This window comes from Oryctolagus cuniculus, chromosome 6, assembly GCF_051225735.1.
Source record: "Oryctolagus cuniculus isolate XC-2025 breed Fujian yellow rabbit chromosome 6, ASM5122573v1, whole genome shotgun sequence".
Lineage (NCBI taxonomy): Eukaryota > Metazoa > Chordata > Mammalia > Lagomorpha > Leporidae > Oryctolagus > Oryctolagus cuniculus.
The window spans coordinates 48,132,709-48,376,501 of NC_142872.1; the positions used below are offsets into that span (position 1 = coordinate 48,132,709).

Sequence of the window (243,793 nt, forward strand, 5' to 3'; positions counted from 1 at the left end):
ATCTCTCAAGGTTCTTGAAAACCTTACCTGCCTCTCTTCAAGGTCAAGTACCACTAGAAACCCTCACAAGGTTGTCCAGTCTAGTTGTTGGAAAACATTTGAGCTAAAATATTGCTTTCAGACCTCCAAAGCCTTCATCTGTAAAATCAAGTCTAGCTCACATGATGTTCAAAGTCTCTTCTTGCTGGAACTCTATCATTCAAATCTAAGGCATCATCTAAGGAGTTTGGCCACCTCTGTTTTGTCCACTTATAAAAGGTCCAGTAGCAGGTGGAAAATAAAGGATCTGAACAGAAATGCCCCCGCCAGAGACTATTATGCCAGAAAGCCCAGGGACAGGTGCAGCACAAGTCTAATGCCATAAAACTAATGGCACTCCCCACCACTGCCCACTGACCTGCTTTATGTCCCTCCCACTCTGCTCACCCTTCCTAGCCAAGTAGTCAGATCACAGATAGAGAGGCCCTGGGCAGAGATGGCCTATGGGATCTCAGCTGACCCTACTGATGCTGCAGCTTAAGGAAATCAGTTAAACGGATATCACTGTCCTGCCAAATGTGTGTGGTTGTTTCAGGAATGCCAGTGAGAACCACTAGAGGATACTACTCCTGCCTCCTGTCACCACTGCAGCCCTCAAGTTCACTGATCTCCTATGAACATAAAGAGCAGGGAGAGAGAGGGAGACAAGGCATGAAGACAGAGACAACATCTCCCCTAGGGTTTAAAAGCTACTGGGGACAAATGTTTGGCCTGGTGGTTAAGATACCAGCTGGGATATCCACATCCTACATTACAGTGACTGGGTTCAAGTCCTGGCTTGGCTTCTGGTTCCAGCTTCTTGCTAATATGCGCCTTGGGAGACAGCTGGTGATAGCTTAAAAACTTGTATTCCTGCCACTCATCTGGAAGATCTAAATTGAGTCTGGAGACTAAATCAGCAAATCAGAGGTTTCTCTCTCTCAATGATATATTTATTTGAAAGAGTGACAGAGAGAGATGCAGAGAAAGGGTGAGGAGGGGTGGGGGAAGGAGGAGATCTTCTACTCACTGGTTCACTTCCAGATAGCTGCACCAGCCAGAAATGGGCCAGGCCAAAGCCATCTTGGGCAATTTTCCACTGCTTTCCTAGGCCATTAACAGGAAGCTGATTCAGAAGTGGAGCAGCCGGGAATGACACTGGTTCCCATAGGGGATGCCAGCATTATAGTTGGCATCTTTACCCACTACGCCACAGCCCTGGCCCCTATAAATAAATCTTTAAAAAAAAAAAAAAGAGCTTAAACACTATGACCAGAGTAGTTTCTCTGTTTGCTGAAAGGCTGTGTTCTCAGTCTTGACAGTAATTTGGGGGACTACAAAGGGAAACCAGCAGCACAGTGGCTTAACCCATTGGGCCACAACATCTGCCTCTCTCCCTGCCTCTTAAATAAATAGATAGAAATTTGTTAATTAAAAAAAAGCTACAGGGCCATGGATACCTATTCCTAGAAGGGATGTGTATGTGTGTGTTTGATAACTGAAATCTGATAGATATCTAATTCTCAATAGTACTAAGCAATGTGTTTCTCTGATTTGTTTGTAACTTAGGGGTCATAGTAAAAGTAGAGACATTTGGCTCTGTTAGCTATCAAACATATGTTTGTAGATTACCACAAGGTGGTTTTTAAATACTTTGTTATTTTTAAATATTAATTATTGGCCATTTTCAAGATGCCAGTCACTATCTAAGGACCTTACTTGTATTATCTCATTTCATCCTTAACACATTGTCTGAGGTTACCATGGCAGGATGGACAGTTGGCTTTGTTCAGAAGTTTTGTTTCTATCTGATGTTGGTATCAATGAATAGGAAGTCAGGTAGAGCATTAAGACAGAATCATTCTTAGGATAGGCTGGAGCTGCTCACTTAGAACAGGAAGCAAATAGATTTCAGCTTACGTGCTATGAACTTGTGGGAACATAGAAGTTGGGTTGAGAAAGATTCTGACATTATTAAGTCTGGGCTCAGAGGGAAAGAGTGACATGATTGACAGGCAATGCCTGTCATGGAGACTGAAGAAAGAATTGTCATTGTCAGTAGCAAGTATTTACCATCCTTACTTAAGAACAAATTCCAATCCATCTTCCTGAGCAGGACTCCTCAGTATGCCCACACGTGGTGTACTCTACAAAATTCCAGAGAGAGCCATTCCTATAGATGCTAATATAAATGGAACCCCTGAAATCCTGCTGTGTATTATCTACATGAAGGTACGTGGCACCCTGCTATTATGCCTCATGGAAATGACTACTGAATGGAAGGTAATGAACTGGACTATAGAGATATGTCCTTAAAGGGTCAGTGCTTTAATACAAAGAGCTCCAAATGGAAAGTGAAGAGCACTTGTCCCTGCTAGTAATTTGTTGTGTGTCCTAGCACAAGCTCTTTCCCTTTATGAACCTCAATTTTACAGCCTGTGAAATGAGCTGTTTAGACCACAGTGTCCTTAAAATCTCAGTCAAATGTGTATATAGTGAACTTTGTTGTTGGTTTTGCCACCCACGTCTCTTTCCTGTCTTGGGTCATCCTATCTAACTTTGAGGAGCTGCCCTCCCTAATCTCAGTTTTTAAGCTTTCTTCCAGTGGTGAGCATGTGACTAAGCCAACCCAAACAGTGCAGCTCATCCACATCCTATATTCAGGCAGTGACTGCTTCATGGTTGAACCCACAACCCAACCAGAGCCAGTGAGACTCAAGTCCAGGGACTGCTTTAAAGTCAGCCTAGATATGAGTTCCATCCCTCCCTTTGGATTTGAAACCAGAAGGACATATCCCCAAGAAGTGTTGACAGTGATTTGGGGAACTACCAGGGAATGCCTAGTTTGAAAACAGAGCCCTTAAGCAAATGGAGAAACGGTTCTATAGTCATCATGCTCAAGTTCTATATCAAGCCTCACCCAAAGCCAGATATTCTCAAACATGAACCAATAGATTCCTTTTGCTTAAGCAGATTGGGGTGGGTTTTATTTTTTTGTAACTTTCATTTATTTTTGTAAAATTTATTTTAAAGGCATAGAGACAGACAGAGATCTTCTGTCCACTGGTTCATTCCCAACAGCAGGAACTGGGCCAGGCCAAAACTAGGAGTCCAAACTCAACCTGAGTCTCTCCCATGGGTGTCAAGGACATAAGTATTTGAATTATCACCTGCTGCCTCCCAAGATAAGCATTAATAGAAGCTGAAATTGGGAGCCTAGCTGGGGCTCAAACCCAGAAAGTCTGATATGGGATGCAAGAAATTCGAAGTACCCTCTTAAATCCTGCACCAAATGCTGATCTTTGGGGTGGGTTTTCTACTCAGACAATCCTAAATGAAAACGTTTGAATTCATGGAGCTTAAGAATAAATTGTGCACTCTGGCCAAAACTGGTCTTGGTATTACTGACAAGAGCCAAACAGAAATAGAAAGTCTGCAAGATGTTCAATATGCATCCAGATTCCATCTAAAAGCCTCACCCAGAGCTATCCCACACTTGTAAAGTCTCCGGGAAAATGAAACAAGTTCTTGCCATGCTTACCAAGACTTTCCTTGCCAAATGTCATCAAAGTCGTCACATGAGGAGAGAGCTTGTGAATTTCTTTCTTTACATCAGAAATATTCCCACGACTCTTTTTTTATTCCTTAAGACCTTCAGATTCTGTTTGCAAAATCCCCAATGAGCTCGCTCTAGATAAAATTATAACCAAATTTTACTGACCATCTATTAAACCTAAGAGGCTATCACAGACACTGGAAATGAGGGGCAAGATCTCAAATATTTACAATTTAAAAAGAGAAATTAAGGCAAGTGTCTTATCCATCCAAACACTACACACTTCTGCTGGCTCATAAAGAATAACCTTCAAAAGTTAAGTGGTTTTCTAGGAGAGCGAGCCGGCTCTTCTGTCCATTCTATTTGAGATCCTTGTGTGTTCTGCAATGAATACATCCAAGACTCCTCATTTCTTTTTTTAATTTTTTTATTTTTATATTTTATTTTATTTTATGAACATAAATTTCCAAAGTACAGCTTATGGATTACAATGGCTTCCCCACCATAACTTCCCTCCGACCCACAACACTCCCCTCTCCCACTCCCTCTCCCCTTCCATTCACATCAAGATTAATTTTCAATTATCTTTATATACAGAAGATCAATTTAGCATATATTAAGTAAAGATTTCAAAGTTTGCACCCACACAGAAACACAAAGTGTAAAATACTATTTGAGTACTAGTTATAGCATTAATTAAACACCTAAGAGTAATTGTGTATTAATTACAGAGTTCAACCAATAGTTTTAAGTAGAACATAAAAAATACTAAAAGGGTAAAGTATTAAGTTCTTTTTTTTCTTTTTCTTTTTTTTGTTTGTTATATAGTTATTTTTTATTTAATAAATGTGAATTTACAAAGTGCAACTTTTGTATTGTTGTGGCTTCCCCTCCCCCAACCTCCCTCCCTCCCGTGGCCCTCCCCTCTCCCACTCCCTCTCCCATCCCGCCCTTCATTGAGTTTCATTTTCAATTACCTTCATATACTGAAGATCAACTTAGTATATACTAAGCAAGGATTTCAACAGGCTGCACTCACACAACCGCACAAGGTATAGGGTATTGTTCGACTAGTAGTGTTGTTTAACACATTAAGGACAGAGATCCTACGTGGGGAGCATGTACCCAGTGACTCCCGTTGTTGATTTAACAATTGGCGGCCGGCGCCGCGGCTCACTAGGCTAATCCTCCACCTTACAGCGCTGGCACACGGGGTTCTAGTCCCGGTCGGGGCGCCGGATTCTGTCCCGGTTGCCCCTCTTCCAGGCCAGCTCTTTGCTGTGGCCCGGGAGTGCAGTGGAGGATGGCCCAGGTGCTTGGGCCCTGCACCCCATGGGAGACCAGGAAAAGCACCTGGCTCCTGGCTCCTGCCATCGGATCAGCGCGGTGCGCTGGCTGCAGCGCGCCGGCCGCGGCGGCCATTGGAGGGTGAACCAACGGCAAAAGGAAGACCTTTCTCTCTGTCTCTCTCTCTCACTGTCCACTCTGCCTGTCCAAAAAAAAAAAAAAAAACAATTGGCACTCTTATTTATGACGTCAGCAATCACCTGAGACTCTTGCTATGAGCTGACTAGGCTATGGAAGCCCCTTGAGTTCACCAACTCTGAACTTGTTTAGTCAAGGCCGTATCACAGTGGAAGTTCCTTCCTCCCTTCAGAGAAAGGCGCCTCTCTCCTTGATGGCCTGTTCCTTCTGCTGGGGTCTTGTTCACCAGGATCTTTCTTTTAGATTGTTTTTTGCCACTGTGTCATGGCTTTCCATGCCTGTGAGACTCTCATGGACCTTTTAGCCAGATCTGAATGTCCCAAGGGTTGATTCTGAGGCAGGAGTGCTGCCATTCTATGAAGGACTCCTCATATCTAAGAATTGCTCCTCTCCTCAATTTCATGGTCACCATGGAAGTCATCCTATAAGAATGTGACCAACTCACCTGAGCTTGTTCCAGGGCTAGGCACCCAAGATAAGCCTCATAGAACCCGTTGCCTGGCCACTGCTAATTGGTCCTCTGTAAGCAAATTTACTTGAGCTCTTCCGAGCTGTATACAGATATGCTGTATCTGGAAGTTGGGAAACAGAATTGATATAAAGGAACCACACATTTTGTGGCCATCTGCATTGCAAGAGGTAAAAACTGGGACTTTCTGCGGTCTTGTTTCTCATCATATAAATCAGAGAAAGAGAATTTTTCATCCTATAGAATAAAAAGAAGAAATAAAGAAAGATGACACAGCGTATATGAGATGTTGTCCAGTGGGCCTTGAATGTTTCATTGTAGTTGCTACGGAAACAAGATGCAAGCCAGGATTTGAATTGCTTGTTATATTCAACCAACTGATAACAAATTCCTACTTTTGCTTAAGCAAGTTGGAGATGGTTTTCTATCACCTAGAACCAAGAGTCTTTAGTGCTGCACAGTCCTGATAGGCCATATGTCTCTAATTCCAATTTAAATCCACCCATCCAGATTTGGCCCTGTCTCTCATTTCAGCCTTTGGAGCTTCATGGTTTTTACCTTTGGGCTGTCCTCCCTTCTTTCAGGTCAGGTTTCCTCATCCTCTTGTCAACCTGGAAAACTCCAACCTCAATTCCCTGTGAAATGAGAGGAACCAACTGCAGAGCTCCTAAGAAACCATGACACATAGCTGAAGGTGTGGAGCTGTGGTCAGCTGTATCCACAGTGCCATGGGGTTGCTGAGGAAGGAGCAACCAAATCCACTACAAGGTGGAAAGGGGCCCATAGGCACTTGGCCACTCTTTGAAACTTGAGTACCACTTTAGTAAGTGGAGCAGAAGGAAAGTAGACTGGAAGCGGTATTTCTAGTTGAAGGGACAAAATGGGCAGAAAAGTTTGCAGAAAAATGAATAACTACAACTTTAGTGGACTTCTAGATTAAAAACAAAATAGGGGACGATGTTGTGTCATAATAGATAAAGCCACTGGATATAACAATGGCATCTCATATGGGCTGCTCCACTTCTGATCCAGCTCCCAACTAATGCACCTAGGAAAGCAGCAGCAAATGGTTCAAGTGCTTGTCCCCCTGTTACCCCACATGGGAGACCCAGAAGAAACTCTTGGCTCCTGGCTTCTACCAGTCCCAGCCCTAGCCGTTGCGGCCATTTGGAAAGTGAACCAGTGGATGGAAGACCCCTCTCTCTCTCTCTCTCACTTCCTCCCTCTCTGTAAATTCTGCCTTTCAAATAAGTTAATCTTCAAAAAAATTTCCATCTTGATTCCTACATCATTTACTAGACAACTTCAATTGACTTTGTCCTTTTAAAAGATGAATTTTGAGGAGAAAGGTATCATTTGTTATACAGCTGGTATTTTAAAAAGAAAAGAAAAATGTTTAGAAAAACATAAGGGTGGGCATTTGGTACAGCAATGAAGACATCACTTTGGATGCTGCATCTCATATAGGAGTTCCTGGTTCAAATCTTGATTCTACTTCCAATTCCAGATTGCTACTTTTGCATACTCTGGGACACAGCACATGATGACTCAAGTAGTTGGGTCCCTGCTACCCATGTGGTATACGTGGATTGAGTTTCAAGCTCCTGATTTTAATCTGCTACAGCCCTAGCTGTTGTGGGCATTTGGGGAATGAACTAGCCAATGAAAGGTGTCTCTGTGTGCCTCTGTCTACCTTTTGAAAAAAAATAAAATAAATGAAAATTGAAATCATCTCTAATCTCTCTACCTACCCAGATCTCATCTAATATATTTATATGTGTTTATTATCAATTTTTAAAGCATCTAAACATTTATATGTTATAAAAGTAGATGTTAATTGAATAGTTCAGCATCCTGGGTTCTTTTTTTTTTTTTTTCTAAGATTTGTTTATTTGTTTGAAAGGCAGAATTACGGAGAGGAGCTTCACCAGGTTTCCCACATGTATGCTGGGGCCCAAGCACTTGGGTCCTAAGCACATCAGCAGGGAGCTGGATCTGAAGCTGAGCAGCTGGGACTAAAACTAGTGCTCATATGGGATGCCAGTATCACAGGCGGCAGCCTTAGCCCCTACACCACAGCACTGGCCATGCACATTTGCTTTTATATCAAAACTGTGAAAAAGAGATATTTCTGTATCCATTTCTTTATTTTCTTAAGGTGAATTGCAAGAAGTGGAATTGCTATGTGAAAGGATATATAGGCCGGCGCCGCGGCTCACTAGCCTAATCCTCCGCCTTGCGGCGCCGGCACACCGGGTTCTAGACCCAGTCAGGGCACCGGATTCTGTCCCAGTTGCCCCTCTTCCAAGCCAGCTCGCTGCTGTGGCCCGGGAGTGCAGTGGAGGGTGGCCCAAGTATCTGGGCCCTGCACCCCATGGGAGACCAGGAGAAGCACCTGGCTCCTGCCATCGGATCACCAGCCGTGTCGGCCATTGGAGGGTGAACCAATGGCAAAGTAAGACCTTTCTCTCTGTCTCTCTCTCTCTCACTGTCCACTCTGCCTGTCAAAAAAAAAAAAAAAAAAAGGATATATACATTTTCAAGTCATTCCTACCAACACTGAGATGAACAATTTTCCCTCAACTTTTTCAAAATTAGTTTAATTCCTTTCTGCGTAGTCATCTGAAAACCAGATAATTTTGTTGAGTAGTTTGTATTTACTTTATTACTAAAAAAGTTCTATGATATTTGGACATGTTTATATTTTAAGAATTATCAATTTGTGTGCTTTTCACATTTTTACTAGGATCTTATTGTAATTTATTTATAAGGCTTTTTTAATGTCTATAATATTAATTACTCATTAATTATATACATTGACAATATAGCTTGACTATATCCTTTATGTTTTTACTTCATAATGTGTGGAGTTTGCCAGATATATTATACATTTTATTTATATTCATACTCATTTTTTTCATGGTTTCTGATGGTTGATGTTATGGTCAAAAAGAATTTCCCCAAGCCTAAGAAGCTACAAATAGGTGCCAACATTGTGGTGCAATGGGTTAAGCTGCCACTTGTGATGCCCGCTTCCTGACTTCCTATATAAGCACTGGTTCGAGTCCCCACTGCTACACTTCCAAACCAGCTCCCTGCTAACGCCCTGTGAAAGCAGAGGAAGTTGGCCCAAGTTTTTGGGTCCCTGCTGCCCACATGCGAGACCCAGATGGAGTCCCAGACTCCTGGCTTCCAGCCCCCCATTGCTAGCCATTTGGGGAGTGAACCAGCACATAGAACATTTCTCTCTCTCTCTTTCTCTCTCTCTCTCTCTTTCTCTCTCTTTTCTCTCTCCCTTTATCTCTCTCTTTCTCTCTCCCTCCCTTTCCCTCTGTGACTCTGCCTTTCAAATTAAAGTAAATCTTAAAAAAAAAAGCCAAAGATATTCACCTATACTTTCCTACTATCATGATTTAGATGTTTATATTTAAATCTCTAATTTATCTAGAATTTATGTTTTAAGTAAGTTGGAAAATAGGATTCTAAATTTATTTTTTACAAAATATGGGAGTACTGGAGGCATATTCTGTGTCCTGTTTCATCCTGACCCAGTGCTGGCTACTGGGACTATCTACAGAGTGAACCAGTAGATGAAAGAGCTCTCTCTGTAATTCTGCTTTTCAAAATAAATAAATATTTTTCTAAAAAAATAGAAATGCAAACTTTATCAACATACTATCTCTCATACATACATGTGGTTTAGAAGGTCTCTTTTGTTCCAATAATTTATCAGCCTAACCCCTGGCCAGTAGCATTCTGTGTTACCTACATTGCATTACCAAGCATTATAATCTGGGAGAGCAATTCTCTAAACCTGATCTCTCTTTTTCTACAATTTTTTTACTATTCTTAAGCATTTATTCTTCTAGAAGAGTTTTGGAATAATTTCATTAAGTTCCTTCCAAATCCCATTGATATTTTCTAGGCAGTTGCATTAAATTAATAAATTGTGGGGCACTGACATCATTACAATACTCCTAGAAGCACAATATGTCTTTCCATTTATTTGAGTCCTCTTTTATGCCTGTCACTTAAGTTTTATCATTTTCTTTATACAGATCCTGTACATTTCTTGTTGAAGTTATTCCCGGGTATTACATATTTGGTTGCTAATGCGAGTAGAATCTCTTTTCTATTATATTTCATAGCAAGTTCATGCTGGTATATAGTAAGTCATTGATTTTATATATATTTATACTACTGGAACTGTCTATGAATCAGGAGCCATAGAAGTGATGAAACTTGACCAGAAATAGCCCCCAAGGGGAGGAAGGGGAGTGAGGTCTGTACTGTTCTGCCCTCCCCCTCCTGCCGTGCCTCTCTGATCAAACTCAGCTGGAAGCCAGTGGTCAGAGAAGCCTGCAGGTGGTGGTCAGACCCCAGTCACACAGGCAGCCCAGTGGAGGCCAAGGGATGGATGTGTGACAGACCAAAGACCAGCTCTTGGTGTCTTCATAGGCAGTTTGGATTACTTCTAAAAAATTATGACTGCTTTCAGAGAATGAGTGTTTGACCTCACCATTAGGGTCACAAGGATGTGCACAGGTTTGAAAACACTATCATAAAAGGAGGGGAAAATGAGTTTTAACTGGATTATTGAAACAAGCTTATCACCTCCCAGGGTGACTATTCGGAGGAGGATAAGTTGCCTGTGTGTGTATTTGTATTAGTTTAAGGAGGTACATTAGATTAGAATTATTCATTCTATAAAAGGGATGTCACTCCAACAAGTTCTAAAGGAATGCAGGCCATAGATAGTTCACTCTCTTAAAGAACCCAATGAAATCTTAACTTCATTTTTTATTTTAGGGTGATGTGTTCACCATTCTCAAGGGATAAATGGTGAGGGAGAAGCGAGGGGACTTCTCAGCAGGTGCACCCATTCACTCACCCAGTGCCAATCAGACAAGCTAAATAGAATCCCAAGAGTATCAATATTAAAAAAATAAGAACTTCCTGAATACTGGCATGAGCTGATGAACTTGTTATAAGATGTAATTTCAATTCAGTATAGCTCAAATTTCTTATAACTAATCAGATATGTTACCTTGAGAAAAAAATATCAAAAGTCTTTCTTAAAGCTTCTTGGGGTATTTCTTGTTCATCTCAGCCCTCATGAGTAACTAGGAATAGATGCATAAAGAATTTTTGTGATGACAACCCAGTTAAAAAGTGGGTGAAAGAATAGACTTTTTTTCAAAGATATACAAATGGCCAACAAGCATATGAAAAGATGCTCAACATTACTAATAATCAGGGTAATAAAAATCAAAACAAAGAAATATCACCTGACATGCATTAGAGTGATCACTATCTTTTTTTAAGACATTTATTTATTTGAAAGATAAAGTTACAGAGAGTGAGAGAGGGGGGAGACAGAGAGAAATCTTCCATCTGCTGATTCATTCCCCAAATGGCCACAGTGGCCAGGGCTGGGCCAGGCCAAAACTAGGAGCCAGGAACTTCATGGGTGGCAGGGGCCCAAAGACTTGGGCCATCTTCTGCTGCTTTCCCAGGCATATTAGCAGGGAGGTGGATCAGAAGTGAAGCAGCCAGAATCCAAATCGGTACCCATAGGGGATGCTGGCACTGCAGGCCATGGCTTAACCTGCTGTGCCACAACACTGACCCCAATCACTATCCCAAAAAAAAGCAGAAAATAACAAGTATCAGTGAAAATGTGGAGAAGTTGGAATCCTGGCACATGGCTGGTAAAATTATAAAATGATGCAGTAAAACAGTATAGAGATCCTTCAACAAATTAAAAATAGAACTACCATATGATTTATCAACTTCACTTCTGCTTGTACATCCAAAAGAATTAAAAACAAGACCTCAAAAAGATATTTATATACCCATGTTATTGCAACCTTTTTCACAAGAGCCAAGTGGTATAAGCAACCATCAAAGATGGTTAGATAAAGAAAATGTCCATCAAGAGATAAGTAGATAAAGAAAATGTGGTAGATATAGGAAATAAAATATTAATAAGATTTTTAAAAGAAGGAAATATTGTCATATGCTAGATATGGATGAACCTTGCATATGAAGTATCAAAAGTAGTCAAATTTACAGAAACAGAAAGTAGAATGGTAGTTGCAAAAGCTAGGAGAAAAGGCAAATGGGAAATTGTTTAATGCATACAGAGTTTCAGTTTTATAAGATGAAAAAGTTCTAGAGATCATTATACAATGAGGCACATAATTAACAAACCACAATATAAGCTTTAAAATTACTAAAAGAGTAGATTTATTGTATGTGTTTTTAACCACAATTAAAAAAATGTTTGAAGTGAATTTGAATCTCTTTAAATACTGACAACTGACATGTTAACTCTCAAGATCCCCCCAAATTCAAAGTCCTCCAATGAATGACAGTTTCCCACTGCCATGTCTTATTCCCTTCCCTTAGCCAATTACACAATTAATGGTAGAGTCTTTGTTATTCCAATATTTGTGTCTCCCAAACAGTCAAACATGGTGTCTGGCACAAAACTGTTGCTCAACCCTTGTTTGTGGAAGAAATGAAGGAATAGATGGAATGAGGCCTCAGTTTACCCATCTATAAAAATGGGAGCCTTCACCACCTTCCATTTTAACAGTATTATGATGGAGAAATTCATCACAGTCCCTTGCTTGTAGGAGAAGAGTACATGGGGGATTTCCTTCCTCCTCGGCTGCCGGTGTCTGTCTGTTCCCCTTATGATGAGTCATCCGGGAGCAGACACCATCGCTCTTGGACAGAACATGTCAGGTACTTGCTTGGGAACAGCAGGCCTATAAATCTATGCTGAGTCCCTTGCGGTTACCTAGGGAACACTGGGGCACAGGCAGGAAGGAGGGCACTGCAGACAGAAGGCGTTGACCGGTGTGCCAGCCATCTCCTGCAACAGCCTCACAGGAATTTCCTATTCTCTAGTTTGGAACCAGTGTCTTACCCTTGCAGAGGGCAAAGGCGGTCCCCAGACAAGCAGCCCTGAAAAGCACCAAGGCCCCTATACCAAATGCTCAAACTAGTGAAAACAATCTATAGCAAAATGACTGCACTGGGAATCAGGGCAATGGCAATCAAAAGCAGGTCCCCCTTCCTCCACTCTCTCTGAGCATGGAAACTTAATGAATCAAAATGTTAAACTGCTTGGCATAAGTCCTAACGTACAGCAAACAACTAATAGAGCAGCTCTAAATTTAATTACCACTTTTGTTGTTAGTAGCAGTAGCATTAGTAGTAGTAATATATCATCCTCACTATAGTCTCCCAGGGATTATCCCATTTTACAGGTGAGAAAACTGGGCTCAGAGAGGTCAAATGATGCTCAAATCCAGCAACCAAGATTGAAGCCACAGGTATAGCCACTTTAAAGGCTACCCCTTTGTTCAGGTGACTCCTGTAGAAGTGTGTGCAAAGGACAGCAGATATCCCTCAGCTCCGTTCAGCTCTACACAGCCGTTCTGAATGACCAGAACACCTCCAGATGTTGCACCAAACTTGTTCAAAACAGTCTCTGGGAACTCATTGGCCCTCATTGAGTCAAGTATCCATTCCTAGAGCTGGAGGGGTCATCCTGCATCTAAGAGATGGAGACACAGGAGACGGCAGCAGTTACACAGGAAGTTCCAAACAGGATGCATCTGTGTGTGTGTGTGTGTGTGTGTCTGATATGAAAAATCTAGACAACAGAACAGCAAAATGTTTAGTGACATTCTCTCTTAATGTAGTAAAAGGTGATTTCCCTTTTGTTTTTCATACCTTTCCATAGTTTTGCTATAAACACAATTTACGTTGATAATTTTTAAATCTATTTTCATTAATTTAGTATTTAAATATAAAGATAATATAGTTATTTTAAAAGTATTTATTTTTAAGACTATATCAGTCAGATTTTCATTATTACAACTAAAATACCTGAGAAAGATTGCTTAAGAAGATTTATTTCAGGTAGTAGTTTTGGAGGTTCACAGTCCCAGATTGGGTGGCCTCACTGGTTCAGGCATCTGATTACACCAGAGTAGGTGAGCCAGAAAGCAGAGAGATACAGAGAACATGCTCGTCATCTACCTTATCTTTTTTTCCCAATATTTCTTTATTTATTTGAAAGGCAGAGTTACAGAGAGAGAGGGAGAGACAGAGAGAGGTCTTCCGTCCACTGGTTCACTCCCAAAATGGTTGCAATGGCCAGGGCTGGGCCAATCTGAGGCCAGGAGTCAGGAGCTTCCTCCAGGTCTTGCACCTGGGTTCAGGGGCCCAAGTACTTGGGCCAGCTGGTACATGAAGCTGTACCCCTATTAGATGCTGGTGTCTCAGGCAGTGGCTTTACCCATTACCCCACAATGCCAGCCCCTTATGTACCTTTTATATTGCCTCTCCTTTTAACCATTGTGATTTGATTTGGGAGACTGACCTAGCAACCTAATCCAATCCAATCACTTCCCAGAATCCCACCCCAGACATCAAAATTGGATGAAGCCTACACTCTAATCCATCAACCACTAACATTGATCTATTAATTGTTAATATAAGATTTTGGGGTTCAAATGTCTGCATGAGTTTGGGGAGAAGAATCTTATTTGAATCATATCAAAAACAATCAAGTTAGACTTGAGTGCCCCAGATCTGGTTCTGGCTGGGTGACACTGGTCAAATTGCTTGCCTAGCCAGTTTTCCCACCTGTGAAATGAGGGAAGAACTACACAAAACTGCTATCTAATAGTCCCTACCAGCCCGAAATCTGATTGCCTCTGTCCTATGTACACACAAGTCAAAAGGTGTTAGCTGAATAGAAGTTTTGGGGCTCTTATGTGTCAACTAGAAAGTTCATATTGACTTTGTCTTGTACAAGAACCTGGTTTTCTCAAAAAAGATTTCAATAAAATACCTCAGAACAAAGCAAACAAACAAAAGGTGTGGATATGCTGGGTCCTAGGAGATCTGCTGTAATGGAAAGAGAATAATTGTTTCTAAGTAGAAATCAATCCTGAATGCAAATAGGTACACTGACAGGATAAAAAGTTTCTTCACAAGGCAAGAATGCTTCCAAGAACTTCAAAAAAAGCATCCCTCCTCAGTGGCAACCAGCTAACCTGCTTTCATCCAGGAACATGCCTTCCTCCCTTAGGGGAAATAATTAACATTAATGAGGGAACCTACTATGTGTCAGGCTCAGTACAAGGAACACTGATCTTATTTAAATTCATAGCTCTTACTGTTACCACCATTTGTTTGGCAAGTAACTAGATCCTAAGTCTCTGCCACACCGTTACTTAACGTGAGCTGATGATTCACCTCTCCATAAAGATCTTTGAGAGGAAGAAATACTTTTAGTTCATTCTTGCATGTCCTTCAAACCCTAATGCAGTGGTTAATAAATATTTGTAATTATTGGAATTCTCCCATCATCAGTGTGTCCTGAGCTCCTCAGAGTGAAGCGTCTGACCAGTTCATGGAGCACACACCTTTGGTTAAGAAAGTGATTATATTAGACCAAATGAAAAAGAGAGGAGAAGGAGCAGCAGGCCAGGCCACTGTTGGGAAGAATCCATCCTTTTGAAGAGTTGCTAATGCTCAGAGGAGCCTGAGGAAATAGGGCATTGGACTAGCAGACTTTGATCAGGAAGAGAAGGTTAGAAAAGGTCACAGTTTGGGGGTTCCTGGAAACAACCTAACAACATTGGGATCTTGGGGAAGGGTGAAAGTTGAAAGGAAGTGAAGGGTGCACAAAAGAGAATGGATTCCCACCAAAAAACTCACTACAGAAATAAAAGGATTACAGAGTGTATATAGAGACAACCAAACCAAGCAAATCTCCTCCTACACAATGTTGCCTATAGAAAGTTCTGGTTTCAGGGATGGGATGTGCAGCTGTAGTCAAAAATCCTGGGTCAGAAACAAGAGAAACTTTATTTTTTTAAGGTTTTTTAATAATGTTTATTTATTTAGTTAGTTACAGAGAGAGAGAAATTGAGACAGAGAGAGAATGAGATCTCCCATCTGCTAGTTCAACCTCCAAATGGTCTCAATGGCTAGGGCTGAGCCAGGCCAAATCAAGAGTCAGGAACTACTTCTGGATTTCCCATGTAGGTGCCAGGGGCCCAAGCACTTGGGCCCTCTTTCGCTGCTATTCCCAGGCCATTAGCAGGGAGCTGGATTGGAAGTGGAGCAGCCAGAACATGAACCAGCACCTATGTGGGATGACAGGATCGCAAGCAGCAGCTTAGTTTACTATACTACAATGCTAGCCTGCAAGGGCAACTTTAAAACATCCAAGAGAAGGATAAGCATTTGGTCTAGTAGTTAAGACACAGGTTTCCCACCTAGGGGTACCTAACTTGCATACCCATCTCCAGTTCCTGACTCCAGCTTTCTGCCAATGTGCACCCTGAGAGGTGGTGGTAATGACTCGAATAATGAAATTCCTGCCACCCACATGAAAGATCTGGATTGAGTTCTTGGTTCTGGTCTTCAGCCCTAGTCTAGCTGCAGCCACTGAAGTCATTTGGAATGTGAACTAGCAGCTAGGAGCACTCTCCCTGTCTTTCAAATGAATAAGTAAATATTTTTCTTATATTTATTTATTTATTTACTTGAGAGGTAGAGTTACAGACAGAGAGAAGGAGAGACAGAAAGAGAGTTCTTCCATCCGCTGGTCCACTCCCCACATAGCCACAACAGCTGGAGCTTTGTTGATCTGAAGCCAGGAGCTTCCTCTGGGTCTCCCATGTGAGAGCAGGGGCCCAAGCACTTGGGCCATCCTCCACTGCCTTCCCGGGCCACAGCAGAGAGCGGGATCAGAAGAGGAGCAGCCGGGACTAGAACCGGCACTATATAGGATTCTGGTGCCATGGCAGAGGATTAACCTACTGTGCCACACCGCCGGCCCCAGTAAATATATTTTTTTAATTCTTAGAAGAGAATTCCACTGATAGAAAAAAGTTTCACAAATTGTGGATTGCTTTAAATTAAGGCTGAGATCAATCGCTCTTTTCATTTATTCATTTACTTGGTCATTTACTAAATACTTATTGAACACCTCCTGTCCATCAGGTGCTATGCTACACCCTTGGACAAGCAAGAAGAAATGCCGCCCCAACTGTTATTGTGCTAAAGGCTAGGGAGAGAGGCAGATAGTAACCAAACACTCACATGAAGGAGAGTAACCACAAACCTAAGTAAATGCAATAAAGGAGATGGAGTGGTTTTCTGAGAGCAGAGAACAAAGGGTAAGAAAGACCAGGATAGTCTTCCCTGAGGAAGTGGCCTGTGAGCTGAAGAGTGAGAAAGAATTAGGCACTGACTGGGTAAGGAATAAGCTGGAGCAAGTGGAGGCCAAAGCCATTGGGCATGAGTTTATGAAGACAAGGGTGGTATAATTGATAATAGGAAAACCTGGGTTCAGACCTAGATCTTACAAGAGCCTTCTCTGAGGCGTTCAGCCAAACTATTTGCACTTTCCAGGCCTCCATTTGATCCTCTAGAAAATAAGAGTGCTGGACCAGGCCGGCGCCGCGGTTCAACAGGCTAATCCTCCGCCTAGCAGCGCCGGCACCTCGGGTTCTAGTCCCAGTTGGAGCGCTGGATTCTGTCCCGGTTGCCCCTCTTCCAGGCCAGCTCTCTGCTATGGCCCGGGAGTGCAGTGGAGGATGGCCCAAGTACTTGGGCCCTGCACCCCATGGGAGACCAGGAGAAGCACCTGGCTCCTGCCTTCGGATAGGCGTGGTGCGCCGGCCGCAGTGCACTGGCCACAGCGGCCATTGGAGGGTGAACCAACGGCAAAGGAAGACCTTTCTCTCTCTGTCTCTCTCTCACTGTCCACTCTGCCTGTTAGTCTTTTTCAACAGAATCACGTGAGTTCATGTGAAAAACTCAATTCCAGGACCTCGTAGCAAAACTACTAAAGCAGAATATCAAGGGCTGGGGCCCAGAAATCTGCATTTCAAGGCTCACTCTTCATGAGTATTATGCCCTGTGAAGTTTAAGCATTACTGCCTATGCAGCAAACCAGTGCCTGATCAATGATTTCTTCCTTTGTAAACCCTTGGGTTTCCATTGAAGCAGCATCGGGAAGGGGTGAACTGTGCAGTCTCCAAGACTGAGCAAAGGAACATTCTACAGTTTTCAGGCAACAACAAGCAGCCAGACTTTCATACCTGGAGATGATCCAGCTCTTGTAGGGACCAGCTTCCCAGCTTGACTTGAGCACGCTAGACTGAATACTCTCTTTCTTTTCCACTTGGCCCCCAGAACTTAATTGAAAATACACTTTCTTTGACATTTATGCCCTTTCCTTTGCCTCCTTCTCTTGGTCCCCTTCTTGTGGATCTGGTCCTCTCTGTTATATCTGAGGCAGGTAGGGGGTTCACATGACTCCCCCTTCATTCCCTATCCTTCTATGATATGAAGTGTCTATACATTGTGTGAAGGTTTATAGCCCATGAGACTTTTAGTCTGGTATACAAGGAAAATTCTTGTTGCTACTAATTGCATCAGTAGCCAAGAATTACAGGCCTGCCACCCTGCCTGTTGAACAGAGCTGAGTTTCTCCTTCTCTCTACATAACAAGTTCACTGGGCTAACTGCCCACCACATCCTACTCCCCAGGCTTCACCTCCAGTCTCACTGAGAGTTCTTTCTGAGTGCAGAAATATTTCCAGCCAGCCCAGTTGCATCGCAAAGGTCAGATATATTATTTTTGTCTGCTGAATGGGAGTCATGTGTTAAAATGGGATAGTGCATGTATGGTATATAATGCATACCTAGTGCACAGTATGTTCTCAACAAATGTTAACTATTATTATTATTGGTATTTTCTCAGTTACTGTATGAACAGGGCAGTTTATATCTGAAAAGCATGTGTTAGTTATACCAATTGGCAGGTAAAAGGTTGGAAGGATGGCTTAGAGATCAACTAGGAAAATCTGTACTCCAGATACTAAGAAATAAGTTAGGGGTGGTATTTTATTCTTTTTCATTTATTTGAGAGAGACAGAGACAGAGAGAAGCATTTCCATTCACTTGTTCATTTCCCAAATGCCCACAACAGCCATGACTGGACCAAACCAAAGCCAGGACCCAGGAACTCCATCCTGGTCTCCCATGTGAGTGGCAGAGAGCCAAGCACTTGAGCGATTATCTGCTGCTGTACATTAACAGGAAACTGAATCAGAAGTGGATGTGATCCCAGGCACTCCAGTATGGAATGTGGGTATCCCAATCCGTGGCTTAACCTGCTTTGCCAAGACACCAACCTCTGTTCTGTATTTTTAAGATTATACACAATATCAACAATAACTGAGAGTGGCACTGCTCCATTTAACCCTTATTAAATATGATAAATATGATTGAGAGTCTCATTTTACAGATAAATAGATGGAAGCTTAAGTAATGAAGTAAATTGCCCAAGATCATAAAGCTAAGAATTGACAGGAGCTAGAATTTGATCTATCAGGATAAAACCGATCTGTCATTTAATAAACTACTTCCCAGGGCTAACTGGCATCTCGGAAATCTGTATTTGCTCACTCACACATGCTCTCTCAACATTTAGCTGCCATGTGGACCAATAACCTTTGCAGTCCTTAAAGACAATAATGGCATCAGATTGCCCACCTTACTCTTGGAAGAGCTGAGGAAGGAACCTAATACAAGCTAACTTGAAGCTCCCAATGAGGGGTAGGGAAGAGAGATTCAATCTTCAGATCCACCTCCAGAGAAGGGCCCACTTCTTTATGCAGTAGCACACGGCCCAAATTGACGTCTGCCTCCCTGGTCTGCTAAGGCTCACCTGCAAGTTCCAGTGATTTTGCTTAGCAGCCAGTCCAGCCAGCAACCAAAGTTGGGGTATCTGATAGGTGACAAGCATAAGCCTTCAAGTCACACTGGCCTTTGTTCCCATCCTATCGCTAGATAATCTTGGGCATGTTAATGAATCTCTCTCATTCTTAGCTTCCTTACCTCGACATTGGCACCAACAACATACTACAAAAGTATTGTCAAGAGAGCTAAGTGACATGATTGCCTGCGCAGGAGCTTTGCACAATGCCTGGTGCACATCTGCACTCAGTAGGCCATAGTTCACTCAAACAGGTACAAAGGGAGGACGCAACACTTACATCTCAGGAGCAAGCACTCCAAGGGAACAGGAGATATTTAGGGGCCCTCCCAGAAACCATGTAGCTAACTGCCTTTATACCAGCCTGCTCCTATGTAGAAATTTTCAGAAAATCCCCTTTCCCCAAGCACTCACCAGGACATTCCCGCAAGAAGCAGAAAAACCAAGATGCCTCCTCTTCCTCCCCTCATCTTGTGGGGACTCCCAAGGCAATCCTCCATATATTTTGGTTCGGTGTCCAGTAAACAGCTGAGAAATACCAGCACTTCCTGTCCTCTATGATGATGAAGCTGGAAAAGGAAACTGCCTCTTTCTCACTGCCCTCCCCCCTTCACCATGCTCCAGTGACCTAAGTGATACCACACGCCGTTTCCCAAGCATGCCCACGTTCATCCCAAGGCCCCACACTGTCTGCACTGCCAGGGACTGGACATGAGAAGGCAGAAACTGCCCCATGACATCACTTCCTGGCCTTGCTCCCCTAGGGCCTGGTCTGTCCTCTCCAAAGCCAGCCTCCAAGACTTTGTCCAGAGATAATTTTTAGATGCCCCCAAGGAAAAGTTTCCCACTGTTTTTTTGAGAACTCTCTGAACTTGGTGGCCACCACAAGTGAAAATCCCCCAAAGGGCTTGCATGATTTGGTTCAGAGGACACAAAAGAAGAGGAAGAATGGAGAAATTTGAGACCTGTGTTGTGTACTTATTGCTTTCTGTATTTAACTCATATCCCTGTTCAATGTCAGACACAATTCGCTATGCATCCTCAGTTGCATGCTCCTTTTATTCATCTTGGACTGCAAACTCGGGGAGGACAAGGAAGGCCAATGTCAATTCACTTTGTTCAGTTCAAGTTCTGCTCCATGATAAATGGTGAAACACTGGATGTGTTCTGTTGCCCAAAAATGAAAGAGGTTACCCTGAGAGAGAGGCAACAGGAGGAGATTCAGCAAACAGAAATAAGAAGTAACAAGGATGGAGAGCAATTGATCCCGGGGGCCCTGCCAGAAACTTGGCACTGAGGAAGGCCCTGGGAAGGAGTCAGGCAAAGTATGGGGTAAAGCAGTGTATCCACAGTTTTCAGCAGATTCAGAAGAACTAGTAAGGGTTCTATCCCTTAAGAAATTTGTAGTCAGGGAATTAAGAGATATAGATATCTGTGATATGTAAAAAGTTTCATCAGTGTAATAACCGTAGTAGTGTTGTATTGAATGTCTCCATGAGCTGGGTCCCAGCCTAAGCATTGCAGGCTACGGCTCATTTAATTCTCACAACCCCTTAGGATGTGCCTTAACTCTTCTACAAAGCATTATCCCCAGGGCTCACACAAAAACCTGGAAACTGAGAGAGTTTACACAGCTTGCACAAGGTCACACATCTGGCTGACTAACACTAGAATTCCAACTTGGAGCTGTTCCTGTGCAGCAGAACCAGGCAACAGCAGCGGCCAAAGAGAGAAGTGGGTGTGCGCCACTGACCCTGCTTCTGTCAGAGCAGACACCTTCCCTTCCTGACATTCAGGGACCCCAGGGGAAAAGTAGGAGAGGTGGACGAGGTGAAGGCAACCAAACTTTTTCTCCAGAGGACCAGAGAGTGAACATGTCAGGCTTTGCAGGACAGTCCATCTCTGTGGCAACTACTCCAGTCTGCTGTTGTAACAAGAAAGCAGCCATGGACGAGACACAAACAAATGGGCTATGTTCCAGGAAAACTCCAGTGAACAATACAGGTGCAAGGCTGGATGTGATCCACAGGCTGTGCTGTGCTGTGCTGTGCAGACTCTAGGCTGGATGATCTCTGGAGCCTCCTGCCCCTGGTATTTCGGAAGTCCATCATCCTGACTTGTGGCCAAAGGGCCCAGGAGGTGCAGCACTTGAAAAGCCAGACGTAAGGAAGTCATTACCATAGCCTTTGCTGATTTCAGCCCATGCGGTTAGAAGTAAACCCTAGCAGTGGCAGGACCAAGGCAGCCATGGAGGGCTTCAGCCCCAGTGGAAGCCCCCTCAGCTCCTTGCCCTCAGCCTTTGATGTGAACGGTGATATATTTTGGAGTCAGGCACAGGGCAAACACAGCTGCACGGCCCCATTCAAATGAGACTGTACCCTAAAGACCCTTCCTAGAGAAATTCTGAAACCACCACAGATTACTGGACAAAGTGATGGCAACAAGCCCCTGGCTAGTGACATTTCAAGAAAACTGTGCACTCTGCTTCGCTCTCCACTCTGCGGCATCAGGGGCTGGTGTTGGCAGCCTGTTTACACCACTCTTGCAGAGGAGCTTGTGGGGCAAAAGAGAGAATGGACCTGTTCTGCAGCCCCAAAGGCAGCATACCCCTGTGTCCTGCCCCTTCTCATCCAAGCCTTCAACACAGGGCTCCACGGCTCTCCCTAGACGTGGGATACAAAGTCATGCATTGGGCTGCAAAGAGCTGCCCCTCACTCTGCCTGCCTTACCTGTGCAACCGCAAGGGCTGGGGTAGGGGATCCCCCACTCACCACAGTGACAAGTTGCACTTAGCACAAAGCAAAGCAATTTTGCTGCAATTGCTCACTCTTAGAAACTTCTGACCTTCTGCCTTAGGAGATAGAATATGGCAGCATAGTCCATGCCGCCAGGGCTCTCTGCTCAGAAGCAAAGACACTTCTCACCTCTCCCACCAGGGGTACAGAGCAGCAAAAATGCCCCCTCACACCCCCAGACCCCATGTACCCCACAGAGTGGACACATCACAGTGCTGATTCCTTTTTATTTTTAGTCTCCCTTATTGGGTGCTCTGTATTCCAACTGTAATACTTGCTAATCCTAAAACCTCAAGAAAGTCATTGAACCACTGTGAGCCTCCATTTCTTCATCTTTAAACATCAATAATAATAACAACAACTTCCTAATACTATTATTATTAGGCTACAATGAGATAATAGACATAAGGCTTGTTGGGCCCAATGCATAGCACCCCCTAAGCCCCTAATAACTCTTGGCCTGGAGTAAGGCTATGCTCTGTGCTCAGCACTTACACACATTATCACATCTAATCCTTACCATAACACCATGAGGGAAGTAGGGACTATGAGAAAACTGGGGCACAGAGTGATAAAGTGAATTGCCCAAAGACACACAGCTAATAAATGAGTGAATCTGGGACATCAAACCAGGTCTTTTGATGCCAGAATTCAGATTTGTAATCACTTCACTCCATTGCCCAAGGTCACTTTAGCTGTTATTAAATGATGAAAGTGGGACTAGACACCAGGTCAACTCTCAGTTCCTCAGCAGACCAAATGCCTGGGCCGAGTGACCAAAGGACCCCCTGGGCAAAAACTTCCATTTGTCCCTGACCTCCACCTTCCTCAGGACCCTGATCGCATTCTGTTTCTCCTGTAATTTCCTTCAAAGCCAACACTGAGCCTGCTGCTGCATTTTTTTTTAAATCTCAGTCCAGTGCAAGTAGAAGTATGCAAGCTTTGGAACCAGACAACAAGGCTTGGAATACCACTGCTGCTTGCTCACTGAATGGCCTTAGCCATGTCATGGAACCTCTCTGAACTTCAGCTTCTTCATTTGGAAAATAGGGATGGCTCCTCCCTTGCATTGTTGTGATTTGAGTCAATACACACAGAGTACCTAGCACTAAATCAGCAGTCTCTGAAAAGGACTTTGCTGTAATCAGCACCCTCTCCCAGAGCTTGCTTAGTCTATTAAGTCACCCTTCATTCATCCATAGCACCTGCAGTGGCACCTCACACCGAGAGGACAATCCTGTATGTGTCTAGCTGAATTGAAAATCAGAGAGACCTAGAGAGGGAGAGCTATGTAAAACTGCATAAGCACAGAGGGGAGAGTTCCTCCCACCACCACCCTAAGCAGATCCCCGAATCTCCCATTGCCTCAGTTTCCCACAGGTCAAATCCAGCTTCTCCTGAGGGCTCACAAAAATGGAAGCTTGCAAGATCAGAGGTTTCAGATGTAATAAGATGGATAATGAAAAAATCCTTCTTTCCCAAGCTTCAAGTGAGTCAGAGCTCTGTGCTTGGCTCTGCCCCAGGGAATACCGAGAAAATGAAATATCGTCTGTATCCTCATGACACCTGAACAAATGGTCAATTCCATGGGTCAAAAATCAGCCAGAGGGGTTAGGAACCACCTCCAGGGAAGGGAGGGGAAGAGCAGCAAGGCAATGACCATTAGCAAAGGTTGCTTCGTGGGATTCTATTAAGCAGCTGCAGTGCCTGTCTGTTTTTATGCCGGGATGTTTGTTTTGCCTTTGCAAAAGATACCAGTAAATGATAATATGGCTGAAATATGCAATAATTTTGAACTTCTCAATCCAGCTTGATAATTTCTGACACCTGAATCAAGATGAAAATTCTCATCTAGGAAAAAAACTACTCTGAATCTCAGCTGAGCTCACTGTTTTGCTCCTGGCCCTTTGCCACCAGAGGAAAATGTCTGATAGTCTTGAGTCTTTGCATTGCAGCTGAGTATTGTGGACATGTAGATATGGCCTCTGTGAATTCAATGGTGTGCTGATGCCTGTTTGGTAGCCGGTGAAACTAATGCCCAGGGAAGTGGGGAACAGGCAACAACAATCAAAATGTGGACTTAGAACTTGCTTTTCCTACTGTCCCCTCCCTGCATCCCCTCCCTGCATCCCCGTCTTTGTGTTAATCACCAGCTTTGTGCCAGTTTATTGGCATTCTCTCTCTCCTCCCACTTCTTTGGGGGAGTAAACCAGTTCAAGAGAAGCTCCATCAGCCTAGACTTCAATAAACAAGGTAATGGTAGGGATGGTGTGGTTGATGCCCCACTCCTACCCCCTGTACAAGAGGCAGGAGAGAAAGGGCACTGGTATTGCGTTCAGGATCACATTATCCAGCAAGAGAAGCTGATCACCTGGAACTAAGGCGTCTCAAAAGATCACTGGGCCAGCCTCTATCTCCAGCCAGATTAATACATGACCCAGGACTGGTAGCAATCTCTCCTCTTCACAACAACCCTGGCAGATGGCTGCCCAAGTCATCCCAGTCTCCCCCTTCACCATGTCAGTCAGGAGAGGCTGTCTCGGGTGGATGCCTCCACAGCAGCAGCAGGAGCTCCCTTCTGTGGGCCAGGGAAACCGTTTGGTAAGTGCCTCTGCCCCCTGAGCAGCTCTGGCAGCTTGCCAATGCACTTTGCCCCCTTTACCACCTCCCAAGTGGGAAATCAGACAAGCTGGAGTTCTGGGAGCTCTGGAAGCTCTAAATCACTCCAACCCTATGAATCTCTGATTTTGAATACTCACCTCCAACTTGGGCCAATTTAATTGAAATAGAAAAGCAATAGAGAAATCTGTTCTCAGGGTTGTCTCCACCACACATTTCTTAACCTCATGTAAAAATCCTTGAAATTGTAAAAATCATGCAGTCTGGGAGTCTGGGCATTTTGGCAGGAGAAGATTAAAACCACCTGCCCCCACCTCCAAAAAGTAAGAGCTAAAGAGCCTACATCTGGGAAGCCTGGCTGTAAATCACCCTGAGAGAACCCTGCTTCCACCCCTGAATACCAAGTTTGCAGTGATCATCAAGGGTAGGGGCTGAGAAGTCTGAAACGCAGGGCTTGTGGGCTGGAGTAAAAAGGGTGTCAGGCTTGACTTTTCAGTCTCCAGCTGCCTATGTCTATTGCTCTGCCGCAGGTCTACCAGTCACACGATCTCGGATGTCTGCTTCCTCTGAACCACTGTTTTTTCATCCGTCTACGGAGAACAGTTACACTTCTAAGAATCGCTGCGAAGACTAAAAGAAAATGAGTAAGTGCTTGACTACCAGCAGGTGCTCAGTAAGTGAGAACTCCCTCCCGGCACTAGTAGCTCAGGTCCCAACATTTAGCACTTGGAACACAGCTCCATCTGTAACAGTCATTCCGTCCTCTACCTTGTCCCTAGGGGGAAAGTGTGACACAGCAGTTAAGTGCTCAGCGTTGAAAGAGACCTCACAGCTGGGTTCAATTCCCAGTTCCTCTCCTCCATGGCCGTGTGGATTTAGGCTGAGTTAAACGTCCCTGTGACTACACCTGCCAAGTAGAAATGAGGATGACAACAGTCCTTTTCTCACAGGGTCTTGAGAAAATGTAAAAAGAAGGAGTGAACTGTCTAGGGCATAAGAAATGTGGGATAAATGCTACTTTATCTAGGCTCTTCCTAGGTTGGGGTTGCGGGGTGGGAATGGGGGGGTGGCAGCCCATACTTCTCCTAAGCACCATTCGCTCACTTCTGGGAGTGTGTCCATGTTGTCAAATACCCAACATAGTAAGGAAGAAAGAAAAAAGTTAGCCAAGGACCCAGATCCCAGAGACCCTCCTCTGAATCAGCCAACTGGCTGCTTCCCTTCACTCCTTCAGGTCTGCACTCAAAAGTAATGCAGACATCCCAAGCAGCTGTTTAAAAGTTCAGATCCCACCACCAGCACGCACACACACCCACTGCATCTCCCTCCCTGTGCTTTATTCTCATCCTAACACCTGTCTTCATGTGACTCACCCCTTAAAATTTGTTGATGTGTCTGCCTCCTCTCACCAGAATGCCTGCTCCTGGGAGGCGGGCATCTAAGTCGTTGGATTGCTAAACCCACAGCCCCTAGGAGGCAACAGGGTGGAGGGGCCGCGGGGGGGCAGCAGCGGGTACCAATTCACTGAATGAATGAGTTAGTGTCTGAGCGAATGAATGAAGCGGAGCCACAGTAGGGACAACGCAAGGGGGCTGATTATCTCGGATCATACTCTCACCTCTCCCACTCCCCTAACCCTGCGATGCTTCCTCTTTCAGGGGCCAGCCAAGTTGCACATCCCATTAAATCCGGGTCCTGATTCCAAGCAACCCCCTATTCAGAGGTAAGTCACCCCATCCCACTTTAGAAACCGAGGAGTGAATAGCAGGGAGAATAATCCCAGCGGGATTAGTCCTCCAGGTGGGTGACGGGGGATCCCCACGCCCGGCCCTGAGCCCTGAGCCCCGCCCCCGCCACGGGCCCGCCCCGGGCGCGGCTGGGGGCGCGGCCGGCCTCCCGCCACGGCGTCGGGGCTGCGCGGGCCTTGGCTGGACCCGCATTGCCCCCTAGTGCCGCGCGGAGTCAGGGCGCCGGGCTCCCCCGCCTGATGTCACCGCCGTGCAGTCAGCCCAGAGGCGGCTCATTGACAGCAGACCCTCCTCGGCGCTCGCTGGGCGGAGGAGGCGCCGCGGTGCAGAGCCGCCGCGGGCCGGGCGCTGCCGCGCGCCCCTGCCCTGCCGCCCGCTCCCGCCAGCGCTCGCCCGCCGGCCCGGCGCGCCTGACGTGGACCATTAAACTTGGAGCTGCCGCCTCGTCCCCTCTCTCCTCCTCTTCTCCTCCTCCTCCGGCAGGCGAGCGAGCGGCTCAGTGCAGTCAGGGGACGTGCCGCCGCCGGGCTGCACTGCCCGGGGACATGACTTCTCACCAGGAGGGCGCCTCTGGGAAGAAGACCACGGGCAGAGCAAAGTTTCAGGGCAGCTGAGGAGCCTTCGCCGCAGCCCTTCCGAGCCCAATCACCCCCCTGGCTATGGAGGGCGGACTCTAAAATGAATCCCGACCTGGACACCGGCCACAACACATCAGCACCTGCCCACTGGGGAGAGTTGAAAAATGCCAACTTCACTGGTCCCAACCAGACCTCTAGCAACTCCTCTCTGCCCCAGCTGGACGTCACCAGGGCCATCTCCGTGGGCCTGGTGCTGGGCGCCTTCATCCTCTTCGCCATCGTGGGCAACATCCTTGTCATTCTGTCTGTGGCCTGCAATCGGCACCTGCGCACGCCCACCAACTACTTCATCGTCAACCTGGCCATCGCGGACCTGCTGCTGAGCTTCACCGTCCTGCCCTTCTCCGCTGCCCTGGAGGTGCTTGGCTACTGGGTGCTGGGGCGCATCTTCTGCGACATCTGGGCGGCCGTGGACGTCCTGTGCTGCACCGCATCCATCCTGAGCCTGTGTGCCATCTCCATCGATCGCTACATCGGAGTGCGCTACTCTCTCCAGTACCCCGCGCTGGTCACCCGGAGGAAGGCCATCTTGGCGCTCCTCAGTGTCTGGGTGTTGTCCACGGTCATCTCCATTGGGCCTCTGCTTGGCTGGAAGGAGCCGGCACCCAATGATGACAAGGAATGTGGGGTCACCGAAGAACCATTCTATGCCTTCTTCTCCTCTCTGGGCTCCTTCTACATCCCGCTGGCCGTCATTCTGGTCATGTACTGCCGCGTCTACATCGTGGCCAAGAGGACCACCAAGAACCTGGAGGCGGGAGTCATGAAAGAGATGTCCAATTCGAAGGAGCTGACCCTGAGGATCCACTCCAAGAACTTTCATGAGGACACCCTCAGCAGTACCAAGGCCAAGGGCCACAACCCCAGGAGTTCCATAGCTGTCAAACTTTTTAAGTTCTCCAGGGAAAAGAAAGCAGCCAAGACCTTGGGCATCGTGGTCGGTATGTTCATCTTGTGCTGGCTTCCCTTCTTCATCACCCTCCCACTCGGTAAGTTGGAGACTGGCAGAGGGCAAGTGGGCATCCTTGGAGCTCAGGTTTCCTGATAAGCTTGCTCTGGAGTTGTTGCTGTTGTTGTTGTTGAGGGTTTTGTTTTTTTGTGCAGTCTGTGTGTGTTTGGAGATTGGATAGGGTTGTTTGTACAGCAAAGGCTTTGCAGATTAGGGAGCTGGCTCAAAACCAACTCAGGTGTTAGTGGAACACACTAAGGTCCCTAGCCACTTGAAATAGAAACACGGGAGGAAAATCTTGGATATGGAATGACTCACTCAACAGCCTTGGTTTAAAAATTTAAAAGGACAGTGGGCTTGAGCACCACACCAGCATTGTTATTTCGGTAGTAGGGATGTGTCGGCTAAGGCAGCATCACTAATGCAGCATACAGAATAGTTGTAGTTACTGCAGACGCGGCATTCGGGAGGCAGAGAGGCAGCTCATACACAGGCAGGCAGCGTTCATTCAGCAGTTCCAGGGCTCTTGCAGAGACCACACTCTTGAAAAGCTTTGCAGAGTCTGCACTGCAACCCCCATCCCGCCCTTCACCGCTGGCTACCACCTCCATGCACTGCCTTCGTTGTCACTTAACAACAGGGTTTCACAGCCACCGGGCTCCAGCCAGCCTATGACTTAGCCGAAGCTTCAGATTCTAGGGGAAAAATGACCAGAGGGTCACACACTCTCACGTTTCGCCCCAAAATGTTCCTAACGCTGGTGAGTTGTGGAATGCCTAGAATGAAATTATAGCTGTCGTTCAACCTTCAGCTGCCAGACACCAGGAACTCAGTACTTTCTTCCCTTTTTATAAAAACATGTCCATCCTTATTTTGTTGGGTGGTTCTACCAACTGCATAGCTCAGAGGCTACCTAGTTTCTTCTAAGGGAGAACCCAAGGTCTGGTTGGGAGGTAAAGGCAGGAACTGGGACCTGCTGTCCACATGGCCTGGGAGACCCTTGTCCCATCTGAGAGGTAGCACTGATGAGCTTTTGCTTCTTCTCATTTCCCTGGGGAACGCTGCACACAATGAATGAATGGAGGTAGGCAATCATGGCATGATCATGTGCCAGCATAATGGGAAAGGTAACAGCTGCTGCATACATGGACCACATACACCAGCAAGCCCACCAGGGCCTCAGCTGGAACTGAGTATAACCCAAACCCTCCAGCAACTCAAATTCTGAAGGTGCACTGCTTTCAAGAGAAAAAAAGTGAATGGGAAGAAAGCAAACTGATATCAAGAATTCTGTTAAAAATAAAAGATAAAGGGAAAAAAGCCTATTTAACCTGCTGTCCATGTCCTCTTTTCTAAGGCGTGCTTTGTAAGCTAATGCCTTTCAGAAATATTTTCAGTGTAAGTGTTAAGTGGAAAGGGTTTGAGGTTCAACCCCCAGGAGTGATCGCAGCCCACTGCAGACAATCTTGCTTTGCTTTCCCAGTGCCTCAAGGTCCTGTTGCAGTCTCATCAGGTTAACAGTGGATGACGGCTCACACTGCATTGGGCCATCATGGTTGTACGTGGAGGTGACTTGATCTCCCACTAGGCACATGACCTTGGGCAAGTGACTGCTCTTGTGTGAGCTTCGGTTTCTTCATCGACAATAGGGTGCTAACTGGTATTCGCTCCATAAGGTTCACACTACCGTGTGGAGAAGACTTACCAGATACTGGCATACTGCAAGTGCTCAATGAAAATTAGCTATCAGAACTACTAAAGCAGACTGCAGTCTCCCCCTCAGTTGTACCTGTGTGTCTACTCCCTCACTTGCCAATCCACACATGTTTTTAAAAGGTCAGAGGAGAACTGGGTCCTTCCCCTTTATTCTTTCTGCCCATGCCCTGCAGAGGCTGTGACCAGAGCATGCATGGCAAGGAGAAGGGCCCAGCATGATGCAGGAGTGGATCAAATGTTCAGGCTTTGGCAGGGGCCAGGACAACCCACTCCAAACAGGTGAGGAGACTTCCAGCATGTTGAAATGGAAAGAGCACTGCTCTGATGGGCAGCAGCTTTGCCACAGGTGGAGCTCTGTAACTTTAGGCTTGTTGCTTTACCTCTTTGGGCTTCAGATCTCGTGCCTGGAGTACAACAGAAGGTTGAACTAAAGTGATGTCAGTCTTTATTATCAGAATTACCTGATAAAAAAGCGTAGCCACCTGGGTCCAACCCTCAGAAAATCAAATCGGTAAGAAGCATCCCAAGAATCTGCCTGCTAAATCAGCCCACTGGGGGATTTCAAAGAGGTGGTCCACAGACCAGGCCTTGAGAATCACTTTCCAGAAGAACTCTCAGCTCCTTTCAGGCTCCAACACCCTAGAGACCAAAGTTTCAAACACTGCCAGGCTTGGAGCTTTCCTAGTCATGAGGTGGTTTGGGGATGATATGGCTTCTCTCTGGGTCCTGCCATTCAAGTCAAGCCCACCCTGAGTTTCTTCTCACACTCTCCCCACTGTCTCTCTCCTTCCCATCTGTGCCCTGCTGAGACCTTGTCCCTCTTGCGTCTCAGGTTCTTGGCCTCTCCGCAACAGGAAGTAGCGGTTCTTGCCTCTCTGATGCTCTCAGGGCTTGTTCCTCTCCTTGCAATGACTCTCTGGCTATCCCAGTCATGATGTCTTGGTGATCTCCCAGTGTGCCATCCTGGAACCGAGTCCATCACTATCCCACTTCCCTGGACCCCAAGAGGTGTGGTTGAGGACTCCCCACCATGAGTTGGGAACTATCCTGAGTTTGGGATAGATCCAAAGGTAATCAAAAGCTTCAAACAAAGAAAGTGCTCAATGAATGTTTTCTTAATCATTTAGGAAAAACAGTCCAGCAAAATGGAGGTGCGGGTTCCTACTCCCTCTGAGTTGAAATAACACCTAAATGAAAGTAGCATCATGTAGAACAATAACTCCTTTGGAATCTGAAGAAGGTTCCAAATTCTAAATTTTCCATGAGGAGCTTCTCACTCATAAAGAGAGAATCAGCTCTGGAGGGGAGATGGTGGTTGGCAAGCAGAAGTGCAGGTAGGAGTCACTTCCAAATGGCTATAGACTTTCAGGGGCCTGGATGGCAGCACATTTCCATAGCCATGTTTGTTTTCTCCATGGGAGAGAAGGGTTGGGATTCCTTCTGGGAAGGAGAAAAATAGCCATGCCCCCTATGGGATCCTGCCCAGGGGCCCCATTTGTTTTCGCTCTGCCCTGTTTTTTATTTTTGGGAGCAGGGCTGGGCTGCATGCAGAGCAGGGCCTCTCGTCTCCTGCTGTGCCCTTCCTACCTGTAACGCCCTCCCCACCGCCTCCTCTCCCTGTGGCCTCAAACCAAGTTGGATCTGGGACCAGTGCTCACTTAATCAGGAGCAGGGATGCACTCCACCAAACAATGACCTCTTTATTTGGCCCCTGGAATCAGGCCAAGGGAGGACAGGAAATAATTGGAATAGAATATAGCAGTACTTCTTGTCCATGGGCTGCACGCAAGATGTCCAAGAGAATCTTCAGCTGCCCAGCATTATAATGAAGATCAACAGCCACCCGCCTAGGGCCTGGTCAGGGAATGTCTGGGCTATTGAGGAGTGCATTGCAGTGGAGTGAGAGAGACCGAGGTGGGGGGTGTTGCAGGAAGTGCTGAGCAAGCCAACTAGTAGCTGGGCTTAGTGAGTTGTTTAGAAAATACTGGAACCTTGCCTCACTCCAAATCTTTCTTCCGTCTTTTACAATGCTGAAAGGCACCAGGAAGCCATTATTGAACTAACTGCTTTCCCCTCCAAATAAATGAAGGTCAATTTCAAAGAAACAGTTGTGCTCTCTATAGTCCTGGATCCAAACAGGAATCCTCTCCATGGATTTGATTCTCCAGACCTCTCATTCAAATGGGTGCTGATGATTTTCCATCCCCAATAAGCACAAGAGAGGATGGGGGTCTCCGAGATGACCCAGGACAGAGCCAGTCTTACAAATGCATAAGAAATCCTCCAGCTTGGAGGCGTCAAGGCATAGAGATCATAACTTCTCACAGGAACACTTTTGGTTTGAGTACTTGGTGAGGGGGAAAGTTTTACACATAGGGAATCCTTCCTGGAAGAGGAAAATCCTACTCAGCTGAAGTGCTTTTGATCATTTATTGAGTTAACAAAGACTCCCTGAAGTATCTGAACCAAAGCACGGCCCCTTTCTGCATGAGGTGCATGGCCTAGTAAGATTGCTTGGTTATTGGACACATACATACACATAGCAGACCTTTTGCTAGGGTTCCCAATGAAAGTGTCTCATCAATCCTCCCTCTTTGTAGATGAATACATTGTAGCTCAAGAATGGTGGATTTCTTGCCCAAAATCACACAGCAAGGAAGTGATAGGGCCAGGACTTGAATCCACATCTGTCACAGACCCCTACCTGTTCTATGGCACCGAGGAGATGCCTGGCCTTTTTGTTCCCTGGTAGCAACCTGTTCTTATAGAAGATGTTCCCCAGGAAACTGGGAGCCACCCCGTTAGAAGCTACTGATGATACTTCTCTTATAAAATTCTGCCCACTCCTGAGAAATGAACCCAGGAAATGTCAGGGCAAGCCATCCATGTTCCCCCTGAGAGCTAAATTTCTCTCCACCTCCTGCACCACACATAATTAGGGTCTCTCAAAGCTGGGCCCTTGATCAACCCAGCCAGAAGGAGAAAGTAGGGGGTCCGGGGTCCTTGTAATTCATTCCTTCACTGAATAGATATGTATTTATTGAGTGGCTACTCTGTCTAGGCATTATACTGGAGATAGTTGTGCTCCATAGTATTTAGTTCTGCAGGACACAGGCACACAAATAGACAAGAAAAACAGTGAGATGCTAACAGAATTGTATAACAGAATTGGTATACCATGAGGGCCATGAGTGATGTTTAAGCCAAATCCTGAACTGTTTGAAAGAGCTAATTCAGTAATGGGGGAAGTAGCAAAAGAGGGATGCAGGCAGAAGGAAATCACACATGAAAGCCCTGAGACAGGAATATTCCTGAGACAGGAACATTCCTGAGACAGGAATGATGGGGAAGTAACAGAGCCTGGGAAAAGGGAGAGGCAGGTGCAAGCTGAGCTTGAGGTATGGGCAGAAGCAGGCAATATGGGAATATTTAGGCCACGTGAAGGACTTTAGATTTTACTTTAAGACCATTGGCCAATATGGAAGAGTTTGAAGCAGGCAAAAGATTCTACCTGAATTATGTCTTTAAAAGCTCAGGGAGAGGGTGCTTAGCCTTGCAGTTAGAAACACACCCCACATCAGAGTACCTGGGTTTGATACCTGGCTCCAGCCCCTGATTGCAGCTTCCTGCTAATGTAGACCCTGGGAGGCAGTAGTGACGGCTTAAGCAATTGGGTTCCTCCCATCTACAAAGAGACCCAGATTGTGTTCCAACTCCTGGTTTTAGCCCAGGCTCAGTCTCAACCATTGTGGACATTTTGGGAGTGACCTAACAGATGGAAGCATTCTATCTGTATGTGTGTGTATGCATGTGTATGTGTGTCTGTTTGCCCCTCAAATAAATAAAATTTTAAAATATGACTCGGGCCACCCTGTGGTACACAAACTTAAAGACAAGTAGGAGTCCTTGCAGTCACAGTGAGAAGTGATGGTGATTTACACCAGGCTGGTGGCATTGGCAGTTGAGATAAGCGACAGATTCAAAGACTTGAAGATGGGTTGGTGATGGTGGAAGACAAGGGAGAGAAAAGCAAAATGTATCCAGAGGATCCCTGGCATGAGTCACCTAGGTAGCCAGGTAGCCTTTTGTTGAGATGGAGAAGATGGGGTCAGGAGGAGTGGCTAAACAGGGCCATGAAGATTCCTCCCAGGTCTTCATTGAACCACTCACCAGGGCACATAAGACCATGCTAGGAACAATCCACAGAACCTTAGGAGTTGAGCAGGCAGGATGTCCAACCCAAACACCAGAGGCCACGGGCAACAGCAAATCTACTGTTCATCAGAAACATTCCACAGAGGGGGATGTTTTCAAAAGCATGGATTCTTGGTCCTCACCATAGACCTATTGTACCAGATTCTCTCATATTGGGGCCAAGAATCTCTATTTTTAACAAATTTTGGGGGTTATTCGTATTCAGCCAGTACAGCATCAGTCCTCCTGTGCCTAGGAACCCCTGGAATGGATACCTGAGTAGAGTCCAGGAAACTCAGCTTAGCTTCTCCAAGAGCAGTCAGAGACATTCCAAGTTCTGCCCAATCCCTTGGTCTAGTCCATGTGGAAGAAGGCAGGGAGGCTGGCAGGAGGGCAGGCAGTTTCTCTGAACTGAATTCTCCCCAGAGAAGGGGAGACAAGAATGAACACATGAAAGCATCCTCACTGTGCTGGGTACCCTGCTCAACAATGCATCCCTGTGAATGGCAAGCATCATCATCATCCCTGCCTTTACAGCTGAGACTATTAGAGTTCAGAGAGATTCAGTAACTTGTCCAAAGTCACACAGGTAGTCTATCAAACCCCACATTTGGTACTCCATAAATATTCATTGTATTATTCCTATTGTTACTACCCTGCTTCCCCAACATTTGCCTGAGATCTGGTGCTCAAAGATTTTACTGGATCATGGCAAAATGGGAAATATTTTATTATTTTAAAATCTAAATGTATCCAATTTAAATGACTGTCCTTTTATTCTAAAGACTACACTATGCCCTTTCTATTTTGGAACACTGACTTAGCACTCTATGATAGAATGATGGCAATGTGAGTTAAGTAGAGATGATAGTGGTAAGTATGTATATTTTAATGTCTCACTTAGCAAAATAAAAAATTAATAACCCTATGTCAGTCCCATCCAAAAATATTTTTGAAATTTTACTGAATCTCCTAAAGTCTTGGAATCTTTGGAGACACAGTGATGCCTGGACACTGCAAATATGTCTGGAGAAAAGAAAGCTGGGAAGAAAGGAGAAAAGAGGGAGAGAGGGAAGAAGAGAGGGAGAGGCAAATGAGCCTCAGCTTTGCTGTGAGATTCAGTGGACAGGGGCCGGGAGAGAAAGCAGGATGTGTGAAGAGTTACCCCTGTCAGGTATGACGGGCAAGAAGGCCAGTCTTAGAGTCACCCTATCTGCTGGGCCGAAAGAGGCCACAGAAACGTCAGCGGGTGCATGTGGAGCTGCAGTGTCATCACAGCATCACAGAAGGGCCTCTTCAGATCTGTAATGCAGGAGATGCCTTCTCCTGAGTATGTATGTGGCTCATAAAAATAACTCATGGCCGCCAGGCTGTTCTGGAAAATTGCTTTCTCCCAGCTCTGCAGGACTCTTCTGCAGGCACTGTGCTCCCTGACCACGCCTGATAATAATAATACTAACAGCTACCATTTATTAGGTCATATCGTGTGCCAGGCTTACCCTGCTACTCTGGGATGGAGGTGCTTTCCATTCATCCTCACAGTTACTCTCCCTGCAGGCTTATGAAGTGTACAGTGCCATTGTCCCCATTTTACAGATAAGGAGACAGAAGCTCAGAGAGACTGAGAGATTTCTCGCAGGTCACCCAGCCAGTCAGTGACAGACCTGGATTTGAATCCAGGTAACCAGATGAGTTCATTATTGGAGATATTCGGCTGTGAGGCTTTGGACCCCACTTTAAGGAAGAGCAGGAAGGAACTGGGGAAATCAGAGTGTGAGAAGGAAGGAAGGAAGAGCAGGAGGGTGCCCATCATTTGGCAACCGAGAGGCAGTGTATCCTAGGGAGAAGGTAAAGAATACAAAAGTAAATTGGGCCTTTTCTCTGGCAAGAGAAGTCAGAAGTTTTCTTTTATTATTGATACTTTAGAAGGTTTCCTCCAGCATCACAGCTTAGTATTGGTAATGTCATCTGTATTTTTAAGATTTTTGTCAAATTTGGGAAAACAAAATTTAGAAGACTTTCCACACGTCCGTTTCTGGCTGCATATGTCTCAAGACCTGGCTTCTCCTACACCACCCACCCAGGTGCGATGCCAGAATCTCGGGCTATTCTTCTCTCATGAATCATCCCCTGGTGCTTTCTGTGGATGTCACAATGTCAAGTGTGAATGTTGTGAGCAAGAGATTAATTCTAGAAGCCCTCTTTTCCATTCTGTGGGAGCTCTGACTACTGATGACCTGGCTACACAGAAAGAAAGACTGCAAACCGCACAGTATGTTTGACAGAACACACATCGAATGTATCTTAACTCTTCCTCAAAATGCCCACAGTCCCTCTAGTGCCACCTACATATCTATATGAGCAGAGAGGAAGAGCAGACAGCTGCTGATCCCTCAGCAACAGAGAATTCAGAGCAAAGCCGATGGTGATCTAAATCAGTCACGGTTAATAGACCTTCCTTTTGAAAATGCCATGGCTGTGAGCGAACATTGCTAAGGCTGGGGGTGGGGCAGTCCGTGAAGATAAGAGCACTGAGGCTAGTCCTTCACCCACACCCAGACACTCCAGGGTGGCTCTGTCTGGTGACCCCAGGGGATCTACTTACCTTCTCTTGTAAGCAGTTACCAGATCTTTTATCTCTGTGTAACACAGGTCGTCACACGAACTGGATAAATGAATGAGTGAGCAGCACTGGCAATTTACTGGAAGAATTAAGTCCTTTATTTTCCATTACACAAGTAGACTTTCCCACCCTGTGCCTTTGCTCATGCTATTCCCTTTCCCACTAGTGTGTTTATGGCCCTTTTGAATATACAAATCCTGTCCACCTGTGAGCACCCAGCTCTGTAGAAACCTTTCTCATGAAGTTGCCCCAGCAGCAGTCACTTCCTTCATCTCCGGTTTACATGGCTCGCCACGTGTACCCAGGAGAATGGAGACTAGGCACAACTTTGGCAGGGCCACTAGGCTGCAAACCCCTGGAGGGGTCAGGAGCTGGGTCTGAATCATCTTGTGCTCAATGCCCAGAGACATCTACGTAGTATGTATGTCATAGCAAACAGCAGTGACAGTTGCAATTCAGGGTTTGTGCCACACTTCACCTACCATGTGAGCCTCTAATACGAGAGTACTTCAAAAGTTGTGGGAAAATAGAATTAAAAAGATATGTTTATGATGATGCAAAATAAAATTTTGAGGGACAGGCATTGTGGTGCAGTAAGCTAGCTGCTGTGATGACACCATGCCATATGAGTGCCAGTTCAAGTCCTAGCTGTTCCACTTCCAATCCAGTTCCCTGCTAAATTGTCTGAGAAGGCAGCAAAGATGGCAAGAGTATTTAGGCCCCCGACACCCATGTGGGAAACCTGGACAGGGTTCCAAGCTGCTGGCTTCTACCTGGTCCAGCCTAGGCCTTGTGACCATTGGGGAGTAGACCAGCAAATGGAAGATTCTCTCTCTCTATCTCTCTTTCTTTCTCTCTCTCTTTCATTTGCTTGCCTTTCAAATAAAATAAATCCAAAATTTTTTTTAATTTACACATAATTTTTTTACAGTGTACTTTTTGAAGACCTGTCATAAATATTGTCATTCATTTCTGAATGTCATTCATTTCTGAATGAGGGAATGGGCTTACAGGGGTTAAGTGGCTTGTCCCATTCCTGGAAATTACCAAAAACACATTAAAAGAGACCATCATATACTGATCCTATTTTGAAACCAGAATGCAAGTCTCGGCCTGGTCACGGAGCCTTTGAGAAAGACTGGGTAAATGAAGAAACTATACACAGGCATGGGCTTGGCCATTGGATGGTGTCTTCATACTTTCTTAAGGGCTGCAGTCATCCACCTCCAGGAGCCCCCATGGGCCTCCATGCCCCGTTACCTTACTGGCCCTCGTCATCTTCACCTCTGTGAGATATACCATCAGAGATGGTTCCCTAACAAGAAGGAAAGGAGGAAACCATTGTGGCAACTTTATAGCAAGGCCAGATGGAGGTCTGTCTTTAAAGGCCAAAGGTTGAAGAAAGTCCTCAGCTTAGGATGGTTGGACTTAGAATGTTTTGACTTTACAATGGTGCAAAAGCAATAAATGTTCCATAGAAATCATACTTGGAATTGCAAAATTTGGTCTTTTCCCAAGCTAGCAATAGGCTATGCAATGCTCTCTCACAACGCTGGGCAATGGCAGCAAGCCACAGCTCCCAGTGAGCTCTGGGACATGAGGGTAAACGATACTCCTACAGGTGCTGTGTTGCTAACCTGGGATGTTTGGTTAGTTAGGTGTGTGTTGAATGCATTTTCAGCTTTTGATATCTTCAGTCACAATGGGTTTAATCACAATGTAACCTCATCATGAGTCAAGGAGTAACCATAATGTAATTCTACATTAAAACACACATACACACAGAGAGAAGCCTGAGTTTAAGGAACGCCAACAACATTGGGTTTTTCCCATGAAGGCAACCTTGATTTCTTTAATATCAAAAAGTGAAGGTACCCACGCTCTGTTGGTGCTCTAAGGACACATTGGGCTTGTGTGCTGGGTAACAGGGTGACTACATCCTAGTTTGCCTCAGAAAGTCCTCATTTATGCCTGTTTATGAAGATATGATTATTATAATAACCCCTTCTTATTCTCAAAAATGTCTTGGTTTGAACAATAGTAGTGTCTCCCTATTTTTTAAGTTTTTTTTTTTTTATTTACTTGAGAGATAAAGTTACAGAGAGTGGGAGAAACAGAGAGAAAGGTCTTCCATCTGCTGATTCACTCCCCAGATGGCTGCAATGGCTAGAGCTGAGCTGATCCTAAGCCAGGAGCCAGGAGCTTCCTCTGGTTTCCCACGTGGGTACAGGGGCCCAAGCACTTGAGCCATCTTCAGCTGCTTTCCTAGACCATAGCAGAGAGCTGGATCAGAAGAGGAGCAGCCAGGACTTGACCCTGTGCCCTTATGGGATTCTGGCACCACAGGCAGAGGCTTACCTTATTGTGCTACATTACTGGCCCCCAATGCCTCCTTATTTTAAAACCCAGAGTAAAAGTGTTTACAATAGAGTTATCTAGTCATACCCCAGTTTGAGATCGAGCCTGAGATGGGGGAGGAGGGAGACACTCTCAGTGCAGAGAAAGATGCATCACAGGAGATGAAATGAAGAAAGACATAGCTTGTGCTGTGAACATTTTGTGGGAAGCAGGACTTACTGTAAATGTTGGTTTTGAAATTTTAAATGAAGTTTTCTTCATTTGGTGCACTTACCCTGGTTATACCTATGCCTGGCTGACTTGGGGTGGCCCTAAGGAGCTGGTGAATGAGTGAAGAAGTGAAGAAATGGAGCCAGTGTTATGCCATAGTGGGTTAAGCTGCTTTTTACATGGGTATCCTGTATTGGAGTCCTGGTTCCAATACCAGATACTCTGCTTCTAATCCAGCTTCCTGCTAAGATACCTGGGAAGGCAGCAAAATATGGCCCAAGTGCTTGGGTCCCTGCAACCCATGTGGGAAACCTGGATGGAATTCCTGGCTCCTGGCTTCTGCCTGGCCTCAACCAAATGTTGCAGCCATTTGGGGAGTGAACTAGCAGATGAAAGATTTCTTTCTGTCTCTTCCTTTTCTGTCACTTTGCCTTCCAAGTAAATAAATCATTTTTTAAATGAAGAAATGGATCAATTTCAGCACAAGATGGGTGATGTAATCTGAATGATGACAGAAAGACCAGTGGGTTGAAATAGGATCTGGGGGTGGAGAGAGGGAAAGTGAGCTGCCTTTGAAGGACTTAGAAGTCTGGCATCCTCACCCCATCCATGATCACACCTCCTACTATGACAGAGCATGAGTCAGCCCTAGATACAGTAGAATCTGTCCTCACTGGCAGCTTAGCATTCTTAGGGCTCTGTCAACACTCTTGGCCACACCCACCAGCAGCATGTTGGAGCCCCCTCCGAACATTCAAGTGCCCCTCTCCCTGTGCACACAACAACTGTGCTATAAAAGTTGCACCAGTGAGCAATTCAGGCCAGAATGTTCAGAAACAAAATGTTCTAGTACATCCAAGTGGACCATTCTTCACAGAGCCCTACCCCGACATTTAACTTTCTGAGCCGTGTCTTGCTCCCCTTAGCTTTCTCTCTGGCTAGGATGAGTTGGGGCTTGACCTTGCCCGCTTTTTGAAATTCTTCTTTAAGACAGAGTTTCCTGTCAGGCTAACAATCATGACTTAGAGGCTGAGCTTAGCGCCCCAGAAGGAGGGTAAAATGGGACCAAGGGCAGACAGGGCTCACTGTCATTCGCAGGCGCTGGCCGCAGGGCTCGCACCACGAGCACAGGGCCAGGCCGAGATCCAGGAAGGCAGCTGGTCAGGGAGGAGGAGGCTCCACTAACTGGAACAACAACAAAAATTACATGTCTGATTTATATATTCAGGCCATTAATTGTACCCGACATCAAGAAAAAGTGGTAGGGTCCCATCTCCCTGTCTCCAGGGACATCCCCCTACGGCACCCGTTTGTGTCCCCTGGTCCCCAACTTTTCAGAATTTACATTAACACAGGGTCTGTGGGATTTTGTTGTTGTTGTTCCATGGACCACTTTGGCAATCTGCTAAAGCCCCTCTCACAATGGACACATAAAATGAAAGACATAGGGTTTCAAAGAAATCCAATTATATTGAAATATTGTTATTATAATGGTAGAAAAACAAATTTATTATAGAGTTACAAATGTCTTTCTTAACATATTAAATAAACAAGATCTAGCAGCAAGTCAAATAAATAACTACTGTAATTTTGAAGTAGTGACAAGTGGAAATATTTTAAGATATCTTCAATGATTGTAATATGATATTATAAATCTGATTTCTGTGGGTGATAAATCCTGCTGCTTCTACTAGGACTGGTAGACTACATTCCTACAGTAGGAAAATGCAAACTTTCAGCCAAAGGTTTTTTTTTTTCTTTTTTTTTTTTTTAAGATAGTTTTTTTCCACGGACCCACTTACCATAGAGTAAGAGCCCTGCCTTAGGACATTACGAAAGATGTGAGGTATTCTATCATCTTTTCTTTATTAAAAAAAAATAGCCTTATAACCACAAAGCACTTGAACAGTGCCATCACACTTTGTAACTGGTATGAACGAATATGCACGGCCATGTTTTGAGTCAACTAATTTATCTGTTTAAGTGATGCATAGACTTTCATTTAAATCAGAAAGAGGAAAAAAAGAGAACGGTGAAACAAATTCTTCTGTCCTCACCTGGATTGTGTTCCTGACCCCCAGCTCCCAGCTTTAGATCCACATCCCCACAGTGTACACACCTTTTCTGCAGAGATAAACACTGTTACCAGATCAGTTGTGTACCCTTCCAGAAATATTCTATTTGTATGTTCAAGTATAGATATTAAATATTTGAATATATATAATATACAAGTGAATATGTGTACATGTGTGTTAGTGAGGATATGGATGTGGATTGTGTACATATGTTCATCCTGTATTGTGTTTATTTTACTAATGGTGTCATTTGAAAAAAAACCCTTCAGTGAAGGTTGTATTCTTTTACTCAACAATATATCTAGACATACTTCTGTGTCAGAGTATAGAGTTATTATTCTTTTCATGACCACATGAAAACCCATTTTATGTGTGCCAGCACCGTGGCTCACTTGGTTAATCCTCTGCCTGCAGTGCCAGCATCCCCATATGGGCACCAGTTCTAGTCCCGGTTGCTCCTCTTCCATTCCAGCTCTCTGCTGTGGCCCAGGAGGGCAGTAGAGGACGGCCCAAGTGTTTGGGTCCCCGCATCCATGTGGGAGACCAGGAAGAAGCACCTGGCTCCTGGCTTCAGATCGGCACAGCGCCGTCATTTGGGGAGTGAACCAACGGATGGAAGACCTTTCTCTCTGCCTCTCAATGTCTATAGCTCTGTCAAATAAATTTAAAAAAAAAAAAAAATTTATGGAGCATCCTATTTTACTTACCAGTTTCCCAACTGATTGATATTGAGGTTATTCTTGGTCTTTCACAACTACAACTACATAATGCAACACATTCATATAAATGCGGGGACTTCAAAAAGTTCATGGAAAATGAATTTAAAGATAAATTTATTTTTGTGCCCCAAATTTGTGAAAATATTTATAGTTTTTCCATAATACACATTTTCCTGAACTTTTTGAAGATCTTGTGTGTATATAAAATACATATGTCTGTGCACTTATATTCAGAATAAATTCCTAGAAATGGAATTGCAGAGGCATGGAATATTTGGTATTTTAGATTTAGCCTAATTGTGTCCTATCCTATTATACAAGGAATTTGAAATATATTAAAATATATAGTGATATTAAAAAATAAGTTAGATCTATATGCAGGTACTTCAAAAAGTTCATGGAAATGAAATTTTAAAATAAATTTATTTTGGTGCAAGTAATTTTGAAATCCATACACACTTCTATCTACTGATCTACCGTTTTGGAGGGATGTTCATGATAACTAAATAAAAAAGGCAAGTTATAGAGCAATGTGTAATCCCATTCTTGAAAGCCATTAAGGGATAGGGTAGAGTAAGAAAGAACATATTATTAAATTTTCATATCCTCTGTATTATTTCACTTGCTGCAATGAACAAATACACTGACTTATGATTAAAAACATCAAATTAAGAAAATGTGATGGAGGGAGTGGGCATTTAACTTATGCATCAAGATGCCCATATCCCATACCTGAATACCTGGGTTTGATTCCCACTTCTGGCTCTGAATTCCAGCTTCCTGCCAATGTAGACCCTGGCAGGCAACAGCGATGGCTTAAGTGATTGGGTTCTGCCACCCATGTGGGAAACCTAGATAGTGTTCCTCACTCCCAGTTCCCACTTTGGCCCAAGTCCAGCCCTAGCCTTTGCAGACATTTGAGGAGTGAACCAGTGGATAAGAGGTCTTTCTCAGTTCTCTCTCTCTCTCTCTCTCTTCCCCACATCTCTTTCTCTCTCCTTCTCAAATAAATGATTATAAAAATTTAATAGAGTTTATAAATTGGGTTTCAATAGCGTTATAGTGGGGACTATATACATTTCTGTTTTATGAGAAAATTTGTCAATGGCTGAAAAAGGACTGTGGTCTTTAGTCATTTTTGATTTAATTTTACCTATAGATATATAGATACATAGATAGCTAGTTTTTACTCTGTGATTACCAGCCCTAAAACACTTAGAAATGACCTTGGCTCCTTCCTCTCCTGGTTATAGCCCTGCCTACTCCCCCATTTCAAACATATATTTTGTTGGGTTCTTGATTTTTTTTGGTGTTGCATTTTTTTAAATGAGAATAATTTTCTCTCTTGGTAGCAAAAAATAATTCATAAATAACAGTAAGATATAAAAAAGAAAGAAGTCGCTCATAAGCAGACTGCCTGTCTTAGTGCATTTGGGTTTCTGTAGCAAAATACCTTAGACTGTATAATTTATAAACAATGGAAACTTATTGCTTAGAGTTCTAGAGGCTGAGAAGTACAAGATCAAGGCCCTGGCAGGTTCAGTGTCTGGTTAGGACCTCATAGATGGTGCCCTCCATGTGTCCTCACTTGACAAAATGGGCCAACAATCACCTGTGGGCCTTTTTCACATGAGGACAGTAGTGAGATTCATGAGGGCCTATCACCTAATCATCTCTCAGCACCACTGCACTGGGCATTAAGTCTAAGCACAGGAATTTGAGGGGATACAAACACTCAGACCATGGCACCATCTATATTTGCACATTTAATATTTTCCCATGAAACATCCCAGAATTTTCCATGAGTGGTATTAATACAAATTGGATCACCCAGTGCTTTCTTCACTACTCATCAAGCATGGTTTCTTGCCAATCAATAACTCATCATTTTTTCCATCATTTTAATATTACACTGAATTCCATAATATAAGCTACCCTAATGTACTCAAGCAATCCAGTTATGTAAGCAGCCCGCTTCTGTAAACAGATGACACACACAAGGAATCACATTCACAAGGTGCAAGTGTAGGGTAAAAAGCATGTCCCTCTCACATCCCTGAGTTTTCATTCCTGGAGGTAACTATGATTATTAGATTCTTGCATATCTTTCAGAGATAGCCTATGTAAGTGTATTTGCAAGTTCTTTTTGCAGTGTCAATACAGAGTACAAATACTTTTCTCCACTTTGCTTTTTTCTCCAAACAATGGATCATAAAGATCTTTTCACTTCAGTACAAATAGTGGCAGCCTCATTCTTTTTTGATACATGTGTGTTGTTCCTTTCTTGTTCTTTGCTTTTTTTTCCAATAAATTCATGTAGAAGGACAATTAGTTTGTTTTAACATTTAGTTACTGGCTGGTGCCATGGCTCACTTGGCTAATCCTCCACCTGCAGCACCGGCACCCTGGGTTCCAGTCCCGGTTGGGGTGCCGGATTCTGTCCCGGTTGCTCCTCTTCCAGTCCAGCTCTCTGCTGTGGCCCGGGAAGGCAGTGGAGGATGGCCCAAGTGCTTGGGCCCTGCACCCCATGGGAGACCAGGAGGAAGCACCTGGCTCCTGCCTTCGGATCAGCGCAGCGCGCCAGCCACAGTGGCCATTTGTGGGGTGAACCAACGGAAGGAAGACCTTTCTTCTCTGTCTCTCTCTCTCTAACTCTACCTGTCAAAAAAATTTAGTTACTAAAAATAATACTTTTATAATTCTTATGTAGGCAAATATATCTGTAAGAAAAAGTAAAATCCTGGCAATGAACTAGTCAGAATAAATTTTTGAGTGTTTTTGTCAATATTGCCAAACTGTCCTCCACATGGATTATACCAGTTTTTATACCAGTTTACATTTCTGTAACTGTTATTCACCAAGAGTGTGTTATCTACCATTTTGACCTTTTCCATCTTTTTAAAAAGATTTATTTATTTGAAAGGCAGAGTTACAGATGGAGAGAGGGAGAGAGATAAGTCTTCCATCCACTGGTTCACTCCCCAGAAGGCCACAACAGCTACGCTGGGCCAGGCTGAAGTCAGGAGCCAGAAGCTTCTTCCATTGTCCCTTGTGGGTGTAGGGGCCCAAAGCACTTGGGCCATCCTCTGCTGATTTCCCAGGCATATTAACAGGGAGCTGTATTGGAAATGGAGTAGCCAGGACTCAAACTGGCGCCTGTGCACTGCTAGCACTGCAGATAGTGGTTTTACCCACTACTAGCTCCAACCTTTTCCATCTTAATGAAATTTTTGTGAATAAGTTTAAGTGTCTCTAAATGTTTAAGACAGTCCATCTCCCCTTGATGTACATTTCTCTTTATGTTTTTAGCTGTGATAAATATTCTGATACATACATTTTCCTTTGATAGCTTTTGTGCACCTGTACTTTAGGATCTCCTTAGGATAAAGTCCACTTTGATGATTAGATCAAAAGGTAGGCACATAGGAGAGAGAAAACCTCGGACGTGTATTGTCCAATTGCACTCTGGGAAGAGCACTGCAATTTATACTCCTACTGTGTGTTTCAAAGTCACTGAAGAAACTCTTTTTTTAGTTCCTTGCTCCCAAGAAGTCCCAAGCATCTGCGTGACAAGTCAGCTCCCCTCCGAGGTGACAAGGTGACTTGCAAGGTTCAAATCCTTCCAACTTAATGTCAGCTTCCCAGAGTTCAGGGCTTGATAGCTAGCTGCTGATTTGGAATGCAACACCCATCATCCATTAGGGGAGCCCGTGCAGGCAGCAGCCTTGGAATGTGTGTATTTTACCCAGGATCCAAGAACAAAAAGCAGTCACCCACGGTGCATAAACGGATTTGATCTTTTGCACAGCTGCCAGGCCCACCACAGTCCCCATCAGTGGTTCAAGACTCCAGGGCTGACATCCCCATTTAAAACCGTAGCAAAATAAAATAAAATTTTGTTACCACCCCCAGGAAAACAACTGAGACTCGGGCACTCAGAGGAGGAGTTAATAAGGAAGAATTCTTCTGGGCCTCTGGGCTGGCTCCACCCCACCGTGGGGGCCTGCGAGGACCTAAGGAACGCAGTGGCCAGTCTATATTTAGACAAGGGCATGGCAAACGCACCACATTTTAGTTGCAAAATTCAAATTGGCCCTGGAGGATGCCAGCCTCACAGATTGAAAATTCACTTGAGCACCACTCAAGGAGCAAGGAGCCAGGCTGCTGAGCAGAATCTGCTAGGAAGGAGGCTTTTCGAGAAGAGTCCATGGGTCCTGGTCGACCAGGGGCATAATTTAACCCTGACCTTGAACTGCTGATCTGGAAGGAGAGGCCAGGTTATTTTCAGACTGTACTAAATCCAGAGGTGTTGGAACCAGCAGCTAGGACAGGGCAGGCAGAGGGTGAACTTGGACCCACTGCTGCAGGGTCAGAGGACCAAGGAGGGTGCTTGGAAGGCAGAGGCCTGGGCTCCAAGAATGGGCCCAGGAAAGCTCTTCCTGCCACCTGTGTCTGCCACTGCCTTCCCACACCCTGGACTGGCGTCAGCTCTTCATGGTTTCTGTTTGAGTGGCAACCTGGAGTACTAGAAAGAACAGCAGCTTTGAAATCAGACAAATGCAGTTCTCAAGTCCTGACTCTGCCACTCATCTCTCTAAGCCTCAGTTAATCCATCCATAAAATGCGACTGAAGTCATTGACCTCATAGAACTGTCACGAGGAATAAATGAGAAATGGATGAAAAGGACTCAGCCAGGTGCCAAACACTAGTAAACGTTCCATAAGCATCAGCTGTTAATATTCATGAAGCCTCTAATACAGCGTCCACTCCAGGAAAGAAATGTAATATTCTCATGATTATGACTCAGTCTGTGAATGGCTGGCTTTTATGCCACAAAAGGCCAGGGGAGACAGAATCCTTCTCCTTCAATGGTTGGGCAAATCCCTCTGTTATGAAAGGCAAAGAGAGGGGCGGCTGTGATGATGCCATTCGAGACAGTACATCCCATGTCTCAGTGCCTGGGATAGAGTTCTGGCTTCACTCTTGATTCCAGCTCCCTGGGAGGCAAGGGTTGATGGCCCAAGTACTTGGATTCCTGCCACCATGTGAGATAATGTGGATAGTTCCTGGTTCCTAGGTTCGGTCGGGCCCATCCATAGCTATTGCTTTTGGGAAGTGAACCAAAGGATAGAAGATATCTGTGTGTGTCTGTCTGACTTTCAAATAAGTAACTAATAAATAATTTTCTTTTAAAAAAAAAAGGATAATTCATTTTGAAATTTGAATACAATTTAAAAAGAAATCTTATGGCTAATCTTAAGGCTAATCCTCTGCCTTGCGGCGCCAGCACACCAGGTTCTAGTCCCGGTCGGGGCACCGGATTCTGTCCCGGTTGCCCCTCTTCCAGTCCAGCTCTCTGCTGTGGCCAGGGAGTGCAGTGAAGGATGGCCCAAGTACTTGGGCCCTGCACCCCATGGGAGACCAGGAGAAGCACCTGGCTCCTGCCATCAGATCAGCGCAGTGCACCGGCCGCAGCGCGCTGGCCATTGGAGGGTGAACCAACGGCAAAGGAAGGCCTTTCTCTCTGTCTCTCTCTCTCTTACTGTCCACTCTGCCTGTCAAAAAAAAAAAAATCTTATGTTACACATGTATCTAAAAGGGCCCCTACCCCGCCTCTACTGACTCACCTCTCTCCTTTCTACAGGCATCTACCATGAAGCCTGTGACTGAGGGGCCGTTTTCTCTCTACATTCTGAGTTGTGTGCTCTGAGAAGTAAGGGGAATAAATGGTGTCAAGGCTGGGCTCTGGGTCTTCAGTCCTGGGCTCCAGTGCTGCTGGTGTCCAGCACCACTTGTGCTCCTTTACTAGCTGTGGGTGTGGCTTTTGAGAAATTGCTCAACCTTTCCTTTCTCTCCAAAATGGGACAAGCCACACTCACTTCACTGGGCAAGGATGAAGTAAAATTGCTCATGTAAATCAGGGGTTCTCAACCAAAGACAATATTGCCTCCCAAGTAATGACTGCCAGTACTCGGGTACTTTTGTTTTCTTAGCTGGAGAGATTGATTTTATTAAAAATTATTGGTTTTGTTATTGTTTTCTTTTTGAAAAGCAGAGAGACAGAGACAGAAGGAGATCTTCTGCCCTCTGGTTCACTCCCCAAATGCCTGCAACAGCCAGGATGCGGCCAAGCAAAAGCCTGGAACTGGGAACTTAGTTTGGGTTTCCCATGTGCATGGCAGAGACCCAGTTTCCTCAGTCATCACCTGCTGTTTCCCAGGCTGTGCATTAGCAGGAAGTTGCAATCCTGAAGCAAACCCAGGACCTGAACCCATGCACTCTGAGATGGGATGACTTAACCACTTAGCCAAACACTTGCCCCAAGAAACACTTTTGATTGTCATATGGCAGGGTGCTCATGGCATCCAATGCAAGAGACCAGGGATGCTGTTAAATATCCTGCAATGCACAGGACAGCCCCTCTCCCACAGCAAAGAATTACCTGGCTCAAGACGTCAATATTGCTGAAGTGGAGAGACCCTGATGTGGGCACTGTATTAGAGCTTGATAAGCACTTATTCAATAAACATAATATAAAATTATTATCATTTTTTACATGTAAGACACCATGTTACTTTCACATATACTAGCTCAGTGGTACCTGGTGAGTTACCCCTTCTTGGCAAAAAGAATGATAGAAAGCAAATACTGTTTCTTTTCAGTGTCTGAGAATGTCTATCTAATTTGTTGGATCAAAATAAGAAACTTAGACAAAAGTAAAACTTCAGGCTAATAGAATAATTAGAAGTTGTCACTCGGAGCCTAACTCCTGCTTGCTTTCTGCAAAAAAAAAAAAAAATCATATCAGTGCTTTGAGCCACAAAATTCATTCATTTAAACCACAAATATCCCTTCAACTTCAGCAGGCCCATGGACTGGCATGGAAAGTTAATAGATAAATAAGGCATCATAATTAACATTTTTTGCTCTGCTTGCAAGGACTGGCTCTCAAGGGCTCAAGAAACCATGGAGGCAGCATAGGAAATAGGGAAGAGAAATCAGAGTTCCGCTTCTCTGATTTACTCCAGGCTCTGGTGGACTTGGATCCGGAATATTCAACCCATGACTGTCCCAGGACTTGGAGCTTCCTCCTGCATTTGTCTGAGATCATGCGCTGAGTGGCTTATCCAGGGGGTCTCCAAGTTGTTCCCCAGCCCAGCGACATCCACATCACCCAGGAACTTAGAGAAGATCAAAGCTCCTGAGCCATACCCCAGAATTACCAAGTCAGATACTGGGCACGCAACCCAGACAATCTGGGATCCTCCAAACACTCTGGGTAGTATTGCTGCATGCTCCAAGTTCAAGAACCTCTGACAGAATAAAACCAGGTCCTATTGGCCCTATGAGTCTGTTTCCCATTGCCCAGGGTGCTCCACACAGCTCCCCAGCACAGTTCAGAAGCAGAGGGGCTGTCCCTGTGCCAGATGTTCCCCATATGTCAACATTCACAGTAAGAATATGAGGGAGATAGTATTATCCCCTTTTCCTGATGAGAAAAACACGGCTTAGAGAGCATAAAAAACTTGCCCAAGGTCATACCTACAGACAAGAGTTTGAACCAGCCTTGACTATGGGCCATCCTAGTGCCAAATTCTGTCCTCTTAACAGTGACTTCAGGCTGTGACATACACTGGCCACACTGATGATAAAGCAACACAGAGAACACAGGTCATCATTGCTTGGGCCAAATTGTGAACCCTGACAAGTTTGTCTTTAAGGCATCTCAGTTACCTAGACTGAGGGCCACCTGGCCTCAGGTAATCTCCCAGGGTTAGGAACCCAGGTCTGATACTGCCCCCTGGGGGTCAACACTCCTTACGCTACAATGTTCTAGCCATTCCCTCTTAGGAGCTGTGTGACTTCTAACTTACTCAACTCCTGGTTCTCATCTGTAAATCAGTAATAATAATGTGTTTCTTTCAACACTGTGTGTGAGCATTAAATTAATAAAAGTGAACCTTATCCAGCGCAGTACCTAGTGCACGGCAGAAACCAATCAACTCCTGTATTTCTTCCATCCCCCTCTCCACAGCAACAACTTTTAAAACTCCTCCATCCAGGATGGTTTCTCTGGAAGTCCCACTTACTGGCCACTTACCTAATACGATGAGCTAATCTTCCCAGAAAAGGTTCATCCATAATGATGGCTTTCTGTGTCAGCCTACAGCATGCCGTTTGCGTTTCAGCCAGGGGCCCTTAGTCTCCAAGCTTTTGCAGCCATGGAATGATTAATAAGGGACATGTGGGGGGCAATGGGGAAAAATTTACCAGCATGGGGAGCCTGCCCCCACCCTTCATCACTCCAGTATCACATGGCTGGAGCCTGGTCCAGGAACCCCAAAGAAATGGGTAATGAAGCAAGCAAGCAAAACATACCTTCAAATCTGCACCTGGCTTCCAAGAGCAAAAATGAATGCCAGGCATCTGAATATCAGGATAGGTGTGAATGATGCAAAAAAAGTAGAATCAAAGACTAATGGTCATTTGCCAACATTTAATACAATTGCTTGGGATCTGCGTAGTTGAATGTAATAAGGCTCCATTAGAAAGTAGTTATAACGACTAATCAGACCCTAATTAAATTAGCTTTCACTGGGCAAACTGCTTGCGAGGTCCTAATTAGGTTATTTGCTGCCATTGGCCCAGACTGAAAACAAAAGAAGACTGTTGGGCCTTCAATGATGCCTAGAAAGCTGGGCCTTGGGCCTCCTGCAGGAAATGCTAAAAGGATGTGAATTTGGAGAGGGGGTGGCAGCCACTCCCAAAATTGTGGTATGCGCCAGAGTGAAACCTCTTCAGAGGGCCCGTGGCTGTCAGGAGCCAGACAATTTTAAAGGAGGAAGGAGTATTAAAAGATGGAAGCACTAAGAATGTCATCTTTCAAATGAGGAAGTGAGGTCGTCCAAGACAGTCTCTCCATCCCAGCCCTCTCTGCAAGGCACAGCGTCCTTCACTCCCCTCGTCTGCCTCTTCCACCATCTGGAAGGAACACGGAACTTGGGGCTGTTGGTCCCAAAGCTTATCTGGGAAAGGAGAGGAAACAAAATACACTGGATTCTCAGAGGCTCATTTGTGCGTGTGTGCGTGTGTGTGTCTGTGTGTGTGAGATATGTCCAGGGTAGTTTTGCCCCAGGTAAATTGCTGACCTGCTTACAAACTGTCTCTGCGTTGCTGCCACGATCTTAGAACACAGATCCTATGCTGCTGGTATCCTGCTGAACTACCCTCTAGGGGGCTTCTAAACTCCTGAGCATTGTAGAAAAGTCTCTTCACAGTTGCAATCTAACCTAATTCATGTCTCAGCCTGGTTTGTGCTCAGACAGGCCCAAATCCCAGCCCTGTCCCTCACCAGCTATGCAAGCTTGGGCAAATGACTTAATCTCTCTCAGCTTCTTCCATTTTCTACCTCTAAAGGGGATGATGTTTTGCTTACTTCTTTTGCTTCATAGAATTCAAGGACGGGGCCGGCACCATGGCTCACTTGGTTAATCCTCTGCCTGCGGTGCTGGCATCCCATATGGGCAGCAGGTTCTAGTCCCAGTTGCTCCCCTTCCAGTCCAGCTCTCTGCTGTGGCCCAGGAAGGCAGTGAAGGATAGCCCAAGATTAATTTCTTTATTTACTTGAAAGTCAGAGTTACACAGAGAAGGAAAGGGAGAGAGAGAGAGAGAGAAATCTTCCATCCACTGGTTCACTCCCCAGTTGGCCGCAATGGCCGGAGCTATGCCAATTCGAAGCCAGGAGCTTCTTTCAGGTTTCCCATGCAGATGCAGGGGCCCAAGGACTTGGGCCATCTTCTACTGCTTTCCCAGGCCATAGCAGAGAGCTGGAGAGGAAGTGGAGCAACCAGGACTTGAACTCATGGCCTTATGGAATGCCAGCACTGCAGGTAGCAGCTTTGCCTGCTACACCACAGTAACAACCCCTATCTGCACCATTAATTCTTTCAATTCAAATGTCCAGCTCCAGTGTCACTTCTTTATGGTCTTAGAATACTCCCCTGGCAGCACCTTCTAGTGCTTTCTCTCTCTCTCTCTCTCTCTCTCTCTCTCTAGCAGAGTCTTGTCACATGGAGTGGGAATTAACTTTTTGATGTTCATCATCCCCAGTAGGCAAAGTGTACCTGGCGTGGATCTAGCACATAGTGAGGATACAGTGAGTAAATAAAATCCAAGCACAGGAACTATGAGGAGGAACTGTGAGGAAGATGCAAGACTGGTTCCAATGCCATTTTAGCTTTAGCCAGGATCCTGAACCTTTTTCTAGACACATCTGTGCACATCCTTGAAAAATCCACTTTTTTTTTTTTGACAGGCAGAGTGGACAGTGAGAGAGAGACACACAGAGAGAAAGGTCTTCCTTTACCGTTGGTTCACCCTCCAATGGCCACTACGGCCAGCGTGCTGCGGCCGACGCACCACACTGATCCAAAGCCAGGAGCCAGGTGCTTCTCCTGGTCTCCCATGGGGTGCAGGGCCCAAGCACTTGGGCCATCCTCCACTGCACTCCTGGGCCACAGCAGAGAGCTGGCCTGGAAGAGGGGCAACCAGAACAGAATCCGGTGCCCCGACCGGGACTAGAACCCGGTGTGCCGGCGCTGCAGGCGGAGGATTAGCCTATTGAACCGTGGCGCCGGCCGAAAAATCCACTTTTAACAAGAATCTCCAAGCCTCCACATCTGGTTGTGTTCCTCATCCTCCACTGCCTTCCAGGTGATGTCTGACCACACTCACCTGCCTTCAGCAATAATTCTGTTAGGTACATTTAGCCAGAATCCCCATGCCCTCGTGCTTCCTCTTAGTCATGTGTCATCCACTTACTTCCACCTTGCTCCTTTAGCTATAAATCCCCATTTGCCGATGCTGTACTTGGAGTTGAGCCCAATCTCTCTCGTCTACTGCAAAATCCCATTACAGTTGCCCCACTACCCATCTCCCAATTAAAACCTTCCTTATCATGCTTTCACAAATATCACTGAATACTCTTTTCTTTAACAGTACACTCACAAACACAAACACAACTCCCTACACCCATCCCAAGATATTAGCAATAATTATCTGTAGTCATTTGTATGTTCTTCTCATGCTTCTCTAGTGATTGTGCATTGCTGTTATAGTAAGATACAAAACAACAAAGGCAGTACTTTAAAGTGGTGAGCTGAAAGGAGACATCTGAAACACCAACTTTCCAAACACATCCCTGCAAAAGTCAGGAGTTAGCTGAATTTCAATGTGGTACAGTTCTGATTTAAGGCATCACAGTCGCTGAATTTCTTCCCTGTGATATCTGTCAGAGACAAATTCTTTTGGGGCTTCTAAGTACAAACAAGAAGACAGATCACTTTCGCTATATCCTTACACCAACCTGTTTTAAATATCTGTACTAGGGCTAGTACAGATATGTTCTGTGCTACTCAAAACAATAGCCATCGGCAACATGAGACTACTCGAGTTTAAATGTTTCTCAGTCAAAATAGTCACATTTCAGGGGTTCAATAGCCATACAAAACTAGTGGCTTTTATACTGTGTCATGTAAACTTAGAACATTCTCATCATCACAGGAAGTTCTGAGCAAGTTTTCAACTTGCTTTAAGTATAGTTAATGTGACCAGTGCTGTGGCACAGTAGGTTAAGGCCCTGACCTGCAGCGCTGGCATCCCATATGGACGCAGGTTCCAGTCTCAGCTGCTCCACTTCCAATCCAGCTCTCTGCTAATGTGCCTTGGAAAGCAGCAGAGAATGGCCCAAGTCCTTGGGCACCTGCACCCATGTGGGTGACCCGGAAGAAGCTCCTGGCTCCTCGCTTTGGATAGGCTCAGCACCCCCCGTTGCAGCCATTTGGGGAATGAACCAGGGGATGGAAGACCTCTCTCTCTCTCTCTCTCTCTCTCTCTCTCTATGTCTCTACTTCTCCCTGTCACTCTTTCAAATAAATAAAATTTTAAAAAGTATAGTTAACTATGTATGGAAAGCAAGCACATCTATGCTCCATGAAATTTCCTTTCTTTTCTAAAAATATATATTCATAGAAATGTAAAATGGTGCGGCCACTTTGGAAATCAGTTTGTCAGTTCCTCAGAAAATTACTCATATAATCCAACCATTGAATAAATTTAAAATTCAGTTGCTCAGTCAAAATAGTCACGTTTCCTAGGATATACCACGAGAACTGAAAGCAGGTACTCACCCAACAGCTTCCACACAAAAGTACATAACAGCATTGTTGTAATTGGCAAACAATAGAAATAACCCATATATCTATCAGTTGAAGAAAAGATAGACAAAATGTGGTGTATCCATACAGAAACAAAGAGAAAAAGAATAGAGATCATTTATCCCCCAGTATCCATGAAGAATTTGTTCCAGGATTCCCTCCAATTACTGAAATCTGTGGGAGCTCAGATCCCTTATATAATAAGATGGCATGATATCTGCATGCAACCTACAAGACTCTTCTGTATCCTTAGGTTCTCTCTAGATCACCTATAATACTTAACACAATGTAAATGCTATGTAAATAGTTGTTGCACTGTATTGTTTAGGGAATAATTATGAGGGGAAAAAGTTTATATGTGTTCAATACAGACCAAATTTTTAAAATTTTTTCCTGAATGTTTTTGATCCATAGTTGGTTGGCCCCATGGATGGGAAAGCCACAGGTATGGAGGGGAGGGTCAGTTGTGCTGATACACACTGCAACACGATGAACCTTGACAATGATAGGCTAAGGCAAAGAAGTCAAACAGAGATAATCCACACTGCATGATTCTGCTAAAATGAAATGTCCAGAACAGACAGATCCACCAAGAATATGTCAGTGTCTGCAGAGGCAGGGGGCGGGGGGACTGGGAGGACTGCTCATGAGTTAGGGCTCCTTCTGGGTGAAGAAGATATCCTGGAATTAGATCATGGTGATGGTGTGCAAGTCTGTGAATGGGCTACAAACTACTAAATTGTACACTTTTTAGGGTAGCTTTTATAGTAGATGAGTTACACCTCAATAAAGCTGTTTTAGATTAACCACTGTTCTAATTAGGAAATGACCTAAATGTCCAGTCATAGGCAAGTGAAGAAATAAAACTCTGACACATCCATAGAATAGACAGGAATGCAGCAGTTAGGTGCAGATGTTTGGCCTAGCAGTTAAAACAGTTAGTACACCAGTGTCCCATACTGGAAGTACCTGGGTTTGATTACCAGCTACGGCTCTGGATCCAAGTAATTGGATTCCAAGACCCAGCAGTGATGGCTCAAGTAATTGGGTCTTTGCCACCCACTTGGGAGACCCAGATTGAATTCAGTTCTCCCAGCTTTGGCCATTATGGGCATTTGGGAAGTAAACCAGCAAATTAGAGAAATTCCCTCTCTCTCTTCACACACACATACAGAGAGAGAAAAAAATTAGTACATTAAAAAATGCATCACTCAGGATAAATTCAATCTGTATATTAATTGGGAAAATTTTTAAGATAAATTGTTAATAGGAGCACAAACTAGTTTCTAAGCACAGTATGAAATGTTACATTAAAAATGAAAATTCTAAATATTCTACTTTCTATGCATACATGTATGGACTTGCATAGAGAAAAAAAACTCAAAGGTTTTACCCAAAAAAATAATAGTTACCACTGAAAGAAGGACCTCGAATTAACGATGGTAGTTAAATGGCATGTTCTTAATTTTTAAAAAAAAATAGATTTTTATTTATTTGTAATTTTAAAGCTCTCCTTATTAAAATAGAAACACAAATCAACTCTGTGGTTTAGAAAGAGAAATATAGTAGAGAACAAGTTACAGAGAAATAAACTACCTAAGTATGTTCAGGTGTATTTTCTGTTTCTTAATTGACTACTTACATTCTCCCAGAGAAACAAACTTAACTCTTAAACTTTGCTGAGCCCTGAGCTCTGTAGGGTTGAAAACACACCCACAGGCTCATTGCTGTGGTTTACATCCTGCTGTAAAAGCCCCAGACCTGAAGGTCCCTAACTCCTCAGCTCTGACATAATCGAAGGTCATGAGTCAGATAACTTTCTCTCCATGTCACCTGTCATCACCTCTCCCCACCAGATCTATCTAACGACTCAGCATTCTTTTATGTTTCCTGTGGCCTGAGCCTCTGCCCGTATGGTTGAAGATACTGCATGTGACCTGCTTAGGGTTTGGGGGTTTTGTTTGTTTTTTAGGGATCGAGGTGAGAAAAAGATTGCTTTTCATTTGACGTTCTAAGTCTTTCCCCCAATCTTTTCTTTGCCATATAACACAGGGGGAAAAGATGAAAAAGAACACAATGGAACACTTTTACAGCTAAACTTCTATGACGATTTTCTTCCAATCAGTATATTGTTACCTGGGTGACTGACTACTGCAATGGGCCCTCGTTCTCATTCATTACCTGTCTGGCTCTCACGCCTGAGTTCTATTCTCTTGGGTTCTCTCTTCTTTTTAAATCAGTAGCCTTTCCTGTTCCTTGAGGTTTTTTTACCCAAGACGCTGTGTTTACATCAGCACTTGGCAGATGCCACCTTTCGCCTTTGCAGACTTGGGCTCTGAAGGCAGACAGGTCCCATTTCCTCTGAACCTTTCAAGCAGGTTCAAGCAGGTTTTTCTTAACAGAACACTTCTAAAGATACCAATGTACTGAGGATACCCCAGGAACAAATGGCCCCATTTGTTACAGGGAAGAGCCTTGGCCGTCGGCTTTCTCGCCATCCCCCGGCTCCCAGCCTGGGTCGCACTCCCGGGTTTTCATTATCACATGCATGAACATGGTACAGTATGCTGAGGGCTGCTCATCTTTCCAGATATGCATTCCATCCGCTATGTCTTTTGAAGAATGATGCAAAGTCGTGCAAGGTTTCTGTTAATCAGTTAATTATTGTACATCACACAGAGTGGCTAACACTTTGCCAAAGAAACATCAAAATAACACTGGGAAGCCTGGTCTCTTGACGGACTGTGCTACCATTTTGTCAGAGTGCCCCTAATAAAAGATGATGGCTTGCTCATGATAAATGAAGCAGCGAGGCCTCTGGTGGGCATAAGATTAACAAAGCCTTGCAATTAGCAAACAGGGAACAGAGCCGCCTTTGTACGGGGTGCCAGGCACAGTGCTAAGTGCCTCACATACTTTATCTCCTTTCATCTTTACAACAACCTAGAGAATGGTAATATTATCCTAAATTTACAGATGTGGAAGTTGAAGTTCAGAGAGTAGGAGGCTTGTGAAGATCACACAGCCAGGTATCTGTTCAGTACTTGCTACATGGGGCACTCTTCTATGTCCTGCAGATGCAAGAGTGAACATGACAGGCAAAGCTTCCATTTTCATGAAGCTTTTAGCCTTGGGGGTGGGTGTGGACAGACAGATATCAGGTCATCGTAAGTACTGTGGAAGAAATAAAACAGGCTGCTGTGCTGGAGAGATAGCAGAAGAGTAAAGATATAAAAAATAAAAAAAGCGGGGCTGGCGCCATGGCTCACTTGGTTGATCCTCCACCTGCAGCGCCAGCATCCCATATGGGCACTGGTTCTAGTCCCGGCTGCTCCTCTTCCACTCCATCTCTCTGCTGTGGCCCAGGAAGGCAGTGGAGGATGGCCCAAGTGCTTGGGCCCCTGCATCCACATGGGAGACCAGGAAGAAGCACCTGGCTCCTGGCTTCAGATTGGCATAGCTCTGGCTGTGGCGGCCATTTTGGGGGGTGGGAACCAACAGAGGGAAGACCTTTCTCTCTGTCTCTCTCTCTCTATCTATATTTCTACCTGTCAAATAAATTAAAAAAAAAAAAAAAGAAAGAGGGGCAGGCTTGTGGCACATCTATTACTTTGCTGCTTCAGGCATCCACATTCCATATCCCACAGTGCTTCAGTTCAAGTCCTAACTGTACTCCTAATTCTAGGTTCCTGTTAATAATATACCCTGGGAAGCAGCAGGTAATGGCTCAAGTTTATGGGATCCTGCCACCCTACATGGGAGACCCAGATGGAGTTCCTGTCTTCAGCCTGGCCCAGCTGGAGCTGTTGTGTTCATTTGAGGTACAAACCAGCAGATGTAAAATCTCTCTTCCCTCTTCCACATGCTCTCTCGCTCTCTCTCGCTCACTCTCTCTTGCTCGCTCTCCCTCTCTCTTTAACTCTCACTCTGTCTCTCTCCCTTTCAAACACATAGATAAATTTTAAAAGAAAAAGCATGAAAAGGCTTGGAGGGAAGAACTCTTTGATGCCACAGACAGAAACTTTAGTAACTAGGAGGAGGAGCCACACAGGGATCTGAGGGGAAGGCACTCCGGGGCAGCAGGAATGGGTTTGGCACAGCTGACATGGAAAACTGTGGCCAGAGACCTGGAGAGGAGAGAGGTAAGAGGAGAGAGGAGGCAGACGATGTCAGCTAGGAAAGTAGCATGGACATCTTGTAAGGCCTTGTAGGTCCCAATAATGATAGAGTTCTCTCTTAATAGAAAATCACTACAGAGCTTTGGACAGTAGCATAATTTAATATGACTTCCTTCTTTAAAGACCTCATCAGATGTGGGGAGAATAGACTGTAGAGGCTCAAGAGTGAAGGCAGGGAGGCCAACTGTGGGAATGTAGCAGTGATCCAGAAGAGAGTGATGATGTCTTGGGTTGGTGCTCTGTCCTTATGGATAAAAATCGAGCCCATCCAGGAAAAGGCAGGATCCAAGAGTCTCAGAGAATTCCTCATCTTATTCAGCAAACTGACATCTTCAGGACTTGTCCTGTCCCCTGCTGAATGTGCACCAAGTGTGTGCCACTTATTTTCTTTAAAGAATCTTTTAATTGGAATGGAGTATATGAGTACATACAGAAAAGCACACTGATCACAAGGTGTGTTGCCATCAGTTTTCACAAAGTGAATTCAGCCCCACAAGCAATGCCCAAAACAAGAAAGAGAAGATGACCAGTACCCCCTTCCAGTCTCTCTCTGGCATGCCAAGCATGTGTTCATCATATGTTTTGCAGGGTGGCTTTCTGTAAATCCATTTCCTCAGTCTTGGTTAACCCATACCCCTTTTTCTAAACTGAAATATGCAGGCCCACTGTAGGCAGGGGTTTTTTTATTTAATAAATATAAATTTCATAGGTATAGCTTTTGGATTATAGCAGTTCTCCCCCCCCCCATAACCACCCTCCCACCCTCACTTCCACCCCACCTCCTACTCCCTCTCCCGTCCCATTCTTCATTAAGATTCATTTTTAATTATATACAGAAGATCAACTCTATACTAAATAAATATTTCAACAGTTTGCACCCACACAGGCATACAAAGTATAAAATACTATTTGAAGACTAGTTTTACTGTTAATTCTCATAGTACAACACATTAAGGACAGGGATCCTACATGGGGAGTAAGTGCACAGTGACTCCCATTGTTGATTTAACAATTGACACTCTTATTCCTGACATCAGTAATCACCCCAGGCTCTTGTCATGAGCTCCCGAGGCTATGGAAGCCTCTTGAGTTCACAAACTCCGACGTTATTTAGACAGGGCCATAATCAAGGTACAAGTTCTCTCCTCCCTTCAGAGAAAGGTACCTCCTTCTGTGATGGCCCCTTCCTTCCACCAGGATCTCACTCACAGAGATCTTATTTTTAACAAGGAACAATTTTCAATTAGATTTAAACACCTAAGAATAATTCTGTGTTAAGTAAAGAGTTCAACCAATGGTATTAAGTAGAAAAAGAAAACAGTAAAAAGAATAAAATAGTAAGCTGTTCCTCAACAATCAGTACAAGGGCTGATCAATTCATTGCTTCTCATAGTGTCAGTTTCACGTCTATAGATTCCCTTTTAGGCGCTCAGTTAGTTGTCACAGATCAGGGAGAACATATGATATTTGTCTCTTTAGGACTGGCTTATTTCACTCAGGCAGGGATTTGAAGTTTGTGTTCTGTGCTGTGCATGAAGAAAACAACAGGGCTTTCCCTTTACAGACTATAGTATAATACTGAATATGCTTTTTTCAAACCTGACATCAATTCCAATTCCCCAGTTCTGTTAAACTCACTCTTGATAATCAGCTCGCACATAAACTTGGTCCAAATTCTGCAAAGTCTGCAGTTGCCTTGTCTAAAAGAACAGCCTGGAAATCCAGGGACACAGACTGCTGGACTAGGATACCTGAGTTTGTAATGCAGGATGAAGACACCACTGCCAGGCTTTGTTCAGAGGACAAGACTTGGGTGGAGAACCAATATTTACTGAACAGTTATTACATCCCCAGGACTGAGCGAGGTGTTTCAGTGTGTGATCTTATTCAACCTTTGCAACCCTTTGAGGATGGTATCAGTCTATCCCTTGTATAAGTAGGAAACCCAAGACTGGCAAATTTGAAATAATTGCCCCAAGTCTCAGGGCACATAAGTGACAGAGTTGAGCTTGCAACTAGCTTGGTGTGCCTCCTCTCCCTTGCCAAATCCCATGCTAATTTCACCAACCAAAGCAGCCTGTCTTGTGCTTGTCTTCCTATGATCTGAACTAAATAGACTGAAAATGTTGGTTCCAGCACTTGGTTGCTGCAATAAGCCCCATTTCCTCTAATGCTTTCCCTTTTTCATTGCTTTTTTAATGCACTGACTTTCAAATTAATGATAAAGCTATTCATAAATGAAATAGGGGACCTGGCTATGATTTTGCTTCTCTCCAGAAAGCAAGGGCTCTTTAAGCCTGATGGAGTTTAGTTATTGCTGCCAATCCAGGAAAGTAATGAATGAGTGCAATTTAAATCACCCCAGCCTGGAGTCTACCCACGGGAGGGACATGGGCGCTACGTCACCACACGATCTGTTACTGAGAAAGGAGTCAGCAATTAGTGAAGCAATCTAGATAAACCACGTTCACATTTCTGGAAGAGAGATTCATGTTCTCTGGCTTTCTGGACGCTCTTCCAAGCTCAAGCTGTCCCTAGGTTCTTTGGTTTTGCGTCATGAAGGGAATTGATTTGATCAATTACATTGCTGCTGTCTAATTAGTAGGCATGGCCACACTTGCCGGCCGGTTTCACAGAGATTAAACTTGGGATCCTGACTGCAGACCAATTTTCGCGGCTGAAAGTCGCTGTACCTTTCATCCTTGATCCATACCAAGCTTCCCAGAGTTAACCAGAACAGGTCTTCAACCCAGGGTCACCGGAGTGTTTTCAGCATCCAGATCACTGGGCCTCCTGGGTCCTCCTGCAGCACAACACAGATGATTTTGTGAAAGTATCCCAGGATAAGAAGCCCTGATTTTCCCCACAAGACCTACAACACCCTTCAGAAAGCACTTTCACTCTCATCCTTTCATTTGAGTTCCCCAGTATCTCAACAAGGAAAAGGGGGTACAACTATGATTTCCACCACCAAGAAAGGATCCTATACAGAGATAGACACTCAGAGCCACAATGTGTTTCTCTACTGAGATCAGTTATCATTTTTTTCAAAACATAGCATGTGTTAGGTTAGCTTGTCTTGGGGCAAGAAGGTATACACAGTCATGGCAGAAAATTTAGAAGATACAGAAAACAAGAAAAAGACAAAAAAAAGCCATCTCTCAAACATTACCACTGAAATGCTTGATACACTTGTCTATGAAATTATATCATGCATAATATTTTATAAATTCATTTACTTGGTTGAAAGGCAGAGACACACAGAGATAGAAGTGGTAGGGGAAGATCTTCTATCTGCTGCTTCACTCCCCAAATGGCTGCAAAAACCAGGTCCAGTCTGGGAACTCTATTTAGGTCTCCCAAATGGGTGGCAGGAGGCCAAGTACTTGGGCCATCATTTGTTGCCTTCCCAGGAGCATTAGCAGGGAGCTGGATCGGAAGCAGAGCAGCTTCGATTTGGGATGCAGGCATTGCAAGTAGCAACTTAACCCACTGCACCACATGCCACCCCTCTCCATGCATAGTATTTTGTAAACTTCTTTCCGTCTTTTGACATATTCTGAACAGTTTCGTAATTAAAGTCGCCAGATTAATCTTTACTGGTTAAGTTGTATCATTAAGGCAATCACTTCTGTTGGATATCTGGGGCTACTGTAAATTTTTAGTTAGGATAAATGTGGCCCTAAAATGCTTGTGTCTAAGTTATAAAAACTAGCATTTATGGAGTATTTATTATATCTCAGACTGCTTCATGTGTGTTATCTCACTTAACCCTCTGGAGAATCCTATGGATAGATAATATTATCTCCATTTTACAGATGTGGGAACTGAGGCCTAAAGAAGTTAAATAATTTGTCCTTGGTGACATAGAAAAGGAGAGATAATACTAAATTTTAACTCAAGTCAATCTGACTGCAGAACTTGCACCCTTAGCCATCAAGATAAATTCTTATAAAACTATAAAACTTTTGGTCATGTTACCCAATTACCCTCCAGAAAGCATGTACCAATTTATACTCTATCACGCTCCGAGTGCCCTTTTCATCTGTGTTGTGTGCATCCAACACAGTGTGCTATTCCATTCATTTTATTTATTACAGAAATGAAGCCCAGCCTTCTAATAGCTCATTCTCGTCCTTTGAGCATTCATGCAACCTAGTTCCTGATAGAAACAGTGATTTTCTTTACATCAGCGGTTCTTAGTCTTTTTTGGGTATGTAGGCCCTTTTGAAAATCTGATGGAAGCTATAAAGCAGCTACAGAGAATGTGCACAAATGCACTTCAAATAACTCCTTTTGCAGTGGTTCACAGACACCATTAAGAACTCCTGTGTGCTTGCTAAAGGACTGATGCATCAACAGCACTGAAACTCAAGCTAAAAGCAGCACTGAGAGTCTTCCAATGCAGGTCTTACCAGATTGTTCTTTCTAGCCATCGTGTACTATAAGGAAACAGATCAAGAGAGACTGGAATAAATGCTCATGTAGTCTTAGGATGTATTTGCCAAGTAAGATAAGGACCCCAGTCTAGACTGTGTCCTGTCATTGTTCTGTCTTCCCCAGAACCAGCAAGGCCTCAGAGCAGATCCACCAGCCAGCGTTGGCCTCTGCTGTGTTTCAGCAACTTCAGAAGTGTAAGTCTAGGATCCTCTTACCAAAAGCGCTTCTTCACTTGTTCCTCTGTTCCATCTTGCTCCTTAATGGTGCAGGAAGCCTTGTCCCAGATCGGTCAAACCTCCACCAACCCTACCCACCTGCCTCTTGTAACAAACAGTGGATCATGGCAAGTGAGGAGAGGACAGTGAGGCCAGGGCCTCACTCTCCTATCTGCTCTGAGTGCTGCTGTGCCAGGGAGATTTTTCTGTGAGCCTCTCTGGTCAGAACACATGCCTCTAGGAGTGATTGGGCCATTTTTTCATAATGATCCATTGAGGCTCAGTGACATTTTCAGAACGGGGTGGGACATCTGGTCCCAGACTGCAAGGAAGGAGGTGAACCAAGGATTCAGCAAGCCTGAGCTAACAGCCCTTTGGAGCAACTCATTGAAGAATTTAGTTCCATCTGGATGGGCAAAGCAGACCACCAGGAGACATACATGAAGAATGCAGGCAGCTCCTCAGACTAGAATCCAAGCTATCCTGGCCTGGTCACCCACCCATGACCACCTTTAGAGCCTCCTTGTGCACGAGATTCTAGTCAGAAATAAGGGGGGAAAGGAGATAATAAGGCCTGCTGTGCCTTTCATGGCCTGGTTTAGTTCTATCTTCAATTTTTTGTTTGTTTTTTTCCACCCTTTGCCCTATCCCCTGCTTTTGTTCTTGGCATCATCCATTGACTGATCATGGAAGGATATGTGAGTTAAACATCCCTTCTCCCTCCACCTTCCCAGGTGCCCAGGACTTAACTTCCACCAGGCTCGAAGATGTTGAAAGGGTGATTTCTAAGTTCTAAATAATTACACTTTCTACTTGATTGGGCTGGGAAGATGCATCATCAAAACTAGGATATTCACACCCAAACACAGATCTTTTTCCCCCTGCTCCATCTACTCCCATGTGGAATATGCTCCACTTTCTTGACTTTCTTTTTGGCACCTCATTTCTTGGTGGGCTGCCCCACAAAGTCAAAATAGTAGTAGATGGGAGAGTAGTAACTACTAGGTTGTAATGAGATAGTAATGAAATAGCCCTGAGAAATGACTTCTCTTCTTGGTCCCACCTTCAGCATCTGTAAAATTGGAACAATTACCTCCCCACATAGAATTGTTTTGGGTACAGAGTGGGAAAATGCATATTAAGGTATAGTTATAGTGCTTGCCACCTGTAAGCTGTTAATAGATGGGAACTGTTCTTATTAATATTGTCATTATTACTAAATTCAGATCACTGCCATCTTCTGTTTTTTCTTTAATAATGTCATAAAGACTGAGTCTATTTCTAACTGTGATGAGAGTCAGCACACATTCTCCTCCTTCTCTGTAATCAGTACACTGTGTAGGAAGTCACACCACCTCTCTCCAGGGCTATGTAACCTTCTTAAGTCTTTTTAGGCTCTTTGAAATACGCTTGCCCATTACCCTTACATTCCCACCTATAAAAGGGATGATATCCCAGTCCTTCCAGCTCCTGTCTCAAAAAAAAAAAAAAAAAAGTGTAAAGGTGCCGTTGTTTTTGTGGGAATGTTCTTTGAAGGTAGCAATAGTGCCTCCTTCCCAAGCTTTCCCACACAAACGTCTCTCAGTCCCTGCATGTAACCAGCACCTCCTGGCTTTCTTCTGTACATCTCCACACTGTATGCTTTGGGAGAGTTGCAAGTCTCCAGCAGCTGGAAATCAGCACTGGAGTGGTGGGAAGACTAGGAGTTCTGAGTTAGGCCTGTCTCCATGACTGTGTCATCTTGAACAAGTTCCTTAATTGCTTGGAGTTGTGATTTTTTTTTTAGCTATAAACTGAGCACAATTGCACCTGCCTCTTAGGCTTGTGGGAACTGAAAAAAATAATCAGTGAAATCTCCTTGCTTCCCAAATCAATGTTAATTTCCTTGATTAGATTCTCATCCCAGGTACAGGCATCTAAGAGATGTGTAATGGGCTTGCTGCAAAAATGTAGCGAAACCTGGGGACTTCACGCTGACACTGATAATCCAGAAACCTAAGTCAAACTGACAAAGGACCACTTATTTCCATTAAAAGCATTAAAAGGGCTAGATAAGTTGTATTTTCTGAAAACCTAGATTTCCTTTGAAAACAGGAAGTATCTTTGGGAAAATGTCTTATTTAGAAGTGGCAGTAAAATAGGAAACTCATAAATCATTGCCATTTTTCCCCAACTCTTTCCTCCCCAATACCCACCACAAGGCTGGTGACAAACCTACCAGAAGAGAGAGCAGAAAAGAAGAATGTGGATCTCCTGGAGCAACCTGGGAGGGAGGTGGAGGTGAACAGAGATGAAGACAGAAGGAAGTCAGGGAGCCTGACATCGTGTAGTTCTCCTAAATGTCTTAGACAGCTCAAGCTGCCATAACAAAGTACCATAGGCTGGTGGTATGTGAACAACAAATGTATTTCTCATGGTTTTAGAGGCTTGAAGTCCAAGGTCACAGTGTTAGTATGGTCAGGTCCTGGTGAGGTCCCTCTTCTGGGTTGCAGATTGCCAACTTCTCCTTGTATCCTCACATGGAGGAAGAAAGGTGAGAGAACTCTCCGCAGTGCCGTTCATGAGGGCGCTATCTTCATGAGCTAATGAGTTCCCAAAGCCCCTGCTTGCTAGTACCAACACACAGGGGTTAGGGGATCAGCAAATGAATTTGGGGGGACACATGCATGTAGGCCACTGCAATTGGTGTGGCTGATTTTTCTCTTGTGGAATCAGCGTCAACACAGTGCAGATAGAGGGGGCCCATTGAGGTAAATGAGCCTAATAGGCATGAGAGGCCAGGTGGAAGTCAGTCCCCTGCCCCACTTCAGCAATCTGGAGACTCCCAGGGAAAGCTCTGAGATTCCAGCTTTATGAGGAAAGGATATTGGAGATAGTCTCACCTAGCTTTCAAGGGGCAGGAAGGTCCACCCCTTTTAATGCTTTTCATGGAAATAAGTGTCCCATTGTCCATTTGACATAGGCTTCTGAATTATCAATGTCAATGTAAAGTCCTCAGGTTTTGCTCCACTTTGCAGCAAGTCTATTACACATCTCTATCTATGGATGACACATAGCAAAAGAGCATGTGCAGTAACAATGGGCATATTCTGAGCTTTTTTCACTGAAATTCTCAGAAAACATTTTTGTGTGGCCACAGCAGGCCCACAGCTCTATGTCCTACGGGACAGCTCTGAGTTGGACAGTAAATTATTTTCCAGACTTCTACCTAGAAGGCTTCCCAGCTGAGAGGAGCCTTCCACCTGTGAGAAAGGGCAAGTATTTCAAGGGCTCTTCATGGCTCAGACTGAGCAGACGAAAAAAGTCCTACTGTGTTAGAATCTGGAGAGCAGCCCAGCAAAGACCACTCATTTCATGCAGCAGCCAATTTGCGTGGCTCTCCAAGATACAGAAAGCAAGGGAGAGTCCTAGGGAGATGACAAGACACCCTGGAGTTGGTGGCCAGCATCATTCACCCTGCAATCAATAAACACAGAGAGCTGCAGGTGACAAGTATGACATGATCCCCAGGTATGGCCACCTCCGGGAGGGGTATGGGCCCCACTGGGCCAGACAAGTGGAACAGGGACATAAAGCCACCCAGGGGTCCCAGGTCCAACATAACCTGGCAGACCAGTTTGGATATAGGGAAAGTTTTGATTCCCACCAGCCAAAGGATGGAACAAAGGAGTGAGTCAGAAAGAAGTGGACCGGAATCGGGAACAGCTGCTGAGAGAAGGGATGAAAGGCAGCGCGTGGAGCCTCAGCGCCTAAGTGGCCCCAGCTCGGTGTTTTACCATCTGGTTCCCCAAGGCCAGTAATGGTCCCTGTTCTCTCCTGCAGCCTTTCATCGCAGACACCCCGGGCTGCTCAGCCAACCAGCGGGTTCATCTGCTGCCTCAGAAAGAAGGATCAAGCATGTGCGGTCCGTTTGTTCTAGGCTCAAAGAAACTCATTCAGGCGCTCAAGAGTGAACTCAGGCTTCAAGTCAGAGAAGGGGGGCCCAGGTGCTCACGTGGCCCCCTGCTTTTGTACTTGAGAAACTTGGGCTCAGAGAGGCCATGTCCTGGCCCAAAGGTCTTCCAGACCCTACCACTGTGCTGGCCTGCTTCTCCCTCTGCTTTCAAACTTCCTGGCTCCCTCAATATCTCCCTCTCTTTCCTCGCCTCGCCTCGCCTCGCCTCGCCTCGCCTCTTTTCTGCTCACCTCACCTTGTCTCTCCTTCTCTCTCTTTCTCTCTCTCTCTTGCTCTCATTCTCTAATTACAAAAGCAATTATTTGTTCACTGCCAAAAAAAATTTTAAATACAAAGTGAAAATCTTCACATAAGCCCATCTTCCAAAGATAACCACTATGAAAAGTTCCATATCTATTCACCCAGATTGTTCTGCTGTAAATATAGCAACACACACACACAGTTACACACACACACAACCTCCCCACATATATACACAGACACATGCACACACAACATATGCTCAGGTAGAGTTTTTTTTTTTTAATAAAATTCAGATTATACTAAGGGTGATCTCCTGAAATTTGTTTTTCTTCTTAATTCTTTCATGGACATCATTACGATGTAGACTTAGTTTACCATTTTAAGAGAGGTCTGGTTTTTCCATTGTGCCAGTGCTGCATGGTTTATTTCATGATCCCATATTGCTGTAAATTTAGGTTGTTTCCCATTTGGGAGAGACATTACTATTTCTTATACTTTCATCTCTGTGTCTTTTAAGAGTATACTTGCAGGGCTGGCACTGTGGCATAGTGGGTAAAGCTGCCACCTGCAGTGCTGGCACCCCATATGGGCACCGGTTCAAGTCCCAGCTGCTCCACTTCCAATCCAGCTCTCTCTTGTGGCCTGGGAAGGCAGTGGAGGATGGCCCAAGTCCTTGGGCCCCTGCAAGTATACTCTTTTTTTTAAGATTTATTTATTTGAAAGTCAGAGCTACACAGAGAGAAGGAAAGGCAGAGAGAAAGAGAGAGAGAAAGAGAGAGAGAGAGAGGTCTTCCATCTGCTGGTTCACTCCACAATTGGCCGTAACAGCCAGAGCTGCGCCAATGCGAAGCCAGGAGCCAGGAGCCTCTTCTGGGTCTCCCACGTGGGTTCAGGGGCCCAAGGACTTGGGCCATCTTCCACTGCTTTTCCCAGGCCATAGCAGAGAGCTGGATGGGAAGTGGAGCAGCCAGAACTTGAATCGCTGCCCATATGGGATGCCAGCACTGCAGGCAGCAGCTTTCCCCACTACACCACTTTTTAAAATGTCTTCCAAACTAATAGACCTAAAGTATTTCTACCGCATTTTAATTCATCATTTATTATAAAAAGGAATGTTATATTTATTTTTTCACTTATTCGTTTTTTGTCCATTGTACTTAGTCTTACTTGCTTATTATGATTTGCTTAATTTTCTATTGAATTGTTTTTCTCTGATTTCAAATAAAGCATTTATGTTAGCAATATCATTCTTTTTATCATTTGAATCACAAATATTTTCCTCAATTCTCCTTTTAACTTTGTTTTTGACGTTTTCAGCCTTATAGAAATGCCTAGACAGATTCGTCAGTACCTTTCTTTCCAGATCCTGAGCATCTGTCATGCTTTGAAAGGTCTTTCTTCTTTCAAAATTACAAAAATATTTACCAACACCCTCTCCTAATACTTCAATGATTTTTATATTTTAAAATCTTACATTCATCTATGTTTATTATAGTTTGAGAAATAAAGTAAGGATGTAGCCTTATCACTTTCAAAATAGCTATTCAGTTGCCCTAATTACAGAATAATTTACAGATTAACCTATTTTTTCCTACAGGCATTGAAATGGCATACAATATTCTTATAGATGTTTTGTTCTTTTTCTAAACTGTATAATTTTATTGATCTTTCTGCTTTTTCCTGTACTTCCTACCCAATTTTTAATTTTATGATAGGCTTGCATATCTTTAGAGGTGAGCTTACACATTTCCCCCACCTGCTTGATTTATTTCAATTGACCTGGGAATTTTTCTCATGGTTGTTGTCATATTCTTCCATATATTTGGATTTGTATCATTTAGCTTCTTCCCATCTTTTATCCCCCCAAAAATAAGGAGAGGTTTTAATGAGATTGTTTTAGATTTTCAGATTAATTTGGGGAGAAGTAAAGTTATCTTGTATAATGACTTCATGTGAAATTAAGCTATGCCTCTCCATTTAAGCATAAATATAAATTCTTTTTTTCCCCTTAAAAAGTTATAGCTGCGATGCCCAGTTTCTAAAAGTATTCTATGGGGAAATTGCTATTTCCAGGGAGGTCAAAGCATGGAACAAACTCAGTATGGCATCGACAACGGCCCCTTGAGTGATGCAGAAACCACTCCATCCCATCTGCTCCCAACTGGGCCTGAGCCAGGAGGTGGCTCCCCTACTGGAAGTTGGAATAGGTCCATAAACCAATCAGTGGGTAATGGATGGGCACTCACTGCATGCTCAGCCCTGCGCTAGAAGTGGAAGACACAGGCCCCATCTTCAAGGAGCTCTTACACTACCTAAAGACAAGAAGCACATCCTTTAATAATAGCATTCTGTATTAACCCCTGCACCAAGGACTCTGTGATGGGAAATAAAATAGAAGAGGATTTGAGCAGTCAGGGAAGGATTCGGGGAGGAGATGGGAACTGGGCAGGGTATTGGCCCATAGTTCCCATTTAGATAAGGGAAGAGAAGGCAGGAAAGTACAAGCAATCAGCCAACAACCATTCAATCAGCACCTGCTGTGAAGCCAGTACTGGACCAGGCACACAAAGGGGAGGTGATGTGCTCAGCAAATATTTTTACACATTAATGAGACATCAAGCTCTGTGTTGGGATTCGGAGAAACCAAGACAAGGAAGATAGACCCTGGCTTCAAAGAGCTTGTAAGCAAAGGGAGACAGATGCTAAAACAGGTAAGTTCAACGGCTGTTGTGTCAGAAACACAACTCCCCATCTGGTGGCTCTGTACCCCCTGAATATCCATGGATGGGATTCAGTGAGCCTGTGAAACCTTAAAACTCTATGGAATTCAATGATCTCCTTACCCAATGTAAGAGCCACTGGGGTAAAGAGACATGAAATTCTCAATTTAGACATTTGTGTTTTAACAACCAGATGAAATGTATATGACACTATTATAAAAACAAAGTTAAACAATTCTAGGCCTCCTCCACCCCTCAAGAAGTGTTCCAGGAGTTTAGAGAAAGTATTGCATATTGTGGACACTGGCCAGCTTTGGGGCCAAGCAGATAGGGTTTGAGCTCTAACTCTCCCACTTACTAGCTGTGTGACATTGGTTGCGTTCCATACACTTGAGCCTCCATTTCCACACTTGTAAGTGGAAAACTGCAGAACCCATGCTTCCTTCCTGCCTCTTGTGAGGATGAAATTAGGTGAGGTATGTGAGTCACCTGGATCTTAGCAGATCTTCTCACCCTGTTAGTTTCTTCCACTATTTTCATGCTTCAAGGGAAAGCAGCAGAGGAAGAAATTGAGCTAGGCATGGAAAGGACGGAGAGAAGGTGGGAAGAAGAGAGGCCATCTCAGACCAGTGGCCAGTGTGCTAAAAGGAAAGGGACCTGAAAAGTCTATGCACATTGCAAAGAATCAGTCAACTGTAGCCAAGCTGAATGGGTCTTAGATTCTGGCCCAACTAGTTTGAACTTTATCCTAAAAACTATAGGGCCACTGGAGGATTTGGAGCAAAAAAGTAAGTCTCATGATGAGGTGTCTCTCAGTCCAGCCTTTGCTCACTCATGAATCTCAAGATACACGAGAAAACAAGTTATGTATTTTTTTTTAATTTTTATTTATTTGACAGGTAGAGTTAAACAGTGAGAGAGAGAGAGAGAGAGAGAGAGTGAAAGGTCTTCCTTCCTTTGGTTCACTCCCCAAATGGCCGCTAAGGCCGGCGCTGTGCCAATCCGAAGCCAGGAGCCTGGTGCTTCCTCCTGGTCTCCCATGTGGGTGCAGGGCCCAGGCACCTGGGCCATCCTCCACTGCACTCCCGGGCCACAGCAGAGAGCTGGACTAGAAGAGGAGCAACCGGGACTAGAACCCTGCGTCCATATGGGATGCCGGCGTCTCAGGCGGAGGATTAACCTAGTGCGCCACAGAGCCAGCCCCAACAAGTTATGTATTTATTTACTTATTTAGTTATTTATTTGAAAGGGAGGGAGGGAGGGAGAGAGAGAGAGAGAGAGAGATTGATTTTGCAGCTGCTGCTTCACTTCTCCAAATGCCCACAACAGTGGGGACTGGGTCAGATTGCAAAGTCAAGAGCCAGGAGCTCTAGCTGGGTCTCCCACATGGGTGGCAAGGAGCCCAGCTACTAATATACCTCCCAGGCACATTAGCAAGAAGCTAGATCCAAAGCCTAAGTAGAACTCGATCCCAGGTAATCCATCTAATATGGGATTTGGACATCCCAAAAGGCAGCTTAACCTACTGCACCATAACGCCTGCCTGGAGAAATAATTTTTTAAATCACATCAAAATGTGGGCTAAAACAGTATCTGTCACCTCTGAATCATGTTTTAAAAAGATTCTAATGCCCTGAGTCAAAGAATATGCATATCTAACCAGCACACAGTTATTGCCTACCCATGAACTTCACTTTGAGCAGCCAGGGGCTAACACCTTTCAGTTTTATTATTTTCATCAGTATTGTCATTACTTCAGCACATGTTGGCAGAATTACCTGTCATATCTCAGACACCGTGCTAGGCCCAGGACAGAGAGAGGAGAATCACACATAAACTCTCTTTTCTAGAGGTTCCCAGTTTCATCAGAGGACATGAGACTAAGTAACTGTAATCTAAGGTGGAAAGTGATAAATGCTGCATTTCACAGCCTCAAACAGCACTTGGACAGTTCAACGAGACTGTTCCAGGGTAGGGAAGGAATTGCCTAGTACTTAAGGAAATGAAGAGAAGCTCCTTTTTCTTATTATGAAACATGAGTAAGAACCCAGGCTGCAGAGTTGGATTTGAGTTCCAGCCCATCACTTCCTAGGCATGTGACCGTGTTTAACCTCTTAAAGTTCAGTGGAGCTTCTGGGAGGATTGCATTAGAGAATGTTTATAAACTTAACACATAACAGCTGTTTAAGGAATCGGTTATTGTCAGTGGTCCTTCTGGCGATTATTATTGTTGTTTTCAGCATTTGATTTAAATATTTGTTAAGTATCTGTTGGCCCCTAAAATGCTGTATGTGTTGGACAAGTTCATGATAGCATTCCAGGGTCAAGTGGCAAATGAAAATGGAAAAGCCTCAAAGGGAATCTCCAAACCCAAGGAAACCCCTCTTTACAGAGCTGGCGCTGAAAGAATTCACAACTATTTTAAATTGTTCCAGTTTTTATTGAGCCAAACTGTTTCATCTGGAGATATTTGGCTTGGTGGAAGATGTAGCCAAACGCTACTCACATGAGCCATGCTGGGAAGGCATCCTCTCCCCTCAAAAGCTCACCATAATAGTTGCACTACTCCTGTTTCCCTGGAGATCATGGGCGTGTCTGACACAGACTGAATTTTTTTTATTCCTCTATTTCATGTATTTGGAAAGTAGAGAGACACAGCAACAAAGAGACAGAGAGATCTTCCATCTGTTAGTTCAGTCCCCAAATGCCCACAACAGCAAGGCCAGAGCAGGTAACTAAGAACTCAATCTGGGTCACCCACATGGGTGGGAGGATCCCAGCTTCTTAAACCATCACTGCTGCCTCCCAGGGTTCATATTAGCAGGAAACTGGAATCAGAAGCAGAGCTGGGACTCGAACCCAGGCACTCCAATATGGGATTGGGCATCCCAAGCAGCATCTTAACCCATGGCAGCAAACATTCACCACCACACTGAATGAAAAGAGTCAAATCAAGTTCATAACCCTGGAGTCTACAATGCCAGAGTCCTGGGTGGGGAGGGTGTGCTGGAACTAACCCAATACTGGCTTATTGTTGACCTGGTAGTTGATGCTTCAGGTCCCCCGGCCTCACTGCACTCTCCAAACCCACCCATTGGTTCATTCCTTCCACCAATATTAAGTGAAGGCCCAGAGATGTAGGAATACCTAAAGAATAAAACAATACCCCCACTTATTCCCCACAGCGAGGGGATAAGGGCATGGCAGCCACAGCCACATGGAGAAGCAAGAAGGCCACTGGACTTAACAAGATGGCAATTTCAAGCCTCTCTTTCTCATACCTGTGGAAGACCTAAGTCAAGTGCTACCATCCCCCTGAGTCTCCATTCTTCATCTGTCAAGTAGGACTGATGCTACCTTAATCATAGAGCTGTTGTAGGGATTCAACAAAACAGGACATAAGAAAGTTGGCAGGTACCTAGCAAGTATTCAGTAAACACAGCATCTTCTGGCTTGTTTGCTTTTTTAAGTAATATTCATTGGATTTTTTCCCAATCACAAGAGTAATTCATGTTTGTGAAGAAAACTTTTGGAAAACACCAAAAAGCACAGTGAGGGGAAATTCCCTCATAATTCCCCCACCCATGGATGAACACTGTTGTTATTCCAGTATGTATGCTTCCTGTTCCTTATCTACAGACACACTGTGAATATACTTCAAAAAGTTTGTGGAAAACAGAAGTAAATGATAAGTGTGCTTTCATGTAAAAAAATTGACATCCATGAATACTTTTCTCATTATACACATTTTTCGTCTTCGTTTTCTTTCCTTGAGCTGTGATTTAAAGCCTCGGTTAGACGCTGCCTGGATTCGAATTCTAACTCCAGGGGCAGACATTTGGGCTAGCTGTTAAAAAGCCTGAGTCCCATAGAGCAGAGCACCTAGCTTGAGTCCTGGTTTCAACTCCCAGTTCTAGCTTCCTGCTAATGCAGACGCTGGGAAGCAGGAGTGATGGTTCAAGTAGTTGGGTCCCTGCCATCCAAAGGGGAGATATAGATTGAGTTCCTGGCTTCTGGGTTTGGCCCTGACTCCAGCCCCACCACTGCAAGCATTTAAGAAGTAGATCAGTGAATGAGAGTGAGTTTCTCTCTCTCTCTCTTTCTCTCTCTCTCCCCTCCCCTTACTCCCCCTCCCCCTCTCCCTCCCCCTCTCCCTCTCCCTCTCTCCACTTCCCTCCCTGCAATAATTTTTTAAAGATTTATTTATTAATTTGAATGTCAGAGTTACAGAAGACAGAGGAAGAAAGAGAAAGAGATCTTCCATCCGCAGGTTCACTCCCCAGATGGCCACAATGACCGGAGCTGCGCCAATCCAAAGCCAGAAGCCAGCAGCTTCTTCTGGGTCAGCCACTCAGGTGCATTGGCCCAAGGACTTGGGCCATCTTCCACTGCTTTCCCAAGCCATTTCATGGAGCTGGATCAGAAGTGGAGCAGCCAGGACTCAGGCACCCTTACAGGATGCTGGCACTGTAGGCAGCAGCTTTATCTGCTATGCCACAGCACTGGCCCCAAAAATAATTTTTTTAATAAAATCTCTTACTCTGTCACCCACTAGCTCTTTGACCTTGATCAACTTACCTGTAGAATCTGAGTTTCTGTCCCCTTGATGGAATAATCATGGCCTCTAGGTGCATGTGTGCAGTTTGAACACACACTTACCAAAGAGTATTATTCACCACAGGGTAAATGCTGTGCCTTAGAGCTGTGCAGTGCACAGTCCTGTGGGGCTGCCCTTGGGAAAAGTGATCACTGAAGGAGTGATGGGCATCACGGTAGAAGCTTGTTCAATGCCAGCTGCTGTTCTACAGACACACCCAGTGTGACACACCCAGGATGACCTTCAGAGACCACCTCTGGCTAAGAAATGCTTCTCCGTGTGCTGATCCTGTTCAGTATTAGCTGTTGATCCTTGTACTTCAAAATCCCTCTAAGTCGCCCTTGGGTACTCAAAGCACAAGTGATGTAGGTGGGATGACAGCAACATCTGTTCCTTGATTTATCCATCCTCCCCAAGCCCCACATCCTGCTTCTCTTTCCTTGAATAAAAGAGGGAGAGAGTAAAATACAAATGCCTCTCCCAGGTAGTAAGCTTTCATCCCCTCTAAACCTTTTCAGCAATGTTGTCTCATTTGATCTGCTTAATAAGCCTAAGCAAGATGCTGCCAGAAGGATCAGAGTAGAGCCATGGGGCCACCAGCACTTGATTTTTTCAATGGCTGCACCTGTACTTCAGGTCAAATTCACTGTATAAGACAGCTTGAAAAGACAGCTAGAGATGGCATAAGAAACTCTGAGTCATATATTCAGTCAGCTATGAGTAAGTATTTCTTTAGTAGCTACTATGATCCACGGGCTAGGCTCCCCAATAAGAAAATGATTCCCTGTTCAAATCTCTTTCAATCCTTTAGGCTCTGCAAAGAGCAGTGCCCCCTTGGTTTAGGGCCAAAAATCTTCAATACCGCTCAGTCCTGCTAATCTCCCTTTTTCAGAGAAAGAAAATAGGCTTTAGGCCTTGCACAGTCTGGAGTCATCCAGAAAGTACAGATATTATTTTGTCCTCTTATTCTTCTCTACCATAACTTTTTACTTATACCAAATGATTCAGGTTTTTAAATGATGGTATAAAGTTTCCTTCCAAAGAATTGTTACTGAAAGTGAGTTGATTTAGAGAAAAGCATTTAGTAAATGGTAGGACCTGAGGCTCAGCAAGCCCAGACTTGGGATGAGTAAGTCTTAACTCTTTGAGAGTGACAGACCCCTTTAAGAGCATGATCCCCAGAAAAAGGCATGAATGTTGCATACAATTTGAGCAGGTTGGAGAACCACCACACGAAGCCCGTCCTTGGGCCTGCACTGGGATGCCTGCTCAGACCTCCTGTCCTTGATGCTTTGTCCTCTCTGTAGCAATGGCCCTGGCACTGACAGCAGTGTCATAGTAGGATAGTAGCAGGGTTTGGTGCAGTAATAAACAGCTTCACGTACTGGGACCTTTCAAACTGCCAGGCACTTCGACCACACCAAAAAGAGCTATCACCATCCCCATTTTCTAGGAATTTGAACCTCACAAGCCCAAGGATTCTCCAAGGTCACACGTCTAGAAAAGCCAGGGCCAGGTTCTGAACCCAAATCTACCTACCTGTGATATCAGGAGAGGTCCTTAACCAACAAATGACACTGCCTCCATAAATGTCCATTCAGTCAGATGCATGGCAGCATGAACAAGTCCCAGGGGCCCTTCTTCCATTCCCCAGCTGACCAACCTCGAGTGAGTCACTCACCCTCACTGAGCCCCTGTGAACACAAGAGGTTTCCCAGCCCTAGCAAGCCATGATTCTCAGACACTGGCAAGGAGCTTCATGGCCGGTTCACCAGCAAGAGAGGAAGGGACATGCACTGCAAATTAGTGACAGTGTCAAAGATCCCGGCACAGGCGTGCTTTGCAGCTCTGAGCTCTGGCCTTCCAGGAACCCATGTTTCCTGTTGCAGTTGTTCCCCTCACCCACAGGCTTTGTCAGCCTCCAGTCCCCAGTGAAAGGACTGTTTCAGTGCCCAGGGGAAGCAATCCCTGTCACCCGTCCTTTCATGCCAGAAAGGATCAACACCTTCCCTAATTAACTATGGCTTCTTGGCTCCCACTAGGGCAGCCTGGCACAGCAAACAGGGCTGCTAATCCCAGAAGTTAGTGTGCTGGGAGGTTGGGGGGTGGAAATATGCCTGGAATCCGTGGCCACTTCAAAGTCCAGTCCCTGACCCACACTGCCCCTCTGTGGTGGATCTGGGGAAGCAGGCAGTCCCAGCAGGGATGGACAGGGCTTCCTGGAGCCCAAGTCATCTCTGGCTTCAGGGAGACTCTGAGTGTTAAGGCTGGAAAACACCCAACTCAAACCACTCAGTTAAAGGGGGAAACAGGCCCAGAGTGGGAAAGCAACTTCCTGAAAATGACAGATGGAGTAAATAAATGTAAGTACCAAACGTGGGCTTCCTAAATTTGGATTTCCAGCCCCTTCAGTGGTAAAAGGAACAAATTATTTAGTTAAATTCTATTAATGCAGTCGACTGAGTGACAAGCACCGCCTCCATTGCCTTCATGAGAGCTTCCATGTTTCATCTTGCTCAATCCTCACAATAATCCAATGAGCTCAGTACTATTAGTAAGAACCCCATTTTACTGAAGAGAAGCAGGGGCGTAGGGACAAGTATGAAATCTTCCAAGGTCACATAGCTGCTGGTGAGAGAGCCAGGATTCTAACCCAAAGAGTCTCATCCCAGCAAGAAAGGAGACTCCTTGCTGGACATCCTTGAGGGCTTGTTCAAGGCTGGCATGCCATGTTGGAGTCTGCAGGAGGACAAAGTAAAATGGGATGCAAATGGGACAAAGGGGAAAGGTCACTGTTAACCTGTCAGATAAGCAAGGATTTAAAGGGCTGAAGGCACCCCACGCTATGGAGACACAGGGTAGGAAAAGGTCAGACCCATACACAGTTGATGAGAAGGCACAATGGTACGACAAGTTCAAAAGGCAGTTTAAATAGCTGTCAGTGTTCAGATGCAGAACTGACCCAGTGATTTTGCAGCTAGGAATTTATTCTACAGAAACATTCAAATGTGCAAAAAAAAAATGAATGCTTGAGGCTTTTCGTTATGCAGTTTGTAACTGCCAAAAATTGGAAATCAATCACCTACTTGACTACCATTAGAGCAAAGTGTTAAATAAACTACCGTGAATCCAGACATCAAATTGGAATGCTGCTCTTGGGAGAAGAGGCAGGGGTGAACCAGCACCCTGTACGTTGACCTGGGGTAACACATGTGTTCTCAGCAAGGAAGGCAATTTGGAGAAAGGAAAGTGTAGATAAAAAAAAAATCAAGGAGGATAAAAACAAACTGTTAACTTCAGTCCCCTGTGCTTGAATGGAGAAAGAATTTTCACTCCATACTTTATAGATTTTTTGTCATGTGTAACTTTTTTAGCTCAGCATGTCTCATTTTTGTAATAAAAACATACAAATCTGGAGGGGAAAACAAAAGAAATGAAAATACAGTTCCTGCCCAGAGGGAATTTACAATCTGGGTAGTAAGCAAGGACTCAGCCAGCCCTGGGATGGCTGAGCAACATTAACAAGCAAACCACAAAATAACAAAATGAGACCTGCTTGTCTGTATTCTATAGGGTGTCTGTTCTATGAAGAAATCGATCTGAATTGAATGGGGTTCATCAGAGCAGAGTTCCTGGAGGAGCGGGATGAATGGGCCAAAGAACAGTCATCATTTAAAAGTATTATTTTCACTGTGCCAGACCCTATATCAAGTATTTTACGTGGGTATTTTCCTATATTCACAATCATTCCATGAAACAAATATTGTCCCCATTTCACAGATGAAAAAACAAGGCTAAAAGGGCTTCTCTAAAGTCTAACAGCCACCTATAAAGAGAGGACTCAGGGGCCGGCGCCATGGCACACAAGGTTAATCATCCGCCTGTGGCGCCAGCGTCCCATATGGGCACCAGTTCTAGTCCCAGTTGCTCCTCTTCCAATCCAGTTCTCTGCTGTGGCCCAGGAAAGCAGTGGAGGATGGCCCAAGTGCTTGGGCCCCTGCACCCGCATGGGAGTCCAGGAGGAGGCACTTGGCTCCTGGCTTCGGATCGGCTTAGCTCCGGCTGTTGTGGCCATCTGGGGAGTGAACCAACAGAGAGAAGACCTTTCTCTCTGTCTCTCTCTCACACTGTCTGTAACTCTACCTCTCAAATAAATAAATAAAATCTTTTAAAAAATTAAAAAATGAAATAAAAATAAAGAGAGGACTCAATGCCAGGTCTGGCTCATCTCAAAGCCTGAGCTCTTTGGCCAATGGCAAAGAATGGCCTCCTCTTGGGGGAGAAAACAGCTGCAGGAACTGCAAGTAAGAGATGGCCATAAATGCCCATGAGAAAACATCCCCTGAGGCTGTACGCTTCTCAAGAGCGTGATCTTTTGAGAGTACTTTGTAATAAAATAGAGGCAAGGAGCCAGGCTGGCTGTCCTTGGCCAGGTGCTCCTTATGTGATCGAGTTAAGGAGCACCCAAGAAAAAAAAAAAGTCCCAAAATATGCCCCCAGGGTGACAGAGTGATATTTATGCCTGTGTCCTAACACCACATGTGTTCTCTTGCCATGCCTGTTAGCTGCCACACCTCAAACTCATCTCTTTCCCCATTGCTTGTCCTAGTGTTTGGCACTTAATAGGAACTCAGTATTGGTGGAGTAAGTGAATGGATAACAAATGAATGGATGTATAGAAACTTAAATAGCTACCACTGTTGTATGCTGATGAACTGATCCAAAAAAAAATGGAACTAGCGATTCTATCTTGCTCAATATTCCCTTCCAAGTGTTGTGAGTATCAATAAGCTAGTGGTGTAAAGAGTTTTGCACAGGACCTGCAGAGCATGCGCACAACATACATGGTGGGTATGATAAATACTTGCTGATAGCATTCCTGTTATTTGTGGCCTCTGAAAGATCTAGTCCCTTAGGGTGCATCCTCATTAATCCATTCATTGCCTATTTCACAGAACAAAATTACAAGTTTGTCCTCAGCAAGTATGCTCTGCTGCTCTGGATCCTCCCCACTTCTGACCACGACTGTCACTGCACCCCCAGTACCCCAGTACCCCCAGTGATCTCTCCTGGATTTTATGTGGCCTCAAACAAAGGGATGTGCTCCCTATACACACGTTCACCAGCATCCACTTTCCTGGGGGTAGTGCACAGTGCTCCCAAGGTTTAGCTTCTTTGTACTTTTTCCCTAAAAGTAATTCTCCCCTTTCCTCCGCCCTTCAGAATCAGTGACAAACAAACCATCACAAAGAGACAACTCATGCCCATCGTGAGACAGTAGGTGTCCGTACATCATAGTTATTTTACCTGGGACCTTTGGTGTCTTACTCCTAAGGGTGGGACACAGGCCCAGTGGTGTGAACCCTGTCATAGACTACGAGATGATGCCCTCATCTGCCTTACCTCGAGCAACCTACAATGTGGCCCATCCCACATTTCCCCCTCGGTTGAGAAGAGTCAGTATGTACAGTGAGTGCTCACATCAGCTGTGGATAACCCCTGACTGGCTGAGTCCTGCTCCAGGCACCCCGCCAGCTCTCCTCCGCTGGGTTGCTAAGCAGAAAAGTAGGAGTTGGAGCTCCCTGTAGCAGCAGACCAAACCATAAAAACACAAGAAAGTAAGCAGTACACGGGAGAAACACCATCCAAAGACAGAGATAGGAATTCTTGTGGCACCTGCGCCACCACCTGTGGGACTGGCAGTCACTTTCTGGGCCTCAGTGTCTCCATCTGAGAAATGATGCTTGTTAAGATTCTTTCTGTTCAGATACACCAGTGCTTTCCCTGCATTCCACAAATGGATTCAAAGGTGAGCCCAAAGACCAGGTCCTTGGGAAGCTCAAGTCTAACAGAGGCGAAAAGACAAGAAAGACAATGTCTATATTCCAGACCATGTAGCAGGGTTAGGGACATAATTTGAAGGTACAAAATGTCCTGTATAGTCCCATTTTTGAAAACATTTAAATAGGTGTATACAACAGGAAAAATAACACCTGGGGGCAGATGTTTTTGCAGCATTTAAGTTGCCACTTGGAATGCACACATCCAGTATTGAAGTGCCTGATTGGATTCCTGACTCTTCCACTTTCTAATCCAGCTTCGTGCTGATTCACACCCTGGGAGAGAGCAGGTGATGGTTTAAGTACTTGGGTCCCTACTACCCATGTGGGAGACCCAGACTGAGTTCCCAGATGGTGGATTCAGGCTGGCCCAGCCCTGGCTGTTGTGGGCATTTGGGAAGTGAGCCAGTGGACAGAAGATTCTGTCTCTCTCTCTCTCTCTCTCTGTGTATGTGTGTATGTGTGTGTATGTGTGTGTGTGTCTGCTTTCAAATAAAATGAAAATAAATATAAAATTTTCTTTTTCTAGAATCTGAAAATATATGTCCCAAAATGTGATTTTTTCCATATTATAGGATTATGCTTTTTTTCTTTTTTTTTTTTTTTGACAGGCAGAGTGGACAGTGAGAGAGAGAGACAGAGAGAAAGGTCTTCCTTTTCCGTTGGTTCACCCCCCAAATGGCTGCTGCGGCCGGCACACCGCGCTGATCCAAAGCCAGGAGCCAGGTGCTTCCTCCTGGTCTCCCATGAGGGAGCAGGGCCCAAGGACTTGGGCCATCCTTCACTGCACTTCCAGGCCACAGCAGAGAGCTGGACAGGAAGAGGAGTGACCAGGACAGAATCCGGCGCCCCAACCGGGACTAGAACCCGGGGTGCCGGCACCACAGGTGGAGGATTAGCCTATTGAGCCACAGCGCTGGCCAGGATTATGCTTTTTTTTTAATTTATTTATTTGAAAGGCAGAGTTACAAAGAGGCAGAGTCACAGAGAGAGAGAGAGAAAGAGAGAGAGAGGTCTTCCATCCACTGGTTCACTCCCCAAGTAGCCACAACAGCTGGAGCTGGGCCAGTCCAAAGCCAGGAGCTAGGAGCTTCTTCCAGGTTTCCTACGCAGGTGCAGGGGCCCAAGGACTTGGGCCATCTTTAACTGCTTTCCCAGACCATAGCAGAGAGCTGGATTGGAAGTGAAGCAACCGGGACTTGAACCAGCACCCATATCGGATGCCAGCACTGCAGGCAGAGGCTTTACCTGCTACACCACAGTGCCAGCCCCAGGATTATGCTTTTAAAACATCTTTAATTTTTGCATTTTTACATTTCCTAATTTTTCCAGAGTATTATTAATAGCATCTCTAAAAAACATTTTATATTCAAATAGAATTTAGTTTAAATCCCAGTTATATTACAAACATTGCTGAGTGACCCGGGGCAAGCCACTTAATTTATCCAAGTCTTAGTTGCATTATATTTAAAATGGAAATTGTTTTTAATTTAATATGGCCAGAAAGTGTTTTTGGATCTCAAATTCTGAGAAGGGGGAATTAATCATATTTCTCGTTTTATAACATGTCATGGTCATCAGTTTATGCCAGGCCTTGCTCTTATTGTATTAATTTATTTCTTTTTATTCCCATTTCCATTCCCATGTCTCTCTGCCTTCACCCCTAGCCAGACATTGTGTTCAGATGGTTTTTAAAAAGCTTTTGCAAAAGACACATGGTTGTTTGGTAAGTTACTTAAATAGTATTATGTCATAAATCTCATTCTATTTCTCTCTCTCTCTCTCTCTCTCTCTCTCTCTCAAGAACAATATGTCTAAGATCTTTCTGGCATTGTTCTGTGGCCATGTCGTCCTGGGCCTCTCAGTGCTGGGTAATCTCCCTGTATGCTTGTACTCCATTCTGCTTGCCCAGGGAGGGACACCAGGTTCTCCCCAACTCCCTATCACTACAAACAGCACTGCCATGAGCATCTTCATGCACACCCCCTTTCAGACCTGTTAAAAATTTGAGATCAGTGCCCTGGAGCAGAATGGGTGAGTTTCAAAGAGTATATTGACTGGACCAAGGGGTGCCAGAGTCCTCTCCGTCTGCACAGCCTGTGTCCCACCAGCCGTACAGAAAGTGCCCCGTGTCCCCACACGCCTGCCTATGCTTAGAACCCTCCAGCTCCCTAAGTTTTGCCAGCCTAACAGATACGTTATATCTCTTGTGGCTTTCATTTTATTCACCCCCCCAATTTTTTTTTTTTTTACTTTTTAAAATCTATATATGGGAACAAATTTCATGTATTTCATATATACAGTTTTAAGAGCCTGACGATACTCCCCATTCTCCCTCCTTATTTTTTTTTTTAATTTTTGCCATGACATACTTTCGATTTGCTTTATAATCACAAGACTGCCAGTGTTCTGAGCATCTTTTCATAGGCTTAGCTCTTGGATTTCTTGGCTTGTGAATTGCCTGTTCATTTTCTTTGCCCACATGTCTGAGTGGAGGGGCTGGGGAACGCTGTCTTTTTCTTATTGATTTGCAGGAGTTCTCTGTATATTCTAAATAATCACTTCCTAGAGGGTTTTGGACATTGTAGATATCTACTGCCATTCTTGCCTCTTCTACATTTTTAAGTGCTACGTCGTTTTTCTTCACTCCTTTAACCTTTTATTTTTTGCGTTGTGGTCTTTCACACGTCTCCTACTTGCACTGGAAACGAATCACGGCCTGTTGGAAAGGATAGAATAATGCAGGCAAAGCGCCTAGCACGGTGCGTGACCCAGAAGAGACGCACATTTCCGGGTGATTATCATCGCTGGGAAATCTGTACCTGCAGGAGCTTGGGGGCTGCCTAGCTAGATCCCGAAAGGCTTCACCGACACGAGGGAAGGCCCTTAGGTTCGCCCTACAAATGAGTGCAGGAGTCGTTCATTCCGAAGCGCGAAGGCGATTGTGGGAGGGGGCGGGGCCTGGCGCAGGTGCGCTAACCCCTGGGCCCGGGTTACTGAGGACACAACGACACGGGAGGGGAGGGCCCGAGTACTCATGGCTGGCGTCTGTCTCCGCCCTCTGCAGGCTCCCTGTTCTCCACCCTGAAGCCCCCCGACGCCGTGTTCAAGGTGGTCTTCTGGCTGGGCTATTTCAACAGCTGCCTCAACCCTATCATCTACCCGTGCTCCAGCAAGGAGTTCAAGCGCGCCTTCGTGCGCATCCTCGGGTGCCAGTGCCCCGGCCGCCGCCGCCGCCGTCGCCGTCGCCGCCTGGGCGGTTGCGCCTACACCTACCGGCCGTGGACGCGCGGCGGCTCGCTGGAGCGCTCGCAGTCGCGCAAGGACTCGCTGGACGACAGCGGCAGCTGCCTGAGCGGCAGCCAGCGGACCCTGCCCTCGGCCTCGCCGAGCCCGGGCTACCTGGGCCGCGGCGCGCAGCCGCCCGTCGAGCTGTACGCCTTCCCCGAGTGGAAGGCGCCCGGCGCCCTGCTGAGCCTGCCCGCGCCCGAGCCCGCCGGCCGCCGCGGCCGCCACGACTCGGGCCAGCTCTTCACCTTCAAGCTCCTGGCCGACCCCGAGAGCCCCGGGACAGACGGGGGCTCCAGCAACGGCGGCTGCGAGTCTGCGGCCGACGTGGCCAACGGGCAGCCGGGCTTCAAAAGCAACATGCCCCTGGCGCCCGGGCACTTCTAGGGGCCCCCAGCGTACAGCTCCCTTTCCCGGGGGAGGCGATCCTGTGTGGGGGGAGGGGAGACGGAGGGGGGAGGGCAGTGGCCGCGGGGGCGGGGGGCGGGGAGAGGGGCAGCCGCTTTTCTGGCCGGGGCATGGGTGCCAGGTACAGCGCAGAGAGCTGGGCCGAGCATGCTGAGAGCCCGGGGGACCGATGCCTGCCGGGAAGACGTCTCTCTCTCTCTCTGTATATAGAAACGAGTCCCTCGCTACATGTATTTAACCTTGGGTACACGTGTGTGTGTCTGTGCGGTGTGCGTGTGGCCTGCATGTGAGCGTGTGAGGGGGGCGCCCGCGCGAGTGCGGGCAGAGCGAGTGTGCGCCCAGGAGGTGGGCGGGCGCTGTTGTGTCTCGTGACTCCATACCTCTCCAGCCCCTCCTTTTTCTTCACTGAATTGATAGCACTTTGCGGGGGCTGGAAACAAAGACATTAAAGATCATTTCTCCTGTGCGGCTCTGAGTGGTCTCTGAGCGCGTGGACCCTGGAGGTCTGCCCCGGCCCTAGATCTTGGGCTCTCCGCTGGCCCTGTGGACAGCTGTTGGTGCTGGATCCCCTTGGTCCCTTTTCTGTCTTTGCCACGCCTGCCCTCCGGGGCTGAACAAATCTGCCCTATAGGGTGAAAGTGGCTCCCTGCAGCATCTCCTTATAGCAAAACTGAACCCTACGTGGTTCCCAATTGTAGGTAGGCCTGCCTGGTCAGTACCCTAGGGTGAGGGCTGTCCCCTGAGAGTGGACGAGACGGGGCAGAGAAAGAGGCTGATGCCTTTCTCTTCCCCTCCCATGTACATCCCCAGGCCAAACATTCTGTGTGTGCCCACTGACCCTGAAAACAAATCCAGACCACGAAGGTTACTGAGTAAGGTAGGAATCCTTGTGGCTCAACCAACACAGGGGGGCGCAAGAACCCTTCTGAGCTCTTCTAACTGCAGATGAGGCTGCACGAAAAAGAAGTGCTAAGGCAGACCGGGCTGAGAGGTGAAGTGGCCCTGGAGAAGGAACCGCTTTCTAGGCTCAGCCCTGATTGCATGACCAGAAGAAAATCCCACCCCCACCCCCCTAATCTGGATCTGGATTTCCTGTCTGTAGAGGTGAGGTTGATTGGAACATCTTTTCTGTGCCCGCTACCCCCACCACTCCCTCACCTCCCCCCCATGGCTTGTGAGGAGAGTAAGAGATGGGGAACAAAACAGGAAGCATTTTTCTTCTGGGCTTCAGCAGGAGGAACTTCCCTCCCCTATCATATACATTTCAAAGTTGAGCTTCATAATTTTTCAACTGGCAAGAGCCCCCTTCAATAATATCAGTCATTTATTCTATAAAGTGATTAAAAAGAAAATCCTTAAAGGAGGAGAAGCCAGTAGTTCATATAGTTGAAAGTTGTTTGCTTATCAGGTATGGCTGATTACAGGGGCTTAAGCAAGATCGCTAGGTTACTCTATCTCTCACTCTCATCTAGCTCCCATCATTTAGCTCTGCCTATCTCTGTATGTTGCCCTTGTTTCCTTACTGCAAATAGCTTCCTCATATCATTCTTAAGACCTGATACACTCCAAAAAGAGAAAAAAAAGATTGCCCAGCAATTCTGCCAAAATGAAAAAATGTCCAAGGAAACCAGAGATTCTGTACCGCGGACCCTTTAAAACTCTGATGAATGCTATAGACACTCCTTCCAGAAAAATGCACACACAAATGAAACTACACCCTTTTGTACAGGTTTAGCTGCCTTGCCTCAGTTTAAGATTTCATAAATTGGGGCCTTGGCGGCATTGTGGCATAGCAGGATAAGCCACCGCCCACGATGACTGAAGTCCTCATTGTTCTAGTTCTGATCCAGCTTCCTGCTAATGTGCCTGCAAAACAGCAGATGTTTCAAGTGTTTAGGAGCCCCGCCACCCAAGTGGGAGACCTGAATGGAGTTCTAGGCTCTTGATTTTGGCCAGTCCCAGCCCTGGCCACTGTGGTCATTTGGAGAATGAACCAACGGTTGGAAGATTTTTTCTCTCTCTCTCTGTATCTCCCCCTTGTGTCACTCTGTCTTTAAAATAAATATTAAAATAATACTTTTAAAAATTAGTGAATTGAGCATAGTACCCCAGACTCACAGATTAAACTTCATTTTAGGGACTATTGGAGCCAACCCCCTCATTTTTACAGATGAGAAGGCTGAGGAAAACAGCTGACCCAAGGCACACCAAAGCCAGAAGATGAACCCAAGTCTTCCGCCTTCCCAGCCTGTGCTGCTCTCCCGAGGCTGATGCCATCTTCTTGCCCCTACAGAGAACAGGGGCTCCCAGCAAAAGGAAAGCTTGAGCCCCATCCTCAGGGGAGAAAAATGGCATGAGGCAGTCCTCCAAAAATGTGTTATTAGAAACACAAATTTGGGGGCAGGGCATTGTGGCACAGCAGGCTAAGCTGCCACTTGGGATGAACACATTCCATATCAGAGTGCCTGCAATCAAGTCCCACCTCCACCTCTGCCTCCTGCGGATGCTCCTGGGAAGCAGCAGGTGATGGCTCGAATACTTGAGCCCTTGCCACTCACACAGAAGAACCAGATAGAGTACCTGGTTCAGTCTGACCAAGCCCTGGCTGTTGCAAGCATTTGAAAGTAAACCAGTGTAGTGGAAGATTCTCTCCCTCTCTCTCTCTCTCTCAGCGCTCTCTTTCTCCCCTGCTCTCTGCTTTTCAAATAAAGGAACATGATCTTCTTACAATCCACCTTTACACAGCACCCTGATGTAGGAGCAGCTGAGAGCAAAGTGGGGAGAAGCCTGACTTCTCCTTCGTCTCCTCATCCACTTCCTGTAGCCTACCCCTGGGTCTCCATGGAATGATATTGGATATTTGAAAATCACTGGTCTACTGCAAGTGAAAGGAATCTAGAGTCAGCAGGACGTTGGCTGAAGTCTTGACCCTGGATGACCTTGGGCAGTTTTCTCTTCTGATCAATGTCTCCATCCAGCAAATGGGCAGAATCATGCAAGCCCACCAGGAAGCACAGAGGATTCAATGGGACCACTGTGGGGGCCTGCACTGTGGCATAAGTAGGCTAAGCCTCCGTCTGTGGCCCCAGCATCCCATATGAGCGCTGGTTCATGTCCCAGCCCAGCCCTTTGCTATGGCCTGGGAAAGCAGGGGAAGATGGCCCAAGTGCCTGGGCCCCTGCAGCTCCGTTGGATTCCCGGAAGACACTCCTGGCTCCTGGCTTCTGATCAGCTCAGCTCCTCCATTGCATCCATGTGGGAAGTGAACCAGAAGATGGAAGACCTTTCTCTCTGTCTCTCCCTCTCTCTATCTGTAACTCTGCCTCTCAAATAAAAAAAGAAATAAATCATTTTTTAAAAAAATTAGTTCAGGGGCTGACACCATGGAACAGTAGGTTAATCCTCAGCCTGTGGCGCCAGCATCCCATATGGGTGCCGGTTCTAGTCCTGGCTGCTCCACTTCCGATCCAGCTCTCTGCTATGGCCTGGGAAAGCAGTACAAGATGGCCCAAGTCCTTGGGCCCCTGCACCCGCATGGGAGACCCAGAAGAAGCTCCTGGCTCTGGGCCTCGGATCGGCACAGCTCCGGCCATTGCAGCAATCTGGGGAGTGAACTAATGGACAAGAGACCTTTGTCTCTCCCTCTCACTGTCTGTAACTCTACCTCTTAAATAAATAAATAAAATCTTTAAAAAAAATGAGTTCACTGTGGTATAAACACTGAAATGTCCGTCACTGGCTACATGTGAGTTGTAATTTAGATCTTGGATATCTGACGCCACGGGCACCAAACTGAGCTGCTGAGTTCTGATGACTTTATTCATTAGTGGTGTTTGGAGGTCACCCAGAGAGCACAGGGAGGCAGTGACAGCCTTCTGCATCTTTGCAGAAGAAACACTGGCCAAGCAGTGGCTCATACCCCCCAGGGAGTCCTGGGCTCCAGATCTGGCCCTAGGCAGAGCCCACATGTCCACAGTATGTATTGGCACCTAATATATATATATATATATATATATATATATATATACATATATATATATAATTTTAATTATTGAAAGACAGAGACAGACCTACTGGCCCCCACTGCTATCTTACTTTCCAAGTGCCTGCAGAGACCAGGACTGGGCTAAGTTGAAGCTGGGAGCCAGGAACTCCATCCATGTCTCCCACTTTGGTGACAGGAACCAACTATTTGAGCCATCACCTGCTGCCTCCCAGGGTGTACATCAGCAGGAAGTAGAATCAGGAGCAGTGCCAGGACACAAACCCAGGGCACTCTGACATGGGATGCAGCATCCCAAGCAGAAGGTTAGTCACTAGGTCAGATACTCAGTCCTCAATAAATATTTTTGGATGAATGAATGAACCCTGCCATGAGTGTAGAAATGCGTAAAGCAGTAGAACAGTGTCCTATGGGAGGACGTAGCGAGGCTGCTACCTTTAATTTGGTAGAAGGCCATTCTGATCAGAGAAGGCTTCCTGTAAAAAGTAACATGTGGGGCCTACATTGCTGTCAGTGCAGCATCCCTTTGGGGCACCTGTTCAAGTCCCAGCTGTTCCACTTGCAATCCAGCTCTCTGCTAATAGCCTGAGAAAAGCAGAAGAAGATGGCCCAAGTGCTGGGGCCTTGCTACCATATAGGAGTCCTGGAAGAAGCTCCTGGCTCCTGGCTTCGGTCTGGCCCAGTCCTGGCCGTTGCAGCCATCTGGGAAGTGAACCAGCGAATGGGAGCACTCGCTTTCTCCCTCTCTCTCTCTCTCTCTCTCTCTCTCCATCTCACTCTGTAACTCTGACTTTCAAATAAATAAATAAATAAATCTTTTTTTAAAAAGTGGAATGTGAAGGCTGCCATCTCAGTTGTCACTGCCAACAGCCTGGTGTTTCTAGGGTTGCTGCTCTCTCCTGCACTCCTCACTTCTGTTCTGGTCCCTAAGCCCTTCCCGCTCTAGGCCTCTGTCTGCTGTGAAGTGTCCTGAGTCGCGACAGCTCCCAAAGTGCAGATCAGCGACTCCAGTCTTTGTCCTCCCATCCTCAGTGCACAGTGCTCGGAGACAAGCTATTTCTGGAGACAACTTCATTGGGATTGGTAAGACCAGAAAACACAGTCCCTGCTGATGGCCTCATTCAGAGGAGCAGCCTCTTCATAAGAGGCTTCCAAAACTGCCTGGGAGCTGGCAGAAGTGCTAAACTCGTCACTGCCCTCACGTGTGCTGCCAGCTACCAGCCAAGCAGCTATGTCCCCACAAATGCTACCTGGAACCCCACACCCAGTGACACCTGAACAATGCCTCACTCACTCGTTTCTTCTTTTCCTGCTCTACAACTGCCCTTCATCACCGGCACCGAGCTTAGAGCCAAGGACAGAATGGAGAGTAAAATCCAGTACTAGCTCTCATGAGAACTTAGTAGGAAGGGAGATTAAACAGTCGCTAAAAAAATGGATACAACAAGGTAGAGCCAGGTCTATATGTCACACAGATAAAGCATTAAAGACATAGAGTCATAGGGACTGGGCAGCAGCACTGATTCTCCGGTTTATGAGCTGCGTCTTCTTGGGCAAGTTGCCTACACTCTCAGAATTCCAGCTCCATGAAATGTGTTATGGTTTAAGCAGGATTTGGCTCCCCCAAACCCAAGCAGATGTTTAAACCCCAAAGTCTTAGGTTAACGATTAATGGATTAATGTTAATGGCTGATGGATTTCACAGCAGAAACTTGATCCAGTTGTGGCATCTGGGAGTGAGCCTAGGGGGAGGTCTTTGAGTCACTGGGGGCGTGTCCTGAGAGGAGAGTTTTTCTGGGAAGGCTGGTTATCTGAGCAGAGTTTGGCCAAGCTGCCCTCTCTGACTGCTGGCTCACTGTGTGTCTGTCCCTCCACCACCCTCCTGTCTCACCAGATGTCTGAACCAATGGGGCCACCTTGTCCTGTGCGGCAGATCTCCAAAACTGGAAGCTGAAATAAACCCTTTTCCTTCCTAAGAAGCTCACCTCAGGTATTTTAGATAAAGTAAAGGAGAGGTGACTAATATAGAATGGAAATAATCATATATTCCTAGTGGGTTTTGGGGAGGATCAATTATAATAGGGCATGAAGCAAGTTTAGGGCAGTAACTGGCACATGGCAATTTCTCAGTAAATGGTAGGTGTTGTTAGAAAATGCTATGGGATGGCCGGCGCCGCGGCTCACTAGGCTAATCCTCCGCCTTGCGGCGCCGGCACACCGGGTTCTTGTCCCGGTCGAGGCGCCGGATTCTGTCCTGGTTGCCCCTCTTTCAGGCCAGCTCTCTGCTGTGGCCAGGGAGTGCAGTGGAGGATGGCCCAAAGTACTTGGGCCCTGCACCCCATGAGAGACCAGGAGAAGCACCTGGCTCCTGCCATCGGATCAGCGCGGTGCGCCGGCCGCAGCGCGCCAACCGCGGCGGCCATTGGAGGGTGAACCAACGTTAAAGGAAGACCTTTCTCTCTGTCTCTCTCTCTCTCACTGTCCACTCTGTCTGTCAAAAAAAAAATGCTATGGGATGGGTCCAGCACTGTGGCGAAGTGGGTAAAGCCACCGCCTGCAGTGCTGGCATCTCATATGGGCACAGGTTCAAGTCCCGGCTGCTCCACTTCTGATCCAGCTATGGCCTAAGAGAGCAGTAGAGAATGGCCCAAGTGCTTGGGCCCCTGCACCCACATGGAAGACCCAGAAGAAGCTCCTGGCTCCTGGCTTCAGAACAGCACAGATCTGGCCATTGAGGCCAATTGGAGAGTGAACCAGAGGATGGAGGACCATCTCTCTCTCTGCCTCTCGCCTCTCTGTGTAACTCTGACTTTCAAGTAAATAATAATAAAATAAGTCTTTTTTAAAATGCTATGGAAGGCAAACAAATAGTTTAGGGACTGAAGGATTCCTGGCCACCCACACAGAATCAGAAAGGCTTTGGGGAGGCAGCACTAGCTGAGCAGGGTTTGGAAGATTTAGCAAGAAGGAATGCTAGTGGAGGGGACAGAGCATGGAGAGGAAGAAGAGAAAAGGAAGCCAGCCAGAGGTAGGCTCAGGCAGCACCATGAGTTACACCGACAAATGTGGAGCCGCCCAAGGTTCGCGAGAAGAGAGAGAACATCTGAGATGTGTTGTGAAGAGAGCAAGAGGCTGGCAGGAGAGGGGATCCAGGCTGGGAGGGAGCCCTGACAACAGGTCAAGGGTGAGCACCTGCACAGGGGGCTCCAGGAGGAGAGAACTCTGAGCGGTGACAGAGCAGTGACCACAGCACTGCACAGGGTGTTGCCCATCACAGTTCTCCTGTGACCGACTGAGTAGGTACAAGACTACGTGTGGGAGGGGGTGAGCTACAACAAGACTCCATACGGCCTACCCCCACCAGATCTGTCATCCACAGATGGATGTGTTTCAACCCCAGATGCCAATGCCCAGAAGGTAGCTTGGCAAAGAAGAAGGACAGCCTGGTCATTAAGCACTTGGGCTTAAGGTCAAAGCTGAGTTCAAACCCTGGGTCTACTGCTTGCCAGCTGTGTGGCCCCGGACAAGTGACTTAACCTCCCTGAGCCTCCTCATCGGAAAACTGTCATAATGGTGGAACTTTTTCACACAGTTGTTGTGAGGAATAAAGGAGTCATGCATGGAATTGAGAAGTGATTGGCACATAGGAAATTCTTACCTCGTAGCCCCTAGTATTAGTGACGGGTCAGATTATCTACTGTGAAGAAACAGGGAAAAATGTTAGAATTTGCCCACAAGAGGGCGAAAGTTTCTCTCTGAACCCAAATCCCAAATTAATAAATGTTAAAGGTCTCCCCCTCCCCCACCCATCCCCCACCCACCCCCACCCCCGCCTCGGTAGCTTTATGGCCATGCCCCATCTCTCCTGGGAGAAGTTCTATTTTGGGAGACTAAGTGATAAGAGAAAACAACTTATGGATCCAGATGGTCTGAACAGAGACTGATGTTAGCTGGGATTGTAGGAGAAACTTTGAGAGAGAACTAGGTGCAGCAGTTGGATTCCCATGGAGTCTTCTGGGCCAGGGGCTCTCATATTTTTTGAATGCATCCCACAGGAGGAAACACATTTTACCTTGCAGCCTAGTGCATAAAGATATAAATATAGGCTGGATCAGGGTCTCTCAATCTCAGTCATCCTGAAATTTTCAATTGGGTAATTTTTTTCTGTGCTCATGCTGTCCTGTGAATTGCAGGATGTTTAGCCATATTCTCGGCTGTGACAATCAAAACTGTCTCCAGATGTAGCCAAATGTCTCCTGGCAGGCAAAATCACCCACACCTGAAACCACCAGTGAATATAGATAAAAGAAACGAAAGTTTCATAAACTTTACCCTTATTTACAAGACAGACTCTGATATTTCCCATTCATATTGTTAAATGTCACTGTTTTAGAAGCGCTAACCATGACCCACTAGCTAGGTCCCAAAGTACGTGCCTCGTGGTTTGAGCAGCACTGCTCTAGGCAAGGGTTTTGACCTGTTCCAGGCGTTGAGACTCAGTTGTCACCAGTTTCCAATATTCCCCATCTTTCCCGAGGGGAACCCATATTGAATATTGGGAAGAATTCAGGACTGGCAAAATTACATACCCCACCAGGACCTGTGTCCCACCCTCTGTGCAATGGAGGTCAAAGATCCATGTCAGGCGCCTGGATGAACAGTGTTGAGATAATCCCTATAACACACGCTAACTGAGCAATTGCAGAGTTAAGCAATAATCTCAGTGATAGGCACCATGCCCAGGGTTCTACCCACACTTTGTCATTTAATTCTCACTTCTTTTTATGAACAGGCATCATGGTTAGCATCACTTCATAGATGCAGAAAGTGAAGCCCAGAGAAACTAAGTGACTTGTCAACAGTGTACACTTAGGGAGGCATTATTTGTTTTGGTTTTGTTTATTTTTAAATGACTTTGTGATACTTTTTAAGCTTTTTATCATTATGATTTACTTCAAAGTCAGAGAAATCTTCCATCCTCTGGTTCACTCCTCCCAATACCCATAATAGCCAGGGCTAGGCCAGGATGAAATCAGGAGCAGGGGTGCCAGCTGACTCTCTCATGTGGGTAGCAGGAATCCAAGTGCCTGAGGCATCAGCTGCTGCCATCCAGCGTCACATTAGCAGAAAGAGGGAATGGACTCAATCCCAGGAGCTCAGTGTGGGATGCCTGCATCCCAAGTGGCAGCTCAACCCATCGCACCACACAGCCACTCCTGTTTTTGTTGCCTTTTAACTGATTCAAAAAAGTTGTACTTATTTTTGTTGCAAGATGTGATGTCTTTAAACATGTATACTTGTCCAATGTTCAGATTAATATAAATATCCATCAAACACCATCTCTTTTTTGGTGAATACATTCCAAATTTTCTCTTGCAGCTTTTAAAAATAAGTATGCCTGTAGTATATTGTTATTATCTATAATCAACTCCTGTGCAACAGAATGTCAAAACTCTTTACTCCTATCTAAGCATAACTTAGTACTCATGAATCAACTTTTCCTCTACTATACTCTCCCCAGCCTCTGGTAACCAACATTATATCCAACTTCTATGAGATCAACAGTCTTGAAGTCTACAGATGAGTTAGATTGTGAAGTGCTTATCTTTCATACCTGGTTTATTTCACTTCACATAATGACCTCTATGCTGTTGCAAATGAAGGAGTTTCACCCTTTTGTGGTTACAGAGTTATTATGCCATCTATATGTATCACACTCTAGGTAGCCATTCATCGGTGGTTATTTCCATTTCTTAGCTATTGTGAACAGTGTTGCAATAAACATGGGGTACAGCTGTCTCTTCACAAGGAATGCTAGTTCCAAAATATCTCTGCAGATTCTCTGGTATTCTACTTAGTCTGACCCTGGAGCCCACACTCATAACTATCACTCCTCATACCACACAAATGCTCAGCAAGATTTGAGATCTAGCAACTTCTTGGCCTTAGCTTATAAGGGAGATATAGGACATAACAGAGAGGAAAAAGAAATCAGGCCAAGAAGGGATGTGCTTGGTGGAGTGATGTGTTTCCCTCCAAGTTAGGACAGAGGGCAGGCATCTGGCCTAGTGATAAAGATTCCCAGTCCCTACTAGAGTGCCTGGGTTCTAGTCCTGCTCTACTCCTGATTCCAGCTTCCTGCTAATGCACAAGCTGGCAGACAGAAGGTGAAATTTCAAGTTCTTGGATCCCTGCCACTCATATGGGAGGCCTGGATTGAATACCAGGCTCCTGGCTTCAGCCTGGCCCAGCCCTGGATGTTATGGGTACTCGGGAGTGAACCAGCAATAAAAGATCCTTCTCTCTTTCTCCTTCTACAGGAGATAATACTGACCTGTCACTAGTACTATTGGCTACCAGTTGAGAATTTCCAAAAGCCTAGCACTTCTCAATAGATACCAAGCTATTCTCATTGGGATGTGTGTGTGTGTGTCTCCCTTTCAAATAATGATTTTTTTGTTAGAGTAGACAACTTTGTTCTCTCCAACCTTGAGGGACTCCAAAATGTCCTCAATATCAATAGCCCAGAACCTTGGGACTGCAGCCATAGCCTTAGAACAACACATCAATGAGGTAGGCATTATTATTGTCCCATTTCTAGACTTAGAAGACTAATCAGTCCAAGATATCATGGCTTCTGGTGGTGAGCCAGTATCTAAATTGTGCAACCAGGGCTAGCGCTATGACGTAGCAGGTAAAGCTGCTGCCTGCAGTGCCGGCATCCCATATTGGCACTCGTTTGCGTCCTAACTGCTCCTCTTCTGATCCAGCTCTCTGCTGATGGCCTGAGAAAGCCAAGAGACCCAAGTATTTGGGTCCCTGCACCTGTGTGGGAGACCGGGAAGAAGCTCCTGGCTCCTGGCTTGGGATTGGCCCAGCTCCGGCCATTGTGGCCACTTGGGAGTGAACCAGCAGATGGAAGATCCAATGCTCTCTTTATCTCTCCCTCTCTCTGAAACTCTGCCTTTCAAATAAATAAATCTTTAAAAATAAAAATAAAATAAATTGTGTAACCAACCCACTTTGTTCTGCAACTCCCAGTGTGCAGAAACTTCCTTTAAAAATAAAAAATATTTTTATTTGAGAGGTAGAGTTACAGACAGAGAGAGGGAGAGACAGATAAAGAGGTCCTCCATCCGCCAGCTCACTCCCCAGGTGGCCACAATGGCCAGAGCCAGGCTGATCCATAGCCAGAAGCCAGGAACCTCCTCCAGGTCTAGCACATGGGTGCAGGGGTACAAACGCCCGCACCATCTTCTACTGCTTTCCCAGGCCATAGCACAGAGCTGGATTGGAAGAAGAGCAGCTGGGACTAGAACTGGAGCCCATAGGGATGCCGGCACTGCAGGCAGAGGATTAACCTACTGCGCCACAGGACCGGCCCTCGCCTTTTAATTTTTAAACACATTTTCCACAGCTTCCAAGGTGACGACCACTCCTTCTCAGTGGAGAACTTTCTCCCCTTCCCAACCCACAAACGCTGGGGTTCCCCAGGCCTCAGACCCTGGGCCTTTCTCTTCACTCCCTGGGACTTCATCCACTCCCATGGCTTTAAATTCTACCCGCATCGTAACGACTTCCAAATTATGTCATCTGCTGAGGCCTTTCACAGGCCTCTCAAACCTAACATGTCCAAAGCTGACTTCTTGTTTCTCTCCCCTCCCCCAATCTCAGGAAATGTACCACTGTGCACCTGAACCCACAAACCAAAGTCTTTAACATCCTTCCAGCCCTCAACCCCCACATCAACCATCAAAAGGTCAGTTGGCCTCTATTTCATTTTTTAAATTACTTTTAAAGATTTATTTATTTGACAGGCAGAGTTGCAGACAGTAAGAGGATGGGGAGGAGTGGAGAGGGGGAGGGAGGCAGAAAAAGAGACAAGAGATCTTCCACCTGCTGGTTCACTGCCCACAATGGGCACAACATCCAGGGCTGGGCGCCATCTAGAGGGCAGTGCCCACAGCGCCTCTGCCTTCGGGCACGCACGTTGCTGAACACCGAGTTGGAGGAGCCGCTTCCCCTCTCTGCCAGGTGCAGCTCCCGCTGCGTCAGGTGCAACTCATCCAGATGGATTCTGGGAAAATAAGCCTCTCTTCCGACGCAGTGGTACTTCACAGACGGTCAACGCGCGCACGCCTGCCTCGAGGGAGGAAGAAGCCGGTCCCGGAGCGGAAAGCGGCGGTGTCAATTCGAACAGCTGGTTTCTAAAAACCGAACAGCAGAGGTCTCAGTTTCCCCCGTTGCAGGTTCGTAAATATTTGCCTTTTGGTTTTTGTGCTTTCTGCTGCTGCAGCCGCTCTGATCCTTCCTGGGCAGGGCCTCAGGTGCGCGGAGCTCGCTCGTGGGCTCAGCGGGCCGGCACCGCGGCGTCTCCAGCTGCGAGCTGCGAAGAAGGCGAAGCCTCTCGGGGTCGCCACCGGCCGCCTGCAGCGGGGCCTCCTTCCTCCGTACGTGCAGACACTGAGAAACTGATCTTGAGGCGCTGCCCTGACCGAGAGCCCTCTAAGCCCGGTTGCCCTGAGCAGGTGCTTGGAATGGGCACATTTGGCGCTGAGGCGGACGGGGACGCCACCTGCTGGCCAATGCGCTTAAGCGACGGGTAAAGGGTAAAAAGTTGCTTTGCAATTCAGGCGGCGCTGCTCTGCGGCAAGTCCCGGGGAAGCGGGCCGGAGTGGGGATGCTGCCGGATAGTCTAGAATTCTAGATTAGGGATGCTTAACCTGGGGTCGGTGTGTTGATTTCAAGAAATCTGGGAACCTGCTAAAATGTTATGGACAGGATCGTAGTTTCCTGACAAAGGAATAAACAATTTGCCTGAGACTGACTTGTATTTTATGGTCGGGGTACCATGTGCCACACAATGTGCAACCCATTGGTGGTAGATGGTGACCAAGAAGGCATGTCAGTTCTCGTGGATTTTACAGTCTGTGGCAGGCTGAAAAATGTCCCCCTCTCCCAAAGTTGTCCACATCCTAAGCCTCAGAGTCTGTGGATGTCCCCTCGTAGGGCAAAAGGACTTTTGCAGGTATAATCAGATTCAAGGTCTCACCACAGGAAAGTGATCCTGGTGGGCCTGTTTCCGAGGGTCCTTATAAGGACAAAAAGGAGTCTGATGGAAGGTTATGTGACAACAGGAGCAGGAGACCAGAGAGACAGTCATCTGAAGATGCTACACAGCTGACTTTGAAGAGGGGAGAGAGTCGTGAGCCATGAGTCAAAGCAGGGAGGCAGCCTCTGGAAGCTGGGAAAGGGCCAGGAAACAGGTCCTGCACTGGACCCTCCAGAAAGAACTGGGCACCTCGACCTGATCCCAGGGAAGCTGACTGCAGACATCTGCCCTCCAGAATTAAAGAGAAAACATTGTTCTGTACCACAAAGTGCACAGCGATTTGTTACGGTGGTTTAAGGAAATGAATACGAGATTATGTCTTAGCAGGCACCAGACACTAAGCGTGGTAGGAGACCCGTCATCACTACCCTTCAAAGGGCCGAGCTGCTCTCTAACTGTGGCCCTTCTCCTCCCCAAGAGACACTTCCAAGGACAGAAGGTGCAGGCTGAGGACGTGGATGGAATGAGCTGCCGTGTGCCAGAGATAAGTCTCTCTGTATCCTAAGAAACTGAGAGCAAGAAGGTGATGTGATCAGATGGGTCCTGTGGAAACATTTGTCTGGTTTCTGGGTGATGAATGGATTAGAAGAGAACTTGGTGCTGCATGAAAGTTAGTGACCAGGAAGTTAGTGAAATGACTAATTTTTTAAAAGAAAGAAAAATATGAATTTTTATGTATATATAATTTTAAAAAATAACAAGTGCTGGGAATGAGAGTGTAATTGAACTTTTGTGTGTTGCTGTTAGGCATGCAGAATGGTGCAGTCAGTAAATAATCACATGACCCACTCCTGTGATAATCCCAAAAGAATGAAGAAATACAAACAGAAACTTGCATGCCAACATTCATAGCAACAGGGTTCCCAGTAGCCACAAGGTGGAAACAACTCAGATGCCCATCAATTAAATGGATAAAGAAAACACGGTGTGTGCATGCAATGGAGTATTATTCAGCCATAAAACAGAACTAAGTACTGATGCATGCTACAACAGAGATGAATCTTGAAAAACAAAAGCTAAATACAAAAGGCCATCTACTGTACAATTCCATTTATCAGAAATATCTGGAACAAACCTATAGAGACAGAGTAGTAGTTCTCAGAGCTGGGCAGAGGGGAAACAGGGAGTATCTGCTTAATGCATACAGGGTTTCCTTGTAGGGTGATGAAAGTGTTCTGGAACTGGGTGGTAGTGATGGTTGCACTACATTATGAGTGTATTAAATGTCACTAAAAGTAAACTTTATGGTATATGTATTTTTGCTACAATAAAAATGTAGGGTCAGACTTCTGGCATAGTGGTTAATATGCTGCTTGGGATGCCCGTGTTTCATATCGGATGAAGTACCTGGTTTGACTCTTGGCTCTGCTTCCAATTCCAGTTTCCTGGTAATGTAAACCCTAGGAGGCAGCAGGTCATGACTCAAGTACTGGGTCCCTGCCTGCCACCTACCTGGGAGACCCAGACTGCATTCTGTGCTCCTGGCTTCAACCTGGCCCAATCCTGGCACTTGTGTGTATTTGGGCAGTGAGCCAACACATGGAATAGGTCTGTCTGTCTCTGTCTACCTTTCAAATAGATAAATGGTTTTTAATCAGCAGGATGCAGGATCTTTATAAAAATGTAAAAAACAGCTGGTCCTCCTCACCCCTGGGAACCTAGTTCCCTCATGTGTGCAAGCAGGAAGCTGATCTTGTGCCCATGCAGTCCTCAAGACGCTATACTTTGCACTTTCCCTACTTACAGGAATACACCCAAAAAGGCAGCAATAATTAAGCCACAAAATTATACAGTGGCTCTCTTTCAGTCTCTTTGACCCTTTCTGACTGCATCAAGTTGAATGTTTTTCTTTGCAAAGCAGCTTCACTGGATACTGGTTACGTGCCCGAGTGTGGTGTGAGAGAACACTCATACATACCACTTAGATGAAGTGGGTTTATTACCTGCAGATGGGCACAAAGGACAGCAGCTATGTCAGTCCTCCAAGGCTTGGGAAAGCTGCCAAGGGTGGATAAAGTCTCGTCTGTCTGTGCACCCCTTGCATAGCATCCAGAGTTTCCCTGAAAGCAGCCCTACCCGGGATTTAGACCCTGGGGACCATGACACTCCAGGCTCAGCGTTGAGAGGCACCCTTCCAGTCCTCGTTGGGAGGGACTAGAACAGAGCCCAGCTACTCTTGCCATGTCTTGTTTTTATCTCAGGATGTGGCATTCCTAGAACACTCTACAGTCAGTCTTGAGAACTACAAATGAGAAAGGATGGGAGGGCTGGTCCAAGGTTACCCACACAAATGTCTGCAGTTAATAGATACCCAAAACTCAGTCCAGTACTGTTCCTCTCCTCTCCCCCCTCCTCTTTCTTCCTCCCTCCCCCTTCCTCTCTCTCTTCCTCTTTCTCCCTCTCTCTTCTTCTTTCTCCCTCTCTCTTCTTCTTTCTCCCTCTCTCTTCTTCTTTCTCCCTCTCTCTTTTCTTTTTTCTTTTTAAAAAGATACCAGACCTCAGACTCAAAGTTAAGCCCACAACCTGATAAATCAAATTTAATCATTCTGTTTTGTTTTCATTGTACTTATTTTTACTGGAAATGTCTTGAGAGCAAGTGGCATTGTTATTTCAACAGTACAGATGACATGAAATTTTCCTTTTAAAATAGTCATAAATGTTGTTGAATAAAAAAGTGAAGAAATGATTTTAAAATTTACTTAAATAGTAGAGGACTACAGAAATAGCAGAAGTTTGAGATGCTAATTGCTGACGTTTGGGGAAAAGCACAGGAATCCATTACCAGTCTGCCTTCTTAGGAATTGGAAGCAGGAGCTGTGGTCACCAAACCTTGAGAAATTACAGATTGTGGGCAACAGTTTGGCTGACACTGATTGTAGCAGCCCCATCGACCCCAGCTCTGTCGCTGTGTCACTGTGATGGGAACGGACAGTGAGGTCTGTGGTTTGGAAATTAACACTCAGGAGATGGGAGAAATGGCTTCTGGTCCCAAACCTTTGGTGCTGACCTCAAGAAGAATTGTAGACGCTGCTGTGAGCATCTATAGGGGAAGGAACAGATAGAAAAGAGAACACCCAGTCAGTCCCACAGTCTCCCAAATCCTGCCTCCTCCTCCAGGGTCAGAGATTCTTCTAGAAATAGACCTTCATGAGTTGTGCTCACAGTGCCAGTCCCAGCTGTCCTGCCAAGGACACACAGGACTCGTCAGTTCCCAGGAGAAGTGCACGGGCTGGAGGAGCTCTGTGGGCACCTGCCCAAATGCTCAGACTCCCCGTCATCCAGCCCACACCAGGAAGCCCTCCAAGCAGTGACTGGTGACAAGCCTGTGTCTGCAAGAGGCTGCTCATGATAAAGAGTAACAAAAGCAACTCATGGTGCCTTAGCTCTTAGAAAATTCTCCCTGGATAAGGAATTGGAGGCAGGGGAGGCGGGGCACTATAGTGCAGCTGGTTAAGCCATGGCTTGCAATGCTGGCAGCCCCTATTCAGGGTGCTGATTCAAATCCCAGCTGCTCTGTTTCCGATCCAGCTCCCTGCTAATGTGCCTGAGAAGGCAGCGGAAGATGGCCTAAGTGTTTGTGCCCCTGCCACCCATTGTGGGAGACCGAGATGGAGTTCCTGGCTCCTGGCTCAGACCCAGCTGCTGTGGGCTTTTGGAGAATAAGCCAGTAGACGGAGGATCTTGCTCTTTCTTTCCTCTGTCAGTCTGCCTTTCAAATAAAAATCTTCATTAAAAAAAAAAAGAAGAAATAAACTTGGGAGTTCCTAATGTCCTTCAAACAAATGCCTCAAAAGCCCTCAAATGCTAATGCAGACACCTGGATTAAGCAGCAAACCAAGGCTACCTGGGATGGTAGAGGGAGGAGGGACACAGAGGAGCTATGAGAAATGTAAGAACATCACTAGGGCAAATTAGTGGGAAAGTTCATTGTTTATTTTTTTTCTTATTGATACGATTTCTGGGGAGTACTACTGCAGCTCACATTAGTTTTATTCTTCTGATTGAATGTTTAGAATTGTTATTTTAATAAAGTTCTTGCTGACAAATAAAATTAGAAGAGAAGCCAAATTTTTGCCCATACAGGATATTTGTGGGGACCCAGCCAGCCCTCAGCACAGGGAAACAAGTGCTCTCCCCTGCAGACCCCAAGTCTGAGGAAGCTGGCTTTGGCAACATCGGCACCTTAAGTGGTCCTCCAACCAGCAGTACGAAGGGTAGTGATGCCAGGAAAGAAAAGGACCCAGTAGAGAAATGGCACCACCTTTTGAAAGAACCAAGTGTGTCATTGGGAACCCCTTGCCATCTTTACTCTGCGACCGCTGCTGAGACCTTGGCTTCGCATGTGCCCTGCATGACCTGTGGGACCCTGGCTCTGATGGCAGGAGGTCCAGCAGAGAGGCCACTGGAACAGAGAACCTTGTTCAAAGGTTCTTCACAGTCCCCGACACTCTCGTCACCATTTCTCACCCCACGTTCTTCCTATAACGTCAGGCAACTGGGAGAAACAGCATCCCAGGGCTTGTACAAGAAATTTGAGCAATAAGAGGAAAATTGCTCTAGTCCTCTGGATTTATATAACCCTCCTAACTGCCTCCCAGCCTGTGGTTGCTAGCCACTAATTATTAGGTGTTTTGTCTCTGTCGGCATTTTCATAAACTGTTTCATTCTTTGAGACGTGATAAGCATCTAATCAAAGCTGACTTTGAGGACTGTGTATGTTCCACCAAGGCAGCAGGAGGTTTCAGGAAGGGGGAGCTTGATGGGATTGTGAGTCTGTGTGTGGGCAGAGGGTGTTCTTTATATTTTTGTTCGAAAGACAGAGACAGATCTTTCATCTGCTGGTTCACTTTCCAAGTGCTCACAGCATCTCTCTGCCTCTCTGGCTGTAAATAAAACTCTGCTACCAACTCGCAGACTTATCCTGAACAAGTCCCTGCAGCAGCCATCCTGTTTTCTCATGGGTGAACTGTGAATGATGCTTGCCTTGTCCGTTCAGAGCTGTTAGGAGCACCAAAGTAACGGACATCTAAGTATTCACAAACGTATAGCTGAAGCGTGTTGAGCTACCCAGGATCAGATTCTAAAGCACTCCACAAGTGCTGAATCTTACTAAGTTATTTGACTTTAGGGCTATTTTCCAATGATGCTGGCACTTTCTTATCACTTCCACATAAGTGTGCTGCAACCACCACATAGTTTCTAGTGTCAGACTGGGATTGAACTAGTGTTAAAAGTCAGTAATACCTGAAATCATGCACCTGAAATGCACTTGCATGGAACTACTCAGATTGCAAGGAGAGAAAATAACATTTCATCAGTGGGCCATGTATTTCCAATTATCTCAGGCACTGTTAAAAAAAAAACTGGGTCAGTGTGTCCTGATAAAGAGGAGGCAGGGTGAGAGTGGCAATCGCCTGCTTGTTAGCATGCTCCATGCTCACGATGGAGTACCTACGTTGGTTTCCCAGCTCTGGTTCCTGGCCCCAGCTTCCTGCTTAGGTGAACCTTGGGAGGCAGCAGGTGATGGCTTATGGAGCTGGGTTCCTGCCATCCATGGGGGAGACCTGGATTGAGCTCCCAGCCCCCAATTTCAGCCTCCACCAGCTCCAGCCTTGCAGGCATTTGGGAGTGAATCAGCAGATAGGAGCTCTGCCTCTGTCTGTACATATTGTTTTTAAAAAAAGTTGTAATCATTTTATCTATGATCTCTAATTCAGAGATAATTGGCCAAAAGACAGAAAAGTTGGGAAAGGTTATTTATCTTTTTCATATTCTGTGCCTTTAAAATATCCGTGAGTACCTATTAAATATTTATCCACCCAAGAAGCCTGCTGAGGTGGCCATAATTAATGTTTTAAATAATAAATATCTACACACCTCTTCTTTGTTAAATTACATCTGTGAGAGGACCACAAATGACTGCATGCTTGCACAGTCTTCCACATGAAGACATGGAGTGCAGTGAGGCACACTGCTTGGACCAGCAAGATGGATCCTAAACAAGCCAATATTTTGATCAGCTTCCCCAGATATTTGTAGAAATACTCAGACATGTTTATGTTGGGAGGAGTATTTGGCTTGCACAGTGCCAGCTACCCTTTTTTTCTGGTTTCAAGGAAATTTTATTCCAATATTGGAGTATGGGCCACATAAATAATCCAGCAGGGCTGGGTGTTCCGTGCAGTGGTTTAGATGAAACTTGGGATGTTTGAGTCCCATATTGGAGTGCGCGAGTTCAAGTACTGGCTCTGCTTCTGATCCCAGCTTCCTGGTGACGAGCACCTTAGGAGGCAGCAGGTGATGGCTCAAGTAGTTGGGTCCCTGCCACCCACAGTGAAAACCTGGATTGAGTTCCAACTCCTGACTTCAGCTTGGCCCAGTCCAGGCTGCGGCAAGCATTTTGAGAGTGAACTAGAGGATGGAAGATGGATCCCTCTCTTTTTGTGCCTTTCAAAGAAAATGAAAATAAACTAATTTTTTAAAAAGTACATAATCCAGGGGCTGGTGCTGTGGTGTAGCAGGTAAAGCTGCTCCCTGCAGTGCTGGCATCCCATATAGGCACGGGTTCAAGTCCCAGCTGCTCCACTTCCAATCCTCCTCCCTGCTAATGTGCCTGGGAAAGCAGTGGAACATAGTCTAAGTCCTTGAGCCCCTACACCTACATGGGAGACCTGTTCGAAGCTCCTGGCTCCTGGTTTCAGGCTGGCCCAGCCCCGACCATTGCAGCCATTTGGGGAGTGAACCAGCAGATAGAAGATCTCTCTCTCTCTGTCTCTCCCTGTCTCTCTAACCCTGCCTTTCAAATTAAAAAAGAAAAAAGTCATTTAAAAAAAGGTAAATAATCCAGCTAAAATTTAGTATTGAGGAAATGCTACACTGCTTTTAAAAACATATATATATTAGATCAATAGATAATGAACACGAGTTTTCTTTCAGTTTTTTGAGAGCCCTCCATGTTTTTCAGTCGCTGTTCTTCCTTACATGTCCATCAACAGTGTCAAGGGTTCCCTTTTCTCACATCCTCACCGACACTTGTCATCTTTTGTCTTTGATAATGGCCAGTTTTACTGGAATGAGGTGATAATTCATTTTGGTTTTGATTTGCACTTCCCTGGTGATTAATGATGTTTTTTGGTAGAGTCTTTGGGATTTTCTGTATAAGATCATGTCTTCTGCAAGCAGTGACAGTGTTGTCTTCCTCTCCAATTTGGATGCCTTTTATTTCTTTCTCTTGTTTAATTGCTCTAGCTAGAACTTTAATTACTGTGTTGAAAAAACTAGTAAAAACAGGCATCCTTGTCTTGTTCCAGGTCTTAAAGAGAAACCTTCATCTTTTTCCCATTCAATATGTTAGCTATTGACTTATTATATGAGGCCTTTATTATGTTGAGGTGTGTTCCTTCTCTATATGATTTGCTCACAGTTTCTATCGTGAAGTGATGTTGAATTTTATCATGGCCTTTTCTGCATGTGTTGGGGTGACCAGGTGCTTTTTGTCCTTCATTCTGTTCATGTGGTGCATCACATTTACTGATTTGTATATGTTGAACCATTCTTGCATCCCTGAGATGAATCCCACTTGATCATGGGGAATGATCTTTTTAATGTGCATTCAGTTTGCTAATGTTTTGTTCAGGATTTTTGCATAAGTTTTTCGTAAGTTTTTGCATAAGTTTTACAGTACTCCCCAAAGTCAAATTTGACCCAAATTTTTGTTGTGCAGTATGGACTGTCTCTACGAACCCCACACTTAGCTCAGACCCCTGGTCCTATGTCCACAAATACCATTGCTCTAGATCCCATCTGGAGCCCACAGCCCTCCTAGGCCAGTAGAGCCCAGGGGTAGGACCAAAACTTACCCTGCTATGGTCTGTCTGCTGAAGAGGTGGGTTCCCTGCCTGATGTGCATCTGTCAGCCACTGGTGGTGTTGGCTGGGGTAGAAGACTGCTCAACCGGGACACGGAACTCTGGTGGCACTGAAGCAGATTTAAAGGTTCTATCTATAGGCATTGGCCTGGGGACAGGGACTGTTCAGATCTACTCGATGCTAGGTTTAAGCAACCTGACACCGAATGCCAAAATAGTCCTGTGGTTCCTTGCTGTCTGCCCAAGGGTATAGGAGGAATGATAAAGGCGGCACCTCAACAAGACAGGGAGGCCTTAAGTGGGTCACACCTGAGTCTCACAGTCACAGGCCCTGTGCAATCTTGGGGGTGCATGCCTGGCCTACAAGAGGTCTGTCTCAGCAGTGTGCAGGTCTCTGCCTGATACTGGAGCAAGTCCAGAGACTCCATCCACAGGCACTTGTCTTGGAATGCAAACTGTTAGGGTCTGCCTAACGTTGGCCTTTAGTAGCCCAGCACTGTGTGCTGAGACAGTCCTGTGGTCCTTTGCTGTCTGCCGAAGCTGGGAATACAGTGATAAAAGCAGCCCTCTGCCCACGCAGGCTAGCTCCAGGGTGGGCATATGTGAGTCTCACAGTCACAGTTGCCTGCAAAGTCCTAGGAGTGTCGATCAAGGCCACCAGGGGCCAGCAGTGACACACACCAAAATGAATCTGAACCCACAGAGCACAGGTCTCTACCTGATGCCTGGCAAATCCAGAGGATTAGTCTGTGTGTACTGGCCTGGCTCTGACCAGTCCCAAGCTCCCTCTCCTGGCCTCAGTGCTGGAGTTTTGCTTTCTGCTAGCCATCTGGGGAGAAGAAGAGGCTGCCTCGCCATAGAAGCTCCAGAGAGTCACTCAACAGATACGGAGCTTGGTGCCAGAAACACCAGTTTCCTTAATCTGGGGCTGAAAGGAGATGATTCAGTCATCCTTTCATTTACTCATTCATTGCTGACAAATATCTTTTGACTGCCTACCTTTTATAAGGCACTGTATCGAGCACTGAGGGGACAGCAGACTACCCACATGACAAAGGCACATGTTGATAACATTATAATATTTTCTTTTTCTTTTTTTTTACATTTTTAAAGAATTAATTTACTTTTATTTGAAAGGCAGCATGACAGAGATGGCGGGAGAAAGACACAGGGAGAGCTCCTCCATCCACTGGTTTGTTTCCCACAAGACCTCAACAGCCTGGTCTAGGCCAAGGGCAAAGCCAGGAGCCAGGAGTTCTATCCGGATCTCCCACATATGTGTCAGGGCCATCTGCTGCTGCTTTCCCAGGTGCATTAGCCCAAAGGTGGATAGAAAGTAGAACAGCCAAGACCCAAACATGAACTCCAATATTGGATGCTGGTGTCACAAACAGCATCCACTGCACCACAATGCCAGCCCCAATATTACAGTACTTAAAATATAGGCCTTAAGTACTTTGTGTACATTAACTCATTTATACTTTCCAATAACCCTTGGAGGAAAATACTGTTAATATTCCCATACAGTGATGGTCCTGACCAGTCTAATGTCACAATCTGTACACCCATGTTTATTACAGCTCAATTCACAATAGCTAAGTAATGGAATCAACACAAATGTCCATCAACTGAAGACTAGACAAAGAAATTATAGGATATGTACACCATGGAATACTACACAGTGGTCAAAAAAATGAAATCCAATCATTTACAACAAAATGGATGAAACTGGGAAACATCATACTTAGTGAAATAAGCCAGTCCCCAAGAGAAAAATACCATATGTTCTCCCTGATCTGTGAATACTAATAGAGCATCTAAAAGGTAATCTCTAGAAGTAAAATTGACACTTTGAGATGCGATGACTTTGAACAGCCCTTGTCTCAACTGTTGAGGAACAGTGTTTCTTTTCATACTGTTTGTTGAACTCTTAGTATAGAGTTAATCATGTGTATAAAGTTAATTGAGGGCCGGCGCCGTGGCTCACTAGGCTAATCCTCCGCCTTGCGGTGCTGGCACACCGGGTTCTAGTCCCGGTCGGGGCGCCGGATTCTGTCCCGGTTGCCCCTCTTCCAGGTCAGCTCTCTGCTGTGGCCAGGGAGTGCAGTGGAGGATGGCCCAAGTCCTTGGGCCCTGCACCCCATGGGAGACCAGGAGAAGCACCTGGCTCCTGCCATCAGATCAGCGCGGTGTGCCGGCCGCAGCGCGCCAACCGCGGCGGCCATTGGAGGGTGAACCAACGGCAAAGGAAGACCTTTCTCTCTGTCTCTCTCTCTCACTGTCCACTCTGCCTGTCAAAAAATAAAAAAAAAAAATAAAAAAAGTTAATTGAGAATAAATCTTAGTTAAAAATAAAGACTGTAATAGGAGAGGGAGGAGGAAGAGGGGTGTGGTTGGGAGGGTGGGAAGAATCACTCTGTTCCTAAAGTTTTACTTATGAAATGCATGAAGTTTCTATTCCTTAAATAACAGTTTTCTATGGGAAAAAAAATTGATAGGGCATAGTTACAGGCATCTTCTTTTTTTTTTTTTTTTAATTTGAAAGGCAGAGTTACAAAGAGAAAGAGAGATCTTCTATCCATGGATTCATTCTCCAAAAGGCCGCAACAGCTAAAGTTCAGTGAGACCAAAACCAGGAGCCAGGAGTTTGTTCTGTGTCTTCTATGTAGGTGCAGGAGCCCAGGGACTTTTGACATCCTCCGCTGCTTTCCTAGTCACATTAGCAGGAAGCCGGATTGGAAGTGGAGCAGCCAGGTCTTGAAAGGTGGCCCATATGGGATGTCGGCATCACAGGCAGAGGCTCAACCTGATATGCCACAATGCCGGCCCCAAGAGGCATACTCTTTAAAAAGGGAGGACCACGAAAGATGTTCCAAGGTGAGATCTGAGCTTCCTGCTGAGGAATGTGGAGTTACTCAGCTTCTGGAATACCCACTACCCCTGCTTTGATCCAAACAGAGGACGACAAAGAAATTTTTGTGAAGTAGAAACCATTCCTTCTCCTTCAAAAGGGAATGACAGTTGAAAGTGTTTAGTGCAGTGCTTGGCACCCAGTTGGCACTCAGCAAACGTCCCTTCTTCTTGAAGACTTCTGTCCTTGACACAGCTAGACCAAAATTGTCCTCCTGCCTGAACACTCAATGGTTTGTACATCGTGAACACAGTGCCTTATGCTTTAAAGGGGCATTGATGTTTAATGCAGTGAAATGAGCATTGAGAGTACGTTTTGTAGCTCAGAAAACATTGTTGAATCAAGCTGATGAGCCCCAGGGGTAAAAATTTGCTAACTCATGTTTATTCCATTTGCGAATTAGGCACTAAATTCTTTTTCTTCATCTCAAAGACCAAGGTTGAGGGCAAAGAGGGGTTGGGTAGTCAGGCCAGGGTTGGCGGTCTTGTGGACGATGCCCTCCAAGACTGTCAGTCTCCATTTCAGATGGTCCCGTCATCCATCCATCACCAGTATTAAAGGCCTCATCTTTAACCAGGCTCTGAGCCATCTGCCTGACCCTGAAAAACTACTGAGTTTCCCTGCCAACTACATATCCATATGCATATGTTTATGGATATAAGTCACCTTCAGAGTCACTTTTTGCAGTAGAAGTTTCTGTAACTGCCCATCTGCTTTGTCCTTCAAAGAACATGGACTTTGTGGGTAGCCTGAGCTCTAAGTCTCTGCTCTGTTTAGCCAGCTATGTGACCTTGGGGAAAACTTCTAAAACCTCTGATCCTAATTCATATCATTTGTAATAATAATATCTGCCAACTTCATCCATTGAACCAACAAATATTTGAGTGTCCATTGTGTGTCACGCTTTATGAAAACCTGGAGATTTCACAGCAAATAACAGACAGGATCCCTATCTCTGTGAATCTTAGAGTTTCACAAAGGCAGTTATAATCATGACTAAATATTTGATTGTTATTAATGGTGATAAATGACTTGAAGGAGATAGAGAAGGCGATATAAGAGGTCTTCAAAAATTCATGGGAAATGCATATTATGTAAAAGACTATGCTGGGCCGGCACCGAGGCGCAGTAGGTTAATCCTCCACCTGCGGCTCCAGCATCCCATATGGGTGCCAGTTCTAATCCCAGCTGCTCCTCTTCTAATCCAGCTCTCTGCTGTGAACTGGGAAAGCAGTAGAATATGGCCCAAGTCCTTTGGCCCCTGCACCCACATGGGAGACCAGGAGGCGGCTCCTGGCTCCTGGCTTCGGATCGGCGCAACTCTGGCCATTGTGGCCATTTGGGGAGTGAACGAAAGGAAGGAAGACCTTTCTCTCTGTTTCTCCCTCTCACTGTCTGTAAATCTGCCTCTAAAATAAATAAATAAAATCTTTAAAAAAGAAAAAGACTATGCATAGATTTCAAAATATTTTATGCACCAAAATAAACATCTTGTTTACTTCCGCTTTGCCATGAACTTCTTGAAGCACCCCTGTAGAGCAAGCTCCTTCAGTGACATTGAGGAAACATCTAAAGAAGCAGAATTAGCAAATCATGGGAAGAGCTGTTAATGGCATCAGACAGAGGGAACCCACAGAGGTCTGGAAATAGGAAACGGATTGCTGTGTTTTAAGGCCAGAAAATGGCAGGGTGTCCAAAAGAGAGGCATATAAGATGAGGTTGGAGAGGGAAATAGAGGCTAGAGCACATGGGCCTTATGGGCTGTATTTAGATTTTGTTCTAATCAGGGTGAAAAGTCAATAAAAATGATTAAGAATCATACAGGATTCATGAATTTTAAAAAAAGATGTTTGTCACCCTCTAAGGAAAGGATTATAAGATACAAGGATAGGGGCCGGCGCTGTGGCGCAGCGCGTTAATGCCCTGGCTTGAAGCGCCGGCATCCCATATGGGCACTGGTTCTAGTCCTGGCTACTCTTCTTCTGATCCAGCTCTCTGCTGTGGCCTGGGAAAGACCTTGGGCTCCTGTGCGGGAGACCCAGAGTAAACTCCCGGCTCTTGGCTTTGGATTGACTCAGCTCTGGCTTTTGCAGCCATCTGGGGAGTGAACCAGAGGACAGACCTCTCCCTCCCTCCCTCCCTCTCTCTCTCTCTCTCTCTGCGCCTCTCCTTCTCTCTTTGTGTAACTCTGACTTTCAAATAAATAAATATTTAAAAACAATTCTCTGTGAATGTTACTGAGTTGTTCTTGAAAGTCTAAGCCTGTTCTGTTCAGTACGGTAACCACTAGCCACACATGACTGCTGAACATTTGAAATATGGCTTGTGCAACTGAAGACTTAAATTTCTCATCTTGTTTAATTTTAATTCATATGTAAAAGCTTATACTTAATTCAGTTTGTAGAAGTATATTTGAAAAAATTTGGATACATAAATCTGCTCCAACTGTAATTTTTGAAAATATGAATATAGATTCAAGTATTTTTAAAATTTTTAAAGATTTATTTATTCACTCAAGAGGCAGAGTCACAGATGGAGAGAGGGAGAGACAGAGAGGTCTTCGATCTGTTGGTTCACTCCCCAAAAGGCTGCAATGGCTGGAGCTGTGCCAATCCAGAGCCAGGAGCCAGGAGTTTTTCTGGTCTCCCACTTGGGTTCATGGGTCCAAGAACTTGGGGATCTTCTACTGCTTTCTCAGGCCATCAGCAGGGAGCTGGATTGGAAGTGGAACAGCCAGGACTTGAACCAATGCCTATATGGGATACTGGTGGCACAGGCATATGCTTAACCTACTATGCCATGGTGCCAAACCCTACAATTTTTATTCATTCATTTTCATTTTATTTGAAAGGGAAGGAGAGAGGAAGGGAGGGAGGGATTGGTCTACAGTGCTCATGGATTTTCTTTGATTGGTCAGCAATGGGAGTCTGGTGTGTTCTTCCAAAAAGGCTTCTTGAGATGGCAAAGTGGGCCCTGGTCCATCTGGGTCTATGAGCAGATTAGTTATTATGTTGTTTCGTCAAGGCTTAGAGTTCCTGTGGAGCATTTCCAAATGGACTCTAACTTTAAGAATATAACTATAGAGGCAATAATTGAACCGTGAGTATTGGGATCTGAAGTCTAGCAGAGCTGACCTGACCCTTGTACCACTCTCTTAATTTAGTAGGTTAGTGTTTAGAGGAGTTGACTTGTAATCATTGAAGTGAACATAGAAAAATTGCAAGCCAAGGGAAGGAGACTGTAGTCTGATAAAGTCTACATCAAAGGCATTAGAGAGGGGCTTAATTTCATTTCCACTATTAGTAATAATTATTAGTAATAGTAATAATTAACAAAATTACTATTAGTGATCAATCATAATAGTGATAATATATATGAAGCCTTTCATTAACAATAATAATGATCTTGAGAACATGCTTTGAGTACTTTCTGTGTTAAAATAGTATTAAAGTAGTTTTTTATCTCTCTTGAGTGTGTATTTTTGTATTTTAGAAAAGACCTGATATGGGGTAGGTGCTGCAGTATAGCAGGTTAAGCCTCTGTCTGCAGCACTGGCATCCCACATGGACACCGGTTTTAATCCTGGCTGCTCCATTTCTAGTACAGTTCCCTGCTAACGAGCCTGGGAAAGCAGTACAGTACAAGATGGCCCAAGTCCTTGGGCCCCTGCACCCATGTGGGAGACCTGGAAGAAGCTCCTGGCTCCTGGCTTCAAATCAGCCCAGCTCCAGCTACTGGGGCTATTTGGGGAGTGAATCAGTGGATGGAAGACCTCTCTATCTCTCCTGCTCTCTCTGTCTGTAATTCTGACTTTCAAATAAATAAATTCTTTAAAAAAAAGACATGATACCATTTAATTTTTCCAAGATTTATTTATTTGAAAGGCAGAGGGACAGAGAGGAAGGGAGAGACACACACACAGAGGAAAAAAAAAAAAAGAGACCTTTCATCTGCTGGTTCACTGCCAAATGACAACAACCAAGACGGACCAGGCTGAAGCCAGGAATTCCATCCATCTCCCTGGATGGCAGGGACTCATGTACTTGGGCCATCTTCTGCTATCTCTCAGGTGCATTTGCAGGAAGGTGGAGCCAGGACTTAAACAGCCACTCCGATAGGAGATGCAGGTATCCCAAGTAGTAGCTTAACCTGCTGCACAACAGCACCCACCCCACCAGAAAGCCCTTTGAAAGAAGATACTTATTTTCCTTGTAAAAGGTAATTCAAAATCTCCACAGTTCCAGGAGCTGACCAGTGGGCTTCCATAACCAAGAATTAATTTCTGGGCCAGCATTGTGGCATAGCAAGTAAAGCTACCACCTGCAACGCCAGCATCCCATGTGGCCACTGGTTCATGTCCTGGCTGCTCTACCTCTGATCCAGCTCCCTGCTGATAGCCTGGGAAAAGCTGCGGAAGATGGCCCAAGTGTTTGGGCCCTTACAACCTATGTGAGAGACCTTTCTCACCCGTGTGAGAAAGTTCTTGGCTCCTGGGTTTGGTGTGCCACGGTGGTTCTGCCATCTGGGGAGTGAACCAGCAGGTGGACAATCTCTTTCTCAGTCTCCCCCTCTCTCTCTGTAATTCTGACTCTGAAAATAAATATTTTTTAAAGAATGATTCTTTTAAAAAAGTTAATTTCTTTATTTAAGATTTATTTATTTATTTGAAAAACAAAATTACAGAAAGAGGAGGAGAGATAGAGAGAATCTTGCATCTGCTGGTTCATTCCCCAAATGCCTATAATGGCCAGGAATGGCCTAGGCTGAGGCCAGGAGCCTGGAACTCCAACAAGGTTTCACATGAACCAGCACCCAAATGGGATGTGGGTGTTGCAGCAGGCAGCTTACCCTGCTGAGCCACGACACTGGCCCCAAGAACTAATTTCTTGTTTGATGCTGTATGGTTAAGCAACACTCAGGTACTTACTGTTCCAAAAAATGTCTCTAATTATTTTCATGTTCCTTTATTCTCTCCTGTTGTTGCTTTTGCTGTTTTCCCACTAAATGAACTATTCCTTTTAATAGCCTTACTCATCTTATTAGTGAAGACCTATAAACTAGAACAATGGGATTTTGGTTCCTCTTGGTGAAAAAAGAATAGATTGCATCATGCTTTATGCTCAGTAGCTCCTCTATCTGCTCTCCACCTCCGCTCCTCCACCAGCCTATGAGCTCCTGATGATGGAAGAGGGCAAGGATTGTCTTCCTAGATTTCCTGTTCCTATGTACTAGCACAGACCCGTAACATAATAATATTGTCCCTAACATTCATTAAATGAATGAATGCCAAGTCCCCCGTTGATTGCCTTCTAGAATATATCATTTCTTTCTCCTAACAAATTTATGAAATATGCATCATTATTACCCATAGCAATTTCTACATATGAGACAAATTTACATATTAAAGTATAGAAGCATGGAGTAACCTGCCTCAAAGTCACACAGCTAATTAAGAGGCAGAGGCAGAATTAGAAGTCAAATAATCAAATAATTCACTGAAAGTATTTTTCATACCATGTACCACTTGGTAAGCATATAGGCAATAAATGTCAGTAACTAGAAGTATTATTCAACATTGGACAGTTAATAAAGAAAGTTGACATTGTAATTCAAGTTTTATTTATGTATATAGCTCCAAAATTCCCAGACTTCCCATTCCACCACAGCTTAATTAACAGGATCTCTTAAAGAGACTGAACCATTTACATTTTTTTAAGTTTCTCATATATTAAAAATACTAAAAGATTTCCCAATTTATTTGAAGGGCAGCATAACACAGGGAGAGACACAGATCTTCCATCTAGTGGATCACTCCTCAAATGCCTGCAGTGGCCAGGGCTGGGCCAGGAGCAAGGAACTCCATCCAGGTGTCCCACATAGATGGCAGGAACCCAAGTACTTGAGCCATCAACTGCTGCTTCCCAGGTACATTAGCAGGAAGCTGGATTGGAAGCAAAGGTGGGACTCAATCGCAGGCACTCACATACGGGTTATGTGCATCCCAAGTGGAGGCTCAACTTCAGCAATCTAACACTGCCCTAGGGATATTTTGGTGTTTACTTTTAGTATATTAAAGCTCTCTCTCTTTTTTTAAAAGATTTCTTTATTTTACTTGAAAGTCACAGTTTCACAGAGAGAGGAGGAGAGGCAGAGCGAGAGCAAGTGAGAGAGAGAGAGAGAGAGAGAGGTTTACCATCCGCTGGCTCACTCCCCAAATGGCCACAGCAGCCAGAGCTGAGCTGATCTGAAGCCAGGAGCCAGGAGTCTCTTCAGGGTCTCCCACATGGGTGCAGGGGCCCAAGAACTTGGGCCATCTTCTACTGCCTTCCCAGGCCATAGCAGACAGCTGGATCAGAAGTGGAGCAGCTGGGACTTGAACCAGCGCCCATATGGGATGCCAGAACTGCAGGTGGCAGCTTTACCCGCTACGCCACAGTGCCAGCCTCAGTATATTAAAGCTTTCAACTTACAAAAATACAACTTTGTGCAAACCTTATTGAGGCTTAAATTCAAACAAGTTTGATGTCCTTCCTGAAAAAGTCTTTCTCAGTCTCTACAATAGGTCCTGTGAATTACAGAAAGCTATTTAATGCTCTGCTATCTTTACTGGTTACATGTCTTGGCTACCTTGAGGGTGGGGCTAAGCTTGTATTTAAAATCTTTATTCCCAGCATAATGCCCAGGATCTATTAAACAGTCAGTGAACATTTCTTGAATTTACAGACCTACAGTTCACTTTGGGTCTCAGGGCCCTTTTATACTCTTAAAAATCATTGAGGACTACAAAAAGCTTTGGTTTATTTGGGTTATACCATTCAATACTTATTGTATTAAAATTAGAACTGAAATTCTAAAAAAAGTGTTAATTCATTTAAGATAATATACTCATTATATAATAGCATAAATAATTTTATGAATACTCATATTTCTAAAATAAAATATACCTACCTCTCAAAAAATATATCATGAGAAGAGTATTATTGTTTTATGTCTGCAAATCTGTGCTATAACACAACACAGGGAACTCCAAAAGTTTCTGGTAAGTGGAACTAAAAGTCTATTTTGGTGCAAGTTTTTATTATTTTTTGAGATCCATGCATACAAGAGCCCATCAATACGTTTATGGAAAAATGCCTATTATGAAAAAATGAGGCATTAATCTCAAAATATTTACACTAAACTTTTCTATTAACAAACTTTTTGAAGTATACTATCTCCTCCTGCATTATTTTAGTGCACTCACGTGGTCCAAGAGTCTCTAGAAAACTCCACTGTACGTTTATGAAAGAATGCGAAAAGGCAAATAACAGTTTCATTATAAAAACTTTTGGGTTCACAATGGACCCCTTGAAAGGCGCACTTTGAGAATCACTGAAGCGAAAACTTTAATTTCGGATACAGTTTATTCTTCTGTATTTCTCTACACATTCTCTACGAAGAGTAGTCAGGGTTAAAGAGTAAAATGAAGGTGGTAAGAACAGACTCTATTTTCGTTTTTGCGAAGTTACCGCTCTGTTTTGCCGTAACCCAAGATGGCCACCAGCTCTAACATTTTAGTCCGTACAATGACGTCACACAGCGACAAAAGCGCCGTCTTTCTCCGAGGTTTCACTACATTTCCCAGGATGCTTTGCCAATAGCGACGCCATTGGTCGGAGCCTACGGAAGTGCACCTGACTAAGCGGAAATAGAAGGTCTCGGAGGCTAGGAAGGTGGACACCGGAGGAACCGTGAAGCTGTGAGTATGCCCGTGGGTTTGGAGATTGGCTGTGTGGACCGCAGCTAGGGGTTAATCTGTGAGGAAGCGCGGGTGGTAGTTCCCTAACCGTGGGTTCTTAAGTTCCCGCGTTTTCCTACTAGACTTGGGAAAGAGGAGAAACAGGATATTATTGTGGAGGCGATACCTCCGTATTACTGTCTGGCTGTTTTAAGTTTTCTTAGAAGGAGCAGTGTTGAAGTCGGGTTATTCCCGTGGCACAAGGGTCGTTCGCGTGGTTTTGCTGCGAGCGGAAGGGCGAGGTTGCTGACGATCTGACTCAGCTTCTACAGCAGTGGTTCGCAGTTGGCGGCCCATTAGAATCACCTGGGATATTAAAAAAAGCTACGGATGGGCTGGCCTGACGCCAGACCAGTTAATCCAGTAAATCAAAATGGGGCCGGATCTAGGCAGCAGTATTTCCCAAAAATATCTGAATTGTTGTCCACTAATGCCTGATTCTGACTTCGGGGTGGATGATTAGGGCCACCTGCACCAGAGCTCCCCTTCCACTCTAAGCTGCGTAGGCTTTGCCACACTCATTTTGATGTAAGTTGATGATCACAGTTTTGGCCCGGAGTCTGTTTGGAGCCACACCAGAAACTTACTTTGGGGCCCCTTTTGGTGGTGTTTCCAAGACTGACCATCGTTTCTTGTTTGTGATTTAGTTATTCATTATGGTTAAAGGTTTAGAGCTGCTTCATTTTTCTTGCCACTGCTTTAGCTTCAGCCTGTTTGTTGCTACTCTGACAAAACGTGAGCCAGTGGAACATGGAAGAGTCACGTTAAAATTGGTTTCATAAAAGGTTCAGGTGCCACATTTAAACAGGAAAGGAGTATCAATTAAAATGACTTTTGACATAATATGCAGGCTTATGAAACCCTTTATATATATGATGAATTTTTTTTAAAGATCTATTTATTTATTTGAAAGGCAGAGTTATAAGAGTCAGAGGCAGAGAGAGAGAAGAGGTCGATCTTCCATCTTGCTTGTTCACTCCCCAGTTGGCCACAACTGCCTGAGCTGGGCCAATCCGAAGCCAGGAGCTGCTTCTGGGAGTCCCACATGGGCATAGGGGCCCAAGTACTTAGGCAGTCTTCTGCTTTCCCAGGCCATTAGCAGGGAGCTGGATCAGAAGTGGAGCAACTGGGATTCAAACTGGTGTCCATATGGGTTGCTGGCACTTCAGGCAGCAGCTTTACCTGCTGCGCCGGCCCCCTAATGAATTTCAATGAAAGGAAATTATATGTTTTGGGCTTTAATGCAAAGGTTTGTTTAGGCATGAAAGGGGAGGTGTTTAAATGTGAGCAGCATTATATAGCAGATTTCTTTTTCTTTCCTAGGGCTTCAGCTTCACCTCCCTCACTGAATATAGCATGGGGGAGAAGTCAGAGAATGGTAAGATTCCAGCAGATCTGTTCAGTGGGTTGAAGCTTACAGATCCCCAGGAAGCAGAATGTGCCAGTGCTCCAGTTCCTGATCCCCAGAGCAAGCTGCTCAAGGGTGATGAGGCCCATCCCCAGGAGGATCAGACAGAAGAGGAGTGTTTCCATGACTGCCGTGCCTCATTTGAGGAGGGGGAACCGGGAATGGACAAGGTTGAGAACAAACCTAATGATGTGAATTCCTCAGAACTGGATGAAGAATACCTAGTAGAACTGGAAAAAAACATGCCAGAAGAAGAGAAACAGGTAAATATATTTTTGTGCACGGTTTACACATTTAACTGATAAAATTAAGTGTGGATGGTACTGTATTGTAGACCAATGCATCTGTGGGAAATAATAACTCTTCCTTTGTTTTCTTGTTGCTTTAATGCTCAAGGGTGTGAGATGAATCAGTAACACGATAGGGAATCATTGATTGTGTTTGCTTAGCAAAGAAAGTTATTTTTTTTTTAATATGAACTAGGAGTACTTTGTTCATATTGTACCTCAGGAATCTAACATTTTCTAACATATGCATATATGCACACTTGAGGTATACTTGTAATTTTATTTTGGTGAAAAAAAATCAAAATCCATGCATACAAGAGGTCTTAACAGATCTCATGAAAAATGCATATTATGGAGAAAAATTATGCATGGATTTCAAATTTCTTTTGTACCAAAATAAAAATTTTTTTAAATTTATTTGACAGAGTTAGACAGTGAGAGAGAGAAAGGTCTTCCTTCCATTGGTTCACCTTCCAAATGGCCGCTACTGCTGGCACAATGTGCCAGTTCGAAGCCAGGAGCCAGGTGCTTCCTCCTGGTCCCCCATGTGGGTGCAGGAGCAACTGGGACTAGAACCCAGCATCCATAGAGGATGCCAGTGCCACAGGCAGAAGATTAACCAAGTGAGCCATGGTGCTAGCCCCCCAAAATAAATTTTTTTGAAGAGGATTATATATTTATTTGAAAGGCAGAATTACAAAGAGATCTTCAGTCTGCTGATGCTCACTCGTCAAATGACCTCAACAGCTGGGCCTCAGCCAGGTTGAAGCCAGGAGCCTGGAATTCAGTTAGGGTCTCAGGGGCCCATGTACTTGGGCCATCTTCACTGCTTTCCCAGGCACATTAGCAGGGAACTGTGTTGGAAGTGTAGTGGCCAGGACTTGAACTGGTGCTCATTTATGATACTGCATTGCAGACTACAGCTTAACCCACTTGGCAACAGCAGCACCCAAAATAAACTTTTAATTCCATTTTTCCATGAACTTTTTGACATATGCTGTCGTCATTTCCCATAAAGCAGGGGTGGGGGAATCGTTTTTCTGCCAAGGGCCATTGGATATTTGTAGCATCATTTGTGGGCTGTACAAAATTCTCAACTTAAAAATTAGTCTGCAGTAGATTCATTGGATTTTTTTTTTATAAGTATTTTTATTTTTTGACAGGCAGAGTGGACAGTGAGAGAGAGAGACAGAGAGAAAGGTCTTACTTTTGCCGTTGGTTCACCCTCCAATGGCCGCCGCGGCCGGCGCACTGCACTGATCCGATGGCAGGAGCCAGGTACTTATCCTGGTCTCCCATGGGGTGCACTCCCGGGCCACAGCAGAGAGCTGGCCTGGAAGAGGGGCAACTGGGACAGAATCCGGCGCCCCTACCGGGACTAGAACCCGGTGTGCCGGCGCCGCAAGGCGGAGGATTAGCCTAGTGAGCTGTGGCGCCGGCCGATTCATTGAATTTTGAGACTGCCTGCCATTGCCTTGGCACGGCCTAGCCAAATGATTTCAAGAGCATTATACAGCCCATGGGCCAGACACTCCCCATCTCTCCCAAAAGATACAGAGGTAAAGTAACTTTCCCAAAATCACACACTTAGTGGCAGAACAAATTCGTAAACCCAGTCTGTTTGATTTCAAACTATAACAGAATTTCATAACAAAAATCTGACTACCTACGAAGCCTCTGCTGTAATAAACTCTACACTTTCCTGCTTGTTTACCCCTTGGCTGCATCCTTAATTGGGCAGGCCTTCACTTTTTGAGACAGAAGTCTTGGTGTCCTCCACATACCCTTTCTTGCGATCTCATAAGTAAGGTAGTCTAATTGTTACCTTAATATTTAAGTTTGTCTGCAAAGAACTTGAATGAAATTGTTTTTACTGCTAAAGAGCTCACTCACTGAACAAGATATGCTGGATTGACAATGGGTAGTATAACAGTGGCAGGGAGGATGGTGTAGGAAGGGAAGGAACAGCTTCTCTTTCTCTCTCTTCAGGTACTTTTCATTGTCAGTTTATTGGAATTTTATTCAAAAAGCAGGCAGACAAGAGAGAGATGCAGATCTTCCATGTGCTGGGTCATTCCCCAAATGCCCACAGTAACTGGAACTGGGCCAGGCCAAAATCTAGAACCTGGAACTCAATTCAGGTCTCTCACAAGAGTGGAAGGGACCCAAGACCTTGAACCATTGCCTTCTTTCTAATGGTACACATTAGCAGGAAGCTGGAGTCATAACTAGAGCCAGGCTTGAACCCAAGCAGTTCAATATGGGATGCAGGCATCCAAGCAGCTTCTTAACTGTTGTTCCAAATACCTGTCTCCCTCCCCGGCCCCCTCAGTTTTTCTACAGATGTGTTACGTGTTAACTTTTGTGCTAGTGTGTGCCACCCAAAGAGGAGGAAAAAAGGCAAAAATGAGCCAGGTACATAAAACCATCCTCAACAAATATGTTTCAGGAGTGGGCAGTGTAGCGCTGTGGATTAAGCCACTGCTTGGGATGCCTGCATTCCGTGTCAGAGTGCCTATGATCGAGTTCTGCCTCTGCTTCTGATCCAGCTTTCTGCTAATGCGCACCCTAGGAGGCAGCAGATGAGGGCTCAATTACTTCAGCCCCTGCCAATCACATGGGAGACCCAAATGGAGTTCCTGTCTCCTGTGTAAGCCTGACCCAGTCCTGATTATTATGGGCATTTGGGGAGTGTACCAGAAGATGGAAGATCTCGATCTCTCCCTCTCCCCCTCTCTCCCCCTCTCTCCCCCTCTCTCCCCCTCTCTCCCCCTCTCTCTCCCTCTCTCTCCCTCTCTCTCCCTCTCTCTCCCTCTCTCTCCCTCTCTCTCCCTCTCTCTGAACCAGAAGATGGAAGATAATTTTATCTCTCTTTCAAGTAAAATAACCGAAAACAAATATGTTATAGAAAATTAAATATTTTTCCATAACATTAGAGAAATAGTAAGTTTGAGGTTCAGCTTTCATACAACTAATGCAGGCTTTTAAAAAACATTTATTAAGGTTGAATGATTGGCCTAATAGTTAAGATGCCCACATCCCCTGTCAGAATGCCTGGGTTTAAAACCCAGCCACACTCCTGACTCCAGCTCCCTGATAATGCAGGCCCTGAAACGTAGTGATGGTGACTCAAGTGATTGGGTTCTTGCTATCCATGTGGAAGATATGGATTGAGTTCTTGGTTCCCAGTTTTAGCCTTGCCATGGGTGTTTTGGTTTTGAACCAGGAGATAAGCGCTCTATGTACCTGTCTTTCTCTGCCTTTGCCTCTCCAGTGAGTAAAAAAACCAAAAAATTTAATTTGATTGAATGTCTGTTAAAAAATTAGCAGTGTTCTTTTGATACCTTAATATATTTTGACTTTTCTAGTGCCATCTGGATTTGACAGTTGAGTGGTTTGTCTCAAAGTGTCACATATTCCACTCTTTTCCCCCAATTTAGTAAAACCTTTCATTTTGGTCTTTTAGCCCAGAGAATCATATTTTAAGTTCTATAAATATTTTTAAGATAATTATTTTTATTGCAACTAGCCTTAATATTCTAAGTAGTACAATACTTTTTTCACTTTTTCCTCTTAAAATTGATATATCATTTACATCAGATGCTACAGTCTGTCAGTTCTAATGTATACAGTTCAGTGATTTTCAGCAGCAGTATACACCTATGTAGCTCACATCCCTGTTGAGATACAGAACACTTCCATCAGATCAGAAAATCCCCTTGTGCACTTCGCCAGTTATTCTTTGACCACCAACCCCAGGGGACCACTGTTCTGATGTCTGTCCCACAGGTGTGTTTTTCCTGCTGCAGACTTTTATATACAATGATGTTCACTTTTAAAAGATAAACAATTTCTATTTTATATTTCATCTCAGTCTAAATATTTGCATAGCTTAACTTGAAAATTTGTAAGAATATCTTATAGTGGCAACATAGTACAATGAAAGCCCTGTCAACTATGAGAATATAGACTGCATTTAGCTAATTGTGGTGATATTTTAAACTATTTTTATGCTGTTTTGATAAATACCTTTGTGAGATTGTCACCAAGAAAGCAGCAAAACAAATGAAGAGAAATCTTCACTGCATATATTGATCAGTTATAATAGGTCATTAGGAGCAGGATAGCATTACTCTTGATTCTTTTACAATAGGTGGATTTTAAGGGTAGCAATTTAGACTAGCAGTTAGGATGCCCACATCCTATGTTGAAGTTTCTGTGTTTGATACCTGGACTTGCGCTTCTGACTGCAGCTGCCTGCTAATGCAGACTATGAGGCAGTGGTGATGGCTGAAGTAATTGGATTCCTGCTACTCATGTGCCATACCTGATTTAAATTCTTTGCTCTTGGCTTTGACTCCTGCTATTTCAGATATTTAGGGAGTGAGCCAAAGAATGGATGCGCTCTTTCTAACTTTCAGGCTCATTTACTAATATTAAAAAACAAACAAACAGGAGTGAGTATTAAGGTGTAGTGTTGGGTTAAGCCACTCCTTGGGATACCCACATCCCATATCAGAGTGTCTGGGAAGGCAGAGATGATGGTCCAAGTATTTGGGTCCTTACCAGTCACTTTGGAGACCTGAATATAATTCCCTGCTCCTGGCTTCAGCCTGACCCAGCCCTGTCTGTTGCAGGCATTTGGGGAGTGAACCAGTGGGGTGGAAGTCAGTCAGTCTCTCCCTCCCCCTCCCTCTCTCCCTCCCTCTCTCCCCCTCTCCTCCCTCCCGCCCAAACCTCAAATAAATAAAGGTTTTTTTAAAGATTGATTTATTTTATTTGAAAGGCAGAATCAGAGAGAGAGCAATCTTCCATCTGGTTCACTCCCCAAATGAGCTCATTTGCCTGGCTCAACCCCAACTTCATCTGGATCTTTCACATGGGTGCAGAGACCTAGGAACTTTGGCCATCCTCCACTGCTTTCCCAGGCACATTAAAAGAGAGCTGGATTGGAGTGGAGTAGCTGGGACTCGAACTGGTGCCCATGTGAGATGCCTACACTGCAGGCAGCGGCTTAACGACAGCACAGTGCTGGCCCCAATACATAGTTTTTTAAAAATGCAAATTAAAACATGAGTCTCATCTGTCAGGTCAAAAAGTTGATCTGATGTTGACAGGAAGAAGACATAGGAACTCACATATGTATGCTAATAATTTCAATTGCTGTATCCTCTCTGTGGGATACAGATAACAAATTTTGATATGAGCATTTCCCTAGACCAGGGCTGTGTCAAACTGGGCCAACTTAGCATGGCCCAGTTTCCCCAGTAACTAGTATCAGTTTCAATCTCAAAAATTATAATTTTTCCATGAGGAATAGGTCCTTTTACTCTTTAATCAAATGACATGCCAAGCGAGTGAGGCAAAGTTAGTTCCCGAATTATTTTATTTATTGCAAAGCACACAAAGCAGGACAGGCAAAATAAGCTAAATATTTGCTAAAATAGGAGAAAATAGGTAAATAAAAAAATTACTCAAGTACAGAGTGATGATAATGAACCAAACACCCTAAGTCCATGGAGGAAATTTATGAGCCAAACACTGTAAGTCCATTGTGGAAATTTTCTAGATAATCCAGGTAGACATACTTGATGCTGTCTTGTTGCTTGATGAGTTCATTGTTCATTGCCCTACACTCTAGAAGTAAAGCAAAGGGCTCTGCACAACAGCAGAGCCCTCAGTGGCTGGAGGTTTTTTTTTTGTTTTGTTTTTGTTTTTTTGTTTTTTTGACAGAGTTAGAGAAAGGTCTTCCTTTTTCCGTTGGTTCACCCCCAAGTGGCCCGCGTTGTGCCAATCTGAAGCCATGAGCCTGGTGCTTCCTCCTGGTCTCCCATGCGGGTGCAGGGCCCAAGGACCTGGGCCATTCTCCACTGCACTCCCGGGCCACAGCAGAGAGCTGGACTGGAAGAGGAGCAACTGGGACAGAATCCGGCACCCTGAGTGGGACTAGAACCCAGGGTGCTGGCGCCGCAGGCGGAGGATTAGCCTAATGAGCCGCGGTGCCGGTCATGGCTGGAGGTTTTAAAGAGTGAATTCTTGCAAGAAAGATGGAGTCACAGTGAGAAATAATCTCACATGCTCGTTAGAAGGTACTAACATGTATTGCCCAAAAGGTGTATTATCTTGGAAGTCATCCTTGGAGAGAGAGGTCCAAAACGCGAACTATCTTATTGGCATTTAGGTTCATGGTTGTCAGCATGGCTGTAGTTGACCAGTTAGGTAATGGGCCTCCTTGGTATCAGCCAGGGGTTGTCACTGTCGCTGTCAGCCTCTATGAAGTAACTGGGTTCCTTGCTCTCCCAGCTTTTTGGTCAGCTACAGCTTGTGTCACAAGAAAACACCAGAGTTGGTGCTGACAGAGCAGAGCCACATTAATCATAATTGAAATACTAATTTACTTAGACCCATAAGAATCGTCATACAACAAACATATCACAACAGGCTGCCAGCAGAACTTTCTGCAGTAACATGTATGTTCTCTATCTGTGCTTTTCAGTATGGTAGCGTTAGCCGCATGTAGCTGTTGGGCACTTGAAATGTAACTAGTACAACTGAGGAACTGAGATTTATTTTAATTAGTCACATATGCCTGGTGGATAACATATTGGACAGCACAGCTTTTAATCCTTGGTTTTTTTCTAGCTATTATAATTACTAGAGACATACACAGATGTTGTATGTATAAAATGTATAATAGCATCTTTCATAATTTTGGAAAGTTAGAAAACATACTGAACAGAAAATATTTGTTGAAATTTATTCTTTCTCCCTTTATTTGTTGGTGAGCCCCTAAAGGCTTTGGAATTTCTGAATGATAGGGTGTCTTTTGTTATTCAGAATGAGTCCCCTTTAATAATATCAGTGTTTAAGCCAGTAAGTGACTTAGGATGCCCCCTAGACAGTTTCAGGGTGAGACTTGTCACCCTATAGTCCCAGGTGTATAGAGGATTGCAACTACCTACCAAAGTCCAAGAAAGAATGAGAGCAGGTACTGGAGATTGAGCTGTACTAAAAATCATTTTTTAAAATTATTTAGTTTACTTAATTGTATTGGAAAGGCACAGAGATAGAGATCTTCCATCTGCTGGTTCATCCCCATATACCAGGGCCAAGCCAAAGCCAGGACATTGGAATTCTATCAGGCCTCCCACTTTGGTGGTGGGAACCCAAATACTTGAGTGATCACCTGCCACCATTAGTGTGTCATTATCAGGAAATTAGATCAAAAGTGGAGTAGCATGCACATGAAACCTCAGATGGAAGCAGTTTCTGCAAGCTGGCACTGTTAGATGGGATCATAGATAAGGCAGGGCGAGTAGACATGGACAATAAGGGCTGGTTCTGAGGTAAAGGTGGTAGGAGCTTTGAATTCCTGGGCGTGAGGGGGAGATATAGCAAGCGAGAAGGTGAGAGCCGGAGTTTTGGTTTTTTAGCAAGAGCTTTAGAAGTTAACAGAATTTGAGCCAAAGAACATGAACAGAGATAGAAGGCTTAGAAATAGGAAATTTTCCACTATTCTGAACGCTCATAGAAGGGTGGAAATCCCAATAATGTTAGGGTTAAATGTGCTGTTTTATGTTTTAACAAGTTGTCGAGGTAGGAGACAACCGAGAGGAGGATCAGACAGAACACGGGACACAGAAGCTCCCATGGTGACCCGTGGAGTCGGACTGGCAGATATCGGGCATCCCCAAGATAATGGCCATCCAATGAGAGGATATGGGAACAGAGGGTGGGATCGTTACCCATGCACCCACTAGAGCCCAGGCCATAGCCCATAGAAGGGAAACATGGGGTTAAGTCATCACCCACACCCACTGTTGCCCGGACCCAGAGTCCGTAGAGGCACGAGGCCATAGAGCATTGTGTCTGCTACCAGGACTTTGGGGGCGAAGTCACGTAGAATCACAACCCGTAGAGAGTCACAGTGAGAGGGTCCTCCACCTGCCCTGTCTTACCTCAGGAATTTTGGAGGGCTGATGTGTGTATGGAGATCGCAGAGTGTTCAGTGGTGAAGAAGGAGGTCTGGGGATGAATTCTGTGGTTGGCAGAAATCCAAGATCCCAACACAGCTCAAGTAGAGAGCAAGGTCGATGGGAGAGCCTGGATCCAAGTCACTGCACCAGTGAAAGGAAAGGCAACCACAAAACACCAAACACCAGAGTAAGGGAAAAGGTTTATTGTTGGGTGGGGGAAACCCTGTAGGCTGCCTCCCCGTGCACAGAGAGAACAACAGCCTGTACTGGGAGAACAGGTCTTATATAGCTTTGCAGAGGTAAGATAATGGGAGCGGCAAATCCTAGTAGGGTGTAGGGGTGGAGCTGACACTTGAGATTGGGCTGTTTGGTCACCTGACTTCTAGTAAGGCTGGGCTTAGGAAGATGGCACCATTTTACTAACAGGCACTACATCCCCCTGGAGAAGCCACCTCCTGCTAGAATCCTTTCTTGACCGCCCTTCCAATAACACCCCTTTCAACATGAAGCAGCCAGAGTAATCCTTGTCTGGTCCCACTAACAGAAGTTAGGGCCCATTCTTCTTGAGGGGGGAGTGTGAGGAGTCAGATGAGTCAATAGGCAGTCAGCGTGGTCCCTGTGGAATTTGGGAAATGCTTGCTTCCCCCAAAAAAATTATCTAGCAAGAACAAAACACCCTCCTTCCTTAGGAATCTCCAAATGTGCCATGGAATTGCAAGGGAGTGGTGATTTCATCTTCCTGAGCTCACGGTTTATTGTGAAAACAAGTTACATATCCCACCCTTCTGGATGGTTTTTGTTTTATCAAGAGCAAGCCAAATGGGATAAAGGATTGTAAATCGCCGGCGCCGTGGCTCACTAGGCTAATCCTCCACCTAGCGGCGCCGGCACACCGGGTTCTAGTCCCGGTCGGGGCGCCGGATTCTGTCCCGGTTGCCCCTCTTCCAGGCCAGCTCTCTGCTGTGGCCAGGGAGTGCAGTGGAGGATGGCCCAGGTGCTTGGGCCCTGCACCCCATGGGAGACCAGGAAAAGCACCTGGATCCTGGCTCCTGCCATCGGATCAGCGCGGTGCGCCGTCCGCAGCGCGCCGGCCGCGGCGGCCATTGGAGGGTGAACCAACGGCAAAAGGAAGACCTTTCTCTCTGTCTCTCTCTCTCACTGTCCACTCTGCCTGTCAAAAATATATTAAAAAAAAAAAAAAAGGATTGTAAATCAGGTCTTTTGATGGGCTTTGTCCCTACCTGGTAACTGAATGCTAGTCTCATTGTTTTTGGTTTTTTTCCTTCAAAATTGTGCTTAAAAACCCCAGTACCTTGAGGTCCTTAGGGTTTTTTTACTCTTTTTGAAGCCCCCCTTCATGCTGCTCTGGCTGGAGGTCTTTGACTCTAATAAGTCTTGCTTTTTAAATTAAAAAAAAAAAAAAAAAGTGGAGTAGCCGTCACATGAACCAGGCACTCCAATATGGATATAGGTGTCCCAAGTTAAGTCATAACTGCTGCACCAAATAAATGCCCACCCCTGTATTAAAAGTCTTGAACATGAGATTTGTTAAACATCCAGATTGCTGAACACCTGGCCAGCACCCCGGAGAGGGCATAGAAGCTCAAACCTTGCCCTATACATCTCTTCATCCGGCTGTTCATCTGTGTCTTTTATAATAGCCTTAATCTTTTTTTAATAAAGATTTTATTTATTTGAGAGGAAGAGTTACAGACAGAGGGAGAGACAAAGGTCTTACATCTACTGGTTCACTCCCCAAATTATCGCAGTGGCTAGAGCTGTGCATTCTGAAGCCAGGAGCCACGAGTTTTTTCTGGGTCTCCCACGTGGATGCAGGGACCCAAGCACTTGGGCCATCTTCTACTGCTTTCCCAGGCCATAGCAGAGAGCTGGATTGGAAGAGCACAGCTGGGACTAGAACCAGCACCCAATGGGATGCCGGTGCCACAGGTGGAGGATTAACCTGTTGCACCATAGCACTGGTCCCTGTAATAGCTTTTAAAATCAACCAGTAGGCCAGCGCCATGGCTCAATAGGGTAATCCTCCGCCAGCGGCACTGGCACCCCAGGTTTTAGTCCCGGTCAGCACGCCGGATTCTGTCCCGGTTGCTCCTCTTCCAGTCCAGCTCTCTGCTGTGGCCCGGGAGTGCAGTGGAGGATGGCCCAAGTCCTTGGGCGCTGCACCAGCATGGGAGACCAGGAGAAGCACCAGACTCCTGGCTTCAGATCAGCATGGTGCGCTGGACGCAGCAGCCATTGAGGGGTGAATCAACGGGAAAAAGGAAGACCTTTCTCTGTCTGTCTCTCTCACTGTCCACCACTCTGCCTGTCCAAAAAAAAAAAAAAAAAAAAAACCGGTAAACCTAAGTGTTCCCTAAGTTCTGTGAGCCATCCTAGCAAATAGTTAAACCCAAGGAGGGAGTGGTGTAACCCTGTGGGAATCAATGGAGACTTGTAAGTGGCTTTTGATGTATGGTCAGCCTTGAAGAACTGTGTCCTTACCCTGTAGGGTCTAACATTATCTCTAGGTTGATAGTTTTAGAATTGAGTTGAATTATAGGAGATCTAATTTGAGAACTTTGAGATGTGGAAAACACCCTTGAGTCTGATGTTAGAAGTGCCATGAAGGTAAGAGAAAAACAATGTGCTTCCCCCAGAATATGAATTAATTATTTTTGTATGCTTGCAGGTGTTTTGTATACAATACAAGTGTTAAAACAAAGATAGATAAATTTGAGGTATTAGCATGGAAAGATGCCCAGACCATGTCAAAATGAGTTAATCAAATTATAGAACAGTGATGATTCCTTTCAAGTCAGAAACCTAGTGAAAAAATGTTTATACATAAAAATTTCTAAGTATACACTCCAAATCATAAGCAATGAGTAACTCTGAGGGAAGTAATTATTAGGGAATTTCATTTATATTTAATGCAATTTTGTAATGCTTTTTCTTCTAGTAAGCATACGTTACATTTATACCAATAACATGAAAATTCCATTTTAAGAATATAAATAAATAGGGGCTGGTGCCGTGGCTCACTTGGTTAATCCTCCGCCTGTGGCACCGGCATCCCATATGGATGCCGGGTTCTAGTCCCGGCTGTTCCTCTTCCAGTCCAGCTCTCTGCTGTGGCCCGGGAGGGCAGTGGAGGATGGCCCAGGTGCTTGGGCCCCTGTACCCGCATGGGAGACCAGGAAGAGGCACCTGGCTCCTGGCTTCGGATCAGCGCAGTGCCGGCCGTAGTGGCCATTTGAGGGGTGAACCACCAGAAGGAAGACCTTTCTCTCTGTCTCTCTTTCTCACTGTCTATAACTCTGCCTGTCAAATAAATTAAAAAAAAAAAAAGAATATAAATAAATAGAAGTTGATTTTTTACACCAAAATAGGTCAGATAAAGAGGACCTCTGAGGATTTGGGAAAGAATTGGTAATTTTTATAGATTTGTGTGTTCCTAAAAGTTTTCTCTTTGTGCCAGACATCAGCAGCCAGCATCTGTTAATTAGGCTGACCTGACTTGCCCTGTGGCTGAGAAGATAATCCAGGCTCAGGTGGAGTGTCACTTCTCAGAATTCATAAGTCATGAGTAATGGAGGAAGATGGCAATTAAAAATTGACAAAAACAGGCAAAATCTCTTACTGAGAACACAGCGTATGTGTATGTTTATTTCAGCAGCAAATCTTAACTGTTACGTGAAAACTTAAATGTTGATCTACTACCCCAAAGAATTGGATATTAGGGGCTGGCACTGTGATGCAGCAAGTTATGCTGCTGCTATATGGGCTTCTGTTTGTGTCCTGGCTGCTCCTCTTGTGATCCAGCTCCCTACTAATGTACCTGGGAAAGCAATGGAAGATGGCCCAAGTGCTTAGGTCTGCCACTCACAGGGAAGACCTGGATGAAGCTTCTGGACCTGTGGTCCAGCTCTGGCTGTTGCAGCCATTTCCAGAGTGAATCAGCAATGGAAGATCTCTCTAAATCTACCTTCAAGCCAATTTTTTTTTTTTTTTTTTTAAGATTTATTTTATTTATTTGAAAGACAGAGTGAGAGAGAAGAGAGAAAGAGAGGGCTTCATTTTCTGGTGGACTCACCAGATGACTGCAACAGCCAGAGCTGAGCTGATCCGAAGCTAGGAGCCAGGAACTTCTTCCAGGTCTCCCATGCGGGTGCAGGGGCCCAAGGATTTGGGCCACCTGCTGCTGCTGCTTTCCCAGGCCATAGCAGAGAGCTGGATCAGAAGTGGAGCAGCCAGGACTTGAACCGTTGCCCATATGGGATGCCAGTGCTGCAGGCTGGGGCTTTAACCCACTGTGCCACAACACTAGCCTCCCAAACCGCTTTTTAATAGAAAAAGTATCAAATTTCAGCTAACGTTTGATGTACACTAGGTACATAAAGCAGATAGGACAGATCTGGTCGCAGAAAGGAATTATACAAAGATGCTGCCTTGGTGATTTTAGGCTGTTGTAACAAAATATTTAGACTGGATAATCTATAAGCAATAGACATTTACTACTTACAGTTCTGGAGGCTGAGCAATCAAAATTCAAAGTGTCAGATCTGATGTCTGGTAAGGGCCTGTTCCCGATAGATGGCACCTGGTATATCCTCATGTGGCAGAAAGGGCAAGGGAGCTACCTTCAATCTTTTTTATAAGGATGCTGTTGGCTCTGAAGAAAGCAGAGCCCTTAAACTCTAACCTCTTCCCAAAAGATCCACCCCTTAAAATCACATTATTAGGGATTAGGTTTCAATAAGATTTTTGGAGGGAAACATTCAGACCATAGCAAATGTTTAAAATTTTGGGACCTGTAGCATATACTGCAATATAGGTGGTCCTATAAGAAAATCACCTTTTTTGGCCTACTTGTCATAGTGCAATTTCTTAGGCTGCGTATAAACTTCTTGGGTAACTTATATACAAACAGGGAAGCTTGAAGACCACTATCATTAAGCTTCACATGTAGTCTTCCTTCACAAAATAACTGTTGACTAAATTCAGTATCTCTCCATGTGGGCTAGTAACTGGACCTACAAGTTAGAGATTTTATCTCATTCATTTATTCAAGAAATATTTGTATTTCTTTCACTAGCCAAGCATTGGTTGAGGTCCTGAGGGATGACTGAACGAGACACAGAGAGTTTCTCTTCTCTCATACATATGCTATCGTTGGCTTTTTTTTTTTTTTTTTTAAGGTTAAAATGAAGTGTTGCAGGGGAAGGAGTTAGAAGGTTGGTGCTATGTTTTGAATGTTTGTGTCCCCCTCCAAAGAACATGTTGAAACTTAACCTCAAGTGAATAATATTAAGAGGTGGGGCTTCTAGGAGGTGACTGGTTATGAGTGCTCATTCTCATGCATAAGATTACTATACTTGTAGAAGCATTTGACGGGAGACCATTTGGCCTTTCTGCCTCTCATCTGCTGTGGTTGGATGCAGCAAGGAGGTACCACGTTGGAAGCAGAGCGTAAACCCTTACCAGATGCTGAATCTGCTGACTCTAGATCTTGGGCTTACCCAATATTTCTATTTCTTTGTGAAAAAGAAATTTCTGTTACTTACAAATTACCCAGTCTCTGGTCTTTTGTTATGGTAGCCCAAATGAACTAAGATTGACTCATCAGGAAGGGCCTCTTTGGGGAAATGGCTTTTCACAAGAGACTTGGGAGTACAAAAGGAGCCAAGTATATAAGAATTTAAGAGGGAAGCATTCCAGAGGGAGCAGTTATTTAAAAGATCCTAAGACAGCAGCAGCCTTGATGTGTTTTTGGCATATTTAAGGAATGGTAAGGCCAGTGGCTAGAGCACAATGATAAAGGAAAAACATGAGCTAATGAAGCAAACAAGGGTTCAACTGTAGAACACTTCATAAGCCATAGTTGGAAATTTGAAGTTTATTCAAGTAGGGTACTAGACTGGGAACTCTGAGCCAGAGGAGAGATGGATGTTACATTGTAGTAACAATATTCTGGTTCTTTTTTAGAAGATGGAGGGTGCAGAAATGGCAGAGGGGCATGAATAGACTATTTGAGACCCATTAGTTCCTAACTTTGTAGCCCAGGCCAAAATGTTAGTAGCTCAGATATGGATCTGAAGATTAGCAGATGACCTCAGGATATATTTTGGTGGTAAAGTTGATAAGGCATATTGGTGGATTCTGTTGAAGGAATGCAGTGTGAAATTAGAATGATTGCTTATCTTCAGCTGCTGCATGAATGGTAGATGGTGGTACCTTTACCAATACAAAGATGATGATGGCTTTTGAAATCGTGTTTCTGTTGATTTAATCTTTGCAAGCAAACAGAAATGCAGATTTAGTCATTTTGAAGGGCTTGCTCACTTGTCACCACCCTTGGTTACACATTTCCTCTTTTATACAAGGTCTAATTAAGTAAGGGATCCAAAAATCTTTGCTTAGTGAACATAGACTGAGAATGAGTGGTACATGGGATTTTATTTTATTTTATTTAAAGATTTAATTATTTATTTGAAAGGCAGAGTTGTAGGGGGAGGGGGAAGATACAGAGATCTTCCATCTACTGGTTCACTCCCCAAATGGCCATAGCTAGGGCTGGGCCAGGCCAAAGGCAGGAACCCGAAACTCCATCGCAGTCTTCCACATGGGTAGCAGAGGCTCAAATACTTGGGCCATCTTCTGCTGCCTTCCCAGGCACATTAACAGGAAGCTGGACTGGAATTTCAGCAGCCAGGACTCCAGCCAGCACCTATCAAGGATCATAGGTGGCAGCTTAACCCCCTGCGCCACAGCGCTGGCCCCATTACCCAGGATTTTAAAACATTTTCAGTAGAATTAGAACATTTAAAGCACCATTCTTTTTTTAAGCTGTTTTCTCTTGAACCAGGAGCAGTTATCAAAATATGTTTACAATAGAAGTTTTATATCAGTCTATTCCTTCTCCCTCTAATTTTTGCTCAATTCCACATTACTTGATTCTTTTTCCTTGTTTCCACCACCTCATTGCATCCTTTTCATAATCTTATCAATGTTGTAGCTGTGGACATGTTTGCAGGGAATACTGTCTTAATTGCTTCCAGAAAGTTTTCAGTAACTTCTTCCATAGTGGCCTGCATATTCTTGTTAATCTAATGAACAAACCCTTTGTTTAGGGGGAAAAAAGATTTTATTTTTGGAAAGGCAGACTTAGAGTGAGGGAAAGAGAGAGGGAGAGATATCTTCTATCTGCTGGTTGACACCCCAAAGGGCTGCAACAGCTAGGACTGGGTCAGGCCAAAACTGGGAGCCTAAAACTAAATCCAAGTCTCCCATATAGGCGGCAGGATCCCAAACACTTGGGCCATTTTCACTGTTTTGTTTTGTTTTGTTTTGTTTTGTTTTGTTTTGTTTTGTTTTGACAGGCAGAGTGGACAGTGAGAGAGACAGAGAGAAAGGTCTTCCTTTTGCCGTTGGTTCACCCTCCAATGGCCGCCGTGGCCAGCGCATTGCGCTGATCCGATGGCAGGAGCCAGGTGCCTATCCTGGTCTCCCATGGGGTGCAGGGCCCAAGGACTTGGGGCATCCTCCACTGCACTCCCTGGCCACAGCAGAGAGCTGGCCTGGAAGAGGGGCAACCGGGACAGAATCTGGCACCTGGACCGGGACTAGAACCCAGTGTGCCGGTGCCACAGGCGGAGGATTAGCCTAGTGAGCCGTGGCGCTGGCCCATTTTCACTGCTTTACCAGATGCATTAGCAGGGAGCTGGATGGGAAGTGGAGCAGCTGGGACTCCAACCTGTGCCCACATGGGATGCTGGCACTGCAGGCAGCAGCTTAATCCTCTGTGCCACAGTGCTGGCCCCACAAACCCTTTCTTGGTATTGTTTCCCTTTTCTTTTGTGTCCCTGGCCCTTTCAGTCTTTGCATTCCAGTGTAGTTTTCTCATCCTGCCTAGACATGGCTAAATTAGGAAGTTTTGATGCTTGTGCCACCATTTTACTGCATTTTAGTAGGTAGCTTTTTTCTTTTACTCTCCCTCTTATTCAGATGTGATTGTTCTATGAGTACTGTTCTTGAGTTAAAAGTTTGTTCTGTTTTTTCATCTAGCAGTTGCTTCATAAAGCTGCAGAGGGAAGCAGAGAGCTGCCTATAGATTTGTAATATGTAAATGAACTTATTCTTAGTTTTCTCCCTGTTAAATACGTGCTTACCATAGCATTACTTAATTAACACATTACTTTTAAAGTAAATTTAATGCAAATTTTAATTTTAATAATGATTGGATATATACTTATAAACTCCAAATCAGTTGTGTTCACTGATCTGAAGTACCAGGCATGCATATTCTAGCCAGCTGATGCATTGCTGAGAGACTGTTGCAGAATGGTGCTTTCATGATTGATAGGGGAATAGAGGAGAGCTTTCTAGTGTTTTTGCCAGCTTACACCAAGATTTAAACTCTGTTGATATACTCTGGCTTGGTTTCGTGTTTTATCCCTTTAAAAGAAAATAAGGGGTGGGTATTTGACCTAGCAATTAAAACATCCTATCCCATATCGAAGTACCTAGCTTTAGTAAGTAAAATCTGTTCTCAATATAAGCAATTTTTTTTGAAGTACCTAGCTTTGTGTTCCAACTCTACCTGTGATTCCAGCTTCCTGCTAATGTGCATCCTGGGATGTAGCAGGTGATGGCTCGAGTCTTTGAGTTCCTGCCATCCACATAGGATGGGATTGAGTTCCCATCTCCTGGCTTCACCCCAGCCTAGCCCTAGCTTTTGTTGGCATTTGGGGAGTGAACCAGTAGATAGAAAATTTCTTTTCTGTCTCTTTGTGCCTCTTAAATATATTGAAAGTTTAAAAAGTTTTAAAAAGTAAAGCTTACGTTCCTTCTAACATTTTAAATAAGTGAATTGGGGCTGGCATTGTGATGTAGTAGGTTAAGCGTCTGCCTGCGATGTGGGCATCACATACAGGTGGCAGTTCAAGTTGTGGCTGCTTCACTTCCCTATCCAGCTCCCTACTAGTGTGCCTGAAATAGCAATGGAAGGTGGCCCAAGTGCTTGGGCCCCTGCGTGCATATGGGAGACCCAGATGGATTTCCAGTCTCCTGCCATCAGCCTTGAAGCCATTTGGGGACTGAACCAGTGGATGGAAGATATTCTTTCTCTCTCCTCCAGCCCCACTCTCTCCCCCCACCTCCTTCCCTCCCTCCATCTACTGGAACTTTCTCCAGGTCTCACACATGAGTGCAGGGGCCCAACGACTTGGGTGAACCATCTCCTACTGCCTTCCCAAGCCATAGCAGAGAGCTTGATTGGAAGTGAAGCAGTTGGGACTCAAACCAGTGCCTATATGGGATGCTGGTACTGCAGGCAGCAGCTTTACCTACTTCGCCGCAGCGCTGTCCCCAGAAGTTAATAATGTTTAAATCTTTGGGTTTTGATTGGATTCTTCAGACAGGACATGTGATAATTTTCACTATTATTCACCTTTTTTGGATAAATGAAAATTAACCCACATATACTAGAGATTCGGAGTAATGTTGAAAATTAAGCCATTCTTTCAGCCTACAATTACTCATATTAGTATCTAGAATCAGTAGGCAAAATTAGTTTTCTTAACATGGTTTCCACATCAAAAGTTCCTGGGTTGGAGTCCTGGCTCCATCTCTGCATCTAATGCAGACTTTGGAAGGTGGCAAGCGATGTCTCAAGTAGTTGGGTCTCCTATATGGGAGACCTGAATTGAGTTCTGATTCCTGCTTTGGCCTGGCCTAGCCTAGCCTAGTTCAGCCCAACCTTAGCTGTTGCGGGCATTTGGGGAATGAGCCAGCAAATGGGAGCTTGCTCTGTCTCATAAAACAACAACAAAATATTGTTTCCCTCATCAGATTGCTGGAAACACGAGGCCATGCTAAGGTATTTTTACTTTAGGTAGTTCTTTCTGCATACTCTAGTTAGCATGTAAGAAGGGTAGAGCCTTTCCTGTTCTGCATGCTGGTATATTCCTGAGCAGTTAGTACAGTGTGTGCACATTGTTTACCATAAATATGTTAGATGACTGTTATTACTGAAGTAGGAATTTAAAGTCTCTACTGGAGACATTCTGTTTAGCCCTTAAGGGTGAAAATTATTTCTTAGGTAAAGAGTTCCATTTTAACATTTTTTTAAAAGATTTATTTATTTGAAAGAGTTACACAGAGAAGGAGAGGCAGAGAGGAGAGGTCTTCCATCCTCTGGTTCACTCCCTAATTGGCCAGAGCTGAGCCCATCAGGAGCCAGGAGCTTCCTCTGGGTCTTCCAATGCAGGTGCAGGGGCCCAAGGACTTGGGCCGTCTTCTGCTTTCCCAGGCCAGAGCAGAGAGCTTGATTGGAAGCAGAGCAGCCAGGGCTCCAACCAGTGCTCATAGGGGGTGCCGGCACTGAAGGTGGTGGCTTTACCTGCTACGCCACAGCGCCAACCCCTTAACATTTTACATTAAAATAATTTTAGACTTAGGGAAAAATAGCAAAAATCATACAGATTCCAGCTTCCTCTAATATTAACATTCGTATAACCAGAGTACAAAGATCAAAAATGGGAAAAAAATATGAGTACAATACTGTAAACTTATAACCTGTTTTCAACTTTCATCATTTCTGTTATTTCTTAAATTTCTGTTTTTTGTTCCTGTTGTAGGATCCAGTCCAGTATCCCACAGTACAGTTAGTTTTCATATCTCCTTAATTTCCACCAGCTAATGATAATTCCTCATTTTTTTTCCTCTCTCATGTCCTTAAAATGCTTAGTTATTTCTGTATTGCCTCTCAGATTAGATTCTTCTTGGTTTTTGTTTGTAATTTGACAAGAGTACAGCAGAAGTGATAATATGCCCTTCTCAGTACATCCTGTCTGAAGCATGTGATGTTACGTCTAGTAAGACTGTTGAGTTTGACTGATCACTTGTTTAAGATTGGCAGCTGCCCTCTCTTTTCCACCGTATATTAATTAATAGTGAATTTCCCTTTGTTATTAATTTCTTGGAAGAGTTAGATAATCTGAGAGTTACGTAGGTTAGATTTTTTTCCCCCAGTCACATGACTGTGTTGGATAGTTTCATTGATTACTGTTTGTATTTTGGAGTCTGCTTACATCCGGGTTTATTTTGTTTATTTTGGAGTTTAAAAACTTTGCAAATTGTGGAGTTTGGCAACTGTGCGGTTTGGATACTGTGGTTTTCCTAGTCAGAGTTAGTCAAAAAGATAGAAATAGTCCTTCATCCCTGTTGTCTCATTCCCATTCTTTCTACTCCTTTCTCACCTACTTCTTATAAGTAACCAATCCCTTTAGTTTTTGATTGATCCTTCCCACATTTCTTTTGCACAACGAGCAGAGACATGTATATTTTCTTTTTATGTGAAGGATTACATAAAATTATGTTTTTTTCCACTTACAGTATATTTTGGGAGTAACCTTATTGGTTCATGGAGATCTTCCTCATTCTTGTAGCTGGTTGAAGTTTTGTGCTTTATAATATGGAGATACCTTATTTAATTAACCACTTCTGTATGTGAGCATTTAGATCATATCCAGTGCAGTTACAACATTGCCTCAGTGAATAACCCCACAATGTATAATATTTTCATATTTTTGGAAATGTATTATCATGGTAGTGTCCTAGGAATGGAATTGCTTGGGCCAAAAGATAAGTGCATATTTGATTTGCTTAAGAATGTTGTATCCCCTCCAGAATTGTAGCAGTTTACATACCCACTCACAGGGTATCAGGAAGCCAGCTTCCCCACAGCCTCACCAATAGTACCTGTTGTCATACCTTTAATTTTTAGCTAACAGAGAAATTGTATCTCAGTATTATTTTAATTAGGATTTATTTGATTTTGGTGAATTCAAGCTTTGTTTTCATATATTTCAGCAGCATTTTTATATCTTATTGAGGGAGTTGTCTGTTCATATTTTTTCCCTGTTAATTATGGTTTTAAATAATATGTAGCTAGCACACCACTCCTTTGTCGGGGTAGGATGTGTGCCTGAGCCGGGCCGAGCAAGGCCAGCTGTGCCCAGCTGCCCCAAGACCCGGGCATCCTCCGCTTTTTCTCCGCTACATCTGTACTCATGCCTTAAGAGTCCGCACAGCCAATGGCTCCTGCTTCAGAGGCAACGTGCCCATCACTAGGATGCACATGAGACCCTGGCTAGCAATACAGGTTAATTCCAACCAGATCCCCGGGCTGATCTGGATTAATAAAGAGGAGATGATCTTCCAGATCCCGTGGAAGCACGCCATCAAGCACTGCTGGGACATCAACAAGGACGCCTGTCTGTTCCAGAGCTGGGCCGTTCATACAGGCCGACACAAAGCTGGGGAAAAGAGCCAGATCTGAAGACGTGGAAGGCCAACTTCCACTGTGCTGTGAACTCCCTGCCGGACCTCGAGTAGGTGAAGGACCAGAGCAGGAACAAGGGCAGCTTGGCTGTGTGGGTGTACCAGATGCTCCCACCCCTCATCAGGAACCAGAGAAAAGAGAGGAAGTCCAGGTCCACCTGAGATGCTAAGGGCAAGGCCCAGAGGAAGTCCTGTGGGGATTCCAGCCTGGACACCTTCTCTGATGGACTCAGCAGCTCCACCCTGCCTGATGACCACAGTGACTACACTGCCCAAGGCTACATTGGGCAGGACTTGGAAGTGGAACAGGCCCTCACTCCAGCACTGTCACCACATAGCACTCTCCTCTTCTGGAGCATCCCAGGGGACATTGTGCCAGGTAGCACCAGTGACCCGTACAGCTTCCAGGTATCTCCCATGCTGGCCACCTCTGAAGCTGCAACAGATGAGGATGAGGAAGGGGAATTACCAGAGGGCATCATAAAGCTCTTTGAGCAGCCAGAATGGTGGCGGACAAACATGGATGGGAAGGGGTACCTGCTTAAAGAGCCTGGGGCCCAGGCCGCTGCTGTCTACGGAGACTTCAGCTGCAAGGAGGAGCCAGAAGTTGACAGCCATGGAGGGGACGTTGGTCTGAGCCTACACTGCATCTTCACAGATGTCAGGAACATAGACAGCAGCTGGCTGGACAGCCTGCTGCCCCCAGTCAAGCTGCCTTCTATCCAGGCCATTCCTTGTGCACCATAGCTGGGCCTTGGCCCCTTCTCACTCCCTGAGATGGGCAGGACCCGTCATCATGGTGGCTGTGGTGCAGAGAAGCTGGAATTCTGTAGGCCCCTCAACAGAAAAGTGTGACCTCCACTGCAAGTGAAGGTGGGGCCTCCCTCCTTGGGTCAGTGGCTTCTCAGGGCCTAGCTAGCTGGGCTGATCTTGCAGAGGAAAGCTCACCCTGCCACCTGGGAAGATGGAGTCTGAGATTGGTGTATCGGGTGGGAGGCTTAGATAGGAGTCAGCCTCTTGCTTTTCTCTCTGAATCCAGCTGTCTGGAGAAGGTCTTCTTGTCACTGAGCTAGCCCTGAGAGGAACAGACGAGTGACCTCAGAAAAGTATAGTACCAGGCCCATGACTGGCTCTGCACAAAGAGACAATGATTGCACTAAGTGAATTCTCTTCCCAAAGAACTGCCCCCCTTCCCAGCTGAGCCCGGGGACTGTTCGAAAGCCAGTGAAATGTGAAGGAAAGATGGGGACCCATGAGGTGGTGCTCCCTCAGCCCTGCTCCCTGCTCTGGCTGAGGGGCTTGGAAAAAACATGGCACTTTCTCTGTGCCCTTACCTTGTTTCTGCTCAGTGGTGAACACTAACGTTTCCTCCAAGCTCTTGGCCTTTGCATTTATTTAGAGTGCCTTGCCTGGCACCTGGCACCCCCTTGGGCCCCAGGAGGGAAGTGTGAGCATCTCGATGTGACTTTTCAAATTGGAAGTGCCATCTAATCACTAAGTCATGTGTGATCACATATGGACATGTGTATAAATATGTACATTTTTCTTTTTATAAAAAGTTAATTATTAAAAATAAACATGTAGCCGGCGCTGCGGCTCACTAGGCTAATCCTCCGCCTAGCGGCGCCGGCACACCGGGTTCTAGTCCCGGTTGGGGCGCCGGATTCTGTCCCGGTTGCCCCTCTTCCAGGCCAGCTCTCTGCTGTGGCCCGGGAGTGCAGTGGAGGATGGCCCAGGTGATTGGGCCCTGCACCCCATGGGAGACCAGGAAAAGCACCTGGCTCCTGGCTCCTGCCATCGGATCAGCGCGGTGCGCCGGCCGCAGCGCGTCAGCCGCGGCGGCCATTGGAGCGTGAACCAACGGCAAAGGAAGACCTTTCTCTCTGTCTCTCTCTCTCACTGTCCACTCTGCCTGTCAAAAAATAAAAAATAAAAAAATAAAAATAAACATGTAGCCAAATTTATCATATGATTTTAAGTGTGCAATTCAGTGCCATCACATTTGCATGTTTGTACAATCATCACTGCTGCCTATTTCCTGAACTTCTTCATCCTCTCAAGCAAACATCATGTCCCTTAAACAGTAACTCCATTTCCCCATATCCCAGCCCTTAGTAACTGCCATCCTACTTTTTCCACAATGAATTTTACTACTTGTAAGTACCTCAGGTGAGTACAGTCATACACTGCCCTTTTGTGTCTCCTTATTTCACTAAGCATGCTGTTTTCAAAGTTCACCCATATGTAGCATGTATGAGAATTTATACCCTTTTTGAGTCTGAATAATAATAATCCTTCGGATGTGTATACTACAAGTTGTCTGTTCTTCCGCCCTTGGATGTTTAGATTGTTTCTACCATTTTTGTTAGTCTGAAATAGTGTTATGAATATTGTAGGATAGCTAGCTGTTCCACATCCACTGTCTTTTGACTTTGTTTATAGCAGCATTTTTGTTTTCTGAATGTTTTAGTCTTTTAATAATTAGATTTGTTAATTTTTTTGTATTCTCATTTGAATCATAGTTAGAAAGCCATTCCCTATAATGAAAATAAAGAGGAATCATCTGTGTTTTCTTCTAGTATTTGTATAGTTTCACTTTTTGCGTTTCGGTCCTGAAACCATTTGGAGTTTATTCTTTTTTTTTTTTTTTTTTTAGTAAAAATCAGTATTTTTAGGTGTTTTTAAAATTCATTTGAAAAGCAGAGAGAGAGAGACAGAGGTCTTCCAACCACTGAATCACTCTCCAAATGCCTGCAACAGACATGGCTGTTGCAAAGCCAGGAATCGGCCGGCGCCGTGGCTCACTAGGGTAATCCTCCACCTGCAGCACCGGCACCCCGGGTTCTAGTCCCAGTCTGGGCTCTGGATTCTGTCCCAGTTGCTCCTCTTCCAGTCCACCTCTCTGCTGTGGCCTGGGAAGGCAGTGGAGGATGGCCCAAGCATGGGAGACCAGGAGGAAGCACCTGGCTCCTGGCTTCGGATCAGTGCAGTGCGCCGGCTGTAACAGCCATTTGGGGGGTAAACCAACGAAAGGAAGACCTTTCTCTCTGTCTCTCTCTCTCATTCTCTAACTCTGCCTGTCAAAAAAAAAAAAAAAAAAAAAAAAAAGCCAGGAATCAAGAACCCAATTCAGGTCTCCCATGTGGATGACCGGACCCTAGGTACTTCAGCTACAGCTACCACCTACTGCCTCCCAGGGCATGCATTGGCAGGAAGGTGGAATCAGAAGTGGAGCCAGGACTAAAAGCTAGGAACTCTTATATGAGATGTGATAGTCTCAACGAGGGTTTTGTGTGTGTGTGATTTTTTTTTTTATTTGAAAGAGTTACATAGAGGTAGAGACAGAGAAAGAGATGTCTTCCATCTGCTGGTTCACTCACCAAATGGCCGCAACAGCCAGAGCCGAGCCAATCTGAAGCCAGGAGCCAGGAGCTTCTTTGGGTCTCCCACGCTGGTGCAGGGGCCCGAAGATTTGGGCCATCTTCTTTTTTTTTTTTTTTATTTTTTTTTATTTTTTATTTTTTGACAGGCAGAGTGGACAGTGAGAGAGAGAGACAGAGAGAAAGGTCTTCCTTTGCCGTTGGTTCACCCTCCAATGGCCGCCGCTGCAGCCGGCGCACCGCGCTGATCCGATGACAGGAGCCAGGATCCAGGTGCTTTTCCTGGTCTCCCATGGGGTGCAGGGCCCAAGCACCTGGGCCATCCTCCACTGCACTCCCTGGCCATAGCAGAGAGCTGGCCTGGAAGAGGGGCAACCGGGACAGAATCCGGCGCCCTGACCGGGACTAGAACCCGGTGTGCCGGCGCCGCAAGGTGGAGGATTAGCCTAGTGAGCCACGGCGCCGGCTTTTTTTTTTTTTTTTGACAGGCAGAGTGGACAGTGAGAGAGAGAGACAGCGAGAAAGGTCTTCCTTTTGCCGTTGGTTCACCCTCCAATGGCCGCCGCGGCTGACGCGCTGCGGCCGGCACACCGCGCTGATCCGATGGCAGGAGCCAGGAGCCAGGTGCTTTTCCTGGTCTCCCATGGGGTGCAGGGCCCAATCACCTGGGCCATCCTCCACTGCACTCCCTGGCCACAGCAGAGAGCTGGCCTGGAAGAGGGGCAACCGGGACAGAATCCGGCGCCCCAACCGGGACTAGAACCCGGTGTGCCGGCGCCGCTAGGCGGAGGATTAGCCTAGTGAGCCGCGGCGCCAGCCTGGGCCATCTTCTTACTGCTTTTTCAGGCACAGCAGAGAGCTGGACCGGAAGAGGAGCAGCCAAGACTAGAAACAGTACCCACAGTGGGTGCTGGGGCTTCAATCTGCTGCGCCACAGCGGTAGTCCCTCTTTTAATTGCTGTACCACCCACCTTGAGTTTATTTTTATATATGCTGTGACTTTAGAGTCTAGTTTTACTTTTTTTCCCAAGTGACAGCCAGTTCTCCCAGCAGCATTTTTAAAAGTCCATCTTTGCTTCAATGATGTAACTAAATTTTAATAGTAACTAAGATGAAGTTTGCATCCTTTTCCAAATGCTCACCTTCTACCTGTTTGTCAGATTACCATTTAAAAGCTAATTTAAGGATTTGCATTTGGTGTAGTGATTCAGATGCCTACTTTCCATGTTGGAGTGCGTGGTTCTCAGCTCCACTTTTGATTTCAGATGTTCAGATGTTTCAAGTACTGAAGCATCCCTGCCACCCATGTGGGAGACCTGGGTTGAGTCCAGGCTCCTGGCTTTGACTTGGACTACCCCTAGCTATTGAGCATCTTTGGGGAGTGAGCCAGAAGATAGAAGATTTCTGTCTGTGTCTCTGCTTTTTAAATAAAAAGTTATTTTAAAAAAAAAGCTGACTTAGTTTATAATGACATCATTTATCAAAACAAAGAATGTTATTTAGAGTTGTATTGGATTCCCATACAGAGATTTGTGAGGTGATAGAAATTCTAAATAACTGGAAAATTGTGTCATTTAAAAAAACATAGACACAGTCTGTTAATGATGATTTTGCAGCATATTATTTCAGATTTTTTTTTTAAAGAAACTAGAGTTTCCTGTGTCATGCAAAAATTGATGTCATCCTCTTTTCAAACTTCCTAGTTCTTTATAACAAGGGAATTAGAAGTGACTTTTTCTTTAACACAGTGAAGTGTATAAGCTCTGTACTTTAATTTTTACAGAACTTTCTGTGTATTACACACTTCTTGCAAGCAATTCTTTTCCACACTGGTGGAAGACAGTGTGATTTTTGTGGTTTAAGAGTATGACCTCTGAAATATAAGACAGATCTGTTGTAGGTCCACCATTTAACTTAGTGTAAAGTGGGATAATAATAGTAACTATCTCGGCCGGCACCGTGGCTCACTAGGCTAATCCTCCACCTTGCGGTGCCGGCACACCGGGTTCTAGTCCCGGTTGGGGCGCCAGATTCTGTCCCGGTTGCCCCTCTTCCAGGCCAGCTCTCTGCTGTGGCCAGGGAGTGCAGTGGAGGATGGCCCAGGTGCTTGGGCCCTGCACCCCATGGGAGACCAGGAAAAGCACCTGGCTCCTGCCATCGGATCAGCGCAGTGCGCTGGCCACGGCGGCCATTGGAGGGTGAACCAACGGCAAAAGGAAGACCTTTCTCTCTGTCTCTCTCTCTCACTGTCCACTCTGCCTGTCAAAAAATTAAAAAAAGAAAAAATAGTAACTATAGTAACTATCTCATAAAATTGTATGGATCGAATCACTAGCACATGAAAACAATCAAAAACTGTTAACCATAGCTATTGAGTCAAATTCATCATGCACATGAAATACTTCAGAGCCAGGAACTTTTAAAATACCTTAAAAGTCATTTCTTGATAAATATTCCCCTCAGCATTACAAACATACATGAATTTCTTTTTTTAACTGTAATGTAAATTTATTTTTTTCTTAAATTTTTCCCCCATAACCTCCCACCCACCCACAACCATCCCATCTCCCACTCCCTCTCTCATCCCATTCACATCAAGATTCATTTTCAATTATCTTTATATACAGAAGATCAATTTAGTATATACTAAGTAAAGATTTCAACAGTTTGCACCCACACAGACACACAAAGTATAAAGTACTGTTTGAAGACAAGTTTTACAGTTAATTCTCATAGTACAACATTAAGGACAGAGATCCTACATGGGGAGTAAGTGCACAGTGACTCCTGTTGTTGATTTAACAATTGACACTCTTATTTATGAAGTCAGTGATCACCCGAGACTCTTGTCATGAGCTTCCAAGGCTATGGAAGCCCTTTAAGTCCACAAACTTTGTCATTATTTAGATAGGGCCATAAGCTGTGGGGAGCAACTCGGACTAGACTAAGTTACTGGAATTAAGACTTATTCTATGCATCTGCTCTCCCACAATATGGCGCTGAGAAGGGAGAAACAGCTTTACACAGCTGCCTCCAGTTCAACCAATAAACAGCAGGACCTGCTCCTGATTGGAGGAGAGCAGCGTACTCGGCGTGTGGGTAGCAGAGTTGGGATTGGTGGAAGAGGACTATAAAGGAGGAGAGAGACAACATGCACCAGGAACATCTAAGGGGAACATCTATCTGAAGGAACACCTATGCAGCCCCCGAGAGAGCCGGCCGGCGGTGTGCCGCTCCCCCGCAGAAGTGGGGAAAGTGGCAGGGGGAACCGCCCTTCCACGGAGGTGGAAGGGACGGTAGCCAACCCGGGAAGAACCAGCAGCAAACCCGGGAAGGGCCGAGCAGACGAAAGAACAGCGCAGGGTCCTGTGTCGTTCCTCCACGAAGACGGGGAGCGACAATAAGCAAAGTGGAAGTTCTCTCTTCCCTTCAGAGAAAGGTACCTCCTTCCATGATGGCCCCTTCTTTGTGCTAGGATCTCACACAGATCTTTCATTTAGTTTTATTTATTTACTTACTTATTTTTTGCCACAGTGTCTTGTCTTTCCATGCCTAAAATACTCTCATGGGCTCTTCAGCCATATCCGAATGCCTTAAGGGCTGATTCTGAGGCCAGAGTGCTGTTTAGGACATCTGCCATTCTGTGAGTCTGCTGTGTATCCCGCTTCCCATGTTGGATCATTCTCTCCTTTTTAATTCTATCAGTTAGTATTAGCAGACACTAGTATTGTTTGTATGATCCCTTTGACTCTTAATCCTATCATTATGATCAATTATGGACTCAAACTGATCACTATGACTAGTGAAATGGCATTGGTAGATGCCACCTTGATGGGATTGAATTGGAATCCCCTGGCACGTTTCTAACACTACCGTTTGAGGCAAGTCCGATTGAGCATGTGCCAAACTGTACATCTCCTTGCTCTCTTATTCCCACTTTATATTTAACTGGGATCACTTTTCAGTTAAATTTAAACACCTAAGAATAATTGTGAAACGTACATGAATTTCACAATTTTTTTAGAAGTATGACGACCTGAATTGGTTAGCAAGATCCTCCAAATTAATTTATGAAGAAAAATCAAGCGTTTTCTGAGTGTGTAGAGGTGAGAGAATTTGAAAGGGGAAAATTGAAAGCTTCTGAGATTCTAACAGTGTTCTCTTTAAAGAAAATATATATTTATTTGAAAGGCAGAATGTAAGAGAAAGATCTCCCATATGCTGGGTCACGCCTCAAATAGCCACAACAGTCAGGGCTGGGCCAAACTGAAATCAGGAGCCAGGAATTCCATCCTTGTCTCCTTATGGGTGGCAGGGACCCAAATAATTGGGCTATCTTCCACTGCCTTCTCAGTTGCATTAGCAGTGAAACTAGAGTAGCCAGGACTCCAGCCAGCACTCTGGTTTGAGATTTCAGCATTGCAAGTGGTGGCTTGACCTGCTACACTGCAATGCTAGCACCAGCTAGCATTGATTCTTACTTGATCTGAGTAGTAGTTGTGTGCATGTGTGTTTTATAATATGTTAAGCTGTACATTTGTATGTGTTTTTCTATATGTGTGCTAGTTCTTAAAATTGCTGATAGTTAATGTTGGATTGCCTGTTTTTCCTTTATATATTTTCTCACCTTGCTGTTAGGTACATATACTTTTGTAATGGTCATATTTTCCTGACTTGGCCTTTTTATTATGAAATAACCCCTTTTTTGGTCTCCAGTAATATATCTTGTCTTGGGTCTATTTTGCCTGGTATTACATTAACCACTCCTCCTATGGTTACTATTGCATGGTTTGTCTTTTTCTATCCTTCTACTTTCAACCTATTTAGATCTTTTAATCTAAAATATGTATCTTATAGAGAGCTTACAGTTGATTCTTCTTAAAAGCCAGTCTGATGGTCTGTACCATTTGATTGGGGTGTGTAGTCCATGTATATTCAGTGAACTTATTGATGTGGCTAGATTTATATATCAGGAATTTTGTGTTTTGTAAGTCCCACGTCATCTTTATCCCTATTTTTATTTTACATTTTTTTAAGATTTATTTATTTATTTGAAAGAATTACACACAGAAGAGGAGAGGCAGAGAGAGATAAGTCTTGCATCCAATGGTTCACTCCCCAACTAGCTGCAACGGCCAGAGCTGCGCCGATCCGAAGCCAGGAGCCGGTAGCCTCCACCAGGTCTCCCACATGGGTGCAGGGGCCCGAGGACTTGGGCCATCTTCAACTGCTTTCCCAGGCCATAGCAGAGAGCTGGATCAGAAGAGGAGCAGCCAGGACTAGAACCGGCACCCATATGGGATGCCGGTGCTTCAGGCCAGGACGTTAACCCGCTGCACCACAGTGCCAGCCCCTACAATTTTTTTTTTTTTTTAGAAAGTACTTATTTTTATTTGAAAGGGAGAATAACAGAGAAGCAGAGATACACAGACAAAAAGAGATCTTCCATCTACTGGTTCATTCTCAGAATCCAGGGCTCTGCCAAATTGAAGCTGAGAGCCAGGAACTCAATGAGGGTTCCCACATTGGTAGCAGGGACCCAAGTACTTGAGCCATCACCTACTGCCCCCCAGGATGCACCTTTGCAGGAAGCTGAATTTGAAGCAGACCTGGACCCAAACCCAGGCACCCCTTTATGGGATATGGGTGTCTCAACCATTGCACCAAACATCTACCCCTAACTGCCTTTTTTGTTTAGGTAAATTTTTTTAATATGCTGTTTTAAACTTTGGATTTTATTAACTACATTGGTTTTCAGCTATTTCCTCTCTTTCTCTCTTTTTTTAAAGATTTATTTATTTATTTGAAAGTCAGAGTTACACAAAGAGAGAAGGAGAGGCAGAGAGAGAGGGGTGTCTTCATCTGTTGGTTCACTCCCCAGTTGGCCCCTACTACCGGAGCTGTGCCATCAGAAGCTAGGAACCAAGAAGTTCTTCCGGGTCTCCCACACGGGTGCAGGGGCCCTAGGATTTGGGCTGTCTTCTACTGTTTTCCCAGGCCAAAACAGAGAGCTGGATTGCAAGTGGAGCAGCCAGAACTTGAACCAGTGCCTATATGGGATGCTGGCACTGCAGACAGTGGCTTAACCTGCTATGCCAGCCCCTCAACTACTTTCTTATTCATTGCTGCAGGTATCATAATATTCATCTTATTACAGTATGGTTAACTACTACTTAACTATTTAAATATAGAAACATTGCTGTAATCCCTTGTCCTGACTGTTGAGGAAGAGCTTACTATTTTATCTTTTTACTGTTTTATTTTTCTACTTAATATCATTGGTTGAACTCTTAACACAGAATTATGCTTAGGTGTCTAAATCCAAAATATTGATCCCTGTTGAAAAAAAAAAAAAAGAGTGGGAATAAGAGAGGGAAGAGATGTACAGTTCAGTGCATGTTCCCACTGACTTACCCCTAAGGGTAAAGCTAAACACTTGCCATGGGACTCTAAATCCCATTAAGTTGGCAGATACTGATGCCATTGTCTTAGTTAAAGTGATTGTTTTAAGTGCATAACTGATTATAAAGATAGGAATAAGTGTCAATGGAATCACACAAATAAGACCAAGTGTCTGCTAATAATAATAGATAGAATTGAAAAGGAGAGAATGATCCAGCATGGGAAGCAGGGCACACAGCAGACTCATAGAACAACAAATGCCCTAAACAGCACGCTGGCCTCAGAATCAGCCCTTAAAGCATTCAGATCTGGCTAAAAAGCCCATGAGAGCATCCCAGGCATGGAAAGACAAGACACTGTGGCAAAAAATAAGTAAGTAAATAAATAAATAAAACTAAATGAAAGATCTCTGTGAGTGAGATCCCAGCGCAAAGAAGGGGCCGTCATGGAAGGAGGTACCTTTCTCTGAAGGGAAGAGAGAACTTCCACTTTGCTTATGGCCCTATCTAAATAATGACAAAGTTTGTGGACTCAAAAGGCTTCCATAGCCTTGGCAGCTCATGACAAGAGTCTCGGGTGATCACTGACTTCATAAATAAGAGTGTCAATTGTTAAATCAACAACAGGAGTCACTGTGCACTTACTCCCCATGTAGGATCTCTGTCCTTAATGTTGTACTATGAGAATTAACTGTAAAACTTGTCTTCAAACAGTACTTTATACTTTGTATGTCTGTGTGGGTGTAAACTGTTGAAATCTTTACATAGTATATACTAAATTGATCTTCTGTATATAAAGATAATTGAAAATGAATCTTAATGAAGAATGGGATGGTAAAGGGAGTAGGGGGTGGGGCGGGAGTGGGGGTGGGAGGGCAGGTATGGGGGGGAAGAACTGTTATTTTCCAAAAGCTGTACCTATGAAATTTACTTTTTAAATAAAAGCTTTCTTAAAAAAAAAAAAAAGAAAGAAAAGAAACATTGCTTGTAATAGAGCTTTGTTTCCTCCCATAGCTTTGGGATACTATTATCATATGCATTATATCACTATATGTTACAAACAACCACACACTATCATCATTGCTGCTATGTCTTCTAAGGGAGATATGGTAGCAGTCATTGTTTATCAGTCAAATGTGTTTATCTTCCCTTCATTTTCAGATGTAGTCTTGCTAAATGTTATTCTTGGCTGACCTTTCTTTTTTTCTTTGACCATTTTAAATCTTTTAAATATGTCATTATGTTTGGCCTTCTAGCCTCCATTGTTTCTGGTGAAAAATCATAAATTAATAGTTTTCCTCTCCTAGTATTTTTTCTTGTTTTCATATTTTCTCTTTATCTTTCAATAGTTTGTTTCTGATACCTGAAAATACAGCTCTTGCTATCCTACTCAAGATTCACTGAACTCCTTGAGTTATTGGTTTTGTTTTGTTTTTTTTTTTTTTTTTTGGAAGGGCAGAGAAAAAGAGGTAGACAGACAGATATACCATCTGCTGGTTTACTCCCCAATGTCCACAGCAGCTGGACTAAGTTGAAGCCAGGTGCCAGCAACTGAGTCTTGATCTCCCATGTGGGTGGCATGGACCCAACTCCACAGACTCTCATGCTGCCTCACGGGGTATTTGTTAGCTGGAAGCTGAAACTGGGAGCGGAGCAAGGATTTGAACCCAGGCATCCTGGTACGGGATGATGGTGTCCCCAGTGGCATCTTAACTGCTATGCCAAATGCCCACCCTTGGATCTTTCTTTAGATTAATGTTTTTCATTAAAATTTGAAATTTTCAGTCCTTAAGTCTTTTTCTTTCTTTCTTTCTTTCTTTCTTTTTTTTTTTTTTTTTTTTTTTGGACAGGCAGAGTGGACAGTGAGAGAGAGAGACAGAGAGAAAGATCTTCCTTTGCCATTGGTTCACCCTCCAATGGCCGCCGCGGCAGGCGTACTGCACTGATCCAAAGCCAGGAGCCAGGTGCTTCTCCTGGTCTCCCGTGAAGGTGCAGGGCCCAAGCACTTGGGCCATCCTCCACTGCACTCCCTGGCCACAGCAGAGAGCTGGCCTGGAAGAGGGGCAACCGGGACAGAATCCGACGCCCCGACCGGGACTAGAACGCAGTGTGCCGGCGCCACAGGCAGAGGATTAGCCTATTGAGCCGCAGCGCCGGCCCAGTCCTTAAGTCTTTAATTTTTTCCAGTAATTGTTCTGTCCTTTTCTCTGTTCCCTTCCGCACTTCATCACCTATTATAGTGTACATATTATATAGTCATTGACACATTTTCTGTGGTGTACATACATATAATCCCCTTTCCGTCTTAACTAGGCATTCATCACACGCTTGGGACGTAACTTTTGCAGTTTGAGGTTTGATAGCACATAATTGTTTTAAGTTGAGCACTGTACCTTCTCACTGGAAGCACTTTATCCCTCGTCTTTGATCTTTGATGTATTCAAATAGCCAGAATCACTACTTCTTATGCTGTGGGACCTATATTAAGTAGGATAAAGGTTATTTGAACACAGGTAACACAGGTGCTATGGTACTGAGGCAGTTGATCTGATAAAATGGGAGGCTACTAAATCTAGGGGTGGGTGGCATATACAGCATGGCTATGCTGGACAGAGGTGGTTGACATCCCAGAACAGTGGCGCAAAATCTCATCACACTATGCATAATGGCATATGATTTAAAACTTAGAAATTATATCTGAAATTTTCAATTTAATTTTTTTAAACCATGATTGGCCAGATAACTGAAAGTGAAGCCACAGATAAAGGAGATCTGCAGCATCAAGAAGGCTTTATTGATTGCTTTTCCATCTTTTTTTCCTTAATTGCACTTCTTAAGATTGAATCATTTCTACTGACCTAACTTCGAGTTTATTATTTCTTATGCCTCTGTTTCAGTTACTGAGCTTTCCCCCTTTTTTTAATCTTTGGTTTTCTTTTTAAATAATTTATCTCTCTCTTATAGTTCCCTTTTAAAATCATTATGTTCTCCTCCAAGTCTCTGAATAATTTCCTTTAATTTTTTAATGTAGTTATTCATAACTGCTTTTAAGTTTTTGCTAGATCTAAGACTACTTTTTTTTCTGTTTGTGATTTAAACTCTTTTGTTGATCTGGTATGTTATAATTGTGGAAACTAGATATTTTAGATAATATTGTAGCAACTCTTGGTTCTCTTTCACCTTCCTCTGGTTACTTTTGTTTTGTTTATGTTTAGTAATTTACTTGAACTAAGGTTGGGCAAGTCATTTCCTCTGTGATGTGTAGCTACTGACAGCTCTATTCACTTGGATTTTGTTTTTGTTTTTTCTTGTTTCCTTTTTTTAATTTATTTTCCTTTATTATTTTTATTTATTTATTTGAAAGGCAGAGAAAGAAATCTTCCATGTACTGGTTCACTCCACAAGTAGCCACCACAGCCAGGTCTGAGCCAGGAACTCTATCCTGGTCTCCTACCTGGGTAGCAAGGCCCAAGTATTTGAGCCACCTTCTGCTGCTTTCCCGGGCACATTAGCAAAAAGCTAAGTGGGAAGTGGGGAAGTAGACAGGACTTGAACAAGCACTTGAGTGTGGAATGTCAGTGTCACAAGCAGTGGCTCAGCCTACTGAGCCTCTCTTGTTTCTATTTTTAAGCCTGACTTTCTTGAGATTGCTCTTGTTTCTGCACAGCCTTATGGTCAAAGAGTAACTGGTCAGAAAATAAGTTCACCTCAAGGTTTCTGCCCAGTGTTGGAGGATCTGTATGTGGAATCAAAAGCACATTCGAAGTTCAGGCCATTTTCAAGTCTTTTTACTTTTTTACCTTTTACTTTTATGTCTCAGCTGAACCCACCCTGTTGTGCCTCCTCAGCCAGTGCTTGTGCACAGGCTCCTGATAGGATAAGGATGTGCATAGCTTTGACCCTCCAGTCTCCTAAGTGTGAGTACCACCTCCAGCGCATCAGCCTGTAAATCTCCCTATTATGTTTCTGAGTAGTGTCTGTAGCTTGTTCCAGCCAAGGACTATGACCTTGTAAAACCCATGACCTTCCCCATTTGTTTGCTGCTCAGATAGCTACTTGTGAATGACAGCACCACTGGGCAGGGACTCTTCCACCTCCTGTTTGAAATCAGTATCCTCGAGCAGTGACAGTGGTTTGTTACTCACAGCCTACCTTGCTGTGTTAAAATTACCACATGGAATGATGGGGAAAGAAGGGGAACAGTCCCTGTGTACAGGTACACAGCAGATTTCTATGATTCTCTCCTTCAGTTCAGTACAAATAAGTATTGTTTTTTTGTAAGCATTTGGATCAGTTTCCTGGGTACTAAAATGGTTAATGCTTAAAAATTTGCCCAGTTTTGGAGTTACTCTTAGGGAAGAGTATTTGACCAATTCCTCACTTTACCATGTCAATAACTCCACATAGTAATGAATATTTTTGGGGGAGTGCTCTCTGGGTGTCACTGTGGGCTACCACGTGTCCCACAGAGCCATGGCCCTCTTTATACGTACCAGAACCAGAGGGAGAAGACAGAAGGTGGGTGAGCTGCTGGAATGAGGGTGGGAATGTAGGGAAGATGGAAAGATGGCTGATGTGGCTCCCCGTTTCCTGGCTTTCCACAGCCTGCATCCTTTATTTATTTATTTATTTATTTATTTATTTATTTATGTCAGGCAGAGTTAGACAGTGAGAGAGAGAGAGAGAGAGAAAGGTCTTCCTTTTTCCGTTGGTTCACCCTACCAAGTGGCCGCTACGGCCAGCGCGTTGTTACCGGCATGCTGCGCTGATCCGAAACCAGAAGCCAGGTGCTTTCTCCTGGTCTCCCATGCGGGTGAAGGGTCCAAGGACCTGGGCCATCTTCCTGCACTCCCGGGCCACAGCAGAGAGCTGGATTAGTAAGAGGAGCAACCGGGACAGAATCCAGCGCCCCGACCGGGACTAGAACTCGGTGTGCCGGCGCCACAGACGGAGGATTAGCCTAGTGAGCGCAGCACCCACAGCCGGCATTCTTTAAAAAAAATTGATTTATGTATTTGAAAGGCAGAGTTACAAAGAGAGAGAAAGGAGAGAGACAAAGATCCTCTGTCCACTGGTTTATTCCCAAATGGCCATAGTGGCCAAGGCTGTGCCAGACCGAAGCCATGTGGATGCAGGGGCCCAACCGCTTTGGCTATTTGCCACTGCTTTCCCAGGCACATTAGCAGGGAGCTGGATTGGAAGTGGAGCAACCAGGACTTGAATTGGCACCCAAATTGGGTGCAGACCACAGCTTAACCCACTACACCACAGCACAGTAGTGAATGTTGAACTGTGTACATATTTTACACGTTCAAAAAATAAGAAAGGTAAAGAAAAAAAATTGCACCTTAAAATTCATTAAGGGGCCAGCGCTGTGCCACAGTAGATTAATCCTCTGCTTGCTGCGCCAGCATCCCATATGGGCACCAGTTCAAGACCTGGCTGCTCCACTTCCAATCCAGCTCTCTGCTATGGCCTGGGAAAGCAGTAGAAGATGGCCCAAGTCCTTGGGCCCCTGCACCCATGTAGGAGACCCAGAAGAAGCTCATGGTTCCCGGCTTCAGATCAGCTCAACTCTGGCCATTGTGGCCATTTGGGGAGTGAACCAGCAAATGGAAGACCTTTCTCTCTGTCTCTCCTTCTCACTGTCCGTAACTCTACCTTTCAAACAGGTAAATAAAATGTTTTGAGGCTGGCGCTGTGGCGCAATGGGTTAACACCCTGGCCTGAAGTGCCAGCATCCCATATGGGTGCCGGTTCGAGACCTGGCTACTCCACTTCCGATCCAGCTCTCTGCTATGGCCTGGGAAAGCAGTAGAAGATGGCCCAAACACTTGGGCCCCAGCACCTGCGTGGAAGACCCGGAAAAAGTTCCTAGCTCCTGGCTTTGGATGGGCACAGCTCCGGCCGTTGTGGCCAATTGGGGAGTGAACCATTGGATGGAAGACCTCCCCCCCCCCCCCCTCTCTCTCTCTCCGTAACTCTGACATTCAAATAAATAAATCTTTAAAAAAAAGTTTTAGAAAAAATTTGATTACTAGGAAGCAGGAAGTTAGCCTAGTGGTTGTGATACCTGCCTCTCTTATTCGAGTGCCCATGTTTGATTCCCTGCTCTGGCTCCAAGTCCAGCTTCCTGCTAATGTATATCATGGAAAGCAGTAGTGGGAGCTCAAGTAATTGGATTCTGCCACACATGGGAGGCCTGGGCTGGCCCAGTCCTGGCCCTTGCAGGCATTTGGGGAGTGAAGCAGCAGATAGAATCTATCAATATCTGTCTCTCTCCCTGCTCCTCCTTCCCTTGTTCCCTCTCCTCCTTCCCTCTCCCTCCTCCCTCTCTCTCCCTCCCCATCTCCCTTTCTCTCTCCCTCTCTCCTTCCCTCTGTCTTTTTCTCCCTCTTCCCACTCCCTGTGTCCCCCACCCCACTTCCTTCTTTCTCTCCCCCATCTCTCCTCCCCTCCTTCTCTGAAAAAAATTGTTGCTAAGTCAACATAGTTATAGAAGATTGATTACACAGAGAAGATAATTCAGTAATTTTGGACACTGCACTTGTAGTTAAAATCAGAAAGAGGGGCCAGCGCCTTGATGTGAAATGTTAGGCCTCCACTTGCAGTGCCGGCATCCCATACGGGCACCCAGTCGAGTCCTGGCTACTCCACTTCCCCATCCAGCTCTCAGGCAATGCACCCGGGAAAGCAGCAGAAGATGGCCCTGCACCCACTTGGGAGATTTGGAAGAAACTCCTGGCTCCTAACTTTGGCCTGGCCCAGCCTTGGCTTTTGTGGACATTTGAGGAGTGAACCAGTAGATGGAAGATTGATACATTCTTGGGGCCGGCGTTATGGCTCACTTGGTTAATCCTCCACCTGTGGCACCGGCATCCCATATGGGCACTGGTTCTAGTCCTGGTTGCTCCTCATCCAGTCCAGCTCTCTGCTGTGGCCCAGAAAGGCAGTAGAGGATGGCCTAAGTGCTTGGGCCCCTGCACCCGCATGGGAGACCAGGAAGAAGCACCTGGCTCCTGGCTCCTGGCTCCTGGCTTTGGATCGGCACAGCACCAGCCGTAGCGGCCATTTGGGGGGTGAACCAGCGTAAGGAAGACCTTTCTCTCTGTCTCTCTCTCACTGTCTATATCTCTATTAAATAAAAAAAAATTGATACATTCTCTCTCTCTGCCCCCCTCTTCTTTCTCTGTGTCTCTACCTTTCTAATAAATAAATATTTTTAAAAAAATTGAAATCAGAAAAAACTGCAATGAAACTTTGAACTTTACAAAGTAGGTTCATTGTTAGTAGTGATATTTTTGTAGTAAATTTGAAACTCTTATTGTAGGTAGGTAGAACAAACAAGTAAATAGAATGCTGTTCTGGAAACAAGACTCTTCACTGTCAGGGCAATGAGAAAGAATCCTCTGTTGTTAAATTTCACTTGTATACACACACATACATATACATACTCTTTGGATTTAACTTTATTTTGTTTTAAGATATATTTACTCTTTCTTCACTGAGAATGCCTGGAAGGAGTGACACCCTGGCAACAGTGAGCACACTAGCACCTAGAGCTTGGTTTCTAAATATCATTCTGCGGCCAGCGCTGCAGCTCAGTAGGCTAATCCTCCACCTGCGGCACCGGCACCCCGGGTTCTAGTCCCGGTCGGAGTGCCGGATTCTGTCCCGGTTGCTCCTCTTCCAGTCCAGCTCTCTGTTGTGGCCTGGGAGTGCAGTGGAGGATGGCCCAAGTCCTTGGGCCCTGCACCCACATGGGAGACCAGGAGAGGCACCTGACTCCTGGCTTCGGATCGATGCGGTGCGGCGGCCACTGGAGGGTGAACCAACGGCAAAAGGAAGACCTTTCTCTCTCTCTTTCACTGTCCACTTTGCCTGTCTTAAAAAAAAAAAAAAAATCATTCTGCACTAAAAGGTCCTGAACTCCTTGGCGAGATTCCAGGTCTAAGGCAGGCAAAGTACAAAATACTGCTCCTGGAATATTATGTATACCTGCAGCAAAATACATCCTTAGAAGGACAGACCTAGGTAAAGCACCTGTGCAAATCCTGGAAGAAGACTTGAGGAACTTGGGTAGGAAATCCTGAGGAACTGAGTTCCTGGAGTATATTCTCAAAGGGTCCAATTTGGAGAGTGTGAGGGCAAGGGGCACAGGAGCCCCTTTTGCCCAAATCAGGGCTGTACAGCTTTTAATGACCCATGAAACCATTTAAGCATTAAATACCATTCCAAACTTTTTTCAGTGCTTTTACTGTCCTTATAATTTCCTTTGAAATAATTTGTTAGGCAGAACTGAGTTCCCAAATTACAGGCAATATGTTCATCCTGCATTCAAAGAAGGATCATGTGGGAAAGGAAGTGAAAGGCAGCCTTTGGGAGGAGATACTGTTTGTGTTACACTAAGGAAAATTTGGTTTGGAGAATTGCATGGAGGAGATGGAAGAGTTGTTCATTAGAAGGGCATTCCAGGGTAGGAATGTATAAGCAAAGAAATGGAGTGAAGAAAATATGGTAAGTTTTCAGAGACAATAATTAGACTGCTTAGAAAGGAGAACTCATGTTGGGTAATACTGGGAGATAAGGTTGGACAGGTTGAAATAAAAATGTGATGTAGAATAAAGAACAAGACATGGCTGACTCTTCATCTTTCTCATCTGTAAAAAGACTTCCATGCTTCTCAGAATTGTCTTGAAAAGAAAAAGAGCTAGTGGATGTGACAGCAGATGGCAAGCAGTACAGTGGTATACTGGTGTTGGTTTTACTGAATTATGAATGCCAAGCTTAGAAATTTGCAGTTGGTTGTAGTCATTTAAAACAAACCCTAAGAGCTGGCATTTGGCACAGTGGTTAAGATGCTGCTTGGGACACCTGCCTCCCATATCAAAGTGCCAGAGTAGCAGTTTTGGCTTCAATTCCAATTCCAGCTTCCTACTAATGTATACCCAGGGAGGCAGCAGTGATAGCACGTGCACATGTAGTTGAGTCTCTGCCACCCACTATATTGAATTCCTGGCTCCTGGCTTCATCTTGGCCATTCATTAAGGACATTTTTGATTTGAGGTTTTCCTTGGAAGTTCCTTTGATAATTTTTAATGCAGAATAATGTTACTATTTCCTCTAGACTTTTCAGTGATAGAAGAACTAAGTAAAGAACGTTTTAAACTTTCTTAGGTTCCCATTTCCATGGAAGTGATTGAAGAGCAGATGTTTCTCTGTGAGGCCTCTCTGGAATATGTTGAAAGGCATTGTGGAGGCGTGCGAGAGGGCTCCTAACCACATTAGAAGCTTCTGTTCATAGAACAGAACCGGAAAAGATTTGCACCTGATAGTGCTGCTGAATGTCTGTACTACCAGAGCCTGTATATGCGGATGTTCCCAGCACTGAGCATGCTAAGACCTATACACTGTGTAGAATCTGTCCTTGGATTCCTGTGACATTACACAATATGCATGCCATTCTTTAGAGAGAGTATGTTTCCGTAGCAGAATAAACCCCAGTCTTTGTACTGAAATTAAGTTAGTCTCTTGGCACAGCTGCGAGACGGTTCAGCTTTCTCCGAACGTACTATTTTTAGCTGTTTCCAAGGAGATGTTCTCCATGATGTTGATAATTGCATTAATCCTCAATTTACAGAATCTGTGGAGAGGGAAGCAGTAGCTCTTTTGCAATGTTTACTCCTTTATGGGTAATTGTTGTGATTTAACAGCCAAAACAGTAAAATACCTTCCTTAGAATATGAGGGTACTTCAGAAATTCATAGAAAATGTGTGTTATAAAAAAACTGTGCATGGATTTCAATTTTTTGAACCAAAATAAGCTTATCTTTTAGTTCCATTTTTCTGTAAGCTTTTGAAGTGCCTTTGTGATTGACCTCAGAATTGTGTTCTAGAGTTCTCTTTGCTAGTTGAGCATTTATTCCTGCTAATTGCAGAGACATGATGACCTTTTCTCTGGCCTTTATCCATAATTCCTCTTTAGGTATACCTTGGATCTAGGCTCTGCCCATTAGAATCATGATGGTAAAATTTAACCAAGAATGATTGATTTCCTAAAACACACATGCACATACACTTCACAAGAGCTTGGTCTTTTGGAGTGATTCATCTGTGTTTCTAGAACAGTGCTGTTGAATTGGCTATGTAAACCAGAGTATGGATAAGAAAGTGGCCTGAGATTAGAGTGAAAGCAGAAGATGGTGCAGGTTCTTAAAGGACAGACATTAAACTCTAGTCACCTGGTTAATTACTCTTCTTTAAAGGATTTCTGGTTTTTAAATAACTGTTAACTGGATTTGTTTTGTACTTTTCGTGGCTCTCCAATGTCCAGCCCCTCTTCTTGTGTTGTATTTTTGTTTAGCGACTGTACACCATGTCTCATGTCCCACCATTCTCTTAACAGCCAAAGCATGTGGCCTATACTTGGATTAGTGGATGCTTCCAGCCGTGACCTTTGACTATAGATCAAGTGAGGCAAAGATAAGGGAATACGTAGAATTTATTTGCTGTCATTGCAAACTTATCCTGGCCAGACTGTTTCATGAAAAGATGATTGTGCTTTCTGCTTCTTGACTTAACAGAGCTGGCTTGAATTCTATATTTGTTTTCTGTGCCTTTTTTTTTTCTGCTGTGGGTTTTGGCTTTATTAACACATTTATTTTCTTTTTATAGCAATTTTCCCCCCATAACCTCCCTCCCACTGCAAACCATCCCACTTCCTATTCCCTCTCCCATCCCATTCTTTATTGAGATTCATTTTTAATTATCTTTATATACAGAAGATCAACTTAGTATATACTAAGTAAAGATTTCAACGGATTGCACTCACACAGACACACAAAGTATAAAGTACTGTTTGAATACTAGTTTTACCGTTAATTCCCATAGTACAACACATTAAGGACAGAGGTCCCACATGGGGAGTAAGTGCACAGTGACGCCTGTTGATTTAACAGTTGACACTCTTATTTATGACGTCAGTAATCACCCTAGGCTAACTAAGACTGTTCTCTAAACCTCCTTTTGATTCTGTGAGCCCCCAATATCTTTCCAGTAAATGTACCTGGTAAATATTTTCACTTAAGATAGTCTTGGGGGCAGGCATTGAGCATAGTGGTTAAGATGGTGGTTAAGACATGACAATCCGGGGCTGCTGCTGTGGCATAAAAGGTTAAGCCTCCGCCTACAGTGCCAGCATCCTATATAGACCCCAGTTCTAGTCCTAGCTTCTTCACTTTGGGCCCCTGCACCCACGTGGGAGACCTGGATGAAGTTCCTGGCTCTTAGCTCTGGCCTGGTCCAGCCCTGGCTCTTGCAGCCATTTAAGGAGTGAACCAGTGAATGGAAGATCTTTGTTTCTCCCTCCCTCCCCCCCTGCCACCCTCCCTACTTCCCTCCCTCTATCTTTCTCCACCCCCTTCTCCCTTCCTCCCTTCTTTATCTGCCTTTTGAATAAATAAATACATCTTTTAAAAAAAAATAAGGCAGCACAGCAATCCCATATCAGAGTAGCTATCTTTGATTCCAGCTTCCTACTAATTCAGACCCTAGGAAGCAGAATTGATGGTTCAAGTAATTGGGTCCTTCCACCCTCACGGTAGACTTGGTTGGCTTTAGCCATAGCCCAGCCTCAGCTGTTGCAGTTATTTGGGGGAGTGAAACAGTCAATGCTAGCTCTATCTATATGTTTATATATCTTTCTGATTTTCCAATATATAATTATTTTAAAAGATAGTGTTTTGCTTGAAACTAAAAACTAACCAGTATAATAGCAGACATTATATCTAAATCTTTATTGTGCTAATATGAACATGTTCTTACATTTTTATTCCCACCACTACTTGTTTCATTTTTTTGGTATTCCCTTAGATTAGCCCCTTTGTTAGATGAGTTGTATCATAAAATGAATTATTGTATTACTGTGTATCTGGCTTATAGTAGTAGATACCATAAAATGTAGGTTTAGTTTATATCTACTTTTTAATTTCTTTTTTTTAATATTTATTTATTTATTTGAAAGTCAGAGTTACAGACAGAGGAGAGGCAGAGAGAGACAGAGAGGTCTTCCATCCACTGGTTCACTCCCCAACCGCCTGCAACGGCTGGAGCCGTGCCAATCCAAAACCAGGAACCAGGAGCTTCTTCCAGGTCTCCCACACGGGTACAGGGACCCAAGGACTTGGGCCATACTCTACTGCTTTCCTAGGCCAAAGCAGAGAGCTGGATCAGAAGTGGAGCAGCCAGGACTCGAACCGGCGTCCATATTGGATCCTGGCACTGCAGGCAGCAGCTTTACTCGCTATGCCACAGCGCCAGCCCCTTAATTTCTTTACTCAGATTCATCAAGTACTCTGGTTCATCTAAAGAATATTAATAAGGCATTTGGGAAACACCCTGGTCTCATTAGTGACATATTTGAAGATCTTTAGGAAAATATTTTTACTTTTGTTCTTTATCGTAAGAGTACCAATTATTAAGCCTCCACAAATTTCTTGTGCATAAAATACCCTGCTAACTATATTTCATCCCTTTGAAGTTTTGATTTCATCAAAAACTTTAAGAATCAAAAAAGAAATGTTGGGGGGCCGTTTAAAAACTGCTTTCAAAAGGTGGCTTGCAAGCTGCAGGCACTTCTTCCAGTTTGACTTGTGCCAGCCATGTTCTTAAAATGTTCCTGGAGGGGCCAGCGCTGTGGCATAGTAGGTAAAGCTGCTGCCTGCAGTGCTGGCATCTCATATAGGTGCTGGTTCAAGTCCCAGCTGCTCCACTTCCAATCCAGCTCTCTGCTACAGCCTGGAAAAGCAATAGAAGATGGCCCTTGTGCTTGGGCCCCTGCACCCATGTGGGAGACCCAGAAGAAGCTCCTGGCTTTGGATTGGCCCGCAGCTCCAGCCGTTGCAGCCATCTTGGGAATGAACCAGCAGATAGAAGACCTCCTTCTCTCTACCTCTGCCTCTCTGTAACTCTGACTTTCAAATGAATAAATAAATATTTTTAAAAAATAAATAAAATGTTCCAGGAAGAAAATGCACAGACTTGGCATAGATCTCTTGCTTTGCAGGATTCTTCCTGGCTTGCACTGTGCTTGTTGGCTATTTGGCCATCTGGATAAATTTCTGAGTTGTTAGAAGAAGCGAAGAAAAGAGTGATAAATGTCTACGTTTCCTCAGATTTTCCTTTCTGGACCTGCTAACATTATACTGCCCTGACCCTGAAGACAAGGCGTATCTACACAGTGTGCTCTGCTCAACATATGGTCTGTCTCCTTCATAAAACAGACCACAGATCACAGATCTAGCTAAATAACTATTTTTTTAAAATTTTTTTTATTTTATTTTTTTGACAGGCAGAGTGGACAGTGAGAGAGAGAGAGACAGAGAGAAAGGTCTTCCTTTGCCGTTGGTTCACCCTCCAATGGCCGCCGCAGCCGGCGCACTGTGGCTGGCGCACTGCGCTGATCCGATGGCAGGAGCCAGGTGCTTCTCCTGGTCTCCCATGCAGGTGCAGGGCCCAAGGACTTGGGCCATCCTCCACTGCACTCCCTGGCCACAGCAGAGAGCTGGCCTGGAAGAGGGGCAACCAGGACAGAATCCGGCGCCTCGACCGGGACTAGAACCCGGTGTGCCGGCGCCGCAAGGCGGAGGATTAGCCTAGTGAGCCGTGGCACCGACCGCTAAATAACTATTAAATTACTTATCTCACAGGAAAAAAAAATAATTTACTTAGCCCTCATTTGCTAGTCCTTATATTGTTTTGCTTACATTATCACATTAGCTTATTAAACATTAATCCATAAAAGTGTTAATGAAGTTATATGAAGAAGCTAAAGCCCAGAATGATTCTGAAACTTGTCCATAATCATGCTGCTAACAAGCAGTAAAGTCAGAACTTGAATATACACTGGTATCTTGCTTAGTTTCACTTTTGAACAAACAGACATTAAATGATGCTGAAATTACCATTCCATGCAAATGATAGGAACATAGGGAATAAAGGATATGACTAAGAAAACTTAAGTTTTGTGACTTAAACATCAAGAGTACAATTGATGATTAGCCAGATGACCTTTTTTTTTTTTTCTCCTATTACTATTCTTAAAGTTTAAGTAAAAATGACTTAGTTCTCAGAAGTTGAGTTGTGGAGTGGGTTTTGTGGCGCAGTGGGTTAAACTGTTATTTGGGATGCCTACATCCCATATTGAAGTGCCAGTTCAAGTCCTGGCCACTCTTCTTTTGAACCACTTCCTGCTAATGCACACCCAGTAGGCATCAGATGATGGCTCAAGTGCTTGGAGCCCTATAACTCAGAGGCTGCAACCTGGATGGACTTTTTGGCTTCTAGCTACTGGCTTGGGCCTGCCCTAGCACCGGCTGTTGCAGGCATTTGGAGTATGAACCAGCAGATAGATGATCTCTCCCTTTGTCACTTTGTCTTTCAAATAGATGGAAACAAACTTTATTTTTTAAGATTTATTTTTATTTATTTGAAAGGCAGAGTTAGAAAGAGAGACAGAGAGAGATCTTCCATCCAACAGTTCACTCCCAAATGGCTGCAATAACTGGGCCTGGGCCTGGGCCAGGCCAAAGGCAAGAACTAGGAGCTTCATCTGAATCTCTCAAGTGGGGGCAGGGGCTCAAGCAGCACTTGGGCCATGTTATGCTTTCCCAGGCGCATCCAGTGATCTGGATTGGAAGTGGAGCCACCAGAATTCAAACAGGAACCCATATGGGATGCCAGCATTGCTATGCCACAACTCTGGCCTCTGAAAACAAACTTAAAAAAAAAAAAAAAATCAAGTTGCTACCAGTTAAATACACTTCTGTGATAAGAAAGCTGAACTTTTTGTTCACCTTTGATAATACTGTGAGAAATTATCTAATTCTTTGATCTGTTTCAGAGAAGAAGAGAAGAGAGCACTAGATTAAAGGAGGAGGGAAATGAACAGTTTAAGAAAGGAGGTAAGATTCTGCTTAGCACTGATGGCTGGTTACCTTGACTCTTCAACCTGTTTTTAGAGTCTCAACAAACACCAAAGAACATTTGGAAACAGCTAGCAGGCCTAAACTGTTCATGACACAGTATTGCTTCCCAGCTTCTTGGAGTCTTTTTCAATTACCATGTCCAAATATTTCTCAGCTGACTTTGACCAGCCAAAGTTTGTCTTTTCTATAATCCATTATTAATGCAGAAATCAAGGTAAACTCTTAAGCTATTGCCTTGTGAAAACACTATCCTTGAATGTTAAAAGGTTGGTTGTTTGCTGTACTCCTGTAAAGCGGAGTCGGCAATCCTCACTTGGTACAGTGCTGTGTGAAAACAGGCCTCATGGCTGCAGCAAGACCTAGGGAAGTCCTTTACTCGTTCTCTGATTGCTTTTTCCTGTGCCTTTTTCTTTGGATGCCTTAGGTAGACAGATGTTTTTCATCCCCTCTACATTTCCTACAGTTGGTTAGGAGTAAGTTGAGGTTCATCGCAATAATCGAAGGGAAACTATTTGATCTTCTAACATCTTTTTGTCACGTCTCAAAATGTATATGCTTCAGAAGGGATATAGGAGTGGGGAGGATGGTTGGCACAGCGGTTAAGATGCCTGCATTTCATAGCAGAGTACCTAGGTACCAGTCCCGACTCCACTCCTGATTCCAGCTTCCTGCTAACACACACCCTGGTAGGCATTAAGTGATAGCTCAAGAAGCTGAGTCCCTGCCACTCATATGGAAGACATAGGTTGAGTTCCTGCCTCCTGACTTTGGTGTGGCCCAGCCCCAGCAGCTGGGGGATTTGCAGGAGTAAACTAGCAGATGGGAGCTCATTCTCCGTTCCTCTCCCCGTCTCTTCCTCTCTCCTCCTTTCAAATAAATTAATTAAATTAAAAAGCCATGCCTTTAAATAAATCTATGAGTGTTAGAATTATCTCCTAGTTATTTTGCAGTTTTACATTGCCTTTGTTATATCCTGATTTAGCAGATATAGGTATTCTTTATGTAATAAAGCCTTGTAGTTCCAAATTTGACAGCATATCTCTTTTTGTGTTAGTATTAAATATTTCAAAACTGAGAAAAGAATCACAGGCATTTTCTCTGAGTATAGTTCTGCATATTATGAAGAATACATAGATTTTATCAGCATTTTCTGTTTCAAAGTTTTTAGCTAAGTTTTGATTTTTACATTGATGCTGTTAGGTCTGTAAAATGTCTCTGCAGATATTTCACAGATACCATTTCAGTCAAGTTGACTATATGAAAGCACAGTAATTTTAATGAAAGTACATACACAGAATTTGCCCAGGTCATGGATCTAAGACTTTTTTTTTTTAAGTTTGAATGGCAGAGAGTTAAGAGGGAAAATGACAGAACTCCTGTCTGCTTATTCACTTCCCAAATGCCTACAATGGCCTGGGCTGGGCCAGGTCAAAGCTGGGAGCTGGAAACCCAACCCTGATCTCCTACGTGAGTGGCAGGAACCCAATGACTTCAGCCACCACCATTGCCGCCCACCGTCTGCCTTAGTGAAAACTGGAGTCAGGTATTGAAACCCAGTATTTTAATATGGGATGCATGCATCTCAATTGCTAGGTTAAATACCAACTGCAGATCTCAGACTTCAGTCTTTCGCATCTGTCCAATTCCTAAACTTCCTTGGGAAGCTCCTTTCTAGAATGCTAAGGCAAAGGTGAGCTGAATATCTGTGGCATGCAAACTCTCGAGCACTGAGCTGTCTTCACTGACAGCATAGTTAGCTGTCAGTTCACCAGCCTTACTTCATGAGACTGGCACAAGCAAGCACTATTTCTTTAAAGGGAAAGGAAAGGGGGGGGGATGATTTTTACTGCCCCAAACTTAATAGACTGTAATACTTTTTGTTTGAAATCTTTGTCCTATGAATGGAAAGTGATGCATACTGAGATCCTATGGAATATAGTAGTGTCAGGAATTAAGTCAGATTGACTGCTCACCCTTTACCTTGTCATCCTCAGATTATATAGAAGCTGAAAGCTCATATAGTCAAGCCCTTCAGATGTGCCCATCCTGCTTCCAGAAAGACAGGTCTATTCTGTTTTCAAATAGAGCTGCGGCAAGGATGAAACAGGTATGAATGTTTGACCTTTTCTTTTTAAGAAGCATGTGAACTTGAACTGTTTCAGAAGGATAGTTTCTTTCCGAAAACTAGTGCAGGGTCTTCAGGTTACTAACCACCTTTTCCTGACCATGTATTTATTTCCCTGATGCAAAGGACATGCGCAAGACAGAAAAACATTTTGAAAAACTTGAGTGAAATTACTATTACTGGTCCCCACTATAGTAGCTGAGTGAATATGTTCAAGGAAGGAAGGCTCCAAGTTTCCACTAAACTGGGATAGATTAATGAGCAAGGAGCCAAGTAGTGCATTTCTCAAAATAGCTGCAGCTGCTTATTTTAGGCTTCTGGAATTCTAGATAAAGGCACAGGGAAACACTGAACAAAACTGTAGACTTACAGATGCTTGTTCCTAAGGTTCTGGTTTTTCTGTTAAATATTGCCCCTGAGATGAAAGGTATCCTTAAATGCAAAACAGATGTCAGGGAAAGTTCACAGCATTTTGTATTTCCATAGGATAGAGAATATGGTATAGAATGTGAAGTGGGTGATCGTGCAAATGCATTTGTTTTATGCCATATTGTTATTAAGGGTTAGATTTATTGCCGACTTGTCTGATTTTTCCAAGTCAACAAAGTCTTACTAGATTAAAATGATAAAAGTTTTAAGTACCTCGTGTTTACTTATAGCTACTTAATCTAGAATGCAAAGAGTAAGCTATTTAACCTTCCTCTAAGCAGCTATGAAGCTGGCTCAAGATTGGGTGAAGTGGTTTTTTGATACTGGTTTAGATCGGGTGTCTCTGTCTCTTTCTCTTTGATACTGCCTGGAATTCTCCAGTGCCTCTACCAATGAGTTTTTTAAAAAAGCAGGAGGTTGGGTGTGTACTTGCATGCTTAGACATGCAAAAACATTTGTGGTTTTCTTTTAACTGTGACTTAGGTATTATTGGATTCAATCTTTAAAGTGAAATATTTTTGAAGTGTTTCATGATATGAGAAAAATAATTTTACAGAATGTGTGAATGAGCATTTTGTATTAGGGAAAATAGAACAGTTGTTTTACATGAATTTAAAACAGTATTCATTAATGTAGTCTACAGCTAATGGAATTCATAGTTAACAGTTTTGACACAGGTGGAAAATTGTGAGCTGTTGCATTTGCTTCTCCATCTTGCCACATTCTCAGACTCTGGACCTTGTTGTTTGGGATCAAGTTTACAATTCATTGTCAGAGAAAATGTACCATATGCCTCTAGCTTCTGGAATTTAGGATTTTTTGTTTCTGCAATTGCCCAAGTTGTTGATAGTTTCAGGTTTGGGGACTAGCATAATAGACCTGTTCTTGAGTTAGACAAATATAAGTTCTTGCTAGTCTTTTGTCACATCCAAGGAGAACTCAAAAGAGCATTGCTCATGGACTGTTCATTGTGCTAAGGGTAGTTTTGTTTATTGAAGATAGAGACTTGAAAACTTCCAGGATTAGTGCCCTATGTCAATTTAAGGAGCTTATTTGGGACTTTGCAGGGATGTGATGAGTTAACTGCTTTAAGAATTTCTGAAAGGCAGGTTTGCAGACTCAGCATCCCTGAATGCCCCAACCAAACTTCACGTTTTATATCTGGAGGGAGAAAAAAGCAAATGAGTATTAGCGCTGAGTTTCTGCCTCAGGTCTAGCTAGCAAAGTCCTAAAGAATAGCTTTAAAATTAATAGCTTTAAAAAAATAGTTTTAAAATTAATGTCTTCATATATCATGTGCATTGTTTTAAACGTGAGGATTTGTCCCGTAAGAGTATTATGAACATTTGTCTTTTCCTTATGTATTCTGTACATGTTTTTAATAGAGACATAAGTATCTATCTATAAATAGAAATTAAGGGGGCCAGGCTTGTGCTGTAGTTTGGTAAACTGTCCCCTGCAACACTGGCATCCCATATGGGCTCCAATTTGAGTCCTGGTTGTTCCACTTCAGATGCAGCTCCCTGCTAATGCGCCTGAGAATGTAGTGGAGGACAGCTTGGGCCCCTGCACCCATGTGGGAATGAACCAGCAGATGGAAGATTGATTAATCTCTCTCTCTTCTCTTCCTCCCAACCCCTGTAACTCTGCCTTTCAAATGAATAAAATAGATTTATTTTATTTGAAAGGCAGAGTTACAGAGAGGCAGAGGCACAGAGAACAAGAGAGATCTTTCATCTGCTGATCTCACTCCTCAGATTGCTGCAACAGCCGGAGCTGGGCGGATCCAAAGCCAAGAGTCAGGAGCTTTCCTTGGGTTTCCTATTCAGGTGCAGGGGCCAAAGGACTTGGGCCATCCTCTGCTGCTTCCCTAGGCCATAGTATGGAGCTGGATCGGCAGTGGAGCAGCTGGGACTCGAACCGGCACCCATATGGGATGCTGGCACTGCAGGTGGCGGCTTCACCCACCACGCCACAGCACTAGGCCCTAAATAAAATAGATCTTTTAGAAAAATAGAAATTAAGATAAAAATGGTAAATAAGTTCTGATTTTTTTGTTTTATACATTCTAATTTGGGGACGTTCCCTTTCAGCAGCAGATAGCTTCTGAGTCCCCTGAGGTGTTAGTAGACTGTGAATCATAAAGAAAGTTTTCTTTAACAAAGCACCATAATTACTTGATTTGAACAGCCGATTGGTAATAAGCTTTAATGACCCTAGAAACTATCTTTAGGTTGTGGTATAGTTTCTAGGGTCACAAAGAATACTACCACAACAGTTATACACATAAATTTTGAAGACTTATTCCTATTTCAGAAACTTCATGAAATTGTGTCTTCCATTTATGGAAATTAGTAAGTTGAAAAAAATACTGAGTTGAAGTTACAGAGATTACTTACTACAGAACTTCTTAGAACTTTTTTTTTTTTTTTTTACTTTATTCATTTATTTGAAAGGCAAAGTTAAAAAAGAGCAGGAGAGAGAGACACACACACACACACCTTCCATCCACTGGTTCATTCCCTAAATGGCACAGCTCCCTGCTCCGGGCCAGACTGAAGCCAGGAACTTTATCCAGCTCTCCCACATGGGTGCAGAGACTCAAGGACTTGAGCCATTTTCCACTGCTTTCCCATGTGTATAAGCTGGGATCTGCATCAAAAGTGGAGCAGCTGGGACTTGAACCAGCACTTACATGGGATGCCAGCATGGCAGGCAGCAGCTTAACCTACTGTACCACAGTACTGACCCCCTTATACCATTTTATGATGGACACAATGGGCCATTTGATAAGATAAAGTATATTTGGGGTATCCCAGATGACTGTGGCACCCTTTTTTCGCATAAAATTGGCCTTTTAAATCACTCTTAAAGTATGCATTTCGGTGGCATTAAATACCTTCATGATGTTATGCAACCATCCCACCACTGTGTAGTTCTAGAACTTTTCCACTACCCTAAAAGCATACCCCACATTCATTAGCAGTCAATCCCTATCCTAAAACTGTCTTTGACTGCAAGTTTTTTTTTTGTTTTTAAGATTTATTTATTTATTTGAACATCAGAGTTACACAGAGAGAGGAGAGACAGAGAGAGATGGTTCACTCCCCAGTTGGCTGCAATGGCTGGAGCTGCGCCAATCCAAAGCCAGGAGCCAAGAGCTTCTTCCAGGTCTCCCATGCAGGTGCAGGGCCCCAAGGACTTGGACCATCTTGTACTGACATCCCAGGCCATAGCAGAGAGCTGGGTTAGAAGTGGAGCAGCCAGGTTTCAAACAAGCGCCCATATGGGATGCCGGGGCTTCAAGCCAGGGCATTAACCCACTGTGCCACAGTGCCGGCCCCGATTGCAAGTTTTGAAATATGGTTTAATTTTTTTCATCATATATATTCCTGTTGAATATATGTAATTGACAATAACAGTTTAATTTTAAACACAGTTTAGCTTTAAAATATAGGACTACTTCAAAAAGTTTGATCTATGTGATTTTTTCATATTATGCATTTTCCATGAACTATTTGAAGTACCCTAATTTCTGCAAAATATTTAGCCTTTGTTATAGTGGACTTTATGAGACTATTGAACGTTTATTTGAACTATCTTATTTCTGTAATTTTGCGAAAAATCATCTCATTTGAAGAAAATAGAGCTTTAAGACATATACCATTCATATCATTCCATCCAACATGCTCAGTTTTTAGGTAAGAAATTGGTTCTTAAGGAAGGAAAGTAGCAGGGCCAATAGTAGACAGCAGTGTGGTGTCAAGAGCTGGGACCAGAATCATTTTTCTGATGTTCATTGTTGTCCACTCTCATGCTTCTAGATTTACAAGTTAGTGACTTATTTTATTTGGCAGATTGTATAGCATTTTTGTTTCCTTGTGGGCTAAATTAAGGTTTATGACTGAGACAGTATGACAAGCTATATCGTGTCTATAGGTGACTAATTTGTAATCTTTTTGAAAGATGTCACTTTAGTTATTATAGTTTATTGTCACAGTTTTTTCAATATTGGGCTCTTTACGAAAAAAGCTACTTGGTAATATTACGAGGAAGTTTTCAAAACAGCCTTTTCCACATTAATTTTGAATTTTATGTTGAAAGTAATACATGTTTTTTCATGTGATTTCCTGAAAAGCTTTCTGTACTTCCATAATCAGTTACTAATAATCAGACCATGTCACTGGCCTTTGGGCCATTAAAATAAAAACAGTGACATTAATGTTGTATTTCTTTTTAGGACAAGAAAGACATGGCCATCAGTGACTGCAGTAAAGGTACCACTTTCTTTTATTTCTCACTGCATGTTAACATACCTCAGCTAGATAAAAAGATAGTCTTTTTGATAGATACGTCCTTGAACCTGTGTACTCTTCCTCTGGCGTTGTTAAAGAAGAAGCATTTTCAGATGTCCTGGGAGGCAGCAGGTGATAACTCTACCAACTGGGTCCCTATCTGGCAAGACTAGATTGAGTTCCCAGTTCCTGGTTTCTACCTGACCCAGCCCTGGCTGCTGCTGCCAGCATATGGAGAATGAACTAGCAGGTGGAAGATGTGTGTGTGTGAGTGTGAGTGCCTTTGAAATAAATTTAAAAATTTTAAAAGGCTGGTGCCGCAGCTCAATAGGCTAATCCTCTGCCTGCGGCGCCAGCACACCGGGTTCTAGTCCTGGTTGGGGCGCCGGATTCTGTCCCGGTTGCCCCTCTTCCAGGCCAGCTCTCTGCTGTGGCCCGGGAGTGCAATGGAGGATGGCCCAGGTCTTTGGGCCCTGCACCTGCATGGGAGACCAGGAGAAGCACCTGGCTCCTGGCTTTAGATCAGTACGATGCGCTGGCCACAGTGCGCTGACCGCAGAGGCCATTGCAGGGTGAACCAATGGAAAAAGGAAGACCTTTCTCTCTCTCTTTCTCTCTCTCTCACTCTCACTCTCTCACTCTCACTCTCTCTCACTGTCCACTCTGCCTGTCAAAAAAAAAATTTTTTTTAAAGAACCGTTTATAAAGATGTAGTAGTTATCTTAGAGTAAGCATGCTTTCATAAAAAAAGAGAGAGATTTATTTATTAGAATGGCAGAGTGACAGAAATAGAGAAAGAGATCTTTCATCCACTGATTCACTCCCTAAATGGCCGTAACAGCCATTAGATTAGACAGAAGACAGAAGCCAGAAACTCCATCCTGGTCTCCTACAAGGGTGGCAGGGGCCAAGAACTTGGGCCATCCTCTCCTGTCTTCCCAGGCACATTAGGGTGCTGGATCTGAAGCACAATAGCCAGGACTGAAACCAGCACTCTGATTACACAATGTCACCTTCATAAGCAGTGGCTTAACCCACCATACCACAACACCAACAGCAGAGTAAGCATGCTTTTGAATAAGTAGTTCACTTTGTTTGTTCTGTATTAGTAAATATGTTACCAAAAATCCAAAGTTAACCTAACAGCAGAACTCATGGAACATAATTTACCTACCTTAGTTTATGGATTACTTTTCCTTTGAAGTTCATGTTGAAGATCTTAACTGCTTTTAGGGCATTTGGATATGCAGCAGTGGGAGGGTGGAGCAACTGTGGTGAGGGACAGTTTCTGTTAGTGAATTGAGAGCCTCTTCAGATGTAGTACTCTTCCAAACCTTCTTCTATCATTTTAATTACTCTTTGAGATTCTGCACTGTGAATCAGGCTTTTGCTACCTGATACTTGAGTTCCATTATGTTCTTTTCATCCCATCAAGTTTTATACAGACACTCACAGACATAGATCACTTATTTTTTTTTTTCTAAAAATTTTCTGAGAAGCTAGACCATTGTTTCCCTTTTTCTAACCAACTGAATGTGGAAAGTACATATAATTAATTTTTCTTGCATCTTTTTTTAAGATTTATTTATTTATTTAAGAGGCAGAGGCAAAGAGAGAGAGATCTTCATCTGTTGGTTCACACCCCAAATGGCCACAACAGCCAGGGCTAGGCCTGGCCAAAGCCAGAAGCCTAGAGGTTCTTCCAGGTCTCCTACGTGGAACTTGGGCCATCTTCTACTGCTTTCCCAGGCCATAGCAGAGAGCTGGATCGGAAGTGGAGCAGCTGGGACTTGAACCATATGGGATACGGTTTTACCCCCTACTCCATAACACCAGCCCCTTGCATCTTAATAGTCTCCTGTTTTTACAAATAATTACAATTTTTGTTTTTTGTATTTTTCATTTTCCTTCAAATAATTGTTTCTGAGAAAGCTATAGAGTTGAAAAGAAACTTAACTATTATGTAGTACCTCTCTCAGACTAAGCATGAATTCCTTCTTTTTTTTTTTTTTTTCTTTACATTAATTAATTTGATGCCCTCACTCCTGGCTTGCTTTTACTTTTGGTATTTTTTTATACTATCTGAAGGAAATGTAATACATTATAATCTTACAAACTGCTTTTAATCTGTTACCATTTTAGATTGGAATTATTTCTGAATGTACTGTTTTGTTTGAAAGGAAGTGTTTATTTCCTCTATGTGAGATATGTATATTTGAAGAATTTAAATTATAAACAAACTGCTGGGCCAGAGCTGTGACAGAGCAGGTAAAAACTGATCCCTACAGCACTGGCATTCCACATGGGTGCCTGTTCAGGTCCCAGCTGCTCCACTTCGAATCTAGTTCTCTGCTAATGCACCTGGGAAACAACAGAAGATGGCCCAAATGCTTGAACCTCAGTACCCCCATTGGAGACCTGGAAGAGACTCCTGCCTCCTGGCTTGGGCCTGGCCCAGCCCTGGCCATTGCTACCATTTGGGCTCTGAACCAGAAAATGGAAGACCTCTCTGTCTCTCCCTCTCTCTGTAACTCTGATTCTCAAATAAATAAATAAAATCTTTTTTTAAAAAATGAGCTCAATGGAGCTGGCTCCATGGCTCACTTGGTTAATCCTCCACATTGCAGTGCTGGCATCCCATATGGGCACCGGGTTCTAGTCCCAGTTGCTCCTCTCTGCTGTGGCCTGGGAAGGCAGTGGAGGATGGCCCAAGTGTTTGGGCCCCTGCACCTGCATGGGAGACCAGGAGGAAGCACCTGGCTCCTGGCTTCGGATCAGCGCAGCACTGGCTGTAGCTGCCATTTAGTTGGTAAACCAACGGAAGGAAGACCTTTCTCTCTGTCTCTCTCTCTCACTATCTGTCAAATAAAAAAAAAAAAAATGAGCTCACTGTGGTATAAACACTGAAATGTACGTCACTGGCCACATGTGAGTTGTAATTTGAATCTTGGATATCTGATGCCACGGGCACCAAACTGAGCTGCTGAGTTCTGATGACTTTATTCATTAGTGGTGTTTGGAGGTCACCCAGAGAGCACAGGGAGGCAGTGACAGCCTTCTGCAGAAGAAACACTGGCCAAGCAGTGGCTCATACCCCCCAGGGAGTCCTGGGTTCCAGATCTGGCCCTAGGCAGAGCCCGCATGTCCATAGTACTTATTGGCACCTAATATATTACATATATAAAATTTTAATTATTGAGAGACAGAGACAGATAGACTTACTGGCACCCACTGCTCTCTTACTTTTCCAGTGCCTGCAGAGGCCATGACTGGGCTAAGTTAAAGCTGGGAACCAGGAACTCCATCCAGGTCTCCCACTTTGGTGACAGGAACCAACTATTTGAGCCATCACCTGCTGCCTCCCAGGGTGCACATTAGCAGGGAGCAATTCCAGGACATAAACCCAGGGCACTATGACATGGGATACAGGCATCCCAAGCATAAGTTTAATCACTAGATCAAATAATCATCCCTCTCTGAAAAGTCTGGCAGCAAAGAAATCTGTTTAACTTGTTAAAGGCAGTGTTTCTCAAACTCATTTGAACTTCTGTGATTTTCTGGGCAATAATTCTGTAACCCAATGAAACAGAGATAACCAAAAGGTGGTAACAGATAAAAGCATAAACCTGGAGCTATTTTTCTTTCTTCTTTCTTTCTTTCTTTTTTTTTTCTTTCTTTCTTTTTTTTTTTTTTTTTTTTTTGAAAGGCAAAGAGAGAGGGAGGGAGAGAGAGGGAAATCTATTGGTTCACTCCCCAAATGGCCACAGCAGACAGGGCTGGACCAGATTGTAGCCAGGAGCCTGGAACTCTGTCTGCATCTCTCATGTGGTTGGCAGAGGCCTAAGTACTTGGGTTGCCCTCTGCTGCTTCCCAGGCACATTAGCAGGGAACTTGATGGAAAATGGAGAAGCCAGAGGTCAAACCAGCACCCATATGGGATGCCAGCATTGCAGGCAGTAGGCTAACCCACTGCACCATAACATAAGCCACAATTATATACAATTTTTATTTTTCAATTAAAAAAATTAAGGGTGCAAGTATTTAGCCTATCAGTTAAAATATCCATGTCCCACATTGGAGTGTGTGGGTCCGATTCCTTGCTCTGGCTCCTGACTCCAGCTTCCTGCTAATGCAGACTCTGGGAGGCAGCAATAGTGGCTCAGGTAATATGTTGGGGCAGGCATTTGGCAGAGCTGTTAAGTTGGCATTTGGGACACGATACCTGGTATCTTTGTTCCCGAATTCAGGTCCTGCCTCTGCTTCCAATTACATCTTCCTTCTAACACTCGTCCCGAGAGCCAGCTGTTGATAACTCAAATACTAGGGTCCCTGCAACCCACATGGGAGACCCAGATTGAATTCTGTGCACATGGCTTTGGCCTGGCCCAGCTGCCGCTGTTGTGGACATTTGGGGAGTTAACCAGTGAATGGAAGATCTCTCTGTTTCTTTGTCTCTGCCTTTCATTCTCAAATAAAATGAAAATAAATAAATAATTTTAAATACATATATTTATTTCTTTTTCTAAAAAAATTATTTATTTGAAAGGCAGAGTTACAGAGAGAAAGGGAGAGACAGAGATCTTCCATCCAGTGGTTCATTCCCCAAATGGCCACAGTGGCTGGGGTGAGCCAGGCTGAAGCCAGGAGCTTCTTCCAGGTCTCCCACGTGGATATCAGGGACCCAAGCACTTGGGTCATCTTTTGCTGCTTTCCCAGGTGCATTAGCAGGGAGATAAATCGGAAGTGGGACACCTAGGAACCAGGGCCCAATTGGATGCTGGCATGGCAGGCGGTGGCTCCACCTGCTACACAACAATGCCGGCCCCATAATAATTATTCTACTCAAAAAATTACTTTCACAGAATGGAACTAAGGGAAACAAAAGGATTGTATTAATAAAAATACAAATAAATGTCATCTATATGCTATAGGTTATATCTTCAGCTCTGACCTCTCTATAATCTGGAGTCCTGTACCCCATTAGAAAATTGTCATCTTTTCTTGGATATCTGGAAGGTATAAGAGGTTTAAGGTGCCCAGCTCCCATATACACACGTAACTCATAGTTTTTTCCATTCTAATAAATGGCATTATCATCCCTTCACTCAAACTCAAACCTTTGACGCCATCCCTAATTGTTCTCTTTCCTTGCTTTCACATGGCTAATTAGTTAGCAAGTCCTATGGGCTCACATTCAAAGGCATATACTGACTGCCTCCCTCCTTCCCTCCCTTCCTTCCAGCCCCTGGCTGCCTCTTTCTATCTCCACTATCACCAGCTTAGTACAAGCCAACATCATCTGTCATCTGGACCAAGGCAACAGCCTCCCAACTGATCTCACTGCTTTGACTCTTTGCCGACATGCTATAGCCAGAGCAGTTCTTTAAAAATGTAAATCAGATAGGCCGGCGCCGTGGCTCAATAGGCTAATCCTCCACCTTGCGGCGCCGGCACACCGGGTTCTAGTCCCGGTCGGGGCGCCGGATTCTGTCCCGGTTGCCCCTCTTCCAGGCCAGCTCTCTGCTATGGCCAGGGAGTGCAGTGGAGGATGGCCCAGGTGCTTGGGCCCTGCACCCCATGGGAGACCAGGAAAAGCACCTGGATCCTGGCTCCTGCCATCGGATCAGCGCGGTGCGCCGGCTGCAGCGGCGGCCATTGGAGGGTGAACCAACGGCAAAAGGAAGACCTTTCTCTCTCTGTCTCTCTCTCACTGTCCACTCTGCCTGTCAAAAAAGTAAAAAAAAAAAAAAAAAAAAAAAAATGTAAATCAGATTCTGTTTTAAGCTTATTTGAACCTCTTACATTGAATTCTCATCAGACTTAGGAATAAGTCCAGACTCCTTTCCTTGGCCTTGAAGGCCCTCTGTGGTCTGGTCCTTGCCTGTATCTTCAGCCTAATCTCTTCTCATCTCTAACATGCCAAGGTTATTCTTGGTTTACAGCCTTTATCTTTGTTCATGCCTCTTCCTGGTGCACTGTTCCTTGGCCTTTCAAATGGCTGGCCTCCCTCAAAGATTACCTGTATTTGTCTCCTCTTGTCTGAAATAGCATACAGTTTCATAAGAACAAGGACCTTGTCTGTCTTGTTTACTTCTGTAGCCCGGAGACATATTCATTAGATGCATATATTAGATACTAAATACGTGTTTACTGAAAACGTGGTTGAAAAAAATTAAGAATATATCATGCAAAAAGAAAAAAGTTGTAGAGCCAGAACGTTCTTTTCTAATATAAAATAAACAGCTTAGAGGGCAGTAAGAGAAGTGCAGTATACTGCCACCAAAGCACAACAGAGAACTACTAGGGGCAGTTGATGCTGGATAAAGGAAAGGAACTCATGTACCAGTGACCTCACAGTGCAGAGGAAATAGTAGTTGTTGCCGGTGCTGTGGCATAGCAGGTAAAGCCGCCACCTGCAGTGCCGGCATCCCATATTGGCACTGGTTCGAGTCTTGGCTGCTCCACTTCTGATCCAGCTCTCTGCTATGGTCTAGGAAAGCAGTAGAAGCTTATCCAAGTCCTTGCCCCCCCCGCCCCCCCCGTGGGAGATCCAGAAGAAGAAGAAGCTCCTGGTTTTGAATCGACATGGCTCCAGCCTTTGCAGCCAGTTGGGGAGTGAGCCAGCGTATGGAAGACCTCTCTCTCTCTCTGTCTCTCCTTCTCTCTCTGTTCTCTCTCTGTGTAACTCTGACTTTCAAGTAAATAAATAAATCTTTAAAAAAAAAATCTGCTAAGGTATCATTATTTTTTTAAAAAAAGAAATAGTAGTAATTGAAGGAACAGTCAGGGTTTAGGTAAGAATGTAACCTCAAAAGGTAAGACCTAGAAAAAAGAGAATGATAGGCTTTGTCACCAGACGGCTGCCCTCAACTCTTGAATTTATGCCTCAGGTTTTCTCTCTCTCTTTTTTTTTTTTTTTTTTTTTTTGACAGGCAGAGTGGACAGTGAGAGAGAGAGACAGAGAGAAAAGGTCTTCCTTTGCCGTTGGTTCACCCTCCAATGGCCGCCACGGCTGGTGCGCTGCGGCCGGCGCATCGCGCTGATCCGAAGGCAGGAGCCAGGTGCTTCTCCTGGTCTCCCATGCGGGTGCAGGGCCCAAGGACTTGGGCCATCCTCCACTGCCCTCCCTGGCCACAGCAGAGAGCTGGCCTGGAAGAGGGGCAACCGGGACAGAATCCGGCGCCCCGACCGGGACTAGAACCCGGTGTGCCGGCGCCGCAAGGGGGAGGATTAGCCTAGTGAGCCGCAGCGCCGGCCAGGTTTTCTCTTGCTTTTACACATCATGAAATATTTTTTATTTGATTTCCATTTAAAATATAAACATCATTCTTAGCTCATAATGAGTAAAAATTATATGAAACTCAAATCTCAGTATACGTGAGTAACTGCATTAGAACACAGCCTTCCTTGTTTGTTTACATACTGTCTATGCCTGTTTGATGTTAGAGCGGCATAACTGGGTAGTTGGACAGAAATGGTCCGTCCCACAAAGCCTACGCTCTGGGCTGTTGTGCTCTTTTCAGAGAGAGTTCACTGACCTTAGATGTATACTTTGACAAATGACTCTTCATTTCATATTCTTGGAGGATGGTTGATGAAGGAATATAATCGAAGATTTTTAGACCCTTTTTCATGGTGGTAACAATGGTTTCTTCTCTTTTTACAGCAATTCAGTTAAACCCCAGCTACATCAGGGCAATATTGAGGAGAGCAGAGTTGTACGAAAAAACGGACAAGCTAGATGAAGCCCTAGAAGACTATAAATCTGTATTAGAGAAAGATCCATCAATACATCAAGCAAGAGAAGCTTGCATGGTAAAATCTAAATTTTTTAAAATATGTTTCTTCTATTCTCAATGTTGCTATTTAGTGAATCTTAAATAATCCTTTGGAGTTCAACTAAATTTCATTGCTGTGCCTTTGAGGAGCTTATCAAAATATGAGTTTGTGGTAACAGCAGGTTACATGGCACTTGGGACACGTGCATTCCTTATCAGAATGCCTGATTCAAGTCCTGCTTACTCCATGCTTCCGATCCACCTTCCTGTTAATGTACCTTGGGAGACAGTGGATGATGGCCCAAGTACTCGAGTTTCTGCTACCCATCTGGACGCTGATGGGAGTTCTTTCCAGCTCCTGACTTCTGCTTGGCCCAGCTCTGCTCTTTTGGCCATTTGGGGAGCAAATCATTGAATAGAAGATCTCTTTCTGTCTCTTTGTCTCTCCTTCTCTCCCCAGCCTCCCTCAATCTCTCTTTCAACTAACTAAATAAATCATTATATCTTTTGAAATATATAGGTCTTTTTTTTAAAGATTTATTTTATTTATTTGAAAGATAGTTTTACAGGGAGAAGTAAAGACAGAGAGAGATCTTCCATTCACTGGTTCACTCCCCAAATGGCCACAATTGCCAGAGCTGAGCTGATCCAAAGCCAGGAGCCAAGAACTTCTTCTGGGTCTCCCACATGGTTGGAGGGGCTGAACAACTTGGCCCATCCTCCGCTGCTTTCCCAGGCACATTAGCAGGGAACAGGATCGGAAGTGGAGCAGCTGGGACTTGAACCAGTACCCATATGAGGTGCCAACGCTGCAGGTCCAGGCCTTAACGCACTGCACCACAGTCCACAATATATAGGTGTTTTTTAAAAGATAGTAAATAGGGGCTGACACTGTGGTGTAATTGGTAAAGCTGCTGCCTGCAGTGCCGGCTGCTACACTTTTGATCCAGCTCTCTGCTATGGCCTGGGAAAGCATTGGAAGATGGCCTAAGTCCTTGGGCCCCTGCCACCCGCATGGGAGACCGGGAAGAAGCTCCTGGCTCCTGGCTCCTGGCTCCTGGCTTCGGATCGGCACAGCTCTGGCTGTTGCGGCCTATTGGGGAGTGAACCAGTGATGAAACACCTCTCTCTCTCTTTCTCTCTCTCTCTTTCTCTCTCTGCCTCTCCTCTCTCTGCCTCTCCTCTTCTCTCTGGCTCTCCTCCTCTCTTTTTCAGATAAATAAATAAATAAGACATTTAGATAGATCTTTAAAATGGTGGCTGCAAACCCATTGTGACCATGCACCATTTAATCTCCATTCTAACAGTACAATGTATAAACCTTTCCCATCTCTAGGGTTGACAAGAATTGCTATTTCACTGTAGGAGTAGGAAAATATTGTCCTCTTTAGTTGTACCGTTAGCCCCAAGTGACTGTTTGTGTTAGAGTTGATAAACTCAGGGTATTCTTTTCAGTTACCAAGTTTCTATTTGTTATATGCTCAGCACATTTCTAGTTAAATATATCCTAAGCTAACAGTACCTTTTTCACAATGGTTGCCATTCTGGTTATTGGCACTGTCAATCTTTGTTTTTAATTATTTCTTTCTTTTTATTTGAAAGAGACACAGAGAGATCCTCCATCTGCAGCAGAGAGATACCCAAATGACTGTAGCAGCTGAGGCTGGGCCAGGCCAAAGCCAAGAGTCAAAAATACTATCCAGGTCTCCCAAGTTGGTGGCTTGTTCCCCAGTGCTTGAGCCGTTATCTGCTGCCTCGCACAGTGCACGTTACCAGGGAGCTGGAGTCAGAAGCAGAGTCTCAGTTCAAACCCAGGCACTCTCATTGTGGAATGCAGGTGTCCTAAACCACCTCTTAACTGCTGCACCAAACACCTGCTCTAACTCTACCAACCTTTCTGCTACTAAACCTTAGCTAAATGTTACTGATTCCACCCTCCACCCCCTTACCCCTTTGTAAAATAATTCCAAGGGCTTAGGCTTGGCACAGGGCGCCGGCACACCAGGTTCTAGTCCCGGTCGGGGCGCCGGATTCTGTCCCAGTTGCCCCTCTTCCAGGCCAGCTCTCTGCTGTGGCCAGGGAGGGCAGTGGAGGATGGCCCAAGTCCTTGGGCCCTGCACCCCATGGGAGACCAGGATAAGTACCTGGCTCCTGCCTTCGGATCAGCGCAGTGCAGCGGCCATTGGAGGGTGAACCAAAGGCAAAAAGGAAGACCTTTCTCTCTGTCTCTCTCTCTCACTGTCCACTCTGCCTGTCAAAAAATAAAAATAAAAAAAAAAAAAACCACCATGTGGGACGTCCACATCCCATATCCGAGTGCCTAGGTTTGAGTCAGACTCCATTCCCAAATGCAGTTTCCTGCTAATGTGCATGTTGGGAGGCAGTTCATGCAGTTGAGTTCTTGCTCTCCACATGGGAGTCTTACCTGGATATTCTGGCTCCCAGCTTCAGCCTGGCCAGCCCCAGTTGTTGCAGGCTTTTGGGTAGTAAACAGTGTATGGGAGATCTCCCTCTGTGTGTGTGTGAGAGAGAGAGAGTCTCCCTCTCCCTCTCCCTCTCCCTCTCCCTCTCCCTCTCCCTCTCCCTCTCCCTCTCCCTCTCCCTCTCTCTCTCTCCTCTGTGTGTGTGCATGCGTGTGTATGCATTTCAAATAAATAAATAAAAATAGCTCCAGGTTTATGCTTTTATCTGCCACTGCTCTTTAGTTATTTCTCTTTCACTGGGCAGCAGAGACTGACTTTAAATGGTAGAGAGCTGGATATGCATGTGTTATTGCCCAAAAATTATGGAAGTTCAAGTGAGTTTGAGAAGCACTGCCTTTAACAAGCTGCCTAGCTTTGCGAGAGCTTTGAGAATGGATCATGAATCCCCACTGTACAGCAGAGATTCAGACTAGCAGACAGATGAGGGAAGGGTACAGACATGTTTTATTTAAATCAAACTTCCTTTGGTTAACTGAGGTGGCCACTTGCTACCTCGATTAAAATGAGAAGATTTGGGGCCGGCACTGTGGCACAGCAGGTTAGAGCCCTAGCTCTCGGTGCTGTGGTGCACTAGGATAATCCTCCGCCTGCAGTGCCAGCATCCCATATGGGCGCCAGGTTCTAGTCCCGGTTGCTCCTCTTCCAGTCCAGCTCTCTGCTGTGGCCTGGGATAGCAGTGGAGGATGGCCCAAGTCCTTGGGCCCTGCACCCGCATGGGAGACCGAGAAGAAGCTCCTGGCTCCTGGCTTCCGATCAGCGTAGCTCTGGCTGTTGCAGCCATTTGGAGAGTGAACCAGCGGAGAGAAGACCTCTCTGTCTCCCTCACTCTCACTGTCTGTAAACTCTACCTGTCAAATAAATTAAAAAAAAAAAAAAGCCTTGGCCTGAAGTGCCAGCATCCTGCACAGGTTCTAGTCCCAGCTGCTCCACTTCCAAACCAGCTCTTTGGTATGTCCTGGGAAAGCAGTAGAAGATGGTCCAAGTCCTTGGGTCCCTGCACCCACGTGGGAGACAAGGAAAAAGCTCCTGGCTCCTGGCTTCGGATCATTGCAGCTCCAGCTGTTGCAGCCATCTGGGGAGTGAACCAGCGGATGGAAGACAAACAAAGATCTTCCATCCATTGGTTCACTCCTCAAATGACTGCAAAAACCAAGGCTGAACAAGGCCAAAGCCAGGAGACTGAAACTCCTATCTAGATCTCCTATGTGGGTGCAGGGGTCCAAATACTTGGACCGTCTTCCTCTGCTTTCCCCAGTCCCAGCCAGCTGAATTGAACGTGGAGCAGTGGAACAAGTACCACTGCCCGCATGGGTTGTCAGCATCGCAAGCAGCTGCTTTACAAACTACACCATAATGCCAACCCCAGTTTTAAGCCTTTTATAAAAGAAAGCTCTTTGTGCCACTTCTTACATGTGGAAAATATGTTTATTGAAATTTTCTAATAATTTGTTTTTTATTTGATTGGCAGAGACAGGGAGTTTTCATTTGCTGGTTCACTCCCCAAAGGTATGCAACAGCCAGGACTGGGCCATTCTGAAACCAAGATCCCAGAACTCAACCCATGTCTTCTACATGGGACAGGGACCCAAGTATCTGAGCCATCATCTGCTGCCTCCTGGGTACATATTAGTGGGAAATTAGATCAGAAGCAGAGAAACCACATTTTGAATCAGGCACCCCAATATGGAATGCGAGTATCGCAAGCAGTGACTTTAGCTGCTATACCAAATGCCCATCCTACTTTGAATTTTTATAATTGAATTATTAGTGCAATCCCAGAATAATTGGAGCCAATTACAGACTAAAAATGACCATCAGAGACTATTGATCAGTGGTTCTCAACAGGGGTGGTTTTGCTTCCATTTGGCCAAGTTTGCAGATAGTTGGATTGTCAAAACTGACATCTGGTGGGCAGAAACAAAGGATCCTGTGGTGCACAGGACAACCCCTCCAACAGAGAATTATCCCATCCAAAGTGTTAGTCTTGCCAGAGTTGAGAAATCCTGAGCTCAGTCATTGAAGAATATCCAAGGTTGATCTGACCCTTGTAACAAATTAGATTGTGCAAACAAGGACTTCAAGTTAGGAAACATAAACAAAAAAATTTCAAAATTATAAATGTCATCTGTAATCCCACCACTGAAATGCACTGTTGGATACATTGGTGTGTGTCCTCTTGGACATTTCTGAGTGTTTGAATTCTTTATTGTGGTCCTCCTTTGGTCTTGGCACTCTGTTAAGAACTGAGAATATAGCAGTGAATCAAACAAACAAAACTCCTCTTTGTGTAACTCACAAATCCATGGCTTTTCCTTTATTTACTGGGATCATAGATGTGTACTTATCCTGATCTTCGGGTCACATTAGTCTTTTGTTTTATAGCACACGTGCTGGCCAGCACCGCAGCTCACTAGGCTAATCCTCCGCCTACAGTGCCGGCACTCCGGGTTCTAGTCCTGGTTGGGGCACCGGATTCTGTCCCAGCTGCTCTTCTTCCGGTCCAGCTCTCTGCTGTGGCCCGGGAGGGCAGTGGAGGATGGCCCAAGTCTTTGAGCCCTGCACCCACATGGGAGACCAGGAGGAAGCACCTGGCTCCTGGCTCGGATCGGCACAGTGCGCCGGCCGTAGCAGCCATTTGGGGGATGAACCAACAAAAGGAAGACCTTTCTCTCTGTCACTCTCTCTCACTGTCTAACTCTGCCTGTCAAAAAATAAATAAATAGATAGATAGATAGATAGATAGATAGATAGATAGATTTATAGTACATGTGCCGTTGAGGAGAGCTTCATGTTAGAATTTTAATGTTTCTGAATTTGAAAATAAAGGGTTTTTTTTTTACCAACTCCAGTTTCTTCTCTTTTCCTTCAGAGATTACCTAAGCAAATTGAAGAACGTAATGAAAGACTGAAAGAAGAGATGTTAGGTAAGTTGGCTTCTCTTAGCTTCTCTTGACTATAAACATATAGGAAGCTTTAGTAGGGAACGTCAGTGTATTTATTCACTAGAGCAGACACAGAATTGAGAGTAGCTTTGGGATCTTTACTTTGCTCTAGACAGTTTGCTCTAGCAGTTCCCTGGGGCTGGTGGCTTCTTAGCATTCTTGAGTGCAAAAGGATTAGCATAGTTTAGAGATGGTGTAAGGTTTTCAGAAACCAAATTTTCATTTTATTTTTCTTAGAAATTTTTTTGCCTTCATGAATGCAAACAAACATGAATCAACTCCAGTGTGGACTACTGATTCAGAAAATAAATTCTTTGAAACAGTTGTATTACTTCACTTACTAGCCATCCCTTAAGGTTTTAAGTCCAGTAAGATGTAGTCACTGTAGGTAAGGCCATGTTAAAAGCAAGGACATTCCTCTTTTGAAAATGGCACAGAGAATCCCTGCAGTGTTTGAGAAGACAAGGAGAGCAGGAATTAATAAATGGGGCGAGGGTATGATTGGGGAAAGGGAATAGGGCAAATGGATTCTTTTTTTTTTTTTTGCAAATGGATTCTTTTGCTCTATGTTTAGTTACTTTTCATATTTGCATGTTATAGTTGGAATCAGAGAACCTCTCAAGAACAGTTTGCTTGACTAAGAGGAGTGAGGGACCTAGAATATTCTGTCTGTAACCCAACTGATATTTCTTTGCCCTAGATCTGTGTGTTCTTCATGAATAGTTTGTAAATCTGTTCTGTGAATTACATTTAATACATTGCAGTCATATGTGCCTAAAAGAGAATCATTTCAAAAAACTGGGCCTGGTCATTTCTGGCTTCCAGGCTTCTGTGTGTAAAGAAAAAGAAATTTCCCAGAGGATCTCTGTGATAGGAGTTGTTGGAGGAGCCCATGAAAGTGGACTGTCCAGAGCCTTCTGTCCCTGTGGAGTAGACCCAGATGCTAAGGAGAGCTGCTTTAGACTCAGGATGCTTCTGGAGCTTTCCCTAGTTTTTCCATAGAAGGCCTGTTTGCCTAATAATTTGTGTATTAATTAAACCTGACCTTGTATTTAAGCAAAAAATTACTTTGAAGTTACTGTTTATTCAAACACAAGAGAGAACATTTTTTCACCTATTAACAGTGATAATTTATTTAGAAAGTTTGTTTGCTTTTAGCTGAGCTGGATTTCATGCTGAAAGAGGTGACCTTGTGAATGGTCCATAGTGGACTGAGAAAAGACGTTGCTCTTAGGCATTGTTCTCTAGGTCTATGTTTCTTTTTTGCTGCTGGTTTTTTGTTTGTTTGTTTGTTTGTTTGTTTTTTGTTTTTTTTGTTTTTTTTCCTGAGCCAGTCCAAAGCTACTGGACTATTGCAGACCAAGTCTTAGGCCCATTGTCTTTCCAAATAGAGTCAGAACTTCCATCTGTCATTATCACTCTAATGAATTTCCATGGTTTTGGGTTTTACTTACGTTATTCCCTTCGTTTAAAATATTCAAATTGTGCTCCTTCCCTTAGTTGCTTCTCTAATGTATTCACCTTTATTAGACTTAAGCAACTTAAGTTGCTTGGTAAATAATACATGTTGCTACACAGCAATAGCTTGAGTGACTAGACTCCTTTATTTAATGATTGTAAGGATCATGAATAAAACAATGCTTCTGGATGTTACCCCACTGTAGATAACCTGAAAGGGATAACTTACTCTGTGCCTCCCAAGAGCTTTTTGGTGGTGTTCCTTCCTTGTTACAGATGAGGTAACTGGCTCATGTGCTGAAATCCCTGGGAGGTATGCATTCTGAGCACATGTTAATATCACTTCCGTAGAGCAGACTTTTTGCAGTGGACTGCCTGGTTTTTACTGTCAATACTGATGGCTTCTGCTGGAGTATTATCAGTTAAAAATTTTTTTAAAAAATCATGTATTGTTTTCATTTCCAAAGTGACAAATACGTAACAAAATGGGTTTTATTTAGATTTGTTCAGTGTTCATTGACTTGCTTTCTTTCCTCTTGACTTGGTAACTTGACTTCCTCTGTTTTAGAAAGTACAGCTATATGCCCTGCTCCTTCAGGGTAAAATCCTAATCGTGAACAGATAGAATAGCATTTGTTCTTCCTTGCCTAGCTTATCATTTATAAATAGCATGATTAGACCAGGAGACCCAGGGTACTCATTAGTCATGGTGTCACAGGCCTAATGACAGAAGATGACCACGAGAGTGTCCAGTGATCATCTGAGGAAAGTGGTCAGTAGTTGGAGTGTTTCTTTCTGTCTTTCTCTCTGGGATTACTTTCCTCTCAGCCATAATAACCGAAGCAGATAAGGTTTAAAAGGAATTGAAAGTGTGGTCAATGATGGGATGAGGTAGCAACAGATGCCCTGGACACCACAACCTAGGAGGCTAAGAGCTTATTTGAACTGGTGTTGGCTCTGGTGATCAATACCCTATTATTTGTATTTATTGTAAGCTATGATTTTTGCTTAAAAAAACAGTAAAAAGAAAAAAACCAGTAAAACCACTTTATTTAAAAAAAAACTTAATGTGAAAGTACATCATAGAAAAAAGTGATTTTTTATAAGTTTATAAATCTAAACACATAGTAGCCCCCTTTATCCATGGTTTACTTTTCCTCAATTTCACTTACCCAGGCCTGAAAATATTAAGTGGAAAATTCCAGAAATGAACAGACACTGTATTCCTTAAGTTGCATTATATATGGTTTTAATTGTTCCATTTTATTATTTCATTGTTATTCTCTTACTGTGCTTGATTTATAAATTAAACATAATATATCTGTGAGTAATTGTAGACAGAAACATAAGTATATATCTATAGTTGAGTACTGTCTTCAGTTTCAAGCATCCACTGGGGTTCGATAAGGGGAACTGCTAAAGAGCATTTGCAATTGGAATAATTGGGGGGAATTAAGCAAAATAAAGATTTGAAGTAAGTTTCAAAAAGTAACAGGTATAACCTTTCTGAGTATCTTTGTCTTACTTAATTTCACAATGCCAAATTTTTTCACATGGGTAAGTGGTAAACATTTAAAACAAGCTGATCAGACATTTTCAGAATCCCTCGAGCTCAACAGTAGGATTCTGTGGACAGATTTCTAATGCTAGCACCCTGCGTTCAGGAGAACTGCAAGAGAGGTGTGGCTGTGGCATCCTCTAGAAGGAGTGGCTTGCTAGGGGACACAGGAGCTGGTAATATGAGCCATTCTTGACAGCTGTACAGGGAGAGAAAGAGGTACATACTTGAGGCCAGGTGGTAATGCTCTAATGGGTTTCTGAACAAGCTTTGAGTACAAGTAGAAAAGATTGCAGGGTAAGGAATTTGTCATCATTTGCAAATGTATTACCCTGTATGCTGGCAGCCACAAATCTTTCAAACAAATGGCATTGTGACAAATCATGTATAACATAGGCTATACTGGGGCCGGCGCCTTGGTGTAGCGGGTAAAGCTGCCACCTGCAGTGCTGGCATCCCATATGGGCGCCGGTTCAGGACCCAGCTGCTCCACTTCCAATCCAGCTCTCTGTTATGGCCTGGAAAAGTAGAAGTTGGCTGGCGCCGCGGCTCACTTGGCTAATCCTCTGCCTGCAGCACCAGCATCCCTGGGTTCTAGTCCCGGTTGGCGTGCCAGATTCTGTCCCAGTTGCTCCCCTTCCAGTCCAGCTCTCTGCTGTGGCCCAAGTCCTTGGGCCCTGCACCCTCATGGGAGACCAGGAAGAAACACCTGGCTCCTGGCTTCAGATCAGCGCAGCACGCCGGCTGCAGCAGCCATTTGGGGGGTGAACCAACGGAAGGAAGACCTTTCTCTCTGTCTCTCTCACTGTCTAACTCTGCCTGTCAAAAAAAAAAAAAAAAGAAAAGAAAGAAAGAGAAAGAAAGAAAGAAAGCAAAGAAAGCAAAGAAAGCATTGGAAGATGGCCCAAGCCCTTGGGCCCCTGCTCTCACATGGGAGACCCAAAGGAGGCTCCTGGCTCTTGGCTTTGGATCACCACAGCTCCATCTGTTGTGGCCAGTTGGGGAGTAAACCAGTGGATGGAAGACCGACCTCCCTCCCTCCCTCCCTCTCTCCCTCTCCCTCTCTCTCTCTCTCTCTCTCTCTCTCTTTCTCTCTTTCTTTCTCCCCGCCTCTCCGCCTCTCTACCTCTCCGCCTCTCCTTCTCTCTGTGTATAACTCTGACTTTCAAATAAATAAATAAATCTTTAAAAAAAAAATAGGCCATCTATCTAAAGGGATGCTCTACCCAAGCAACTGTATGCCTAATAACTAGGGATGGGTATTGACAAGTAACTTTTTAATATCAAGCTTGTCATGAAGGGTCCAGTCACAAGCTTTAACAGCAAGTTATCTTTGGGGGCTGAATCTCAGAATATGGTACAGAGACCATCATCACCTGAGAACCAGCCAAAAATGCAACACTTCAGCTCCACCCTAGAACCACTAAATCACAATTTTTTTAAAAGACCTATTTGTTTATTTGAAATGCAAAGTTACAGAGAGGCAGAGACAGAGAGAAAGGGAGATCTTCCATCCTCTTGTTCACTCCCCAAGTGGCTGCAACGGCCAGAGCCGAGCCAATCCGAAGCCTGCAGCCAGGAACTTCTTCTGGGTCTCCTACATGGGTGCCAAGGACTTGGACCATCTTTCACTGCTTTCCTAGGCCATAGCAAAGAGCTGGATCAGATGGAAGTGGAGCAGCCGGGATTAGAACCAGCGCCCATATGGAATGCTGGCACTGCAAGTTGCAATTTTACATGCTGTGCCATAGCACTGGCCCCTGAATCATAAATTTTGAAAAGGGCCTAGCAGTCTAATTTTTAACACACTTCAGGTGTTTCTGATCATACTCAAGTTTAATGACCACTGCTTGGGTCTGTAACTGATGAACCTGAGAGACACTTCCATGCCAGGTGCGGAATGAAAGGCCAGAATAGGGCATGGCTGTCCCAGCACCAGGGTCAGGTGAGAGTTCAGCTCTGTTCCAAGAAGCACCCCCTAAACAGAACCACGTGTGTCACTGAGTGTTATCTTTCCATTTTTGTGCTGTAGTTGCAGCAGAGAAAAACTAGAAAGCAGATATTTCAAAATGTGTATTCCTGCGACTCACTAGGCTGCAGATCTCTCTGACAAGCCATTCTTGCCCAGGGGTCATTTCTGGTGTGGATTTGGACAAATTGCCTTTGGAGTAGAGTCAGTTCCCTATAGGTCATCAGCGTTCACTAAGTGTGCTAGGATTCCAAGCTGCCTTTCCACAGGTCCTGAGCTAGAGAGTATGTCCCAGTAGCATGGACATCTCATGTTCCAGCCATTCCATAGTCTCCGGCCATACCAACCTGAGTGGCCATAAGTGTTCCTCTTCCTCCCTTCACCTAGAGCAGCCAGGTGCCTGTCCCTACTCGGAAGACCTAGAGCAGCTATGTGGAATTTATTCCCCCAAAGAGACTGTAGACGTTAGGCAAGGTGCTGCCCCGTAAGGCTGCTTCCTACTGCTGCCGGAGGCTTTGGCATTTCAGCATCAGTTTTCACCCAGAAAGCTAATACGTGAATATGAATTGGGTGTGAGTTTTAACTTCTCTGTGCTGTGCTAGCTCTCAGTTTGCCTGCTGCTCAGAGGTGAGCTAGTAAGAGCTGTATGGTTTGCTTTCTTGTCTCAAATGAGGAAATGTAATATTAGGATTCAGTTGTATGCAATTTGTCCCTTCTAAATAGAGGACAAAGTCCCAAAGGAGCTGTTCCATTGTACCCATGCCCCAGTAATCTTAGGGAGATGAAAATAGTGTACCATCAGCACTCCTAGGAGAAATTATGCACAATGAACCAACTGGGTTATTCTGGTACAGTGGTGCTGGAGACAGAGAAATAACAGAGCTCTATATCCAGTGGTAAGCATTGATCTGTAGTCCTAAGCATTTTTGTGTGAACACAGGCAATTTGGGACTCTTCCCTCTGCCATGGGATCAAGTCTGATAGGTGAGATCTTTCTATTTAGGGTCATGTTGACCTGTTCAGACTAAGTGAAGCTACCAGATTTGCTGTAAGTGCAGTCTAGAAAACCTCACTGATCATTGCCGAGATAGAGGGGGCATGGAGTTTGGCAACCATTGGAAAAGTGTGACAGACAGGCTAGTTTGGCAAGTGATCCTATTTTGTGTACAAGGAGACTGCTGTAGTCTGTGAGCACCCAACCTGATTGCAAATGGCAGGCAGGACAGTCATGAACATGTGATTGTGTACTTAGGGGCATGGTTTCCACCAAAGGCTGTTCCTCTGCCATCATTAACAAACAGCACAGACTGTGATGCTCAGGCATTAGAATATGTGTTGATTCTGCCACACTGTTCTACTCTGTTGTTTTATGTTTCCACTGGCCCAGGCTCTGGTTTCAGTCTCCCACCGAGCACCATATATTTTCAGATGTTTATTCAGTGATTAAATAGCCCCTTCCCCATAAGGCAGTAATAACTTTTCATTTTTAACTTTGTAACTGCCAGAACCACCCGTGGCTGTCCCCTTCTGGTTTATTTTCCACTTTGCCACAGGATTATTAACCTTGCAGGCTCAGTTGTAAGTTGCTGATATCCTCCTAGGGCACAATAACCTGTGGTCACAGAATCTGGCTCAAGAGAGCCTGCTGGGAGGTATCCTCCCATTCACCTGCCCACCCTCATTGGACACATGGCTATCTCTGCCTGCGTGCCTCAGCACAGTTGCTTAGGCTGATTTTGCCAGCACTGACCACCCCGTTCATCGTGTATAATTTCAGTCCTTTGGTGTGTTGTTTAAATGCAGACTCTATCTAGATAGATACAGGCCAAGCTTCCCACCTGAGCCAGAATTTTCCTCATAAAGATCTTCATAACACTTAAACCTCAGCTACATGGGAACTGCTTTCTTGTGTATGAATTATCTTTCTGTCAAATTCTAATCTCATGTTTGTGTGTAGAACATGCCATATATTTTTGTATCCCTACTGCACACAAGGGGCCACACGTGTGTACCTAGTGGATGTGGGGTGATTTAATCAGGTGGTCTGAGATCTTCTCTGATGTGGAGAACTGTTTAGTCATAGCCTTTGTTAGTTGTCTGCTACCTGCTAAGTACTCTATATACAAGTATACTTCCAGAGTTCATAGAAAATGGAATTAAAGGATACGTTTATTTGAGTGCAAAATAAAATATGAAATATATGCAGAGGAACTTCCAAAAGGTTCATGAAATATTCTGAGTTTGCGAAACGAAGCCAAATGTCAATTTTGAGATGGAAAAAGAGGAAAAAAGTTCATGAAAAAACTAATGTTTTGGAAAAAAAATAGGCATGGATTTCAATGTTTCAAATAAACATCTTTGAATTCCATTTTTCACAGACTTTTGTAAGTGCCCTACAAAGTAGTATCCTTTAGCAAGAAGAATGTCTGATTTTATGTTCTGCTGTTCTGAAAGTAATAATTGGTGAAACTGGTGTATGAAGGCAGAATACTAGAATAGAAGGAAAAAGTGATACCATATGTTTTAGGTTGGATTCTCTGAAAAACAGAAGCGAAGATGAAATTAGAAGTACCAGCTATTTATTTGGGAAACACCTGCAAGGAAAAATGGGGCTGGCAGAGCACTCAGAACCCTGTGGGGGAGACAGGTGATGGTGGGAAGAGGCAGTTTTCCACTGCAGTGCAGTGCGTTTGGAAAAGTTTGAGCAAAACCAGAGCAGAGCCACAGTTGCCCTTCCAAGAAGTCTCGGGTCCATCTGTCATGCCCGGGCTTTGGATAGGAACAGTCATGGGTGTGCTGGGGCCTCGGCACAGATGTGCCGATGGATTCTGAAGTACAGCTGCTGTGTCCCCTGTGTTTGGAGAAATACATTTTCATAGAGTTGATTCTAAAGGTTTCCTGTAGCAAACAGGTCTTTGAGCCAGGTAGGCAAAGTGAAGGTCTGTGAAACAAAATTTCCCTTTTCATCTACATGCACTCTTAGCTTGGACAGTCTTCCTACATGAGAAGACTTTGCCTGTAGAGCAGAACAGCCAAAAGCCAAGCTGCTGCCACCCACGCTTAGCACAGTCTGGAGGCGCAAGGCACTGTCATCTGGGACCTGCCATGCTGTCCTTCAGGTCAGTGCAATGCACGGCCTGGCCCAGGAAGGCTGTATTATGCCTGCACTGAGTCCGAGAGGCCTCTGGGCTCACCTTGGGCGTGCGTGTCTGTCTCCCCACTGCCCGTAGACATCTTCAAAAGCTGGCGGCTGCTTTTATTCTTCAATTATCTGTGCCTCCCACAACAGATGGCAAGTAAATATACAGTTTTTACTTCAAGGTGTTTCTCTGGAGATGGGCTTACAGTGATCCTTTCTCCAGGGGGTGCCTGTGGCTCAGTTGACCGTCTGGAGAGACCCTGAACAGGCTTCTCCAAGATGGAGCTGCCCTGACTCAGGCTCCCCTCTCCGTGTCACAAGAGCCAGTTATTGTACGTCTGTAAATCAGTTTTTCCTACCTGTTCTCTTCTCCAAAACCAAAGACTGCCAAAGTTCTAGGTCAGTGTTGCCAGCTCCGTTTTCTTGAAGATGCCCTGTGATGTCCTTGCTTGTTGAGACCCCTACCAGGCATCTGTCCACTGAGTCTGATCTGAGCCTGTGCTGCTGCTGTGTGCCAGTGCCTCTCCTGAGCAGCAGCAGTGAGCGTGGGTGGCCCAGGTTTGTTTGGGAAACCTGCCTGGAGCATGGTCATCCCAGATTCTGGGAGCTTTGTCTATTGATGTTTTCTCTAGGAGTGAGCAAGCCTCTCTGAACTCAGTGTGTCTCTGTGGGCCAGATCTTAAGACCAAGATCACAAGTTCTCATCACGCTTCAGGAGAGAGGCCCCTTTAAAGTTTAAAGGTCATGCATCATCTTCTTCACCTGGCCTCTAGTTTAGTAATAGGCCTCCAGTGAGAAAAGCTGCTAAAAGGTGTGGCAGTGGGAAGGAGCCTGTGCCTCTCTGATCATTAAGGATTTCTCTTTCTGTCTACCCCCATTCTCATCTCCATTGGAAGCTGACCTGAAAGGAAAAAAAAAATGACAGTTGAGAAATGATTGAAACTATTTATTCACCCATCTCAGCTGAGACTTTCCAGAATACTCTGAATCTCAAATATTCCATCCCATTGCCATTTGAATTTAGTAAATGTGTGAAATGTCCTAGAAGTCCCAAATGTTGATATACAAACACCATGGCCATCTTGTATGTGAAGACAGCATAAAAATCCCAGGTGCTATACCATGAGTCTCAACTTTAGGACGTGAGATCACTTAGGAGCAATTACTTAGCAAAACCTGAAACTTGGGGTCAGGAGACTGGACTGTACAATGGAGGTTGACAGCCCTATACAAGTAAACAGGATCCCATTTCCCAGGAAATGATAAATTTGGTATGTCCAGGATTTGCTTGGAAAAGCCAGAACTATTGAGTTTGAATCTAGGCTCAGAAGAAATTGGCTGAGTTGAATTAAATTTAGCAGGTGGCAACTGCTGTTTTATAGAGAATAGGCTTGTTGGGGGAACCTCTGCCATCAGTACTGGGCAGGTGAGGCGTGGCTGGGAGCTCTCACCATAGCAGGAGATCAGCTGATGGACACAGGCTCAGGGCTGGATGACACTGACATCAGCAGTGACAGCCCCACTGAGTGGGGAATAGGGACTGCGCACTCTCCTGGCAGGTTTCCTGTCATTAAAAGCCAGTGTTTCTTTAACTGCAGAGATAATTTTTATATTTTAATCAGTGAGGCAGGATCAGTTGGTGTCTTCTGGCATCTGTTCAATCTGTATTCATTTGAGTTTTTGCTTTTACATTGCAGGTAAACTAAAAGATCTCGGGAACTTGGTTCTCCGACCTTTTGGGCTCTCCACAGAAAATTTCCAGATCAAACAGGATTCTTCCACTGGCTCCTACTCTATCAATTTTGTCCAAAATCCAAATAACAACAGATAACAAAGATAACAATAGTGTTAAAAGCTGCCTTGGAAATTGTGTGCTGCTTGCTGTTAACAAGAAGCAAGGCCTGCCAATATTTAACTTTTCAAAGCCGCTTATCTAAAGGAAAGGCTGTGCAGTAGAGCATAGCGCTCTCTCCTTGCTCTTGTTTCATGATCAGAGTAATACGCACTTCCTGATAAAATGAGCCTAATTTGATTTCGATTTTAAGGTTTTCTGTGCAGCTGTTATCCCCAGTTCTGGCTGTCCTTTGTCTAGGAAATTCTGCTTGTCAAGACTGATGTCTTTGAACACCACACACACGTACACAGACACAAATGCGCGCACATGCGCACATCTTTCCTAACAAGCACACGTGTCGGGTGGGAGACTGCCCAGACATGGCTGACAGGGCTCCCTCTGCGTCCCCTCCCTGATCACACACGCTATCAAGGTTGCTGTGTGTGGATGGTCTCCAGCATTTCCCAATTTCCTCTGCAGTAATAAAAGCTTTCTGTGATAGTCTGGGCTGGGTCTTGAGTTTTGTCCCCTTTTATAATGACAGCTGAAGACGTCTCTGGCTTTGAGAACAGTATTGGTCTCAAGCAGTAAGGTTACTGACTGAATTTCACAAACGTGCCCAAAGTTTTACTTGCCATCTTGAAGAAATCACCACTCTGTGTACTGGAGTTCATAAATTCCACCTGACAAGCTGTCTTGGGCCCCTCCAGGTTAGTACAGATAATAATGATATCAGTGTTTCTGACCATGCGTTAATCTTAATTCCAGCTTTAAAAGAGCTTTGTTCGCAACTGGTGGTATGTGAGTGCCAGGCAAGGCCGTATTCTTAGACTCCATGAACCCAGGGGTTTCAAAGCCGCTTTTTTCCCCATAGTCATCATTGACACTGTTGAAAGCTTTCAGTTTTCTGATCTGTCAAAGGCAGTGACATGCAAGGTTCATCTTGGGAGTGAGTCACACATAGAATTCTGTGTGTGGCATGCAGCAGTCGCACTCCCAGTGTCAGCAACTGCACTGCTTCTTCTGATCTGTTCCCCAGCACACTGACGGGGTTAGGGAGGGTCGTGAGGCAATGTTAACTTGTGGAATTTGCCAAAGCTGCAACATAATTCTACATAGAATTTACAAGGTGAGGCAGGAGTGGGGAGCAGTAATTTTTGCTTTGCTATCTTTCTATTAAATCTAGCACATGACTTTTCCCAAAAATATATCTGAAAAGTCACATATGTTGTACAGGAACCTTGTTTAAAAGCTGATGGTGGCGGTGTGTCCCACAGGCAGCTTCATGCTACAGCAGTGGTTCTCAGAACTTTGTAAATGTAGGGCCCCTTCACACTCTTGGGAAAAAAAGCACTTCCACATATATGGATTCGAATAGTCACCATGTTGGAAAGTAAAACAGGAAATTTTAAATGGTAATCTTTTTAAAAAATAACAAGTATTTCATGTTAATATAAATAATACTCTAATAAAAAAATCTTCCAAAGCAAAGATACAGTTTGATAAAAACGACATTTTACATTTTTTTAAAAGATTTTATTTATCTGAAAGAGTTACAGAGGGAGAGATCTTCCATCCACAGGTTCACTCCCCAAATAGCCACAGTGAACGGGGCTCGGCCAGGCTGAAGCCAGGAGCTTCATCCGGGTCTCCCTCTGGGTCCAGAAGCCTAAGAACTTGGGCCATCTTCTGCTGCTTTCCCAGGTACTTTAGTAGGGAGCTGGATCGGAATTGTAGCAGCCAGCACTCAAACCTGTGCCCGTTAGGGATGCCAGCACTGCAGGTGGCAGATTACCCTGTTATGCCACAGTGCCGGCCCAGTTATTGTACATTTTTGAACCCCTCATATGTAGTTTTGTTAGAAAATATCAAAGTTCTCATATCTGCCTTGTACTCAGTTTTTCACATCACATGAAAATGGCTTTAACCTCATGGATACTGACAGGGTCCCTGGAAGCCCTAGGGAGCCTTGGTCTACATTTTCAGAACTATTTATCAGATTATAGATTAGTAGATGAGACTCTGAAGGACTACATGTGTCTCCCAGGAACATAAAGTAGCTTTGCTTACCTAGAAACAGCCTTGCTAGAAGGTTCTAGAGCCTACTATTGCTGCAGTGTATAGAGGTTTGGCTTCTTAGAATCCTCCCAACCCCCTTTATTTGAAAGAGTGACATATCTTCCATCTGCTGAAGCCAGGAGCTAGGAACTATATCCTGGTCTCCCACGTGGTTGTCAGGGACCCAGGGAGTTGACCCGTAATCCGTCCCAGGGTGCATGGTTAGCAAGAAAGTGGGTCGAGATGGGCCTCAATCCTAGGCACTGGAGTATGGGATATAGGTGTCTCAAGTTGTAGCTTAACTCTCTGCTCTACAATACCTGCCCCTCTGTCCTCTTTCTCCCTGTCTGTCCACCACCACCACCTTGAAAGCTTTCAAGATGCCTAACAAGCCCACCACTGCATCTGGAAACGAAAGGAAGGAATCTCAGTGCACGTGAGTTTGGTTAAACAAGTTTTTATCTAGCGTTGTAACTTCCCTGTTTCCAAAATGTGGAATACAATGTAGATTAAAATCTTTTGAAAATGTGTGACCATAGAAAAACCCTAAAAGGGGGCTAGCATTTGGCACATGGTGAGGAAGCCACTTGTGACACCTGTGTCCTATATCATACATGGTTCAAGTCTGGGCTCAATCCACTTTGGATTCATCTTGTTATTTGTATGCCCTGAGAAGCAACAGATGATGGCTCAAGTCCCTACAACCCACGTGGGAGACCCAGATGGAGTTCTTGGCTTCAGCCTGGCTTCAGCCTGCAGCCAGCCTTGCCTGTTGCAGCATTTAGGGACTGAACCAGCAAATGGAAGATTTTTCTTTGTTCCTGTTTCCTGTCTGTTTCTCTCTTTGACTTTCAAATGGAAAAAAAAAAAAAAAAATCCTGAATGCATACAAAAGTAGGGCATGTTTGTGAAAGGAAGGTAGCCTATATTTACTGCTGTTAAGGTGAATGACTTTACTTATTTTTGTGGGTTGTTTTGTTTTTTGGGGGGAAAGCGGAGCAACAAAGAGATCTTCCATTTGATTCATTCTCCCAAATGCTCTCAACAGCTGGGGCTGGACCAGGCTGAAGCCACCAAATGGGTAACAGGGAGTGAAGCTTTTCAGCCATCATCTGGTGGCTCTCAGGATGCACATCAGCAGGAAGCTGGATCGGAAGCAGAAGAGCCAGAACTTGAACCAGGCACTCCAGTGTGCAATGCTAGCATCCCAAGCAGTGGCTTGACCAGCTGCACTATACACCTGCCCCAAGTATATGATCTCAAGTTGTCATGCCTTGCACCCCCCAACAGCAACAAAAGTACACCAGAACTTACTTTTAATTACACTGTGGATACTCTTTAAAATTTTTTAAAATTTATTTTCATTTTATTTGGAAGACAGAGAAAGAGAGCTTCCATCATGGGTTTACTTCCCAAATAACTGCAACAGCCAGGAGTGAAGAACTCAAACCAAGTCTCCCACATGGGTGACAGGAACCAAAGTGCTTGAGCCATCACCTGCTGCCTCCCCAGGAACTCATTAGCTGCAAGCTGGAATCGGGAGCAGCTTCTGGACTAGAACCCAGGCAACCCTTTAAGGTATGTAGGCATCCCAAGTGGCATCTTAACCCCACGCCCAATGCCTGCCCATATCGCATATATTCTTATTCCAACATTACAATGTATTTGAACAATTTTCAGTCTTCTTTTAGAGTTTCCTTGAAGACAAATATTTTTTACTTTTTTTAAAGCAGACTTATTTATGTATTTATCTGAAAGGCAGTGATAGATCTTCCATCTACTGGTTCACTTCCCAAATGCCTGCCACAGCCACGGTTGGGTCATGATGAAGCCAGGAGCCAGGAACTCCATCCAGGTGTCCCACAGTGTCAGGGTCTCAAGCACTTTGCACTGTTTCCTCTACATTGCCAGCTGCATTATCAGGAAGCTGGATCAAAAGTAGGGTAGTAGGGCTTCAGACCAGATACTCTGTATGGGATGCAGGCATCCCAAGCAGCAGCTTAACTCGTTGAAGCACAAGGCCCACCTCATATTCTTCAAAATGCCATGCTCTGTTGTTTCCTCATCTAACTCCTTGAGTAGATAAGAGTTCCTAGAAGAGAAGGGCTATATCTCCAAGAAATTTGTGAAACAACGAAATGAAAAAAATAATGCAGGAGAGGGCTGGTGTGCCGCTGCGTGCAATGCCAGCATCCCATATCAGCGCACCAGTCTGAGTTCCAGCTGCTTGATTTCTAGCCCATCTCCCTGCCAGCGAGCCAGTGAAAGCAGCAGAGGATGGCTCAAGTGCTTTGGTAACTGCCGTGGAGATCTATGTGAAGTTCCTGTCTCCAGCTCTCTTTTGCTCTCTGCATTTCATGTAAAAAATGCATCTTTTTTATCTAAGATTTACTTACTTGAAAATCAGGGCTACACAGAGGGAGAGATCTTCCATCCATTGGTTCACTCCCCAAATGGCTACAAAGGTCAGGGCTGGACCAGGCAGAAGCTGGGAGCCTGAACTCCATCTGGGTCTCCCATGTGGGTACAGGGGTCCAAACACTTGGGCCATCTTCCGCTGCTTTCCCAGGTGCATTAGTGGGGAGCTGGACAGGAAGTGGAGCAATTAGGACTCCCAACTATTGCCCAAATGCATTGCCGGCATTGCAGCTGGCAGCCATAATGCCTGCTCCTAGGAAGTAAATCTTTTTTTTTTTTTGACAGGCAGAGTGGACAGTGAGAGAGAGAGACAGAGAGGTCTTCCTTTGCCGTTGGTTCACCCTCCAATGGCCGCCGTGGCCGGCGCACTGCGGCCGGCGCACCGCGCTGATCCGATGGCAGGAGCCAGGAGCCAGGTGCCAGGTGCTTTTCCTGGTCTCCCATGGGGTGCAGGGCCCAAGCACCTGGGCCATCCTCCACTGCACTCCCTGGCCACAGCAGAGGGCTGGCCTGGAAGAGGGGCAACTGGGACAGAATCCGGCGCCCTGACCGGGACTAGAACCCGGTGTGCCGGCGCCACTAGGTGGAGGATTAGCCTAGTGAGCCGCAGCGCCGGCAGGAAGTAAATCTTAATAATAATAATAATGCAGGGGCCAGCATTGGCCTACCAGTTAATATACCCACATCGGAAATCAGAGTGCCTGGGTTCAATGCCTGCCTAGCTTCCTGCCAACACAGACCTTGGGAGGCAGCACTGATGATGAAAGTGCTTGAGTTCCTGCTACCTCTGTGGGAGACCTGATTTAAATTTGTAGTTCTCAGCTTCAGCCCCAGGCGGTTCTAGACACTGGAGCACTGGGAGAGTAAACCAGCTGATGAATATTCTCTCAATAAATAATATACATTTTCCACAAACTTTTCAAGTACCTTGCATCTGTTCTTAATAGTGTGAGCACCTACCATTCTGCCAGAGACCTGCAGAGTTGCTATTACAGGACAATCAAGAGGGGCCTCAGTGTGATCAGTCCTCACAGCCACTATCCCATCTTCAGATTCTGTGCTCTTTCTTTAGTGCCTGCCTCCTATGCTAACCAGTATCATCTTAAGGTATATAAAAAATCCATCTCCATGAATTTTAAGACACAGCGAGCAATTCATGTTTTTTAAAAAATATTTATTTGAAAATCAGTTGCAGAGAGAGACAGAGTCTTCCATCTGCTAGTTCACTCCCCAAGTGGCCACAACAGCCAGAGCTGGGTGATCTGAAACCAAGAGCCAGGAGCTTCTTCCAGGTCTCCCACATGGGTGCAAGGGCACAAGGACTTGGGCCATCTTCTGCCACTTTCCAGGCCATAATAGAGAGCTGGATGGGAAGTGGAGCAGCAGGGACTCAAACCAGTGCGTATATGGGATGCCAGCACTGCAGGTGGTGTCTTTTACCTGCTATGCCACAGTGCCGGCCCCAACAGCAAGTCATGTTAGCTTAGAAGTCTTGGATGATTATGTTCCAAACAATGCAGGAGGCAGTCAAACAACTGCCTGGGCTCAGGTAATCGAGGCTAGTGAATTCATCTGGGTTTGCCCTGTGTACCATAGACTCTGGTCCTAGTTACTGCAGCTTTGTGCAGTGGTGTTTATTCAGGGAAGTGTGCAATTCTGGCAGATTTGGAGGGCTCAGCTAGGGTTTCTCAACAGTGAGTCCAAGAAGTAGATCATCTGAAGGAGTCATTTGTGCAGCCAAGCAAAATGTCCTCAGATATAGAGCATTCAACCTTGCCAGTGAGCACTGGACTCCTGGTCTTTAAGTTTGCATCTTGGATTTTTTTTTTTTTTTTTTTTTTTTTTTTTTTTTGATGGGCAGAGTGGACAGACAGAGAGAGAGAGAAAGGTCTTCCTTTGCCGTTGGTTCACCCACTGCAGCCAGTGCACCATGCTGATCAGGAGCCAGGTGCTTCTCCTGGTCTCCCATGTGGGTACAGGGCCGAAGCACTGGGGCCATCCTCCACTGCACTCCGGGGCGACAGCAGAGAGCTGGACTGGAAGAGGGGCAACCGGGACAGAATCCGGCGCCCCAACTGGGACTAGAACCCAGAGTACTGGCGCTGCAAGCAGAGGATTAGCCAATTGAGCCATGGCACCAACCCAAACACAGGGATTCTTTAGAGGGATTTCACTGACCAGACAGAGGGGAGCTGGCAGTTAAGTCAGTGTAATACCGGATTGGAAGATGTACATGGGACCTTAAAAAAGTCTGTGGAAAAACAAAAGGTATGTTTATTTTGGTGCACAAAATGTTTAAGTCCATACAGTTTTACATGAACTCTCTTTCCCCGGACTTATTTATTTAATTTAAAGGCAGAGCTATAGAGAGGCTCAGTCCCCAAATGGCCACTGTGACTGGGGCTGCGCCAGGCCAAAGCCAGGATCTTCTATAGGCTCTCCCATTTGGGTGGCAGAGGCCCAACCAGTTGGGCCATCTTAAGGCAGGGAGCTGGAACGGATGCGAAGCAGCCAGAAGTTGAACTGGCGCCACACTGTCAGTCCGTACAACAACATTTCAAAGACCTCTTGTATGCATGGACTTCAGAAATTTTAGCACCAAAATACACTTAGGTCTTAATTCTACCTCCTGAAAAAATCTGAAGTTTTTTTATGTGCTCATGTTTTTACAAGAGTTGTCTGAGCCCAACAGCAAAGCAGGCATGCAAATCCTGCTTTTCACAAACTGCAGAACTTGGAATGTCGGAGGAAGGCTATGATAGGAGATCTAAGGGCTGTTCAGGCAGCTGTGCAAGTTAATGGCAGCTTTAATCTCCTGCAGACAGACTTTTTTTTTTTTTAAATTTATTTGAGAGGCAGGGTTATAGAGAGGAGAGAGAGAAAGAAGTCTTCCATCCACTGGTACACTCCCCAGATGGCCACAATAGCTGGAGCTGGGCTGATCAGAAGCCAGGAGCTTCTTTCTTCAGGGTCTCCCACAGAGTGCAGGAGACCAAGCACGTGGGCCATCAGCAGGGAGCAGCCAGGACTTGAACTGGTGCCCAGTAGACACCAAAGCACTGGCACCAAGAAGTGCCCCAAGAGCAGAGTGCAAACCTGAGACACCACATAGCATGAAAAGTTAAGGAGCCCCTGGCCCAGTTATCTGTGCTCTCTTAAGCTCGTTCTTCCTCTAGCACAGCAATTCTTGAATCCTATTCTTCAGCCCCAGAAGCTAAGGACAAGGTGCTGTGGTCACTATTTGGAAGATGAAAAGGGAGGAACTCGGTATGAAAGCATGAAAACAGGTTTTCTCTGAAGTCGGTATTTGTGGTGATAGCCCAGTGTGTCTAAGAGGAGCAGTACAGCCCACACAGTTCTAGGGTATGAATCTGAACTTAAGACTTCCTTCTCTGAAGACTAGCATCACAGGTATCTGTTTTGTCACTTGTTCCTGTACCTTGTAGGAATTGTGTCTGTAAAAATACTGACATTTACACAGCAGGATCGGAAATGGTACAGGTCTCAGGTAGGTCTTGCTAGATAATATGCACATAGCTCATTCACCTTTCCTGATTCTATCATCAGTTTTCATTGCTTAGAAACTTGGGGGAGGGGACAGATTTCAGTGGCCTCCTTTGTACACCCACATAAACAGGAGAATGCTTGAAAGTAGAGTCCATGTATACTCTGGAATAACATGCAGCCTTCTGAGGTACTGCTTTACTGAAATGGAAAAAGAAAAAAAAAAAAAAACACTATACTGACCTATGCTTCAGGGTCAGTACCAATACTCCCAACTGTGTGACAGGTTTTAAGCAACTAACTATTCAAGTGTTCCTTGGTTCTGTTGGATGTGATGGACTTTCCATTTATCCATTAAGGGCAGAACTCTTTAAAATGAACCCATTATTAGATGTTTAATTATATCCAGCTCAGAAGGGTAGGCTATTTCCACCAGATAAGCAGTTATGTTTGCACACAGGGTCCTAATTAAACTGTTCTTCACAAAGCATCACAGCAGATTAAGCTACCACTTGGGATCCTGCATCCCATATCAGAGTGCTGGCTTGAGTTCCAGCTCCTCTGCTTTTTATGCAGCTTCCTGCTAACGTACCTGGGAAGCAGCACACTGTGGCTCAAGTACTTGGGTCCCTTTCACCCACCCAGGAGGCCTGAACCAGCTCTGGCTGTTGCAGGCATTTGGGGTGTGAACCAGCAAATGAATGGTGAGTTTGTCTGTCTCTGCCTCTCCATAACTGTAATTAAAAAAAATTCTTTAAAATAACTAAACTTTAAAAAAATCAAAGACTTTATTGGATAAATGTTACACAACATTCTTTGACATTTAACTCTGAGCATACTCATGATGAAAAACAAGTTTTGTCATTCAAGTCTACGAAACAAAATAGGCTTGTGAAGATTTGAAATACAGACAAAAGCATGAAGCAAAGCTTAAATATTAAGCAACTAAAGCAATGAAAGTGAAATAGCAACATGGTAAGTCTAGATTTTAAATATCACCAAGTTTCATTTTTTAAAAAATGAAAATTCGGTTTGTAACCAAAACATGTTTCAGAATATGTCATGAGAGAAAATAGACACTTAAAACTTTCTCTCTCAATTCTTTCGCCTATTATTATTACTTGGTCATTTCCATCCCTCAGAAATAATGAATTCTAAAGCTTAACTTAAAATCTTGATTATACAATCCCATGTGTTAATTCCACCATGGCTTGGGAGTTACCTACTTCTTGAAGTGAGCCTAAAAGATACTGCTGGTGTTATAATTTGAAAGAACAGGCCCAACCAAGCAAAGCCCTAGGCCAGGCAGAGTGGGGCACCCCTGTAATGTAATATATTTCATGTTAGAACTCCCTGCTGCTACAGTTCCTGAGCTTATTTTTCCAATGTGATAAAATATGATTTCATGATAGGGACTTCCAAAAAGATAAATTTATAGTGTAGTTGAAACTTTAAGTTACATGCAATGTAATTGGGATTTGCATTAAAAGACTACCTGCTTTTCCTTCTTGAGTGGTAAAAACAAATTGTAGTCAGCTATGCTAAATGTTCGAAACTCCCAGAACCTTTGTAAGTCCTGAGATTGGGGCTATTAGGTAATTCCAAAATACAGTGATATTATGGATGCTTGAATACCTGAGCCAAGTGCTCAGTAACCTGTTTCATTGCTTCAAATGAATTTTGTGGGTTTTATTTTTGGCATTTTTTTTGTAATATGTATTCAATATGGATTATCTTTCTGGTTTAAAAAATAAATCAGTATTGCCACTAAAAAACCTCAGTTTTATTATTAAAAGTACAGCACCATCAAATATAAAATGCCTTAAAAATGTAGTACTAACAAGTCCATGTGTTTTTCTCTTCTTTTCTCCATTCATTAAAAAAGAAAAGACTTCAGAATATGTATTTACCAAATATAAGGAAAAAACTATGGTCTCTATTAAGAACTTAAGTTTCATGCACAAAAAGTGTGACAATCTCTCCATGGATCTGTTCTGCTAGTCACCCGCTGTGGGGCCACGTCCTACCTGATACCTGTGAGAATCCCTTGAGCTCACAGAGGAGGGGCTCCTTGGGGAGAGGTCCACATCAAAATTCAGATGTTGTCACCTTTTCTGAACAAGATCAATCAGTAAGGAAAGAAACAATAATAAAAGTTTCCCAACTCAGTAGTTCTTAGAGTATACATTTTAACTCCAAGATCAACATTAGCCTATCCACTTTGAATCAAAATATGAAAGAATGTAGTAATGAAAATGTGCACCAAATGTTAAATACTAGTGGCAAATAAATACATCCTAATATGTTCTAACAAGCAAACATATATTCAGAATACAGCCCTGCTTTATTCAAGAAGGAAAAGATCCCCATTTTGTGGGTGGGGTGGGGTAGGTTGGAGTGGGCTGGGGCACTTTGCCATCCTTTCTGCAGGATGTTGAATCCTCTTTCCTGGCACACTGAAGGAAACGTTGGCCTTAGCATACGTGACTATTGCTGTTTCATAGGCAAGCCATCTTAGAAATACCTTTGCTCAAGTTGGAACTGACTAAACCTTGGAGAAAGCACAAAGTTTAAGTATGAAAAATACTTGAATATTTCCCTATCATCCCACACCTCTTGGGCCTTTCCAAACTGTACTGATATAAACTTCACATTCTTCAAGTGAGTTCTTCTATGTATATTTCACATCACTTTTCTCCTCATCTCATGCATAATTTATTGCAATAGCTTGTTATAAAACATTCCCTAATTCCTTTTCTTCAGCTTAATATAGTACAATTTGCAAGTGCCCCTTTATAAACTGTTGGTTTTAACCACTGCCTTAACATTTACTTCTTAGTGCAGCTTTAAAAATCTCCAATTTCCTTCCGTCCTGATGTTCTGGTGTTCTCTGTCATTGTGGTACGGGTCCATGAAACCAGCAGCCTGCTAATGTCTTTGTGCTGAAATACAGTAAAGAAAAGGAAGAAAATGCAGTTAAGCACAAGTAATTATAGAGGGGAAGCAAAGTCCTTGTTATTGAAATTAAGCCCTATATAATTGTGACTTTTTCTTTAAAATCAGTTAAACTTGAGGAAAAACTATTACCACTCTAAAGAGCAGGACTGCTGCTATTTCTGAAGTACACTGGGCCAAATTCCAACAGTAGCAAAACAGCTGTGACTTTCACATAGTCAATCTGCACTTGAGTGCTTTTGTCTAAGACTTGCTTATGACTATTTGCCTAATATAAGAGGACTTCTAACCTTGGTGTTTATGGTACTGAACTCAGAGTCAGCTTAGCTGCAGTGGACTGTGAGGGAGCATCTGCAGCCTGCCTCAGTAAGGCAAGCCTACAGTCTTGAGAAGCTAATTTATATACAAAACCAGGTTACAGCAAAGTCAGCCACGGATCCAACTGCCTGCATAGAGCAAAACGGAGGGGTACAGAGATGGACAGCTCATCCGCCAGGAAACATCAAGGCACCATGTCAGTGCAGGAGACAATGTGCAGACCATGAGATCCCTTGTTACACCAGCAAACCTGATGAGCAGCAGAGGCACTCTTCACCACAGCACCAACAGAAACAGGACTCCAAGCCTACATTTATATCAAGGGCAAGGCATATCGAAATGACTGCCAAGTAGCACAACCAGAATGCCCATTACCCACCTCCCTCTCATACTAAAAGGTATCAGAACCCTCTAAAATCCCTGGTTATGCCTTGCAAACTGGAGAGCTGATGTACCCCCAAGAGTTTAAATTCTGAAAGAGGTGATCCTTGGAAAGAAAGATAGCTGTATCAAATATGTTTTTAAACCAAAGATATGGTGTTTCAGTGGAATAACAAACAAGCACAGAATGCAAAAAAGAAAACCCACCCCCATCTTTCCCAATATTTAACTTCTAAACATTTCAAAATGTCTTTCCCATGATCTGACACCATTTTTTTTTCCTGTTAACTTCCTGGTGTTGCCAAACTTCATTCACTGGATCAAGACCTACAGAGTAAACATCACAGGACATTCTATCACATTTCTTTACAAGCAATGAAAAATCACTTTCACCCATAAATATTGCACACATCAGGATGAAAGGTGAATATAGTCCTTCTGAAGAAACAGGATGATTAACACTGGTTTAGAGTTCAACACTGAGAAGTCTTCCTGAACTAATGTAGTTATAATACTAGATTTCAACTCACACACAATTTTTGGAAGCAATAGTTTCTGCTGTATAAACTGAAGGAGAAAAAATGCATAATTCAATTTTCTTCTGTTTATGACTCTCAAGAGTTGACCTCAGCCTAAGTGAAACCTGTTTTAAGTTCAATTAAAGAACAGAGCAAGAAAGCCAACAACTCAAGCAAATCGTACTATTCCTATGAGGTGAAGACTGAAAAACACTATTTTCCTTACAAAATCACCCTAATGGTGCCAGCATACCTATACAGATGAGAGTCCTAACTCCTAGACACAATCTCTGATCTCAAATGTGCTACTGTAATACAAATTACAGCTCATATACCAACTCTAAAGCTCTTCCTTAGCTGCACAGACATCAGAGGTTAGATAGCTGAGGAAGTAATAAACTATCCTAAGTTCAAAAGCAGTACAGCAACAACAAAAACCCTAAACCCACCGTAGTTAGGCATTATCCAGGAAGTCATCAATAAACCTTTATTGAAATAGATTACAACTACATCTCGGCACCATCTGTTACTTGGGAATTTTGACTTATATAAATGACAGTGCTTCTGAAATTAATTCAAGAATATACATGTTTATATATAATATATAGTAATAACTAAGAAGTTAATGAATGCTAAGTGACAAATGCAGACTGACTCAGGGAAAATATAAACCCAGTGTTTGGCATTCAGAGACACCCCCCCCTCGATGTTAGGACTCTGTCATGTGATATCCGACTTCCATAACCCAGCAGAGACTGCTCACAGGCAGTTTTTGGTGTTTAACACAGCAGGTAGTATTGACTGAAAGCTGTTTTTACTCCTTAAAACTATCACCTACATGAAATATACCCAACTGCCAAGGTCAGTGAAAACTAAAGAACTAATGAATTCTTTTAAGTATAGCCTCATCTACTTTAGGAACAACCAAGTGATAACATGGTACCCTCTTCACTTTGTGGCAGGGCTTAAGACAGACAGACCTGCCCGTTTCACTGTTAACTTCAATGCTCCCAGTCTGAATCCACAGTGGTCTGTCAGACACTGTTAGGGAGCAGCAGGACTCGTCACTGTCTGATGTAATAGCTGCCATTTGTTGAGACCTATGGTAGAAAAAACCAAGTTAACAAAAATAGTCACTTGAGTTCTTTTTAATCCATTTTACCAAAAATAATTTAAAAATAAGAGCAACATTCAGTTGAATTTTCATAATGGATTTATTCTGGATAATTTACTTGGCTTCATAGAAAGCCAAGCTTTGGTACTAAAAGGAAGACTTGAGAGCCGGGTAGACACACCAGCCTTGGCCAGGAGAGGGCACACTCTGGCCCAAGTCACATCAGCAGCAAAATGTCATGGGGCACACACCAAAATGTTGCCCTCCAAGCAAACTCACAGAGAGGAAATGCTAACTAACTTTTAAGTATCCTACCAAAAAGTGTACCATTCTAACACGGGGGCAATGTTGGATTAAGTCCTGCCTCAGGATTCAAGGGCTGAGTTCCTATCTATGTAACACAGTGAGCTCCACGAGGCTGTTTTGCAGTATGACCAAAAACTACCTTAACCCCTTTCTCTTTTAATCCCAAAGACCTCCCTTGCATATTATTCAGGACCTAATCTTCTGGATTAAATATCATTTGGCGCAGCACTAAGGTGCTACTTGGGGTGGGTGCTGTTTCCCATTCAGAAGAGCTCGATGCAGCTCCCCACTAGTATGCACCCTGGCGGCAGGAAGCAATGGATCAGATATTCGAGTCCCTTCCACCTACATGCGAGACCCTGATGTATTTCCTGGCTCCAGCCTGGTCCAACCCCAGCTGTTGGAGCCATTAGGGGAATGACCCAGAAGATGGAAGATGTGTCTCTGCCTTTCAAATAAAGAGAAAATAAAACAAACACGGTAAGCTTTCTTAGGCTTTCAAAATTTAAGCTTTAATTACTAAGCACAATTCACATGAAGAACTGCTATTTTAAGCCTTATTTTCAAACATACTTGTGTCCTTACTTCCCTAAATTATGAGTAAGAAAAAATTCACCTATCATATCAGCATATGTAGATAGATGTAGATAATAGTCCTTCTAATAATCAGAACCAATGGCATGTAGAAACCTTTTTAAAAAGCCTTTTCTGGGCCGGCGCCGCAGCTCACTAGGCTAGTCCTCCGCCTTGCGGCGCCGGCACATCGGGTTCTAATCCCAGTTGGGGCACCGGATTCTGTCCTGGTTGCCCCTCTTCCAGGCCAGCTCTCTGCTATGGCCCAGGAGTGCAGTGGAGGATGGCCCAAGTGCTTGGGCCCTGCACCCCATGAGAGACCAGGAGAAGTACCTGGCTCCTGCCTTTGGATCAGCCCGGTGCGCCGGCCATGGTGGCCATTGGAGGGTGAACCAACGGCAAAGGAAGACCTTTCTCTCTCTCTCTCTCACTGTCCACTCTGCCCGTAAAAAAAAAAAAAAAAAAAAAAAAAAAAAAAAAAGCCTTTACTAACATTAAAAAGGGAAAATTTTGTATACACCTGATGTACAAACACAATTACTTCTGAATTTTAACTAAATGGAAAGCAGGGTTTGTAAATGAGGTTTAATAATGAGGTTATCTGCCCATTTGTTCATAGGAACAATTAAATATACCATTAACCATAACGCAACAGCAAACACAAGAGTAATCTGAATGTACTTAAGACTTTGTCTTTTGATTTTCTCTCCATAAGTAAATCTTTTATTATTAAAGAATCTACTTTGGGACTGTTGTAGCATACCAGGTAAATTCTCCACCTGTAAAGCCAGCATCCCATATGGGTGCCAGTTCAAAACCTGGCTGCTCCACTTCCTATCCAGGTCCATACAGATGTGCCTGAAAAGCAGTGGAAAATTGCTCAAATGCTTGGGCACTGCACCCATGTGAAAGACCTGGAAGAAGCTCCAGACTCCTAGCTTTGCCTAGCCATTGCAGTCATCTGGGGAGTTCTCTCTCTCCCCATCTCTCTAACTTTGCCTTTCAAATAAGTAAGTCTTAAAAAAAATGACTCCAGACAAGGAGTCTAGATGATCAAAGAAAGCCCTCATCTTACCTTTTGCACTCCTCGCCTGCACCCCATGTGAGCTATTAACGGACCAGTCTCCCACCACAGCACCTGGCCGGTTATGTTTAAGACAACCTTCCCGGGGCCGGTGCTGTGGCACAGTGGGTTAACGCCCTGGCCTGAAGCGCCGGCATCCCATATGGGCACCAGTTCGAGTCCCAGCTGCTCCACCTCCAATCCAGCTCTCTGCTTTGGCCTGGGAAAGCAGTAGAAGATGGCCCAAATCTGTGGGCCCTTACACCCATGTGGAAGACATGGAGGAGGCTCCTTGTTCCTGATTGGCGCAGCTCTGGCTGTTGCAGCCATCTGGGGAGTGGACCAGCGGATGGGAGGACCACTCTCTCTGGCTCTGCCTCTCTCTGTAGAGAGACAAGCTTTCCCTCAGTGTGTTCAGGGTCTCACTGAAGTTTCTTGAGAAATGTACCCACTCATATGGGACCTCTATCCATCTGGAAGAACCAAATGGCTCTGACGCAGCAAATGGAGGGATACCCCCATGGAAAGGTGACACCTGCACTGGAAACAGGCTTAGGTGCAACAAGGGGAACTATTCCTGGGAAGCAGCAGAAACCTAAAGGGCATAACACAACAGAGTCATCTTGGTTTTAGACCAAGAGCATGAAAAAATAAAGCAGAGGACATCAAGCTTACTGCAAACACAATATTTAAAAGTAAAAAATTATTACATACTCATGTACCTATCCTTAATGTACAATGTTAAAAGCAGGAAATGTATTAACTAGTACTTGTTTTACAATAAATATCCTGCTTTTCTAGCCTTAGTGCTGGTTTCCTAACCACTTATTTTTATGATGTTAAACAAACTGCACAGTTCTTCCCAGCATACCAAGCCTCACACTAACATGTGCCACTCTCAGCCAGACTCCCTACTACAATCTGTAGAAGTAAGTGATAGAATTGTAGTCAGCATCTCAAAAATGAACCATGGGTTAAAATGACTGTTCACTTGTAAATAGTCATGCCACACACAGAACAAGGCCTTGGAATGTAAGGCATTTCCCTCCTCAAATGGGGAAACAATCTTCCATTCAACCACACCAGTAGCAGTTTTAAAGATGTTCAAGTGATATCCACATTTTCACCAAGTGACAAAACACTGAAACAGTAAGACACCAGGCGCTCAGTGTAGTGCATCTTTGCAAATTCACTAACTTTTTAAAAGCTGCCAAGTTTAGGTTTCTAGCTCTAACACCTTCCGAAAAGTCTCCTAGGATATGACTTCCACAACTTGAGCCCCACCAGCTCAGATCCTTCTCACATCACTTGAAAACAATCTGGGGTGTGCAGGGTTATCTTGTTAGTACTTAAGTGTCCAAATCAGAATTACTCTTCCTCATTCAGTCACAAGTACACCCACTTCTATTCACGCCATAAACTATGCTTGGCATAAGGGGCATTGGAAACAGGAGTACTAAATTCCTAGAATTTGTGTTTCACATAAATGAACAGGAAAAGAGTTGAACATCTCCCTTTATCATAATCCCCAAGATTTCCAGTCCAATTACCCTCTACAAGATGCCAGTGAATATATCCAACTTCTAGATATTTGTGGTTATTGCTACTATGATGATTGAAATGTTTATGTAATAACACTGCTATAACATTTTCATCCATACTGTGTTACAGAAAAGTAATATTAAGTTACCAGAATGAGATTTCACTAACACACACACAAAATAGTGGTAACAATAACAACTATTTATATAGGTCTTTACTGCTTTAAATATTTCACAATTACCTTATTAAGGAGGTGTTGTTATTCTCCCCATTTCACAGATGAAGGCATTGAAGTAACCTGCCTAAGATCACACTGCTTGTCTTTTAAGTGGCAGATCCAAGTCAAGCTTTGAATCTAGGAAATCTGGCTCAAGAGGTTGTACTTTCAACCAGGTGCCTAAAAAGTGAGAAAATGATTCTTTGCTCAATAAAAGCTTGCTGTGGAGCACCACTACTACAAAAATGTTAATGCTCCAACTCACTTGCATCACTGACAAGTTATCTACCCAACTCTATCTTTCACACTCAAGCGGATGACACTCACCTTTCTTGAAAAGCACTGAGCATTTTGCCTCTCTTGTAGCCTCCCTCCAGGCCACTCTGGCTGGAGGTCTCTGACTTCAATAAATCTTGCTCTTAAATACCAAAAAAAAAAAAAAAAAAAAAAAAAAAAACCTTGAACAAGCAAAAAATTCTATTATAATTTATATGGGGAAAAATTATACTTCTAGGGTTTTTCAATAGTTTTTAAATGATTCTTTGTGTAAGAACTAAGCAAGAAATGCTAAGATTTGAAAATTACCTGAAATAACCTCGATAAAAAGCCTTTCCTAATACTTGATACATATAATTCCAACCTTTTTTTCATTTAAGAGAAAAGGAACAAATGTGTGATAGTAACCGCCTAACACTTTAAGCTATGAAGTATTTGGTTTTCCTTGTAAATACTGACAACCAGGATAGAAATTATAGGATGGAATTTTATTCATGCTTTCTGATTAAGACTGAGATTTCTAAGGCAATAAAAGGAGGTAACTGTCACAATCTCATAGCACAAGGAACACTCCATACTTAAATTATGATTCTCCTCAGCTTTTTAAATGAGACCTTACAAAAATATCAGAAGAAAAAATACTTAATTCTTGTTTAAGTTTTTAAGATTGACCTTTCTTAATATCAAAGCTTTATAAAGTTGCTTTACAAAAATTGCGTTCAACAAAAGGCTCATTAAGTTAAACAAGTACTACAGCCATCTAAGTTATTTGTTTGAAAAATGAAGACTGATGCAGAAATTCAACATTTTGATAAATCCTAACTTTTGAATAGAAAGTATTTCATTTACACTTCCTCTCAATCTTTAATTTGTGCCAGAATCTGTAAGAAAAATTTAAGTTCCACAATTCTTTCGTAAGTATTTAAAGACATCAACATTGACTCAAGGAATGATATAAAAATTAACTCAGCACTTCCTACCACCAAAGTGTGGTGTAGAGAATTACGATAGAATCTTATTAGGGTTATACACATTATGTCAAAATATTTGTTTTCCATTAATTGTACTGACATGAAAAGTGAGTCAAAAAAATTAGTATATATCTTATGAAAATACGCAATGGTATGTAACAACTTGAGTTTCGCAAAGTAACTTAATTCCACTGCTAAAATAATTTAAATGGTTTTATTTCTATACTTGTAAAATCATCCCAAAAAAACTGATTTTGTCACTGAAAGGGAATAGCTTTAACTAAAACTACTCGAAAAAAACAGGCAAACTAAGTCACACCAGTTCACCTCAAAGTTTTACTAGGGGGCAATTACAGTTCTTAAAAATGGGGGTACCATGGGCATCATGGGAGACAGTATTTCCTTGTGCAGGACTGACTGCAGGCTGATCAGAAAGGAATCTGAGGGCCAGTGCTGTGGTACAGCCGGTCAAAGCCAACCTACAGGGCCAGCATCCATAGGCACCAGTTCAAGTCCTGGCTGCTCCACTTCAGATCCAGCTCCCTGCTAATGCACCTGAGAAACTAGGTTCTTGGGCCCCTGCACCCATGTGGGAGACCCAGAAGAAGCTCCTGGCTTTGGTCTGGACCAGACCTGTTCATTGTGGCCATTTGAGGAAAGAACCAGCAGATGGAAAATCTCTGCTTCTCCTCCTCTCTGTAACTCTGCCTTCCAAATAATTAATTAAAAATAGAACAGCAGCAACAAAAGAACCTGAAAGGTAGACAATAAGAGTAGCATATTCCAATCACAGAACTAAGAAAGACTGAGTGACTTAATTTCTGAAACCCTCCAGAACAGTTATATCCCAAATTCAAGATTTCTATCAAAAAAGATTGTAGATGGACAGTGGTGATGACTGCAAAACAAGGTAAATGTAATGAATGAAACTGGTGAATTCTATGTCTATTTGACGATTTTTAAAATACAGCACAAAATTACAGCACTCTATTACTATGACCAGGAAAAAATTACTTCCACTTAATGCCACAAAGAAAGGAATATTTTAAATCCTGTTTGAATCTATGGTTAAGTCTCTTAACTGAGTGAAGATTAAACAGTTGTTTGTCGTCTCATCTTGGTGTCAAGTATCCCTGGTAAAGACAGAGGTAACCTGGAAAACTAAAAGAATAGACATCTAGAAACCATGCCTTTTAAACTCCCTATTCCTTTATTCAAAATAGCATAATAGAGTGTAAAAATTGATAATGCTTTCATTTTTTCATTCTACTCTGTCTTTACTAAGGTAATACAGTTAAGTGCAAACTGTAAACACAGAGCATGAAAAGTCTATCAACTAAGTCAAAGCCAGGAAACATTAATACAGCATACCTGTCTTTCTCCTGGCAACTTACCAGCCCCAGCTGCTTCTGCATCTGGCATTTCTATTGCTCACCATTTTAATAACCCAAAATTCCCCCAACTTACACATTACGTCTTCATTCTCTGGAAAACTCCCTGTTGGAAGCCATCAACAAGCACAAATCCTTCAATCAAAACGTGATCAGCATCTGTCCACCTCTTCTCTACATACTAATAAAAGTAAACCAACTGAAAACTAAATTTTATGTCCACATTATTGATTTCTTAAGATATTTCCAATTCCCAACTCAGTTCCTCTGTATAAAGGAAAACTGATAATCTTTAAGTGTGTGTTCCCGGGGCCCGTGATGTGACACAGCAAGTTAAGACAAAACCTAGGACACTGACATCCCATATGAGCAGCACAATTCCAATCCAGATCCCTGCTAATGCACCTGGGAAGCAGCAGAAGATATCCCAAGTCCTTGCACTCCTGCATTCACTCCTCCCTCTCACACTCTGCCTTTCAAATAAATAAATCTTAAAACAGACGTGTCCTTCAATGGAACCAGTTTTTAGAAAAGTACAACCAGGAGGCCAGCGCCATGGCTCAATAGGCTAATCCTCTGCCTGCGGCACCAGCACACCGGGTTCTAGTCCTGGTCGCCCCCCTTCCAGGCCAGCTCTCTGCTGTGGCCTGGGAGTGCAGTGGAGGATGGCCCAAGTGCTTGGGCCCTGCATCCACATGGGAGACCAGGAAAAGCACCTGGCTCCTGCCTTTGGATCAGCGCAGTGCGCCGGCCGCAGTGGCCACTGGAGGGTGAAACAACGGTAAAAGAAAAACCTTTCTCTCTCTCTCACTGTCCACTCTGCCTGTCCAAAAAAAAAAAAAAAAAAAAAAGTACAGTACAACCAGGAGCCAGCATTGTTGCATAGCTGGTAAAGCCAGTGCTGTGGGCTTTACCATCCTATACAGGGGCCGGTATGAGTCCCAGCTGCCCCACTTCTGATCCAACTTCCTGGCCAATGGCCTAGGAAAAGCAGTGAAGGATGGCCCAAATGTTTGAGCCCTTGCCACCAACATGGGAGAGATCCAGATGAAGTTCCTGGCTGCTGGCTTCAGCCTGGCCCAGCAGTGGCCACTGCGGCCAGCTGGGGAATGAACCAGCAGATGGAAAATCTGTCTCATTCAGATAAATCTTAAAAAAAAAAAGATAACTGAAATGGATGTGCAGCTCATTGTATTTTTAATTTAGAAACAACCCCATTAAAAGACAACAAATATTTGGGGCCCGCACCACGGGTGCCGGGTTCTAGTCCCGGTTGCTCCTCTTCCAGTCCAGCTCTCAGCTGTGGCCCGGGGAGGGTGGTGGAGAATGGCCCAAGTGCTTGGGCCCCTGCACCCGCATGGGAGAGCAGGAAGAAGCACCGTAGCGGCCATTTGGGGGATGAACCAACAGAAGGCAGACCTTTCTCTCTTTCTGTCTATAACTGTCCAAAAAAAAAAAAATTTCATCTAGTTAATTATCAGTTCCATGTTCTTTGTCTGTAATCTTTCTTCACATACAAATTCATGCCTATCCCAGTATTCATTTACAATTACTATCATGTGAATGGGCTTCAGACCAACAAATCCTGGTTTATTTCACTGACATGTTTTGATTGTGGCCCCATGTCTGCTCATCAGATTAAAAACATGTCCCTTCCAAATGAAGAGCTAGCTTCCTAGTCTGCAAATTCTAGAAAACTAAAAACTTTCTAATGCTTTAAATTTCTAGAAATAAAAATTTTTTAGCTTTCACAGCCCCTGTGTCCTCACTGGGTTTCCCCCATTAATACTTAGCTTTTGTCACTTAGACCACTGGAGGTTTAGTGTAAGCCCAGCTTTTTCTCTGCAAGGGGAAAAATACCCACTTGGGTTTTTTCCACCCATTTGAAAGAAATATGTCAAAGTGCCTACAACTACCCATCTCAACTCTTACCTGCATCCACACAATATACTGGACAAATTTATCCACCTCCCTATGAGATTTCAATTTGTATAGAACTTTTATACAGCGACACAAACTGTTTCAAACTTGTTTCTGGGGACTCCAACACTGGCATCCCATGTGGGCACGTTTTGGGTCCCACTAAAATGCCTGGGAAAGCCCCTGCGGCCGGCGCCACGGCTCAATAGGCTAATCCTCCAACTTGCAGCGCTGGCACACTGGGTTCTAGTCCTGGTCGGGGCGCCGGATTCTGCCCCAGTTGCCCCTCTTCCAGGCCAGCTCTCTGCTGTGGCCCGGGAGTGCACCCCATGGGAGACCAGGATATGTACCTGGCTCCTGCCATTGGATCAGCACAGTGAGCCAGCCACGGCGGCCATTGGAGGGTGAACCAAAGGCAAAGGAAGACCTTCCTCTCTCTCACTGTTCACTCTGCCTGTCCAAAAAAAAAAAAAAAAAAAAAAGCCCCTGCAACCATTGTAGGAGACCTGGAAGCTGTTCCTGGCTCCTGGCTTTGGACTAGCCCAGCCCCCAGCCATTGTGGCTATTTGGGAAGTTGAACCAGCAGATGGAAGATTTTCTCTCTGCCTTTTAAATAAATAAATACAAAAAAAAAAAAAAAGCTTGTTTCCTTTAGAAACTTCCAATAAAATATTCCAGGCTACAATAGACTACTTGGGATAAAACAAATTTGTGATTATACTTCAGCCTTTGCCACAAAGGTATGAACTACAAAACTGTTACTCTTGTACTCAACAATCTTCATTCTTTTTCCCTAAGGTTTCTAAAACAAACCAAGTATGGTTTATGCCACAAGAGCACATTTGCCAAAGCACCTGTCAACATCAGCAACATCTACTTTCAGAACCATGTTAAAACAGCCATATCATTACATAAAGCCTTAGAATTACATTTTAGCAACTTTTGTCTACATCTTCCTCAACTTTAGACTACAAACTTTCAAAAACACCTGGGTAAACAAGTTCATTAATCTAAATCAAATACTCAAAATATTTGTGGATACTACCTTGCAACCCCTCAATCACAACTTCTTTTAACCTGTTTTACAAAAATTTTTAATAGTATATTTGTTTCTGTTTGCAGGAAAGAATATGTTCAAGTGAAACATTGTTTTTTTAAAAATTGTGTGTTTACTATCATCAAAAAGCATTGACTGAGTTTCCCCAGGAAAAAAATCTTCCTTTGTAGAAATTGGTAATTAATGAACAAAGTCCATAACCTTAGGGAAGCTGATAGACTATTGATTTCCAATCTCCATTAATCTTTTCATTAGGAATTCCACTGTAACCAAGATATTTCAAATTGGATTATTTGGAATTTATGAAAAGTAATTTCCAAAAGTGTCAAACTGAAATTATATCAAACTTAAAAGTTAGACACAAAAAGTTTGAAAGCAACTTTAAAAAAATCTAAAACTTGCCTCCACAGAGAATCAGGTACATTTTTACTAACAAGACAAAGCTAAAAATGTTAAATAAGAAATCAAATCTTAGGGACAGATGGATCATAAAGAAAAATAGGCTAGTTAACTAGCCCCAAAAGCAATGATACCTGAGGCAAAAGATCAAACAGAAAAGTGATCAGGTATAATAAGCATGTGATGAAATATTAAGATGAAAAAATACGAATAACCCACACATTTATGAGAAACTGGCAGGAGAAGGATATCAAATCTACAAGCATACCAGACCTCCATGCTACAAAACCTCATTTTAAGAATATATTGATTCATCTCTTATTATTATTTGAATTTTACCTATGCTCATAATATATTCTGATAGGGTAAATAGAAAAAATGTAAGTCTGATTTTTCATTTCCTCTCCACACTACTACAAAGAATAATTTTCTTCCATCTTGAAATTTTTCAAAGCTTTTTGAGAAACACACACAAATAATTTGGATTTAGTCGATTTTATTTACAGCTTTTTTTTTTTTACATTTCAGAGCATTCACAATTACATTTTCTCATTTTCTGACCTGCAAACAGATACCTTAAACGGAAATATTTTTTAAAAAATTATCAAATTAGGTACATCCAAAATGCAACAATTACACATAATGACAATTAATTCACAAAGTGTAATTCACTAGGACGTATCCTAAGAATTTAGGAACAGCCAGTCAGGAGAAATCTGACCAAATTTAGCTATCAACCATTTACATATCCAGAAATCAAATGTATCTAAACTCCCAAACTAAAAGCTTGAAAGTTTTGTCAAATTCCCACAGGACAAAAGATAAAGATTCAAACCTATCCATTTTTTGACAGTGTTGATCCCAAATAGTAGCCTATTTCCCCAGTCTAACTGAATAGCAAGCATCTGTTTGTGAAACACCCAAGTATCAAACTTTTACACCAATATGCACATAAAAAGGCTGTTCATTAATTTAAAAACAAGTAGTCATTAAATATCCACACTATCCTCCCAGCTCACTAGCCCTTACTACAATCCCAAATATGCAACCCATGTCACATAGTGACAGGCCATATTTTATATAGGTGTGTGTGTGTGTCTGCATATACACACACATACAGATTTAGGTACAAATGGCAATTAACAGTCCCTGCAAAAATTCAATTTCACTTGAGGCTATGGCTCCTATGCCTTGGGATGATTTTAGATTTCAGAACTGAAAAATACTGCTAAAATCTCACTTCCTTAAGACAAAATTTGATTGCATGTTCAGTTTAAGCTTCTCAGTCTAAAAATGGCTATAAGTTAAGTATAAAAAAGTCAGCCAACTGAGTGCAATTTCTCTCTCCAATTTGGCCAAGCTACCTCATAGAAATTATTCCTGACTAGACTAGAATATCTGTGGCGCCTTCCAATGGTCCTTGCCTACCTTACTGTCCATGTTCACGTTTCAAACTGTGTCAAAAGAGCCCGCACTTCAGGGGTCAGCTGCTTGGCTGCCTTGGCTGCCTCTGTGATGGCCTTGCGATACAGGCCCTTTCTCTTCTTATTAAAGCGTGACTGGAAGTTTTCTAAAAAGGGAGAGAGTTGCGAAAGAGCAAGGAAAGATGTTGTTGGAGACCCAAACCATGAAATACGGGCCTCCTGTCGGATCAATAGGCCATTATCTTTCCGGCTCACGGTTATAGTAAGAATACGGGCTGGCCACCAAGGAAAGCCATATATCTTAGCCCAAACAATGTCCCCTACACATATGGTCCTGCCATCTGGTGTGATGCATTTAGAGACGTTTTTGGAAAAGATTTTCATTTTCAAAGAATTACTGAGCTTTTTCTCTTCCTTTGAAGAGGAGGAAGTGGAGGAGGTGGAAGGTGCATGCATACAGCCTGGAGGAAAATCAAAGCTTTCAGAAGAGCTACACTCAGAGTTGGAAGATTTCAGATCATCTGTGCTATCAATGCTACACACTGAAGCACTGGAAGAGTCAGATTTCTTTTGATTTAGGGTCATGTAAACAGAGATATTGCTTTTGCTGCCCTTTTTGCCCAATGTCTGTGGTTCATCCTGCTCACCAGGCACATGCACTTCATTTGTGTCCTGAACCTCACTGCTGGCCTCTTCAGGGCCTTTTGAGGGACTCTGAGTTTCTGAAGGGGCCTCACCTGCTGAGCGGGTAGAGGTGCAGCGGGACTGGGGTTTGGGCGCCATCTTGCCACTCCTTATTTTCTCAAGTCCCGTCTTCAGAGAAGAGTCATTTTCTTCATTCCTGTACCTCTGTGGTTTTAAACGAACCCGGGGAGGAAGGGAACCTGAGCTAGGATTCTGATAGCGTCGTGTGAAATGGACTTTTGAATGCGCATTTTTGGAAGTAGAGGTTTCACTTTGCTTCTTTTGTGCCTTTTCTTTGGCAATTTTCAACACTTCCCGAGCTTTCGCATGATCCATATTCTTACTCTGGAGCACTTTTTTAGTATTTAACTGAGCTTTTGATGTATTTGCCTGAGCAGAAACTTTAACTACTCTGCCTCTGCTGTGAGCAATATTTGAAACTTTAACCACGGCATTTCTTTTCTGGCTTTCATTTTGGTTTTTCCCATCCACTTTATGGTCAGTTTTCAGTTTTTTGTTCACAGTAGTTACACTTTCATTTCTCCGCTTTTTGTCTTCATATTTAGTAGAGTCACTTACACTACTACCTTTTCTAATTTCCTTTTTTTCAGCAACAACACTGTTTTTACATTTATCACATAGGACTTGCCTGGGGCGTAGTTTAATAGCATTCATTATTGATGTGGGTTCTTCCCTGTACATTTTTCGTTTGGGTCGCTTAATTTTCCGAGGAGGTGGCTGAGGTATTGATTGGTTATATGTGTCCCTGATAAACAAAGGGGGAGGATAAGGTGCTCCTTCGTGGAAGAGAGGTGGTGGTTTGGAAGTCCACAAGCTTTCAGCAAAGTTCAGCTCAGGTGGTGGGAGAGGAGAAGGGTCCTCAGGAGCAGCACCATTCACTTCGCGCTTGACCTCTATCCCTTCTTGGAATGTGTTACTTTGCAGCTGCATGGCTTCCGGTTTATCCTTATATTCCCTTTTGGGAAATACTGTCACAGGGATCCCATGAGGCCCAAACCTTTGAAAAAAATAAAACACAAGTCATCAAGTTAGTTATCTGTAATTCAATTTCTTACACATAAAGAACACTTCCTGTTTTTTTATATGATCTTTCCTGAAAACTACTTCATATAAAAAGTAAAGCACCAACACAAGAATCTACTGGCTAACTTTCCCAAAAGCTCAAAGACCTCACTTATTTTGGTTCTTCACTTCAGGTAAAAACAGAAACACTCCAAATGTTTATCGAAGGCAATACCAGAAAAGCTAATTTTACCTAAAATGGACCACTCCAGTTTTCAATCAGAAAGGATAGTTTAATAGTAAATATCATGTGCTATAACACTGAAGCATATATAACACTTTCAGAAAATGCAAGCATAAATTTCTAACATACAGATATCTTTGTCTAGTTAAAATAGCTTTCAAAACCTAAAACTCAAATTCAGGGGCCAACATTTACTATGATGCTGGCATCCCACATGGGCATTGGTTCATATACCGGCTGCTCCACTTCTGATCCTGCTCCCTGCTAATGGCCTGGGAAAAGCAGTGAAAGATGACAGAAGTGCTTGGGCCCCTGACACTCATGCGGAAGACCCAGAAGCTGCTCCTGGATCCTGGCTTTGGCCTGGCCCAGCCCTGGCTATTGTAGCCAAGTGTGGAGTGAACCAGTGGAAGGATAATCTCTCTCTCCAACTCTGAGGTTTTTTTAAAGTAATAATAAAAAAACTCGGATTCAGCTAATTACCCAAAAATACTCCATCAGTAAAATCCCATCTTTTCTTTACTTATTAACAGCTAAAGATTCCAAAGAAGTTGCTCCTTTACTCTTACATCCTTAACTCAAGGCTCCCCAGTCTGCCTGTAAAAGAAGCCAAACACACCAGAAATCAAGAAACTCAAATTACCTCCAAAGACGACAGGGTTTCAAGCTTTTAGAGTTATATTCCACATTAATAAAATTTTTTTTAAATAATATTTTCCCGGGGTCGCTGCTGTGGCACATCAGGTTGAACCACAGCCTGCAATGACAGCATCCCATGAGTAGTACCAGTTGAAGTCCCACCTGCCCACTTCCTGTCCAGCTCTCTTCTAATGTGCCTGGGAAAGCAGCAGCAGATGGCCCAAATGCTTGGGCCCCTGCAATCCATGTGGGAGACTTGATTTCCAGGCTCCTGGCTTCTGCCAGGAATGTCCTAGCCAATGAAGCCATTTGGGGAGTAAGGCAGCAAATGGAAGATCTGTCTCTCCCTTCTCTTGTTGTAACTCTGCCTTTCAAATGAATAAACCTTCAAAATTTTTTCCCATTATAACCCAATAAAAACGTTTGTGTCTGTATACATGTATTCATTAAAGTCAACTTCAAAATGGAAAATCGAATTAAAAATTTACAAGTAAATATGCATGAATATACACACTTAAGCAAAAGTTTCACCCAATAAATAACTTTATAAGATACTTGTTGACTGTTTAAAAGTATTTAACAGGGGGCCGGTGCTGTGGTGCAGCAGGTTAATGACCTGGCCTAAAGTGCCAGCATCCCATATGAGTGTCCATATGAGCAGTCCTGGCTGCTCCACTTCCAATCCAGCTCTCTGCTATGGCCTGGGAAAGCAGTAAGAAGATGGCCCAAGTCCTTGGGCCCCTGCACCTGCGTGGGAGACCCAGAAGCAGCTCCTGGCTTGAGATCCACGCAGCTCCGGCCATTGCGGCCAATTGGGGAGTGAACCATCGGATGGAAGACTTTTCTCTCTCTCTCTGCTTCTCCTCTATCTGTGTAACTCTGACTTTCAAATAAATAAATTTTTTAAAAAAAGTATTTAACAGAATATAATTCTAACATCAATCATAAAGTAAAAGTGCTTAGAACCCAAGAATCAGGTAATCAAGGTAGAACCCCTGAAACTAGACCCAAATATTTTCTTTCCTTTTTATTTTTTTTGTCTTTTTTTTTTCCTAGACAACAAGTTAATGCTGTTAAACGAAGTTGAGAATACCTTTGTTAGGAAGAAATTTTGAGATTAGGTTCTGGCACTTGGAGACATCCCTAAACATATGAAATGAGAAAGACCCTATGTACACACACCACATACCTGATTCTAATGCCTAAATACTTTTCTTCCTAGTCTGTTACCTTGGCCACAAATTAACATTACAGCAAATATGTGTGAATGATGGAAGTCCACCTAACACAGGACAAGCTTGGGTCTGAGATAGACCAAGAAGGAAAAGACTCCCTCCTCACTGCAGACTTCCCAGAAAGTTACTTTTTATTCTAGCATCACATGTTAACTGTTTGCTTCCTAAATGCAAAGCACTATGATCATTTAACCTTTTGTCATTGAAGATGACAAAAGAGGAGATTTTTGTGTTTTACTATACACAACATACTGTTGACTTATCTGAAGTGAGACCACTATTTGTATTAACACATTTTTCGAATTCGTAGACCATTTCACCCCATTGACCATTCACATTTCTGATAAGGGCATTTTCTTTGTTTAGCTATGCAAACAACTAAACCATCATTACCTTCATGTTTGAATAACCTTTCATAGCTATCTCCTATCAAATGTTTGTACCCTCAAAACTTCTATCCTGAATAACACTTCCTACCTTGAAGGATTCAAGTCAGAATTAACAGCTCAATAAAGTTTAGCCATCTCTCAGGCCTAAAATTCATTTAAGTAATCTGATTTTTCAGACAATTTATTAGAGGTTCACATCTAGATTTTTTTCTTTTCCCTCATAAGCATATAAAATACTCAACCACAAAATGTTTTTAATAACACTGAGAAGCACTTCATTGGGTAATGACAAATCCAAGTTATAAGCTACCAACAGAAGAAAAAAAAATATAAAGGAAGCCAAAACTGGTACTTTGGGTGGTAAATGGGAAAGCAAACTACTACTACTAAAAGGTCCTCTAAAGACCAGAAAAATAACTCAGAGGAAGAGGAGGATCATGTCCACTCCATCTCAGTAATGACATTATCACAACTACATGGAAAACACTTAATATCTAGAGGAGTGTTATCCGAATAAAGATGGAGATACTAGTTATAAAAACAACTTCCTCATCTGTTGCAGTCATTTGGGGAATGAACCACTGGATGCAAGATCTCTTTCTGTCACTCTTTCAAGTAAATGCAATCAATCTTTAAAAATATATAGGAACAAATATATAGGAACAAATTAAAATATATTAATAATTTTTCTTATGCTAAGTGTTTTTTAAAAAAGCTGATATTCTACTCATCAGCATTAAGTTCAGAAAACCTCAAAAAATTCACCTTTGATTTAGTATTATAATCATCTCATTCCGGTTTACAACAGTTTAACAGGGCACAACTAAATCTATTTACTTTCCGGCAATCTGTATTGCCAAGCTGAAACTGTAGGAGGAATTTTTTTTTTTTTAAGATTTATTTTATTTATTTGAAAGACAGAATTACAGAGAGAACAAGAGGTCTTCCATCCGCCGATTCACTCCCCAAATGACCGAAACAGCCAGAACTGAGCTGATGCGAAGCCAGGAGCTTCTTCTGGGTCTCCCATGCGGGTGCAGGGACCCAAACACTTGGGAAATCTTCCACTGCTTTCCCAGGCAATCAGCAGAGAGCTGGATCAGAAGTGGAACAGCCAGGGTTTTGCTTCGCTTCACTTCACTTCAGGCTAGGGCTTTTAACCCATTGCGCCCCAACACTGGCCCCAGAATTCTTTTTGAAATAGTATACAATAAAAATAAAAGGAATAAAAACCATAGATATGGCAAATTTCAAGCAGAAATTCTGAGAAATACAACGTTCAAAAAGAAAAATCCAGAAGGGTTAGTTGAGCTACATCTCCATACTGGTTGGACCAAACCTCCCTCCCAACCAATAGATAAAAGAAAACCCCTTTCCCCAGAATTCTCTTTTCATAATAAAAACAAAAAATATATGCAATTCAACATTATACCCAGATTTATTTTATGTTAAGCACATATATTTTTAGAAAATACCTCCCCTTACAGTTAGCAACAAATTAAATCATAGAAGAGGGGAAACTGAAGCAAGCTTATTTTGGCTCGCACTCATTACTTTGTGAGATTAGTATTATGTCCAAGTTTAACATCATGACAAAAAAAAAAAGAATAGCTAATGTCTCAGAAAAGTTTACAAATTATGTACATCTATTCCATTAAAAACGAATCATCATACAACCCAGCAATCCCTCAAAGAGATATCTGCAGGACCCTATTCATAGCAGCAATATTCACAAGAGCCACAAGGTGGAAGCAACCCAAGTATCCATCAGCAAATGAAAGGATAAACAAAATGTGATATGCATATACACTTAGACACACTCAGCGCAGTATTTTCCAGTCTAAGACAATCACATCACATACTACAACGTGGATGAATAGTCCTGAGAGCATCATGGTAGTATGAGTGCACTTACATAAGTAATCTAAATTACAGTAACCCCATCTAATCTGGTATTTCACTTAACACAGTCCAAAAGTCTAAGCAAAGATCCAGAAATAATACCTAAGTTTTAAGTAAGTTTCATTAGAGTGTATTTCTATAATTGTTCTATTAGTTGTAAATCTCTTACTGTGCCTAATTATAAATGGGACTATTATAGGCATGAATATATAGGAAAAACCATAATATGTACAGAGAGTCTTCAACAACTTCCAGAAAGGGCAAGCACTTGGCCTGGCAGTTAAGCTGCCTGTTGTGATACCCATATCCCAAGTGTCTCGAAGAAAATACATGTGGGACTGGCACTGTGGTGTAGCAGGTTAAGCCTCAGCTTGCAATCTCATATGGGCGCTGCTAAGAGACCCAGTGGCTGTACTTTCAGTCCAGTTCCCTGCTAATGTGCCTAGGAAAGCAATGGAAGATGGCCCAAGTGCTTGGGCCTCTGCACCCAAGCAGGGGACCCAAAAGAAGCTCTCAGCTCCACACTTCAGCCTGACACAGCCCGGGCTATTGCTGACAGCTGGGGAGTGAACAGAAGATAGAAACTCTGTCTTTCCCTTTGTTTTTGTAACTCTGCCTCTCAACTAAACAAAAAACCCAAAACTTTAAAAAAAAATGAAAATATTTTAAAGTTCATGAAAAATGAACACTATCAAAAAACTGTAACTGGATTTCCAAAGAAATTATTTTTTTTTTTTTGGACAGGCAGAGTGGACAGTGAGAGAGAAAGAGAGACAGAGAGAAAGGTCTTCCTTTGCCGTTGGTTCACCCCCCAGTGGCCTCCACGGCTGGCACGCAGCTCAAGTCTTGGCCGTTCCATTTCTGATCCAGCTCTCTGCTATGGCCTAGGAAAGCAGAAGATGGCCCAAGTCCTTGAACCTCTGCACCCCTGTGGGAGATCCTGAAGAAGCTCTTGGCTTCAGATTGGCTCAGCTTCAGCAGTTGTGGCCATCTGGGGAGTGAACCAGCTGGAAGACCTAGCTCTCTCTCTTCTCTGCTTCTCCTTCTCTCTTTGTAACTCTGATCTTAAAAAAAAAAAAAAAAAGTAGCAAAACACTAAAAATTCAAGGCTCTAGATAAGCAACTTACAAGAGGGACAGGCATTGTGATGCAGCATGTCAAGCTGACAGCTGGGACGCCAGCACAACCTACTGGAGTGTCTGGGATTGACTCCCACGTCTGCTTCCAATCCAGCTTGCTGCACATGCTGGGAGGCAGCAAATGATGGCCCAAATACTGGGCCCTTGACACCCACAGGGGAGACCCAGATAGAGCTGCTGGTTTCTGGCTTTAGTCTGACCCAAACCTGGCTATTGCGGGCCACTGGGAAATGAACCAATGGATGAAAGATCTTGGTCTGTTTGTCACTCTGCTTTTCAAATAAATAAAAATTTAAAAGCACAAGAGTTCTCTACATTTGAGATTATTTCAAAATAAAAAGATACTGTGCACTGAAGAACTCCCATGCTGGACCTCTGTCCTCAGGGAGTTGTATTATGAGAGTTAACAGTAAAATTTGTTCTCAAAGATTTATTTCATTTAGGGTATTAAGTGGAGGATATTCTTATGTCTCCTAAGTTTTTGTTATGCCCAAGTGTCTGACTCCATCGCTTGTTTTCTTCGGTGACTCTTTAATAAAACTCATCCTCAAAGACTTACTTTCTTTTAATGCATTAAGTGGAGAATAGTCTTATGTCTCATAAGTTATAGTTATGTCTAAGTGCTCGCAAAACATGTATCATTCTTGGGTGCTTCTTTAAAGTTAATTAAATTTCTAAAAAAAATAAGTGAAATTAACCTCGAGATGCAATGACTTTGAACAGCCCTTGTCTCAACTGTTGAACAATTTTTTTGTGTGTGCAAACTGTTGAATTCTTTACTTAGTATGCAGTTGGTCTTCTGTGTATTTGTATTAAGTTAACTGAAAATAGATCTTAGTGGAGAATGGGACTGGGAATGGGAGAGGGAGGAGGAGGGGTGGGAGTATGGGAGGAAGGGCGGATATGGTGAGAAGAATCACTATATCCTAAAGTTGTACTTTAAGTGCCTTGGTCAAGGCAAGACCCCACTTTCAATTCCAGCTTCTACTGATGAGCTCCCTGGGAGGTAAACAAGGATGACTCCAGTAACTGGGTTCCACCGGTATCAAAGAGCCATCATAGAGTTCTTAGCTCTTACCTTTGGCCTGACCCAGTCCCATCTGTTATAGGCATTTAGGGAATAAACCACTGTCTCTGTGCTTTTCAAATAAAAGAAATAAAAGTAAATGAATGTTGGTGAGGACTGAGACTTAAACAACCATTAAAATAAAGGTAGTGGCCAGCGTGGTGTCACAGTGGGTAAAGCCACCATTTACAACACTGGATCCCACATGGGCACCAATTTGAGTCCCAGCTGCTCCCCTTCTGACCCAGCTCCCTCCACATGTGCCTGGGAAAGCAGCAGCAGATGACCCAAGTGTTTGGGCCCCTGCACCTATGTAGGACACCTGGAAGAAGATCTGGAAGAATTAACTCAGCTCCAGCCTTTGAGGCCATTTGGGGAGTGAACCAGCAGATGGAAGAGCTCTCTCTCTTTCTCTCCCTAACTCTGCTTTTCAAATAAATAAATAAATCTTAAAATAATAATAAAGGTAATTTGTTGAGTAAGAAGAAAGGAGGTCATGCTGGTGAAAGTGTATGAGGGGATAGGCCGGCGCCGCGGCTCACTAGGCTAATCCTCCGCCTTGCGGCGCCGGCATACCGGGTTCTAGTCCCGGTCAGGGCGCCAGATTCTGTCCCAGTTGCCCCTCTTCCAGGCCAGCTCTCTGCTGTGGCCAGGGAGTACAGTGGAGGATGGCCCAAGGGCTTGGGCCCTGCATCCCATGGGAGGCCAGGATAAGTACTTGGCTCCTGCCATTGGATCAGTGCAGTGCGCCGGCCACGGCGGCCATTGGAGGGTGAACCAACGGCAAAGGAAGACCTTTCTCTCTGTCTCTCTCTCTCTCTCTCTCACTGTCCACTCTGCCTGTCAAAGTTGTCAGGCCACCAAGACAAAAACTAGTGCTATGTAAATAACTAGTCTCTTAACAAGAGGTGGTTTTTGTACTCCAGTAATGTGACTGTAAAAGCTTAAACTCATCTATGCTAGTATGATTCCATCATTTAATAAGTACAAAAAAAGAGCACAAAATATCTTACTGGGTCCAGCATTGTGGTACAGTGGGTTAAGCTGCCATTGGTAACACCAGTATCTCCTCCCCTATCAGAGCACTGGTTCCAGTCTCAGTTGCTGTGCTTCCAATACACCTTCCAGGATTGCACTTGGGAAAACAGTACAAGATGGTCAAAGCGCTTGGGCCCTGCCACCCACATGGGGAACCCAGATGAAGCTCCTGGCTTTGGTCTGGCCCAGCCAGGACCATTGCAGTTATTTGGGGAATGAGCCAGCAGACCAAAGACCTCTTTCTCTGACTCTGCCTTTCAAAGAAGTAAAATAAGTCTTTTATCACTGTCCACTCTACCTGTCAAAAAAAAAAAAAAAACCTTTCCCTTGCTTTGAAATGTGTCAATGTGTCATTCTCAAAGGTAAGCCCTTCAAAATTATGCGTAAAAGCATACAGAAGGCAGAATATAAGGACCAAATTTACCAATTAGACTATAACCTTCTCTTCAAGACAAAATTCATCGTTTTCCCACAAGAAATCCCCCTTGAAGTGCTGGCAGTAAGAAAACACTGAGAAAAACCCATACTTTCATTTTGCAAAAAACTCTTCCTATCTCATTCCCTACCAAAATGTAAATGTCATCTTTCTTTACTCAAACGGGGAAGTTATACTTTGCCAGTATTACTTAAGCATCTAGAGATCCTTTCAAAGCATTTTAAAGATACAGACTCTACTGTACACCACAGTACAACAGGTTGAGTGGATATTCAAGAAAACTCACACTAAGTAACCACAAGAGACGTTATCACATTCATCCAGTTTTGCCACTTATTACCTATTTCACAAAATATTAACAGAGCACTTAGTAGATATTAGGTACTAAAAACACATTTAGTTAAATTCAATATTTAATCACCATAGCACTCCTATTAGTAAGGTACTATCCCTAGGTCCATTCTGTAGCTGAGAGAACTGAAGCACAGAGGTTGAGTGACCATCCCAAGATCACAGTTAGTAAGCTAGACAGCCAGGATATGAATCCAGGAAGTCAGCCCAGCCAGGATGCTGACTACAGCCTCCCCTCATCTCGACAAGTTACTTAACCTCTTCCCTTTCCACCTCTGCTTTTCTACTAACGGAAATAAGTTCACATGCTCTTTTCTGAATGCTGTGGAAACAGCTTTCAGAATATACAATTTTTCTGGTTTTCAGAAGATACTAAGCACCACATTATCAAGCCTATTAATATTTCAGCAGTGAAATCAAAGTACATTCACACTAACGGGGAAGGTTAAATAGAACAGCCTTATATCATTTCAGGTCAGGTTAAGTTTTATCACCAAAAAAACTCAGGTTTCAGAGCTTTTTGGATTCTTAATAGAATGGTCATCTCAATTAAGTAAGAACCTATTTAAGTACTTATCACAGTACACAGACTCTTGGGTCACTGCCACCCACATGGGAGACCTGATAAAAGTTCCTGGCTTGTGGCTTCAGCCTGGACCAGCCCTGGCTGTTGATGGCATTGGGGAATAAACCAGTGTATGGAAGATCTCTCTCCCTCTGTTACTCTGCTTCGGAAATAAATAAATCTCTTAAAAGAAAGAAAAAAAAAAGAAATTCTATATAGAGTGCTTGGGTTTGAGTATCAGCTGTACTCCCAATTCCAGCTTCCTGCTAATGTGAATCCCAGGAATCTTTAGAAGACAGTCCAAGTATTTGGGTCTCTGCCAAACACATGAGAGACCAACTGAGTTCCAGGCTCCTCGCACTGGCCTGGCCCAGCCCTGGCTATTACAGGGATTTGGGGAGTGAACAAGCAGATGGGAGTTACACTCCTCTAACCAATAGATTATAAAATGTTTAAAAAATCAATAAATGAATAAATGGAGAAAAGGACTATATTAAAGATTCCAGAGAACACCTTTCTGACCACAAGAATTTTACTCACATGTGGGTATGTGCCATAGCAGTTAATACATTTCTTGGGACACCTATATCATATATTAGATACTTGTGTTCAAATCCCAGCTCTAGCTTCCTGATAATGCACACCCTAGGGAAGCAGAAGTGGTTGTTCAAGTACTTTGGTGACAACTGCCACCCACGTGGGAGATGAGGATTGAGTTCCTAGCTCCCAACTTCAGCCTGGCCCAACCCTGGATGTTGCAGACATTTGAGGAATGACTCAATGAATAGGAGATCTCCATCTCTCTTTCAAACAAATAAAACAAAATTGGGGAAAAATATTTTTCCTCAATCTTTTAAAATAGTTTATTCAAGTGTCTGGTAATAATATAGAATTAAAAAGGAAAGAACGTTCCAACATGGGAGCAGTCCACACAGCAGATTCACAGAATGACAATTGCTTTAAGTAATACTCTGACCTCTGAATCAGCCCTTAAGGCTTCCTGGTCTGGCTGAAAAGCCTGTGGGACCATTTTAGGAAAGCAAAGCCAAGACACTGCAGCAAAAAAATGTTCAACGTAAAGGTTCTCTGTGAGACCGCAGTGGAAAATGGCCATCAAAGAAGGATGTACTTTTCTCTACAGGGAGAGAACTTCCACTTTGCTTATGACCTTGTCTAAATACTGACAAAGTTTGTTGATTCAAAAGGCTTCCATTAGCCTAGGCAGCTCATGTCAATTGTTAAATTAACAACAGGAGTCACTGTGCACTAACTCCCCATGCAGGACCTCTGTCCTCAATGAGTTGTATTAGGAGAGTTAACTGTAAAACTAGTTCTCAGTTTTGTTTTTTGCATGCACGTGTGTGCAAAGTGATGAAATCATTACCTAGTACAGAGATGTTCTTCTGTGTATGAAGTTAACTGAAAATGAATCTTGGGGGCCGGTGCTGTGGCATAACGGGTAAAGCTGCCGCCTGCAGTGCCAGCATCTAATACGGGCACAGGTTCCAGTTCTGGCTGCTCCACTTCTGATCCAGCTCTCTGCTATAGCCTGGGAAAGCAGCAGAAGATGGCTCAAGTCATTGAGCCCCTGCACCCACGAGGGAGACCGAGAAGAAGTTCCTGGCTTTGGATTGGCTCAGCTCTGGCCACTGGGGCCATTTGGGAAGTGAACCAGCAGATGGAAGACTTTCTCTAACTCTTCCTTTCAAATATAATAAGTCTCTCCTGATTCAGCTTCTGCTTAATGCACCTGGGAGGCAGGAGATAATGGCCCACACCAGAGACTCAGATGCAGTTCCTGCCTCCTGACTTCAGCCTGGCCTAGCCATGGCTATTGTGGTCATTTGGGGACTGATCCAGCTAACACAAGATCAATCTCTGTCAACCTACTGTCCATCACTCTACCTTTCAAATACATAAACCTTTCATAATTTTTTTCAAATTCAGTCATTTAGCATTTAGTGAACATTGATTTGTGCTGAATAAGCACTGAAGTTGACGATCTGTACTTCCTCTTACATACTTCACAACTGCTAGGATTAAGTCAACTAAGGCAAAACAGAATGTTATCTAATTTAAGACCCAGGTTCATATGACTATATGATGAATACTTCACCAAACAGAAGAACAATTAATATGTTTAAAGCAAATAGCTGTTCTGGGTGGGTGAGAAACAGAGAAGTCTATTATTTACAACAACCAGGTTAACTTCCCACCAAACCATAAATTAAATGGTAATGGTAAAATACAGTTAAGTGGGACTGGTCTTGTGGCATACTCTACCACATTTAAGCCTCTACCTGCAGCGTGGCATCCCATATGGCCGTTGGTTCAGTTCCTAGCCGCTCCACTTCTGATCCAGCTCTCTGCTAAGGGCCTGAGAATACAGTGGAGGACAGCCCAAGGGTTTGGGGCACTGCACATATGGGAGACCCAGAAAAAGCTAATGGCTTTGGCTCAGTCCAGCTCCAGCCATTGAGGCCACCTGGGGAGTGAACCAGTGGGTAGAAGACCTCTCTATCTCTATAACTCTGCCTCTCAAATAAATTAATCTTAGAAAAAAAAAAAAAATACATGTAAGTACTTTTTAATCAGAATGGGGATGTTTTCAAATCTTACAAAATTACCATTCAAAAGGGAATCTTGAATATATACCTGCCTTACCTCCCATGTATAACTTTAGGCTATTTACTTAATTTCCAAAACCAGTCCATGAAATGGGAATTAATAAAATCTATTTCACCGGACTTTCCAGAGTAAAATGAAACAATGTATACAAACTGCTTGACACAGGACCCAGCATTGAAATGGAAAAACACAGTAGCTATTATTAAATATAGAAAGTCAAGTTTGAAAACGTGCTGGGCTGTGATCAGCAACACACTACCAACACTGTGGAGCTGAGCCTGGAGAAGCAAATTTATGTGAAAATGAGAAATGACCGAGAGTTTCAAGGCAGATTACATATTTACAATCAATATTTAAGAATAATACTCTGGAGATGTGAAACAAACTACAACTACCACAGAAAGTGACGAACAAACATATGAGAAGATATAAATCAATAAAATGGAATATTGCAGGGTTCTTTGTCCAGGCAGATGGTTGTGTACTACTTGCCCCTACATTCACAATTGGTTGAAACAAAAAATTTATCTTGTGCAGAAAATAGTAGACTTCCTATCTTATAAGATATTCAAAAGAAAAATTTGCACACAACTTGATACTTTAAAATGACACAAGGTTTCTTCTCCTGAAATGTTGACTTGCAGATAATTTAGAACTGCTTAATCTAAATGGCAGTTTTATTTTTCCCAAGCCCTTCTAATAATTGTGGTTACCAAGATGCAGAAAAAAAGCTTGGCAATTCTTAATAGAAACAGAGAGAAGGTAAAACTAAGTATTATAAGCTTTAAAAGGCTAAAAAAAAATAGTAACTTGACTATATAAAATTGTTTCAAAGGCAAAGAGATGAAATTTATGGACTATGTAAACTTGCAGTGCACAAAAAAAATTAAACTATTTGCAAGCTTAATTTTCAATTCTACAATAAGGATCTAAACCTACTACCCAAGCTGCCCATGCTCCATGCATTGTTTAGTCTGTGATTAGATCCTATTCTAAAACTTCCCAATTCTGGTTTAAGAAATTTATCATTTGGGGTGTGCCATTTTGGCTGAGCCGTTTAGGCCACTGGTTGGCTTAGAGTGCCAGTTCATGTCTCAGTACCTCAGCTTCTAGTGAGGCTTCCTGCTAATGCACCCTGGAAAGCAGCAGATTGTAGTATTTGAGCTCCTGCCACTCCTACATGGGAGATCCAGATAGAGTTCCAGGCTCCTCTTTGGCCTGATCCAGGCCCAGCTGTTGCGGGCACATAGGGAGTAAATCAGTAAATCAAAGATATTTCTCTCTCTCTCAGCATTCAACACATATTAAAAAAAATTTTTTTTTAATTTATCATTCTCCTTTTCTCTATCTAAAAATCAGCTGTCTCCAAAAGTGATCCAAAAATCAAAAGCAGAGCCGGCGCCGTGGCTCAATAGGCTAATCCTCCACCTTGCGGCGCCGGCACACCGGGTTCTAGTCCCGGTCGGGGCGCCGGATTCTGTCCCGGTTGCCCCTCTTCCAGGCCAGCTCTCTGCTATGGCCAGGGAGTGCAGTGGAGGATGGCCCAGGTGCTTGGGCCCTGCACCCCATGGGAGACCAGGAAAAAGCACCTGGATCCTGGCTCCTGCCATCGGATCAGCGCGGTGCGCCGGCTGCAGCGGCGGCCATTGGAGGGTGAACCAACGGCAAGGGAAGACCTTTCTCTCTCTGTCTCTCTCTCTCACTGTCCACTCTGCCTATCAAAAAAATAAAAATAAAAAAAAAAATAAATAAAAAGCATTAGAATCACTGTGTTTAAAATGTAAATGGGGTAGGGCTCAGAAATCTATGAACATGTTTTGAAAACCATCACTCTAAAGTAATTAGCCAAAGCATTCTACATCAAATCTACCCAGAATGTAATTCAGCCTCCACTTACTTTAAGATCTGCCACTATAGCAAGCTTGTTTTCTACCAGTTAGTTATTTCTGAATTTAGGGATTTAAGAAGAACTGGGACAATAAATACTGAGAAAAAAATTACCCATTTTGTAGGCACAAATTACTAATAACATTTTTCATTTTTTATCAAATATGCATCAAACCGGGCCATAAGCACATAATATACAAACTTTTTAATTACTCCCACAGAAAAGCTGATCTTAAGAAGAACAGATTTAGTTTCTTGAAAGCTTTACTTTATAACAGCACAGTGACTCAAGTCTTATTGACATAAAAGATTGCAAATTAACCTTATCAGAAACCCCAAGACCAATAAAACTTGCCAGGCATAGTTTTTGCATAGCACCTAGTTACCTAGTATCTAAAACCTACTTATAAAGTGTTATTTAACACCATGTTACAGAATCCTTTACACTCAAACCAGGTTTTTATGCCCATAAACTAATCACTTCCAAAAGGGTAAATGCAAGGTTAGTGAAAGATGGATGAAACAGTTACTCTCAACACAGTATAGAGGGTAAGCTTCAGCTGTCTGGGTCAGAAAGTGACTGGTACTTGCTTCCTTGCTATTTTACTGTAGGAACCTTTTTGATTAACATCTTGGGCTATAAGCAGAATAATCACCAGAAAATATTTGTTCTAAATATGTACAACTCAACACAATCATTCAAGCATACTACTGTATGAATGCCTAAATTCTCAACCTGTATGCTTTAGTATAAGCTACTGATACCACTACTCACTGCTTCACCAGAATGGCTGTATTTTTTTCCCACCAAAAGTAGAGCTATTGCACCATACGTTTCATGGTCTCTGTAAAGAAAAGAAATCATTGTCTTGGTTTATATTTCCTTAAAAAATTTTCTACAAATTGTTTTAAACACTTAGTGAAATATGAAGTTTTCAAAGGAAATCATCTCAATTCTTAATTTAACGATCCCCCCAATATACATACAAAATACAATTTTGTAAAAAGGTCAATCTGGAAATACAGCTAGCTCCACCTTTTAATATGCATGTATCACAAAATTAAAAAGCATTTTAGGTATAACCTTTAACTTTATGATTCCTTAATTCAGGTCAAGTCAAAAGAAATGGATTCAGAACAATTTTTAGGATTTCAAAATATAACTACTTTTGAAAAAGTTTGAAAAATCACTCTGCACAGGGAGAAATAATTGATCTCCAGCAAATACTGTCCCTTCAGGTATGGATTGAGAAGACTTAGAACCACCTTTTTAGTAGCTTGGGCTGATGGATCTTGCCCTTTGTAAACCATCTTGACTCATTACATTTTTCTGTGGTTGGAAATACCAAGGATGGAGGTGTGTTTAAGCAAGAGGTCTAAATGTTTGTTAGCAGGTAAGATATCCATAATCATTTCTACTAACCCAAAACAAGGGAAGAGAGGCTTTCAAAAGAAGACCTGAGAGGACTGCAGTTGCTGAACCTTCAGTTGGCTCCTAAGGAAAAAGAACTATTTTAAGACACGGAAATGCACCCAAGGGGATGGAACTGGGGGGAAAAATATCCAGAATATAGAAAATTCTTTGAAACAAAATCCAAGATTTTTAACAAATAAATTGTAAGGGAATAAAAGTAATAGCCAAACAATAGATGAAAGGAGAGTTAAGAACAATCAGGGGTGGGCATTGTGGCACACTAGTTAAGCCACAACTTGGGACACCTGAATCTCACAGCACAGTACCTGGTTCAAGTCCTAGCTCCTTTGCTTCCAATCCAGCTTCCTGCTAATGTACACCCAGAGAGGCAGCAGGTCATGTCTTAAGTACCTGGGTCCCTGCCACACATGTAGCAGACCCAGACTCAGTTTCAGGCTACTGGTTTCAGCCTGGCCCAGGCTTACCTGTTGCAGGTATTTGGTGAATGAACCAGTACAGGGAAGGTATCTCTATCTTTGTCACTCTGCTTCTCAAATAGATAAAATTTTTAAAAGATAAATCAACCAACTGCATTGCATGAACTTTATCAAGATCCTAATTTTAACAAAGTTTAAGTCTTGAGGTATTCATTTTTAGACAGTTTGTTACGTTTTAACACTGACTAGATGTCTTAGATGAAAGAACTGTTCCTATTATTTTAGGTGTGAAACACAAGTATAGATATAGTTTAAGTACTTATCTTTTTAGAAGTCTATACTGAAATATTTATGGGTAAAGTGATATGCCAAGGGCCAGCACTGTGGCCTAGCGGGTACAGCAACCACCTGTAGTGCCAGCATCCCATTTGGGTGCCAGTTTGAGTTCCAGCTGCTCCACTTCCAATCCACCTCTCTGCTATGGCCTGGGAAAGCAGCAGATGATGGCCCAAGTGCTTGGGTCCCTATACCCATGTGGGAGGCCCAGAGGAAGCTCCTGGCTTCAGATTGGCACAGCTCCAGCCATTGCGGCCATTTGGGGAGTGAACCAGCTGATGAAAGACCGACCTCTCTCCCTCTGTAATTCTGCCTTTGAAGTAAAATAAATAAATCTTTAAAAAAAAAGTGATATGCCAAGGAATTATTCAAAATAATCTAACGGAGGCAGTTATATGATGTAATACATTTGGCTAACAGTTGACAGATTTTGAAAAGAGCCAAAACAGGGGCCAGCACTCCACACTGCCATCCCATATGGGTGCAGGTTTGAGTCCCAGCTGCTCCATTTCCAATCCAGCTTCCTGCTAATGTGCCTGAAAAAGCAGCAAAAAATGGCCCAAGGGTTTGGGCCCCTGCACCCATGTGGGAGACCCAGAAGAAGTTCCTGGCTTCAGACTGGCTCAGGTCCAGCCACTGCAGCCATTTAGGGTGTGAATCAACAGATGCAATCTATCTCCTTCTCCCTCTGTAACACTGGCTTTCAAACAAAATCTTTAAACAAAAAATAAAAACAGCCAATATACTCATCCATGTTCATTTTCCATTACATATTCAACAAAAATATTGTACAACCACTGATTTATTACTGTCTATAACAATCAGTAAGACAGCTTAGCAACCTGAAGGAATGCTGGTTATTACGTAAAAACTACAAAAGCATAGGACAGGCGTGGTGGCACAGTGGGTTAAGCCACTACCTGGGACACCTGCATGTCATACCAAAGTGCTTGTTTGCAGATCTCTGCTAATGCATCCTGGGAGCCAAGTGCTCAAGCACCTGTCACTCATGTGGGAGACCTAAATGGAGTTTCAGACTCCTGGCTTCAGGCTGGCCCAGGCCTGGCTCTTGTAGGCAATGGAAGCTCATTTGTGCTCTCTCTGCCTTTAATGTAGATAAAAATAATAATAAACATTTTCTTAAAAATTACAAAAACTTAAGATAAAAGAATAAATAGGAAAACCTCAACTAAATCTGTAAGGTTGATTATCAAAGAATAGGAAAACCTCAACTGAATTTGTAAGGTTGATTCTTCTCATATTAGACAATTGTCACTAGGCACTCTTATGAGCTGGAGTAAGCATATAAACTAGAAAAGAGGTGGATGTAAAAATGTAGGATCAAGAAAATACAAGCTTCACCTAAAAGTACTCAGTTTCAAACAAATGCTATGCTAAACAAAATATACTCAAAAGATAAAGTACCAGTACCGGCACTGAAGCATAGCAGGTAAAGCCATTGCCTCCAATACCAGCATCCCATATGGGCACTGGTCTGTGTCCCAGCTGCTCACAACTTTCAATACAGCTCCCTGCTAATGGCCTAAGAAAAGCAGAGGAAGATGGCCCTAGTGTTTGGGACCCTGCCCACATGGGAGACCTAGAAGTTTCTTTCTCCAGGCTTCAGGTTGGCTCTACCCTGGCTGTTGTGGCCACCAGGGGAGTGAACCAGCATTCACAATACCTATCTCTGACTTTCCCTAACTCTGACTTTCAAATAAATAAATCTTTATGAAAAAAAAATTCCTCATTTTTAAAGTGACTCTATCATTTATTAGCCAATGCAAGCTGCTTCTACAAAGGTAGTACAGTAAAACCAGGATGGTACAGATCAAGCCACTTGATCACTCTATTCACTTTACATATACAGTGTAGTCTAAGGACAATATATCTGAAAACTACACAGTTAGTCATTCTGGTTGCTGTGCAAACATCATAGAGTGCACTTACACAAACTAAGATGGCTATAACATCATTAGGCAATACAATCTCAGAGGACCACCAATCATCTGTGCAGTCCACAGCACATGACTATATACAGACCCAGGCATGGTCTGATCCTTGTTTGTGTTAAAGTGAACTGCCCAAAGCCAAATGTATTAACCTCCTAAGACCTAGTGAAGGGGCCTGCACTGTGGCGTAGCGGGTAAAGCCGCTGCCTGCAATGCTGGCATTCCATACAGGCGCCAGTTCGAATCTTTACTCCTCCACTTTTGATACACCTCTCTCCTATGCTCTAGGAAAGCAGTACAAGATGGCCCATGTCTTTGAGCCCCTGAACCCTTGTGGGAGACCCAGAAGTTGTTCCTGGCTTCGGACCAGCACAGTTCGAGTCATTGTGGCCATCTGGGGAATGAATCAGCGAATGGACAACCTCTCTGCCTCTGCTTCTCTGTAACTCTGCCTTTCAAACAAATAACTCTTAAAAAAAAAAAAAAAAAAAAAAAGACCTAGTGAAAATAGGGGCACAATAATTAGCTTAAAGTGTCAAAAGGGAGTACTCAGAGTCTGAGTAACCCAATACTCTGTTCTAGTCAATAATCTAATACTCGGGGCAAGCATTTGGCACAGCAGGTAAGTCTACTTGGGTCACCCTTACCCCTACCATAATGCCCAGGTTTGAATCTCACCTTCACTTCCAATCCAGCTTTTTACTAATGTGCGCCCTGGGAGGCAGCTATGATGACTCAAGTACTTGGGTCCCTGCTACTCAAACACAGGAGACTCAAACTGAGTCCTGTAGTTCCTGGCTTCATTCAGCCTGGCCTAGCGCCTGCTCTTATGGGTATTTGGGAAATTAACCAGTGGACTGAAGATCTGTCTCTACCTTATCAAATAAATGAAATAAATTAAAATTTTAAAAAGGGGCAGCATTGTGATATAGCAAGTAAAGCCACCACCTGTGAAGCCAGCATCCCATTTGGGTACCAGTTCGTGTCCCAGCTGATCCACGAATATCCTGTTAATGGCCTGGGAAAAGCAGCCAAAGATGGCCCAAGTGTCTGGCCCCTGCCATCCATGTGGGAGACCTGGAGGAAGCTCCTGGCTGCTGGCATTGACCTGGTCTAGCCCAGGCCATTGGGGCCATTTGAGGCGTCAACCAGCAGTTGAAAGATCTTTCTCTCTACTCTTTCAAATAAGTAAATAAATCTTTTTTTTTTTTAATTTTTAAATCATCTATTTAATCCGACTTCCATTTCTTTCTTGATTTACATGTTCCCTGCTCCTTTTTTCCAAAAAACACCTTTTTGCCTCACAAATGTGTTATTCAGAGCTGGTGCTGCTGCACAGAAGCTTAAGCCTCTGCCGGCTGTTCCAGTATCTGACCTGGGCGCCAGTTCGAGTGCGGCTGCACCACTTCCAATCCAGCTCCCTGCTAAGGCACCTGAAAAAAGCAGCAGAAGATGGCCCAAGTGCTTGGGCCCCTGCCCACATGGCAGACCCAAATTAAATTCCTGGCTTTGGCCTGGCCCAGCCCTAGCACCTCAGCCATTGCAGCTATCTGGGGTACGAACCAGTGGATGGAAGACTGGCATCTCTCTCTGTATCGCTGTTTTCAAATAAATAAATCTTTTAAAAAAGTGTTCAACACAGAAGTGAAAAATTTCAATGCTTACAGAAGTAGCCTGTTAATCATCCACACACATATACTAATTCCTATACTTTAGGAACCCACACAATGGACATTTCTGATTTCAAAAGGCATTTCTGTACTATCAATGTCAGAACTAGTTCCTTTTACAGTGTTATGAAAAGCATAACATTGACACATTTTCCCAAATGTTAATTTTTTCCTGACCATCTCACTAGAAAAGCAACAACCAGAACTAGAGTTTACTGTCTTCCCTAATATTCAGCTAAGGAAATGGGGGTTCTCAGGACCGAAGTTTCAATATTAACTAAAAAAATCTGCTGGTGGTATGTTACTTAAAAACTTGGCTTGGGGGCCTGGCACTGTGGTGTAGTAGGCTAAGCCTCCTGCAGTACCAGCAGTCCCAGCTGCTCCACTTCCCATCCAGCTCTCTGCTATGGCCTGGGAAAGCAGCAAAAAAAGGCCCAAGTGCTTGGGCCCCTCCACCCACATGGGAGATCCAGAAGAAGCTCTCGGCTTCAGATCAGCCCAGCTCCAGCCATTGCAGACAGTTGGGAAGTGAACCAGTCTCTCCCCTCTTCTGTCTGTATCTCTGCCTCTCAAATAAATAAAATCTTAAAAAAAAAAAAAAAAAGCTCAACTTGGGACACACTTGCATCCCCTTAGTGTGAGGATTTGCATTCTGGTTCTTCTTCCAAACCCAAATTCCTGCTAAGGTGCACCCTGGGAGGCAGCAGGTGATGGCTCCAGTACTGGGGTCCCTTTGACCTATGTGTAAAACCCAGAGCGAGTTCCTGGTTCCTGGCTTCAGCTTGGCGCAGCCCAAATTAGGGGAGTGAAACAGCAACAGAAAGATCCGTGCCTCTCTCCCTCCTCTTTCTCCCCACCGTCTCTGCCTTTCAAATAAGTAAAATTTTTTTAAAATTTGCTTGAGGGCAGGCTTAGCAGCTAAGATGCTCATGTCCCATTTCAAAGCACCAGGGTTCCGTACCCAGCTCTAGCTCCTGACTCCAGCTTCCTGCTCACACAGACCTCAGCATGGCACAGCTCCAGTAACTGGTTTTCTGCCACCCACATGCGAGAACTGGGTTGAGTTCCTGGCTCCCAGATTCAACCCATCCCGTACAGGCCCTTGATGGCATCTGGGGAGTGAACTACTTCTCTCTCTCTTCCTTTATGCCTTTAAAAAAAAAAAAAAAAAAAAAAAAAAAAAAACCTGCTCGACTCCAACATACAAATCCTTTGTATTAACCTATATAGGTATAGAAATCAAGGTAAGTACTAAATTTTGAAAACACGAAATTCTTTACTTTCTACTTAAAAAAATTGCTAGCTCAACTATCTTTTTAAAATCAAAGTAAAAAACCCATAGGTTTTAGAATTAAATCATCCTACATTTGAATCCTGACTTGGCCATCTAGCCAAATGGCAAAATTAAATGAACCTCAATTTCCTCCTATATACAAGAAAAACATCACCACAGTTATAAAGACTGTTGTGACACAATGCTTGATGCTTTATAGGCACTCAATAAGAAGCTCTTGTTAATTTTATCTAGAGGTTTCATTCAGGAACCAATTCAAATAGGATATAAATTACTTTTAAAGTAACTGATGAGTACCTTATAGTGGTGGCCTTGGTAGAATCTATAAAAAGTATGTCCTAGATCCACCCCTTAACCCTAGAACCGAACATGAAAGGACTCAATCAAGCTATGTACAGGTAACAAAATATATTGGTAGGTCCACTTTTCCACACTATATTGAATTACAAATAAGAGAAATATAGCCAATCATTGGTCCACTAACAATTCCTTGAATAGCTAAATGTTAAAGCCATGATGTTTTACTCCCATACCATTTCTATGGCTGTTATCTCCCATACACTAGGCTTCTAGAGTAGGACGTACACCTCATTTATACCCAGAACCTAGGAGGAAGCCTTATACACAGATGTAGTTGGCAAATATACATTAATTAAAAGTTGATAGGACTTCTTTACAAGTTTTTTATGAAAATGTGATTCCTTCATTTCAAAACATTCAAATGCACATGGTTCATACTAAGAATAGCTCCTTCGACAAAAGCAAAGTGCTGTTTCTAGGAACTGTTAGCAAAACTGACCAAAGCGCGAACTTGCAATACTCTGCCAAAGAAAATCTTAAAATTAAACCCTCCAAACAGGAGACCACTATCCATCCCATTTCCAAAAACAACTTACCTTCTTGCACCTTCCTTTTGCAGATTTGAAATCCAGATTCTCCTACAGTCACTGGCATTCTCTTCTGTTTGATCCAATAGCACACACTACTGAAGGCCTTGCTCTATTAAATACAGCAAGAGAAAGCATACTCGTCTTACTCTGCTTTCTAACTACTAAAACAAAAGAGCTAAAGTTCCGATGCAAAAAAAAAAAAAAAAAAAAAAACACCAAACTTGAAATTAAACAACACAGAGTAACTATATAAGCTCCCATCTTTTCCCCCAGGCACCATTCTTCAATATGAATTTTAAATGGCTTTTTCCTGAATGGCAAAAGATCTGTAACTCAACGGGAGGTGGGGAGTTAAGAGCAAAACATACTAATAAGCCACTTCCAAACAGGTGAGATATTATCAGCATGTGTGCTGTTGCAGGAAACAGAATGGAGAGCCGTGAATGGGAGCCTCTGCACTTCATATCTGCAAAAGAAGAAAATAAAAATATTAACTCCAGACTTAGAACAGATTATCTTCTCCACCTATTTAAAGCAGTGTCTGTAACATTTTAAACCAAATGATGAAAATATACTGAGGACAGAGGTTTGTGGGTGAACTCAACCTTCTCTGCCCTTAACACATAAACGCTATCTACAGTAATCATTTCAAGGCTTTTATGCATACGACCTTGACAGTAAAGTTTATACGCGTGTGATCCCTTCTTTCGACTTCTCTTAAAACTACCATTAAAATGAGAAAAACGTTTCCCTACTGAAACAGTTAACTAAGGGCAATCACTTCTGACAGTAAAGAGGGCAGTCAAAAGCCGCATTTTAACAAATGCTCTTCCACCTGTAAGGCGTTCGGGAAAACCTTTTAGGAACCTCAAGGCACACACCCCCTCCCTCCAACCAAGCTAAAGTTAAAGGCTAAGGGAGGACAAATCGACAAGTGGCCTCACAAGCTATCTCCCCCCGCCCAGCACCCTGCTCTCTGCAAAAAACAAAAAGAAAAAAAAGCAAAGAGGAAAGAAAGAAATCTGCGTTTTGCATTAGCCCACCCGCCTCAACATGGGGGAGCCGGGATGAAGCCGCAGGAGCCCGAGGGTGGGAGGAGAGATCCGCAAGTCCATCAGCACCGCGCTAATCCCCCCACAATCGGCAGCACACCTGCCCCGGCTGGTGCCCACCTGGGGCAGGCGCCGCCCTCTCCCGGGCTCGAGCGCCTGCCCCACTCAGAGCGCGCGCCACGCGCCGAGCAGGACCCGAGGACCGCGGGGCGCCGGAGCCCGGGGTGCAGGGGCTGCCTAGGCTGGCTCCCTCCCTGGGGACCCGGGCGCCCCGGGGGGTGTTGGGGGCGGGCGCGGTACCTTTTGGACAGATCCATGAGGACCCCTGAGAAGAGCTTCTCCCCGAGGCGGAACGACACGACGAGCGCGTCCTCAATGATGTGGTCCAGCGTGACCCGCACCTCTGAGCCCGGGATCAGTTGCGACACCGCGGAGTCCCCGCCCGCCGGCGGCACGAGCGCCGGGGCTGCGGGCTGGGGCAGCGGCGTCTCCTCGCGCTCCTCCGGAGCCGGGGGCTGCTCGGGCGGCGGTGCAGGGGAGGGAGGAAGGTCGGGTCCTTCCTGAGGAGCAACTGCCGCCGGCTCCGAAACTCGGACGGGCAGCTTCTCCTCAGCCTCGAGCTCCGGCCCCGCTGCCTCCGGGCTGCGGGCGAGCTCCCCTGGCGGCGGCGGTGGCGGCGGGAGCGGCGGGTCGTCGGCCTGAGGAGCTGACTGTTGCCCGTCTGCCTCGCCGTCCGGCACAGACGCTTCAGTGGCCGTGACCGGGAGGGGGTCAGTGCCGGCCTCGCTGCCGGGGATGGGCTCCATCTCCGGCTCGGCCTCGCCGGCGCCCCCCTCCCCGGGGGACGCTGCAGTCGCTGCCGCCTCTGCAGCCACAGCCGCCATTTTCTTCCTGGCTTCTCCCTCCTCCAACTCCGGTTGCAGCTGCGGCGGCGGCGGCGGCGGCGGCAGCAACGCTGCTTGGTTCCCTGGGCCTTCCCCTCCCTCCCGCGAACACTTTTGTCCCGCCCTTTCCCTGATGCTCGTTATTGGCACCGCGCCATTGGTTCCATCCTACCACCCTCCAACACTTTTGATAGTCCATTGGTCAGCACGGGACGTCTATCGGCTATTCAGTCCCGCCTTCCCACACAGAACAGCAACTTCTCATTGGCCAGGTGACTTGTCAACTGTCGAAGCTAAGAGGAGGACTGACGGGGCGGGCCCCGAGGGGGCGGGGGAAGTCACACAAGCGTAGTCCTAGACTTATCATCTCTTTCTATTGGCTGGAAGAAAAAATGAAGTTTTACGGTTGGCCTAAGCTCCTGCCCATTATGAGCCAGGTCTTCAGAGGTGGTAGAAAGGAAAGAATCACGTGGCGAACCAGTTCTTTCAAAGGCAACCGAGGGGAGGAGTAATAAGAGAATGCGGGAGGGAAACCGCTTCCCAAGTATCCGTGCGCAGAAATCCTTAGAATAAATGTTATTTCTAAGCGCAGACCTGCTTGCGGCCGAGCGTGGGCACAAGCATGTTTGAGAAAGACAACTAAAGTTTGAAAAATAATTCTACACGCACTTTCTGAACAAACACTATGCTACTCACTGTCCTGGGTGCTGGGGATGGAATGATGTGCAGACGTTCTCCATAGCCTCATGGCAGCAATCCAGTCTCCACCTGAGTGTTTTCCTCGAGTCCTCCCTACTTTCTAGGAACCTACTAATTTCAGAGAAGGGAAATGCTGATGAAGGAGCAGAGACATCATACACACTATTAAGCCGATGAATGTTTAAGAGAGCAAACCTGGGACAGGGCTGGACTGCTGTGAGAACAGTGCTGCTTCTCTACACACCCACTGCAGAGCGGGCACACCTGTTTACCTGCTTGAGCCTTTTTCTTTCATGGCTTCTCCTGAAGGCCAGCAGTCTTAGCAGGTTAAGCTCACACCTGGGACACTGGTATCCCTGACTGGTCTGCTCCCTATCAGGCTTCCTACTAATGTCCTAGAAAGGCCATGGAAGATGGCCCCAGCGCTTGGGCCTAAGATGGAGTTCCTGGCTCCTGGTTTTGGCCTGGGCCAGCCCTGCTGTTGTGGGCGTTTAGGGAGTGAACTAGCAGAAGGAAGACATTCATTCATTCGCTCCCTCTCTCCTTCTCTCTCCCTCTCTCCCTCTCTTTGACATTCTGCTTTTTGAATAAATAAACCTTCAAAAAACCAAACGGGTCTCTCTTCAGTGTCTTGATGCCCTAGCTTCCCTACTCTCACTTGAAATCTCTTGGTTTGTTATGTCTGGGACAATCTACTGAGCCCATTTCTTTCAAACTGCACCTCAGGGTCAATTTTCTGAGACATAGATTATGAACACTGAGAATGCCTACAGGAGAAAGGGAAGAAAAATGCGAACATTGAAGGAAATAAAAAATGAATTCTAAAGAATAATTACAGCTACCATTTTTAAGAGTTATTTGCAGATTTATTTATTTGAAAGGCAGAGTGACAAGAGAGGGAAAGGCTAACAGAAAGAGAACTTTGATCTGCTGGTTCACTCCCCAGAGGCCTGTAACAATGAGGGCTGGGTGGGGACCA

At 44.1% G+C, this 243,793-nt stretch overlaps 3 protein-coding genes and 1 pseudogene across 32 annotated transcripts; 3 read left to right on the forward strand and 1 right to left on the reverse strand.

Moving 5' to 3' along the window:
- Positions 1 to 24,625: 24,625 nt before the first annotated feature.
- On the forward strand, positions 24,626 to 84,137 carry ADRA1B (adrenoceptor alpha 1B). Of its 6 annotated transcripts, none has more exons than XM_089334535.1 (5): positions 24,626 to 24,749; positions 25,298 to 25,411; positions 26,426 to 26,490; positions 26,999 to 28,142; positions 83,469 to 84,137. In XM_089334535.1, the coding sequence occupies exons 4-5, from the start codon at positions 27,194 to 27,196 to the stop codon at positions 84,074 to 84,076; spliced, it is 1,557 nt and encodes a 518-aa protein (XP_089190661.1). In that variant the 5' UTR covers positions 24,626 to 24,749; positions 25,298 to 25,411; positions 26,426 to 26,490; positions 26,999 to 27,193; the 3' UTR covers positions 84,077 to 84,137.
- Positions 84,138 to 96,164: 12,027 nt separating this feature from the next.
- On the forward strand, positions 96,165 to 202,310 carry TTC1 (tetratricopeptide repeat domain 1). 4 transcript variants are annotated; one of them, XM_089335020.1, is made up of 8 exons: positions 96,165 to 96,349; positions 117,091 to 117,438; positions 162,461 to 162,521; positions 164,540 to 164,652; positions 169,340 to 169,376; positions 177,061 to 177,209; positions 182,525 to 182,579; positions 192,419 to 193,056. In XM_089335020.1, exons 2-8 carry the CDS (start codon positions 117,124 to 117,126, stop codon positions 192,550 to 192,552), a joined length of 864 nt encoding a protein of 287 aa, XP_089191146.1. In that variant the 5' UTR covers positions 96,165 to 96,349; positions 117,091 to 117,123; the 3' UTR covers positions 192,553 to 193,056. The 4 variants fall into 4 exon arrangements, with proteins under 4 accessions (XP_089191146.1, XP_002710394.4, XP_089191149.1 ...); XM_002710348.6 differs by lacking the exon at positions 96,165 to 96,349 and adding an exon at positions 115,681 to 115,728 and having other exon boundaries at positions 192,419 to 202,310; XM_089335023.1 differs by lacking the exons at positions 96,165 to 96,349; positions 177,061 to 177,209 and adding an exon at positions 115,681 to 115,728 and having other exon boundaries at positions 192,419 to 202,310.
- LOC138850021 (interferon regulatory factor 1 pseudogene) lies at positions 137,572 to 139,752 on the forward strand (annotated as a pseudogene). Its single transcript, XR_016235611.1, has one exon. The product of XR_016235611.1 is annotated as an interferon regulatory factor 1 pseudogene (transcript).
- PWWP2A (PWWP domain containing 2A) lies at positions 185,089 to 243,145 on the reverse strand. 21 transcript variants are annotated; one of them, XR_016235439.1, is made up of 6 exons: positions 241,532 to 242,238; positions 232,962 to 233,031; positions 217,698 to 218,662; positions 209,547 to 209,702; positions 205,688 to 205,807; positions 201,305 to 203,477 (listed from the first exon to the last, which is right to left on the reverse strand). XR_016235439.1 is itself a non-coding variant. In XM_017341232.4 (3 exons), exons 1-3 carry the CDS (start codon positions 242,113 to 242,115, stop codon positions 191,570 to 191,572), a joined length of 1,602 nt encoding a protein of 533 aa, XP_017196721.4. In that variant the 5' UTR covers positions 242,116 to 242,208; the 3' UTR covers positions 185,089 to 191,569. The 21 variants fall into 21 exon arrangements, 9 of the variants coding, with proteins under 9 accessions (XP_017196721.4, XP_008253565.4, XP_089191142.1 ...); XR_016235442.1 differs by lacking the exons at positions 201,305 to 203,477; positions 205,688 to 205,807; positions 209,547 to 209,702 and adding exons at positions 219,395 to 219,508; positions 240,186 to 240,288; positions 240,548 to 240,645 and having other exon boundaries at positions 218,117 to 218,662; positions 241,532 to 242,208; XR_016235440.1 differs by lacking the exon at positions 209,547 to 209,702.
- Positions 243,146 to 243,793: the final 648 nt, after the last annotated feature.

What these genes read in the sequence shown, in the direction of transcription:
- ADRA1B (XM_089334535.1), top strand. Translation starts at nt 27,194, where the DNA reads ATGAATCCCGACCTGGACACCGGCCACAACACATCAGCACCTGCCCAC. An exon ending in CTTCATCACCCTCCCACTCG is followed by an intron (nt 28,143 to 83,468) that starts GTAAGTTGGAGA and finishes CGCCCTCTGCAG; the next exon opens with GCTCCCTGTTCTCCACCCTG.
- TTC1 (XM_089335020.1), top strand. Translation starts at nt 117,124, where the DNA reads ATGGGGGAGAAGTCAGAGAATGGTAAGATTCCAGCAGATCTGTTCAGT. An exon ending in TGAACAGTTTAAGAAAGGAG is followed by an intron (nt 162,522 to 164,539) that starts GTAAGATTCTGC and finishes TGTCATCCTCAG; the next exon opens with ATTATATAGAAGCTGAAAGC. An exon ending in CATCAGTGACTGCAGTAAAG is followed by an intron (nt 169,377 to 177,060) that starts GTACCACTTTCT and finishes CTCTTTTTACAG; the next exon opens with CAATTCAGTTAAACCCCAGC.
- PWWP2A (XM_002710349.6), bottom strand. Translation starts at nt 242,115, where the DNA reads ATGGCGGCTGTGGCTGCAGAGGCGGCAGCGACTGCAGCGTCCCCCGGG. An exon ending in CTCATGGATCTGTCCAAAAG is followed by an intron (nt 218,663 to 241,531) that starts GTACCGCGCCCG and finishes TTTTTTTCAAAG; the next exon opens with GTTTGGGCCTCATGGGATCC.